Here is a 288,189-nt window from a genome sequence, read left to right as displayed (position 1 = left end):
ATGGATGAAAGACCCAAAGGAAACGTCAAACCATCTCCTAGAGGAGAGCACAGGCAGCAACCTCTTTGACTTATGCCATAGCAACTTCTTACTAGACACATCACTGTAGGAAGGGAAACAAAAGCAAAAATGAACTATTGAGACTTCATCAAGATAAAAATCTTCTGAACAATGAAGGAAACAATCAATAAACTAAAGGCAACCTACAAAATGGGAGAAGATATTTGCAAATGACATATCTGATGAAGAGTTAGTATCCAAAATCTATAAAAAAAAACCCAACAAATTCAACACCCAAAAAACAAATAATCTAATTTAAAAATGGGCAGAAAACATGAATAGACATACAGATGGCCAACAGATGCATGAAAAGGTAATCAACAGTAATGATCATCAGGGAAATAAAAATCAAAACTACAATGAGATATCGCTAAAATTAACAACACAGGAAACAATAGATGTTGGTGAGGATGCAGAGAAATGGGAACCCTTGTTCATTGGTGTGAATGCAAACTGGCGAAGTCACTCTGGAGAACAGTATAGAGGGTCTTCAAAAAGTTAAAAACAGAACTACCCTATGATCCAGCAATTGCACTACTAGGTATTTACCCAAAGGATACAAAAATACTAATTTGAACAGATACATGCACCTGATATTTATAGCAGCATTATCAATAATAGCCAAATTATGGAAAGAGCCCAAATGTCCATCCATTGATGAATGGATAAAGATGTGGTATACATCTTTACAATACAATATATAATGGAATATTACTTGCTTTCCATTAAAAAAATGAAATCTTGCCATTTGAAACACATGGAGGGAGCTAGAGAGCATTATGCTAAGTGAAATAAGTCAGAGGAAGATAAATACCATATGATTTCATTCAAATGTGGAATTTAAGAAATGAAACAAATGAACATAGGAGGGAAAAAGAGAGAGGAGGAAAACCAAGAAACAGATTCATAACTATGGAGAACAAACTCATGGTTACCTGAGGGGAGATGGGTTAAATAGGTGATGGGGATTGAGGAGGGCACTTGGGATGAACACTGGCTGTTGTATGTAAATGTTGAATCACTAAATTCCACACCTGAAACTAATATTACACTGTTTGTTAGCTAACTGGAATTTAAATAAAAGCTTGAAAAAAATTTAAAAATTTTAAATTTTTTTTAATAAGAATTGCAGAAGACTTCTCATGAGAAAATGCAGAAGATGGAACACAGTGAAACAACAGCTTTGGGTTGTTCATAGCTGTAACTGCCTGTTAAGTAAAAAAGAGTTCAAATCCCTCTGTAGAGGGATTTGATGACTCCCTTCCCTTCCCTTCCCTTCCCTTCCCTCCCCTTCCTTTCCCTCCCCTTCCCTTCCCTTCCCTTCCCTTCCCTTCCCTTCTCTCTTCTTTCTCCTTCTTTCTTTCTTTCTTTCTTTCTTTCTTTCTTTCTTTCTTTCTTTCTTTCTTTCTTTCTTTCTTTCTTTCTTTCTTTCTTTCTTTCTTTCTTTCTTTCTTTTCTTTCTTTTCTTTCTTTTCTTTCTTTCTTTCTTTTCTTCTTTCTTTCTTTCTCTCTCTCTTTCTTTCTTTCTTTCTTTCTTTCTTTCTTTCTTTCTTTCTTTCTTTCTTTCTTTCTTTCTTTCTTTCTTTCTTTCTTTCTTTCTTTCTTTCTTTCTTTCTTTCTTTCTTTCTTTCTTTCTTTCTTTCCTCACCTCCCCCTTCCTCTTGCTTCCCTTTCCTTTTCTTTCTTCTTTAGTATTTTATAATCTCTTGCTCCCACCTGTGTCTGTCTGTGGTACTGCAGGTTCTTTGTAGCTGCCTCAAGCTGTCTTGCTCTCTTTTGTTCTCTGTAGGCTGAAGATTTTTAGAGTATGCCATATCCCATCAGTACTCCATGTCAGACAAGACAGAAACCAATCCCTTAGGAACTTCTCACAAGGCTAGAAAGTTTGATGCATGCATCACTGTTCCCTTTCCCCTGAGGAAGAGGCCACCAAACTACATCATCTTTGTCTGCTATCACATGGGTTCTCTGGAATAGCACAAAACGCCCATCTCTCTTTTGTACTCATCGGCTCCTAGGCATCTAGGTCATGTCAGGTTCCAAAAGCATTCCAAGAGAGGTGAGGCAGAAATCAGTCCCTCAGTCAGCTCCCCAAAAATCTGGAATATTGAGCACATGATCTAACTCTTTCCCTTCCCAGGGAAAAGCCATGAGTTGGGGGTTTTCTCCAACTTCTTCCATGCCGAGTTGGGGAGGACTACCGGAAGTGTGTATGTGCTGATACAAGCCTTTGCTTTTGTTTTCAGTGACCCTCAATTTGCCTTTTTCTGTCAGCACTTAGATTTAGGCAAGATAAAAATCAGTCCCTCGAGTAGCCCCTTGAAAACTCTCTAAGTTTGGTATATGTTTCAGTCTTCAGGGAGATGCCAGAAGCTGAGTGGTCTCATGATAACACTGCACTGAACTAAGGACAGGGATTATGGCAACTGATTGCTAAGAATTTTCCTATTGGCTTTGATGCAACTGGTTTTGTGTTCACATGGGGTGTAAAAGCCTCTTCACTTTTATCTGTACTTCTCATAAAGGGAATTGGTCTGTGTATTGTTGTTGAATACTTGTCTCCTTGGGAGGAAGGAGAAACTGGAGCCATCTTGTGTCATGACATTACTACCCCAATATATGCTGTTATTATTCTACCCTTTATTTGCGCTAACTGAATGTGAGGAGTTGGGACACTTTCTGAAGGCCACTTGGCCCAAGTGGTAGAGCAGAGATTAAACATAGGTATCTGATTCCCAAGCTTTGACTCTCAAACCACTATGAACTACCATCACCATATACAGGGATGTATTAGAAGACAAGACATGATTATAAAATTTGTTTTAAAAAATAATGATTCAAATCATATCAAGGATGGAAAGGAAGGCAATGTTTGAGATTTCTCTTGCCCTCCTTCATGACTTAGTATTCTCTTGCCTAGACTTGCCAATTACCAATATTATGATAATCACTGGTCTATTTTTTTAAACCACCTATCTTACAAGCAGAACTTCAAGAAAAGTAATGACTTCAATGTTATTTTCAGACATGAGGCCAAGGTTATTCTAAAATTACATTATTCACATATTCTTAATATAGGCTTCTTGCTTTGGAAATTATGGCTAGAAAATATGAACCAAAATGTATCTGCCATCTGTTACTGCTAGGAAAAGATAGAACTACACCTCATTTCTCTCTGAAGAATGTCTTCATGACTACAGGAAGCTCTATTGTTTATATACCACAACTCAAATTCATTTTTCAAAAGACTAAAGACTACCTGATGAGTCATTAGGAACAGAAAAATCTGAAAAACATACTACTTGCTGGAACAGATCATTAGATTCAGAGTGGTCTCCTGATATAGGCTCTTTGTTTCACCTTTCTTAATTCAGGACAATGATTCTATTTTCTTTATATATGTTGTCTATGGAACAAAATAAGGATAAATTATCTTATTTCAAATATCTCTAAGAATTTAGAGATATTTAATGGAGATATTTAAATGTAGCAATGTCATCACATTGTCAGAATTATACTGAAGAGTCATAAAAAATTTAAGATATGTCAGGGGGCACCTGGGTGGCACAGTCAGTTAAGCATCTGACTCATAGTTCCAGCTCAGGTTTTGATCTCAGGGTCTAGGATCTAGCCCTGTACTGGACTCCACACTCACCGTGGAATCTGCTTAGGACTCTCTCTCCCTCTCCCTCTGCCCCAAACCCCTGCTCTTTCTCTCTCTCTCTCTCTCTAAAATAAATAAATAAATCTTTAAAAAAGGGTCAAGAATATACAGATGAAATGATTTTCTAACATATATAATACTTAGAATTCATTTCAAATAATTCTTAAAAATTAAATTTTGATATTTTCTTTTAAAATATTTAATCAGTGGATTTATTCAGTGTTTTTCCTACAGTAAAAGGAAATTTATAGAAGACCAAGATACTTGGTCTAAAGACAGTAAATAGTCAGCAAGATACATCTCAAATTTCTTTGGCATTTTGAGTGGAATACAAGAGTGGAAAATATTTCCTATAAACTAAAAATTTTAATAAATCTGATAATAACTAAGAATACACTTACTCATTGACCTTAACCATTTAATCAATACACATTCCACTGCTGCATCTATTTCAAAGTTCCTCTTTTTTAAGTTCTGATACCTATTATATCATTTTGATTCTGCTCCACATTATAACAATTTTTAAAATCCAGAGCAGTAACTGTCATACTAGAAGACCTTGTTAACAATGTAGGTCCCTGAGACCACTGTAAGAGGTACTGTGTCTTAGTCTTTTTTTTTTTTTAAAGATTTTATTTCTTTATTTGAGAGGGAGAGAATGAGAGATGGAGGGCACGAGAGGGAAGAGGGTCGGAGGGAGAAGCAGACTCCCCGCCGAGCAGGGAGCTCGATGCGGGCCTCGATCCCGGGGCTCCAGGATCACAACCTGAGCAGAAGGCAGTCGCTTAACCAACTGAGCCACCCAGGCGCCCGGTACTATGTCTTAGTCTTAAAGGACAAACCAGGCACCAATTTTCATTAATTCACATATACTTATTGAGCATTTGTTACATGCCAGGCACTAGTCCAGGCTTTTGGGGATACAGCAGTGAACAAAACAGACTAAGGTCATATTCTTGGAGAAGGAAAGATGGCGGAGGAGTAGGGAACCCTATTTCAACTGGTCCCTGGAATTGAGCTGGATACCTACCAGACCACTCTGAGCACCCACAAAACCAGCCTGAGATGTAAAAAGATCTGGATCTCTACAAACAGAATATCTCAGGCGGTTGGTTTCGAGGTACGAAGCAGGGTGCCATGATTCTGTGGGCAGATATCAGAGGATAACTGGCAGCGGGAGGGTGCCTGGCAGTGGGGCTCCTGCACTGCCGGTGAGCGACAGCCTCATGCGCTGGGGATGGGGCACAGACTCGCAGACCGGTAGCGGCAGGTAAAGGATTTTAGGGCAGCCCCCGGGCGGAAACCTGGAGCAGCGGGGTCACGCCTGCGAACTGGGAGCAGCTGGCAGTTTTAGAAGCACAAAGGGCAGAGAGGAGCCTCGACCTGGAGGCAGGACTGGGGGCACTGCAGAAGGGCGCACAACCCAGGCCGCTGCAGTTTATAGGAGCATGGACAGAAATGGAGACAGTGTGGCCTGGAGAGCTCACTGAAGAACAGACTGTGGTCTCTCTGCTCTGAGGTAGAGGGTTGGAAACGGTCTCTTCTGCTCTCTCTCTTCTGCTCTGACTCACGGAAGAGTTGCAGAAAAGCCGCCAGGGAAAGCCGCCAGAGAACAAAAGCCCAAAAACTGATTCCCGCTACACCATCCCCCACCACAGGCGGGCAGGGCAACTCCGCCCAAACAGGGTTGCCTGAGTAACAGCGTGGCAGGCCCCTCCCCCAGAAGACAGTCTGAGAAAACAAGAGGCCAGCAACCCCAAGGTCCCTAGAAAACAGGTGCATCTTGCTTGGGTTCTGGTCAATAATTTGGACTCTATACATTCCCTCAACCACCCATCAACAGAATGACTAGGAGGAGGAACCCTCAAAATAGGAAAGACTCAGAGATTATGACTTATGCTGCAGATTTACAAATGGATGCAGATCTAGCCAAGATGTTGGAGATGGAATTCAGGCTAGCAATTGTGAAGACAATGTCTAGAATGGAGAAATCAATTAATGGCAACACAAAGTCTTAAGGGCAGAAATGAAAGCTGAATTGGCAGAACTTAAAAATGCTATCAATGAGATCCAATCCAATCTAGATAATCTAGATTGGGTAAGGGAGGCAGAAGAATGAATAAGTGACCTGGAAGACAATATAATAGATAAAAAGGGAAAAGAGGAGGCCGGGGAAAAGCAACTCAGAATCCATGAAAATAGAATCAGAGAAACAAGAAGCGTTCCAATGTCAGAATAATTGGAATCCCGGAGGGAGTGGAGAGAGAGAGAAGACTAGAAGATGTATTTGAGCAAATCGTAGCTGAGAACTTCCCTAATCTGGGGAATGAAACAAACATTCGCATCCTAGAGGCAGAGAGGACCCCTCCAAAGATCAAGGAAAACAGGCCAACACCGTGGCATGTAATAGTAAAACTTGCAAATCTTAGAACCAAAGAAACCATCTTAAGGGCAGTTAGGGGGAAGAGATTCCTTACGTACAGAGGGAGGAACATCAGAATAACGTCGGACCTATCCACAGAGACCTGACGAGGCAGAAAGGCCTGGCAAGACATATTCAGGGTACTAAACAAGAAGAACATGAAGCCAAGAATACTTTATCCAGCAAGGCTGTCATTTAGAATGGATAGAGAGATGCAGAGCTTCCAGGACCGGCAGAAACTGAAAGAATATGTGACCACTAAGCCAGCCCTGCAAGAAATATTAAGGGGGGTTCTGTAAAAGGAGAAAGACCCCAAGAGTGATATACAACAGAAATTTACAGGCACAATCTATAAAAACAACGTCTTCACAAGCAACATGATGACAATTAATTCATATCTTTCAATAATCACTCTCAACATGAATGGCCTAAATGCTCCCATAAAAATGGCACAGGGTTGCAGATTGGATAAAAAGACAGAACCCATCCATATGCTGCCTACAAGAGACTCATTTTGAACATAAAGATACATCCAGACTAAAAGTGAAGGGATGGAGATCCATCTTCCATGCCAGCGGACCTCAAAAGAAAGCTTGGGTAGCAATTCTTATATCAGACAAATTAGATTTTAAATTAAAGTCTGTAATTAGAGACACAGAAGGACACTATATCATTCTTAGAGTGTCTATCCAACAAGAAGATCTAACAGTTGTAAGTATCTATGCCCCCAACATGGGAGCAGCCATCTACATAAGCCAATTGTTAACCAAAATAAAGAGTCATATTGAAAACAATACGTTAATTGTAGGAGACCTCAATACTCCACTCTCAGCAGTGGACAGATCATCTAAGCAGAAAATCAACAAGGAAACAAGAGCTTTGAATGATACACTGGACCAGATGGACCTCATAGATATTTACAGAACATTTCACCCTAAGACAACAGAATACTCATTCTTCTTGAGTGCACATTGAACTTTCTCCAGAACAGACCACATACTGGGTCACAAATCAGGTCTCAACCAATACCAAAAGATTGAGATTATTCCCCGCATCTTCTCAGATCACAATGCTTTAAAACTCGAACTCAATCACAAGAAAAAATTTGGCAGAAATTCAAACACTTGGAAGCTAAAGACCACTGTGCTCAAGAATGTTTGGGTCAACCACGAAATCAAAGAAGAACTTAAACAATTCATGGAAATCAATGAGAATGAAAACACATCGGTCCAAAATCTATGGGATACTGCAAAGGCGGTCCTAAGGGGGAAATACATAGCCATCCAAGCCTCACTCAAAAAAATAGAAAAATCCCGAATTCACCAACTCTACACCTTAAAGAACTAGAGAAAAAGCAACAAATGATGCCTAAGCCACACATTAGAAGAGAAATAATTAAAATTAGAGCAGAAATCAACGAATTAGAAACCAGAAACACAGTAGATCAGATCAACAAAACTAGAAGTTGGTTCTTTGAAAGAATTAATAAGACCGATAAACCACTGGCCAGACATATCCAAAAGAAAAGAGAAAGGACTCAAATTAATAAAATTATGAATGAAAGGGGAGAGATCACGACTAACACCAAGGAAATAGAAACAATTATTAGAAATTTTTATCAACAACTATATGCCAATAAGCTGAACAATCTGGATGAAATGGAGGCCTTCCTGGAAACCTATAAATTGCCAAGACTGAAACAGGAAGAAATTGACAACGTGAATAGACCAATAACCAGTAATGAGATTGAAGCAGTGATCAGAAACCTCCCCAAAAACAAGAGTCCAGGGCTTGATGGATTCCCTGGGGAATTCTACCAAACATTCAAAGAAGAAATAATACCTATTCCACTGAAGCTGTTTCAAAATAGAAACAGAAGGAAAACTTCCAAACTTATTCTATGAGGCCAGCATTACCTTAATCCCCAAACCAGACAAAGACCCTATCAAAAAGGAGAATTTCAGACCGATATCCCTGATGAATATGGATTCCAAAATCCTCAACAAAATCCTAGCTAATAGGATCCAACAATACATTAAAAGGATCATCCACCATGACCAAGTGAGATTTATCCCCGGGATGCAAGGGTGGTTCAGCATTTGCAAATCAATCACTGTGATAGAACACATTAATAAGAGGAGAGAGAAGAACCATATGATCCTCTCAATTGATGCAGAAAAAGCATTTGACAAAATACAGCATCCTTTCCTGATTAAAACTCTTCAGAGTATAGGGATAGAGGGAACATTCCTCAAGTTCATAAAATCCATCTCTGAAAAACCCAGAGTGAATATCATCCTCAATGGGAAAAAGCTGAGAGCCTTTCCCTTAAGATCAGGAACACGTCAACAATGCCCACTCTCACCACTATTGTTCAACATAGTACTAGAAGTTCTAGCAACAGCAATCAGACAACAAAAAGAAATAAAAGGTATTCAAATTGGCAAAGAAGTCAAACTCTCTCTTTTCGCAGATGACATGATACTTTATGCGGAAAACCCAAAAGACTCCACCCCCAAATTGCTAGAACCCATACAGCAATTCAGGAATGTGGCAGGATACAAAATCAATGCACAGAAATTAGTTGCTTTCTTATACACTAACAATGCAACTGTAGAAAGAGAAATTAGAGAAACTATTCCATTTACAATAGCACCAAAAACCATAAGATACCTCGGAATAAACCTAACCAAAGAGGTAAAGGATCTATACTCTAGGAACTACAGAACACTCATGAAAGAAATTGAAGAAGACGCAAAAAGATGGAAAAATATTCCATGCTCATGGGTCAGAAGAATAAACATTGTTAAAATGTCTGTGCTACCCAGAGCAATCTATACCTTCAATGTCATCCCAATCAAAATTCCAATGACATTTTTCAAAGTGCTGGAACAACAATCCTAAAATTTGTATGGAATCAGAAAAGACCCCGAATCACCAAGGAAAAGTTGAAAAAGAAAAACAAAGCTGGGGTCATCATGTTGCCCAATTTCAAGCTATATTACAGAGCTGTGATCACCAAGACAGCATGGTACTGGCACAAAAACAGACATATAGACCAATGGAACAGAATAGAGAACCCAGATATGGACCCTCAACTCTATGGTCAAATAATCTTTGACAAAGCAGGAAAAACATGCAATGGAAAAAACACAGTCTCTTCAATAAATGGTGCTGGGAAAATTGGAGAGCCACATGCTGAATAACGAAACTCGACCATTCTCTAACACCATTCACAAAGATAAACTCAAAATGGATGAAAGACCTCAATGTGAGATAGGAATCCATCAAAATCCTAGAGGGGAACATAGGCAGTAACCTCTTTGACATCGGCCACAGCAACTTCTTTCAAGATACATCTCCAAAAGCTAGTGAAACAAAAGCAAAAATGAACTTTGGGGACTTCATCAAGATAAAAAGCTTCTGCACAGCAAAGGAAACAGTCAACAAAACAAAGAGGCAACCCACAGAATGGGAAAAGATATTTGCAAATGACACTACAGATAAAGTGCTGGTATCCAAGATCTATAAAAAACTTCTCAAACTCAACACCCAAAAAACAAATAATCAAGTCAAAAAGTGGGCAGAAGATAGGAAAAGACACATCTCTGAAGAAGACATACAAATGGCTAACAGACACACGAAAAAATGTTCATCATCATTAGCCATCAGGGAAGTTCAAATCAAAACCACATTGAGATACCACCTCACACCAGTTAGAATGGCAAAAATGGACAAGGCAAGAAACCACCAATGTTGGCAAGGTTGTGGAAAAGGGGACCCCTCTTACACTATTGGTGGGAATGCAAGTTGGTATAGCCACTTTGGAAAACAGTGTGGAGGTGCCTCAAAAAATTAAAAATAGAGCTACCCTATAACCCAGCAATTGCACTCCTGGGTATTTACCCCAAAGACACAGATGTAGTGAAAAGAAGGGCCATATGCAATGTTCATAGCAGCAATGTCCGCAATAGCCAAACTGTGGAAAGAGCCGAGATGCCCTTCAACAGATGAATGGATAAAGAAGATGTGGTCCATATATACAATGGAATATTACTCAGCCATCAGAAAGGATGAACACCCAACTTTTACATCAACATAGATGGGACTGGAGGAGAGTACGCTAAGTGAAATAAGTCAAGCAGAGAAAGTCAATTATCATATGGTTTCACTTATTTGTGGAACATAAGGAATAGCATGGAGGACATTAGGAGAAGGAAGGGAAAAATGAAGGGGGGAGGGAATTGGAGGGAGAGACGAACCATGAGAGACTATGGACTCTGAGAAACAAACAGGGTTTGGTGGGGGGATTGGTTATCCCGGTGATGGGTATTAAGGAGGGCACGTACTGCATGGAGCACTGGGTGTTATACGAAAACAATGGATCGTGGATCACCACATCAAACTAATGACGTATTGTATGGTGACTAACATAACATAATAAAATTTTTTTAAAAAAAGGTCATATTCTCATGAAGTTTACCTGCTAGAAGGGGAAGGTATACAATAAACAACCCAAAAACAAAAAACTTATTAGAGAATATGTCAATAATAAGTCCTATACAGAGAATTAAACCAGGGTAAAGGGATTGAGAGGGTCAGAGGAACTCTTCTTGATAAGGAAACATGAGACTAGAGTTACAAAGGATATAAGGGAATGAGCCACACAGACATCCAGGGGAAGAATATTACAGATAGAAAACAGAGAAAGTCCATAGACCCTGGGATGAGACATGATTGACCTTTTCACAGTGGGAGTGAGTTAAGAAAGGTTTTAGTGGGCCACATCTGTACAGTTTTGAGACCACAGTAAGGACTTCAGATTTTAATCTAAGTGAATAGGAAGCAGATGGAAAATTTTACCTCGCATGAATTTTGAAAAATTCCCTTCCTTTGCAAGCATGGTGACAAGGACACCATTGGAAACTACTGCAATAATCCAGGCAAATGTTAATGGTGGCATGGAAAAAGGTAGATTTCAGATATATATAGAAGGTAGAGCTGAGAGGATTTGCAAGAATGCCAGAAAAAGAGGGGAGTTAAAGATTACACCAAGGTTTCTGGTAAAGGCATCTAGTAAATATAAGTTTTCAGGTGGTGACACTGATAGACTATAGGAAGGGCTAATGTGTATTTTAGAGGAGGAAGGGGATGGAATCAGATGTATTTTCAATTTAAGTTTGAGGAGATATTCTTAAATGTTCACATAGAAATGACAAATAGGCATTTCCTGAGCCTGACTGATATTCAAGGAAGAGATCAAGATTAGAGATAAATACACTAGAGTCATCAGCATATTCCTGGTGTTTAAAGCACTGTTAACATTAATAGGCCAGGAAGATAAGAAAGTAGTCAGGGAGGTAAGAGACAAGGAGAGTGTGTGTCCTGGAATCCAAGTGAAGAAAGTTTCAAGTAGGGAGTTGTCATTAACTGAGTCATATGCTGCTGATAGGTAATCTAGGATAAGTACTAAGAAAGGATTACCATTTTTGGTAACTTGGAGGCCACAGATAAACTCAACAAGAGCAGTTTTAAAGGAATGGTTGAGATGACATTCTGAGTAGAGTAAATTCAAAAGAGAATAGGAGGGGAAAAAGTAGAGGCAACAAGTATGGACAACTCTGCAGAGTGGTTTCAATCTAAATGAATCTGACAAATGAGATAAATAAGCATATGGGTTAAGACATGAGATCAAAGAGGATATGTGGATTTTTAAGTGATTGTTAGTATGGTTTGTAAATATTTCACTGGGAATGATCTGGAAGGGTAGGGGAAATTAAAGAGGAGAGGAGAAAAGAGATAGCAGTAGGAGCAATATAGGTTGGAGCGGATGGGCACAAGTGCACAGAGAAGGGATGAGCCTTAGATGGAACATAGCTCATTCATACTGAAAAGACTGAAGGCAGAGTTTGGGAGCACAAATGTATGTAAATGCATGTTTTACTGGTAGGAGGTGGAATTTCTTCTCTTTCCTGATTTTGTTTTCTCAGTAAAATAACAAAGTTATTAACTGAGAGTGGGGAGGCGGAAGTGGGGTTGGAGATTTGATGAAAGACAAGGCATAAACTAATTGTCTACAAAAGTGGAAAAGTGAGTTGATTAGGGAAAAGTGGTAGGATTGCTCGGCAGCACTAAGAACCTCTTTATATTTAGTCATGAATTTTATGAATTTTTTCCCATCCATGACGAGTTAGTTTATGTGAAGACACAGAGCATGCCAGGTGGAGACAGAGGCAGAGATTGTAGTGATTCACCTACAAGCCAAAGAATGCCAAAGGTTGCCAACCCTCACAAGAAGCTAAGAGAGAGGCATGTAATGGATTCTCCCTCAAAGTCCTCAGAAGAAACCAGCTCTGCTGACACCTTGATTTTGGACTTCTAAGCTTTCAGAATTGGGAGAAAATTAATTTCTGTTTTTTGTAGGCCACCCAGCTTGTGACACTTTGCTTTGGCAGCCTTGTGAAATACAGGTGGTAAGGACAAGCATCAGTGAATTCCTCATAAATTTGGGTTGGATTTTTCTCTGAACATATGAATTTTAACTTGCAGGCATAATGTTTTGTCCATCAAGTGCTTATCCTAAATGCAGCCTGAAATATGCCCCAATCATCTTAAGAGAATTGTTATTTGTAAATTCAATTTTTTATTATGTGCTTTCTCTTTTGGATCTTTTATAATGATGTATTATAAAGCATCATTCCCATCCCTGAAGTATCTCACTGCAAACACTTTTTAATTCTTTTTATCCCCAGTTTGCTTCCTGTCTTTAAATCTGTTCTCTATACTTGACCAAGCATTTCCTTACATGACTTTCACAAAAACTAAAATGGTTCAATTAATAAAAAAACATGAGCATGCATTTGCACAAGAGCATTAAACATATGTATGCACTACCAGTGCAATTTATATGTTATTAAAATAAAGTTACTGAGCCTAATAACCTAATAGAGATGAAAAATTTGTGTTAACAACACATAATTCAAAGTGATACTCTAAAATCCAGAGTGCAAATTCTAATTAGCATCCTGTAATTCTGTTAGAAAATCATTGGCTTATAAAACTCAGGTATCAGCTTCATCTTGCTAACAATTCATGTAATAAATTCTCAGAAGCAAGATGTATAAATTCAGGCTGATATATCCTCCATTTTTCTAGCATATATGTATAACACAAAATTAATATATGTGAAAGTCTCACTTAGCTGATAAAAATTTTCATGTTACAAATATTCATCGAAGAGGTATGAATATGGCCTTGCATCTAAAAACTTGACTTTGATGATTGTCCCATATTTACTAAATCATCAAATTTAAATGAAGGTAAATCATATTCAACACAATGAAAAGAACCTGACTTCTAATGACTATATTACAGTAAGTACTATTTTTTTAAAGATTTTATTTATTTGACAGAGAGAGCACAAGCAGAGGGAGAGAGAGGGAGAAGCAGGCTCCCTGCTGAGCAAGAAGCCCGATGTGGGACTCGATCCCAGGACCCTGGGATCATGACCCGGGCCAAAGGCAGCCGCTTAACTGACTGAGCCACCCAGGCGTCCCATAAGTACTATTTTTAGTTTATAAATACTAAGATCTCTTCCTTTTTCTGCAAGACTTTTATACCTAATTATTTTCTTAGAAGTTAATACTATTTTATAATAGTATTTTTAAAAAGCTATTGAGCTCTAACTTAATCATCTAGTTTTACCAAAGGATGAGAAAATTATCTTTAATTTTAATTTTAATTATAACTAAGCACATTATAACAATAATAAAAATATCTCTACATGAAGTGAAAATTCAACAGCTTAATATGGTAATTAGTATTTACAACTATCCCTATCCAGCTTTTATTAAAAAGGACTTTATGAGCACAGGGTGGTGGGTGAAGAAAAGAAAGAATTAATTTTAAAGATTTATCATTTTACTGAAGAGTAGACCTTGAGCAACCCAAACTAATCACCAGTTAAAATTACTCTAGTTGTATTCAGCAAATGGGTGTAACTGAAATCTAAATTCATAACTTCCTTTGGTCAAGTTCTTCCTGAATGATTTGTCTTAAATACTCTTCTCTGTATATAATTAACAAAAGGGACACTCTTCTGAAGATTTGTTAACACAGTCTATATTATAATCCTGCAAAATATACAGCAGAAGTTTAGATAGGAACACTTTGCATTAATGCCATAAGTTATTGGAAGAGAGAGAATCTCCTCTTCAGGGGACAGTTTAAGATGGTGCATATTCTATTTAACTGGAGAGTGAAATTCTAAAAGATTCTAGATAACTTTTGAAGATTTTTTTCAACCTTGTAATAATTGCCAATAATTTTTACCTATAGTCACATATAAAAGAGAATGTATCATTTAACAATGTAGCTACATGGAAACTAAAATTTGAGCACTTAGGCAGGAAGTATACCAAGTTTTCAAAAAATGCAATATACCAAACCACGTACCTAGGCAATTAACACTTTCTCTCCAAGTATTTGACCCCTCACCCTTTTATTCCCCAGTTTTATTAAAGTATACTTGGCAAACAAAAAATTGCATGTAATTAATGTATACAACTTGGTGGATTTGAGCATATATATGCACTTATCACCATAATAAAAGTAATAAACATATCAATCAATGCCAAGTTTTCTTGTGTCATTTTGTTTTCTTTTGGTAAGAACACTTAATATGATATTTATCCTTTTAAATTTTTAAGTGTACAATACCTTATTGTTAACTATGGGCACTTTATTATACAGCAGATCTTTGGACCTTACCCATCTTGTATAACTGTAACTTTATACCCATTGAACAATTCCCCAATACCTCTCCCCCCCTACCCCTAGTAACTACCACTGTATTGCTTACTTCTGTATGTTTGACCATTGTAGATGCCTCATTTAAGGGGAATCATGCAGTATTTGCCCTTCTGTGACTGACTCAATTCACTTAGCATAATGTCTTCCAGGTTCATCACTGTTATTTTAAATGGTAGGATTTCCTTCTTTTTAAAGGCTGAATAAATTCCAGTGTATGTATATACCACATTTTCTTTATTTGTGCATCTTGTCAATTGACATTTGAGTTGTTTTTAGATCTTGGATATTGTGAATAATGCTATAAGGAACATGGAGTGCAGATACCTCTCCAAGATCCTGGTTTCAATTATTTTGGAGATTTACCCAGAGGTGGAGATTTACCCAGAGGTCGATCATATGGTACTTCTATTTTTAATTTTTTGATGAACTGCCATACTGTTTTCCATAGTGGCTGCTCCATTTTACATTGGAACCTGGCTCAAGGGTTCCAGTTTCTCCACAACATCATCAATTTTTTTTTTTTTTTTTTTTTGCTCTTTGAATATAACCATCCTAACAGATGTGTGGTGGTATCTCATTGTGGTCTTGATTTGCATTTTCCTGACATTTAATCATGAGAATCTTTTCATATACTGGTTGGCCATTTGTTATGTCTTCTTTGGAGAAGTGCCTATTCAAGTCCTCTTCCCATTTTCTAGTTTTTATTTTTTTTAAAGATTTTATTTATTTATTTTAGAGAGAGAGTGAGAGAAAGAGCACAAGCGGGGGGTGGGGCTGGGCAGAGGGAGAGAGAAGCAGCCCCCCCTCCCCCGAGCATGGAGCCCAATGCGGGACTCGATCCCAGGATCCTGGGATCATGACCTGAGCCAAAGGCAGACACTTAAACAACTGAGCCATCCAGGTGCCCCAGTCTTCCCATTTTTTAAATCAAGTTATTTGTTTTGAGTTTTTAGGATTTTTTTTTTTTTTTTTTTTTTTTTTGCTATTGCATTGTAGTAGTTTCTTATATGTTTTGGAGATTAATCCCCTCTCAGATATATGGATTGCAGAGATTTTCTTTCATTTTATAGATTGCCTTTTCATGGTATTATTTGTTTCCTTTGCTGTGCAGAAGCTTTAAGTTTGATGGAGTCCTTTCATCTATTTTTGCTTTTGTTGTTTGTGCTTTTCATGTCATATCCAAGAAATCATTATCAAGATCAATATCAAGAAGGTTTACCTATGTTTTCTTTTCTTTTTTTTTTAGTTTTAATTCTGGTGTAGATAACTGTGTTATATTCGTGTTATTTTAGTTTCAGGTATACAATATAGTGAATCAACAATTCCATATATTACTCAGTGCTCAGCATGGTAAGTATAGTTAGTCCCCTTCACCTACTTCACCCATCCCCCCACCTCTCCTCTGGTAACTATCAGTTTGTTCTCTATAGTTAAGAGTCTGTTTCTTGGTTTGTCTCTTTTTCCCCTTTGTTTATTTGTTTTGCTTCTTAAATTCCACATATGAGTGAAATCATATGGTATTTGTGTTTCTCTGACTTATTTCACTTAATTTTAGATTCTCTAGATCCATCCCTGTTGTTGCAAATGGCAAGATTTCATTCTCTTTTATGGCTGAGTAATATTCCATTATATATATATATATATATATATACGACATGCCTTCTGCCCATTTTAAATTGGATTATTTGGAGGGTTTATATATTTTTGGAGATTAACCTTTTATTGGATATGTCACTTGCAAATATCTTCTCCCATTCCATAGGTTGTCTTTTAGTTTTGTTTTATGTTTTCTTTGTGGTGCATACGTTTTTATTTTGATGTAGTCCTAATAGTTTATTTTTGCTTTTGTTTTCCTGGCCTCAGGAAATATATCTAGAAAAATGTTGCTATGGCCAATGTCAGAGAAATTACTGCCTGGGCTTTCTTCTAGGATTTTTATTGTTTGAGGTCATGTATTTAGGTCTTTAATACATTTTGAGTTTATTTTTGTGTATGGTGTAAGAAAGTGGTCCAGTTTCATTCTTTTGCATGTAGCTGTCCAGTTTTCCTAACATCATTTATTGAAGACACTGTCTTTTTCCCATTGCATATGCTTTCCTCCTTTGTCGAAGATTATCCCTAGGTTTTCTTCTAGGAGTTTTATGGTTTCATGACTCATGTTTAAGTCTTTAATCCATTTAAAGTTCATTTTCCCCCTTGATGCTTGACCAGATTCTTCAGCTGGGACATCAAATAGATTTCCTCCATTTGCCAGGTCAACCAAATTGCCATTTGCCAAAACACTGTAGAGTAGATAAACAGAAATCTAATCTTTTCTTCATTCCTTATTTGCTGTATTAATTAGTAAATATGTTCTTGCTATATTAACTACTAAATATGCAGTATCAGGAGATAAATAATAAGGGATTATTTGTTTAATAAATAGTAAATAAGGCCTTTGTCCTCAGGGTAGCATTGGATCATTTCCATGAAAGAGGCCCATTAAGTTTTCAAGCTATCAAGCCTCCATACCCAGTTTCCACAGAGACAAAAATATATTTTCTATTCTCGTTGGTCTCCAAACCAATTTAAAAACATAGCAAGTATACACAACACCAAAATACTCCACAATTTTCTGTTACAATTTAACCAGCCTTCAGTTAACAAGGATATCAACTATTCTACATTTAGATTTTCTTGTGTTTATTTCCATTAACTGAGAAATTATATTTATTATTCAATTAATCTTTGTACAAACAAATTATGTTAAAAGTTGGTTACAGAAATATCATATGGAAATAAATAATAATTCTAAGCTTCATAAAGTCTACTTGTAATACATCTTGGAAAAAGTTTAGTGAGCTCACCATGCTCTATTTAACCATATCATTAATTGAAATCTGATAGGATGAAGGTTTAGAATTTGAGTTGGAAAGTTTTTATATTGAGCTAATGGGATATGTTTATGTAAAGATTTTTCTCATTCCAGTTGTTGAATTTTTATATTCTAAACATAATTTTGCACTTATGGTTTAGAAAAAAACATGCTTTTAAGTCTCAGAAATTTAGTTGTAGATACCATTATCTCACAACTCAGATAATAGTTTTTATTGTCTGAGAGAGGGGGATTTATTTGGTGGGGTGCAGGGCTTGAGAAAACTGCATTTGAAAGCTCTAGCATTTACATTATTTATGAGAAGAGTTAAAATAGAAATGGCCATCTAAAATCTGTACCCACTGAATATGTCATATCTAATGCTTCAAAAAGTGTTCTCTCTGTACTTGATGATTGTAAAGAGACCAAAATGAAGAAAGCCTGAATGAGTGCATCAGGAAAAGCATGCAAATAATGAGGACAATATGGAGGGTTGAAGGCAGTAATAGGTCACTAGACTTAGATAAATGATCTCCATCAACCCACAATTATAGTATCAAAATGGGAGTGAGCTTTGTAAGGTAAAATCCTTTTACTCCTAACTCCAACAACTCTGTTTTCTTTGCCCAAGGGAAACTAAACAACATTATAATAACAAAGTTGATAAATGAAATTACAATTGAACAAACATATAGCAGAAGGCTTTGGAAAATGTGGCCCACAAAAAATGTTTCACAGGAAGAGAAAATCTGTAGGCTTTAAAAAAAAAATCATTGGAGTTACTAAAGAGATGATGCATTTAAGACAAACACCACACAAACACTTCTTGTCTTTTAAGTAAAAATGACGCTTTGATTGACACATAGTCAGGATTATTTAAAAAGACTCCTCACACACACAGCATTCCTTCTAGCCAAAAACCATGGAAAACTCCATCTGTTTTGCATTTGTTTTCATCTCTGGGACCAAATTCTGGACTGTTGACTCTAACTTGTTAGAGCTTTGGTTTTTTATGTCTTAAACACTCCCCTGTTTACTTTCTTTATCTTAACTTTCTTGTACAATTTTAGCTGTAGTTTCTTCTTTTTTACTTCACTGGTTGCTTTGGCTGAGAACTTTCCAATTCAACTTTCAGGCCTCAGAAATCCCAACTTTAGTGGATCTCTGACAAAGAGAAAGGACAGATCAGAAAATTTAAAACATTACTTTCAAGAGAAGGCAACACGAGACATGTGCATTTGGAAAGAAGAGAACTCAGCAAGGGATTTCATATTTACCTACCCAGCTACCAATAGGGACCATTTATTTTATCATCCAAACTGGGACACTGTTGAGAACAAAAAGAAGCACTAACTAAACAGGATGCCAGACAGAATGTATAAACAGAAATTTCTAGGACAAACTGGGAATGAATGGTTACCTTAGCTTTAAATGAATCTAAGACCACACCAATGATTCCAGAAAGAAAAATGGAGGCAGAAAAGAGACTGCAGAGAGTAACCCACTGTCATTGTCAAGGAAGCCAGACATGGCTTCTCATATAGTTTGATAGGATCTTAGGCATTAAAACATCCTTGGTGGTTTGGTCTTCAAAAACTTGCAAAGAGGAAGGACATGCAAAGGTTAGGACTCAAGTTATGAAAAAAGTAGTAAATTCCAAGAATGTTATCCAAGTCACTTGAAATACAGAGATCTATGACATCCAAATTCAACCATAGATTATACATTATAAAAGTACATTTTTATAACAGGATAACAATATCCCACATAAACCCAGTATGTTTCACATAATAAAACATAAATGGAAATTTGATTTTAGAAGTTATGGGAGGCATTATTGAAAGTGGAAGACTTGTGATATTTCAAAATTTCTTCTTCACTAGTTTTAAATTACTGATGGGTTCTGTCTACTGGCAAGACAGACAAATCATAATGTTTCTCCTGCAAGCCAGATGTTGAAGTAATATAGAAAAATGGATATGTCAGTAATAATTCCTAAAGCTGCAATAATGAGAGGAACTGTGTTCTTGTGATTGAAGCTTCCTGCCATTGTTGCTGATTCTATAATACCAGCATACTGTTTTTCATTTTTCTTTTGACATTCAACTACTCGATTATAACAGTCCTAAAGAATAGGCATTTCAAATTCTATCAAAATGGTTTTGTTTTTAAGTTTTTCTTCTAAAATAAAGATTACATTTAGTGAAACTTAATTTTTATCAAGATAAACCACATGCTATTATTGTATTATTAAAGATACATGGGAGGTAGAGCTTCGTTGTATTCCACATCCCCATAAATGCAATTTAAATCTTAAGTACTTAAGTGCTAGGTGTCTTCAACAACAAGTGAAGCTGTCAAAAGTCAGTTGACTTCTAAAAATAGTGGTCTGTGCTGGAGATCCAAATTTAGGACACATTAGCATATTAATATTTCTTAAAAGAAGTGGGGATGGGTGCCTGGGTGGCTCAGTCGTTAAGCGTCTGCCTTCGGCTCAGGTCATGATCCCGGGGTCCTGGGATCGAGCCCCACATTGGGCTCCTTGCTCGGCGGGAAGCCTGCTTCTCCCTCTCCCACTCTCCCTGCTTGTGTTCCTTCTCTCACTGTGTCTCTCTCTGTCACATAAATAAATAAAATCTTAAAAAAAAAGTGGGGATGGACAAGATTTGACCAAGGAGTATATATACAGAATGAATAGCAGCTCAAAAAACTGAACACCAAGGAACTAAGCAACAAGAACTTTAACACTTAGATATCAGATACAGGAAGATAAACTGGCAAAGGAATGGAAAAGAAATTTTCAAAGAGAAAAAGAGAGCCAAAAGAAAAAAGTGTGTGCTTCAAGGAGAACAGAGTGGTGAACTGTGTCAAGGCTATTAAACAATCAAGAAAGGTAAGGACAGAAATGTGTTCTCTGGATTTGGCAACAGGAGATTAGTTTGTAACCATGGCAAATGCTCTTTCAAAGAATGATGGTAACAGAAGCCCAGAAGGAGGTGAATTGAGAAGTGAATGAAGGTTGGGGAAGTAGAAACAAATGAGTAGACAACACTTATGAGAAGCATGACTATGAAACTTACTGGAAAAATAGAATGGAGAAGTGGAGAAAAGAGCTGGAGGGGCTGAGATCTTTAAGATGATAGCTTTTGGTCATATGTGTATAATAAAAATCCAGTAGAGAAAAGATGATAATACAAAAGTGAGAGGAAATATATGAAAGAAAAAAGTCTTTCTGAAGGCAAGAAAGGATCAGATTGATCCAGGGCACAAATGGAAGGGCAGGTCTTGGTTAGGAGAAAGGACTTCCCTGTAATTTTAGGGGAGGATAAAGGAACTGGCGGCACCATTACATTTGTGAATTTACTGATAGAACACCTTTAGGAGCTTCCATCGAATGGTTTCTACTTTCTTAAAAGCAATAAACTAAAGTCACCTGCTGAGTTTGGTAAAAGTGAGGAGGAGTATGAGGAGCAAAGAAAAAATATAAAATCACCATGAGGATTCCCCTTTCTCTACAACTTCTCCAACATTTGTTGTTTCTTGCCTTGTCAATTTTTGCCATTCTAACGGATGTAAGGTGGTATCTCAATGTGGTTTTGATTTGAATTTCCCTGGTGGCTAATGTGGGAATGCAAGTTGGTACAGCCACTTTGGAAAACAGTGTGGAGGTGACTCAAAAAATTAAAAATAGAGTTACCTTATGACCCAGCAATTGCACTACTGCGTATTTACCCCAAAGACACAGATGTAGTGAAAAGAAGGGCCATATGCACCCCAATGTTCATAGCAGCAATGTCCTCAATAGCCAAACTGTGGAAGGAGCTGAGATGCCCTTCATCAGACAAATGGATAGGGAAGATGTGGTCCATATATACAGTGGACTATTACTCAGCCATCAGAAAGGATAAATACCCAACTTTTGCATTAACATGGATGGGACTGGAGGAGATTATGCTAAGTGAAATAAGTCAAGCAGAGAAAGTCAATTATCATATGGTTTCACTTATTTATGGAACATTAGGAATAGCATGGAGGACATTAGGAGAAGGAAGGGAAAAATGAAGGGGCGGGAATCGGAAGGAGGAGATGAACCATGACAGACTATGGACTCTGAGAAACAAACTGAGGGTTTTAGAGGGGGGGGAGGTGGGGGGATGGGTTAGCCTGGTGATGGGTATTAAGGAGGGCACGTACTGCATGGAGCAATGGGTGTTACAGGCAAACAATGAGTCATGGAACACTACACCAAAAACTAATGATGTACTGTATGGTGACTAATATAACATAATAAAATTAAAAAATTAAAAATAAAATCACCATGAAAGCCAATGAAGATTAGTATAAACAAAAATTCAATAAACTATTTATTTTCTCCCTTCATTACTGTTGTTTGAGGAAAAAACAGCTTTGAATAGTACCCATGGAAAATTCAGAATGAAGTAAATTATGTTTGTTCAAAATAAATTAAGGGGTAAAGGGAGTATTTCTGTAAGTCTATAGTGTAAGAACCAGGATATCTATAATCCTTAGTCCCTTGGTCCAGAGTAAATATTTACCTTAAAGGACCATAGTGAGAATGGAAGTGTACTGCTGCTCTGTCTTCCTCATTTGAAAAGAAAATCTAATGACACTAACTCTGTTTCAACATGTCTTTTTTCTTTTTTTTAAATTGCAGTATAATTTTTATTGAGATATATAACATATTAGTTTCAGGTGTGCAATATAATTCAACATTTGTATACATTACAAAATGACCATATAAAGTGTAGGACACTTTATATACTTCCTACATTAAGAATTCATTTGGGGCATTGATGTCCCTGACTTCATTTCACTTTTTTTTCACTATATTAGTTTACGGCACAGAGCATGATGCTTTGATTTACATATATTGTGACATGCCAACCACAATAGGCTCAGATAACATCCATCTTCTCATATAGATACAATAAAAAGAAAAGAAAGAAAAAACAATAAAAGGAATAAAATTTTTCCTTATATTGAGAATTCTTGGGATTTACTCTCTTAACAACTATCCCATATATCATACATCAGTGTTATCTATCCTTATGTTGTACCTTACATCCTTAGTTTTTATTTATCTTAAAACTGAAAGTTTGTACATTCTGACCACTTTCCTTCAATTCCCCAATTCCCCCACCCTCTGCCTCTGGTAACCACAAAGTCTAATCTTTTTTTCTATGAGTTTGGTGTTTTGTTTTGTTTTTAAAGATCCACATATAAGTGAGATCATAGTATTTGTCTTTCTCTTATTTCTTTTACTTAGCATAATGCCTTCAAGGTCAATCCTTGTTCCAAGTGGTAGGATTTCTTCATTTTTTATGGCTGAATAATATTCCATTATACATAAACCACAACTTCTTTACTCATTCATTTATCACTAGAGACATACACTGTTTGAATGTCATGGCTATTAGAAATAATGCTGCAATAACATGGGGCTGCAGTTACCTTTTTGAATTACTATTTTCATATCCTTTGGATATATTCCCAGAAGTAAAATTGTTGTATCATATAATAGGAGTTTTTTTATTATTATTTTTTGAGGATCCTACATACTGTTTTCCATAGTGGCTGTACCAATTTACAATCTCACCAATATTTCACAAGGGTTCCCTTTTTTCCACATCCACACCAGCATTTATTATCTCTTCTTTTTGATGCTGGCCATTCTAACAGATATGAGGTGATAACTCATTGTGGCTTTAATTTGTATTTCCCTAATGACTAGTGATATTAAGTATCTTTTCATGTACATGTTGGCATTTCACATATCTTCTTTAGAGAAATGTCTATTCAGGTCCTTTGCCCATGTTTTAATTAATTATCTGGGCTTTACTGTTGAGTTATATGGTTTTATATATTTTGGATATTAATCCCTTATCAGATATATGGTTTGTAAATATTTTTTCCCATTCCATATGTTCTCTTTTCACTTTTGTGTGTGTGTGTGTGTGTGTGCAGAAGCTTTTTAGTTTAATGTAATCCCACTGGTTTATTTTTCATTTTGTTCCTTGTGCTTTAGGTGTCATATCCTAAAAGAGGGAGAGAGAGAGAATCCCAAGCAGGCTCCACACCCAGCACAGAGGCTGACTCAGGGCTCAATCTCACAACCCTGAGATCATGACCTGATCTGAAATCAAGAGTCGGATGTTTAACCAGCTGAGGCACCAAGGCACCCCTTCATTTTTTCTTTTTTTAATTTTTGCTCCTATGACTGGGTAATTTCCAATATCCTACCATCCAGTTTGCTGGTTCTTTCTTCTGGTTGAGTCTACTTTTGAAATCTTTAAGATTTCTGTGTTTGTTTGATGGTTGCTATTTCCTTGCCAAAGTTCTTGTTTTTGTTCAGTGCTGTTTTCCTACTTTGATTTAGTTGTCTGTGTTTTGTTATAGTTTGCTAGACTTCCTTAAGAGGATTACTCTGAATTCTTGGATGGTTAATAGATCCTCATTTCTTTAGGGTTATCTACTGGAGCTTTATTGGTTTCCTTTAGTGGTGATAATTTTTTTCTTTTATAAACCTTGATTCCTTATGTTGGTATCTGTGCATTTCAGTGACCAGGCTCCTTGTCTAGACTTTATAGTTTACTTTTGTAGAGAGAATTCTTCACCAGTCAGCTCAGTTTGGGTTTTTTGGATGTGTCTGTTGGTAATGTCCTTGGGAAGGTGGGGCCTGCTACTATGGTCTATTTTAGGGTGAGGCCAACTGTTCAAGCCATGAGGACAGGGATGGTGGGGTGTGCCACTGGCTGAAAACAGTTGGGTAGGACTACTGGCTTGGTTTTCTACCCAAGTGAAGCTGTAGGACAGACTTTTCATTTGCCTAGATTATCTAATCAGTAATGACCACCATTACTAGATGATCAGGATTAGATAGGATATTCAGTAGGAGATGAAGTTACGAATTAGCTTCCCTGCCCTAGCAGGGCAATAGGATGGGGACTAGGACCTATACAGCTCATTGTGTGGGGACCCAAATCAGTCCAGAGTATGCATTCAATTCCCTAGTCATATGAGGCCTCCAGTTTTGTTCTGCAGATGGGGGATGCCATGGGCTCTCTGTTCAAGTGTCACTATACATAGGGCTGTGCTGCTTCTTATATGTTCTGGTTAGGTTCCCTTGGTCATACAGGCTGAAGGTTGTACTCAGTGATGAGCAGGGCTATAAATTAGATTCTCTGCCTAGGGGCAGTAAGAAAAGCAGTTCTAAATCTGGTAAAGCTCTTTGTCTTAAGCCAACCCACACCCCAAGTTCCATGACTAACCAGGACCACTGCCTTTGCTGTGCAAACTGTCAGCTCTGCCTATTTCTTGGCTCAAATATTGCTGGGCTGTACTGCTTCCAGGAGTTGCCACCAGCCTTTCTGTTCAGATGGAGCCAGAAGATACTCTTCATAGCAGATAGGGCTGTGATCCAGTTCCTTGCCTGGGCATGGACAAATAGGGCTCTAGGTTCAGCAAAACTCCTTGTTTGAGGATCTACACCCTACCAAGTTCCCTGGTCAGAGTATTCCCCTGACTTTGTTCTGCAGATGAGTAAAGCTGTTGGTTGGGAGTACTATTTGGACAGTGCAGATATGAACTTGGTCTGCCAAGATCAGTGTGCTTGTTGTTGCAAGCCCCTCCTCGCTTCTCCATCACAGGTATATTCCTAGTGGTTGAATCCCACAGATTCCCAATATGTCTTTAAACTGAATTTTTATAATGTCATTCTTGCTTCATTTTTAAGAAGAATTTCACATATTATTAAAATTATGAAGAAATTCATGATTATTGTACCATTTCAATAAATACAGAGGTTCAGGTAATAAAAAATAAAGACTTCTACTTTACCCCAATGCCATTTTCCTGAGAAGTTTGATATGAAATTATGTTTGGAATGAAACCATTCAAACCATCTTCTATACTTATCAAAGCACATATAAAGTTTGTTGGTTTATTCTTATTTTTGTTCTCTTACCAGTACAATCACACTAATCATTGCTTCTACATTTTTGTCAATTAACATGTGATTTTCCAAGCCAATACTTATAAACCTAAAATTATTTTTAATGATCCTATAGTTTATGCCTTCCATGTTTTATTTAACCATTGTTCCTTTAATGCCAAATTACATTATTAATTTAAAAAATGCTACAGAAAATATTCTCAAATTTATGTCATTGCATACAGGTCGTCCTCTAACATTTGTTGGTCTGAGGAAAGAGTACAAATGGAGGGTCACCTATCATATATTTAAATACTTACTAGGGGTGCCTGGGTGGCTCAGTTGGTTAAGCTTCTGCCTTCAGCTGGGGTCATGATTTCAGGGTCCTGAAATCGAGCCCCCCATCTGGCTCCCTGCTCAACGGGGAGCCTGCTTCTCCCTCCCCCTCTGCCTGCCACTCCCCCTGCTTGTGTTCTCTCTCTTTCTCTGTCAAATAAATAAGTAAAATCTTTTTTAAAAAAAGTACTTAAACTTATCAATCAAGCTAACAAGCTGTTAAATAAAATATATCTTCTTACTTTAACAAATATACACACATAATGACCTGGAAGTCCAGCTTGAAATTTCCAATTCTCAGATGTCTTGGTCTCTGGCCATTTACCCTCTACCTGCCCCACTTCTCAGTCCATACTTGGGACAGTCCTATAACACAGTGGCCTTGTATTCTTACATGTGGACACTCTAGTCCTAACTTCCACTCCATCTGCACTCTTCTTACAGACTCTCCTCCTGCAAATAGCCTCCAGTTGGCCCCTCCTTGAGCAGGGTGCTGAGAGAAAACAGCTGGGGAAAAAGCACATTCAGAACCTGGAAAATAATTTGGGTCATTTGGCAGAGAATTCAGAATCCTGAGTATATGGAATGTGACCCAGTGTGGAGGCAGGAAATCACAGGTTCCAGGATGACATGACTTCTTGACTCCAACAACTTTCCATCCTATAAGGAGGTAGTCATACTGAGAGCTCTGAAGAACAGGGACAGGAGCAGAGCCTGCTGTCACCCAAATCTAAAGACAGTACTGACTGCACAGTCATGCATTCATTTCTGTAATATGGATCCCTAAAAGTGGAGCTGATGGTTAAAAGATATGATTATTTTTTATTTGGAAAAAAATCCTATCTGATTCACCAAGCATTGCTAGCTGTTTATATTCAACTGACAATGTATAAGGGTTTTTTCTTTTCAATCTTATAAAAATATGATGAATTTCTTTCCAATATTTTGCTGAACTAATGCTTGAAAACAATACCTCATTGTTGGCATTCATATTTCCCTAAGTAGTGGTGAGGTTTACATTTACATTTATAATATATTCTCTTTTTTAAAAAGATTTTATTTATTTATTTATTTGTCAGAGAGAGAGAGAACACAAGCAGGGAGAGTGGCAGGCAGAGGGAGAAGCAGGCTCCCCACTGAGCAAGGAGCCCAATGCTAGTCTCTATCCCAGGACCCTGGGATCATGACCTGGGCCGAAGGCAGATGCCTAACTGACTGAGCAACCCAGGTGTCCCTATAATATATTCTCTTATAAAAATTCCCTATTCACAGTCTTTGTCTTTCTTGGGAGAATCATTATTTTTATTGTTTAGCCAATAATTTTTACTGTTTCATTTTATATTCCATTAATTTCAGCATTTATCTTTACTGATTTTGTTCTCCAAATTTGTTTTAGTTGTATTACATTTAATGTGTTTCTAGTTTCTTAAGGTGATCATTGATTTGTTTTCAATTTTGGTTTTTTAATTAAAGCTTTTAAAGCCTAAATTAGCCTAATTTTTTATTAGCCTAATTTGTTTTAGCCTAAATACAAGCATTAGCTATGTCACATTGGTATTCAACAAATTATTCATATTGTCATTAATTTCTATATAATTTGAAATTCAATTTTCAGTCCATTTTTAATCCAGGAATTTAATTTTAAAGGGGTTAATGTTTTCTAGTGTGTTCATTCTTTGTACTAGCTGAATTATTGTGAGCAGAGACTATGCTTGTAAAATAGTTTGTAAAAGTCCTACTTTTGGGAATTTATCATGACGCTTTTTGTGACATAGTACCTGATTAATTTTAGTAAATAATCCATTGTCAAAAGATCCAATGTAGACTATGGGTAGAAAAAGTGTGTGTTTGTGCCCACGATACTAATGTATATACAGCAAAAAAGTAGGTGTTAAAGACTGTTGTTCCAAAGAAAGGCCACTGAGTGTGTAAATATAAAAACTGGGTTTGTGCCAGATCAGCTTAAAAGAATAGACAGAGATCAAAGCAGTATCTAGGATTTTAGCATATATATCCAATCAGGAAAGAAACCTATAATCAATAAACACAAACAAGAGGGTTCCAGCATTAGACAGACCAGGCTTAGGGATTAAGAATTCTCCCAATGGGAAAATTCGATTTCAGAAACAGGAAAGCCCCCCTGACAAAATACAGAGTGTAAGTCAGCACAGCTCAAAGCAGAAAGACAGACTTGATTTTGCATTAGTCATTGGAAGCTTCTTGTACTTTCCCCATTTATAGCACAATTATTCCTAGGAAAGCTAGCAGAAATAACATGATCTTTCTCTCATTTCTTTATTTGAAACTATTTTTAACATTTTTATCTTTAAAAAGTATTGCTATGTTTACTTCTATTCCAACACTTTCAGTATGTTCTTTCCCACATATGTGTAGAATAAGATTTGGTATTGAACCTGTTTAACAGAGCAATGACTAAACTTGAATTGTACTTTTATTTTATGAGAGTCAAGAAGGATCGGTAAAATTATTGTCACCATAAGGAACACTCTTAAATGAAAACACTCAAAGAACAGACTATGGCAACAAAAAGTTCCAAAGTACATAGCCTTAGGTCCAGACAGACCCAGATTTCAGTATCATTCTGCCACTTTCAATGTTTCTAAGTAAAAATGTCCTGTAAATATCTGGCTAGCGAGAGGGACCATCTGCTATGGCACTGACGATGAAAACATACTTCCTGCCCTTCCTCCCTATACTACATTGAGAACTCATTAGAGTACCTTTCCATTGGATGGCTTCTTTGTTCAGTATATTAACCTCTACTTAAAGCAACTGAGCTTATAAACAGCTTTTGGTCTTTAATCTGCTCAACATAATGCTGAAGAACCTGGAACAGAATTTTTCAACCTCAACACTAATTGCATGTAGTCAGGGACTGTCCTGTACTTGACTGTCCTGTACTAGCATCCCTGGTTTCTACTCTGGTCTCTAAGTAGCATCTCACCTCCACTTGTGACACCAAAAATGTCTTCCAAAATTGCAAATTGTGCCCTAAGCAGTACAAAATCACCCATGGTTGAGACCACTGACATAGTTAACAGAAATAGCTATTCAGTGTTCCCCCATTAATGCTATTCTGAAGTGGACATTTTTGAGATATATCAGTACATACACACAATAAATCTCAGAGAAGACATGCTCCGTTATTATTCCATATATTTTTAATATAGGATGTAGAAACACTCTAAATTTAAGGAAGTATAATAAATAGCCACCATAAGTTAATCTCTTCTAAAATAATCATAGAACACCCAGATAAAATACTTTAATAAATTAAACTTAATCAAAATTTTTAATTTCCTATGTTCATCTGTTGAAGTTTATTGAAATTAATTCAAATCTTGGAATTGGGAAGAAATATTTTGATGCTTCTTTAAGTATTTTAATGCTTCTTTAAACAACCTAATACTCTTGGATGCCATTATCACCGTTGTAGGAAACTGCTACTCTCATCTTCTCACAGTTCCTATAGATGGAAATGATAAAGGATCCACTGTGGCTTCAAGAAAAGATACTTATCTACAATAACTATGTACCTTGAGGAAATTTAGGAAGAAAATACAGCCACACCAACCCATTCATGATTCCAGTTTTTTCCCTGTGTTGGACATTGAAATTAATTTGGGTGCAAATGTCAATGAAAACAAACTAGTTGCAGTTCATTTATGTTGAAAATTCAGCTAAAGCTGGTGGAATTTCAATCATAAGTACGCAAATTGTGCTATAACTTGGTAACTTAGTAAGTAGTAAATAAATTAATAAAATTATTTTACTGTCTTTAATAACAGAACTATAAGTACTAGAATTTTCCCAGAAATTCCAAGAAGGGATGCCTTTTATTAGAAAAAAATTAAGTTAATTACGTTGGGCAATAGAACTAAGGGAATAAAAGAAGCATAATAAATAATTGATGGTAGTAGGGTAGTGGTATGCAATATTGCATGCTTGTGATATTATATACAAAACTATTTCTTTTAGGAGATGATTCAATCAAACAATCTTTCAAACAAGAAAAACTATTCTCTGAAGTATTCAAGGGGCTTTTTATAATACATCTTAATCTTTAGATGAAAAGTGTTCTCTTTCTTCACAGGATGTTATTACTTTTAATTCAAAGCTTCAGTAAATGATCACAGCTAGTCCATCATCTCTCATAATGTCAATGTAAAGTCTGATGTGAGAATGGATCAATAACAAGCCAAAGAAAGGATGTGTCAGAAGAAGTCATTGCTAACTTAAGAATTACTTTCTGGATTTATCATAATATGACAATTAATGGGTAGCTTTGACAAGTGTTTTTAATGCTAGCTGCGGATAGCTGAAAGGGTAATAGTAAGTTAACTGCATTTGCATTTATTAGTACTTCATGAAGGAACACACCATATTTTTAATATAAACTAATCAAAATGAAATTTTCTTATATGTTTCTTGATAATGCATTTCTCTTTCTAAAAATCCATCTTTGTAAGATAATGCAAAGATCTCAGATGCATGATGAAATGACATTTGTGGGATTGCTGATATATTTCAGGAAATAAACTAAAGGTCAAAAATATGTCCTAATAAAAAAGTATCAGTATTAAATATAAGTGAAACAGAAGGAATAAAAGGTTGATATAGAAGCAATATAAAGTCCTATTGGGCTTTTTCTACCAATGGATAAGGACATATCTGTGACATTTATTATGCTCCATGGTAGTTCAAAATATATTTACAACTGTCTCAATCGTTGGTAATTAGTAGATTTAATGTATATCTTAAATTCAAGAGAGTAGATTGATACCATGAAGATTAAGAGATTAGGAAGAGACGGAAACAGAATAAAAGAGAGTAAGTTAAAGTCTAGTAAAATAAGATGGTGTAAGACTCTAGTAAAAACATGTTTTATTTTACTAAATAAAAAAATAGAACTTGAGCAGGTTAACAGAGTGATGATGCTCCCTACCACCCCTCAACTAGAATAGAAATGGAATTTCTGAATAAAACTAAGTTATCAATCATTCACAATTCATAAAAAGAAAGTACTTAAATAAAATATCAGAAACTTCATTTCCAGTTAAGGCAGACTAGGTCATTCAAATTAACCCTACCAGTAAAAACAATAACAAAAGATAAGCTTTTATTTTTTAAATTGCATCAATAGGATTGAAGAGCTGAATAGTTAGGTAAACAATTTGAATTAAAAGAGCTTTTGATGTTTCTTTAAGTTTTCATTTGAAGAATTTGGAAGTTCAGTAAACTATTAGAATTAACTGGAGTATATGGCAAGGTACTGGATACAAGTAAATATTTAAAATAAATATTAAAATCAATAATATCTCTGTATCAGTTACAAATCAAAAAATATTTTAAAAGATATTTAAAATTTCATAAAAAAATAAAATAAAATTGCGTCAAAAATTTAAAGTATGTAAAAGTAAACAACAAATATGTGTAACACTTCTACAGGAAAAATTACAAAATTTTACAGAGAAATAGCAATTAAAACTTAAATAAATACAGAGATACATTATTGTCCTCACTTTGCTTCTCTGAGACACCCCTCCTTCTTTCTTGTATTCCTTCAGTCCTTCCAACATTTTTCTAATAAGTGCTCTATTGAAGTACCTGGAGTGATTTCCATATTCCAGAATGGACACTGACACAATATCCTGCAACTTAAATTAAAATTAATTATAAGTGGATTGATTTCAAAAATGTGAAAGGCAAACTAATAAAGCTTTAAGAATAAAATATAGAATAATATTTTTAATACCTTAGGAAGGGAAGAATTTTCCAAACAAGACAGAAAGACCATTAAGCATAAAGGAAAAGACTGATAAATTTTACTTCAATTAAATCAGAACTTTTAATTATCAGAAGACACCAAAAAGGAGCTAAATGACAGAGTAAGAAAAGGCATTTGAAACTCATAAGTAAGAAAAAGCTAGCATGAAGAATATATAAAGAACATCTATCCTTCTATAAATCAATACAAAAAGACCAGGAACCCAACAGAAAAATGGGCAAATTATTTGAATGGCATTTTACGTTTACAAAAAGGAAATCCAAATGATAAATGAACATATGAAAAGATACTCATTGGCAGTTTCTAATCTCTGAGCATTTCTCCTCCTCCTCCACTTCCTCCTCCTCCGCTTCCTCCTCCTCCACTCCTCCCTTTCTCCTTCCTTTTGCCTTTCTCTCCTCCTTCCTTCCCTTTCCCCTTTCTCCTCCTTATTTTCTCTCCTCTGTTCCTTCTCCAGTTCCTTCCTCCTCCTCCCTCTCCCCTCTTCTCTCTCTTTTACCTCCTTCTTCTCTTCCTCCAGGTCACCCTCTTTTTTCTTTTGCTCTCCTAGACCCTTTAACTCTTCTGTAACCAATCCCCTATTTGAAATCCTGAGAGTTTTATTTTCAAAATTATTCTCACAAGCTTGGACATGAGTTCTAATCATGTTTGGGCCAATATTAAATTACATAAATTTTTGTTAAAATTACAAATAAAGGGAAATTCCTTTGTTCCTTTGATCCATGTATTTATTTACTGAGCAATTATGGTAGAGTTGAATCCCTGATAGGTTTTATATAAGTTCATAAGGGAAAAAAAGACTTGAACTAAAGAGTAAGAAACAGAATTGAACAAATGGTAATGACTTATATTTCCCAAGTCTTAGTTCTTTTATCAACAATATGAGGATAAAAAAAAACAATATGAGGATAAATACAAAAACTCACAGGACTGATAAGGATTTAGTTTACTATAATGCATCATTCTAGAAAACTCTCATTTGTCCTTTTCCTCTCTTATGCTTCCCCACAAGCTGTTTCATCTGTCTCAGATGCCAGTCCTTTATTCTACTTTATTTGCTACATACCAAATTTCTGTTCATTTTTTAAGGCTCAACTGAGGAATTATCTATTCAAGTAAGGTTTTTCCAACTTCTCTAAGTAGGTTTAGGAGTTCTTTGGGTTTCTTTAACACTCTTCTTAACTACTGCTCTTAGTTGCATTTTCAAAACCTGTCATGTTCCTATCACAGAAACTGTGCCTTCTTTATCTCTCTATTTCTGACCATATCTTTCATATCGCTGGGTAGGTTACCAATAAATGTTACTTGAATAAATGAATAGAGTTTTAGCACTATCCACCTAGATTTTTTATAAAATATTAGACCTAATAAAAATTCAAAGAGTTTCAGATCCTGGAAGAATTGAGAAATAGTGTAAAAAGGACAACCGTGATAATAGTGAAAAATGTAAAGATTCCAGAGGTTATCATCAGAATTAGTTTGGCTTTTTTCCAAAGATTTCCCAAGTGGTATAAATTCTATCTTCTTTGGAATAAGAAATTGTTTCAAGGGAATTTTTATATGAATGTTTATTTGGAAGAGATTCTTCATTAATATTAGTGTGTAGTAACATATTTTTCATCCACAGATATCAGGGAATGAGACTCAAAGGAATGATAAGTAAAATTAAAATATTGAGTGCTAAAAGCAATTAACCTAAACAGACTCTAATTCTTAGTTTATTGTTATGACCTATTCAAACAACATTTAGATTTTAAGAAAAACTAAATAGACATATTTTGCTTTGGAAAACAATTTTTAACCTCTGCATTCTTTTTAGTTTTTAAGTAGCAGATAGAAATTGGATAGCTTAAAAAAATGTATTTTCTAGGTGACTACTATATCACTGTGTTTGGTTTTGAGGTTTCCTTCATCTATGCTTCTGTCATCATTCTGGACCTTTTCTTTATATCATATTGTCCAAATCAATAATGTTGTACATATATATTTAAGCACCATTTTGTTCTCTAATTCAAATACCCATAGGCAATGACAAAACTAGACATTTTGAGTAATTAAGCATATACTTGCATTACCAGGAAAGGTTGGGAATTGAGAATTACGTGAAGAGAAACTAAAGACTTATGTTATATTTTGTTCTAGATACAGCATGTGAATTTTAAAAAGGGAGTTTCTCAGGTTAGAATAAAATGAGGCCTATGAAAATGCAGTCTAGGGATACAAAGCTTGAACTCTAGAATCTAATAGAATGGATTAATATCCTATACAAACCCCCTTAATCACTATGTACCCTGTGAAATATCCCTAACTTGTGCATCAGCAAACTGGTAACACTAACACTTACCTAATAAGACTAGGGGATCTAGTATATGTAAAACATTAGCACAGGGCTTCAACACAGAGTCAGGGAATAATACTGTTGTTGCTATCTGTCTCATTACAGGTGATATACCAGGTTCTGACAGGTAAAATGACTGGTTCTAAACCTAAATTTGCTGTCCCCAGACTCTGGAATCCAGACTTTATCTGTTAGGAAGTGTTCAGCTACAAAAATGGAACTTCTGACTCAACTCAGATAAATAAAAAATAAATAAATAAAATAAAATAAAATATAAAATATTTTGCTGCATCATAATTAAGTTCAGAGGTAGAACTGCCTTTAGGCTTGATTAATTAAGATGCTCAACTTTGTCATTAAGAACTATCACATTGATTGATTTGCATATGTTGCACCATCCCACTTGGTATAAATCCCACTTGATCATGGTGAATGATCATTTTAATATCCTCCTAAATTTGGTTGGCTGGTATTTGATCGACAATTTTTGCAACTATATCCTTCAGGGATATTGACCTGTAGTTTTTTGTTTTTTGTTTTTTTTCTGGTAATGTACTTTCTGACATCAGGGTGATGCTGATTCATAAAATGTTTCCTCCTCTTCAATTTTTGAAAGGGTTTGAGAAGAATTGGCATTAATTCCTCTTTAAATGTTTATTAAAATTCACCATGTGGTTCTGGGATTTTCTTCATTATGCGATTTTTCATTACTGATTCAATCTCTTTACTAATAATTGGTCTTTTCAGACTTTTTATTTCTTCCTGATCCAGTCTTGGTACATTGTATGTTTCTAAAAAACATATCCAGAAAATGCATTTAACAGAATTCAACATATATTCATGATGAAAACTCTTAACAAATTAGGTATAGGATGGATGTACCTCAACATAATAAAGGCCACTTATGATAAGCCCACAGTTAACATGATACCAAAGGTAAAAGGTTGAAATCTTTTCCTCTAAGATCAAGAACAAGACAAGGGTGTTCATTCTTACCACTCTTATTCCACATAGTACTGGAAGTCCATACCAGAGCAATCAGACAAGAAAAAGAAATAAAAGGTGTCAGAATTGGAAAGAAAGAAGTAAAATTGTCCCTATTTGCAGATGACATTATTTTGCATATAGAAAACCCAAAACACTTCACCAAAAAAAAAAAAAACTGTTAGATCTAATTAACAAATTCAGTAAAGTTGCAGGAAACAAAATTAACTACAAAAATCAGTAGCATTTTTACATACTAACAATGAATTATCTGAAAAAGAAATAAAGAAAACAATCCCATTTACAATAGAATCAAAAACAATAAACACTTAAGAATAAACTTAACCAAGGAGGTGAAAGATCTCTACTTGGAAAACCACAAAACTGTGAAAGAAATTGAAGACATAAAAAAATGGAAAGGTATCCTGTGTTTATGGACTGGAAGAATTAATAGTGTTAAAATGTTAATACTACCAAAAACTATCTAAAAATTCAATGCAATCCTTTTTAACAGAAGTAGGAAAAAAAATCCTAAAATTTATATGGAACCACAAAATACCCTGAATAGCCAAAGCAATCTTGAAAGAAAAAAATTGGGAAGTATCACTCTTCCTGATTTCAAGCTATACTACAAAGCTATAGTATTTAACACAGTATGGTACTGGCACAAAAACAACAAATACATCAATGGAACAGAATTGAGAGCTCAGAAATAAACCCACGCATATAGTGCCAACTAATATTTGTCAAGGGAGCCATGACTACTCAATGGAGAAAAGTCAATCTCTTCAATAAATGATATTTGAAAAAGTGGATATTCACATGTAAAAGAATCAAACTAAACACCTATCTTTCACCACTTACAAAACTTGACTCAAAAACTTGACTAGATTGAAGATTTAAATGCCCAACCTAAGTGTTCATCAATAGATGAACAAATAAAAATGTGGTATATATATCCAATGGTATATTTATCAGCCATGAAAAAGAATGAAATCTTGCCATTTGAGACAACATGGATGGACCTAGAGGATATTATGCCAAGTGAAATAAGACAAATACCATATGATCTCACTAATATGCAGAACCAAAAAACAAAACAAAACAAAACAAATGAACATACGAGATAAAATAGAAACAGGCTCACAGCCACAGGAAATGAACCATTGGTTACCAGAGTGGAGGTATTACGCTAAGTGAAATAAGTGAAACAGAGAAAGGCAAATACTGGTATGATCTCATTTATATGTGGAATCTGTCAAACAGAGAGAGACAAATACCGATATGATCTCACTTATATATGGAATCTAAAGGAAAATAAAACCAGAAACAAAACTAATAAAAAAAAGAGAGAGAGAGAGAGAGAGAGATCAGATTTGTGGTTACCAGGGGTGGTAGACAGTGGAGGAGGGGTAATTGGAAGAAGGTGGTCAATAGGTAAAGACTTTCAGTTATAAATAAGTATTAGGTATGTAGTGTACAACATGACTATAGCTAACACTGCTGTGTGATATACAGGAAAGTTGTAAGAGAATAAATCTTAAGAGTTCTCAATGCATGAAAATTTTTTCCTTTTTTTGTTTTTTGTATTGTATCTATATGTTAACTAAATATATTGCAGTAATTATTTTACAATATATGTAACTTAAATCATTATGCTGTACTCCTTAAACTTATGCAGTTATAGGTGTCAACTGTATCCCAGTAAAACTGGGAGAAAAGAAAGAACTCATGTTCTTTCCATCTCCCTACCATACATGAGATCAATTCCATCCTATGGCTGGTCGTCTTTATGGTTTTAGAATGGCTGCTGGAAACAATAGGGCAAAATGATCCTTGCTCAAGTAGGGAGAGTGACAGATAGAGATGAATTTGTTGATTCTAGTAACCCAAGCAGTCCTCTCCCTTAGTGTCACTCTCTGTTCTTTCTTTCCTCTCCTTTTCTTTCATCTTTCTTCCATCTATTCTGTCCTTCCTTCCTTATTCCCTCCTTCCCCTCCTCCCCTCTTCCTTTCCTTCTTTCCTCCTTTTTTTTTCTTTTTTCTTCTTTCTCTCATTCTTTTTTCAACAACTTACTGGGTATCTACCATAGGCCTGTCACTGTTCTAAATTATAGGGATACATCAATGCACACAACTGTCAAAAATATTGCCCTCCCACAACTAAACAAACCACTGGCCAGAAGAATGAGATGACAACGGTTAGAGACTAGCCAGTTAGAGTGGAATAGATGTTGGGGAATCTACTACATTGGCTCAATATGTTTCAAAATATTGGGATCTTTTGTAGACATCAAATCTCAAGCACCTCACAGTCTATGGAAGGGAAAAACCATGCCCTTTTTCTAAATATCTGCCTTATTTTCTGCTTCTCAGAAAAAATAAATAAATAAATAAATTAGTTCTTCAATGGTGTGTACTACATAGTCATTACCAGACATATTTGTTTGTTTTATGTGACAATAAGTTGTTAATAAAATTTAAGCTCATTTGCTTTCTTTAGTTGTCATTTTAAAATCCCAGACCTTGTATTTATCTTGGTTTATTATGTAAAAATAATTTAATGTTTTAATCATAGACTACATGATATACTGCAATGGTAATCTTTAAATGCCCATTTCATTAAAATTTTATGTTGCACAAAAGACCTATAAGTCCCTGCTGCTACAGCAAATCATTTCATAACTTTTACCTAATAACAATATCTGGTGGTGATTTTCAATTAAGTCAAGTCACTCATAATGCATCAGAGTAAATAGATCTGAGCCAAATGTCACTGATGCCACTTATGATATGGCTTCATAATCATGCCAAAGTAGTTTTGCCTCATTTCCCACCAAATCCAGATTCCCACCAGAGTAAAGTAACATGTGAGTAGAACTAAACTGTAAGTCTTTTTTTTAAGGATAGAATATTTCATTTATTTTAGATCCTTTACTGAGCTAATTAAAATTCTGAGTCTGCTATCTTTTTTAATGTTTTGGATTTTTTTAATTTAGTTTCATTTATATCCACTAGAAATTAACCAAAATAAAATTGTCCATAGCAGCAAACACCTTTCTTAAAGATATTACGTGGAAAGGGAGAAAATAATTATCCTTAAAATAAATGCACAGAGAGAGGTGGGATTTGCACAGGATGGTTTCCATGGGCTTTTTCAATTCTCACTTTCCCATAAGCTGCAGGATTCCAACATACCTGGGTGTGTAGGTGGTGGGACCATCTGACCTAAACATAATCTAACAAAAAATCATGTAATTATGCAAAAGTTCTTAAAATAAGCATAATTACAATTAACAAAGTCAAAATTCAGTCCTAGGAAAGCAGTTAGTCTCTACTCCAGAGGCAGGGTAGTAATACAATAAAGAAAACTCTGAAAATTAAGAGATTACACATGTAGCCAATAATATGAGAGGGGTTTTAGCGTTTAACTTAATAATAATGAAAGAAATTTCTTCAAGAGGCACCTAATCTCAAACTTATCTTGGTTGTAACTCCTATGCTGCACCATATTCTATAAATAAGCCAGGTTTTCACACAAACCATTTACAAAAGAAGTTAAAGAATTATAAAATTAATTTGAAGAAATATCTCAGAAGACCCACTGCCTCAACTGTTGTTGGTACTTTCATTCATTTAAAAATCCATACTGATATATGGGTAGGCAGATCTGCCACTCAATGGGTAACCTTAACAGAGCAGCTATTTTCTATTCTCATTGGTTGGACATCCATTTTAACTAGCTAATGCACATGCCATACAGGTTGATAAATATTTCTGTACATCTGTACTATTGTAAAAATTGTACATTGTTTACAATGACTAAAATAGCTATTTATTGAAATGCATCACTTAAATATAACTCAGACATAAAAATCTGTGATAAAATCAATAATCCAAATTGCTGAGAGATTTCAAAATCGAAAGACCATTTTCATTCTCAATTTTATTTCAATCTGTGTCAACTAGATAATACAAAGCACCAAGTTTACCCTACAAAATCTTTGGACTATTGGGTATAAATCATGTATTAGTCTGCTAAGACCACCATAACAAAATATCATGGGCTGGGTGGCATAAAAAACAGAAATTTATTTCTCACAATTCTGGAGGCAGGAAGTTCCAGATCATGGTCTGGCAGGGTTTTGTTTCTTTCTTTTTACTTTTTTTCTTTTTTTTTACTTTTATTTATTTATTTGACAGAGAGAGGGACAGCGAGAGAGGGAACACAAGCAGGGGGAGTGGGAGAGGGAGAAGCAGGCTTCCCACTGAGCAGGGAGCCTGATGTGGGGCTCGATCCCAGGACTCTGGGATCATGACCTGAGCCGAAGGCAGACACTTAACGACTGACAGGTGCCCCTAGGAGGGGCTGCCTTCTTGGTAGTGTACTCACACAGCCTTTCCTCTAAGCATGTGGATGTGGAGAGAGAGAGATCTCTTTTCCTCTTATAAGGCCATTAATCTTATCAGATTAGGGCCTCACCTTTATGACCTCATTGTACCTTAATTATCTCCCAAAGGCTTTATCTCCAAAGGCAGACAATTAGGGATTAGGGCCTCAATACATGAATTTGGTTGCAGGTGGGTGGTACAAAATTCAGTCCACAAAAGGTCAATTAGACTCTATCCTATCATCCCAACTACTTTGGAATCCAAAAGTTTTGTGGAAACTATTTTATTAACTTGGCTAAATTCAAGTAAAATACTATATGCAATTCGTAGTAAAAACCTACCAAGTACTTGATCTTGTGTGACAAACTTACTGACATAGGGTAAGTTGATTGTCTAGGTGTTGAATGATGGGCCTTGGTGTCTACAGCTTCTAGTAAAATGATATAAACAAATTAAACTTCATACTCCATATGGATTACTATATCAGATATAAGAATCACCCTAAATTTCACACAATAGTGAGCCTTCTAATGTGGATTGACAGAGAAATATTATGTAGAAACCTAATGTGCTTTAAGTTTAAGAGACACAGGGATAGAGTTATAATTTAGCAACAAATCTGTGGGCTTAAAACAGACACTTGGTTATTTTAACAAACAGATAAAGACAATATTAATTTATAGTAGAAACATCTCATAAAACAAATAAAATTAGTACCACTTTCAGAAGAGTTGCCAAAAAATGTGGAAAAAAATATAAAACTATTCACCTTAGCAACTGAATAATTTCTTATAGATTCATTAGGCAAGCCACTACCATATTTTCTAAATAACTCATAAAACATGCTCTTCTGGACATTTTTCCCACTTAGTAAAAACATTTGTCTTTACTAAAGACATTTATTAAACATTGAATTGTATTAATATACTTATATTTATACTATATTTGTTATATTAATCATATCACATTTTTCTCTTCTTGCTTTTAGATCTATAGACTTGGTGACCTTAGAGGAGGAATGGAAATAAATGTGAGAGTATTGATTTATTTTCTTATGTGGCTTTATCTTTTTGGAGATTACATATAATTTGGAAATCAAGTTGCTAATGATTATGGGCTATTAAAATTATGTATCCAAGCAGAGATAACTGATGCAAGGCAGGGGAGGTATAGGCATTTACATCTACACTTTGAAGGAATGTTAATAGCACTGTAAATATATGTGCTTTCTGCTTTTGACAAGTATGACTGGGAAAGCCTTGTAATACATTAGGGGGTACCTGGATTTAATATGAGTGTGGAACTGCATCACAGCAGGGCATACTCCTATACCAAAATTGCTGCTCTTATGAGCACACACAGTAAATTCTTACTATAAAAAAAATAAAATAAAATAAAATAATAAAATAAAATAAAATAAAATAAAATAAAATAAAATAAAATAAAATAAAATAAAAAGTAGTTATGTATTTTCATCCTGAGGGCCTAACTTACAATTGTGGTCCAGAGTCACAGTTTCTGTAGAGGAAAAGCTAGAGCTAACGTTTTTCCATCGACTAGGACATTTGAGTTTCAGCAACAAATTACTATTATGAATGAATCAATAAGGCATATATTATTAAAAGACAGTTTACACCATACTTTTCAATCATAAAATCATAACAAGAAGGCTTACACATAGAGAAAACAACAAATGATGTTGCAAATTAAATTCTTAAGCATAATTTCATAGAGGTAAGCGAAGAGAAAGTTTTCTTAAAGAAGCTTATTAGAAGCTATCTCCACTTCAATAGTGCACTTACCCTTCACACATCATGAAATTACACAGCTTTCTGAACACAGACCTATACCTCTACAAAGCCACCAAAGCCAGGACCCTGTAGGTGTAGGTATGTGGCCATGTGTCCGTGGGAGTCTTACTACTTACTAACCTACACCTGGACTTTATATTCTCTCTCAGGACATTGGCCTTTTTGCTCTCAGTCCATAAATAATTCTCTCTTATCATCTCATCATCACTTTTCTTTGCCCTAATGCTCCTATCCTCATTTTTCTCCTACGAGCACTAATATCTTGCCACTCGTAATTGAGTCTGAGTTTTCTCACTCATTACATTCTTGTCGGGTTTTCCCCACAATTTTTCTCCCTTCCACCCTTACCAGTAGCCTCCATCCTCATAGAGTCAGTATCCCTTCACCTCTTTTGATAAATTCCTCTTTTTTTCCTAGAGTTTTTACTTCCCTTTAAGTGCACAGAACTTAAAACCTAATGATGCATCACCCCACTGCCCTCTTCCCTGATGATTACTTTCTTCCATTGTCCTCCATTCAGTAGGCCAATATTACCAATACAGACCATTTAATCCACTATCTGCTACTCTCCTAAACTTGTGGTCATCATTTTGTATATCTACTGCCGTGCAGGTCCATTTCCACCTTCTCAGCTCATGGGCATCTCTGCAGAGTGCTCTGTCATCATCACAGTGATTTCAACGGCCATATCAATAATTCCCCAGACTCTTTCACTGCCTTGAGACATCAGCTATCTCTTAGATATCAGAGGTATCTACTTAAGTCAGCAGTTACTTATGCCATTCCTATATTCAAATGTATTTGGGGCCAAGTTGGGAAGCTTCAGCTGTGCATTTGTTTTCTGTTGCTGCTGTAACAAATGACCACAAACTTGGTGGCTTAAACAACTGATACTTATTCTCTTGCAGTTGTGGAGGCCATAAGTCTAAAATGGCCTCCTGGGTCTAAAATCAAGGTATCCATTCCTTGATTTCTTCTAGAAGCCAAGGAAAGAATCTGCTCCTTGTTCTTCTGGGTTCTTGTGGCAGCTGGCATTACTTAGCTAGGGCTACATAACACCAACTGATGCTGCTATCATCACATTGCCTTCTCCTCTTCTATCATCAAATCTACTTTTGCCTCGGTTTTATAAAGACCCTTGTGATTACAGGTATGGCCCATCCAGATAATCCAATATAATCTCCCTTTCTCAAGGTGTTTAACATAATCACATCTACAAAGTTATCTTGCCATATAAGGTAACCATTCACAGGTTCTGAGGATTAAGATGTGGATATCTTTGGGGGCAATTATCCAGCCTACCACAAGCTAACTAGCCCAAGGAACACCATGATAATCATCAGGAAATATCTTCAGTGTCAAGGGCAGTAACAGCACAGCCAGGGAGGTAACTTTCAAATGATGTTGGCATAGTAGAGCATCATCAGGCACTAAAGGGGCAAGGAGGAGTCAATGGCAGTCACAGGGGCATTAGCAATGTGTCTGAATATCCATATTATGATTGTTCTGTGTGATCTGGGTGTCCCAGTAAACATAGGATTAAAAACTTTATTTTCACCCATTTTTCTTTGTCCTGGTATCCCACAATGATCGATTTTTCACACTGTCCTTCCTGCATTTCTTCTCCCCACTTGAAATATCTTTCTCTTTGATCTACCTATTCCAGTGCTAGCTATCCAAATTCCTAAAACTTCCTTGAATCTTTCTTTACCCTTCCCCTCACATGCTGATCTGATTTCTTCCTTCTCTAAATTTCTTAGCTTTTGGAATCACAACTACATAGTTTAACATTTCTTACCAGTTTTGATTCATATATATATATGTGTATACACACACACACACACACACACATATATTCATATAATTATATGTATTTCTTAGTTCGGTGTTTCTTTCTTTCTATAAAACCAAGTAGAATGTTGTACACATAAGAGGGACACTCAACAAATATTGCATCATTCATTGATAGATTCAAATTTTTCATGAAGTTAATTGGAGAAATATGGAAACTTATAAAAATTCCAGATCATTACACTGTTGTGGTGATTTGGCCAAGTGTCCACAATAATATAAGGTAAGATCATATGTATGTGGGCTATAAAAAATAACAATAACAATAATGAGAATAATAAATGTTTTTAGAGAGTTTTGATTTTAATTAAGGAGTTCAATAAAGAGGCATTTTAGATATGTTGTTGTTAATATCCATCTTTTCACATAGCAGCTATAATTACCACAAATGTTTTTTACAGGTCTAGGACTCAAAATGCTGGTTTACGAAAAGTAAGTTTATTACACAGGTGAAATAACAACTCAACTTGGCACCCTCATCCATATTGTTCAGGAAGATTTCCTCCACAAAACACCTGATTAAATGCTTGATATTGCTCTTATAAAAGCAGTTTTCTTTCTGGATCATGCAGAGATTAGGTTATATACTGAACCATGAAATTCGATTTTTTTAAATACTAATATGCATAAAACTAAACTTTAGGCTTTTCTGGGCATGGGATTCATTTTTTCAGGATAATTATTTCTCCACGATACAGACCTGTACAGATGTACAGATCATGTACATATATAGCCCTATAGAAATAACAATAAATAATTGCAAAAGATGATTATTGAAAAAAACATTATTCAACTTTTTAAAAATGCAAATGAAAAATTTGTCTCAATACCAACAAAATGGCAGTGAATTCAAAATATGAATTTTGTGATACATTGAAGTGACTCATTATTTCTTCTAAGTACATAAAAGCGATTCTATAGAGAGCTTTGTTCTTGTATTTTGTATTATGTATTACAATAAATAAAAAAAGAATCATTGTCATCTCTGTCCCTTACATACAAAATAACCACTTATCCTTAACTTTACTGTTTATCTTAGAAATGTCAATAATAATCTTCTCTAAACTCAATAAAACTATTCTGTGATCATTTCTAAAAAATAACTACAAAAGTTTGCATGAGTGTTTCCACTTGATATGTTTGTCTCAAATTCAATTTTTGTTTAACTATTTGAAATTTTTTTTCATTATGTAGTAGATTTTGGGGAAGGTAATTTAGAATTTTAGCTATTACAATATGGTCTGTTGTATCTTTGATTCTAAAATGAGGCAATACTTTAAATGAAATATATGAATTATAAATTGATAGAAAATACACAGATAGCAATACAAAGATGTCCATAAATACAAAGAATAGAGAAAACCGTTTAAGTGAACCGAGGAAAAAATATTTTGAAATGAAATAGCCACAAAATAGAGGCATAGAAAATAGAAACATGATTTGGATACTTATCTTAGTTCTCCACTCCATTGTGTCTCACAAATTTAGGGCAGGAAAACTCCTAAACCTGAGAATGTAAAAAGAAAGCCCTAAAAATTGCATTCACAATCTTTTAAAATATAAATGGAAGGAGTTGTATACACATAGTGCATTTCAAAATAGAAATTATGACACAGTTATAAGTGCTAACCAGAGGAAAAGAGAACTTAAAATCAAAAGTTAATTACTCAGTATCTAAGTTTATGTGCAGTAATATAGCTTGCTAGGATTTTTCAAGTTAATTAAAAAGACATGTTTAAGTGTTCTCACTTAAATTAGCTAATAATTTTAGCAAATTAAACAATTCAGCAAATTAGCTAACAATTTATATATTTTTATGTTAACCCCCAAACAACATCTTGTTGGAATATATTAATTGTAACTCAATTCTGGTATAATTGTTGAGTCATTACTCAGTAGAAAGGAGAAAAAAGTGACTTAAAAAAATCCCACTAAGCCATCTTGCCTAAGCAATTACTTGTAAACTACCAATGCCACTCATGACAAATCAACATGTATCAGAATATTTCCAGATTTAAAAGCAGTTGGATCTTAAGAATTTAGATCTCCTTCTGATATGAATTTTACAAAGTAAACAAGTGTAGCCTACTGACTTCCAGATAAAGTTTCCTGAATAAACGCATGCATTATTTTTATTTCCTCCTAAAACTTGATTAAAAATTCAATGAAAGTCTCTTAAGCTCTTTAAGACACAGTTGCAGGTCCAGGGGACCTCTGGGAGCCCAACCCCTGCTCCTGACTCACCGCTGTTCGCTTGCCGCTGAGGGACAAGTTGTTCAAGAAACCATGCTGTAACCATGGCTTTTAAAGACACCAGGAAGCTCCCTCTCCCTCTGCCTGCCTCTCTGCCTACATGTTCTCTCTCTGTATCTCTCTGCCAAATAAATAAATAAAATCTTTAAAAAAAAATAAAGACACCAGGAAGGTACTCAAAGAACCAGAAGTGGGATGCACTGAATTAGAATTACTCTAACCAGCCCCAACATAAAATCTTTGGAGAAGGTATATGCTGACTTAATCAGAGGCTCAAAGTATGGTGACTAACATAACATAATAAATAATAAATAAATAAATAAAAATCAAAGAAGAATTTCAAAGCAAAAGGACCAGTTCAGATGCCTACCAAGACTCTGAGAATCACTACAAGAAAAGAATCTTTGTGGTGAAGGTTCTAAGACTTGGGATCATTTTCAAATGAGGATCCACTAATTGACTTGCACAGTCCTGAGATTGTTAAACAGATTCTATCCATCAGGATTGAGCCAGGAGTCGAGGATGAAGTCGCCATTGCAGATGTTTAAATCAACCTTTTTAATAAATTGACTATCGCTTGTTAAAAAAAAAATTTCAATGAAAGTGTCTTAAGATATAAACCCACTAAAACAGAATGAGAGAAGAAAACAGCAACTATTTTAAAAGCTGGAAGGCAAATGGGAAAATGGTAACTAACAGCACATTGAGAAAGGTGAATCTTAAACCCATAGTATAAAAAGTTCAAGAAGCAATCTCATTTAAACATAGAGATCTAAATGCTTAAGGAATTGGCAGAGTAATATTTTTGGAAATTGATTAAATGAACACTAAAAGCATAAGAATTTGTTGAAAACTTGCCTAAATAGCATTAAGACTTAGATCTCCTTCTCTTTTCCAAAGTCTGTAGATTACTGTTTCTCTCTTACACTGGCAGGGAATTACAAGTATTTTTTGCCAGCTTTATTGAGATATAATTCACATATCATAAAATGTACCCATTTAAAGTATAATTCAATTGTTTAGAATATGTTCAAAGAGTTGTGCAACTGTCATCACAATCAATTTTAGAACATTCTCATTACCCCAAAAAGAAACTCCATAGCCATTAGCTATCACCCTCCAATCCCCCTTCTTTCTAACTCTAAGAAATCACTAATCAAAATAATTAAAATACATTAAATTTTAAATTAATTTAAATCTAATTAATTAAGAGTAATTAAAACTTTATGGATTTATCTAATATGGACATTTAGTATAAATTGATTAATCCAACATGTGCCCTTTTATGAAGCTTCTTTCACTTGGTCTAATGGTTTTAAAGACATGTTGGAGATGTGGCAGTACTTCACTGCTTTGTAATGTCAAATAGTACTCCACTGTACATATATATCACATTTTGTTTACCTGTTTTTCCACTGATGGACATTTGGGTTGTTTTCACTTTTCTATATATCATGAATAAAACTACTATGAACATTTGTGTACAAGTTTTTGTGCAGACATATGTTTTTATTTCCCTTGGGTATATACCTAGGAGTAGAATATCTGTGACATATGGTAATTGTATGTTTACTCTTTTAATGAACTGGCAGACTGTTTTCAAAAGTGGCTGCACAATTTACATCTCTACCAGCAATGCATAAGATTTCCAACTTCACATCCTCACAAAAACTTGTTATCTGTCTTTTTCACTTAGCCATCCTTGTGGGTATGAAGTGATCCCATTGTTTTTATTTGCATTTTAGAGGGTATGTATTTTTTGAGATAGTACCGAAGTCTCCTGCCCCAGGAGAGTCCACACATACAGTCGAATTAAGTAAAAATGTATATATTAATATAGAAAGCTCCATTCTATTTTTTCACTCTGCCCTTAAAACAGCTTCATATATATCAGCAGGCAGGTAAATGGACAAAATCTTTGGGCACTCTGAACAGTTCAGGAGGAAGAATCTAAGATACAGTCATCAAGCATTTTCCAAACAAATATCCCACGATAAAGTTCAAAATTGGTAAGCCCCATTCATTAACTCAGAACTTCCCTTCAACTTTTATCTTGCTCTACTTTTAAATATGACCTTTCAATCAAGGATTGCCAGACATTTTAAGAAAGCCTATAAAATTAAAGACAAACGGAGCAAAACAGGAAAGAAACATTTTGGATTAAAAGAAAAAAATAACTACATAAGGAGAAGAAAACTTTAAAAAAAAAGTAATAAATCTTCACTGTCATTAATATCCTGAGAGAAATAAGTGATTGCATCCATGAGCCAGTATAGCATGACATATATATATATATATATATATATATATATGTATATATATATATATGTATATGTATGTATATATAGAACAGTCACAAGAGAAAAAATAATAGCTCTCAGGTTTACAAAAAGAAGAGTAGACGTGAACAACTCAGTGGGCATTTGGGAAGAAGGAATTGAAAAAATTTCCAAGAAAGTATACCAAAAAGACAAGAAAATGGAAAATAAGAGAATAAAGTAAAAAATAGTAGAAGGCCAGCCAGGGGTTTATAAATCTTGTTAATTCTTTCAAAGAACCAGCTCCTAGTTTCGTTGATCTGTTCTACTGCTCTTTTGGTTTCTATTTCATTGATTTCTGTTCTGATCTTTATTATTTCTCTTCTCCTGCTGGGTTTAGGCTTTATTTGCTGTTCCTTCTCCAGTTCCTTTAGGTGTAGGGTTAGGTTGTGTATTTGAGACCTTTCTTCTTTCTTGAGAAAGGCTTGTATTGCTATACACTTCCCTCTCAGGACTGCCTTTGCTGCATCCCAAAGATTTTGAACAGTTGTGTTTTCATTTTCATTGGTTTCCATGAATTTTTTTAATTCTTCTTTAATTTCCTGGTTGACCCATTCATTCTTTAGTAGGATGCTCTTTAGCCTCCATGTATTTGAGTTCTTTCCAACTTTCCTCTTGTGATTGAGTTCTAGTTTCAAAGCATTGTGGTCTGAAAATATGCAGGGAATGATCACAGTCTTTTGCTACCGGTTGAAACCTGATCTGTGACCTAGGATGTGATCAATTCTGGAGAACGTGCCATAGGCACTAGAGAAGAATATGTATTCTGTTGCCTTGGGATGGAATGTTCTGAATATGTCTGTGAAGTCTATCTGGTCCAGTGTGTCATTTAAAGTCTTTATTTCCACACAGGGAGCAAGATGGCGGAGGAGTAGGAGACCTGGGTTTCGTCTGGTCTCAGGAATTCAGCTGAATAGGGATCAAACCATTCTGAACACCTACGAACTCAACAGGAGATCAAAGAGAAGAATAGCAACAATTCTCTGAACAGAGAAGCAACCACTTACTGGAAGGTAGGACATGCGGAGAAGTGAATTCGAGGCGATATTTGGGAGGAGAGACAGCGGGGGAGGGGGCCTTCGTCGGCTGCTTCTGGCAAGTGATAGAGCCGCAGAGCACAAAATCGGAACTTTTAGAAGTCAGCTCCGCTGAGGGACGTTGCTCGAGTGGCTAAGCGGGGGGTGGAACCCTCTCTGGGACAGTGTGGTCTCAGGACCCTCAGGTCACAGAAAGACCGGGGGTGCCTGAGTGCAGCAGAGCTCCCAGGTATCGGAGAGGGGAAGCCGGCTGCAGAGACGGAGCCAGGGAGCGGGCTCTCAGCTCGGGGTTGCCATAAACTGTGAACCGCGGCCCAGTCGGGCCACTGCTCCTCCAGCAGGGACCCAACAAGTGGCAGAGCCGGGGAGACTCCCCTTCCTCCCCCGGGAGGAGGGGCGCAGGAGCGCACCGCAGGGATCTGCTGGGTTTGGAGACTCCACACGGGGTCGGGTGCCAGAGATAGAAATGCTCGGTCACAGGACTGGGTGAGCACGGAGTGCGGCCAGAGACCAGGGACACGGGAGTGACTGCTTTTCTCTGGGGGCGCACTGAGGAGCAGGGCTCCGAGTTTTCGGCTCCTCCGGGCAGAGATGGGGAGGCCACTATTTTCACTCTGGTCCTCCAAAGCTATACCGAGAGCTTGCAGGGAACAAAAGCTCCTGAGAGCAAACCCAAGCAGATTGCTTAGCCCGGACCTACAAGGGCGGGGCAATTCCGCCTCTGGAAAAGACATTTGGGAACCACGGCAACAGGCCCCTCCCCCAGAAGATCAGCATGAACAGCCAGCCAAGACCAAGTTTACCGATCAAGGAGAACGGGAGAACTCCAGCACTAGGGGAATATTGCACATAGAATTCATGGATTTTTTTACCATGATTCATTAGTTTTTCAAAGTTAATTTTTTTAACTGTTTTTTTCTTTTTTTGAATTTTTCTTTTTCCCTTTCTCAACCAACATCTTATCAATCCATTTTTTAAAATTTTTTTTTAATTTTCATTTTTAGAGTCATATTTTATCCCTTCATAGTAGTTACCCTTATTTTTGGCATATATATATAAGTTGTTCTCTCTTTAAAATTTTGAGATACAGTTTCTTCTAACAGATCAAAATATACCCTAAATCACTAGTGTATGGCTTTGTTCTAGTCTACTGCCTGATCACATTCTCTCCCTTTTTTTTCTTTTCTTCTTTGTTTTTTAATCATCTTCTTTCTTTTTCAAACAACTTCTTATCTTATCAATTCCTTTTATAAAATCTTTTATAATTTTCATCTTTACAGTCATCTTCCATCCCTTCATTGTATCAATGCTTATTTTGTACATATATAAGTCTTTCTTCCTTTAAAATATTAGGAGGCACTTTCTTCTAACAGACCAAAATACGCCCGAAATCTAGTGCGTGGCACTGATCTATACACTAGTCTGATCATATTTGATCATATTCTGTTTTTTTGTTTTGTTCTGTTTTTTTTTTTTGTTTTTATGTTTTTCTTTTTCTTTTTTTTTTCTCTTTCTTTCCCTTTCTTTTCCCCTGGTTTCAGGTCTTTTCTGATTTGTATAGAGTATATTTGCTGGGAACATTGTTAACCTGTTAGCATTTTGTTCTCTCATTCATCTATTCTCCTCTGCACAAAATGACAAGACGAAAAAAATCACCTCAGCCAAAAGAACAAGAGGTAGTACGATCTGCCAGGGACCTACTCAATACGGACATTAGTATGCTGTCAGACCTAGAGATCAAATCATGACTTTAAAGATACTAGCTGGGCTTGAAAAAAGTGTGGAAGTTATTAGAGAACCCTTTCTGGAGAAATAAAAAAACTAAAATCTAACCAAGTCGAAATCAAAAAGGCTATTAATGAGGTGCAATCAAAAATGGGGGCACTAACTGCTAGGATAAATGAGGCAGAAGAGAGAATCAGCAATATAGAAGATCAAATGATGGAAAATAAAGAGGTTGAGAAAAAGAGAGATAAACAACTACAGGATCACGAGGGCAGAATTCAAGAGATAAGTGATACGATAAGACAAAACAACATTAGAATAATTGGGATCCCAGAAGAAGAAGAGAGAGAGAGAGGGGCAGAAGGTATATCGGAGCACATTATAGCAGAGAACTTCCCTAATGTGGGGAAGGAAACAGGCATCAAAATCCAGGAGGCACAGAGAACCCCTCTCGAAATCAATAAAAATAGGTCAACACCCCGACATCTAATAGTAAAACTTACGAGTCTCAGAGACAAAGAGAAAATCCTGAAAGCAGTTCGGGAGAAGAGATATGTAACCTACAATGGTAGAAACATTAGATTGGCAACAGACCTATCCACAGAGACCTGGCAGGCCAGAAAGGACTGGCATGATATCTTCAGAGCACTAAACAAGAAAAATATGCAGCCAAGAATACTATATCCAGCTAGGCTGTCATTGAAAATAGAAGGAGAGATAAAAAGCTTCCAGGACAAACAAAAACTAAAGGAATTTGCAAACACGGAACCAGCCCTACAAGAAATATTGAAGGGGTCCTCTAAGCAAAGAGAGAGCCTAAAAGCAGCATAGATCAGAAAGGAACACAGACAATATACAGTAACAGTCACCTTATAGGCAATACAATGGCACTAAATTCATAACTTTCAATAGTTACCCTGAGTGTAAATGGGCTAAATGCCCCAATCAAAAGACACAGGCTATCAGATTGGATTAAAAAACAAGATCCATCGATATGCTGTCTGCAAGAGACTCATTTTAGACCCATTGAAAGTGAGGGGGTGGAAAATCATCTACCATGCTAATGGACACCAAAAGAAAGCTGGGGTGGCAATCCTCATATCAGACAAATTAGATTTTAAAACAAAGCCTGTAATAAGAAATGAAGAAGGACACTATATCCTACTGAAAGGGTCTATCCAACAAGAAGATCTAACAATTGTAAATATCTATGCCCCTAACATGGGAGCAGCCAATTATAGAAGGCAATTAATAACAAAAGCAAAGAAACACATGGACAAAAATACAATAATAGTGGGGAACTTTAACACCCTCCGACTGAAATGAACAGATCATCTAAGCAAAATATCAACAAGGAAATAAAGACTTTAAATGAAACACTGGACCTAATGGATTTCACAGACATATTCAGAACATTCCATCCCAAAGCAATGGAATACACATTCTTCTCTAGTGCCCATGGAACATTCTCCAGAATTGATCACATCCTAGGTCACAAATCAGGTCTCAACCGCTACCAAAAGACTGGGATTATTCCCTGCATATTTTCAGACCACAATGCTTTGAAACTAGAGCTCAATCATAAGAGCAAAGTCAGAAAGAACTCAAATACATGGAGGCTAAAGAGCATCCTACTAAAGAATGAATGGGTCAACCAGGAAATTAAAAAAGAATTAAAAAAATTCATGGAAACCAAAGAAAATGAATATACAACTGTTCAAAATCTTTGGGATACAGCAAAGGCAGTCCCAAAAGGAAAGTATATAGCAATACAAGCCTTTCTCAAGAAACAAGAAAGGTCTCAAATACACAAACTAACCCTACACCTAAAGGAGCTAGAGAAAAAAACAGCAAATAAGGCCTAAACCCAGCAGGAGAAGAGAAATAATAAAGATTAGAGCAGAAATCAATGAAATAGAAACCAAAAGAGCAGTAGAACAGATCAACGAAACTAGGAGCTGGTTCTTTGAAAGAATTAACAAGATTGATAAACCCCTGGTCAGACTTATCAAAAAGAAAAGAGAAATGACTCAAATCAACAAAATCATGAATAAAGAGAAGAGATCACAACCAACACCAAAGAAATACAAACAATTATACAAACATATTATGAGAAACTCTATGCCAGCAAATTAGATAACCTGGAAGAAATGGATGCATTCCTAGAGATGTATCAACTACCAAAATTGAACCAGGAAGAAATAGAAAACCTGAACAGACCTATAACCACTAAGGAAATTGAAGCCATCATCAAAAATCTCCCAACAAACAAAAGCCCAGGGCCAGATGGCTTCCCAGGGGAATTCTACCAAACATTTAAAGAAGAATTCATACCTATTCTCCTGAAACTGTTCCAAAAAATAGCAATGGAAGGAAAACTTCCAAACTCCTTTTATGAGGCCACCATTACCTTGATCCCAAAACCAGACAAAGATCCCATCAAAAAGGAGAATTACAGACCAATATCCTTGATGAACATGGATGCAAAAATTCTCACCAAAATACTAGCCAATAGGATTCAACAGTACATTAAAAGGATTATTCACCATCACCAAGTGGGATTTATCCCTGGGCTGCAAGGGGGGTTCAACATCCTCAAGTCAATCAACGTGATACAATATATTAACAAAAGAAAGAACAAGAATCATATGATCCTCTCAATAGATGCAGGAAAAGCATTCGACAAAGTACAGCATCCTTTCTTGATCAAAACTCTTCAGAGTATAAGGATAGAGGGTACATACTTCAATATCATAAAAGCCATCTATGAAAAACCTACAGTGAATATCATTCTCAATGGGGAAAAGCTGAGAACTTTCCCCCTAAGGTCAGGAACGCGGCAGGGATGTCCACTATCACCACTCCTATTCAACAGTACTAGAAGTCCTAGCCACAGCAATCAGACAACAAAAAGAAATCAAAGGCATCCATATCAGCAAAGAGGAAGTCAAACTCTCACTCTTTGCAGATGATATGATACTGTATGTGGAAAACCCAAAAGACTCCACCCCAAAACTGCTAGAACTCATACAGGAATTCTGTAAAGTAGCAGGACATAAAATCAATGCACAGAAATCAGTGGCATTCCTATACACCAACAACAAGACAGAAGAGAGACAAATCAAGGAGTCGATCCCATTTACAATTGCATCCAAAACCAGAAGATACCTAGGAATAAATCTAACCAAAGAGGCAAAGGATCTGTACTCAGAAAACTATAAAATACTCAGGAAGGAAATTGAAGAAGACACAAAGAAATGGAAAAACGTTCCATGCTCATGGATTGGAAGAACAAACATTGTGAAGATGTCAATGCTACCAAGAGCAATCTACACATTCAGTGCAATCCCCATCAAATTACCATCCACTTTTTTCAAAGAAATGGAACAAATAATCCTAAAATTTGTATGGAACCAGAAGAGACCCCGAATAGCCAGAGGAATATTGAAAAAGAAAAGCAAAGCTGGCGGCATCACAATTCCAGACTTCCAACTCTATTACAAAGCTGTCATCATCAAGACAGTATGGTACTGGCACAAAAACAGACACATAGATCAGTGGAACAGAATAGAGAGCCCAGAAATAGACCCTCAACTCTATGGTCAACTCATCTTTGACAAAGCAGGCAAGAATGTCCAGTGGAAAAAAGACAGTCTCTTCAACAAATGATGTTGGGAAAATTGGACAGCCACATGCAGAAGAATGAAACTGGACCATTTCCTTACACCACACATAAAAATAGACTCCAAATGGTTGAAAGACCTAAACATGAGACAGGAATCCATCAAAATCCTAAAGGAGAACACAGGCAGCAACCTCTTTGACCTCAGCCGCAGCAACTTCTTCCTAGAAACATCGCCAAAGGCAAGGGAAGCAAGGGCATAAATGAACTATTGGGATTTCATCAAAATAAAAAGCTTTTGCACAGCAAAAGAAACAGTCCACAAAACCAAAAGACAACCGACAGAATGGGAGAAAATATTTGCAAATGACATATCAGATAAAGGGCTAGTATCCAAAATCTATAAAGAACTCATCAAACTCAACACCCAAAGAACAAATAATCCAATCAAGAAATGGGCAGAAGAGATGAACAGACATTTTTCCAAAGAAGACATCCAAATGGCCAACAGACACACGAAAAAATGCTCAACATCACTGGCATCAGGGAAATCCAAATCAAAACCTCAATGAGATACCACCTCACACCAGTCAGAATGGCTAAAATTAGCAAGTCAGGAGAGGACAGATGTTGGCAGGGATGTGGAGAAAGGGGAACCCTCCTATACTGTTTGTGGGAATGAAAGTTGGTGCAACCACTCTGGAAAACAGTATGGAGCTTCCTCAAAAAGTTGAAAATAGAGCTACCATATGATCCAGTAATTGCACTACTGGGTATTTACCCCAAAGATACAAATGTAGGGATCCGAAGGGATATGTGCACCCAGATGTTTATAGCAGGAATGTCCAAAATAGCCAAACTGTGCAAAGAGCCAAGATGTCCATTGACAGATGAATGGATAAAGAAGATGTGGTATATATACACAAGGATATTATGCAGCCATCAAAAGGAATGAGATCTTGCCATTTGCAACAATGTGGATGGAACTGGAGACTGTTATGCTGAGGGAAATAAGTCAATCAGAGAAGACATGTATCATATGACCTCACTAATATGAGGAATTCTTATTCTCAGGAAACAAACTGAGGGTTGCTGGAGTGGGGTTGGGGTGGGAGGGATGGGGTGGCTGGGTGATAGACATTGGGGAGGGTATGTGCTATGGTGAGTGCTGTGAATTGTGCAAGACTGTTGAATCTTAGATCTGTACCTCTGAAACAAATAATACAATATATGTTAAAAAAAAAAAAGAAGAAGAAGAAGATATCAGGAGGGGAAGAATGAAGGGGGGGAAATCGGAGGGGGAGATGAACCATGAGAGATGATGGACTCCGAAAAACAAACTGAGGATTCTAGAGGGGAGGGGGGTGGGAGGATGGGTTAGCCTGGTGATGGGTATTAAAGAGGGCACGCTCTGCATGGAGCACTGGGTGTTATACACAATGAATCATGGAACACTACATCACCAACTAATGATGTAATGTATGGTGATTAACATAACAATAAAAAAATTTTTTAAAAATAGTAGAAGGACTTCATTACATCTACAGTAATAGATGTCCCAGAAAGAAAGAACTGAGAAAATAGAGGGGGAAAAGTCAATTAAATTACTCAAAAGATTTTCAAAGTACAGAAAAACATGAGTGCCCAGTTTGAGAGAATCCAGAAAGTATCCAGTGAAAGTATAAAAATAGACTCATTCGGAGGCTTGCCATCATGAAATTTCATAACACTGGAAACAAAGATATCCTTCAAGATTAAAAAAATAAAGAGCAATGACAGGCTTCTACAGGCAATATGGAGAGAGTGAAAAGAGTGTAGCAAATTTTTTTAAAGTGTTTTTTTTTCTTAATTATTTATTTATTCAAGAGAGGGAGAGTGTGAGAGAGAGAACCCAAGCAGGGGGATAAGCAGAGGGAAAGGGAGAAGCAGGCTCCCTGCTGAGCATGGAGCTTGATATGGGGCTGGAACCCAGGACCCTGAGATCATGACCTGAGCTGAAGGCAGTCACTTAACTGACTAAGCCACTCAGGCACCCCAGGACTGTAGTAAATTTTTTTTAAAGATTTTATTTAGTTATTCGATAGAGAGAGAGATATAGCAAGAGAGGGAATACAACCATGGGGGAGCTGGAGAGGGAGAAGCAGGCTCCCACTGAACAGGGAGCCCGATGAGGGGCTTGATCCCAGGACGCTGGGATCATGACCTGAGCCGAAGGCAGACGCTTGATGACTGAGCCACCCAGGCACCCCTGTAGTAAATTTTATACAGTAGTATAAAATGTAGTAAGTTTTATAATCTCCTCAAAACCCCTCATACAAAAAAAAAAAAATACTAAAGGAACCATTAAGGCAGTTGAAGAAAATTAAAATGGCCAATGATATCTTCAATAAAACTAGGAAATAGGAAGTCTGAGTATTCAGGTGAAGCCAAAATACCAATACCAACACAGGTCTTCTAGCTTCAACAGCTATACAATGTTATTGGGAAAGAGGGAAAAAAAATGGAAGGATGTTATAAGCCACAGGAGAGAGTAACCACCAATAAATACTCAACCCCATAAGGAGAGGATCACAGACTGAATGGAACCCTATGTGAGTAAATTTGAGAACTAATAAACTTTGAAGAAGCCCTTCTAGGCTTCAAATAAGAAGTTAGCGAGCAACTTCCAGGACACCACAAATGGAGAAACAAGAAATTCAAATAATGCAGAAGAGACCAAATCACTAGTGGAATGCAAAAATATCCAGTAAACCTTCCCTTGTAGAAGGAATGATCCACTCTGAAGTAAAACTACAGAAACAGAAATCACATTGAGATCCCAGGGAGAGATATTGTTCAGATACTGTGTAGCAGAAGAGACCAGTGGAGCATAGAGTACTGTAATAGTAAAGAGTTCACCATGAAAAGCAAGGCTGGCAGAGTTCTAAATACAGAAATAGAGACAAGAAACCTACCTGAATCATATCAGGCTAAGCCTCAAAAGATGTATAACTGGCTAAAACATGTAGACAGATGATGATAGATAGATGATGGATGATAGATAGATAGATGATGATGATAGATAGATAGATAGATAGATAGATAGATAGATAGATAGATAGATAGATAGATGATAGATAGATATAGATAGATAATAGGCAGACAGAGAGATCCATAGAGAGATTAAATAGACAATAAAGCTCTTGAGCTACAAGGGACAAGAGCTACCATGGTCGAGCCATACCTCCCATATAAAAACATCCTCCTAATAATCTAGGAAATGCTATCTCACTTAAACATGTGGAACAAACAAAATTACAATCAAATAAAAGATAGAAAAGATATTATAAAACTAAAGATGAAAATAATCCAAATGATGTTCCAGCAGACAATGAAAAAATATTCAGAAAAATATGACCACAAAGAAAATGAAAGGAGCAAATTATTTCAAAAAGGGATAAAAGACATTAAGAAAATTATCAAAGCTCTGAAAGAACAGCATAGTCAAAATAAGAACATCTCAGATAAAATGACTAGACAATAGGAGGGTATACAATTTTTTTAAGATTAATTTATTTGAAAGAGAGAGAGAGCAAACACATGCATGAGTGGGGGGAGAGGCCTAGGGAGAGGGAGAAGCAGACTCCCTGCTGAGCAGGGAGCCCAATTTGGGAACTCGATCCCAGGACCCTGAGATCATGACCTGAGCTGAAGGCAGATGCTTAACTGAGCCACCCACGCACCCCAAGGAGGGTACACATTTATTAAAAGGCTAACAGAACTCATGAATAAATTTAAATAAAATGAAAAAAAATTAGAAGTAAAGACTAAATTTGAAGGAATACAAGAATATATCAATATAAAGCAAAGTAGGAGAAATAGAGGAAAGAAGAGGAAAAAAGTGGCTATAATGAAATAGAAATAAAGACACAAAAGTTTTTTAAGTGAAAGATATAGAAGATGGACAAAGAAAGTAGGTATAATAGAAATATCTGAAGAAGAAAAACATATTAAAAAATTAAAAATTTAAAGTGCAATGTAAAGAATTTTTTCTTCTGGCAAAAATACCATATTGAATAAGACACTGAGCCACTGTGAAGTATAACCCAGAGTAGTCAACACCAACTCATATCTAGTAAAGTTATTATTGTGCTTTAAAGACATGGAGAAAAAAACATTCAGACAAAAACACTAAGTGATCAATAAGGGAAAAATATGTTAGACTGGGGCGCCTGGGTGGCTCAGTTGGTTAGGCAACTGCCTTCAGCTCAGGTCATGGTCCTGGAGTCCCAGGATCAAGTCCCACATTGGGCTCCCTGCTGAGTGGGGAGTCTGCTTCTCCCTCTGACCCTCCCCCCTCTCATGCTCTCTCATTCTCTCTCTCTCAAGTAAATAAATTTTAAGATTTTATTTATTTATTTGAGAGAGAGAGACAAAGCGAGAGAAGGAACACAAGCAGGGGGAGTGGGAGAGGGAGAAGTAGGCTTCCTGCTGAGCAGGGAGCCCGATGCGGAGCTCGATCCCAGGACCCTGGGATCATGACCTGAGCCCAAGGCAGATGCTTAATGACTGAGCTACCCAGGCACCCCAATAAAAAAAATCTTTAAAAAAAATAAAAAAAATATATATTAGATTGGCCTCAGATTTTTCAACATTTTGTAACCTCAGAAAGTGGAGCATATCTACAAATCGGACCCAATCTCATACCTTCCCTCTCCTTCAACACTTCCTTTATGCCCACAGCTCAAGGTAGGTTATCAGCAAAATCTTCTTTATCTTTAATCTAACTTTCTGAAAGTTCCCTCCACCTTTTTGCTCCAGTGGAAATTTGACTATTCCCTTACACTACTGCTTCTCCTCAACCCCTCTTAAGTGGAGCCTGTTTTCTCTCCTTGCCCTTAATGAGATAGAAATGGGTGTCCTCCTTACTCCTCATTGCTGCTTACAGACAATTAAATTTCTTTCCTACTCAACCTCTAGGCTCCTATGAAGCTCATTCCATTAGTCTATACCATCATGTAGTGGGCTGAATACTGGCCCCCCAAAATATCCTGGTCTTAATTCCTAGAACCTGTGAATGTTACCTTATATGGCAAAGATGTGATTAAGTCAAGGATCTTGATATTGGGAGATCATCCTGGATTATCCAGGTAAAGTACACCCTAAATATAATAGGTGTCTTTATAAGAGGAAAGCAGAGAGAGATTTGACAAAAGATGAGGAAAAGGTGGTAGGACAACAAAAGCAGAAAGCTGGGTGATATGCTTTAAGGATGGAAGGGGACACAAGCCAAGTAAAGAAGGAAGCCACCATAAGCTTAAAAAAACAGGAAATAGATCTTTTTGCTCAAAGCCTCCAAAAGGAACCAGCCTTGTTGATACCTTAACATTAATGTAGTGAAAGTGATTTTGGAATTCTGACTTCCAGAACTATAAGTGATAATTCTTTACAGAAGCAATATGAAACTAATATACCACACTTGGATGCAGTCATCTACAGATGTCCAGGCCATCCAATCTCACTTCATTCCTAGAAGATTATAGTACCTGGCTTAGTATCTTACCTTCTACACTATCTCAGCAAATAACACACCATCCCCTGTCATTAACAGTAACTAGACCTCTCACCATCCATAATCTCAATTTCTAGAATCTTATTCACTGACCACTAACTTCTGTCTTTCCATCCCATTCCTTGCTCCCTCAACAATCCTTTGATCTACCATAACTTCTAACCCATTAACTTTATCCTTTTTTCACTGCTTTCACTTGTCTTATGTTCTCCACTCCTCCTTATCTGGCTGAGATTCCAAGATTATTAATCATAATTAGTCTCCCACATACACTCTCAATCCCCTTGCCACATTCTCTCTCTATCATATCCTCTTGGTGAAATTCCTAACCCAGTGAAGTCAATCTCTGACCTGTCTATAGTCTGTACTGGCATATGAGTAACTGAATAAATCAGGAGAATAGATACTTTGCTGACTGCTCTCAATTAAATTTATCCCCAAGTGGGCCTTTAGGGTTGGCTGGAATTCTACTTACATTTTCTTTTACTTTAATCACTCATTTTCTTGCATGTATATTTCAACACACTAAAATGAGAATCCTATGAGGGCAGAAGATTTGTCTGTTTTGCTTACCAATTTATGCACAGAAATAAAATAGTGCCTGGTACATAGTAGGCATACTTATAATTTGTTGAATTAATAAATTAATTTTACATTTTTTTCTTTACTCTCAAACGCCAACAGTTCTTCTATCTTTTTAATTTTCAGGTTGTGATTTTGCTTATTTTACCAAGAAAATAAAAGCAATCAGAAAAGAAGGCCCACACAAATATAATTATATTATTTTTACAAACCATTTTTATAAAGGTGCAAAGACAATGGGAAAAAGAAAATCTTTATTTTTTTAAAGATATATTTATTTTAGAGAGAGAGAGAAAACGTGTGTGCATGGGTGGGAGGAGCAGAGGGAGAGGGAAAGGGAGAGAGCATCTCAAGCAGCTTCCATGCTCATGCAGGGCTCAATCCCACCACCCTGAGATCACAACCCAAGGGGAAACCAGAAATCAGACGCTTAAACAACTGTGCTACCCAGGCACCCTGGAGAGTCTTTTAAACAAATGGTGCTGGTAAAATTGGACAGCTATATGGAAAGAAAAAAAGAGAGAGGTGGGGAAAGGAGAGGAGAGGAGAGGAGAGGAGAGGAAAGGACTTTACACCTAAAGAAATTAACACAAAATAAATCATAGATCTAATGAAAACATGAAACAAAAAAAAAATTCTAGAAGAAGATATAGGGAAAAAGTATTTTGATATTAGGTTAGGCAAAGATTTCTTAGGTGTAGCACCAAAAGCAAAACCATGCAGAAAAATGAATTAATAAATTGGACTTTATCAAAAGTAAGAACTTCTGTTTTGTGAAGATTCTGTTAGAAGAATGAAAGGACAAGCCATAAACTAGAGAAAATATTTTCAAATCATATTTCTAACAAAGGACTTGTATCTAAAATATATGAAGAACTTCAAAAATTCAACAAGAACCCATTTTCATATTGCCTTCTGTTCTGAAACCCAAAAATTCAACAAGAACCCATTCCGCTAAACAGACATTTCACCAGAGAAGACACACAGATGGCAAATAAGCATTTTAAAAGATGTTTACCATCATTAAACATTAGTGAAATATAAATTAAAACAGAATGAGAAATCCCTGCATACCTATTATAACAACTAAAAAACTTTTGGCAATATCAAGTGCTGTGAGGACATGAAGTAGCTGAATTGCTCTTACATTTTGGTTTTACTTTGGAAAACAATCTGGCAGTTTCCTAATAAGTTAAATATACACCTACAAGAAGGCCCCGTAATCCGATGCCTAGGTATTTATCCAAAAGAAATGAAAACTTGTGAACACACAATAATCTGCATACAGCTATTTATAGCAACTTTATTTGTAATTGATAAAAAGTGGAACAACCTAGATGTCCTTTGGCCAGTGAAAGGATAAACAAACTGTGGTACACTCATATAATGAAATACTACTCAGCAATAAAAAGGAACAATATATTAATATAAGCTACAGCATGGAACAATTTCCCATGCATTTTTTTTAAATGTAACGAGTTGGACCCAAAAGGCTACAAACCATATGATTCAATTTTTGACATCTTGGAAAAGACAATACATAGGAATAGTGGTTGCCAAGGATTACAGGGGGGTGAAGAGGTAACTACAAAGGGGCAGTACAACAGAATTTTTTAGTGTCTCAGGATGGTAATGACAGACACAACATTTAGTCATCTGTTAAAGCTACTTAGAACTGCATACCACAGGAGTTAATTTTAGTGTATGTAAATTTAAAAATAAAAGAAAATGAAAAAACTATTACTTCACCTCTCCATCACCAAATCCACTTATCCACACTTGTATCCATACTCTGGCATACTCTTCCTTCTCTGATACTAAAATGGATAAGTCTTTTTTTCCTGCTTCACTTGTTGAACAGGGACAACTCATCTCCACTTCTTTTGCCTTTAGACTGAGGTATATACCATTGGCTCCACTGGTTCTCAGAACTTCAGACTTGAACTGAATTATACCACTGGCTTTCCTGGATCTCCAGCTTATAGACATAGGATTGTAGGATTGCTCCAGCTTATAGACATAGGATTGTAGGATTGCTCCATGATGACACTACAAAATACTGAATTTTAGAAAATAGGGTGCAAAGGAGAGACAGCAAGATGGCCAAAACAGACATCCCAAACTTAAATCCTGTTCAACAACAACAACAATTTGGCATTCATCCATGGACAAAAGTGCCTTTGTGGGAGTTGTGGGATCCAGCACCATACACCAAGGGATCCAGGAAGAAGACTCTTCTAAGGACTTCCTCTATGGCTTGCTTCCTTACGTCCTCAGTGTCTGCTCAAATATCTCCTGATCACATTATCATAGAAGGCATCTCTGATATGGGTATTTGACAATCCACAATGGTGTCCCAGCTTACTCCCTGCTTCTCAAATAATTTTTCTCTCAAGGGCTTATCCCCATCTGATGAACTATACATTTTACTTCTTTATTTATATCTTACCTCTTCTCACTGGAATGCAAGCAGCTGGAGGCCAGGACCTTTATCTCTTACTCATTGCTCCAACCCCAGAACACAGCACAGAGTAGAAGTTCACAGACTATCCAGTGAATTTGTAATCCTGAGGAGCAGGCAATATCACACTCTCTTTTTGGATGAGAAAACCTGAGACTCTGAGAATTTATGCAACCACTCAAAATCACACAGTATGTGCTGGCAAAGCCCAGAAGCCTAATAAAGGAAGTTTACTCCCTTTTTCATTTTGCCTTTGGCCACCTCTGCAAAATAGTCATTGCTAAAGAGAAGAGAAAAGTCATATGAATAACTGCCCTTCATTGCTCTTTTAACATAAAAAATATCAGAAGATATTGAAAGAGCTGGAAATCTCAAATTTTAACAGCTTTTGATCCATTTAGTGTTTATATTGAGTATCTAAAATGAAATTCATACAAAGGAAGAGCTGTGCATGCCAACTTGTCTCATTTTTTCCCTTCCCTTTCTCCACATGCCTTGTAGCTTGATTCACTTCAGCGGAAGAGTACAAATAATTCACCAAGCTACCTGTTACGGATAATGAACAATCAACCCATGTGAGATACTCAAAGGTTGAAAAGTGGAAGGAAATTACTTTGAAACAGAGATGAGTCCAAGGACCACATCAGCCGACTGTGAGAATGCATAGAGATAGGAGTAATGTTGAGAATGCAAGCCAACACTCATGCCTAAAAACTGCCCTGGAAATAAATGCTATTATTGTCTCACTGAGATGCTGTACTAAAAAACGCAGACCACAGTTTCAGCTAAACTTGTAAAAATATCTAGATTGTATCAGTCAGACCACTTCCATAGTTTTGATTCTATACCACTAGGAATTTTTGTTAAAAGTTTAGGTCTCAAATTTATCCAAAAGTACTTTCAATTCCCGAATATTTGCTCAACAAGTTATCCATTTAAGATAGGAAGGCATTTTTACATTCAGTGTTTATTTTAAGTAATCAATGCCTTAACTGCCAACACCAACCAAATGATGAATTTAGGTAAGAATTTGATGACTACTGGGATGGTTGTCACCTAGCTTATTTAAAAATAATAGTCTGCACTGCATGTCTTCATTTCACTTTAATTCTGAGATGACTGCCTCAGCGTGCTCACTGTGCCAGCCCACACTGGCCTGTCTTCGCTGGATAAATTTCCTTGGGTAGTGAAGGGATGGAGAAACAATAGGAAGGTGTTAGATAGTGTTCAGTCTTACGGGAGGCACAGGACTCTGAATCATTCCCACAAAAAATGTCCAGACACCTGAAGAAAATAACTAGTGAAATTTAAGACTAGGCCATCAAATTAGAGAAGGAGTAGAAGAACTCAGTATAGTCTCGTTAGTGTTTGAAGAATAAGCTCTGTGATTGGTCTAAGAGTCTGTTAACACAACTTCCAGAGAGCTCTGGATAACCAACCTGAATCCTATTCTGCAGCTTCAGATTTAGGAGCTTATCTGGGACCAGGATTACTCAGCTTGGGGAGGACAAGGGTGATAAATGAGAGGTGTGTTCATGTGTGAGTGTTCTGCTCTCTGTTTTACTCAGAAGTCACCTTGTATAATCCTGAGATCGAGATAAATACACCTAGCTCAGAAGAGGTGGTCCTCTCAAAACACATCCAGACTACTGTAGGTATCATCTGTAGAAATGCCTCAGCCTCATATGTATATGTATAATGCTATCTTGAGGAGTGGGTTTGGCAGTTGTGTTTCCTGGGGTTCTGATGCGTTCTTGCTGACCCAGACATTGCCATCCACACATGTCTACCCTGCTATCCTCTGGAAGCTAACACCTCTATAAATGTCCTGAGGACTATTTTATTTGGAAAAGGAAATCTTATTTGATAGACCCAACAGGTGTGTTTGTTTTTCTGCCAGTGCAAATTGGCTGGGGCAACTGACAGTTGTCAATACAAAGTTTGTGCCTGAATTTTGCATTGGGGCTTCAGCTCACAAGAATAGCCCTGTTTTAATATCTTCTATACATATAAACACACACATTAAGTAAAAGATAACTTTATACATACATAAATATTTATATACTATAATACATTCAAAGAGGTTTCTTTTTTTTTCCTAAAGATTTTATTTATTTATTTGAGAGAGAGAGAGAATGAGAGATAGAGAGCATGAGAGGGAAGAGGGTCAGAGGGAGAAGCAGACTCCCTGCTGAGCAGGGAGCCCGATGTGGGACTCGATCCAGGGACTCCAGGATCATGACCTGAGCTGAAGGCAGTCACTTAACCAACTGAGCCACCCAGGCGCCCTCAAAGAGGTTTCTAATTGCTTTTTTAATTTTTTTTTATTATGCTGTGTTAGTCACCATACAGTACATCATTAGTTATTGATGTAGTGTTCCATGATTCATTGTTTGTGTATAACACCCAGTACTCCATGCAATATTGCCCTCCTTAATACCTATCACTGGGTCACTGATTCCCCCCACCCTCCCTCTCTCTAAAACCCTGTTTGTTTCCTGAAGTCCATACTCTTTCATGGTTCGTCTTCCCCTCTGATTTCTACCCCCACTTCATTTTTCCCTTCCTTCTCCTAATGTCCTCCAAGCTATTCCTTATGTTCCACAAATAAGGGAAACCATATGATAATTGACTTTCTCTGCTTGACTTATTTCACTTAGCATAATCTCCTCCAGTCCCATCCATTTGATGCAAACATTGGGTATTCAACCTTTCTGATGGCTGAGTAATATTCCATTGTATATATGGACCACATCTTCTTTATGCCTTTGTCTGTTGAAGGGCATCTCAGCTCTTTCCATAGTTTGGCTATTGAGGACATTGCTGCTATGAACATTGGGTGCATATGGCCCTTCTTTTCACTACATTTGTATCTTTGGGGTAAACGCCCAGTAGTGCAATTGCTGGGTCATAGGGTAGCTCTATTTTTAACTTTTTGAGGAACCTCTACACTGTTTTCCAAAGTGGCTGTATCAACTTGCATTCTCACCAACAGTGTAAGAGGGGTCCCCTTTTCCACAACCTCGCCGACATTTGTGGTTTCTTGCCTTGTCAATTTTTGCCATTCTAACTGGTGTAAGGTGGTATCTCAATGTGGTTTTGATTTGAATTTCCCTGATGGCTAATGATGATGAACATTTTTTCATGTGTCTGTTAGCCATTTGTAGTCTTCTTTGGAGAAGTGTCTGTTCATGTCTTCTACCCATTTTTTTGACTTGATTATTTGTTTTTTGGGTGTTGAGTTTGAGAAGTTCTTTATAGATCCTAGATATCAGCCCTTTATCTGTAGTGTCATTTGCAACTATCTTCTCCCATTCCTTGGGTTGCCTTTTTGTTTTGTTGACTGTTTCCTTTGCTGTGCACAAGTTTTTATCTTGATGAAGTCCCAAAAGTTCATTTTCGCTTTTGTTTCCCTTTCCTTTGGAGATGTGTCTTGAAAGAAGCTGCTGTGGCCGATGTCGAAGAGGTTACTGCCTAGGTTCTCCTCTAGGATTTTGATGGATTTCTGTCTCACATTGAGGTTTTTCATCCATTTAGAGTTTATCTTTGTGTATGGTGTAAGAGAATGGTTGAGTTTCATTCTTCTGTATATAGCTGTCCAATTTTCCCAGCATCATTTATTGAAGAGACTGTCTTTTTTCCATTGCATATTTTTCCTGCTTTGTCAAAGATTAGTTGACCATAGAGTTGAGGGTCCATATCTGGGTTCTCTATTCTGTTCCACTGATCTATGTGTCTGTTTTTGTGCCAGTCCATGCTGTCTTGGTGATCACAGCTTTGTAATATAGCTTGAAATCGGGCAACGTGATGCCCCCAGCTTTGTTTTTCTTTTTCAACATTTCCTTGGCGATTCGGGGTCTTGTCTGGTTCCATACAAATTTTAGGATTGTTTGTTCCAGCACTTTGAAAAATGCCATTGGCATTTTGATTGGGATGGTGTTGGAAGTATAGATTGCTCTGGGCAGAATAGACATTTTAACAATGTTTATTCTTCTGATCCATGAGCATGGAATGTTTTTCCATCTTTTTGTGCCTTCTTCAATTTCTTTCATGAGTGTTCTGTAGTTTCTAGAGTATAGATCCTTCACCTCTTTGGTTAGGTTTATTCTTATGGTTTTTGGTGCTGTTGTAAATGGAATCGATTCCCTAATTTCTCTTTCTACAGTTACATTGTTAGTGTATAGGAAAGCAACTAATTTTTGTGCATTGATTTTTGTATCCTGCCACATTACTGAATTGCTGTATGAGTTCTAGTAATTTGGGGGTGGTCTTTTGGGTTTTTCACATAAAGTATCATGTCATCTGTGAAGAGAGAGAGTTTGAATTCTTTGCCAGTTGAATACCTTTTATTTCTTTCTGTTTGACTGTTGTTGCTAGGACTTCTAGTATTATGTTGAATAATAGTGGTGAGAGTGGGCATCCTTTTCATGTTCCTGATCTTAATGGAAAAGCTCTCAGCTTTTCCCCCATTGAGAATGATACTCACTGTGGGCTTTTCATATATGGTTTTTATGAGATTGAGTAATGTTCCCTCTATCCCTATACTCTGAAGAATTTTAATTAGGAAAGGATGCTGTATTTTGTCAAATGCTTTTTCTGCATCAATTGAGAGGACCATATGGTTCTTCTGTCTCCTCTTATTAATGTGTACTGTCACATTGATTGGTTTGTGAATGTTGAACCACCCTTACAACCCAGGGATAAATCACACCTGTTCATGATAGATAATCCTTTTGATGTACTGTTGGATCCTATTAGCTAGGATCTTGTTGAGAATTTTGGCATCCATATTCATCAGGGATATTAGTCTGAAATTCTCCTTTTTGATGAGGTCTTTGCCTGGTTTTGGGATCAAGGTAATGCTGACCTCATAGAATGAGTCTGGAAGCTTTCCTTCTGTTTCTATTTTTTGAAACAGCTTCAGGAGAATAGGTATTATTTCTTCTTTGAATGTTTGGTAGAATTCCCCAGGGAATCCATCAGGCCCTGGACTCTTGATTTTGGTTTTAGAGTGGAATGGTGTTATAGAAGGAAAGAATTATAGGCTTGGGTAGTTTATTAAACAAAGACTCTTTCTATATAAATATGTATGGTTTGAAGGAATTTAACCTAACCTTTATAATAAAAATATCTTGCCAAGCATTTTAGTTATAGGTCTTGATATATTCAAACTATCCTGGGAAGGAGATAAAGTACTCAAGTGTCACTGAATGCAGCAGCTGTGGGTGATGCCCCAACACTGTCTCTTATAAACTTTATGTGAAATTGAGTCAAGAGCTGAAAACTCTGACTCTTCAAACCACTAATTTCAGATGTAAGCTTTCTTAACTCCACATCTCACAAAATATTCAAGCTAACTTTGCCGAAGATCAGAAATCTAAGCATTTGTATGAAATTAAGAAAGATAAAATTTTTAGAAAACATATTACAGTTTTATACTGAGCCCTAAGATGCACTAAACTATTTAAGATAATTGACTTCAAGAATTAATCAACAAATGAGAGTTTGAGCTATAAAATATGAATATTTAAAATGCAAGGAATTCTTTTATCCATGAATGCAGTCAAACAACGCTGATCTTTGTCATTCATTCAGCTCTAGATCAAATGTGTGCCCAGGATAAACCCTCAACAGAGGTGCAGCCTATAAGCCATGGGGAAAGAGAGCTAAATGCAATTATCAATCCTGCACAATATGCCTGAAAGGAAAAGCCAGTTTCTCCCTGTTTTGTTCCCAGGAAGGATGGAGCATCACAGGAACAGGAAGAAAGACATCACAACTTTCAAGTTCATACAAGTACAATTGTGGCACCTTATGGCCCCTGTCTCAACCAGAACAGCCACTTAGGCTATGTTCCTCAGGAATAGGACATTCCTACAGGCTCAACACTCCACACTTTGCTTTGCATTTCTACTTTCATAAGGTCTCTCACCTTTCTGTCCAGTGCCTTCACATCTGGAATCATCTCATCTGCATGGCCACATCACAAGAAGTATCCAATGGATTCTGCATGGCCTCAGTTCCTTCTTTAGGAGAGACTCCCTTCACATCACTTCCATGATTCCCTACACTGCAGTCTGCAAGGGAGTGATACACTTCTTATATATCCAACCAACTTCCCCAGGATGCCCAGTGCCCAAGTCCCATCTGAGAAGTGGGTCTGATGAGTTATTGTGCTTGAAAATCTCCAAGGCATAATTTTCCTTTAAATACAATGTATTTCTCAAAAGAAAATAAGAGCTGTGAGAAGAGTAGGTGGTATGTTAAGAAAGCTTAATTTTCTTACAGTATATTTCAAACATCAATGCTTGTTCTTATTACCCACTATTTGTACCTTTTTTTAAAAGATTTTATTTATTTATTTATTTGACAGAGAGAGACACAGTGAGAGAGGGAACACAAGCAGGGGGAGTGGGAGAGGGAGAAGCAGGCTCTCCGCTGAGCAGGGAGCCCGATGCGGGGCTCGATCCCAGGACCCCAGGATCATGACCTGAGCCAAAGGCAGATGCTTAACGACTGAGCCACCCAGGCACCCCCACTATTTGTACCTTTGTGTTCATCTTCTTCCTGCCTTTCACAGTGTGTGCATGGCTGTATGGCTACAGGCACAACCTTGTTCTTTCCTATATTTTCATTCTCCTCTTCCCTTTCTCTTTTACCCATGACCCACTAAGCATTGTAGTCAGCTAATTCCAGGGTTAAAGGATTAATTTTCCATACCCACAGGCAAAGACTGTGCTTCCTGTCATCTAGTAGCACACAGCATCCTAGGGATGAGGTAGGAAACCCAGTGCTCCTGGATTAAATGACCTTACATAGTCCAGCATCTTGGCTAAAGGAATCATCCTCTCCATCTGGGGCGGTCTTAAGAAAAGTATTTAACCATTTAGAAGCAAATTAGAATCTTAGAAGTAAAATTATTCTCAAACATCTGTTAAATTATCAAAAAAGAAACTAGTCATCTTGCCAAGCATACACCAAGTAATATTTTTAGTCACTAATGGAACTGAAGATTATTTATTAAAAGAGTTATGGTTTATAAATGTCATTATTATATTGTACTATTTTTAAAAGTCAACTAATTACCCCAAAAGGATGGCAAAGTCTAGGCAGTACAGGAGCATGTTTTCTTTCTTTCTTTTTTTTGTTTTTTAGCATCATGTTTTCTTAAATAAAACAAAGACCATTAGTTTTGACACTCTTTCAGCTAGAGTACTAATTAATGCAGCATTTGTGTAACAGTGAAGGAATACTACCCAAAATACACATCTATGTATGTGTGTATGCAAATATAATACATATTATATATATATGTAAAATTATTATGGTTGACTATTTGAATTTTGTTAATAAAAACAGTACTGAGAATAGCCTCTTTTTGGCTTGACTTATATTAGAAAAAGTGATATATAAGAATCCCATCCTTCCTTTCATGTAAATGTATACATACACAAATATACATTTATATGTGTTTTTTCTTTTAAATCTTTATAAGGCCTGCCTTTCCTACTATGCACCAGGTACTTGACTGTACACTAATCCTCATGAAATCCTAGGAAGCAGGCTTTATTATTTCTATTTTATTGATGAGAATGATGAAACTTGGAACATGTAGATAACTTGTAAGTTCGCACATCAAATGAGTGGCAGAATGGGATCCCAAACCCATGTCTCCTCAATCCAAATCCTTATTTTTCCCACCATGTATGTTATCCAATCATACACATGTAGGTATTTTATCTTGTAAAATGAAAAAGGAAGAGAAAATGGTCTCTGGAAAATTCAAACATAGAGGTCTCTCCTCTCTCCTTCTGTGTCCCTAACTTCCCTTTTCTGGCTCTATCATTTTGGCACTGCAGAATATCAACAATGCCCAGGAAAATTCAAAGAAGTAGAAGGTGAGAAATGAAGATTCTCCTATATCATTAAATACTTTCACGGTTACTCCATTTGACTGGCAGATACAAAGAGGTTTCTCCATGACATCCATCACACTGTCTAGGACTGTTCCAAGCTTGGTCTCAATGACAAATACTTGAAGTTAATCATCTGTTTGCCTCTACCTTTCCTTTGAAGACATTGATCAATCTGTGTTGACAGAGCTGTGATGAAATACCAGGCTCTGGGAAATGCTGAGCTAGCTTTGAATCTACCATTATTTGAACACAAGTTTTAAGGGACATCTGTCATTTTTCTTTGGCATTAACTGTCCTCTTTAATATGAGGCCACATATGTTTTAGTCAGAGTTGTAGATTCTATAAATGCTTATCATGAAGTTCATGATTGGCATTGGGCTATTATTGCTGAATGCTAACAATATCATTTAATTAACCAAAGGTCAAAGAGCCATAACATTGTAGGACTTTGGAGATAGAAATTTATTTGTGCTCTGTTACCTAAACAGTGAAACAGAATTCTTTTAAACTTCTTTATATGTTATAACATCTTCCATTTAATAGAAAGCATCACATAGATTATTCTCCATATAATTTAACTACTTGAGTTTCAAATGCATTTTAAAGTCATATAAGTATACTCTTAATAGTTGTTAGTATACTAAAGAGTTAGTAAAATAACTGTTTTCCCTCTTTTATACATATGAGGAAGTACCTGGAGTTTTATAGACTTTATGGAGAACTGAGTCATGCCATTAAACCAGAACATTTGGAATGTAGAATAATTTACATTGGGCTCATGGAGAAAAGAGAGCTTCAACGAATTATATACACTAGAAAAAAAAATGCCAGGAGTCAGCTGGATATTAGTTCTGTGGAGATTCTCCTCAACTCTCAAATGTATAGCTTCCCAATTTGTTTCAAGTAAAATCTTAGAATGTGAAAATCCTATTAGAAATATTGCTTCGGAAAAAAAAGAAATATTGCTTAAGGTCAAAGAGTAGATTGAAAAAGGTAGTTACCAATAAAATAGCAGGTTTATAATACTTATAAATTTGGGAGAGTCCCAGATGCTAGAACTTGAGGGCAGTTAGGAAGAAAAGAAAGAAAATGTCCTTCCTTTGTATTCATGGTACAGAGACATTCCCAGTAAAATAATGAAACAACAGTAATAATAATAATTATTATCTGATTTTAAAAATTTAGCAGGCAAATTGTATTTCTCCCAATGCCTTCCTTCATGTATCTCTCTAAGCACTTTCCAGTTGTTCAGTGTCATCATATTCCTCTCACACAAGCCACCTCCCAAACTATTTAATGATGAAAACTTAAGTAATAATCTCCAAATACACATTTAATTTTATGAAAAAAGAACTTGTGGTTGCTTGTCTAACCACTGCATTGACTGAGGCTATATTTCTCCTATGTGCAATGAGAAGGCTCCACTATATAGTAGCTAAAAGTTCAGATACTGACTGTCATTTCTCTAAATATGTATTTAACATTTCCATGACTTCGGTTTAGAGGAATAGATGAAATAAAATGCTGATGTGTAGTTTACCACTTAAAAATAATCATGGAACACTACATCAAAAACTAATGATGTAATATATGGTGATTAACATAACATAATAAAATAAAATAAAATAAACAGTTCTAAAAATATTATCTATTATTATTACCATGACTTTAAAAGACATTATTGAAGAGTCTTAAGTCAGATAGTGACAATATCCAATGACATTTAAAAAAATACTATATAAAGAATGGAACAATGGTCACATAATAATGTGCTTTTAAATTTCATTTAGAAGAAAACAAAATCCTAGCATATTCTCGAAAAAAATTAGAAATAGAAGAACAATGAGAAGATTATATGGCATTAAAATTGTTCTAAAATTTAAAAATGTGTAACATACTCAAATGTACATTCTCTATTTTTGTTTTTGTTTTGAAACAAATTATACTTGTTTATGTTGTTCAATATTTCTTAGAGATAATTACATTTCAATATATAACTATGTCACTCCTTTGCATAGTATACAATTCAATTAATCACCTTTTAAAATAAATTTCATTTAAAAAATATTAAAAAGTAGCAAGCATACAACAGTTATCATGTTTTATGCCTAGATATACAAACTGAAGAACAGAATTTTGTGTTTGGTATGGTGATGTGACTTCTGTCCAGATCAACCCTCTGGTTCACACTAACAACTGTAAACTCTGGGCAAAATACAAACTACAACTACTTAAGAATTCCAAAGAATAAACAAAAGCAGGTATACAATGGAAGGTAGTCAAATTGGAGAAATAACCAGAATCTCCTTCCTCCCTATCTTTGTGGTTTTGCCCTGAAGGTATTTAGGGACATTGCAGCCAATTAAATAAGGGGAAAATAGTGACATATCTGTCCATTGGGGATACAAAATAAAGACATTTTCAGGAAAAAAAAAAATTGTCTCCTGCAGAACTGCCCTACAAGAAATGCACTACTCTGGACCAGAATGGCAACACAGGGGGCTCCTAAATCTCCTTCCTCACATAGATGCACTGAATATACTGTTACACATGGAGCAATTCCCTCTGAGAGAAATCTAGAAACTAGCTGAGTAACTCCTATACATCAGATTACTCAGAAAATACCCACATCAAAACTGGTAGGAAAGGCTGAGAAACACTCTCATCAAAAACCTCACCCTAGGGGTTCCTGGGTGGCTCAGTTGGTTAAATGACTGCCTTGGGCTCAGGTCATGATCTCAGGACGCTGGAATCAAGCCCCATATCAGGCTCCCTGCTCAGTGGGAAGCCTACTTCTCCCTCTCTCTCTGCTGCTTTCTTACTTCCGTTCTCTCTTTCTCAAATAAATGAATAAAATCTTCAAAAAAAAAAAACCTCACCCTTAGTACAGTGCCATATAATCTGCCATATAATCTGCCATATATCTGCTGATCCTTGGTTGGTGGGGCATACTTAATGAATGAAGGACCATGTTGACTGGCCTGGGTAACTTGTCTTCTGCACTTGTAATATTCTAGCTGTCCAACAGGCCTCCCTCTAAATGAAGGGATGAATGCTGCCTCTGTGTAAGTTGAGCATGCTTATACAAAAGCATGGGGGAAGCAGACAGGTAAGCTATGGAACAACATCTATGACCTAAAACAAAGAGGCCTTTACTCAGGGTGGGCATGCAGAGCAGTTTAAACTATTCCCCTGATGTCAAGATGTCCTTCAATTTCTACTTCTCTCTCAGACCAAAATTCACTCTATGTGCTCTCTCCAGACACATTAATTCATTTAGGTAGAACCCCAAGGGATGGGAGTACAAACACATAAGCAATCTTTTAAGTTGATAATTCAACCACAGACAACACCTGCCTTTGTGTGTGTTGACTTTAAACTTGAAATATCCCTGGAATTGCTTCTCTTGCAATAGTTTTCGCATTTGTTTTGGTCTATGTTTTTCTCTTCTTTTGTTTCCCTGAGATCCCAATGCCATCTGCTTTCTTATTTTCAGCAATTCCTACAAATATCTTGTCTGCTAATAGCTTTCTCTCCTTTACACCAGACTGCTATAGATTATTTTTAAAATAAATTTTCTGCAAGTTTAAGGATTTTAGGTGAGGGGGGATGCACACAAAGCAGCTCAGTCTACCATTATCACTAGATACAATAATTTAATGAGTAATTTTCAAGGTTTATAAGATGTAGTGAAATGTGTACTTTCACAATACTATTAGGCATGAAAACAAATGTACATTTTGTACAAATTGTTAAAAAAATGAGACATACTGAGCATGCAATTCTGTAATACATATAAATACATTTTAAACATTCATACTCTTTAAATATAAGTATTAACATATATTTCAAACATTCCTTTATAGGAATCTATGCAAAAAGAAAAAAATCAGACCCTTGAGCAAGGCTATGTACTTAAGCATTTTTATGAATGCAAAAAAAAAGGTACATTCAAGATATCTAGCACAAGAACTAGTTAAACAATGTGTGGCACATCTACATGTTAATATAGTATACAGAAATAAAAATTTAAAAACTCAAAAATATTTAATTTATGTGAGAATCTTCATAATATAACTGACAAAAATCTGAAATATTATACACAGTACTGTGTCAATTTTTTCATATATTTAATTATGTGTACAAATTTTTAAAGGACTTGAAGGAAATATATTAAAATGTAATTGGTACCTGGTTGTTGAATTACTTTAATCACTGGATATTGTCTTCTATAAAACTTAAAAAAATTATTTTCCAAGTTTCTAACACTAGAACATATTATTATAATCAGAAAAAAAAACAAGCATAAAATGATTCCCTTTTTAAAGGTAAGTTTATTTTTTAAATATTTTTAATAATTTGCCAAACAAATCCATTCCCCTAAGGTTCCAGTTAATCAAGGTCTGGGCTCTATTTATTGTTTTATTTATAATGAAAGCTATTCAGTCTTTCATGGCCAAAATTTTATTTTCAAAGTAATTTCTGGTTCATTCTATTTGCCATGATGATGCTTATTATTACCTCTGCATGGGGACTCCTTCAAAATTTTCCTCATGCTACTAAGAAGGATTAATACAGAGAAACTACACAAATGGAAATTAATAATAACTGAGACCTCTGAATAAAATAATTTTATACCCTACTTTCTACTAATGAGCTTTTTAATACTTAAAACTGAAGGCCTTAGAACTGTGGTCCTTTGTGGCTTCTCTTGTCTGTCATGAATGATTAAGTGGCTTATTAAGACAATTAAGTTTGGACCTCTAACTAATTGTTTTTACTGCAACACAGTATTCTATTAGACATCCCCAAACCTTGTGGGGCTTTTTTTATTCAAAGTTTCAGCTAAACTATAATAGTGAAAATCAAGAAGCCATGGTAATTAATTATCAAGGATCAGCTCATTTGAAGCACCATCTCTTTCTTTCTGCCTCCCACCCTGCATCTCTCTCCTGTCAGAATCTGAATGTGGAAAAAAAGTTGTAGTAAGAACTTAAATTTCTCTGTTTTTATTTAAGATGATTAAGTTAAACTTGATATGGTTTCTGGATAAAGAGACTCCCTCTTCGCCCAACTTCCTCTCCAACAGGCCTCAGAGTAAATGTCACTCTCAGGAGAAGGTCTCACAAGCTCCCATCTGTTATCACAGTTGCACTGACATATCATTTGTTTGATTGTGTGCATAACGACCGTCTTCCTCAAAACTGTTGGTTTTATGAAATCAGGAACCCTACCTACCTTGTATCCCATTGAACTTCTGGTACGTAGCTCAGAGCATGGCAGGTACATGATAAAAATTTTATGAATGGGTTAATCATAATTCATCATTTTCTCCTTATCACAGTTTAGTCAAATACAGGACATTTTATAAAAGCAAGTTTTTTTTCAATCTTCAGTTTTTGGAGTTTTAAAAAATTATTTAATTCTATATGCAAGACAGAGTAATATAATTGGAAAAGCACTAAATTAGTGTTTGGAGGCATATCTTCTTGTGCTGGTTGTCATTTCTTAGTCACATGATTTTGGCCAGTCAGTTCAACTCTCTGAGCCACAATTTCCTAATCTACAGATTGAAAATAATAATACTTCCCTTCACGCTTCACACAGTTATTAAAAGGATCAAGAGAGAATTAATTTGAAATTACAAACTCTAACATACTATCCAAAAGTAGGAGGCTGTCATTCTAAGTTTTATATATGGCGGCTCTTCATTTTTACTGATTACCTCTCAATATATATATATACAAAAAAATACTTCCAGGTGAAAATTAAAACCATTATAGTAGTCTATTATAGCCCACCTCATTATTACAGCTTTGAATAAACCACTAATCTATCATCTAGATAAAAGAATTGATTACAGCAAAATCACAATATGACATAGACTTTAGATAAAATTTTGAGTAATGTTTCCCAAGCCAGAACAAGAAGTTCCACTGTGATTTATGTGGAGAAGTTTCAAAGGAAATAGTGAAATTGAGCCTCACCAGGCAAAAAATGTTCTCTTTCTTCTTCTCTCCCACCTCCTTTCTCTTTCTCTCTCTTATCTCAGAGTTTTCAGAATTGAATTTATGGTGGTAAAATCAACAAACAATGAGTTCTGGCCATCAGACAGATAAGCTTAAAACCTAAACGTCAACCAAAGCCAACATCATACTCAATAATGAAAGATTCCTCTCAGATCAGGAACAAGAAAAGGGTGTCCTCTCTTAGCACTCCTATTCAACACAGTACTGAAAGTCTTAGCCAGAGAAATTAAGCAAGAAAGAGAATAAAAGCTCCTAAATCAGAAAAGAAGGATTAAAACTGTCTCTGTAGGCAGATGATATGATCTTAGATAGAGAAACCCCTAAAGATTTCATCAAAAACCTGTTAGAACTAATAAACAAGTTCAGTAAAGTTGCAGGACACAAAATCGACACATAAAAATCAGTTGCTTATCTATACACTAACATTGATCTATCTGAAAAAGAAATAAGGAAAACATTCCCATTTACAATAGCATTAAACAGAATAAAATACTTAGGAATAAATTTAATGAAGGTAAAAAATCTATATACTGCAAACTATAAGATATTAATGAAAGCAACTGAAAAAGACAAATAAATGGAAAGATATCTTTTGTTCAGGGGTCAGAACCATTAGTAGTATTTAAATGACATACTACTGAAAGCTATCTATAGGTTCAATGAAGTCCCTATCAAAATTCCAATGACATTTTTTACAGAAATAAAAAAAAGATCTAAAATTTGTATGGAACCACAAAAGACTTTGCATAGCCAAAACAATCTTCGAAGAAAAAAAAAAGGTGGAGTCATCATACTTCCTGATTTCAAATTATACTACAAAGCTATATTAATCAAAACAGTATGGTATTGGTATAAAAATAGACACATAGACCAATAGAACAGAATCAAGAGTCTAGAAACAAACCCACACATATATAGTCAACTAAATTTTTATCAGGGAACCAAGAGCACTTAATGGGGAAAAGATAGTCTCTTCAAAAAGCTGTATTGGAAAAATTGGATATTCACATGCAAAAAATAAACTATATCCTTATCTTAACCAATCACAAAAATTAATTCAAAATGGATTAAAGACTGAAGTGTAAAACCAGAAACCATAAAACTCCTAGAAAAAAATATAGGGTAAAATCTCCCTGACAATGTTCTTGGCCATGAATTGTTGAATATGACACCAAAAGCACAAGTAGCAAAAGCAAAACTAAACAAGCGGGATTACATCAAACTAAAAAGATTCTGCACAGCAAAAGAGCCATCAAAAAAAATGAAAAGGCAATATATGGAATGAGGGAAAATATTTTTAAATCATATATTCAATAAAGGGTTAATATCCAACAAACAAAAATATCTCCTACAACTCAATACCAAAATAATAATAATAATATGAACCCAATTAAAAATACGGGGCACCTGGGTGGCTCAGATGGTTAAGCATCTGCCTTCGGCTCAGGTCATGATCCCAGGGTCCTGGGATCGAGCCCCGCATCGGGAGCCTGCTTCTCCCTCTGCCTCTGCCTCTCTCTCTCTCTGACTCTCATGAATAAATAAATAAAACATTTAAAAAAAATAAAAAAATAAGCAAAATATCTGAATAGACATTTTTCTTTTTTTTTTAAATTGAAGTATAGTTCACATACAAAGTTATATTAGTTTCAGGGGAACAACATAGTGATGCAATTCTATACATTACACTATGCTCATCATAAAAGTAGTTATCATCTGTCACCATACAACATTATTAAAATATTATTGATTACATTCCCTATGCTGTACTTTTCATCCCTGTGATGTTTTATAACTGGAAGTTTGTACCTCTTAGTCTCCTTCACCTATTTCACCCATCACCCCCAAAACCTTCTGGCAAGCACCTGTTTGTTCTCTGTATTTGATTCCATTTGTGCTTTGTTTGTTTCTTTGTTTTGTTTTTTAGATTGCACACATGAGTGAAATCATGATGTTTGTCTTTCTCTGTCTGACTTATTTCACCCAGCATAATACCCTTTAGGTCTATCCATGTTGTTACAAATGGCAAAATCTCAGTATTTTCTACAGCTGATTAATATTCCTGTGTGTGTGTGTGTGTGTGTGTGTGTGTGTGTGTGTGTGTGTGTGGTGTGCACACCACATCTTCTTTATTCATTCATGTATCAATAGATACTTAGGTTACTTCCATAACTTGGCTACTGTAATAAAACTACAATAAATATAGGGATGCATATATCTTTTTGAATTAGTGTTTTCATTTTCTTTGGGTAAATACCCACAGAATTACTGGATTGTATGGTATTTCTATTTTTAATTTTTTGAGGAAACTCCATACTGTTTTCCACAGCGGTTGCATCAATTTACCAACAATTTACCAATTAACTGGTGCACCAATTTCCACCAACAGTGCACAAGGATTCTCTTTTCACCACATCCTCACCAACACTTGTTATTTCTTATCTTTTTGATACTATCATTCTGGAGGTGTTAAGGTAGAAACTCACTGTGGTTTTGATTTGCATGTCCCTGATGATTACTAATGTTGAGCATTTTTTCATGTGTCTGTATGTCTTCTTTGGAAAATCGTCTATTCAGGTTCTATGCCCATTTTAAATTGGATTATTTGTGGGGATTTTTGGTGTTGAGTTGTATGCATTCTTTATATAGGTTGGTATTAACACTTTATTGGATATATCATTTACAGATATCTTCTCTCATTCAGTGGGTTCCCATTTTTCATTTTGTTGGTGGTTTCCTTCACTGTGCAAAACCTTTTTATTTTCATGGGTCCCAGTAGTTTATTTCTGCTTTTGTTTCACTTGCCTGAGGAGACATATCTAGAAAAATGGTGCTAAGGTTGATGTCTAAGAGATTACTGTCTGATTTCTTGTAGGAGTTTTATGGTTTCAGATCTCACATTTATTTAATCCATTTTGAGTTTATTTTTGTGTATGCTCTATGACAGTGGTCTAGTTTCATTCTTCTGCATGTAGCTATCCTGTTTTCCAATACTATTTATTGAAGAAACTGTTTTTTCCCATTTTATATTTTTGCCACATTTGTTGCAGATTGACTTTACAAATCGGGGTATATTCTGGGGCTCTCTTTCCTATTCCACTAATCTATGCATCTATTTTTGTGCCAGTACCATGTGTTTTGATTACTATAGCTTTGTAATATATCTTTTTTATTTTAATATGTTGTGTTAGTCACCATACATTACATCATTAGATTTTTTTAAATTTTTTTATTGTTAGGTTAATCACCATACATTACATCATTAGTTTTTGATGTAGTGTTCCATGATTCATTGTTTGCGTATAACACCCAGTGCTCCATTCAATATGTGCCCTCTTTAATACCCATCACCAGGCTAACCCATTCCCCCACCTCCCTCCCCTCTAAAACCCTCAGTTTGTTTCCCGGAGTCCATAGTCTCTCATGGTTCGTCTCTCCCTCCAATTCCCCCCTTCATTTTTCCCTTCCTTCTCCTAATGTCCTCCATGCTATTCCTAATGTTCCACAAATAAGTGAAACCATATGATAATTGATTTTCTCTGCTTGACTTATTTCACTTAGCATAATCTCCTCCAGTCCCATCCATGTTGATGAGAAAGTTGGGTATTCATGCTTTCTGATGGCTGAGTAATATTCCATTGTATATATTTTTTAAGAGAGAGAGAGACAGAGATAGCAACAGAGATAGTGAGAGAGAGCAAGAGCAGGGAGGAGAGGGTGAAGCAGGCTTCCCACTGAGCAGGGAGCCTGATGTGGGGCTCAATCCCAGAACCCTGATATCATGACCCAAGCCAAAGGCAGATGCTTAACCGACTGAGCCACCCAGGCGTCCCTAACAGTGTTTGTTTTAAAAAGTCTATCTTGTCTAATATGAAGATTACTACCTCAGCTTTTTTTTTCTACTTTCATCTGCATGGAATATCTTTTTCCATCCCTTCAGTTTCAGTCTGTATGTCTCTTTAAGTCCGAAGTGAATCTCTTGTTGGCAGCATATAGATGAGTCTTGTTTTTTTATCCATTCAGTCATCCTATGTCTTTTTATTGGAGCATTTAAACCATTTGCATTAAAAGTAATTATTGATTAGTATATACTATTGAAAGGGATGCAAATTAGTACAGCCACCATGGAAAACAGTATAGAAGTTCCTCAAAAAATTAAAAATAGAACTACCATATGATTCGGCAATTCTACTTCTGGGTATATATGGAAAGAAAATAAAATCAGGATCTTGAAGAGATATCTGCACCTCCATGTTCACAATAAATAAGACAAGGAAACAACCAAAATGTCCATCAATGGATGAATAAAATGTGGTGCAAATATACTCTGGAATAGTATTCAGCCATAAAAAAGGAAATCTTACCATTTGCAACAACATGGATTAACCCTGAGGGCATTATGTTAAGCAAAATGAGTCAGAGTAGGACAAATGCTATATGATCTTACTTATATGTGGAATCTAAAATACCAAACTCATAGAAATAGAGAATAAATTGGTTGTTGCCAAGGACAGGTGGGTGGAAGTGGGGGAAACAGGTAAAGGTGGTCAAATAGTACAAAGTTTCAAGTTATAAGATGAATAAGTTCTGAAAATCTAATGTACAGCTTGGTGACTACATTTAACAATGCTGTATTGTATACTTGTAAGTTGCTAAGAGTAAATCTTAAAAGTTCTCACCACACACACACACACACACACACACACACACACACACAAACACACACATACAGTGGGTGTTAGCTAACCTTACTGTGATAATCATTTTGCAACATGTATTTATATCAAATCATTGTGTACACATTAAATTTACATAATGTTATATGTCAATTATATCTCAGTAAAACTGGAAAAAAAACACTAAATGTCAGCACATTGAGAATCCATCTATCTTTCAGGGAGTGAACTTCATCTACCTTATAGGCAGAGAATGATATATAAGATTACAATTCCAATATGCAATGGAAATATGTATGTCCTACTTTCTTAAACACTCACATCAGCATAATCAGCTCTTTCTCCCAAAAGGAAGACCCTCAAGGACAGTCAACCTTTAATGGGCCAGGTCTTTGGTGAGAACAGAACCACAACAAAAGTGAGTTATACAATTCAAATAATGGCCTGAAGCATGGGTCTTCACAATAAAGCCACTGGCCAATATGTTCTTTCTGTGTTTAGAAAGGACATAGCCAATGTTTGCTCCTCTGAGTCAACTTTTCCTGATTTTATTGCTGAATAACATCCTCATTAACTATTATTTTTCTTTTAGATTTATTTATGTATTCAGTCAAGTCTGTTCTGACCCTGCCAGTAAATTTAATTTTTTTCAGATGACTACATATCTTTGCGCTGATACACTATCCATTGATTTTATAATTTAATTCTCAAAGGACAATCTCATTACCCCTATTTATAAGCTCTTCGGGGTACTTTACAGCTGCCCACAGGAACCGCCTTCAATAAAAACAAGAAAACATTAGCCAAATATGAGCTGAGTTATCTATTGTTCAAAAGACAGTGAATTATTAAGCCAGAACTCAAATATGGGAAAAACGTTTTAAGTGATGTCTGGCCAAAATTATATTAAAACAAGACTAGTGAAGATCTCAAAGGATTTTTTTTTAATATGACCCGTTTTGACAAATGATATAACCAGATCTTAGGCAACATGGAATAACTTTTCATTTAAGGCATTAATGTGTTTAATGAAGTAGCAAAAGAAATGAAAAATCAATTTCTTCAGCTTATTAATTTATGTTGAGATTTATTTCCACTTATAATTCACTATTATTAGTCTTTTTCATTGATATCTGACTGTTCATTTATAAAGCATAGCCTTTGATAAGCTAAGTATCATTAATTTTAATAACAATAGAAAAAATATTGAAAACATACTTGGATTACCAATCATCTCATGAATAAGATAGAGTCACAACATTTTATACACAACATTATAAAATGTCACAACATTTTATACACAACATGTATAAAAACAACATAGGCAATAGTATGACTTAAATATTCACAAATTTAATGCCTGGGATAAGATGTCAAAAAGAAGTTCCAGGAGCACAGAATTCAAGAAACAAGGTTTTTTTTTTGTTATGAATTTTATAGTTTATACAGTCTTACTTGAAGTTAGGATGAGAGGCATTCCAATGTCACATTAATGTAATCTGGGTTATTGCCATGGAAAGTAGACTAGATGTCTATATTATAAATCTGTTGTAGAAAACTGTAATCACATTCTTAATAGATGTCTCCAAAAGAAAGTAGGATCTTTTTTCAATAAAATATAAAACAGAAGAGAAAAGCCAAAATGATACGGAAGAAAGATGTTTTTTGCCCCTATCCTAGGTTATATAGAATTCTAGTGACATTTTTATAATTATCATACTCACTGTAATAGGAGCATATGTTCTGGATGATTGCCATCAGCTTACTTGCCTTTGAGATGTTTTAATTCAAGCCCATTTCACTATTTATCTGTGCCCAGACTCATCCCACAGCAGATTTAGATTTGGCTTTTATACCATTTTGGATATGTAAAAAGAAAGCGTACAAACATCCAACATTTTATGCCTTAAGGGAAAGTTACTTTGTAATATATTTGTAGAATAGTTTTTAACCAAGTGAGGCCCAAAATTTTACACATTCAAATCTATGGGGGAGTGCAGGGAGGAGGAGAGTTGGAGGTATTTACCAAATACAAATTCCTAATCCCTAGATGTTTTATCCTTGAAATCAATCATGTTTCTGAACCAGATTACCCCACCACCTCTTAGCTTCTAATAATGGAATATAACCCCATTTTGCCAGTCATCCAAGTCATGAGTATCACGGATTAAAAAGTCACATAGTTTTGGAATTGTAATAATTCACAGGAACAAAAGGCACAGCATAGGGAATACGGTCAATGGTATTATAAACAGCACTGCATGGTGACAGATGGCAGCTACACTTGTGGTAAACACAGCATAACATATAGAGTTGTTGAATCACTATGTTCTGTATCTGAAACTAATGTAACACTGTGTATCAACTATACTCAAAGAAAAAATGTCACATAGATAAACCATATTAGCTTCTCTTTGAGATCCTTGCTTTTGTTATTTCAGTTAAACTTTTTAAAATGTTTGTCTCCTGTGTCTGTGCTATCGCTTAGGACACAAAATAAAATATATATATATTCTTTAGCCTCAAGGAGCTCAAAGTCTATGGCAAACACAGATGCTCATCTACTCAAATGACTCTAATACAAAAGACAACGACAACAACCGATGATGATGATGATGATGATGATGATGATGACAAACACCAGTGACTGAACACTTACTCTGACCTAGACACTCCTCTATGAGTTTTGCATGCATTACCTACTCAATGATGTAGATGTTAATATTTTTATTTTTACAGATAAAGGAACTAAGAGAGAGATTAAGTGATTTGCCAGAGGCCACACAGCAAGTAAGTCTAATCCTTGAGCCTACTTCCTTTTTCACTTCTAAATTGGATACCTCTGTAATAAAAGCCCCGTAAAATGTATAAACAAAGTGTCATGGCAACAGTAGCTGTAATTAATACCCTGAATATTAGGATAGGGTGGTGATATCACTGATGAGAATAAGGGTAGGGAGGCTTCATGGAATAATAATTAAGCTAGGTTTGGAATAATGTGTAGTGATGTTTCACAGGGTAAGTCTAGGAGCAATACAATGAAAGGAAACCTAAGAGCAAATGCTCTACTGAAGAAAATGCAGGGCATATTAAAGACTAATTATAGAATGGTTGTTGAAAGGTTTGAAAGGAGAGTCTAGGACAAAGGGTGCAGTGGGCGAAAAATGAACCTGGAAAGTAGTCATAGAAAATTAGTTTAAGGTCTTGAATAAAATGTTAAGGAATTTTTGCTTTAGTTGGTAAGCAATGGGAAGTATTTAAGATTTATATTTGCTAAGTAAGATGCCTCTTACTTATGGATTGCAGAGGGAAAACTTTGGAAACAAGGAGATGAATTAGGAAACCATGCAATAATACAAAATAAGTAGTCTTTAAAAACAAGAAAAGAAGTGCATATGAGAGATACTTCAAGGAGGACTCAGGTAATCTCAATAACAGATTGGGCAGGGAAAGAGAAATGTCAAGAGTTACTCCGAGCTTTCTGTCCTACACTCTCTTGGGAATCACCAACCCAGGGTACATAGGAGGTGGGAGAATGAAAATCAAGAAAAAAAATGGATTTGGGTTTGGGTGTATAGACTTTGAATTATTAGCAGGATATCCAGAAGGAGATGTTTAGTGGCACTTGGACATTGGAGGGATCATGTCTGGCACAGTATGATCTTGAGAATAGATAACTCCCATAAAATGAGCACAGAATCAGAAAAAAAACACCAACTCTTGCAGAATGCTTACATCTTAAGAGGGGATGAAGAAAGAGAGGCTAGGGTGAAGTGAGTAGTCAAAAATAAGAACGAAGTCAAAAAAGTGTGTCACCACATAAATCAACAAAAGATTTTTTAGAAGTGTAAAATCAACAGGATTTAATGCTATGGAAAGATTCCATGTGAAGATGATGGGGAAAAAGCAAATTATGAGGAAGTGTTCTCATTGTGTCATAACAGAAATAATGGAAAGCATTGTTTCAGTAGGGTATTAAGGAGTGACAAGCTAGAAAGTCAATGAGATGTGAGGAAATGAGTTAAACTCACTTGATTACTCCCGCTGAAATATTCTCAAATAGAACCAGTCTATTAGTCCATTCCTAGGTTTGTCTTCCTACTTGGTCTAGACTCAAGGTCCAGTCACTGTAACTGTTTGCAATGATACTTGAATTTTTGACCTTTTCACCTGGTCCCCAGAGTCCCTAATGAAATCCTGCTTTGCTTATCTGAAATCCTGGGAAGATTGTTTTCTCCACTCCAGCTTCTAGACTATCTGAAATAAGTGGAGAAAACTATTTTACCACACAAGTGGATCCTTTATAGGTTTATTTTTTTACAAAAACTGAGTCTTAAGTACTGTTCAAAATCTGTTACTTATCTCCAGCTGAAGGAAAATCAACACATAGACACACTAATTACCAATTACTAATTATCCTAATTACCAACTTCCTAACTTTAAACATACTTCTAAGCTCCAATTTCCTCATTTTAAACTGAGCATAGTAACAGTTTTTCCAAAAGTGATTGTCAATATTAGACTTAGTATATACAAATTACTTTGACCAGTTCGTAACACATAATAGGTACTCAATAAACAGTAGCTGTAGTTAATACCATGAATATTAGGTAGATCATTCACTACCGTGTACCTCCCAAAGCTTTTTATTCGCCTAACATACTCTTCCTTTGTTTTCATGTGAAGATTTATTGACAATGTCCATTCATTTAAATATTTATTGAGCACCTACTATATTGCAGGCGCATGCTAAGTATGCAGTATGAATAAAACAGACAAGTGTCCTAATCTCAAGGAGTTTACTTCTGTAGGTGCTGATGAATACTAAACAACTAAAGACATACTCAGAACAAAATAACTTCAGGTAATAGTAGATATTATGAAGAAAATAATCAGGTTGGTAGAATAACAATGATGGTTGGAGGGAGGGGAGGGGATGATTATGAATAGATAAGAGCCATAAATATAAACTTGTTCAACTCAGTTCCTCCACACTTTAAATTTTTTCTCTAAGTCCATTTTTTCATATCTTCCTCTTCTGTAAGCATAAGATTTGTTTTTATTCTTTGTTCGAAGTCAATCCTTGTTGAGTTCATTTTGTATCTTTGTCACCAACTTTCCCTTATACTCTCTTATATATTTACTTTCTTTTTCCAATAATTTTTTAAAGATTTTATTTATTTATTTGACAGGATAGAGAGAGGGAGAGCACAAGCAGGTGGAGCAGCAGGTAGAGGGAGAGGGAGAAACAGGCTCCCCGCTGAGGAAGGAGCCTGACGTGGGGCTCAATCCCAGGACCCTGGGATCATGACCTGAGCCAAAGGCAGCCACTTAATCAACTGAGCCACCTAGGCATCCCTTTCCAATAATTTCTTTCACTGAGTCTATAATTATAATGTGGTATAGGAATTATTGTGTATTTCCTTTAGTAAATCTAGAAAGTTGAAATTCAGTACCTCTTTTCTCCCATAATATATCAATTATATTTCAAATATTTTGCAATCTAAACCAACTCTAAAGTTGACCATTTGAAAGACATATTAGCAATGGAAACATGACACTGTACTAGCAAGAAATGCAATGAATACAATCGGGAAAAAATGTCAAAAGAACTTCTGAGAGATGCCAACTTTGAGGAATTTGAAAGGCAGAGGAAAAGAGCAGACCTAAACCATCTGCAGTCAAAAATAAAAATGTTTGAAATAGTACATAGCCAATGGGAAATTCAACATTCAAGCGGGCTGATCTCTTCATTTGTAGGTAGGTACACAACATTCAACCTCATGCTACATCTTACATCATACGTAAGTGATCCATATATAAAACCAACTTGTGAAAGAAAAAAAAAATGCATGAAATTCCCCCTAACAACATAATTACAAAAAATGCACAGAATTTTGTACCACTACAACTATTAGCTCAGTTTTAACTTTGTGTCCCTATTCACAGACGCCCTATAGATATTTTTCATTTAAGTCTGCATACTTAGACTCAGAAAAGTAAATGCAAAAACTGCAAGCTCAGCCAGGTGGAAAAAGAAGAAAAATGGAGTATAATTGAATAAATCTTCTGAAGTAGAATAACATTCACCATTGTTTATTAATCTCTTTAATAGCCCTTTCCCTGAAGAAAGGAAAAGAAGCAAGACTTTTCAGAACACTCCAAATAACTTTAGCTGCTGGCTCAGAGAGATTTACTCACATAAATTTCTCAAGCTTTGTTTCTTTAAGAAATGGCACTCACGGGGTGCCTGGGTGGCTCAGTTGGTTAAGCGTCTGTTTTTGGCTCAGCTCATGGTCTCCGGGTCCTGGGATCGAGCCCTGCATCACTGGGCTCCCTGCTCAGCAAAAAGTCTGCTTCTCCCTTTTTCTCTCCCCCTGCCTCTCCCCCTGCTCATGCTCACTCTCTCTCTCTCTCTCAAATACATAAATAAAATCTTAGGAAAAAAAAAAAAGAAAAGAAATGGCATTCACTGTGTAATTTGGCTCAAAATACACAATCTTGCAAATGTAATTTCCTTGCAATCTTAAGTGACAGCAAACTTAAGCTGAGCTTTAAATGTGATGTACAGATCACATAGAAACCTGAACATACTTTAGTTGTTAAACTAGAGGAAATAAAGTCAGGAGACAAATAGGAAAAGACAGACAATGATACCAGGACAGATGGGGAAGGAAGAGAGTAAGAAGACCTCAGAATTCTTCCAGTCCACTCAGCTGATACCCAGGAATCAAACATAGCTCTCTGTCCCTTGCATGGAGCTGTGACTAGAGCAGACAAAATCTGACATAGGTATCATTGTCTCTCAAATGTCTAAGTTTTTCTTTTTTTTTTTTCCTTTTCTTTTTTTAGTCTAGCCAGAGAACTTTACTCAACTGCCATATGACACCATCTCCCATATGGGCTAGACTTGCAGGGAAGAATCAGTCCTTCTTCTTTCCAGTATCATCTGCGAAAGACCACGTGAGAAGAGTGAAGGCCACATCCAGTTGGAAGGGTTTCCATGACTAAACATCAAATAAGATGTTGCAGTCACATTTTTGTCCCTGTCACACTTAAGACCAAGCTCCCAAGTAACCCCTTCTGCAGCTGCCTCACTGTACACACCCATCCTCATTCAGTCCATCCCTAAAGAAATATTGACAATGACACATGAACTGCACATGGCTGGCTGGCCTACCATGTCCTTTATGCAGTTTAATTCACAAGGTGACACCAAAGTAAGACAAGTAACATTCCAATTTGGGTGCCTCCACCTCCCTCCTCTGAATCCTGATCCACTGGCTGCCAAAGCCAGAAAGGGTTTGGGGTAGAGTGCTTGGTCATGGGGAAAGCTGCTGTGGTTGGCCCAACAGATGGGCAGAGTGGAAGCTTTTCCTTATTCGCAATCTGAATGACATCCTTGTCCTTGACTGTATGGCCTTTACCCACTTTTTGAGGACTGTGTTTCACAGACAGACCCCAGATCAGAGTGTATTTAAATTCTTTGATAATATTTTTGTGAATCTTCATGCAGAAATCCTCCACTGTGGTCCTGGAGTAAGGCAGCACCACTGGGGACCTATAATCTGGCAACTGGCCTTTGGGTTTGGTGTTAATCCTCACTAGTTTCAGATAGTCCCAGATCTTTTCTAATAGGTCATCAATATTCCAGCAGTGATTGGCAGAAATGGGTACACAGTGAGGCACCTTATAGATCATACCCAATTCCTCAATGGAGAGCTGATCAATTTTATTGATTAATAAATACACATACATACAAGGGATATAAACTCTGTTTTCTTCCACCATGTCAACGAGGTCATCCACTGTGGCATCACTCTGCAGAGCCATATCAGCGCTGTGAATTCAAACATCTCACTTTTTAAGTGTATTTAAGAAACATATCAGGGGCACCTGGGTGGCTCAGATGGTTAAGCGTCTGCCTTCGGCTCAGGTCATGATCCCGGGGTCCTAGGATCGAGCCCCGCATCGGGCTCCCTGCTAGGCGGGGAGCCTGCTTCTCCCTCTGCCTCTGCCTCTCTCTCTCTCTGACTCTCATGAATAAATAAATAAAACATTTAAAAAAAAACATATCACTAACATTATCATATACTGAATTATATCAGTGGAGACATAATACATATCCTAATATTATTATAGGGAGAACAGTTAGTCCACAGACCCTTTGCTTTCAGTTTCTTTTATTACCAATCAATTTCTCCCATTTTGTCCTTTCCATCAAAGTACTGGTTAAAAATATACAGTGAAATAGAATAAATGGTTTCATCTAAGTGATGTTTCCCTAATGCAAAGCTTATTGATAAAAGTATAATATCTGATACAGTGTGCTGAAGAACTTATTTACTTTACTATTTCATTCAATATGAACTATAGAACAATGCGTACATATAAAAATGAGCTAACCATAGATTTGAGTAGCAATATATGACAAAATAACTGTCGATTTCTTTCTAAATTATGTATCTGGCATTCAGTAAAGTTGTTTGTTACAAGAAATTTTCTTCAACTGCTCTTCAGTATATCTGTAATTAATTTGTACTTATGGTTCTGAAAAGGTGAAGAAGAAATTCTAATAAAAGCATAAAATATTTTGATAGCTTTGAGGATGTTTTGCAAGGTAAGACTTCCAAAACTTTCCCACCAAGCTTTAATTCCATTTCTGTCTGTCCAAGGGAAAACATATTGTTCTAATTTTCATTCTGCTTCCTGAAGTTCTCAATTAGCTTTCCTTACTCTTCATCAATTCATGTATTCTCTCCTGCATTTCTCCCCCTAGTTACACTATTCTTGGTATTATCTCTTCATCACTGTCAGGAACCACAGGACTCATTAAAGATAGGATGCCAGAAGTTATTTTGGACTAAGGAAATTGCTATCTCATTAAGAGTTGTAAATATCTATAGATGCCAGTTTACAGAATTTAAAATGTGGTACCAATTTCAAGCTAAAAAATAAAAAGAAAAAGAGAAAGGAAAGGAGGCGAAAAGGTAGGCAGGCAGACTGTAAGAAAGGACCTCACTTCAAGAATTGGACCTCCTTTCCTTGGGTTCCATGTTGTTATTTATCTTTTTGTTTCCTCTCAGTTTGCAGAAGCTTATTCTGCAGTAACTAATGTATATGTATGTTAAATCATCACATTGGACATCTTTTAAAAAAATCACACGGTACAACCTGAATATATATTATTTTTTGTCAAACATACCTGAATAAAGCTGGGGGGTGGGGAAGGGCACAGAAATCAAAGAATGATTTTATTTTTTGCATTCTTGAAAAATATTCTGCATAAGTACTTGACTAATAGTTTGCTTAGTTATATAATTTTAAGCTGAGGACTATGTTCCTTTTAAATTTTAGGCTATTATTTCCATACTCTGGTGTTGCTTTCAACAATTCTAATGCCATTCTGATTCCAGAGTCTTGGTAGGTAAATGTGTTTTGTTTCATTTGTTTTATTTCTATTTTAATTCTCTCTTTGGAAAGTCTTGAAATCCTCTGCTTTTTCTGAAAGTTCATAAAAATGTACTTTGATGTGAATCCTTTTTTGCTGGGCTCTTGCTGGTTTCTTTTCACCTGAAGGCCTTTGTAGTTCAGTTCTGGAAATAGTTTTGTGTTCTCTTTCTTGAGTAATTTCTTAATGTCTGCTTCCTCTGTTCTCTCTTTATGCAATATCTATATAAGCTGAATGCTGAAACTCTTAGATTGATCATCTCATTTTCATACCTCTTTTCTTCTATTTTGGACTTCTTTATCTTTTGATTCTATTTTCCCAGGGATTTTCTCAACATCTATTAGATTTCCTAAATAATTTTATTTTAGTTTACAGGAAGTTTTTCTGATTCTGTTTCTTTACATAAGCATCATACTTTAGCTTTTTGTTTGTTTGTTTGTACTGGATGCACAGAACCTCATGGAAACATAAACATATGCATAAGGAAACATAAAATTCTATAAAGTATCTATTCTAATAATTTAAAGTAAATCAATTCTTTGTTGATTGTTATATCAATCTACCATAGGAAATTATATAAGTAAAATAGTAAACCCAGAAAGGGATGCTCCATAAAGGCATATTGATTGATTGGATGTTTTTAAAAAGGATACATCCATAGAATTCCTTTAAATAACTATACCAAGCACTATAAAGGATTGGCTAAAGCAATGCTCACAAACTTGGTCATTAAGAAAAACTAAGAACATAAACTAAATCCAGATTTTTGTGAGTTCCTTTTTCTGAGAGCTGCCACTACCTGCTCCTGGAGTCATGCTTGTACTTCAGTGCCCTGTTCTATGGCTCTAGCACATTGGGTAGTTTACAGAGGAGCTAACAATGAAAAGTCTGGTCTAGGGTATTTCCAGGTATTTGGAATTGGACCAAAGAGCAGAAAGGTCAGTCAATGGTGGTTGGTTCTTTGTCAAATGATGCAGACTCCTAGGTAAAGGATCCCACTCTGAGGAAGCCATGATAGAGATGTGTAAGTAGAGTACAGAAAACCATTCTTTAGGAAGAAAAGGACAATGAGAGATGCCTAGAAATGGTCATGTGTATTACCCGCAAGAGGCACATGCTAAGAAAATCTGCCTAGGTTCTGGTGAATTTCAGTTCTAGTTCCTGTCATGATGCCCTCACTACCTTTCTATCCTTGAATTCATGGGAAAATCCCATATCCTTCTAGTTAAGCTCTTTTTCTATAAAAAAAATCAATTTATACAAAGGCATTATTATTATTTTATTGATTCCAAGACACACCTGACAACTGGCATATAAATGTTCCAATTAGTGTTGAATGGAATACCAGGGTCACATTCCAAATTAGGTCTCCTTTTACACTTAATAAAATATAAACTCTGAAATCAACATTTATTTGGTAAATTACATATTCTATGTTTTCACCTCATGGTCAAAATCTATGGGATCAACTAAGGAACTATGTTTTGATTTGATAAATGGGAATGATAACTTGACTTTTTAAAAATGCTGAATAAATCCAGTGAAGTTTAGTAATGTGGGAGAACCAAATATATTTGTTTTTCATGTATTTTCTTCATGTTCTCCTTCACTTACATAATTTATTTTGATGTAAATGGGAGCTATACCTCTCAAAGGACTAAAAGGAAATCAAAGAGTACATCTCTCTCAGAAAACATCTGGTCTGGTGAAAGTTCCCTTGAGCTTTGCCCTTGGAGTGAGGAAGCTTTCTAAAGATGAATTACTGAGTGTGGGCAATTCTGTCATGGTGTGAGTGTGTCTGTGGGCATGTGTTTAAGCTGACACATATAATATATACTTTGCATTTAAGAGCTTGCATGGAAATTAAATTTCTAACTCAAAATATAGCTTGAAGAAACAATTATCAATCCATTGTGCATTTGTGCTTAGAAATGTTTAGTGTATTGTAGATGAGCTGCCAGAGTGTTAGCTTACAACATGCCCAGCATTAGAGAATGATTCATATGAACACCTGTGCTTCAAGGAATAAACATATTAGCATGAAGTAGCATGAAATAGAGTTAAAGGACTATCCATTAATTGACTATGTGTAACATAATTTCACTGAACCACATAATAACAATAACAATAATTAATAATTAATATATGTATAATGCTCTCTTGTGCTAAAACCTCTTTAATATACTTGAATATTACCTTACTAGAATTTCCCAACAACCCTGTGAAGTACATATTCACCATAACTTACTAAAGAAGCACCTGAAGTTCAGAGATGCTAGGTAACTTTCTTAAGGTAACACAGCTTGGAAATGGAAGAGCCTGAACTCAATCCCCAAATTCTTGTATCAAAATCTGTTGTTCTTTTACTGTCTAATACTGCCATCTAAAGTAAAATATTTTTTTAACTAGCAAGGATCACTTTAACACTGCTTTTTCTCTTTCCAGATTTCTGCAACATGGCTCCATAACTAAGCAACCAACATACCATAAGGTATGAGATTCTGCACACTACTCCCTGTGCTGCCCAGATGAAGACCTGTTCTCAATGTCCAAAGGCTTTACTGCCTTCAGGAATTCTCCTAGAGTCAGTAGCAGTGTAAGGCATGAGGTCAGCCCCAGGACAGCTGGTCACTAACAACCAGGATCAATAAACAGAGAAGCTACAATAAGCTGTTTCACAGCATGGTCAGGGAGGCCCACAGACCATTATAAAGCCATAGCAAGAGTAATATGGATGCTTAAAGAACACTTTGAAAATAAATAATGCACAAACCTGTGAATTACTCTCATCATCCTTGCCATGCCTTTTTGCTGTTTGAAAAAACAACAACAAAAAGACTTATGCTCTGTCTTGTGCTCATTTCATGACCATAGGCAAGTGTCTTCCTTTTATATCCTTTTTCTGTAAAAATGAGGATAATAATTTCTACCTCATAAAATTATTGAGATTCTTAAAAAGAATGCATGTAAAGTGCTAAGAACCATGACTAGCAAGAAAAAGGCTTGACAACTATTGTTAATTTTATCATTTTTATTAAGAACTAACGCCACATAGTCTGCATTAACATGATTTTACTCTTCCAAGAAACTCTTGTCCAAGAAGCTGAAAGTGCAAATAGCTATTTTTTTATTTCAGGAACTTCCTCCAAATCCATATTTCCAAACTTTTGACAATCTCTAGTTGCCTCCCTTCTCAGGACAATAGACCACTCAACTGGGCTTATCAAATGAAATGGGCAAAAGACACGAGCAGACATTTTTCCAAAGAAGACATACAGATGGCTAACAGACACATGAAAAGATGCTCAACATCACTCATCATCAGGGAAATACAAATCAAAACCACAAGGAGATACCACCTCACACCTAGTAGGATGGCTAAAATTAGCAACACAGGAAACAACAGATGTTGGTGAGGATGTGGGGAAAGGGGGAACCTTCTTGAACTGTTGGTGAGACTGCAAACTGGTGTGGCCACTCTAGAAAACAGTATGGAGTTTCCTCAAAAAGTTAAAGATAGAACTACTCTACAACCCAGCAAATGCACTACTAGGTATTTACCCAAAGAATATAAAAATACTGATTCAAAGGGGCAGATGCACCCCAATGTTTACAGCAGCATTATCAACAATATTCAAATTATGGAAAGAGCCCAAGTGTCCATCGACTGAAGAATGGATAAAGAAGATGTGGGGTGTGTGTGTGTGTGTGTGTATGCACACACACAAAGGAATATTGCTCAGCCATCAAAAAAAATGAAATCTTGCCATTTGCAATGATGTGGAACTAGAGTGTATTATGCTAAGCAAAATAAGTCAGTCAGAGAAAGATAAATACCATATGATTTCACTCCTATGTGGAATTTAAGAAACAAAACAGATGAACATGGAGGAAGGGAAGGAAAAATAAAATAAGATAAAAACTGAGAGAGAGGCAAACCATAAGAGACTCTTAACTATAAAGAACAAATTGAGGGTTGATGGAGGGCAGTAGGTGGGGGATGAGGTAATTGGGTGATGGGAATCAAGGAGGGCACTTGTTGTGATGAGTATTGGGTGTTATATGTGATAAGTCACTGAATTCTACTCCTGAAACCAATACTACACTATATGTTAACTAACTTGAATTTAAATAAAAACTTGAAAGAAAAAAAAAGAACTATAGAAGAATAAATTTCTGTTATTTTAAGCCAAAAAAACGACTACTTACACTTCCACACTTCCTTGAAATCTTTGTCTCACTGTGGCCAGTGATTTTAAACTATTATGTAAAGAACTTTGTCAAATCCCAATCAGGTTGCTGCTGCAGTGAAATATCTGTCTTAAACAGACTCAAAAAACAAAATATACATCCTTGCCTTCACCTCCCCCCTCAGAAATGTTACTAAGGCTTCAGCAAAATATTGATCTCCCTTACTGGGTTAAAAATAAATGCAGTTTTGTTTTATGTTGGTGTTCTTTTCTGGTGAGTTAGCAGTTGACATTATTATCACTTTCATGCATATAACCTCATTAGTAAGTAATTGTGGCTATTTCAGAATGAAATAAAAATGCTGGGGTTTTTTTTTCAGTGTATGTGCATTATTTATTCAAATGGATATTACATTGTTAGGACTTCAACATTTATTGTTTAGACATAGGCACTTAATAAATGAAATTCACTTTTCTTTTGGCCTAGGAATATCATAAAAAAAGTCACCAAGATACCAAGAGTACTGGAAGCAAGCAAAGTTTAGGAACCTCTGCTCTAACCTATTCTCTGTGCACACTGTGATTGTACAGAATTTAAAGAAAGATTCCCTAAATCCAGGGTAAAATTGACTTTGTGCCTCTTTCCAACCTTCAAGCCTACCAATATTTCTATGGGTTTCTCTCTCCCTTTGAATGTTTTCATATGAATTTCTAGATGCCCAGAAGTCCCCCTATCCTAAGGAGAGTTCTCATTTCAATTATTAGGATGATTAATCTTATACACACTAAAGATGGAGCTGCCTCACTCTGGCAATTTAATTTATTCATTCATTCAACAAATATTTATTGGATAGCAGATATGTGTCAGGCATTGTTCTAGGACTTGAGATACGCTGGTTAGCAAATTTATTACATTAATAGTTCTAATGCCCTGGCAGCTCACTTGTAATTGGCTAAACATTTTCAAGCATAAATGCATACAGGAATGATCATTATTTCTGAAGTAGGTGTCTAATCCAAGTTAAGAGCAGAATTTTCAGCAGAGAAATAGAGACATACCACCTATTATGCCCACATGAAACTGGGACTGGGGCTGGTTATGAAATTTTCAAATGTGTTTTTTCAGCTTTGAGAGAAGCAAACACATGAACGACCAGTCCTATTTTCTCCAGATTTCCTGCTTTGCTTCTTATCCATTTCAAGAGTTTTCACAAAAATATATTAATTTCTTTATTAGAATCTAAAATCAGTTCTGGATCATTCAACTCTTCCACTAGAACCAAGTGATGGTCTGTCCTCTAAGTCCAGCTAATACTTTATCTTGCTGTAGCTCAAATTTTATTTTTCTAAGAACTTCCTGGATACAAGTTCAAATTATCTTTAATATTATAATGTTTTGAATTATCTTCTGAATATACTCTGAATTTTGCTTCCCCCCAAAAAAAACAATTAGAAAACTATATGTATTTTTGAGTACACAGAGAACTACATTGCAGCAATTAATAACAGTCAAGTGAAGGTGTAAATGAGTTAAATTCTTGTGTGGAGGTTCCTAATCGCTCTATATTCTACTTTCCTTGTAACAAATTCAGGTAAGTGGAGAGGAGTCCAGCAAAATGATGCCTCATTGCCAAAACAAATAAACAAAAAACAACTGAGAGCTTTTGTACAAGGAGTTCCTGTTTTGCTTGACAATAGATCAGTAAGTGTCGTTTTTCAAACCACAATGAGCAAAGCAGTGCCCTGTTACCTCTGTGGAACACATTCAAATGCACTGAAGTACTGTTGTTATTATAATTTAAAACAACAACAACAACAACCCAGAATATGGTGTTTGTCTTTCTCTGACTGACTTATTTCACTTAGCATAATACACTCTAGCTCCATCCACATTGTTGCAAATGGCAAGATCTCATTCTTTTTGATGGCTGAGTAATATTCTATTCTGTATATATACCACATCTTCTTTATTCATTCACCAGTTGATGGACATTTGGGCTCTTTCTATAATTTGGCTACTGTTGCTAATGCTGCTATAAACATCAGGTGCATGTATCCCTTGGAGTCAGTATTTTTGTGTCCTTTGGATAAATACCTAGTAGTGCAATTGCTGGATCATAGGGTCAAGAAACAGACTCTTAGCTATAGAGAACAAATTGATGGTTCCTGGAGGAAGATGGGCAGGGGGATGGGTGATGGGTATTAAGAGGGCACTGTAATGAACACCAGGTGCTGTATGTAAGTGATGAATCACTAAATTCTATATCTGAAACTAATGTTGCTCTGTATATTAACTAGCTGGGATTTAAATAAAAACTTGGGAAAAAAACAGAATAAAGGAACATACCATTCCCTGTGAAAGTCTGAACAAACTATGCTCCCTTTTCACTCCTCTTTGCATATTACTTTCAGGTAAGGATAAGGGGTGCCCAAAAAACTTTTGGCTCTCAAAGCCACACCAAACCAAGTAATTTTTAGGGTCCATCTTTCTTCCTCATACCAAACTGGTGGATATACAATAAGAGAATGATACTGTGACAGGAAAGTAAGTCACCAAACCAGTGACCCTTTGTGATAATAAATGATTCTTATTTTTCCTCAGGGAAACCAAGGAATGGAGCTTCAGCAAAAGGAGCATTTTTAAGTCCCATGGACTTAAAAAAAAAGTCCCCAATGTCTCCTAATTTAAGGCAGGAAAAACTCTACATGAAATTCTGTCTGAATGAATCCCCTGAACCTTTAGGGACGAATTTGCAAAACTAGATATTGAATTTGCTCTTCTGTTTCCTTGCCTAGCAACTCTCTGCAAGCAGCACACACAGACACACTGCAAGAGGAAGCTTGGATGAGAAAAAGCCTGCTTTTCTCAATTGTTTCCAACATGTTTCAATCCTGAAGGCTTACCTTAAAAACTTTTAATGTCAAGGAAAATTAATAATAATATGCACCTAGCATTAGCCCTGAACCATTTTTAAAGTCAGATGTTTTTATTCCCAGTACCCTGGGAGTAGCCTTTCAACGTGTTTCCGACAAGTTCTCCCTACATGGACTCAATGACTCTTGTCTCTTCCTCTGCCCACTGCCTAGGCCCTCCCTCATCCAGACCCACACATTTATACTTTCATATTAATTCAAATCACTGTGCCACTTCTCCTTGGGATTTTGGGGTTAAACTTTAACTCCAAAAATGATGTAAATGTGACTCCCCATTGAGGAGATAGTAGGCATAAATGAAACAGGTAAGAGAGTTACTAAAATAGCCTTTTTGTTAATGACTCATAAAAACACCAAGTTAAAAATATTCTTTCTGTTTTTATCCCCAGGGACTCTGTAATGGAGAAACTACTTTTGATTAATTTCCTTACCTTCAATGTTTTTTCTATATCTTAGCTTCATATAAACTTGTTGATATTTAAGATATTCTTTAAAAAAAAAAAAAAAAAAACCTGGACCTACCAGAGTCTAGGTTCACTTCAGCCTTATTCTGGGCTACCTTTTGGCAGATTCTATATGCCCAAAGGGGATGCTGATTAAATGGTTTCTGAACTGGAGTGTGCAGCCTAGGTCCTGATTGCTAGATGGTTCTAATTCCATCTGTCTATAGAGCTGCCACAAAGCCAGGTGCTAGTTGTTGCCTGTATATTAACACAATAATGCAATTCAATTTGGAAAACAGAGGCTTAGCTTCTACTATGTGCCCAACACTTCACATGTAAAAAACTTAGAAAGGCTCATGGCAAATGGTATGATCTCAAAATATGTTACTATTATATACAAATATATGCCTTGATTCACAATATACTGATGTTTGAGATTCAATTTTACTACCTCTCTGTCTCAGCACTATGTTCTCATGGGAGTCAAATTCAGCATCAACTTTAGGTGCTATTAACAAAGGTGAGATGAGTCTTCAAGAAAAAGTGGATTTCAGTAGCGTGATTTAATTCTCCCCAGGCTCTCACACTGGGGGACTCAGTCCCATCACCCAGAACGTTTTATATATTTCCACGTTGGTGTGCTGCTGGAGAAACGCCATGTCATGTGTTTGCATGAAGGACCTCTGATGACATGTACTTCCTATTGAATGAGGGAAAAAAAGTTGTTTTCCTGAACTCTGAGAAACAAAAGTGTCATTTCCTTGAAATTCAAGGCATTTTCACTTCCGATAATGATTGATTCAATGTTTTGACCCTCTTCTGAGTAGTAGGGACAGTAATGGGAATTCAGAGCTCTCAATGGCATAGTGTATACTTCTGGCATTTCATTCCTACACCTACCACAGTGAAGGAAGGCTTTAAAACTTCTAAGTAGGTATCCAAAATAACTGAAAACAGGGACTTGAACAGATACTTGTGTGCTAGTGTTTATAGCAGCATTATTCACAATAGCTAAAATGTAAAAATAACCCAATAGCTAAAATGTAAAAACAATTCATCAATGAATGAACGAATAAACAAAATGTGACACAGGCATACAATGGAATATTATTCAGTCATAGAAAGGAATGACACGTTACAACAATAATGAACCTTGAAAATATGCTAAGTGAAATAAGCCACACACAACAGGACAAATGTTGTATGATTCTACTTATATGAAATATTTAGAATAGGCAAACTTATAGACAGAAAGTAGAATAGAAGTTACCAGGAAAGGAGATTACCAGGGAGGAGAGACAGCACAGGGAGTTAATGTTTAATGGATACAGAGTGTCAGTTTGGAATGATGAAAAAGTTTTCGAGAAGGATAGTGGTAATAGTCATATATTGTCAACGTATTTAGTGCAACTGCATTGTATACTCCAAAAGGGTTAAAATGGTAAACTTCATGTTATGTATACTTACCACAATATAAAAAACAATTTTAAAAAGTAGTGTTTCAGGGATTTAGCGACATCATTCACCTTTTCTATTGACCCAAAGTAAAGTTGAGACAGTTGAGTGGTGTTGAAAATTGGCTGCTATTTGTCAATGCTAGAAGTGTTTTATGTTTTTTGTCTCATGTTCTTTTTTGCAATATGTACTCAACACTCTTTCTTGACCATTGCTTAGTTTAGGCCTTCATCATTTGTCTTGTGTATTTTGTTCTATACCGCAAAAACCTCTAATAGGCTTCCTAGTTATTCATTATTCATTTTTTTGTTAACAAAACCAATGTCTGATCTTATATCTTATACCTTAACTCTAATTTCTGTCTTAATTATCTTCAATGGCCCCTATAACCTGATTACAAATAATCAAATACCTTAGGTAAATGTCTAATTCTCCTACACACACTTAGATTATGGCCTGACCATTAGCACCAGCTTCCTACTTGTCACCACCGTGTTCCTGCCAGGCTGGACTACCTATTGCCCTGCCTTCTCCATTCATGACATTTACTATATGTGAAATATATCTTCTCCCTGCCATATTCCCCTTATGATAGCATGAGTCTAAGACAGCCTAAAACAGCCATCTCCACAAGAGGGATATCCATGACACATGGCCCTGAGAGGTTTTCTCCCAACCAAAGGCCCTTTCATTATGAAGAGGTTAGAAGAGCACTATCAGAATATGGGACATGATTACAATTTTCACATTTCCATTTCAGTCTAGCTCCTCATTACTTGGTATTGCCTTCCTTCAGCTATAACATCTTCAGTCAGATTTCAGTAATATGTTTCTCTCCCTTAGGAGTAAGTTTGCTCTCTCCTTAGCTGACTTGAATATTTTTGTTCCAATTCATTAGGTGTTGAATGCCAGTTTCACTTTCTGAGGGCAAAACTACCTATGCTTGCATGTCTGTTCACTGTTGCACAATGCAACATCCTAGCCCATGCAATATTTAATACATGTTCCTATACAAATTCTTCTAGGTTATTAGCTTCATGGAACACTGCTGGGTGATTTATGTCCTTATCCCCAGTACCTCTGGGAATAGCTGAAATATAGAAACTCTTGCCTCAATGTGATAGAAAGAAATGTGTTATCAGACAAAAATAGAGTTTACTGATTACTATGTAGATATTAAGAATTAGTGAATTCTTTAAAACCTAAACTTCACTGAAACCAGTAACAATTTGTTTACTCATTCAACAAACTAACATTTTATTAAGTACCTACTAGGCACCATTCTAAATTTGGGGGCAATAAAAAAATTTGATATGGTTCCTGCTATCAAGGAATCCAGGAGTATAAGAAGCAGAGGTTTAAAGACATGTAATTCAGTGTTTTAAGTGAAACAATGGAGTCATTCCCAAAATATTGGGTGGGGTGAGGACTGATGAACAAAACCTAATCTGGACATCCATGACAGTTCTCCTTTCATTAAAAGACCTTAACTCATAAACTGAATCTTCAAGAATGAATGGTAGTATAATAAAGGAATCATATTGAGGCCTAGTGTTAATCATGAAGAATTCTAATAATTTGAGTAGAAGCATTTTACCTATCACCTATACCCTAGTCTCTCTCCAGGGATCTTACAGAAGAATAGTCTTAAATGGAGGACCCCATGTTTCCTTCATTTTCAGCTAATTGATCTTTGGGGGATTGAAGGCATTTATTTACTTTTAGCTCCTGTGAACAACCGTGAGGATAGAAAAGCAAGAGTATACCCTTCCAGTATATAAAATTTAAGTAATTTGGGACTCAAATGTCTGGCATAGGATACCATAAAATTTGGCCATGGTTTATTCAGGATAAAAATAGACAAGACAATGCCCTCAAAAGTATAGGAACAAAATCCTCTCCTTCTGCCCATTTTCACCAAATGAATTTTCCTGATACTGGGAAGGCTAGCCATTGGGATAAAATAGAGGAAGCATTCTGATAAAACTTTTGTAAATGTTTCTCTGTCTACATCAGATTTGAATCCAGATTTTGCTGACATGTAGGGCATGTCATGTGGAATATCATGTGACTACTATAATCTTCTCATAGACTCTACCTAAAAATGCCCTTTGACTTTTTTTATATTCTTTTAAGTTACCCCAGAGCCCCAAAGGGTCACTACCATAAAATATTTGGAGATAATTCCTAGTAGCCATGACAAACAGTAATCTGTTAGGCAAGTGGGTGAAGAGGTAAGGGCATTTCAGACAGAGCAAAGACACAAAGGTGTGGAACCACACAGCTAGCTACACACTACAGGGCAGGTGTCGGTTGGAAAGATTATGCAATTAGAAGCAGATAGGGGCCAATGGGGGCCTTTTACTCCATAGTAAGAAAACTGATGCTGTAGACAATTATATCATATTGAGGGCTTTAACAAGGATAGTGAATATCAGATCTGTGTTTAAAGAGTTTATTTAGTCTATTAGCTGTTTAGAAACTGGAATTGATGGGAAACAAAGGCTAAATGCCCAGAGACCACCTAGAAAGACCACAAGAGTTAAAGCAAACTAGAACAGAGGCAATAGAAACAGAGAAGGGGTGGGGACATACTCAAAAAATACTTAGGGGTTTATTGGATGTGGCTGGTGAGGGAGAAATCTCAAGAATTGCTCCTTTTTGGTTTGGTTAGAAGAACTAGGTGGATGGTGTTATCAACAACTGAAATAAAAACTGGAAAAGGAAGTATTTTATAGGGGGAAATTAAGAGCTCTGTGTGAGTTGTGCTGACTTTTAAGGGCATATAAGACATACAGCTGAAGGTGTTGGGTGAAGAATCTAGACATAAGAAAAAATTGCCAGCAATAAGCATATAGGTAGTACTTAAAACCATGGGGCCTGATGACATCAGCCTAAGGAGGGAACAGATTGGCTGAAAATAGAAAATGTACCCTAGGAGGACAGACACAAAAAAGATTGAGTCCAGAGAAGAAAGGCAGAACCACTACAGTGTGACAGAATTCAAGGTTTGAAACTGATGGTTTAAAGACAACAGGGGGGCACCTGGGTGGTTCACTTGGTTAAGCATCAGACTCTTGATTTCAGCTCAGGTCATGATATCAGGGTCATGAGATGGAGCCCCTCATAGGACCCTGAGCTGAGCTTGAGATTCTCTCTCTCCCTCTCTTTTTGCCCCTCCCTGAACTCACACTCAAATAAATAAATAAATAAATAAATAAATAAATAAATAAATAAATAAAATCTTTAAAAAAATAAAGACAACAGAAATCAGCAGAATCAAATTCAACAGAGAAGTCCAATAGTATGTGTACTGAAAATGCCGATTTGGCCATTACTGACATTTTGAAAAACAATTTCTATAAATTGGTGGAGGCAGAAGCCAATTTTCATTGGGAATAGAGTACATGGAAAGTGAGTTAATGGAGATAACTTTTCTTCTGCTGGTGTGTAAGAATGTAGAGTTTTGTTCTTCCAAGTTCAGCAATACAATATTCTAAGGTCTCTAATGCAGAGGTTGAGTCTTAAAGACACTTTGTTGTTGTGGTGTGGTGGTGGTGATGGTGGTGGTGATGGTGGTGGTGATAATGGTGGTGATGATGGTGAGGTTGGTGGTGATAGTAACAGTGGTGATGGTGGTGGTGATGGTAATGATGGTGGTGATGGTGATGGTTTCTGTTTCTTAGTTTACTCTCCACACCTCCGGTTACCTGAACTGTAAGTTTGTTCATCTGATTTTCTGGGAGGCAGCAGATAATACACGATCTTTTAACTGCCTGCAGATAAAAGATATTTCCACGGCAAGAGCCTCTCAGATTTTCCTGGAGAAAATAGAACTCGATCTCTTTCATAGTTACTCACCATCCTGTTTTCCTTACTTCTTGATTTTCTTGTCATTCACAGAGAGAGTAAAGAGAGTAAGGAGAGAGAGGGTCCTCTGCAGTCCTTAGGTCCTCTGCAGTCCTTCTGACACTCTGACACTCCCCAACACATAGAAGACAATAAGCCCCATGACTGTAGTAGGGGCTGTGAATATGTTCCTCACCAAGTGAAAAGTACTTAGTAATGAATAAGTGGATGAATAATGCATCTCTGTCATTCTTGTTACACATATTTTCATGTTTCTTTCCTTGTCTAGATTGTAAAATCCTAGAAAGCAGGAATTGCCTTATGTTTTATAGCATTTTTGGTGCCTTATATCGCACCCAACTGCAAACTACGTAGTTAAGGAATTTTTTTTCAGTGGTTGAATGAACTCATACAGAATTATGTAAAACAGAAGAGGGAGTGCTCAGCACTGTGAGACATACATCCAAAGAATAAAAATAGTTCCTGCTCTTGAATAATTGGAAGAACTAAACTAACATATATGAAAAAGTTTGGAGAAAATGTTAACACTGTTTCTGACTATAAAAATATTCATGGAGATTAAAAATCTGTGAGCTCTAGAATTGGCAGAAAAGTTTAGAAGAAGAGTTAAAATTTTATTTGGCCCTTTAAGAAGAGATTGGCTTTAAATAAGTGAAGGGAATATAAATTCAGTATCTGGGTTGGCAGTGCCAAACTGCAAGAAAATCCAGGATTAGCCCAGCATAACATGATGGAGAGGGCAGGAGGGAGCCCAAGGTAGATGGGACAGGGAAGAGAATAGCAGTGTGAATGAAAATGGAAGCTCTACTCTTTGTTGGAGAGGTAGGAAAAGACGACATAGGGTCTATGAATATATTTCAATCCCATATTCCTTTCTGTGAACATGTGTAGAGAAAATACTTTGTACATACTGTTCACTGGTTTGAAACCCAAGTTTCTCATCAGAGTGTCATGGTAGAGCTAGTGCAACCACCGACTTGGCAGGAGCCTCATGATTTTCCCAGTCAAGCGTGCAGATGCTTTGATGAATATGGAAGGCAGTCTGGGAGAAACACACAGAAACAGATTTATTTTTTAGTAACATTTATTTCCTCTTGGCTCATCAATATTGATACAACTGATAAAACACAACATGAAAAGACAGAAAAGTATCTCTTCTCACCAAAGAGAAGAGCTGGGATGGAATGAAACTGAGCAAAAGGTTGAAAGTACTTAAGTGGAAACTCTCGGAATGCTGCTGATTTGTTTCCTACAGACAACAGAATGTTTCTGAAATAACTAATAGGAGTAACTGCACATGAATAAAGAAGTCACTAAAAGTCAGCACTCTTCCCCAGGTATTTCTAATTAAGAAAAAGAGCCCATTCAGTAATAATGTAACAAAATCTCAATTGTGCTATTTATGGTGTTTATGAGTATTTGTTCTATTTTGAAGGTTCCTCTATGAATTCCATTTTGGCAGTTGTTGGAATTTTAAGAGATCATCATCCACACGGATATATTTTTCATAGGGTTTTAGTTTGCCATACTCATTGTAGTCAACAAAGAAATTACTGCCTTTCATTTTAACAGTGCTAGCAGTGCTTGGCATATAATAGATATTCAATATATATTTGTTGAGTTCAATTCTGAGGAGATTTATTTGCTTTGCAGCTAACCATGTAATATAAAATGACTAATTTCTAGAGAAACAACTTTTTCTCCCCATACTCTCAAATCAAATTTTCCATACCCTCAGTTTAAAATTTGCTCTGTTTTCTTTGTTTGCAATTCTCCCTCTCCCACTCCCCCTGCTTCTGTTCCCTCTCTCACTGTGTCTCTCTGTCAAATAAATAAAAATAAAATCTTTAAAGAAAAAACAATAAGACATAATGACAATAACTTATTCTGCTCTCTTCTGATTTTAAATTCCATAAGAAGGGAAATCTGGCCTGTTTTGTTGGCTGCCTGGCATATAATAGATTCTCAACAAATATTTTTTAAATAAATGAACAAACAAAATTGACTTCCTTGACACCTGTGTGTGTGAGAGAGAAATATTCTTAGTAACTTTAATACATGTACACATTTACCTCCCCAAATCTAATTGTACTCATAATTTCTTTGAGACATCTCTCAAGACTATCCTGCTTAGAACTATTCAAAATGATGTTTTCAACTACCAAAAAAATAAACAGAATTAGGATTTATCTAATTCTAGATGGACTAGACACAATTCAGAATTTTCAGGAATTAAATGTATCAACTAATTCCTTTCATTTACTATTGAAAACCTAACTTGGTTTCTAAAAATTTCTGAAGGAATTCCAAATTAAAAAACATAGACACAGCAAAATAAGCATCAGTCTTGATTTAATATTCTTAATTGGGTCATATATAAATAAGAGAAACTATTCTGCTCTATTGGAATATGAAAACCTTATTCAGGAGCCAAACAAAATGAAAGAGAGTGGTTTTCCAGAAGTATTTCAGCCCAATCCTCATAAAAACTTGGGTAGGCTATTATTTGTTGCAGTTTGGAAACTTTTTAGACTTTGGAACAATTCCTTCAGAGAAAATGGTTTGCAAAGAAGCAGTATGTAAAACAGATTATTAGAGTTGCTCAAGTGGCAAGTGGGGGTGGGTGGGAAACCATGAGGATCTAGGGAATCCTGTTATGCACAGGGAACTGAGGACTAACAAGAGCTTGGTTCTAAGCACAAGACTCCACTAACAAGACCACCCAGGTGAACTTCCAAGCTTCAGAATTCTCATCTGTAAAAGGGAAAATATGACCTATCTTATGGAATTGAGATGATTGTTTGACGTATTCAGTGTAAAGCCTGAGATGCAATAAGCGGTCACCAAATGGGATAATGGCAGAAAATGTTGGTACACCACTCCTCTCCTTGGATCTCTATTCACCATTTTAGTGCACTTCACCCAACTTCTCCCCTTCAGTGAGCACTTACACTTGCTTTTGGGAGAACTCAGGCAGGGATAGGTGAAGTGCCTGGAAATTCACATCACCAACTCATCTGGTCCACCCCCATGGCCCTTACCCAGTGACTGAAAAATACTGAAAGGAGTATTTAAGGCTTACTTTTCATTATACTACCCCACTTCAGGATCAAGCTAAAGCCATCTCTAGCACTTTGACTTAAAAAAAAAAATTACTCCCTTATTTGTCTTCTTGCTTTTCCCTGTCCTGCTGCCCTACTCCCTTTATAGATCTTCCTGGGTGTGCTTCTTTAGTAAAGAACCTACACATGAATACCCTCTTTAGGGCCAACCCTAGGCTACACAACCTAAATGGGGATCAATGGATGTTTATTAGCATGGCATACAAGGTACTGAATAAAAATCTCAACCTCATTTTCAGACACTCAGCCCCATTACATCCTCTCCATGGCTACTCTAACTCTGCCCCGGAGAAGCCGTGGGGCTCTGAATACACCATGAATGTACATGCCTCTCTTTTTCCTGTTAGAATGCTTTTCTCTGTGAGAAATGCCTAGTCATCCTTCAGGACCCTCTTCAAATGTTCCCTCCTCTGTGATATGCCCTGAAATCCCAGCAGAAATAATTGCTCCCTCTGTGAGTGTCCTTAAATTGTATCTATATATCTGCTATAAAATACACCACATTGTACTGGTGAGTGTCTGGGAAATTTCTGAGAAGACTGACTTCATACTACTCATTTACCTTTGCATTTCATCCAGTTCCTCTCCAGCCATCCTTCCACTTCCCTTCATCCTTGTCACATACATGTCTAAGACCCTTTACCCAAACCCATACAACTACATGAGTTTTGGAATTCAAAACTTTCAGCACTTAGAATGGTATTAGAGGCCATGTACCACATCTTACAGAATATTCCTAGCAGGTTCTGCGGTGGTATTTCAAAGCTAAATACATCACAGTTTCTTCAGGGAGAGAAATGAGTATTTACATTAAATGGGATAAATAAAAAATGCATATAGCTTCGTATCCATTCAGGTCATGTTTTGCAACTAAATGAATTCAGGATTTTTAGAACTTTTTGGATTTCAGATTTAAAATAAGAGGTTGTAGACCTTTAATAGAAGCCCAATATGTGCTTATTGAACTGGACCCAAGAAGACATTCTCTCATTGCTGTTTCCATTAAATTTCCTTCCCACTTAAAGTTATTAAAAGCAGCTTTTTTAAAGCTCCTGGATACAACTGCTTTTTACAAGAAGCCAAGAGGAACTGCCCAAATCATCAGATTTCCTTACTCAATTCCTAGAGAAACAGATTATACTGTTTTGCTGCTTCTCTGAATGTCAGACCTATGAAGGAAAGTCTTCTATGTCAATATATAAAAATTGCAGAAACTTGGAATAGTCAAATACAATAATTTACAAAATCTGAGGCTAGCAAATTGCTTTAATGTGAGTTTCCCTGGGTTTGTACCTGGCTAATAATAATCTCAGACACGAAAACTAAATCCCCCAAAGAGATGGAATCATATTTGATGGCTGGAAGCATTTTAGAGGTCACCTAAAATCCCTTCTTTTAAAAAATGATGAAACCAAGGCTCAGAGATGTTAACTGACTTTCTCAGGTTCACATAGTAAGTTAGTAAGCAATGCTGAAACTAGAATCAAGATCTCTAGAAAGAGTCCCCTTTTCTCCATGCTATCTTGCCTCAATAAAATAGGAGTTCCTCTGACCCTGATCCTTTTAGCCTCCTGTTCCAAAGGCATGGTTATCCTCTTCTATTCTCTGAAAAACTGTGTTGCATGCATGGTGCACTTCCTGGTTCTGCATACCAAGACTGTCATTTGAAAGTAGTAGCTTTCCCTTTACTGAGCCTATATAGTATGTCAGTCTCCACTTGGAGCCTAATAAAAGGAAAATATAAATGGAAGATAATATTACCATGAGCAATTGTGGTTCTAACAGGCATACATTAAAGGCTTAATAAAATTATTTTTGAAATATTCTTAGATTTTTTTTAAAGTTACACTTATAGTGAAATAAAACATATTAGGCTTATTAATCAAATTCTTAATAGAAAATGATTCCAGAGTTCAAGACCCTTATAACCACTTTATTGAAATAATGTCAATGAAATAATGTATTTAAATGCTACACACAAGTGTGCCTGGCTGGCTCAGTCGGTTAAGCATCTGCCTTTGGCTCAGGTCATGATCTCGGTGTCCTGGGGGTCCAGCCACCCCCCCCACACACACACACCGCGAGTAGGGCTCCCTATTCAGCAGGAAGTCTACTTCTCCCTCTCCCTCTTCCACTGATTCCCCTACTTGTGCTCTCTCTCTCCCCCACCCCATCAAATAAATAAATAAAATCTTTAAAAATAAATAAATAAATGCTACACACATTTTAATTTGCTGTCTCTGTAGTATCACTTAAATAGGGATTTTGAACTAAAGTCTAATCATGAAATTTAAACATGAAAAGATCAGTTCAAGGAAATAATTATTTTAATGTATATACCATAAAACTTGAACATGATTTTACATATCATCACCTTATTTAAGGAGTTACAAGTATTTCCCATTTCCCAAAGCATTAGGCACCATTGAACTTCATAAACTTCAGAAAGAAGTAACAATTTTTCAGCTGAGTTTTATCTACAGAAAAACTAAGCTGCGGTGAGAGGGGGGAAAAAGAACTTTGCATCTCTGTTTCCTAACACACCTTAGTATCCAGAGAGGATTACCTCCTCCACTGGCCACCCTCTTCCTTCTTATTTTGGAGAAAGTGAAGAGAAACTAGGACAAAAGTGTAGTTGTGAGTTCACACCTGTCCAGAGAATGTGAACATACAGGGGATGTGAAAATAAAGAAAATGAAAGTTTAAAATATCAATTTCCCTCCACTTTAGGCCATTTGAATTACAAACAAAAGAATCTAAAGATGTTCTCCCATCAGTTTATTCCTTTAAAAAGTAATGATTACCTTTAGTGAAAACATGTGAATGAACCCCTCCAGCAAGTCTAAGTTATTGTTGATTGGAAGTAAAATAAATATACCTGAAAGAAAATACTACAAGAATCAAAGAAGTAAGGTTTGCCCCACGGAGCCTCCTATGGGCAAAAGGTAATCTTAGCATTGATTCTTTCATAACCACACCAAGTTTCATTTGGGTTTCTTAAGAGGATGGCATAGCTCCATGTTTTCATTTGACTAATGATCAAATTCCCCAACCAATGTAATCAGAACAATTAGGTCACTGAGCACTCATAATTAATGAGAAATTCAAAGCCAATTTCATACACCACCTAGGTTTAATTTTCCATTTACTCTGCTGCTATTAATTTGAAGGCAGTAAAATCATTCTGAGATGTGTGGCCAAAAGTAAGATGTTTTTACTCAAATTTATCTTTAAAATGGCCATTGGCACATAACCATTAGTTCCACCCTCCCCCAACATACACAGACTTCAAGTATTTCTGTAACCGTGTTACATGAGATGATTTATTCTATTGATTATAAGAATAGCCAGTAGAAAGTGAGAAGCACCAACTTGAAGTGTCAAACAGGCAAAGATAATGTGGAGAAAAGAACTAAGTAAAAACAAATGCAAAGATTTTTGTTTGTCTTTTCCCCACTATACCTTCAATACCTAGGACAGCAGCTGGCCCATACTAGGCTCTCTGTAAAAATTTACTGAATGAGTAACTGCCCTGTTCTTTATCACTCATACTTGCCATATAGTCCCAGGTATTGCCTTTGAAACTCCATTAGCTTTCTCTACTAGACACAGCCAGGGAGACATCAACCCTGCAGGCTGGTACGACAGAGCACCCACTGACAGACCATCTCTAGTATCACTACAACATGAAACATCGGCTAGCACTCAGTATACTAAGCTGGCTTTCATAAAAGTGTCCCCAACTTCAATTCAGATGTGACCTAGAAGTCACTTTTTTTTATGCCCAGGTGAACAATTGAGATTTGATGTATAGCAACCTGGATTCAATCAGGAGATGGAATCCACAGAATGGGTTAAAAAGAGGAAGAGACTAATATAAAAAATAAACTATGATAAAAGAGTGACTATAAAATATAAGGAAACTCTATTTGGTACACTAGGGCTGAGGGAGAATACCCAAAGAACAAACTTGGAAGAGACGGGGTGGTTCCCTTCCCAAGGCCGGGGTCAGACTTCATGGCAAAAGATAAATTTCAGCCCAAAGGACAGCAGAAAAGTTTGCTGGTTTGTCCAGCCTGGAGCTGGTCTGCAGTCTCGTGGGCAAGCAGAAGGTTACCCTCCAGAATGGAGGCAAAGAACATGTGATTAGCACCAGTGGTGTAGACACACAAAAGTGATGAGAGCCCTCTAGGTTGCAAAGGGAATCTGGGAGCCAGTGGAGTTGGGTGGCCCTGGACACTGGTCCAGGCAAGAAGCCTTTGGGACACCAGTTCCCATCTCAAGAAGGGTATAGAAAGGTTATCATCAGACAAAGGCTGTAAGGTGGCTGAGGATACTGAGCCCATGGCTGGGGCAGAGCCCTACCACACATTTGCACTCTGACACCACGGAGACTGCCCACCCCAGTTCCATTTGCCACAGCAGGAAATAGCAGGAGAGCCCATTTCCTACAATGTCCCTCCAGAGCCTTTTACTGAGAAAAGTTAATAATATGCTTACTGTGAAAGGAGAGAAGGCTAAAGGAATCACCTCTATTATCACAGGGCGTATATTAAAGAGTAAGTCTGGAGCTAAAATGCAATAAATTAATAATGGCACAGACTGTTACTTCGAAAAATAACATTGTGTGCTTGTTTTTGTGCATGGGCCAATTGACATGTACAAACCTAAGTCCCAACTGGGATATAAAGCAACCTCCGGAGAACTGTCTCCCTAAGTAGGCATTTTCCTAGAGGTTACCTCAAAGTAAACTCTCAAATTGGGGGCAGGTCTAAACTGATAACCAAGTCGGGTTTGAAAACATTTCTTCTGAAATATATCCAGACAAGGCCCTATAATAACCAATATTATGGTTATTATATGGTTATTATTATATGGTTATTATTACTGCTGTCCTAAATAGCAGTAAGACTTTACCAAGAGTATAATGATTACAATTATCATAAAGAAACAATCCATTCCCATTCTCCTGATTCTGACATTTATGCTGACCGTGAAGTTGTCTAGGGGGCATTGTTCTTGTTTTTCTTTTCTTCATTACCTAAAATTACACAATATTTCAATAACTCAATTTTGTTCTTCACCAATGAAAGTCTCACATATATCATACCAAACTACTTGCTACATCCATTGCAGTGTAAAAACCAACCCTCATTGTTTTGACCCTTAGGTCAAAGGATCCTTTGATTCTTAGGCATATAGAAAGTATACATAGCTCCAAAAACAAAAAGCATTATAATCCATTAAGTTAAGAATTGGCAAACTCTCCAGTGAGTTTCTATATATCTGAAATTACAATAAGGGAAATAACTCAAACATTTTTATTTCTAGGAATTCCCCTCATCTCCAGGTCTTAGAAACATGTTCCTCAGGAAGTCAGTTTAATCTTTCATGCACACCCTTTGGCTTTCCTGAAAAATAACAATTTCTGATAACTGCAAGACTGCTTCAAAACTTTAAGCATAGAAGAAGAAAATAAAAGGAGTCAATTTTACTCTTTAAGATAAACCAACTCTAGAGTTTGTAATCTATCCATCTTTTCCTAAAATAAGAAAATAAGAAAGAAAGTCTTCATATTACTTTGTGACTCTGGAACTTTGGGAGGACCCAGAAGGCCAGAATCATAAAACCTATTAAATATTCTTCTATGACATGACCTGAGGGGAAAATTCCAATAAAACTTATGGAAATATTAGAGTGTAAAGTGAAATGTTTCTCCTCTAAGAGTGAATATCACCTTGAAAGACAAAAAATTAGTTAATAAAGAGTCGGCCCCCATCTTGAATTTTCTGGAATAATCCTGATTATACCATGCTTCCTTGAGTATCCCCTTAGTGCATTTCTAAATATATTTGTTTTAAAACAATTTTCACTTAGATTAGCCAGGTACCATCGTGGAGGAAGGTTTCAATTCCTCTTGAAAAGAGGCTTGATACATTGCTTTTTTTAAAAAAGATTTATGTATTTTGAAAGAGAGAGCATGGGTGGGGGAGAAGCAGAAAGGGAAGGAGAGAGAGGGGATCCTCAAGCAGACTCCCCGCTGAGCAAGAAGCCTGACACACAGGGCTCCATCCTAGGACCCTGAGATCATGACCTGAGCCAAAACTAAGAGTCGGCCACTTAACCAACTAAGCCACCCAGGTGTTCCTGATAAATTGCTTTTTACTGCCTGGGGAAAGTCTGGAAAAACTTGGTGAAAGTTAATAAATTATGCTCTCAGTTTGTAAATTTTTTATATTTTCAACTGTTAATTTATTAAACGTTGTCAGAACCTCCATTTTCCTATAGCCCCAGGAACCCCTCCTTGTGCAAATGCCTGCAACAGCTAACAATTAATGAAGAATTAGAGGCAAAGAACATATGTTTTGATTAGTTATGCATTTTGTGCAGTTCAAACTCCAACTATGTAGCTGGAAAAGAGTATGCCACTTAGGCCCTAACCTACAGGTGTGTTAATCTCTACTATTCAAACTCCAAGCTCATTTTAATAAACTGACAAAAAGCAGCTGCCCTATGGATTTCTAATTATCTGTTACATGATTTATAACCAGAAATAGCGAGTGTCCATTTCTCAAGAATCAGATAATGGTTATAACTGCACAGTTCTACTGGAGGATTGAGCTATACCCAGGTTTAAGAGCGCAAGAGCATTACTTGAATAAAATGTTCACTAAGTGACCACATGCTATGTGTCTATATGTAAGTGTCATAAGATGTTAAATTTGCCTTTTTCTATGTTCTCAGAGTTTCTGCAGAATAACCAGTGAATATCACTTATGGACCACATGTTAAGATACCAAGAACTAGTTCTGAAACCCTTGGCTATCACTCACTTTTGAGTCTCACGGCTCAATAGCAGAGGGAAAGGGGCTATTTGCCACATTTAAAGCTAAGGAAGGTAGCTTTTGAGAACCACACAGAGAGCTGGAGTTTGAGGTATGCAGTCTTATGACTAACTGTCACCTAGAAAATTCGACAGTCAGGAGGATGGCTGCAGTTTCCCCTGAAGATGAGAGGAGAGATGGCTAGGCGGGAATAGGAGTGAGCCGCACTTCCACGAACAGCAAGGTGCATGTGCTTGTTTCCCATGCACCAGATATGGGTCTGACAAAAAGCACACGTAGAGGAAGGCGTTCCCAAAATGATTCCAAAAGTCTGGTGGGATGGATCTCTAGAGAGAAGTTTTAAGCAATGAGGGCATTATCTAGAACAAAGATTTACAAATACAGCAACCCGTAAAAACACTGCACAAGAGAAAGTCAGTATTTGGACACCTGCCCCAACTGAGGGCATTTTAACAACCAGGAGAAACTTTTTAAGTCACCCCAGTTATATACAACCCTTTTGCTTCCTTTACCTGTCTCATCCTTTCTCCATTCTCCCCTACCCCAAAAGGCTAAAAGCAGGGAATGGGGGAAGGAGGAAAGTATCAGAGGGGGTAAAGAAAAAGATAGACTGCGCTCCTCATCCCACTGCACAGCTTGGGACCTGAGTCAAGCCTGACCTGGAGAAGAGAAGTTGGACTGCATGAGATTGTGAAACTCTGGTATTAGACAAGACTAGATTTTTCAACCCCTGAAAAATGAAATAGTTTTATTTATTATTACCTGAAAGTAACTGGGAAAGAGAGCCAAACAAAGACGCAAGGCCAAATAGGGAACAGAGTACCAGCTTTGTTAACAGCTTGACGAAGCCCGTTAATACCTCAAAGCAATGGTCTAATGAAAGCTGGATGGAAACCATACCTTGTATTGGAATCTCTAAATGAAGTCTCTTCTTTTTTCCCCACCCCTCCAATGAGTCTGTGGGTACATCACCCCCAAATGTGAGGGTGGGTCTTTACTGCTGCAATCTAAGGAAAATCCAACATAAAACATGCACATCAACGCAGCAATAAAGGCAAGAAGAGAGACAGCAGGAAAAACCAAATTTATCCCCAGCGTCCAGGACTGTTTTGCATGTGTTGTCTAGTCTATGTCTGGGAAATGTTCCAGTACAAACTGTCATATGGATGAGAAGGATCTGAAGATCTTCCTGTAGGAGAGGTAGGAGTCCTGGGATAAAGGGTAGGGAGTGAGGGCAAACTCACAGGACTGGTGGAGCCTGGAGGTCCTGAGAAGCTGGGTCCTATCTCAGGCTCCATAGGAAGTAGAAGGACTGCCTGCTCAGGGTCATACTTCACCCTTTAATATGGAGACATTTCACCACGTTCCCTTAGTAGAAAAACATGGCCCTGTGTCTGACCAATCTGAGCATATTTCTCCCTTGAGTAAGGGCAAGACTTTGGAAGGAAGGGGAAGGTGGAGGAAAGTTTTCTCCTCTGAGGGACAGAAACAGCTCCCATAACCTTACTTGATAGCTTTTTGGAAAACTGCTTATAAAAACAGACTTAGTTCCTTTGATGAAATGACACTTATGAACTAGAGTGAATAATTTGTCTGAAGTCACCTGATTAATAGCTCTACTCCCTACTTCCCTTTATGCTCCGAACACTTAATGTTTGCTAATGATGCAATTCCATTACCCAATTTCTGGCAATTTAAACCTCATCATGTTTTCTTCTGACCTACTCTAAGAAGTCTCAAATAATAAGACAGCTCTTCACAAGTACCTATTTTATGGGCAAAGCTCATAGGAGAAAATAAATGTATTCTAATTCGTGGTGATACCAAACTCAATTGTATTATTTAATACCTGTGTGAAATTCACAATCTGAGTCTGGACCAAAATGACACAAATCAGAGTGAAAAGTTTCTAACTTTTCAGATTCTTCACATATATCAATAATAATGACAATGATAGCACACCGTTTTTAAGATTTAATTTATTTATTTGACAGAGAGAGAGAGTACAAGCAGGGGGAGTGGCAGGCAGAGGGAGAGGGAGAAGCAGGCTCCCTGAGCAGGGAGCCTGATGTGGGGCTAGATCCCAGGACCCTGAGATCATGACCTGAGCCAAAGGCAGACACTTAACCGACTGAGCCACCCAGGCGCCCCGATAGCACACCTTTATTGTTTATCATGAACCAGGCACTCAGTTAAGCACTTTATATACTCCATACTATCTATATACCCACAACAACCTAGAATCCATTCTTTTTTCATCTACAGGAGATGAAACAGTTTAGCAATTATAAATGGCTTATCCAAAAACATACAGCTACAAAGTGGTCCAATCCAGGTCCTTAAGATTTATACCAAAATGCCTTTCATTAGAACGCAGGATATCTGGAGTTTTGATTCTTACATTGCTACTGCTAGTGCCTTAAAGAAAACATGTTTTATATTGGTGATATAAAAAGGTATGCATGCCTGTTTCAGTTGTTTCCTTATTGGAAATTACTACCAAATATGAGTGGTCATTTTGAGATAACTTAAAAAGAATAAATGAAAATGTTTCAACAGCCCTTTATCAGTCTTCCAGGAACCTTTGGTGATTAATATTATTTTAAGCTAGTAGCTTGAAATGTTGGTTTTATTTATTATATTGAATATTTACTTCTGTGTGGGCAGTACAGTTCTATTGTGTTTTATATTTCTGATAGAAATTTTACTTTAATTAGAATAGAAGTTATGTTTGTGTGTATGTTGTCTTGCTATATTTTAAATGTTTATGTCAAATGGTAACAAAGTGCCTTCTGCCTTTTGTTGTATATATGTATATATCCTATATTCCCATCAAGATCCAAAGAACAAGAACCCTATACTTGCCTTCATGACAGCTAATATGGAGAAATCTTCGAGATTAAATAAAGACTTGTTGTTTTATCTCATTCACAAGGATTCAGAAGAAGAAGAATATGACTCCAAAAAAAGGTAACAGTAGTTTAGGAATGACTAGAAATGTTTCAGCTGTTACCTCCTATGGCTAAAGTGCACATAGTCCAGCTCTGTGTCCTGATTTCTTTAAAATCTGAGCGTTCTATAAATATATACCCCATAGGAATGGTGTAAACAAGAAGCAACATTCTGGGTAGTATTTGTATTCCAAGAAATGAAGGCCAAAGCCCTTTAGCTGCCAATACCTCACCTCAAACAGCTTTGGTGGCACTGAGTGTGTCATAGGGGCATCATCTGAAAACGTGTTTGGGCCACTGGCACCCTAGAGTGCCAGTTCTGGAGAGGATCAGCAGAACCAGAGGACCCCAAGAGATACCGAGGAGGGCTGGCCTCTGAGTTCACACGCTCCTTCCCTACTCCCTTTCTTTCCTCTCAGCTTCCATTCAGCCTCAGAAAATTCACTGAGTCAGAGCTGCCCTGAGTACCACTGGACAAGAAAGACCCCTGAGTAAATTGTATCAGAACTAATGCACATCCTTCAGTAGCACAACCTAGAACGCAGAATGGCTCTGGGGTCATCCTTAGATGACCTGCACCAATTCCTTTCTCCTTTTCCAAACCCTGAGTAAACATAGGACTCTCAAGGCAAAATTAGAAATTTTTTCCTTGAGGGATATTGTCTGGGTCCCTACAGGGCCTCTGTCCCTAGATGCTGAAGCAAAAAAAAATCAGCAGGATTGGGAACCCTGACTGGTTACTTGTTGCCCAGGGAATTTCTGAGGTACTTTTCCATCTTTACTGGGGAACATACCAGAAATTCTCCTCCTTGGCTTACTTTCTAAGCACCTAAATATGGTTTACTAAGTACAAGACCTGAAGCAGTGCATCTGACTCCAACCAGCACATTTCCCCAAGGCACTCTTCCTGTGCGTGTCTAAGTGAATGGGATGAGCTGAGCTGTCAGGTTTGTGCTGATTCTATTGCAGCTCAAGGCACAAGCCCATCTCACAGAGCCCTGGAATCTTTCAGCTGCTCCCAGACTCTTCCTCTTCCTGGCACATGAGTATGAAGGACATAGTCACAGAGAAGGCTGAGCCTTGGAGAGGTAAGTAATGTTAATTTACATTTCAAAGGTGTTTTTACCTGTTTCAGGAAGACATATCCTTTGCTCATTAAACACCCATCTACAATCAGCTCTGATGCTGAAGGGACCTTGATCCACCTCTCACAGATTTGCTTGAGAGCTTTAAACCCTCCTAATCTCAGGCTGGATCACATTTGACTGGTGAAGTTTTTAGCTGAGTATTCAGCTTCAATCACCACTTCATTTGATCATTTAAATAGAGGAATGAATTTTTTTTTCTTGACTCTTTTAATCTTCTCCTTATTAACAAAAAAAGGCCTTAGGTCAGGAGGCTGGCAGGGATATCTAGTGAATTACTGATCTCTTTGGAGAAAAGCTCTGTATAAACATAAGGTATTATTCCATCTGACCATTCCAAGACCAAGCTTTCTGCCCTTTACAAAACTTCCACCTCCTTCAGGGCTTTATGAATAATTGAAAACACCATATTTGTGTCTTCCTAAGTACTTCCTACATAGTATTACAAGATAGTTTAGTAGAGTAGAGACAGATTGCCTGGGCTCATATCCCAACTCTAGTAATTTCTACGTTTCTTAACCTTTCTGTGCTTCAGTCCACTTATCTGTAAAATGGTCATTTAATAGGGCTTCCCTAATAAAAAATTGTGCAGAATGAGTTAATATATGTAAAGCATTAAAACAGTCACTGGCACAGGTTTGGATTCTATAATGTTAGCTATAATTTCTCAGAAAAACCTATCTAAAATTGAGATAGAGCAGGGACTGGACTCAGGTCCCCTCAAACCCTAATTGCCAAATGCAGCATTCCAGAAGAGTTAAGTCTATGCCCTTTAGTAGCATATCTTGCGGGAATGTGGAGGGAGGATGCTTACTGAAAGGAGGCTTACTACAAAGACTGGCAAAAACCTGACCAGTCTGTGCCAAGATAGACCCCAGTACTGACCTTTCACCAACTTTTTCCCTCATTATAATACTAAGAACCAAGTCAGGGATGGAGATTTAACATACTATTAGACATGCAACACATGAAGAAGCATATCCTTTAAACGCGTAAGTGCTAATAGATCCCCACCTCTACTGGCTTAGATGTCAACCTTTTCCCACCTAAGTTTCTTTAAAACACTCTTCCTGACCTCTCCTTGGGGAGTCGGCCTGAGGATTCTCTCCTTTGTGCTGCCTCCATTCTGCTTAAGCATAAGCCCGATAAAGCCTTGCCTGGAATTCCCAAGTTCGCCTCTTACCAATTTCTATTGTATTGTTTAGAGAGCCCAAGGGCCCAGTTCAGCATCAAAATGATATATCTTAAAAATTCAAAATGAGGTTAAACACTGAATTTTTACTCTTTGGAGTTATCCATCATCAGGATGTGTCAACCTCAGCAATAAGCTCCACGTGTGTCACCTTGAGAAAACCCTTTACTTTTTTTCTTGAGTTTTGGTTTCCTAGTCTGTATAATGGAGACAAGAGTGATGCTTACTTCATAGGATTGTGGCTAGCAAATGAGGCAAAGAATGGGAAACTGTGTGGTGAAATTCTGAGACCCGTCACCTAGCCCAAAGCCAGAAGAATAATGCCTGCCAAGTGAAATCAGGTAATATAGAGCAGACAGAGTTGCTCTTTGCAAGGCCACAGTATTAATGATCAGGTGAACAAGGTCTAGCTTTGGATCTCCAAAAGGCTGACACAGAAATGGTTGAGAAATCAAAGTCAATGTAGGTCAGAGAGGAACAGAATACAGAAGAATAGCTTTTTGAAGCAAATAGGAGAATATTCCCAATATTTTTTTGTCCTCAAACAAGGTCCTTCTAGTGTAAAATATGCCTTCATCTTTCCACTTATGTTGAACAAATATGTGGAGGTTGAAGAGTTGAATGCTGTCTTAAGAAGAGCTAGGTTCTCTAGTGAAGAAAGAAAGGAGATGGAAACATTAGGGCTTCCCACAGGAAAGAGGGCAAAGGCCATAGTGCAAGATGGCTAGATGAACTGGCAGCATCCTCCCTTGCCCATTTGAATCTTCATCCACTCCTCCCTCTAAGGGGAACATATTCAGGAGTTGGCCAAAGGGCCCTACCAAATTTGAGCATTGGACACAGGAGTTAGCCAAACTGGTTGAATATTTATTAACATAGAATGTTTTGACAGAACATGGATGAGGTTGGCTGCTAACAGGCATTATTCAAGATTCAAGCCTCACATTCAAAGCAGGGGGGTGTTGCTCTGTCCTGGTCAGGACCACTTCTGGCAGAAGTTTCTAGGCCAGTGCATCTCAGTCTTACTTTCCACCTATCTCACGTGGGAGTCTTGTTAAAATACAGATTCCTATTCAGTAGGTGTGAATGAGGCCTGAGATGGAGTACTTCAACAAGCTTCCAGGTGATGTTGCTGTTGCTGCACCAAAAATCAGATTTTGTGGAACAGGGGTCTAGTCTCTGGGTAAGTTCCTCAGAGAGAAAGGTTTTTGACAGTGAGTGACCTCAATCTGAGAGCTTTTATAAGAGCTACAAGCTCATTTATTATCTTGTTAGATCTCTTCAGAACTCTCTAAAGGTTGAAAGGGTTTGCTTAGTTTCAGTCTCTAGGGAGGGGGTAAGTCATTCCCATTGTTTCAAGAAGTTGTGTATTAAAAAATAAGATATTAGACTTCCCTGCAGCTCTTTCTGAGAGTCCTGCCCACTAAAGACCAAAGAGCTCTTCAGGGCATGTCTTCCAGGCATGTTTTCAATGAGAAACTGAAAACACCACATTTGTGTCCTCCTAAAGTACTTCCTACATAGTATTACAAGACAGTATAATAGAGTGGGGACAGATTGCCTGGGCTCCCTGTGGAATCTTGTCACTGTTTCTACAGGTCAGAAGTGTAGATCAACCCTAGTAGTCAAATCAACCACTGGGCTGGGACCAGGATACCCAGCTGTGATATAATGGGTTTGACAAGAATCTCTAAGGACTCATTATGCTCTGAAGAGACATGATTCTAAGGTTTCTGTTTCTCCCATCAAAGTATGAGGAATTTTTGTTTTAGTTGTTTTAATCAGAGGTTAATGCGCACTACTCAGAACAAAAGGGGGGTATCCATACAACCTCCTTATCCTTTAGTGAAGGAGATGGCACCCCTTCTTGCGACACCTAATTATGATAAATTTAAATCGGGCATGCAGTTACCAAGGGAAAAAACAACCTCCTGCAAAGTCAGCTTTAAAAAATTCTTCACAAACAGTCAAATGAATTCATCCATTTTCTATGGTGCAGACAAAATTAACTTTTTCTTTTTACCTTGAACACTAGTGTATAATCATTTTGAACAACAACAACAACAAAGATATCTATCTAAATATACCCAATGGCTTATCTTTACCTCCTTGAAGTCGTCAATGCCCCCTTTTTTTCCAGTAACAACCATCATCTTCTAGCAGAATACATAATGTAGTTATTTCTTATGTTTATGGTTTATTGCCTATCACTGTGCTAGAGTGGTCCTCCACCCCACAGAGGCCAGGATCTTTTTTTCTCATTGTTTACTGAAAACTTAGAGTAGTGTTTGGTATATAGAAAGCATAAAAAAAAAAACCTTAAAAACTAAAACACCTAATATCTTCTAAATCCAAACCCCAAAAGTAAAATGGTATGAAGAGGAAAGGAGAGACACATTAGTGCATATAGATCAAATATGTATAATATTCATTGTACCTGCTGGATGAATAAAAGGCTTCAGAGTTTTAGAATAAGTTTTAGTATAAATAGCCATATTAACTAATGTCAACTGTTTCATTGAAAAGATATAATTCAAACAAAAAGAAATGGCAATATTTGTAGTAAAGCAGCTTATTAAAACTAATTTAATGATAGAGGAGCAGGAGCAGATGAGGGCAAACCATTAATTTTTTCCATATTAACTATAGACATCTGCATTATTCTGTTTGTCAGTGTTTCTACATCTCTGAAGTCAACAGAATTTTGATAGCCTTCCCAATACTGACAAAGCAAAGCCTAGTATCATCAAGGGCTCTCACAGACCCACAAAGAGGCAATGGTGGAGGAAAAAGTGGACATTGGCTCTAAGCAGTGGAAGAAGCTCATGTCACCTGCACCACAAGTAAGTGAGCACGACCATCATTGTCTCTGTTGGCTTTTCCAATCCATGAAACTTAAGTACACAGACTTCGTGTGCCAGACTTGTTTCAATTCCCCACTATGAAGCCCTTCATTCAATCATCTGTGTACCGGTGCCTTATGAAAGTCCTTGTAGCCATCCGAAGGGGTACATGCACCCCGATGTTTATAGCAGCAATGTCCACATAACCAAACTATGGAAAGAGCCAAGATGTCCATCGACAGATGAATGGGTAAAGAAGATGTGGTATATATATACAATGGAATACTAGGCAGCCATTAAAAAAAACACACGAAATCTTGCCATTTGCAATGATGGGGATGGAACTAGAGGGTATTAGGCTAAGCAAAATAAGTCAATCAGAGAAAGACATTATCATATGATCTCACTGATATAAGGAATTCTTTATCTCAGGAAAAAAACTGAGGGTGGCTGGAGTGGTGGGGGGTGGGAGGGATGGGGTGGCTGGGTGATAGACATTGGGGAGGGTATGTGCTATGGTGAGTACGGTGAACTGTGTAAGACTGATGAATCACAGACCTGTACTTCTGAAACAAATAATACATTATATGTTTAAAAAAAAAGATAGTAGGAAGGGAAAAATGAAGGAGGGGAAATTGGAGGGGGAGACAAACCATGAGAGACTATGGACTCTGAGAAACAAACTGAGGGTTCGAGAGGAGAGGGTGGTGGGGGGATGGGTTAGCCTGGTGATGGGTATTAAAGAGGGCACGTTCTGCATGGAGCACTGGGTGTTATACGCAAACAATGAATCATGGAACACTACATCAAAAACTAATGATGTACTGTATGATGACTAACATAACATAATAAAATAAAATTATAAAAAAAAGAAAGTCCTCTTTCATGCAGAATGTATAAGTTTAGGTAGCTGAAGAAATGTTCTTTTTATTACTGCATTCATCTCCCAGTAATCCATTTAATAATAACAATTACAATAACATCTTGAATTTAAGCAGTGCCTTTAGCACTACTTTCTCATCTGTCAGTTGCTATTTCTTTGATAGCTTTCCTCTCAATGCTTACATATAAAATGGAAAGATGTGGAGGACAGAATTATAAATATTACTTTATAGGATAATTTAGTCAAATATGGCAATGCCCAGAACAAATTACTGAAGACTATTGTGTGATTTATGGTTTATGTGACAAATTGCTCTATAAAATAGAGGCTCAATAAAAGCCAGAAGGCCTCCGATAAGGGATCATCTGCTACAATCACAGACCATCAAGAGAATACAGGGCACACAATATCCATGTGGCAGCATGGCATAGAAGAAAGAGCATTCACTTTAGAGTCAGAAAGACCATTAGTGAAATTGAAATTCTTGCTCTATCCTTACTAACTGTGACCTTGAGCAAGTTTCTTAACTTCTTTAAAAGTTAGTTTCCTCTGCCAAAAGTTGAAATGCAGATTAAATTGGATAATATAAACATATAGTAGACACTCAGTAAAAATTAGTTGGCATTTTTACTATTCTCTAAATCTCAAAGATAACAACTCTACAGTTTCTATGGTATGTTACTGTTAAGAAAAACGGTCATTACCATTATTAAAAACACACATTTATTGAGCATTTAGTATATGATAGATTATTTTTCACAAAAATAGAATATATGTTGAGATAGGTTATTTTATTACTTTATCTTACAGATAAGGGAGACTGGGAAAATCACAACTTTTCAGTGACATACCTGCAAGCCTCCAGAGGTTTCTCATTGCCATTGGAATAAAATCCTGACCACTTACTGTGGCTCACCAAGCCCTGTAAGGGCTGGTCCTTCCTCCTTCCATGACTCATCTCCTACCACCACATCCTCACCCTAGGTTTCCAAACTCAACAAACTTGTTCTCTCTGTGTAGAGTCCCTAAACTAAGGGCCTCCCACCCCCTACTTCAACCCCCATTTTTGCATGGCTATCTCCTTGTTATTCAGATCTTAGAATAAACTCCATTTCCAGAGAGGCCTTTCTCAACCAGCCAATGGATAGTAGCCACAAGGTTATTCTCTATGACATTACCCGATGTTAATTTTCTGCAGTTCTTACTCTCTGATTATTGTTCTTATTTAACTATGCATTTGTTTGTTGCTGCCCCCCTCCGCTACACGCCCCCCCCCCCACACACACACACTCTCGAATGTCAGCCCCAGGACGCTGTCAAGGAACCTTAATAGCTGTATTCACTTCTGCATCCCCAGTTCTTAGGACACTTCCTGGCACATGTTTGGTGTGCATAAATATTGTTGATTGACTGAATGAATACATGAACGAGTCACCTTAATCTCTTTGATGTTGAAAGACTTTCCTTGTGTTCAAAACTCAAATTTAGTCACTTTCTCCAGTTCACTAGGCACAGAGAACAAACAGTGCAACTCATGTATCAAACATCTTCTATTTGTTAAAACATAGTAACTAACTTACCCCTTAGATTTTGGAATGCAAAACACTAAAAAGATTACTTCACATACATATATCCACCTCATTCTTCTCTACTGTGACTAAGTTACTTATTGTATATTGGTTTCTGTTACATCTATTCCAGTCTTGGTTTAATGCAGAGAGTACTTTTTAATCCCCACCACCCACTATGGACCTTACCACTGCAGCTGCCTCCATGTGCCACTCTGCCCCTTTGAGGTCTGTACCAGAAGGACACCCAGCACTGACAGTGACCAAGATACCACCCTAGGCTCTTTGTGGCATTCCTAAACTTCCCAGTTCTGGGTAAGCAATGTCTGTGACCAGCTGGTAATGTCTCTGTAATGTTTCCTCCTGAGATAAGAATATCTATTCTACTGGGACGCCTGGATGGCTCAGTCGTTAAGCATGTGCCTTCGGCTCAGGTCCCAGGGTCCTGGGATCAAGCCCTGTGTCGGGCTCCCTGCTCTGCGGGAAGTCTGCTTCTCCCTTTCCCATTCCCCCGGCTTCTGTTCCCTCTTTCGCTGTCTCTCTCTGTCAAATAAATAAATAAAATCTTTAAAAAAAAAAAGAATATCTATTCTACTGGGTTGTAATGGGAATTAAATGAGGTAATGCATGCAAGGTGCCTGGGAACGCTAAAAATTGTACCTAATTCTACATACATGTTTGGAAAGAGATAAATGGATGAATGTCAAGAAAGAGAAAAATAGGGGCGCCTGGGTGGCTCAAGTGTCTGCCTCAGGCTGGGGTCATGATCTCAGGGTCCTGGGATTGAGCCCCATGTCGGGTTGGGCTCCCTGCTCAGTGTGTAGTCTGCTTCTCCCTCTCCCTCTTCCCCAGCTCATGCTCTCTCTCTCTCTCTCAAATAATAAATAAATAAATAAATAAATAAATAAATAAATAAATAAATAAAATCTTTAAAAAGAGAGAGAGAGAGAAATATCAGAAACTCCTTAAAGTTCCAAAAAGGCAAATTGTTCTCTGGTAGACACAAATTTTCCCTGCCTAAGGTACTTTAATAAAAAATTAACCTTATAGCTATTTGCTTATAGCTAAGAGAGGAATCCTGTTATACAGCAATAAATTATTGCTCTAATATAAGGAAAAAAACAGAATAAGATTTGTATTTTTAAAAGGTATATATTTTAGATTTTTTTCCAAAACAATTCAAACAACTTGCAAAGAGACTGTCTTAAATAAATCTCCACACACTGTGGGCCCTTCAGAACACGCTGCAGAATGTAGCTAAGTGGTAGAAGCTCCAAAACAGATAGGGTAGCAGAGAGGGCAAGATGGGACAGTGACATGTACGGGCAATGAGATTCTCACTGCCCATAGTTAGAGAGCTTTTAATTTTAAATATTATCAGTTCTAAATCAATTAAAATTATTACAGTGTAATAATTATTTTCAGTGTACAAAATTAAGAGCATCCAAGAGACAGACTGGAAACTAATTCAGAAACAAGTCTCTTTGAATTTGTTTCCAGGTGTTCTTGTGAGAGAAGTTGAAGGTAGGTCAACATGGAAATTAGAGAATTGACAAAAAACAGAGATAAGTGGACATACCAGTAATACCTCTGAATAATTGTCTAAATACTTCCTTTTAATTCAATTTAGTTAATGTTTATTTAGTCCCTTCTATACATAACAGCATGCCTGCTTCTCTGTTATGTACCTTGTGATTCCCAAGACATCACTCAGTTTAAATGTTCACAAATTTTTTTAAGCTTTCAATTTGGGCTAAATAGTTTTCACTCATTGATTTTGGACCTGAACTTCAATATTTAGATTAATAATGAAACTTGAAAGAAAATTCAACCAACTTTGTTAAAGATAATGTTCTTTCTCATACTTTTCCTTTTCTAAAGTTGTAATTTCTTTTCTGTTGGTTCAAAAATTCTATGATATTCCCACAAAAACTCTACTCTCACCACTGTTATGATATATGCACACTCTACATTTAAAATTGATTCCAACTTACACAAAAAATAAAAGGATAACAATGAGGACTTATTATTCACATTGGAGACGACTTCGTAAAAGGATTCATGATAGGTTTCCATCAAACATAGAGCTTCTTTCATGCAGTTATATTATTCAATTTACAAAATTGAATTTTCACGAATGTATCTATTGCCCAAAGTGCAGTAAACCATAATCTATGAAAATCACATTTCATGATAGATCAAATGAAATAAGCCTCACAGATTTCTATTAAATCTTAGGTCGGAGGGGTTTTGTTAAAGAAATTCACGAGTTCATAGCTTCATTTAAGCATCACAAGATGCTCTAAATTTTATGAGAAAGTAGGTCAAGGTAGTGCTATCCCCCTAATGAGACATGGTGGGGGAGAATTACATGAGAAAGGGCAAGAAAAGGAGTAAGTTCCTGGATGATGTCAGGGTTCAATGCTCTATGAATATTCTCATGTTGCTCCATGATTAGAACTTTTTGAGCAAAGATACCTAGCAAACCGCATTAGAGGGTAACTGAAATAGAAATCCTAAAAATAGAGACGACTGGAGAGACCTCTCAACTCTCCTTGAAGCCATTTACTTGGGGTAAATGGCTTACTTGGGTGTGAAATAAGATCTTCCCACCCTCTCTCCAGAGAGGAATTGTTTAAATTCTAGAGCAAAAGTCTCTCTACATCTTCTGAGGGGAGGACAAGCAGATGTGCCAGCCACTCTACATAAGATATAAGATTCATAATTTTGGCATTCCTCTCCTGTGGTGCCTGGGCAAGGACATCAGGTCTTACTTACGTCACTGTGTGGAGACTTGTGGGGCCTGGAGAACTGGCACTAAGGTGCTCTGTAAGAAGCAATTTGTCTATTTTCTGATCCAGAAAACTTGGGTTCCCTGTCAAGATAGATAGATAGATAGATAGATAGATAGATAGATAGATAGATAGATAGATAGATAAATAAATACATTTAAAAAATGACAGATAAACAGAGAATTTGTGGATAAATAAATGTCACTAAATTGAGGGCAGAGGGAAGAACCCTCTTACATAGACCAGAATTTCTCAATTTTGGCTTTTTGAACCACTTAATTCTCTGTTGTGGGAAACCATCCTATGCATTGTAATGATGTTTCGTGGCACCCCTGGCCTCTATCCACCAGATGTCAAAAGCTCCCCATCAGATGTCAAAAGCTCCCCTCCAGTGGAGACAACCAAAGATAGCTCCAGACATTGCCAAATGCCTCCTAGAATGCAAAATCACCCCTGGTTGAGAATCACTGATATAGACATATTAAATGTCACCAACTATGGCCTCAAATTCATAATAGTCTTCAAACATGGCTTATTAAGTGGCCACAGTGCAACTGCTGTTCTCCTTTTGCTTTAGCAAACATTACCCCAGTATTAGTTTGGATCATTAAACTAAGGTTACTATATCCCAAAGCAATACTTCAGGGGATTATCCTATTTAGAAAGTTAGCTCTCCTAGACTAAATTATGTGATTTATTAAAGAGAGTAGTCCAGTTAGCCGGACAGTAGTAATCCAATTAAAAAAAAAACAACCCAAATATAAAGTTGTTTGCAATTTACAGAATTTCAAGGTTGGAAGAGACATAACTACTCATCACTTCTGACCATACTTATATCCCTTTTTAAGTTTTTACTTAATTTTTACTTCCAGTTGGTTAACATACAGTGTAGTATTAGTTTCAGGTGTACAATATAGTGATTCCATACAACACCTGGAGCTCATCACAAGTGCACTCCTTAATCCCCTCACCTATTTAACCCATCCCCCCACCCATCTCCCCTCTGGTAACCATCAGTTTGCTCTCTATACCTAAGAGTCTCTTTCTTGGTTTGCCTCTCTCTTTTTTTTTCCCCCTTTGCTCATTTGTTTTGTTTCTTAAATTCCACATAGGAGTGAAATCATATGGTATTTGTCTTTCTCTGATTTATTTCACTTAGCATAATACTCCCTAGCTCCATCCATGTCACTGCAAATGGCAACATTGCATTATTTTTTATGGCTGAGTAATATATATATATATTATATATATATAGTAATATATACAGTACATATAATATGTAATTGCCTATAATATGTAATACATATTACATATAATATGTAAGTATATATAATATGTATATATAATATGTAATATGTATATGTCTTATATATAATATGTAACTGAGGCCATAGTAATATATATATATATGCTTTAATATTCTCCACAATATCCCTGGTGAGTTATGGTCCACCCAGTGCTTGAACATCTCCACTGATAAAAAAGGTTATTGCTTTCTAGACAATTTGGAATTTTAGAATTTTCTTCCTTAAACTGAGGAAAAACTATCTCCTTTTAGTTTCAACCATGATCCAGTGAGTCATTCAAACAAATCAAAATACATTCCCACATGACAGAATATAACATATTTGTATTCACTAACATATTTCTCTAATATCTACCACTTTTGGATTAAATACCTATAATTCTTTCCACCATATTTTGTAAAGCAGGATTTTAAGTTCTTCCATCTTGACCATTCTGTGAAATATTTACAGTTTGTTCATATAGTTTTTATAATCTGGTTTCCAAAATTGAATGCCATACTCCAAGTGTGATCTGAACATTATACCATAAGAGCAGATAACATCATGTCCCCTTTCTAGATACTATGTTTCTTTTAATGTAGCTTAAGATAGCTGTGTTTAGCAATAAAGCAAACAGAAAAAAATGATAGAGGGACTTCTTGAAGTCAGTGATATAATTTTGATGAATAATAAAGAAGACAGAGATTCTGTTTTGTTTCTGTCTTCTCTAACAAGGAAAATTACCTCTTGAAAGAAAATTTTAAAAGCAAGAATGGCTTTATCTCTTTTGTCAGACAAACCATACTGTTAATTCATATTGAACTTCTCTGTTTCAACTAGAAAATGTCCCCTTCATATATACGCTGCCAAATCCCAAATCCCCCTACCAAGTTGTAGTAATTAGAACAGCATGGTACTGGCACAAAAACAGACACATAAGTCAGTGGAACAGGACAGAAAGCCCAGAAACAAACCCTTGATATCATGATCGATTAATCTTCAACAAAAGAGGCAAGAATATACAATGGGAAAATGACAGTATCTTCAACAAATGCTCCTATCTTTATTTGTGAAGTTAGTATTTGGATCCAAGTTTAGAATCTTATATTTAATTTCATACCAGTGAATCTCTGTAAAAATATTTTCTAGATTTTTTATTTAAAATTAACATTGAACTCTCCAGTCTATAGTTATGAACTCTGCACTTTCACGTTTTTAGAGAAATGTAACAGTTAGCCTGTTCCTCTCTCCTATCACCTCATACTGCTGTTTACATTTATGTACATACTTACCCTCTTTCATAGCCACCTTCTACAATATTATTTCTACAAAAATGAATGAACCCCTTCAAGAGGGGGTGATTTTGCCATCAATGGACTTGTTCAAACATAGGCTAGATATCAGTTACTAAGAACTCTCTTTCAGAAAATAATTCATTTTGATATAAAAGACAAAGGCAAATATGTATTTTCTTTATTATTAGCAAAATTATACCTTTGATGAGAAGCAACACATCTATTTATTGGTTTGTTCTATTGCCAATATAACACATTAAGGTCTCTTTTGATGTTCTCATTTTTTCGGAGGCTCAATTTCTGAACTCCAGTCAAGGTTATGTTTGACCCGAGATGTTCTTGGAGATGTAAATAAGAATTAACACAGAGCTTGGAATACTGCTCAAAATAAGAAAGAAGTTGTCCAAGAAACTAAACAGTATATAAATTTCCAGGATTGCATAAATATACTGAATATTATGGAATAACTGGCTTTGTCTTCACCTACTAAAAATATATAAACTTAAAGTTTCGCACTAGTTTACCAAAAATTCTTTAGAAGTCCTAGGGCAAAGAATTAGAATTAGGAGATTCATCAATAGGAAAAATTAAAATAACCTGGAAGCAATACATAATCAAAATGTCACATTTCTATATGCTAATAATGAAGCAGTAGAAAGTGAAATTAAAAAAACAATCCCATTTACAATTGCACCAAAAATAACACAATACCTAGGAAGAAACTTAACCAAGAAGGTGAAAAGCCCATACTCTGAGAACTACAAAATGTTGATGAAAGGGAATGCCTGGGTAGCTCAGTTGGTTAAGTGTCTGCCTTTAGCTCAGGTCATGATCCCAGGGTTCTGGGATTGAGTCCCACATCAGGCTCCTTGCTCAGTGGGGAGCCTGCTTCTCCCTCTGCCTGCCACTCCCCTTGCTTGTGCTCTCTCTGATAAATAAATAAATAAATAAATAAATAAATAAATAAACCTAAAGTGTTGATGAAAGAAATTGAAGATGACACAAACAAATGGAAAGGTATTCCATGCTCATGGATTGGAGGAAAAATATTGTTAAAATGTTCATACTACTGAAAACAATCTACAATTTAATGCAGTTCCTGTCAAAATACCAAGAGCATTTTTCACAGAGCTAGAACAATCCTAAAATTTGTATGGAACCACAAAAGATCCCAAATAGCCAAGTCATCTTGAAAAGGAAAGCAAAGTTGGAGGTATCACAATCCAGATTTCAATTTATACTACCAAGTTGTAGTAATTAGAACAGCATGGTACTGGCACAAAACAGACACATAAATCAGTGAAACAGGATAGAAAGCCCAGAAACAAACCCTTGATAGCATGATTAATTAATCTTCAACAAAAGAGGCAAGAATATACAATGGGAAATTGACAGTATCTTCAACAAATGCTGTTGTAATATGAAAACTGGACAGCTAGCTACCTGTAAAACAATGAAACTGGACCACTTTCCTACACCATAAACAAAAGGAAATTCAAAATGGATTAAGGACTTAAATGTGAGACCTGAAACCAAAAACATCCTAGAACAGAGCACAGGCAGTAATGTCTGACAATGACCACAGCAACATTTTTTTCTAGATATGTCTCCTGAGGCAAGAGAGATAAAAGCAAAAATGAACTATTAGTACTACACCAAAATAAAAAGCTTCTGCACAGCAAAGGAAACTATCAACAAAATGAGAAGACAACTACTGAATGAGAGAAGATATATGCAAATGACATATCCAATAAAGGGTTATTATTCAAAATATATAAAGAATTTATACAACTCAGCACAAACAAAACCAAATAATCCAATTAAAAATGGGCACAAGGCATGAATAGACATTACTCCAAAGAAGATATAGAATTGGCCAACAGACACATGAAAAGATGATCAACATCACTCATCATCAGGAAAATGCAAGTCAACACCACAATGAGATATTACCTCACACCTTTCAGAATGGAGTTAAAATTAAAAACTCAAGAACAAGTATCAGTGAGGCTGTGGAGAAATAAGAACTCTTGAGCACTATTGGTGGGAATACAAACTGGTGCAGTCACTGTGGAAGACAGTATAGAGGTTCCTCAAAAAAATAGAACTATCCTATGATCCAGTAATTGCACTACTGGGTATTTACCCAAAGAATATGAAAACACTTGAAATGATATATGCACCCTTATGTTTACTGCAGCATTATTTACAATGGTCAAATTGTAAATTTGTCCATTAACTGATGAATGAATAAGGAAGACGTGGTGTATATATACAATGGAATGTTTTTTCAGCCACAAAAGAGAATGAAATCTTGACATTTGCAATGACATGGATGGGACTAGGGAGTATTATGCTAAATGAAATAAGTCAGAGAAAGACATATCATATGATTTCACTCATATGTGGAATTTAAGAAACAAAACAAACGAAAAAAAGGGGAGGGGAGAGACACAAACCAAGAAATAGACTCAACTATAGAGAACAAACAGGTGGTTACCAGAGGGGAGGTGGGGAGGATGGGTGAAATAGGTGATGGGGATTAAGAGTACATTTATCTTGATGAGCACTGAGTAATATATAGAATTGTTGAATACTATATTGTACACCTGAAACTAGTATAACACTATGATGTTAACTATACTGGAATTAAAATTTAAAAAAATACATCCTGGAAGCTTTGAAATGCCTGATAGATATTGTTTGATATTTTCTGTGGGGATGATGGTGGGGCAGAGAAAGCCACCCCCATCCCCACACAAATATCAGACAACATCTATCACAAAAATGCACAATGACTCCAATATACAGTCGCCATCTATGTCTGTTTATCTTTCCTATACTTTTTTTTTTACAAAGCAACTTAAGGACCATCGATGCTATAAAAGTTTTCTTGAACAACCCTGTCATTCCTTTAGTATCTTTAAGTTAATTCCTTAATATTCTGTCATGCCTCCCCGGTACGCTGTAAAATTATTAGAGACAGCAATGACATCTGGACTTCCATATATACCCACAAGCAACTAAGAAGAATAGTTAAATTTGCTCTACTGAGCCCTCCACCAAAAGCTATACCTACAATAAATGTTTGAAAGATAAAAGTTATTTTATGCACGAGTATTTTTGCTTTGTAGTAATAATCTGTCAACTTTTAGGAAACAGTATTTTTCTGATTAGTTTTTGTTCCATTTGCTGTCCCTGATAGCTTTTTAATTAAGTTGCTTGTTTGTCAAATGCCAGTTTGCTATGCTTGTTCTCCTTCATGGATTCAAAAATAATCAGGGCAGGTGTTGTATAAATTGTATAGGATGACATGCTGTCATGATCAATTGCTAATTAATTTCAGAGTCTTTCTGCTCCTATGATGTGGGTGCACTCTCTCAAATGAAAAACAATACACAATTATTACACATTTTGTGTTTGTTAAAGCATTTCATAATTAATAGTAGAGATTAATTCTTAAGCAAGTGTTTTCATCCAAGTGTTAGCAGACTCTGTTGTGTAGAAACTATGGTTGATTTTATTTTTTATTCTAAGAAGCCAGTGATCGTTACTAGGCAACATATGAATATATGGGGAGAAAAAAATTCACCTTAGATAGAACTCCCATATATGATTAAAGGAGAAACATTTTAAACAAGAGTCAATAAAGGGGTCCTTCATGTTTTTGATAACAAAAACATACCACCCAACAACTACTGAGCTCTTTCTATGTACCAAGTACTTAACATGTATCATGCCACTTAACTTTAACACCAACTAAACGGCATTGGTACTATCATGGTGTACACTAGGAATCTGTTGTGCCATTAGACCACTTATCATGTACTAGGACTTCAAATGAGTTGTGCAAAATCACACAGCTTCACTAAGCAGTAAGCTTTATTGGGGAAAGGGAGAAATGTAAAAGACCAGAGTCAGCACAAAGAAAGCATGGGTTCCTGTATGCTCATTGTCTTATAGTAAGGCTTGTCAAGCAGGATACTCTGCTGAACTCTTGGTGTGATTCCATATTCTTTACCTTTAACAGGGTATGTATGATACAGCAGTTGGGTAGGGGGTAAATAATCAGATTGTGTTTTAGGTGCAGTTTGGGGTACCAGCAGTTTGTAGCAGTTGTCTGGAAGTTAGCTCCCAGGCCCTAGAAATCTTGAGGCCTGAAATAGAAAGTCCCCAGAGTAGCTCCTCCCACTGACAGAAAGGAAGACCTGGGTCTCAGCAATCAATTTGTCCAGGGGACCCAATTTGTCCAGGAGACCCCTGGTTATGTTTGGATTTTTTTTTTTTTTTGGTATTACAAGTGATATTTTATTTTATTTTATTTTATTTTATTTTATTTTATTTTATTAACATATAATGTATTACTTGTTTCAGGGGTACAGGTCTGTGATTCATCAGTCTTACATAATTCACAGCGCTTACCATACCACATACATTTGGATTATTTTTTAACTGAATCACAAAAATTAAGTTTTAGGGAGATTAAATTACTTACCCAGGACAGTTGAATGATATCATTGGAACGTCAAAAGGAGCAACTGACCTAGAATTGTGAACCTGTGAAACTATTTTTTGGAATGATATAGTCAAAAACAGACTGTTTACTATCAACAGTCTACAATAACAACCTACCAAGATGTACTCTAGGTAGAAAGAAATGAAAGCAAAAAGAAATAGGAGATGCAAGAGAAAAGGATGAACAAAATGATTGGCAAACATGTAGATAATTTTCAATAAACACTGTCTGAATTAAGAAATAAAAGGAAAATAATATCTAATTTGTGGATAAAAAAACAGAACAAATAATGGATAGTAATACCACATAAGTCAGGATAGATTGGAGTCTATATATTCCATGGTGTATATGTCTTCGGGAGAGGGATTTTGATATAATATTTAGACTCAGATAGGTATGATAATATTTCAAAAATAACTATTTAGAAAGAAAAATATGTATAATTATGAAACAGAATGGGAAAAATGAATAAGAAAACAAAGGTAGCCTATCAAAAGATTAAAGAGGCAAGAAAAAGGAGAAATGTAAAAAAGTGGAATAAGGGGTCCCTGGGTGGCTCAGTCAGTTAAGTGTCTGCCTTCGGCTCAGGTCATGATCCCAGGGTCCTGGGAGTGAGCCCCACGTTGGGCTCCCTGCTGAGTGGGGAGGCTGCTTCTCCCTCTCCCTCTGCATCTCCCCTGCTTGTGCTCCCTCGCTCTCTCTCTCTCTCTCTCTCACTCTGTCAAATAACTAAATAAAATCTTTTTTTAAAAAGTGGAATAAAATGAAAATCACAAAATAAGATGATAGAAACATGTACAAATACTCCAGTAATCAAAATAAATTTTAAAAAATCTTGCCATGTAAACTACAGAGAATGTCAAACATTTTTTCACTCAGTTACATGCACTGTATGAGAAGCACACTGTCTTAGCTAAGGATGCTATAACAGAATAACAAGGCTGGGTGGTATGTACAGTAGACATTTATATCTCACAGTTGTAGAGGCTAAGTCTAAGATCAAGATGCTGTCAGATTTGGTTCCTGGTGAAGTCTGTCTTCTAGGCTTGCAGATAGCTGCTTTCTTGCTGTATCCTCATATGGCAGAGAAAGAGAGAGACAGACAGAACTCTAGTCTCTCTTCCTCTTTTAAAGACGTTAATGCCATTCATAGAGGCCTCATCCTTGTGACCTCATTTAAACTAATTACTCCCAAAGTCTCATCTCCAAATACCATCACATTGAGGTTTAGAGTTTCAACATATGAATTTGGGGCAACACAAACATTTAGTCCAAAATGCATGCATACTACATAAGGATATAGAAGAGCTGAATGTAAAAGGACAGGAAATTATCTTTTCTATGTAAGGCCAATACTGGGCACAATAAAGCTGGGGTCACTCTTTACTAGCTAATCCAGATTTTAAGACAGAAAACATCATTAGAAATAGATAGGAACACTACATTATGATAAGAGGTTCAGTTCAACAAGAAGCTATTACAGTTCTAAACTTCAACTAGCCCAATAAAATAGCATATATACAGCAAAATTTGATAGACTTACAGAAAGAAAAGGACAAACTCACCATCATAATAAGCAATTTTATCACTTCTCTGACAATTTTTGTCACAGGAACATTCACTTTTCACATATTATCTATGGCTGCTCTTGGGCTTCCAGTGGCAGAGTTGAGTGATTGATAAAGAGATGACATGATCCACAAAGCCTGAAATATTTACTATTTAGCCTTTTACAGAAAAGGTGAATCAGCTTTTGCCCTAGAGGAAGATCCTGAGACAAATATTTGAGGAAGAAGCTTATTGTCAATGTGCAGAGAACACTGGTAGAAAGGTGAGGAAAGATGACAGGGAAAAGAAGGCAGTCACGAAAGTATGGGCCAGCCAGCCACAACTATGCGTAACTGATGCTTAGTTCTATGGAGTAACTCTGGGAAGCAGTGTAGAAGAGAGAATGACAATAGTCCCAACTGTAGTCCTAACAGAGCCAAAGCAGTGCAGTGGGAAGGGAAAGAAAGTGTAAGAGCAAAGTAAGGAGAGATGGCAAGAGAGCGGGCCCTCATCCTACCTCTTTCAAGTGCACATTTCTGAGCGAAGTTCAGATCTGAACTGAGGAAATGGGGAGAATTTTTGAACTGGATGAACAATTGAAATCTAAATTAAGATTTCACTGGGATTCCTTTTTTAAAGATTTTATTTATTTATTTATTTGACAAAGGGAGACACAGCGAGAGAGGGAACACAAGCAGGGGGAGTGGGAGAGGGAGAAGCAGGTTTCCCGCTGAACAGGGAGCCCGATGCGGGGCTCGATCCCAGGACCCCGGGATCATGACCTGAGCCGAAGGCAGATGCTTAACGACTGAGCCACACAGGCACCCTTCACTGGGATTTTTGACGACTAAAAATGAGACTATTGTAATGCCTGAGATGGGGAAAGCCATGAGATTTGTGTGAGGAATCTCCCTGAGATGAAGCAGGAAGAGCCAACAGTGTTTCAGGATTTGAGAGGGAGGAAATGAATACTATTTCATAATTGCACCTCACCAGTCCAGCTTATTTAATTAAACATTAATAAGAAATAGCTCCCAAGATGCTAGGACATATAAAGATCACAAAACAGCATAATGTGTGAGAAAGTTTAGGATAGAGAGCAGTACTCGTCAGAATGGAAGGCAAAGGTTTCTCTCAGGAGACCTGGTGTGCACCATGGACTGTGGTAGGCACTAAAAATGCGAGCATGAAAAACAAAGATGCCATAGGAAGAGAGTGATGAGAAAGACAGCATAAAAAGACCTACTATCACAGGAAGTAGTGTCACACAAACACAAACTGATATCAAACTAAATCATACACACACACACACACACACACACACACACAGAGGAAATCAATGGTTGCTGAAGAGTTTTAAGTAGTACAGTGACGTATCAAGACTCTATTTTATAAATATTACTGTGACAGTAAAGTGGAGGGTGGACTGGAGGAGCGAGTGCCAGAAAAAAGGCAGTAATAACAGAACTAGAAAGAAGGGTAATTACTAAATAGACATTGAGTCAACCCAGTCTGGCCATTGTCTAGGAGTAGATATGTGATTCCTCACTTGGATGATAGGTTCTATGATCACCCCAAAAAGGAGAATACAGGAAAAAAGAACACACTGTGGGAGAAGTTTCCCTAAAACATCCACTGAGTTATCTGAAAGGGTCATCACAGGAACCTTTCCCTTATATCTATTCTTCAAGGCTTATGCCAGATGTTATTCCTGGGAAACAAATTTTCCCTCCCTGCATTTATTGTCTGTATTATTGTACGCATATTGTGTGCATTATTCATCTAGTGTTCTGAAGTTTGTGATTTATTAAGTCACTCTAACATGACCTTGGAGAGTTGGATGAATTGAGTCATTTTTACTTTTCAAAGAGCCAAAGTAGACATGAGACCCATAATAGGTACTCAGCAAAGCTGAACAAATGTGTGAATTAATGCATAAATACTTGTCCCTCAACCTACATTTACCACAACTGAAGACTATGACATGGCCAGGTAGTTCCGCTCCTCCTAAAATAGCTGCTAAAATCATCTCTCTCTGAGGCTTATTTCAAAGAAAGAAGGAAATTGAATTGACTGTTTTAAGCAGTAAGTGGAAGCAATCATATCTCCTCTCTTTCTTATTCTCTCTCTCTCTCTCTCCTCCCCACACACACACTACCCATCCCCTAGGTTACAATACTGAAGTCATAGGGTAAAAAAGGAACAATATTTTCAGTAACAAAAGTTAACATTTATTGAGCACTTTCCATTTGCCAACACAATACCAAGTACATCATATACGTTATCTCATTTCATTCACTCATTAGTTGAATGAATGATCTAGGCAATGTTCTAAGCATCAGGGACACAGCAGTGAACAAAACAGACATGTTTTCTATCCCCATGGATGTGAGGATTCTAGAGGATATGGACAATGAACAAGGTAACCAGTAATAAATAAGCAAAATTCAGACTGTGCAATTGTAACAAAGGAAATAAGTTGGGAGATATAAGAATTTGGACATAGCAGGTGCAGGGTAGGTTAAAAGACCTTTTGAAAAGATGAAATTTAGGCTAAAATGAGGATGAATAGGCCCCAGCCATATGAAGGGCTGGAAAAAGTAAGGTCTCAGGCAAATGGAAGAGCAAGTAAAACTAGTCTGAAAGAAAAGTAATATTCTGGTTTGTCTGAGAGAAGAAAGGAGATGAAAGAGACTAGAGCATGATGAGCCAGGAGGAAATGGGTAAGACATGGATTAGGGAAGGCCAGGCTGTGGAGGGTCTGGTAGGCCATGGTAAGAAAGTTGGTATTATTGAACTTATAATGGGAAACTACTGAAATGTTTTTAAGCAAGAGAGTAACGTGATTAAACGTTTAAGCTCTGGTTGCACATGGAAAATAGATTTGGAAGTTGGTTCGATAATGGACATAGAGGGACTGGTTTGAAGACTCTCTCTCCAGTGGTATGTATGGCAAGAGATGACGAAAAGGGGATGGATGATTGAAAATAAAATTTCGAGATATGCAAATCTTGCTTGTCAATTGGGTGTGCGTAATGAAAAGCAGATGGATATCAAGAGTAAAACCTAGATTTTTGATTGAAGCAACTGAAAGTATAATGGTGTCATTTACTAATAGAGAACAAAGGGAAAAATCAGGTAGGGGAGGGGGAGAATCAAAACTGTTTTGAGCAAATAAAGGAAGATACACATCTAATTTTGAACAAGTAAAGTGATATATACATCTAAGTATATATATCAAGTCAGCAGTTGGATTTATTAATCTGAAGTGAAAAAAGGAAATAAACATTTGGAGCATATTGGGAAATAGAAGTTATTTAAAGAATGAAAATGGTTTAAATTACCAATGAGTGACATATTAGAGAGAAGAGAAAGGGGAGTGAAAGGAAAAGAATGGAGAGATCAGGAGGGGAAGGAAAAGAGAGAATAAAACAAAAGAGAGCCCAAGTTAGCTTTGGGACATACTAACATTAGAATTTGGACAAAAATAGAGGGGCAGGGGATGAATAAATGGAAAGAAAATCAGGAGAGTAGTTTATAGTCAAAGTTAAGGGAAGAAAGTATTTCAAGAAGAATGTAGTATAACAAATGCTGTTGAGCAGTTGAGTATAGTAAGAACAAAGAAATATACACAATAAATTTTCACAATAGCCCTGAGCTAATTATTGATACTATCCCTACTTTAAAGTTGAGAAAACAATAGTTTTAGAAATATATCATTTAAAAAGTAAGTTCTGGAGATAGGATTATAATTGAAGCTGATAATGAAAAAGAAGTTTATCATAACAAGGTAGAGATTGAAAAAGAGCACATAGAAGGTATAATTTGGGAGAGAGAGCATTTTAAAGAAGTCATAAGAAATTGGGTTCAGAATACCTAATTAGGGCTCAGGAGAGTGAAACATTGCTCATTTTATTTCAAATTGAATGATTCATCGATTCACCAGATACTTTCTGAGTATCCACTCTGTGCCATACATTGTTCTAGGCTCTGGACACACAGTGGTTACCAAGATCCTGCCTCAAGGTGCTTACATTCTAGGGAGAGAAGCTAACAATAAGCAAGCAACAAATAAATAATCATATAGCTTCTAGCAGTAACTAATGCTAGGAAGAAGAATAAATCAGGGGAAGGAGAAAGTTATGATGGAGAATCAAGGGCTGTTTTCAGTAGAGTTGTCAGGAAAAACATCCTGAAGTATGTAATACTGGAGCAGAAACTCAAATGAACAAAAGGAGTGAGCTATCTGTAAACCCAAAAGCAGGTCCATCAGCAAGCATAAAGGGCCAGGAATGGACTGAAGTTTGATCTGTTTGGCAGAAGAGCCAGAACGTCACTGTGTCTGAAGAAGAGTGAATCAGAAGGAGTGGCTGGAAAAGAAGGTTGGGATATGGGAAGGAACTGAATCATCTGTGGCTCAATAGGCCAGGGCAAAAAATTGTCATTATATTCTAACTGCAACCTCTTGGAAGAATTTTGAGGAGGGAGGGGCTTTGGTCTGATTTATACTTGCAAAGTTCATTCTATCTGCTATGTGGGAAATAGACTTTGGGAATAAAAACGGATGCAGGAAACTGCCCAGGTGAGCAATTTGATATACCTTTTCAGATATAACCCAAAGCTTTAAATTCTCCTAGGTCTTAATTATGCGGAGGGTCAAAATGTTCCTGACATATCACAGGCATGTATTGGTTAAGAAAAGAAGTTAAGATTAGAATGAGGTAAATTTGCCATCAGCAACACAAGCATTTGAACCATAATTAACTGCCATGGTTTTATGGGCATTTATCCAGATCCAATCTGTGACTTTTATTAGCTTCACTTTATGTTTGCATAAAATCTAATGGGGTGTTTTATTTTGTTCTTGGAGAGACTTTAATTGTAAAACATTTTATAAGTTATAACCATCATTTACATGGATGCTAAGATATGGCATCATTTGTATGTATTAAGGAGAAAAGAGAAATACTGTGAACCACTTAAATATTTTCATATAACATTGTATTTCAGTATTAAAGGAGAGAATAAGTATTAAAACATATGGAATAAACAAACTTATGTTACAGAATAACCCAATAAAAATCAAATGTATTTCTAAAACCAGGATCCCATTAGTTTCTTTTTATTAGTTTTCTAGGGAAACACAGCAACCTTCAAAAACAGTAGAAAAAAACAGCTAAACAAGCTTCCTTATAGAAAATTAGAAAATGTTTGTGTATCTGTGTGCCTAAGACTAAGAGCTATTAAAACTCCAAATAAATTAACTAAAACTAATCTTATCTTACCTGAAATTCTATTTTATCCTTAGGGATTCTGCATCAGATTTTAGTAAAGAGGTTATTACTAAATAGGATTATCATGATATATTTTTATTGATAGAGCAATGTTCTTCAAGTTTGTACAACTGTTCTCTGCCTCAAAGTGGTTGAAAACAGTTTCAAAAGACTCTAATGAGTTTAAGAAATACCATAGATTATTTTCAGTGCCCTTTCCATGGGATGGGTTCAGAGTTGGAGAAAAATTAAATCCTTGTAGGCTTCACTCTTAGTGAATCCAGAGAATAAACGTTGTTGAGAAAAGCCCAAGGAAACATCTTCCCATTTACTGGGGAATGTAGACTTCAGGCCATCTAATTAAGTAAAAATTAAATATAACTCAAAGAGCATCTGACATATTCCATTAAGCATTTTCCCAGACTTTAAAACTATTTTGTATTATATTGGGAGATAGAATTTGAATTTAATCCTCCCCCAAAGATATACTTGGCTTCCTTACATTTGAACCACTATTATGACAGGGCTTCCTATTCAGTCATGGGGCAGAGGGAGAGCTCACTGATTTAGACAAGGAGATTACAGCCACTCAGTTGGGGAAAGTGGAATTCAGAGTATTGCCAAGTAAATTAATCTTAATATTTCTGAATATAGCAAACACCTGAAGTTGAAATATTTTAAATTTCTTGGGTAACTTAATCTATAAAATATTTGTTTTAACATCATTCTATGAAAAAAATGTACTTTAAAAATGCTCAAAAAAAGAAAAAATGTATTTCTGAAGCAATTTAAATATACTTTGAACAATTTGCTTCTACACAATTAATTAGAAACTTGCCATTTTGTTCATTTATAGTGCAAAGAGGCAATATAATGAAGATAACTGATACCTTCCTTGAGAGTCCTGTGGTCCTCTGTAAAGTATATGACTCTTGGGAAGTTATTTAACAGTCTGAGCCTCAGTGTTTACATCAGAAAAAAAAGGCAATAGTAATGTCTAATTCATTTTATTTTTGTGAAATCTAAATAAAATAATGTTAAACAGAGCATAACTTTTGGTGTTACAGTAGAAAGTAAATATGAGTTCCTTTTCTGTCCAATCACTGAAATAACATCAATCCACAAGAAGTATAATTTGAATTAAAGCATTGTCTTGTGTGAAATGTTATTAACAAAAAATTGATGTCATGTTTGCTTAAAAGTGATGAAAATATGTCCTCTTCCTATCTATGCTATAAACAGAAATAAATATGCTGAGGTTATAGACTAGGGGAAGGCAAGAAACAAAATTAATAGAAGCAAAATCTAAGGTATAGGAAAAGAGGAAAACTGGAGGGAAGATGAATTCCAGATAATGGAAATGGCTCACACTGTAATCACCTGGAGACTTGAGGAAAAGAACCAGAAGAATATACCAGATACAATAAAGAAATAGCATTTTTTAAATATTATTTTAGAGAGAGAGTGAGAGAGAGGGGCAGGGAGGAAGGAGAGAGACAAGCAGATCCCAGCTGGATCCCACAACCCTGAGATCAGGACCTGAGCCAAAACCAAGAGTCGGCCACTCAACAGACTGAGCCACCCAGGGGCCCTAGGAATAACATATTATTTTATTTTTTTAAAGATTTTACTTATTTATTTGAGAGAGAGAGAGAGCACGAGCAGGGAAGAGAAGCAGAGGGAGAGAGAGAGAAGCAGATTCCCCGCTGAGCAGGAAGCCGTCCCAGGGCTGGATCCCAGGACCTTGAGATCTTGACCTGAGCCAAAGGCAGTCACTTAACCAACTGAACCACCCAGGTGCCCCAGGAATAGCATTTTAAAATATAAAGAAGTCTTACAGATCAATATAAAAGACATTAAAGCTCCTATGGAAAATGCGACAAAGACATGAAATGAGAGCTTAAAAGAAAAAATATATATATGGCATTAAACATATGAATAATTTTGCTCTGTTTTTATAGGAATAAAGTAACCTAAATGTCACCTGTTGCCTATCAAAGTAGCAAACCTCATAAAATAGTAAAAGTAGTAGTAGTAGTAGTAGAAAAAGAAGAACCAGTACAGTAAAACCCATGCCTTTACCAAATGCTAATGTGAATGTAAATATGTAATAGGTATACTCTTTCTTGAAAGCAACTTCAAAATATCTATAGAGAACTGTTAACAAGAGTTTGTATTCTCTAAGTAATTCCACTTCTAAGAAAATAGATGCAAAAAAATATATGTAAGGATGTTATTTTCAACATTGATTTATAACACTGAAAATTATCTAAATATCCCAATAATGGATTGAATAGAAAAAATGGTAAACTATGATCATCTGTATGGTGGACCATTTGAATATTTAGAAACAAGCAAGCATTGTTTTCCCTATCTATGAAAACATAAAGTATAATACTCAGGAAATTATAGACTCTTGAATAGATACTACACAGCCTTGCCAGAACTTTGGTAAAAAAAAAAATAGACCATATCTACTTAAACCTAGATTAAGAAGATAGTGATGGGGAAAGGAGAACAGAGATTTAGAAAAGTGGATCTCTGTGCCAAGGAAGAGCACTCCTGAGTTAGAGCTGTCATTTAAATACCCATACTAGATCAATATATTAGGCTACTAATTTAAAACTTAAATTGGCATTTTTCATTCATAAAATATATTGAGAAGCAATGTATTCAATGTTACCCTTGAATTAAGAATGTGAGCTTTGAGGGGTGCCTGGGTGGCTCAGTTGGTTAAGCAACCAACTCTTGGCATGAGCTCAGGTTAAGATCTCAGGGTCAAGAGACAGAGTTGGAGCCACTCCGCACTCAGCGGGGAGTCTACTTGAAGATACTCTCTCTGTCCCTCCCCCACTCACATGTGCATATGCTCACTCTCTCTCTTTCTCTCTTTCTAAAATACATAAATCTTTAAAAAAAAAAAAAGAATATGAGCTTTGAGTTCATGCAGTGCTGGGATGAAGGCCTATTCTTTCTTTTCTTTTTTTTTTTTTTAAGATTTTATTTATTTATTTGACAGAGAGAGACACAGCAAGAGAGGGAACACAAGCAGGAGGAGTGGGAGAGGGAGAAGTAAGCTTCCCACTGAGCAGGGAGCCCGATGCAGAGCTCGATCCCAGGACCCTGAGATCAGGACCTGAGCCGAAGGCAGACGCTTAACGACTGAGCCCCCCAGGCGCCCCAAGGCCTATTCTTTCTGACAGTTGATGACTTAGGGAATTTACTTAACTCTCCCAAGCCTTAGTTTTCAACTATAAAAAAAGGCCCCATCATACCTGAGGAATAGTGTTAGGATGAGGTTTGGATTAAAGTCAGATTGTATGTAAAGTACGTAGCCTATGGCTAAAAAGATGGCAGTGATTGTTAGTGCAGTTTCATGGCATTCATTATTACCGAAGCCCCCCAAAAAAACTCTTATTTAAAAGCTTTTGCGGGGCGCCTGGGTGGCTCAGTTGGTTAAGCAACTGCCTTCGGCTCGGGTCATGATCCTGGAGTCCCGGGATCGAGTCCCGCGTTGGGCTCCCTGCTCGGCGGGGAGTCGGCTTCTCCCTCTGACCCTCCTCCCTCTCATGCTCTCTGTCTCTCATTCTCTCTCTCTCAAATAAATAAATAAAATCTTAAAAAAAAAAAAAAAAGCTTTTGATTCATCAATTCCATTCACAATTCTTAAAGACCACCAAAGGTCAGGAGCTCTGTGCATGCCTTCGTGGATGTGAAGATAAATAAGTTACAACCTTTTGTTTGCTGCATTAGCTCTATCTGATAGTGTGCTACACCCTAGGACAAGGATGGTACCATGACCTCTGCCTTAAAGCCCTATATCCAGAAGAGTAAAAAATTATAATAAAATAGTAAAAGTGCCATTAAAGAATGATGTGAAAATAGCTTTAGGGGCTCAAAACAAGAATAACTACCTTGACAATGAAGAAAACCTTCAAAAATTGAAGGCAAGTCTTGAACTAGAATATTCACTAGCATAGACTTTTGCATCTCTCCCTGTGACTGAAAATAGCATGTTCTCACTTTTCAAAAAAAAAAAATTAAGATAGATAACTTAAGACAGAGATTTATTTTGGAGGTAAAGAAAAAAAGCAATAGCATTTTTAATTGTACATCATGTCCACAAATAAGGAAATTACTGACATTCAGGAATTGTAAGCATCCCTAAACAAATTTCCATTCAAATTACGAAAATGTATATAAAGTCAGAAAAAAGAAATAAGAAGAACATGCCCAGGTTTGACAAGCATCTAAAGCACTATTGTTGCAATGGGGTCTTATATACAATTTTATCTATATCATTCAGCAAGCTCTACTGCAATTATCTAGACAGAGAGGCTGCTGGGAAGGATAGCCCGGTGATGTTTCAGTGCTCCATTCTGTTCCTACAATTACTTTGCCATAGATAGGGCCCTAGTTTCAAGCAGAGGCGGTGGAAGGAGAAGCGATAAGGAGTTAGTATTAAAGGTGTAAGTAAAGGATAACTTTTAACAAAGAGAAGTTTCAAGTCACAGTGAATTTAAGTATCTTATTAAACCAAATGTCCTTTGCAAGCATAAAAAACTTGGGCTCAATCCTGGTGAGTAGAGGTATCTGTGAGTTCTGATGCGGAGGGTGGAACCCAGCCACAGATGGGGAGGAAGGGGAGCGGGAAGAAAGGAACTTACCTCTGGTTTAAAGCAGGACTTCCAGTGGTAGCCATGGTGGGAGTAACCATGATGGGGACTGGTGGTGGGTGCAAGAGTGGAGCTTAGACCACAGAAGGAAACAGCTGGCCAGGGCTGGCAAATTTCTCAGGCTCAAACACATGGGATGTTGTTTAGAGTAAGGAATCTTAGCCTAGCTCACTCTTGGGAGTTTCCAATTTTATTCACAAACATTATGTAAGGAAGGTACTGCTAATCACTGTTCTGGTCTAAGGTCCTCCCTATGGAGCTTCTCTCAGTTCTGATCTCATTAGTTCTCTACCCTTCTTTGTGCTTATGGGTATCCTGGGGTATTACAGGTAGCTGAGTGACAGAGAATGGGAGAAATAAATGTGTTTCCTGGGATTGTAGAAAAGGTAAATGTAAGCAAGAGCATATGGTGAATGAGGGATAAAAGGGAAGCTGAGACTTGGAAGACAGACTGGGGCATGGTGAGAAAAAGCCTGGTAAGTCACCACCAAGTTTAGATTTTAATTGTTCTGTAGGCAACAGTGAACTACTGGAAGGGTATCTGCAAGGGAGTGATATATTTCAGCCAGGCACTTTTAAAAACATCACTATGGAGGGAGGGTATTTGGGGGGGGGGGAAACAAGCATTTGAGACAGGGAATCCAGTTAGGTAACTATAATTATAGTTAAAGAAACAATAATGTTGAACTAAGAGTAGCGGTAATGGGAGAGAAAAAGAGAGAAGGACGGAAAGAAGTGACAATGACTAATGCTTTTAATCTAAGCAAATATGAAGCTAGTGATGCCACCTATACAGGATGAGGGAAGGATGTTGGGGGAAAAAAGGTAATGAATTCGATTTAAAGCATGCTGAGTATGGAGTAGCCCTAGTAACCATTAATATAAAACAAAACAAAAATCCAAAACTTACATTTTAAGGCCATTTTTTATTCCTGTCAAATGATGACTAAAGGAAATCTTAATGTTTTGAAATCCCAAAACTAGGTGGTGATTTCTTATATTACAAAAGGATTCTTCATCCTGTACAAAGTGGTTCCCCTAGACTCAAATCATAATTTTGCCTGATGCATCAAAACCATGATTGATTGTTTAATATTTAGGTCTGGAGATAAATAAGAAGGTATTACTTTGTGATAGGATAATGTAAATGCAAACGAAAATTCCCTAGAGTAGAGATAAAGTGAGGGGATAAAGAGAGAAACAAAAGGAAAGGAGAAGGCAAGGTGATGAGAAAGGCAGAGAAACTCACAAAAGGAAAAGAACTTGAATCTAAAGGCAAGAGTAGCCAGCACAGGAAGAACAAAAGGGTGAAGCATCTAAACTTTGTAGAAGGGTGGAGAATCAGACTTAAAGAAAAAAAGGAAATACTCTAATGTGAAAGATCATGCAGAGCATCTCTTTTTCAAAGTCCAATATTCAGTTTGTCCTGTGAGCTCTTGAGGATTACAAGAAAGGCCTCCCTTAAAGGAGAAGCTTTGAAATCGCCTTGCAATCTCTAAAGCCCTGAATTCTACCTCTTATTAGCACTGTGACCTTAAGCGGGTGATTTGACCTCAGCCCCAATGTCTGTATGTGTGAAATAGAGATAATGCCTAAATGATTGATGTGAAAATTGAATGAGATAATGTAGTTTGGTACCTGGTACATAGAAAGCATTCAACAAATGGTAGTTGTTATTATTATGAATAAGAAAAAATTCATACCTGGCTCCAAATAATTTCATATCCCACCATTAGGTATTAATTCATTGCCCTTCCCAGCTGTCTTTTATTAATGAAAGTCCACTCTGGGAAGAATAACCTATTCCAGTTGCTAACATAGTGTGACCTATAATCCTTCAACTGATCCCATTTTCTAAGCACCAGGAGGGACTTAGGGTAGCTTGATTCCAAAATCACATATGAAATACTAACCAACAACAACACCCCAAAAACCTACAGGAGAAATGGAGAAAACACCATTTTAGAATTTGGCAGGCCCTCCCCCAACATCAAATATAGCAAATATAATTAATGTGATCCTTTCTCTTCATAAAGAAAATGATAAAAGGAGAAGGCACAGAGTAAAAAGAGTATAAATTTAGTAAGAAGTGCCAGTGAGAGTGTAGAAGATGTGAGTATGAAATGAAAATTTGACATTGTGTTCAGGATTCTCAAAGGTGAACAAAGATATTGGAGATGAGTTAGAGTGAAAATCCCCAGAAATTGAAGAACAAGTCTGAGTCTAGACACCGGTCTAGAAACAGAGGATTCAAGGATAGGGCAAGGGTAGAGTTTAATGAAGAGACAATTCAACCACCAGTAAAAAGGGATACCTATTGTATTCCCATCTAGAATTTCATTGCTTTGTTTACATTTCTTTTACAGCAAAATTGTCTCTCAATATTGAGTCATGAGATTCTATAAATTATTTTTGATAATGCTACTGTATTAATGATTCTTCCGTAGATGTCACTGTAGTGAAAGTGGATATTACATTTCTTTTTAAAAATTCAATCCTTTTTTTTAAAGATGTTATTTCTTTATTTGAGAGAGAGAGAGAGCACAAGCAGCGGGAGCGGCATAGGAAGAGGGAGAAGCAGGCTCCCCGCTGAGCAGGGAGCCCGACTCGGGGGTTATTCCCAGGACCCTGGGATCATAACCTGATCTGAAGGCAGACACAACTGAGTGAGCCACCCAGGTGCCCCCAAAATTCAATATTTTTAAAGAGAAGGTAATTTTAAAGATGAAAAGAATTTTATAAAAATAAGAAATGCTGGGGCTCCTGGGTGGCTCAGTCATTAAGCAACTGCCTTCAGCTCAGGTCATGACCCCAAGGTCCTGGGATCGAGCCCCACATCGGGCTCCCTGCTCAGCGGGAAGCCTGCTTCTCCCTCTCCCACTCCCCCTGCTTGTGTTCCCTCTCTCGCTGTGTCTCTCTCTCTCTGTCAAATAAATAAAATCTTTAAAAAAAATAAAATAAAATAAATGCTATCATAAGTTGATCATACAACATGTGCCCACTTCCCATTTTAAGGGTGATTAATTCATGAGTTTGTGGAATAAAGAAATCCAAACTTGATACCATGTACTATATCTCTCCTATTATTACAGTGTCATACTTTTCTTTGAAAATACATAACAAATATAACATTATTTTTTTCATCATGATAAGTGTACTCTTTAATCCCCATCACCTATTTCACCCCACCCACCTTCTTCTGGTATGAGTGGTCCAGTTTCATTCCTTTCCGTGAACCTGTCCAGTTTTCCCAGAACCATTTGTAGAAGAGACTTTTTCCCTTTGTATATTCATTCCTCCTTTGTCAAAGATTAATTGACCATATAATTGTGGGTTTCCATCTGGGTTTTCTTTTCTATTATACATATTCTATATGTCTATTTTTATGCCAGTAACATGCTGTTTTCATTACTACCACTTTGTACTATAACTTGCAATCTGGAATTGTGATACCTCCAGCTTTGTTTTTCTCTTTCAAGATTGCTTTGGCTATTCAAGGTCTTCTGCAGATCTATACAAATTTTAGGATTATTTTTTTCTAGTTCTGTAAATAATGACATAGGTATTTTTATAGGGATTGCACTAAATCTGTAGATTGCTTTGGGTAACATGGACATTTTAACAATATTTGTTCTTCCAATCCATGAACAGGGCATGTCTTTCCATTTCTCTTTGTAGGTTTGAATTTCTCTCATCAGTGTTTTATAGTTTTCAGAGTACAGGTCTTTCACCTCTTTGGTTAATTTTATTCCTAGGTATTTTATTGCTTTGGGTGCAACTGTAAAGGGAATTATTTTCTTAATTTCACTTTCTGCTGCTTCATTATTAGTGAATAGGAATGCAACAGATTTTTATACACTGATTTTGTATCCTGTGACTTTACTGAATTCATTTATCAGTTCTAGTAGTTTTTAGGGTGCAGTCTTTAGGGTTTTCTATATACATAGTATCATGTCATCTGCAAATAGTGAAAGTTTTGCTTCTTCCTTACCAATTTGGATGCCTTTTATTCCTTTTTCTTCTGATTTCTGTGGCCAGGACATCCACTACTATGCTGCATAGAAGTTGTGAGAGAGGACATCCTTGTCTTGTTCCTGACCTTAGGGGAAAAGCTCTCAGTTTTTTCAACATTGAGTATGATGTTGGCTATGGGTTTTTCATATGAGGCCTTTATTATGTTGAGGTATGTCCCCCTAGACCCACATTGAAAAGGGTTTTTATGAATGAATATTTCACTCTGTCAAATGCTTTTTCTGCATCTATTGAAATAACTATGTGGTTTTTATCTTTTCTCTTATTGATGTGATGTACCTTGTTGATTGTTTTGCAAATATTGAACAACTCTTGCATCCTGGGAATAAAACCCACTTGATCGTGGTGTATGCTTTTTTTAATATATTGTCAGAATTGGTTTGCTAGTATTTAATTGAGGATTTTTACATCTATATTCATGAGAGGTATTGGCCTATAGTTTTCTTTTCTTGTGTGTGTGTGTGTGTGTGTGTGTGTGTGTGTGTGGTGTCTTTATCTAGTTTTGTTATCAGGGTGATACTGGCCTCAGAAAAAATTGGAAATTTTCCTTCCTCTTCTATTTTTTGGAATACTTTGAGAAGTATAGGTATTAAATATTTTTTTAAGTTTTTATTTAAATTCCAGTTAGTTAACATACAGTATAATATTAGTTTCAGGTATACAATTTATTGATTCAACACTTCCAAACAACATCCAGAGCTCATCACAAGTGTACTCCTTAATCCCCATCTTCTGTAAAAGTTTGGTAAAATTCTCCTGTGACACCATCCGGTCCTGGACTTTTGTTTTTGGGGGAGTTTTTTGATTACTGATTCAATTTCATTGCTGGTAATTGATCTATTCAAATTTTTAATTTCTTCCTGCTTTAGTATTGGTAGGTCATATGTTTCTAGGAATTTATCCATCTCCTTTAAGTTGTCCAATTTGTTGGCATATAGGTTTTCATAATATTCTATTACAATTGTTTATATTTCTGTGGTGTTGTTATTTTTCCTCTTTTCTTAATGATATTGTTTATTTTGTTTCCCTTTCTCTCTCTGTCTCTCTCTCGATGAATCTGGCTAGAGTTTATTAATTTTGTTGATCTTCTCAAAGAACCATCTCCTGGTTTTATTGACCTATTGTTTGTTTGTTTGTTTTTTAGTTTCTATGTCATTTATTTCTGCTCCAATCTTTATTATTTCCTTCCTTTTGCTGAGTTTGCATTGTGTTTGTTCTTTTCTAGCCCCTTTAAGTGTAAGGTTAGATTGCTTATTTGAGATTTTGTTGCTCCTTGGAGGTAGGTCTGTGTCCATATAAGCTCTTCTCTTAAAACAATTTTTGTGGCATCTCAAAGATTTTGGACCATTGTGTTTTTCATTTTCATTTGTTTCCATGTAATTTTTTACCTCTTCTTGGATTTCTTGGGAGACCCATCCATTGTTTAGTAGCATGTTGTTTAACCTCCATGTATTTGTGCTCTTTCCAGATTTTTTTCTTGTGGTTGATTTCTAGTTTTATAGTATTGTGGTCAGAAGAGATACGTGGTATGACTTCACTCTTCTTGAATTTGTTGAGATTTGTTTTGTGGGCTAATAAGTGATCTAGTCTGTAAAATGTTCCATGTGTACTTGAAGAGAATGTGTATTCTGCTGTTTTAGGATGGAATGTTCTGAATATGTCTGTTAAATCCCTCTGGTCCCGTGTGTCATTCAAAGCCACTGTTTCCTTGTTGATTTTCTGTTTAGATAATCTATCCATCAATGTAAGTGGGGTGTTAAAGTCCCTTACTATTACTGTATTACTATTCATCATTTTTTTTGTTTGTTATTAACTGTTTTATGTATTTAGGTCCCCCCATGTTGGGTGCATAAATGTTTACAATTGTTCTATCTTCTTGTTCCCTTTATGATTATATAGTGTCCTTCTTTGTATCTTCTAACAATCTTTGTTTTATTTTTTTAAGATTTTATTTATTCATTTGAGAGAGAGAGAGCATGAGCAGAGGGGAGAGGCAGAGGGAGAGGGAGAAGCAGACTCCCCACTGAGCAGGGAGCCCAAAGTGGGGTCCCATCCCAGGACCTGGAGATCATGGCCTGAGCTGAAGGCAGATGCTTAACTATCTGAGCCACCCAGGTGCCTCACAGTCTTTGTTTTAAAGTCTATTTTGTTTGATATAAGTGTTGCTACCTCAGCTTTCTTTTGGCATCCATTTGCAGGATAAATGTTTCTCCATCCCCTCACTTTCAATCTACAGGTGTCTTTCAGTCTGAAATGGGTCTTTTATAGGCAGCATATAGATGGGTCTTGGTTTTTTATCCACTGTCATTCATCCAATGTCTTTTGATTGGAGCATTTAGTCCACTTACATTCAAAGTAATTATTGATAGATATGTATTTATTGCCATTTTGTTACTTGTCTTATGGTTATTTCTATAGATTTTCTCTGATCCTTTCTTTTCTTGGTCTCTTTCATGGTTTGTTGGCTTTCTTTAGTGATATACATGGATTCTTTTCTCTTTATTCTTTGCATATCTATTACTGGTTTTTGATTTATGGTTACCATTAGGTTTGTTTACATCTTCTGCATAAAGCAATCTATGTTAAGTTGATTGTCACTTAAGTTTGAACCCATTCTTTACCCTCTCCCTCCCACATTTTAGGTATATGGTGTAATATTTTGCATTCTTTTATTAATCTCTTGACTGATTTGTATCGAAATACTTTTATTGCTTTTGTGTTTTTTACTTTGCACTATCACTTATGGTCTTTCCTTTCCACTCAAAGAGTCCCCTTTAATATTTCTTGTAGGGCTGGTTTAGTGGTCACGAACTCCCTTACTTTTTGTTTGTCTGGGAAACTATCTCTCCTTCTATTCTGAATGACAGCCTTGCTGGATAGAGTATTCTTGGCTGCAGACTTTTCCCTTTTAGTACTTTGAATATGTCATGCCACCCGCTTTCTGGAATGCAAATTTCTGCTGAAAAATCTGCCGATAGCCTTACGGGGTTTTCCCTTGTATGTAACAGTCTTCTTTTCTCTTGCTGCTTTTAAAATTTGTTCTTTATTGCTACTTTTTGCCATTTTAATTACTATGTGTTTTTGGTGTGGCCCTCCTTGGTTGAATTTTGGGGGAGATCTCTGTGCCTACTGGATCTATATATCTGTTACTTCCCCATATCAGGAAGTTTTCAGCTATTATTTCTTCAAATCAATTTTCTGTGCCCTTTTCTCTCTCTTCTTCTGAGAGCCCTATAATGCAAATGTTATTATGCTTGATGGAGTCACTGAGTTCGCTAAGGCTATTCTCAATTTGTAAAATTTTCTTTCCTTTCCTTTGCTCAGCTTTGTTACTTTCCATTACTCTGTCTCTAGGTCATTTAGTAGTTCCTCTGCTTCATCTAGCCTGCTATTTATTCCATCAAGTGTATTTTTTAACCCATTTATTGTGTTCTTGATCTCTTATTGGTTCTTTTTTATCTCTGTGTTGAGTTTTACTGATGTCCTGCACTTTTTTCTCAAGTCTTTATGATCATTACTTTAAATTCTCTATCAGGCATATTACTTATATCCATTTCACTTAGGTCTCTTCCTGTGGTTTGGCCCTGTTCTTTCATTTGGGACATATTTCTCTATCTCCTCATTTTTTCTCTGTCTGCTTTGTGTGTTAGGAAAGTCAGCTACTTCTCTTGCTCTTAATGATAATAACCTTATAAGAAGAGGTCCTGTAGTGCCCTGCAGTGCAATGTCCTCTCCTTCCCAGGGCCTGGCACTTCAGGGAGGGTAAATACAACTTTAAATTATATTTTCTCATATACATATACTGTAGTACACTGTTTGTACTTATGGTCCCAATTCTATCTCTGTCATTGTGTGGGATGTTGTGCTTCAGCCCTTAACCCTGAGCTTGTTCATATGACCCACTTTGGCCAGAAACTAGATTAGCAGATATAATACCAAGCAGAGACTTAGAAAACCCTTGAGTATATCTCCTAGTTTTGCCCTAGCATTTCCATTCTTGCACCTCTATTATAAACATGAGACCACACTTGAGCTACTCTTTTACAGAATAAGACAAGTGTGGAACGGTTGCATCTCCCTTCATCCTATCTCAAGCATTTCCAGTCCCAGCAGAGCAATTAATACACTGCTGACTGCAGTACATGAGTGAGTCCAGCCAAGATCAGCAGAATATGCCAGTCAATCTATGGACTTGTTTGTAATAGAAAGTGCATGTTGCTCTATGCCACTAGTTTTGGTGTGGTTTGTTAGTATTATGCCAATAGCTCATTGATTCATACACACACACACACACACACACACACACACACACACACACACACATTTGGTTACCTCAATAAAACTATAAATTCATACTTCTTAGTTTCCACCTTAGCATTATATACTCTTAGCATAGTTAAAAGTTTCTTTTTAATATTAATTGATGGATGGATTATAGAGTATGTTAACCAAAATTTTTAGTGTATTCAAGTGTTCTAGCACTGATTTTTTTTTTAATCTCAGGACTCTTTTTCACTTTCAAATATTATTGAGAACCTCAAAAAGCTATTGTTTGTATATATTATATTTATCTATATCTATTATATAAAAATTTAAAACTGAGAAATATATAAAGTGCAAGAATAACAAGTACACATTCCTTTAGCCATCAGAGAAATGGCTCACAAGTCATGTGGCTTCTGGGAAACCCCACTATATACTCTTGAGAGTATGAGAGTGGAAAAGTCAAATGAGTTAAAATGTGCAAAGACTTAAAAACACTACCTGACAAATAGTAAAGGATATATGATATCAAATAAATAAAAATATGACATAGTTAGCCTGTATTTGTTTCCTGAATATCACTACTGTGTAGTCTTTACAATTATCAAGCATGAGATGATTTACAATAATATGTCGTCTGAGGAATATATTTAAGTATCAAATAGGAACTATTACAGTATCTACATTTCTGCATAATGAAGGATTCTTTCCAACACCAATTTAATTAGGATGTTAGTTTTCTCACCAAAAAGCAAATCAGTTAAAAATCCCTACACTTCAGAGACAAAACACAAAGGCAGTTGAGTGAAAAATACAGACATTGCTCAAAGCCACAGCATGACACAAATAAAGTTTTCAGTTATAATAATTGATTAGTGGCCTGCATTTTGCAGATTATGTGGAGGGATACAAATCCTGTTGGTTCCCACTCAATATCTATTATTCCATTCTCCCTTAATTATAAAACCCTAGTTTAATTCAGAGTGGCAATGTTCTGTTTTTTAATTGTCTGCTGCTTGAGATATGGGTGTGAGGACTAGAGCCCCCAAGGCCATCTCTGACCACAAGTAAATCTGAAGAATGGAAGCCAGACATTGAGAATGAAGAACATGACATAGAAACTTATATTTCTGATGAAAATCAAGAATCACCAGATATTAGTGAATTGCTTTCCTACAGACTTCTTTTACATGAGAGAGAAAAAATCTTCTATCTTGCTTCAGCCACTCTTTGAGGTATTCTCTTAGGCATTTAGGTACAGCCAACTTAATCTTAAACAGATACAACAGATAAGTGATAATAAATTGTTTTGAAATTGAACTCTAAAAAATCATGGAAGTAAAAACTAGTAATTTTAAAACAAAAGGTAAAATAAACATTTGATTGAAAGTTTTCAATAATTTCAACTCATATTAATTAGGAATTAATAGCAGAACTTCACTGTATATCATTTGGAATAAAGTGTATATAATAACTATGCTTTATATTACCATAGACTATATGTATTTGTAATTTCATAGTTCATTTTCAGTTAGTCTAAATTAAAAGGTCTGGTTTGAACAAAAAGGCAAAGGAAGGGCAAATATGCTCTTTGCTTTGGCTATGACACCCATCTTCACTGGCCCTCAGACATCAGCTCCTCTGGTCCTCAGGCCTTTGGACTTGGACTAAATTATATCACCAGCTTTCTTAGTTCTCCACCTGGCAGAGGGCAGATTATGGGACTTCTCAACCTCCAAAATCATGTGAGCTAATTCCTATAATAAATCTGCTTACAAAAAGAGAGAGAGGTATAGGTATAGGTATCATTTTGAATCTGTTTCTCTAGAGAATCTTGATTAATACAACAGCAATAAACATATTTATTTACATTGCTCTTCCATTTTGTTATTTCTATTTTTTTAAAGATTATTTATTTTAGAGAGAGAGTAAGTGCAGGTGGGGAGAGGGGCGGAGGGGGAGGGAGAGAGAATCTTCAAGTAATCTCCCCACTGCATGTGGAGCTGACTCGGCTCAATCTCAGGACCCTGAAGTCATGACCTGAACTGAAACCAAGAGTTGGATGCTTAACCAAATGAACCACCCAGGCACCCCCCATTTTGTTAGTTCTAAAGGCAGTTTGTCAAAGTTGTCAAATAAAGTTTTTAAAGTGGGGGAACAATGGTTGGAATAGAAAAATATAACCCAAAATATTATTTTTATTTATAGTTTCCCAATGAATTATTTTCATAATATGTGGAGATGGAGAAGAATATTTGAGGGAAAAAATGCAGTCTAAAGCTGAGGGAAAAAATTCAACGTATTGAGTAGACTTAGCAGGGACAGAGACAAGAAGTTGCTATATATTTCTTTCTTCAATCCATCTTAAATTTTCTCATCCTTTAATTGTCTTATCTGAAAGATGCAAGCAATATTACAAGCTAATTCTCTCTTGCTCCAGCTGAAGGATACTTGATTAAAGAACACAGAGAGTGTTTGAGCTCTATTCATAGACATTTGCACTGAGCAGAAATCTTAACTGATTTTCTGAGAATAGCCTTTACAGAAAGTGGCATAAAGAAAAATATTATATTGAGTAGGCTTTAAGTAAATTAATTCCCAAAAGAAGTCCTCCAAATTATTAAATCATGAAATTTCAAAACCTCTAGGATTTAAAATAATCCACAATTATTCATCTGAAAAGTTGGTTCATGAAGAGTTTTGCTTTGAGGAGACATGTGGGGGAAAGATTCTCAGTTTATAACTGATGGTTTTACTAAGCAAAGAGAAAGGTTATATCATATAAACAAAAGAAAGGCATGAAATGTTCTCAGAGAACATGAGTCCAAGTGTTGGGGGGAAAGTATATTATGTTAATATTTCTCATTATTGAGGAAATCCTCATTGTTTCCTTTTTACCCAGTCTCTCTAAACTTCCATATTTGTTTACATATTAATACATGAGAACAATAAAGAAATGGCTATAAAATCTTAAGATCAAGGGGGCTAGAGATAATATCACAATGTGGATAATAGTGACATAACCTTATAAAGTTGCATTTATTTACCTGTTCTAAAAATGAGTAAACTAAGACTTACAGGCATTAGGTAATCTGGCTTTCATCACACTTCAATTAATTTGAACCTAGGTTTCTAGGAATCCAGATATTGCTCTCTGTTTATTATGCCATATACTAAGCCTTTTGGTCTTTTCCCTTGTGGGACTGTCCCCTGAGAGAAAGAAAACACTACTTATAAACACAGTGTGATGGATGGCATAATATAAGTACAAATCTAATAAGACATAGGCATAAACAGGAAGGGGGTAGAATAGCAAACTACTGGATTATAAGTAGTGAGTCTAGAAAGACTTAATACTGAAGACAGCATCTGAGTAATGTCTTAAAGTGCAAATTGTGAGAGGTTAGAAATAGGAGCTACTCCAGGCCAATATGACTATGAATGAACAGAGGTAAAAAATAATAAATGATATTTACATAGCACTCTCCCTAAGCAAATCCTAAATTCTTTACATACACTAATTCATTTAGTTCTCACCATAACCACATAAGATGGATACTACAAGTATCCTCATTATAAAGAAAAAACTGAGGTACAGAGAAGCTAAGTAATTTGCCTTAAGTCACACAGCTGGAAATAAACAGAGCTAGGAGTTGAAACTTGGGTATCTGGCTCTAAAGTCTGGACTCCTCACCCCTCCCCATAGCAAACACAAAATTTCCTTAGGATTAAAAAAGAGCCAGGAGTTGGTAGAGTGTAGAATGAATAAAAGAATGAAAAGACTAAAAAAATAGATGGGGGATAGAGGATGACCGCCTTGAATGTTATTCTAAGGAGCTTAGTTTTCATTCTGTAAGCAGCATATTAAGTTCTCTGAAAGAAAGGTATCACATTCAGAACAGTGTTTAAAAAACTTTCTCAAATGGTTCTGTGAGAAAACACACTGCAAGCTACATAATAACAGCAGAAGTCTCAGAAAAATCATTGGAAAGTTTCTCTGACAGTTCAATGAAAAATTGAGGGCTTGAGCCTATCTCAGTTGGAAGGAAAAGATGTTATAAAACAAGAAGCATCATACTCAAGATTTCTCACTGAAGTTGCATCTCCCTTGGGATCTGGAAAAGTACTCAACAGAAGAAAATAATCTTGTGAGCATTTTCTACAGCATCCTACTTTTATTGCTGTCGAATCAATTCTGGATCTATTATCATTTCAGTGGAGGTTTTCAGAAAGAAGTCAAACAAAATAATCTCCACCAATAAAATCAGAAAAGGGCCTAACTCAGGGCGCTTGGGTGGCTCAGTTGTTAAGCATCAGACTTTTGACTCAGGTCATGATCACGTGGTCGGGGGTCGAACCCTACCTGGGGTTCCATGCTCAGTGCCGAGTCTGCTTCGGATTCTTGTTCCCTCCCCCTTTGCTCCTCCCCCTGCTCGCTCACACTCAATTCCTCTCTCTCTTTCTTTCTCAAATAAATAAAATCTTAAAAAAGAAAGAAAGAAAGAAAAGGACTCTAATAGTATAGTTGGCTTTTCTCATGAGAAAGAGCATGAGTATAGTAAGATGACCTAAAAACTGTTTTAAGGTTTGAATGAAGTAATATATGGAAAGTGATTATTATAGGGCCTGGCACACAATAGGCACTTAAAAATAGTACCTGCCATATCATCACTATTATTATCAGACCTTCACCTACTTCCTATTTCTTCAGCCCTAACCCTTCCCTGCGGAGTGCTGTATACTCACCAGTCACTGCAGAGAAAGGTGTCAGCCAAGAGACTTTAAAGCCATCATGACACTATAGCACTTTATTTATTTATTTGTTTGTTTGTTTGTTTATTTATTTAGAGAGTGTGGGGGGGGCGAAGGGGCAGAAGGAGAGGGGGAGAGAGAGAGAGAATCCTGAAGCAGACTCCCACTGAGCACAGAGCCAGATGAGGGGCTTGATCCCATGACCCTGAGATCCTGACCTGTGCTGAAACCAAGAGTCAGAGGCTCAACTGACTGAGCCACTCAGGCACCCCAGCACTTCCTATTTTTTAAGTGCTTCAGGTGTTTGTGTTATTTCTTTTACCAGAGAATAAAGCAGTTGTTCAACCGTATGATCCAGAATATGGTAGGTGCTCAACAAATATACTCTCAAAAGAATAAGCAAAGATGTGTCCCTTCTTCCACTCACCTGCAAGTTAAACAGGTTAAAAAGAAGGGGAAAAGAAACAAAGGAGAGTCCTGAAAAAAAAATTTATTTCAAAAAATAATTATTATAATATATATGCAGCTATATTGATCTAAATAAGCAAATAATGCAAACTGAGGCAGTGTTCTTTGTGGAAGAAAGTCTGTGAAATAATAGAAAATCTATGTATTGGTCTCTCCATCCCATTCCTGGCACAGGGCTCCTAAAACTCTTGTAATTTCCTAAAGGATAAGAGCACTGGGGGCATCTTTTATTCTAATATTTGGTCTTTGGTCCTGGTTCCTAACACAGAGCTCCTACATCCCTTGGAATGTCCCGAGTGATAAGAGTCTTTTGTTGTAATGAGGCTATTCTGGGTAGCTTCAGGATGGGGCTGGTCACCAGAAAGACCAAGCCATGATTAGATACTTGGACCTTTCAGCTCCACCCCCATCCTCAGAAACAGGGAGACTGAATGAGATCAAGTTAATAATAAATCGTGTCGGGGCGCCTGGGTGACTCAGTCGTTAAGCGTCTGCCGTCAGCTCAGGTCATGATCCCAAGGTCCTGGGATCGAGCCCAGCATCAGGCTCCCTGCTCAGCGGAAAGTCTGCTTCTCCTTCTGCCTGCCGCTCCCACTGCTTGTGTGCTCTCTCTATATATCAAATAAATAAATAAAATCTTTAAAAAAATTAAATAAATCATGTCAGTGTGATGAAAGTCCTCTGAAATCCCAAAAGTGCAGGTTTTGGGGTTGGTGAACACATCCAAATGTTGGGAGGGTGGTACACCCTAACTCCATCAAGACAGAAGCTCCAACACTCGGGACCCTCCCAGACCTTGCCCTATGTAACTCTTCATCTGGCTATTCACCTTTATCTTTAATTGTATTCTTCATGTTAAACTAGTAAATTGTTTCCCTGAGTTGTGAGACATCCTAACAAATTATTGAAACTGAGGAGAAGTTCATGGGGGAATCCTGACTTACAGCCAGTCAGTCAGAAGCACAGGTGACAATCTGGACTTGTAATTGACATCTGCAGTGAGGGGCAGTCTTGTGGGACTGAACCCTTAACTCATGGGGTCTGTACTAACTCTGGTTAGTATGAGAACTGAATTGAATTGTAGAACACCCATCTGGTATCAGAGAATAGTTTGGTGTGGAAAACTGATACATCTGGTCACAGAAGTGTTCTGTGTGTATCACACAGAAGAAACACAGGAGGGTTTTTCCTTTACAAAGTCCAAATGAATTGTATCGTACAGAAGAAACACAGGAGGGTTTTTCCTTTACGAAGTCCAAATGAATTGGTTTTGTTGTTGTTGTTGTTGTTGTTGTTGTTGTTTTAATGAGGGCATCAACTGAAAAGAAAAATGTGGCTATATATGTGTTGGTCTAGGACTCATCACAGACACACACACACAAAACATAGACATTCTAACTAAGTCCTTGTGAAAATCAGATGCAATGATTGACCTTCAAGAATTCTATGCCTGGGCCCTTATTGTGGTTTGCAGAAAAGTATAGTACGATGCAATCCATACAGTTGCTTTAGAAGGGATTGAAAGAGCATCATTTCAATGAATATGGTTTGTTTTACCCAATATTCTGTAGATAACAACTAATAGGAATAACTTATATCATACAAACTGGTTTTTCCAGAATGCTTTCATACTATGAAAAGCCCATAAAGAATTATATTCTGAGAATCTAGTCATATTTGATTATCGAGGAAAGTACCCTACCCAAATTCAATAGTACTGAAAAATGTCCAGCCTCAACTCTCAAGTTGATTAACTATTAAGGAAAAATTCCAAATTTGAAGGGGAAAAAACCAGAGTGGTATAATTTTTCAAAAGGGCAGCATAATTGCTTCTTGTATTATGTATTGAATCCCTTACAGCCAGCCAGCTTCTATTTGGATTACATTTCCCCAATTATAATTTTCTCCATAACTGAATGAGGTGTTTATCTGAGTCTCTCTTTCTTAAATTTTGTTATGATTCATTAGTGACTGCAAACCCCACTTTAATGTCTAATTAAGATAATTGTTTAAATTTTTAATATAATCTAACTCCTAAGTTTAACATTACAGGCAATAAATAATGTTATAAGCAATAAGACAACAAAAAAATCAAATTAACATTGTATTAAGATGGAGCTATTCAATTATACATCCAAAGATTTTAGGTAATTCTCCTCAGCTTTGCATGGCCACAGGTTTTGTTAAACCCTGGAAGCAAACTCTTGCCAATTAAACCATAAAATTAAGACATCCCCTACATAAATTCTAAAGATATAAATAAATATTATCTTGAAGGTTGAATTGTTTGTCACAGAGCTTCTCTTCTCACAGTTCAACCCTCTTCTCTAAAATTTCAAAGTATTTAAAGGATTTTAAAGTATCTGACAAAATTGCATACTGACATGAACTAATGCAAAAGCTCTAATGACAAGCAAAATTTATAACCACCGAATTTTAAGACTAAAATAGCCAGTAAATCAATAAGCACTTACTAAGGTTTTACTCTGCCTATAATGCTAGGTGGAAAGTTTTAACACACAATACCTAACGCCTTAAATAAGTTGCAATCCAGTAATCCAGTGATGGTGGCTGGTAATATACATTCTGATTTTAATATTAACATTTACCCCAAGATGTAAAATATCTCAAGCCATATGGTTAAGGAAGTAAGCAGAGAGAGTAAGCAGTAAGGATTCGGAAGGAATATTGGAAACCCCTGAGATTTAGATAGCATTTTAAGAACAGATTTTGTTCTTTTCATTTCTGTAACAGAGTGCTTGACACAAAGACGGCACGTTCTGCATGGAGCACTGGGTGTTATACGCAAACAATGAATCATGGAAAACTACATTAAAAACTAATGATGTAATGTACGGTGATCAACATAACATAATAAAATAAAAAAATTCAAACAATAAAATTAAAATTAACAGTAAAAAATAGTACATCAACAATCTCAATCCTTTCATCTGATGAGACTTAAAAGTAAGTCATCCTCAAAACCAGACACCAAATCCACCAGACTCCTATACTATTGCTGCTTTGTCTCTACCAGTCAGATTCTGGACCCCACCTTCAGATAAAACCTAGTACCTGTTTCTTTACCCCTTTTGGGAGCATCTCTTGCCTCTTCTTATTTCTGATCATCTACTTTCTCCACCATTTCTTCTGTGGATTAGAACCGGATACTGTTCTCAAACTACTGCCATAAACCACTTCTCATCCCTCACCCTGTGGTCTCTGGTACCGACTACTGGATTCCCTACACAGAGATCTTACCTGGTTGAACGTTCCACCCTGGCTTCAGCATTACAACTGAGATGGCTAGGCATCTTCGGAGGCTGTCTGGCTGCCCCATCTCTGAGCAATCCCTAGTGCAGGCTCTATTTCCCATCTCTCTCCTGTCCTGCTGTGTGAATCTTGAACTAAGTTTCAACTCTCTCCAATCCCTGCCTTCTGTGATGTGCTACCACAAACAAGTATTTATGTTTTGTCCCTAGGTGGTGAGGCTTGGCAGGAAAGCTAAGTTGGAACTAAGTTTCAGAAAGTATTAAATGCCACACAAAGGACTTCGGATATGTCCAATAATCAAAGGAGAGTCTTTGCATAATTTTGAGGAGAGACATAGCACAGAGAATTAGGATTTTAGCATGATTAATCAGGAAACTGATCATAGTAAAAAGAAAAACAATCTGCAATTGGCATACACAGCCCAGTTGGTCAGATGGGTCCACTTTGCTTCCTGTGACATACGCCATTGCAGTGATGGCCATCTTCTTCTGTTATTTTATTAAAAGTCTTTAAATGATTAATATTAGCTGTGACAGTCGCTAAATTGTTGAGAAATTTCAAGTAAAATACTATTATTTTGGTTGAAATTAAAAAGAGCTATATGTGGGGAGGTTAATCACTAGTGAAGAAGTGATTGCTTTAGAAGAATTTGAGAATAAATCTTTCCTGGAATATTGTCTAAAATGAAATAGAATATTTTTAGAAGGATAGATCAGTTGGGTATCTTCGCCAGGAAGTTTGCCATGTTAATATAATTCTGCAGCAAAGCCTGAGAATAGATGCACTGTATTATACCTCAAGTTGTTAGAGTATACAGTATACTTGAAAATTTGTTAAGAGGCAGATTTCATGTAATGTGGTTTTTATCACAATAATACAAAAAATCAGTTTGTCATAAGCTTTGGGATGAACCATATTAGTGTTTTCCCCTGTGAATAGGAAAAATATAACCTTTGTCAGAGAATTTTTTTTTCCAATCATATTATATAACATTGTTTTCTTCTGAAATGGCTTTACTTTGATTTTCAAACTAACAAATATTTTCAATATATACATAGTATTTCTTAACGTTATGATGAAAAATCTAAATATCAGTTTTCTGGGGCGCCTGGGCGCCTCAGTCGTTAAGCGTCTGCCTTTGGCTCAGGTCATGATCCCAGGGTCCTGGGATCAAGCCCTGCATCGGGCTCTCTGCTCAGCAGGAAGCCTGCTTCTCCCTCTCCCACTCCCCCTGCTTGTGTTCCCTCTCTCACTGTGTCTCTCTCTGCCAAATAAATAAAATCTTAAAAAAAAAAGTATTAACAACAATAAATAAATAAATAAATAAATACCAGTTTTCTGTTTAAATAATCCAATCACAAATAACCCGTATTTTAACTGGATATCACTGTTTATTTGCTTGTTAAGAAACACATTTTAAAATATAATCATGGAATCTTCCAATTTTTAAAAAGCAATGCAGCAAGAGGCAGAAAAAACTAATATGTCTGATTCTTAAACAGCTGACTTTGCTAACTGGTTTATTATTTCAATTCTCCAATTAAAATTGATTCATGTTAGCTATGTTGCAAATTATTAAAAGAAGTGAAAAATATTTGCCTAGATTTATTTAGTCTAGGATTTGAGTACATAATTCCCTTCTTTAATCTCATTTGAGCAAGTTACAAATAGATTCCACATGATTATAAACCTGAGAATACACAGTATAATTTATGTTGAGGTAGAGTTTAGGGAATTCATGGTAAACATAATAAGGGATTTTTATCAAAAGCCCATGTCCTCATTATCTGGGAGTGTTAAATAAGTTTAAAGGCAGGACTATTTGTCTGATCTTCTTTTCAATGAAAGACCAGGGGCCCATCTTCCCAGTATGGTCCTGCAGAACTGCTGGGTAAAGAAATATACCTCTCTCAGGGGGCTGGGGATTCCTAAAACCTTAAGGGCATGAAAGCCGTGAATGAGGACAGGAAGGTCTAGAAAGGTAAGAAATAAGACAACTTGCTTTAGAAATGAGAAGGGCAATTACAATTACAATCATCATTTGCATTCACCTGGTTCATTCACCGCTCACTGGTACTTAAAGTGCCAAGATCAATGTTTTATCCATCTTTGTAAATCGAGCTCTTAATATAGAGCCTCAAATATAGTGGATGCTTAGCACATGTTTAATTACTCAAATAAAATGTAACTTGTGTATTTATGAAGACCAAATAAATGGATTGTGTAAATTTACAATTAAACATTTACAGTTAAGTACAGACTAGGTATAGATATAAATACGTGCATATATATAATTTAAAATACACAGAGTCATAACATGAGTGAAGCTTGTGTTAATCATCAGTCCCTCCTCAATAGGGAGCAAAGATCTTAACCAGAAGTTTTTGAGATACAGACAAACCTAATGCTGATCTGGATCTTCTTTTTTTGTCTTCTGACCTCTTTTTCTACATTCATCCCATTTCAGTCTATACTGTCCCAGTAGATTCCCAGCATCAGTGCTGATGCTTCTGTGGCCATACTGCGATATATTTCTCTCCTTTTTTGCTACTGCAAAAACCTATGCAAAAAAACAACTCCAGCAGAGCAAATCTCCAATAAAATCACAATAGCCTCTCTGCCTCTCCACCTCTCCAAGTGACTTCCCAATAACACTGCCTTATTCTTCATGTTCTAGTAATAACAAATTGTAATTATCTGCATATCCAGGGCTAATTTTACATCTTCATGCCTTCGTACAGCACTCACTTGTTAAACCACTCTTTCAATCATCATTCAGCTAACCCACTCCTAATTATCCTTCCCCTCTAGCCCTCAAAGTCTTTCTTAATGAGCATTATTATTTTAAACTCTGAAATGGTTATCAGGTATTAACTATTTTTCCTGCATAATAATTCTGATATCACCTTGGTGTGTGTGTGTGTATGTGTGTGTGTATATATATATACATATATCTACATATATATATATATCTCAAGACAGATTGATAAAATGGCAGATATAGATACAAATATATAATGGCAGATAGATAGATATACAAAAGTTGTTATATATCGATATATAGAGACTGTATTCTTTCTAAAATTTATCTTCAGAATTCTAATCTTTTAATTAATATATTTATAGTTATATGCCCATAGAATACCATAATGTTGTATAACTTAGATTTTTAGAGTTGAAAATTATTCCTTAAGTTGTCTTCTTGATGGTTATAGCCATCAATGAAATTTTTAAGTATTAGCAGATTATTTCCATGGGACATGAGGTCTGATCTTTATCATTACCTATCTTGACAAATAGCAGATTATATCATTTTTTATCTTACTGAAATCTCTATTGATAAATTCTTTACTTTGTCTTTGAATGGAATGCCTAGGATAAAGTTGGTACCAGGGCGCCTGGGTGACTCAGTTGGTTAAGCGACTGCCTTCGGCTCAGGTCATGATCCTGGAGTCCCGGGATCAAGTCCCACATAGGGCTCCCTGCTCAGCAGGGAGTCTGCTTCTCCCTCTGACCCTCTTCCCTCTCATGCTCTCTGTCTCTCATTCTCTCTCTCTCAAATAAATAAATAAAATCTTTAAAAATAAATAAATAAATAAAGTTGGTACCAAAAAATTTTTGATTAATTAACTAAACAGAAATGACATTATTTGAGTGCCTTCATGTGTTGATCCATCTGTCAAATGAGAACATAGTTTATATCAGCTCGGATTTTGGAGTGAGATAGATCAGGATTCCATTCTGGGCTCTACAACTTATAGCCATGTGTTCTTGGGATAATTACTTTGATTTACTCTCCTGCCAAATGATGATATAATATATTGAAGTTATTGAAGATTGTGTTAGATAAATATGAAAAACATTTAACATAATGCCCAGTAAATTTGTGCAAGAATTAATCCCCAACAAAAGCCCTATGTGCTCTATGAGGGTGGTGTATAAAGACAAGGAAACTGAGGATCTGACCAAGTTGCAGAGAAAATAAGCAGCAGAGCTGGGATCCAAATCCAGTTGAGTAGTGCTTGCAATCTGAAGGAAGTTTCCACTCTTGCTGCAAAAAACATTAGTGGAATTTCCACTTCGGTATTTTCTTAAAGGATATATGCTGCTGAACTCCAGTTCATTTGTCAGATTCTGTCTCCCCCAAAATCTCTTTAGATTAGAGTTAACATAGTTCTTTAGCATTTCACACTCTGCCCAACATGTTTATAATTGGATGGTCTGATAAATGATCCTGCATGAGCCAGCATATGAACATCTTTGACCTTCCTCTGTCATTTCCTATGCAGAATTTCTCTGAAGTGCCTCATAAACTGTTTGATGTGCCCTGTTTCATAGCAGATATACACTAATCCAGGCATCCTCAATGTCTAAGCTACCACCTGACTATAAATAAGCACTTTTAAAACCTATTCTTTCATCATTTTATCCAGGTCACTGTTAGAACAGGTGCCACGTTTTAATCTAGTTGTTTCTTTTTAGTACCTGCCTTTTTAGCTTCATAGTGAGCTTCTCATTGATGGGAACAATTTCCTCACCTTTCTATATGGAGCATCTATCATGGTGCTTGCCATATAGTTGATGCTCACTAAACCTAAATGCCACTATAACAGTCTCTATAAGTTATGGTTTTATTATTCTTTATAAGAACCCTGAAGAGTAATACTTACCTATATTGTTATGATCCTGTCGATTTTATAATCTCTTCCCCAGAAATTTTGTTTTTCCATCTCATTAGGGAAACATAAAGAATTCCCAAACAGTTGTTGCAGAAATTACTGGGGAGCTCATGTCACATTTCCTTTACTAGGTAAAGGAATAAGCATAGATTCTCTGTATTTAAGTGAAGACTCAATCATTATAAAACACACTGTTTTGTTAAGAATGTCTCTTTTGGAAATTTTAGTCTTCAGGGGCAAGATAAAGGTAGGTTGGGGCAAGAAGAGTACTCAAGAAGAGAGAGACAGAAACTTCCAGTTATCAATAAATAAATTCTGAGGATGTAATGTATGGCATGGTGACTATAGTTAACAATACTGTATTATACATGTGAAAATTGCTAAGGGACTAGATTTTTTAAAAGTTCTCATCACAAAGAATTTGTAACCATGTGAGGTGATGGATGTTAACTAAACTTATTGTGGTAATCATTTTGCAGTGTATACAGATAGCAAATCATTATGTTGTACACCTTAAACTAGTACAGTGTTATATGTCAATTATATCTCAATAAAACTAGAAAGAAAAAAAAAGAAGAGACGAAGGCCTCACAGCAGTGTTTGGGAACTATGGTGAAGAGCTATGGATATAATAGTTTTTTTGAATCTTTTCTGATGTTCCTGGGGTAATTTATACCCCTTTATCACACTACAGTCTTTATCTTCTGTCACTTCCTCTGACTGTCCAAGAAATAATTTCCTTAATTGTATAATGGTGTGTTACTGAACATTTTTTAAAAGGAAAAAAGAAAAAAAATTTAAGAGTGAATGGAAGCATTTTATTTTTAAAAATGGTACAGACCACACATAATTAATTTATACAAGGGGCCTTCATCTTATTATGCTAGGATTTATGATACTCAACAAATATTGCTCAGAAAATTGGCTCTCTGAGTTCTGCAAAGAAGAATATACTAAATTAGTTATAAAATTTAAAGGTTAAGCACATATAAAACTGAATATCCTAATTAAATAAAATTTAGAACAAAATTAACGGCACCTATTTTTTGGTAATTGAGAGTTAATAATAAAAGATAGAAATTTCCTATACGAACATAATAATGATTCACTGTTGTATGACTCAATACATTTAAATGTCTCCCCCAGTAGCTCCAAACTGTACAGATTAAAGATTTCTTTGAGTCTGTCCCTTCCATTCCCCACTATATGTTTTAATACTTTAATAGAAATTTGGTTTAATTAGATATTTTGTTAATATATGATATAAATGGAAAAAATGGGTATGAGATGAGTTTTTTTGTTTGTCTGTTTTAAACTCTCTTGAGTGTGGGTGCTTTATACATGTGGCAGAACCAGGTTCTGTGCCTTTTCACACATTGGTCTGGCCCCATTCTCCCCCATCTTAATGGAAGATTAAGCTATTATCTGTCTACTGTTTTGTTTCCTTCATTCCTTCAGTCTCTACCCATCCTTACTCCTGGAGGAGAGAAAGTCCTCATGTATAAGAATATATCAAAATTATCCTTTGAGAGATTGATATTAGTCAGAGAATAGCCAGGTGTGTGCAGCTGAGAGCTGCTCAGCACCATACACGTTACCACTGGTATCCTGACCCTCAGCGGCTGCTGCGAGCAGCGCGTGACACCCCCGAGCACATGCTCGGTGCCAAGGCAGGTGGGACCTCCTACCTCCATCTTTCAAGCCCATCAGCGTGGCTCTGTCCCTTCTGCCCATCCTGTCCTGACCACCACCATCTCTTGCCCGGAGTGAGACCAGAATAGGACTCTTCTCCCCCAGGGCAGCCCTCCCAGACCTCAGACTAGTTGACAGTGAGACAATGAGAGCCTCTTCAAGGAGGGGAAGCTGCTGCCTGCCATCACCATCCAAGGAGGCTGCGTTCTGATGCCTGCTGAGTGTTCATCCTGACCTCGATTGTTTTGCCACACAAGGAGCTGAGCCGCAACTTCACCAAACAGATCATCCTCTGAGGGGGACTGCCAGAAGGCACCCCCCAACTCCTACCCACTCCCCTCGAGGCTACTGCCTGCACGGCCAGCCTCTGTCCAAAAGGACCGGAGGAAGCCAGTCAGGATCCTCACATGCCAGGAGCAATGTGGGTGGCCTGGAGATTCCTGGCCTCCCTCTCCACTCCCTAATAAACCCCAGTGAACCATGGGGGGAAATGTGGTCATTTTGACCTCTTATAGTAGGATTTAAAATAAAGCAATGAGTTAGAAATATCTATATAAGAATTTTCTACAATGCAGCTCAGTACTTTGGATTAAAGTGAAAGTACAGCCATTCCTTATTCTTTTTTTTCTCTTTAAATACAAAACTTGTGGTTCTGACATACACTTTCCCCCTTTCCCAGAATGGATGTTTTCTGCTTTTCATCCACTACTAACCAATCCTCAAACAGACGAAATCCAATGATTAAAACACTACAGGAGGTAGAGGACTAATCCAGGAAACAAAGGTTTAATAATGTGTTATTCTCATGAAGAAGTTCTAAGTCTTCCTCATGTATAAGGCAAGGGTCTCTTCTATTCATCCTATTCGGAACAAACAGAAAATGACTCTAAACATTTTTTTCTCTCTCTCTCTCTCTTTCCTTCTCTTTCCTTCTCTTTTTCTCTGGAGAGAACCTTCCACTCGTTTCCAAGTACACATTAGTTTACACACTGACAAAGCAAAAAGAACAGTCTCAAAACCCCAATAAAACCAAGTTCTGCTCTTGTTACTTTCTTGTACCATATAATTTTTCTTTAACCTATACAATATGCATCCATAAGTAAGATTTGCTATCTTCATTTGTACACACCCACTTGAAGTCTGTCCTGTGTAAGACAACATATAAGAATATGAAAGTGACTAGGAAAGAAGGCATCAGTTCTATGCAGGGACAGATAGAAGATAAATGAATGGACTGAAAGTCCTCTACAAGCTCCCTCCAGCTTTGTGCGGCTGGTTTCAGAGCACACAGCAATGTGGTACCAGGCAAGCACTGGGTCCAGAGCCTCCGACTCTAAGTAATACAAGGAAAGCCTTCCAAGGCAAGAGGTTCCTTAGCCCAGCAACATTGACTCACAAACTGCTTATGATCCTTTTGGACTTATCTTCCAGGATCCAATAAGAGATGGTTCAGAAGGTAAGAAGTTTCTCTAGGAATGGGGCACTGATAATAGCTCAACAAACTGATCTGCATGAATAGCAGTTTGAAAATTTCAGCAATTATGGCAAATGTCAAATGATGGAACTTCCCCTCAGAAATTATTTAAAGCACTATGTCTTAAAACTTCAGGAACCCCAGATTACTCTCCATAATGTCACCATGCTCTGCCTTCTATCAGCATAAGCATCACAGTGTTTATAACCCACATTAAGGAGGAATAACCAGGTATTATTTCCACTTTATTCAAATATGCTGATACTTCCTATGCAAAGTGATTAAGGAGATGTTATTAAAGCCCCCCACACATACTATGATAAATATCTCTAAGATATTTTATGATCCCCAAATCCAAGTATGAATAGCTTCTACAACATATAATTTCCTCTTTTGAAGGGAGTAAATTATAACTGAACAATTTAGTGATTTAAATCCTTCATAATTCTATAAAAAGAAGACTGGAGTATTATATAAAACATAATCTCTACCCCAAATAATCTCTACCCCACATTACATTATATCATTGCTTGGTAACATTAACCATGAACTTAGGTATAGCTTCAGTATCTACAAAAATCAACAAAGCTGTGACGATGAACATGTTGCTTGCCCTTATTATCATATCATTCATTTCAGGACAGTGAGTTGGCTGTCTTGTTTAGAGAGAGCATACTCATAAGCAAAAATTCTCTGCATGATGCACTGAATAAGGCAATGGGCATTTTAATCCTATTTCTGATGAATTTTCATGTCGATGGGTTAAGATATTAACAGTTGCTATTGTGGGGGCATCTACCATGTGCCATGTGCCTCAGGAAGTTTCAAATGTTCATTCATGAGTATAGAAATATTTGTGAGAGCTTGCTAGAAATGAAAATTCCTACACCCCAGTCCTATGAATCTAACTTGGTAGGTGGAAATAGGCCAGGAAGGATCCTAAAAGTTCCTAGACAATTCTAATGCAGCACGCATTCAGGAATCCTGACCAATTGTGATTTAAAAAAAAAAAAAAATTGTGATATAAAAGGGTTTTAAAAGCAGCAGGGTATAAAAATAAAATTAAAATAAAATAAAATAATACAATAAAAGCAACAGATGTTTCCAGTCTTAGGCAGACAGAGGTGAAACAAAAGATTGATAGTAACAGTTTATTAGACTCAGTTGTTTAAATCTTGCTTCCTTAATCTTGCTTCCTTTGATCTGCAGGCAGGGACTCAAGTCCAAGGATTCAGACTTCGGATGAAATTCAGTTTTCTGAAGAAACTCTTGGGAAATCACTGACTTTTCTGTTCTTAACAATGGGTGAAACTGACATGAATCTCTTCCGTCTATAGAGAGGAGCTAAGCAGGAAGACAGGCAGCTGCTGATAGCATTTGATACTTTTCACTCTGTGGGTCAATGACCATAACTGCTGCAACTGCATTTTCAGAGATGGAAAAGTTGAGTGAGAAAGTAATTCCAGAAACACTTGGCTCACCTTGTATTATTGACCCGGAGAGTGGGGGCTCCGGAACAAAGAGCAGTAGGCCTGGCAGGCTCCACAGAAGCAGAGTGGCAGTGGTCTGAACCACAGATCAAGGAGAGTCTGATGCTCCACAGCTGATCTGGAGCAAGCAAAAACTGCCTTGAATCAGAGCCAAAGTTCTGGCCTTCTAATTAATCAAAACTAAATATCGATCACAAACAGGGACCAACCTTGTGTTCTGTACATGAAGACAAACATATTTGCTCCCAGCATCTTTCCTACTCAGTCCTTGGGGGTACAGGGAGGAGGTAGATGGTGTCTCTATTTAAATCGTATTATTTAAGGTATTCTGTACCTCATTAATAAAACTGTGTAGCAAGGTCTTCCACTGTCATCAATAATACTATTAAGGCTCATCAATGTGTTTGGTAAGGGCATTTGAGAAATAAAACCAGCAACCAATGTTTTGAAGCCACTAGAGTGAAAAATAAATCAATAACACAAAATATAAAACACTTACCAAAAAACTCGCAAACCTACTTACCTACTAGTAATCTTGTTTGCAAGGTTACATGCTTCACAAAGTTGGCCTCTGTTTTGTTAAAATCACTCTTTCTTGAACTTCTGCAGTAAAATGTGCGTCAGTGACCCACACTGTCCTCATTGACCTGCTGTGGCTCAGCACTTTCTTCAACCATACCCACAGCAAAACCCAACACCACCATCTATCTTACTGAAGCAGGAGCCCTGCCACACTTCCTAATCCTTCATTCTGTTCAGTACAATACTGACTTCTAATGCAAGCTGAAAAGCATCTCAATGGGCTAACAGATGGAGGAGAGCTCTTTTCACTCCTATGGAGCTCCTAGTCTTCCCAGCATGCCACCAAGTATGGCAGTGCTGTGGACCTTGCCCTTTAGGTCTATAATTTAACTAACAGTGCTAGTTAAAAAAAAAAAAAAAAAACCAAAAAAACAGAAAGCACTCAACTGGGATTCATAGGCTTTTAAGCACTGAAACTGTTATACTCCCTGGCAAGTTTAATGTTCCAAATGCATCTTTCAGTGTCAGTCCAGCCCTCCAACAGGAGAAAGCACAAACAGGAAAAAGGGAAAATACAAAGATATTTCTCTTTGAAATGAACTTCAGTGGAGATCCACATGTTTAACAGCTGTGGGATTATGCCATGTTTCAGATGCCTTGGTGGCACTGGGTTTACAATGATGGGGGTGGGGATGCACAGTCCCCGTCTTTGTGTGACAAACACCAAGCAAATAAATACATTGTTGTGAATGGTGATAAGCCCTCTGATGATAAAAAGAAAATCATGTAATAAGCAATAACAGCAACCTGCTCAGATTGGGTGAAGAAGGGCCTCTCGGTGGAGGGGACATTTAGGTTAAGATGTGCTAAGTAATAAACCATAGGGAGTGAGGGAAAGAGTATTCCAGGCCAAGTGAATGGCATGTGGAAAAGCCCTGGATGGGAAAGAGCTTGATACGCTTAGGGAACTGAAATAAAAGGCAAGCATGGCTGGAATATAATGTGCAAATAGGAGAAAGACAAGAGCTGTGATGGGTGAGTTGGAAAAGAGCCAGATCAGTAAGGGCTCATTGGACTTTGGATTTCATTTGAGCCACAATGGGAGCCATTGAAGGATTTTAGTAAGAAGGATGACATATCCTGAACTCTATTTTTTAAAAGATTTATTTATTTATTTATTTAGGAGAGAGAGAGCATGTGTGCACAGAGGGGAGGGGCAGAGGGAGAGAGAGAGAGTCTTATCAGATTCTGCGCTCAGCGTGGAACGCAATGTGGGGCTCAATCTCACCACTCTGAGATCACGACCTCAGCCGAAACCAAGAGTCAAATGCTCAACCCAGATACCCTCTGAGCTCCATTTTTTAAAGTCCATATGGCTGACTGTGTGGAGGAAGCAAGAATATAAGCAAGTAGAGAAATACTATAGACAAATAAATACGGCAAATAAGGTGATATGAAAGAAATGGAAAGAGAAAGAGATAGGTAAATAGAGAAACGTATTTAAAAATAAAATCTCTTCCCAACCCAGAAAAATCTCTCCATGAGGTAGGAAAGAGAAAAACCACTTTGGTTACTGAATAAGCATTAAGCCAGACTGTAATGCTCACCACAGACAACCTGCTAAGAGAGTGCAATGGAACGCAACCTCACCCTTTTATAGAGCTGAGCAGACACAACCTATTCCATATAAGTTCTCAATACTAGCAGTGATCAGTCCTCAGGTGAGAAGCCTTGACAGCACCATTTGTCACACACAGTTCATCCTACATTCACCTGGTAAGCGGAGTGGCCATACATGTTTGCTAATTGGCTTTATCCACAGGAAAAAGAAACTTCTCATATCATCAGGAAGGAGATAGCATTGCACCTTGCAGTGAGGCACTGCCAAGTTGGACTCCTACTCTCCCCCAGACACTGGGAGACAGGGGCACTAGCTCCCTGGATGTTTACATTTCAAAGACATGGCTCCCAAGTCTTTGAGAAAGACATTCCTGGATCATAAATCTGTGAAGAGACTATCTGTTAAAAAGATGTATATACATTTCAACGAGTCAGAAAGAATTTACAAGTTTTCTAAAGTAAATGCTCTAAGGGAGGTGGGGAGATGGTCAGTCTCTTCCTTTATTTTCAACAAAGGCAATTATCTTATTTTTAATTTGTTTTGGCCCTTACAAGTGATAGATAAATAGTTGATAGACAGATTTGAGATTAATGTATATTGGATTAGATGTGAGGATTGCAGATAGAGGAGAAACTAAGATGATGACCAGAAGTTTGAGCGATTATGTCAGATATATTGAAAAGAAAAAAGACTCTGTATTCTAAAACACATAAAATGTACATCTGCAGTTTGAAGTGGCTGTCCCATGTGAATGTGATGAAAAATACAAGTAGATGCAGCGTCTCCAGGAGACGAATTTCACAAAGTTGTCCTCCAAAAGTATTCAACACCAAAGAACCAAAGTGCTCAGCTCAGCAATTATGCAGGCAGTCAGCCCCCCAGAAGAGCAGCCACATATCTATGGAGGGACTTGGGCACATCCTCGGGACTATCACTAAAGCCAGCAAAGGACTTGTTCCAGTTATTAAGTGATCTTCTCACAGCAACAAACTCACTCCTCTGTCTTCTGCTTCGAGAGAGAGAGTGCGACTTGGCGGGCTCCACAGCTCCTTTGACCTGTCCCTGAGTGCTGTGAGCTCTGACTTGATTGAAGCCTTTGTGCGGGTGGGAGCAGTTTAGGATAATATGCTGCTTAATAAGAGACACTTTTGCCTTTTCTGAGCTCAGCCTCAGCTCTAATGATGGCAATTATAATAGTAGTCATATTGGTTAACATTTAGTGACTGCTTACTATGCTGTGCATGCTAAATAGCTTAGCTCATTTAATCCCTTTTGCAGGGCAATGAGGCAAAAACCCATTTTGTAGATGAGGAAAGTGAAGCATGGAAAGGTTAAATAGAATGCAGTTACAATTTAAAGTCAAGTCTACGCGGACAGACTTTGTCTGAGGCAGTATGTGTTCCTGGTCTCAGCAGAGCGGTTTGTTTCCACCTGCCTAGGGATTTCTGTAGATCCTGCTCTCCATGTGCTCTATGGACTTAACGCCTCAGTGTTTTCCTATCTCCCCTATGAGAATGAAGACTCTGTGGGTAAAAGTATGTCTTGTTCACAATGGTCTCCCCAAAACCTAGTACTACATGATACATAGCAGACACTCAGTAAATATTTTATAAATGAATTAATTACACAATTTTTAAATGTTGCCTCCATAGTTACTTGTCTCAGCATCTTAGGTATTCTATTATTGCCATATAACTATGGCTAATTCAAACTTTAAAAGACTAATTTAGGACCATATGATAGGACAACAGGAGAAATGAACTACAGAAAGCTAAACAAGATCTTTAAACTATGTTTAAGATTATCATCTGGCATGTTTCATCTAGAGAAATCTCATGCCTTTGGCATTCGCCCAGATGTTTTCCCAGTGAAGATAGTGTCCGAGTACACTATGACCACTGTTTAAAATGTAGAATGTGTGAGATATGGAGAGGCCACCTTCCAAACTCCTCAGAGTCGGGTAGTGCCAGAACAGAGCTGGAAAGGCAGCACATGTGATGGCTACAGCCTACAGTTTGGGGGCTGACGGATTTGGTTGAAATCCTGGCTCTCTTCCTCGTACTGCCAGTGTGACCTCACTTACTAAGCCCTTCTGTGCTTCAGTTTCACAGCTCTACATAACAGTATCTATCCCATATGATTGTTGATAAAATGAGTTAATATATGTAGCACCATTAGAACACAGTGTCTGGCACATAAACAATGCTTATTATTATTTTTACCTAGAAGAGGTAACAAAATAGCTCATTAATTTGAGTAATGTAGCAGTTGTGCGACCTCAGGATGGTTGCTTTAAGCTCTCTGAGCCTGCTTCTTCATCTATAAAATGTATATGATAATTCTTACCTTGAAGCAAAACTGGGAGTCCTAGAAATAAAGTTATAAACAAGAATACTAACTTTTAGGAGGTCCTCAATAAGCAGCAGCTGTTATTAGCAAAGATTAACTTGTCAGCTAGCTGAGAAGAACTTGTGGAATCTCAAAAGTCAGATGTGGTCCACTGGACACAGGTATAGCCAAGGCTGAAGCTCAGGTCTGAGATGTAAACAGCCAGGGCAGTCAGCACACAGTGGAATGAAAGCTATGACAAGGGAATGTGTGAATGAGAAGGTAGAAACCCTCAAACCTACCCCTCCCTAGCCCACCCCTTCCCCAAAAGCACTAACAGTAAACAAGAACTAAGGAAAAGAAGCCTGCAAAGCGGATTGACAAGAAAAGATAAGAGGAAAACCAAGGACGTGTGGTGGCAACTGAAGGAGAAAGAAGAGAGGGGTTGAAGAGAAAGGAGTAACCCTGGTCAAGGTGGCCAACACCAGAGAAGTTAGGGAGGATAAGCACTGGTGAACATCCACTGAGTTCTGCAGTGACATTAGAGAGAACAGCTACCAATCAGGGCTGGCTACATAATTTGCAGGGCTCAGTGCAAAATGAATATGCAAGCAGGCCAGGGCAATGAAGTCTATCTCCTTTCCATGCCCCAACACACGTTGGACCAGGGACCCCCAAGGAAATGCATTCTCCATGCAGGCATGAGCTACGTACCTAGATGGGGGTTAGCAAGAGGCCCCTACCATGTCACCCCACCCCCCACCCCAACTCACCCACAGCGGTGCTGCCTGCAGGGGGAGAAGAGCTGCCACCTTACCCCACCCCTCCGTGTGTTCATGGCCAGGTGACCACTAGGGATGGAGGGCAACAGCAAATGCAGCCCCTCTCCTCCCCCACAACCAAACTGACTGCCCCCTGGGGCAGAGTGACAGTGGTCCCAATGCAGAGTGGCAGAGCCAGCTGATGAGAACACCTCCCAGGGAGACAGAAAGACTGGAAGGCAAGCTCACACAAGACTCAAACATCCAAGCCCCGAAAGGATAATCCATTGTTCCAAAGCATGATCCACTATCACATCAGATTTACAAAGCACCCCATTCAAAGATAAAATTATTAAGAATTTCAACATAGCCACCACAGATCATCAAACCCCAAGTGCCGGGCGCCATTGCGACCTGCCCCGGTCTCACACCCAGAGGCCTGGTAGCTGTCAAAATACAAGGTGGTCATTGAAGAGGGAGTAGGAAATACAAATATAGTATAGTCGACCGGTTTAAAGAAAGTTTGCTAGGAAGAAGACATCATCAGATAGATCAGGAGGAAGAAGTAGGGTAAAAAGAAATTTTTAAAACAAGGAAGCAGGAGGGGAAGGGATCCAGAGCCCAGGTCAGGGATTGGCTTCAGTTACAAGGTCAGGGGTCATCAGCGTCTAAGTGGAAATAGAGAAATAGAGAAGGCCTTGAGAGTCGAGGGAGAGGGAGACAGGAACAGAGCCAACAACATTTATATCTGACGAGGACACTCAAATATGACCAACACTGAAGTACTGGTAGTCGGAAAGTAGTATTAAAGAAAAACATCAACGGAGAAGGTGGTCCTCGACATGACTATCCAACATACTGACTTGGACCAAAGTCCCACAGGGATTTAACCTGATTTAATTTGTCAATTACGAACATTAGGACCATGGCAGATTTCTGTTGATATTGCTTTCCTCAATGTTCTATTCATAAAAGCAGTTTCAATCTTTTCCCAACAAATTTCCCAGCAACCAACAGTACCACCTGCCAACTTTTGAGATGTAGTTTTTATTTTAATAGAGCAGACACTTTTTCTGTGCCCTAACCTTAAGTTGAACACTGTTTACTGCTTTGTTTAGAGGCAGAAAGTTATAGCAAAGACTGGGTACACAGGGAAATCAAATGTCAGCTTCTAAATGATCTCAAGTTTCCTTAAAAGGTTACCACTTGTCTTAATGGAATAACTGGAGATTCTAATATAGTAGGCCAATCCCTAAATTCCTTTGTTCTGCTCCAATAAACATAAAATTCTGACAGTGACAGCTCTCTTCTGACACTCTGCATGCAAACACAGGAAATTCTTATTGATGCTACCACTTAGGAGTCCTGAAAAGAAAGAATACATCAGTGCTTCTCATACTTCTCTTCGTGAGAGCACCTTTCCCTCTGTCTCTATGTCTCTCTCTCTCTCTCTCACTCTTTCTGCCTCTCCCTCTTCCCTCTTTCTCTCTCCTGCACTCTCCCTTTGTCTTTGCTTTCTTTTTTCTTGTTTTCTGTTTTTCTTACTCTTTCTCTGACACTCTGAAGATTCAGTGCAGTTTAGCAAACCCAAAATTTATCACTATTTTGAGTTGTTCCTTAGTTTGTCATCTGAGATTGCTTAAATTTAAAAAATAAAATTTTTAAAAATAAATAGAAACAAAGGTAATTATTTGTATAAGCAAGTAATTATATCACCCAGTGATAATAACAAAGTATTTGTAAAAGCTAGTTTCTTTACCTCAAACAGTGAAAACATAACAGGTTTGTTTTTTTTTTTCAAGATTTTATTTATTTATTTGACAGAGAGAGAGACAGCAAGAGAGAGAACACAAGCAGGGGGAGTGGGAGAGGGAGAAGCAGGCTTCCCACTGAGTAGGGAGCCTGATGCGAGGCTCAATCCCATGAGCCAAAGGCAGATGCTTAACGACGCTTAACAACTGAGCCACCCAGGTGCCCCAACATAACAGGTTTTTGTTTGACAATTTTTTTCCTTTCATAGTTTAGATCCCCTTTCCTTCAAAATGCATGCTATATTAGTATGTCAAAGTTTTAGATAATTTTTTGAATCCTCAGTTTTTTGAAAACCTCACAATGGATAACCCCAAAATCTATGAGAAAGTGGAGTTTCTCTTCATTTCCAGTCCTGAGGTAGGCATTTACAACCTAAACATACAAACAAAATCCATTCAGAGTCCCTCTCTTCTTCCTATAATTTAGTTGACTTTTTAGAGGCAAAAAACGTAAACAGTCTGATGACACTGGGACGTCGTTCCTGAAAAATTCTCGTATAGACACACACACACACATATATATATATATATATGCGTGTGTGTGTGTATATATATATATATATACACATCCTGCATATATATTCAGGTAAATATGTGTACATATATATGCATTATTTATGTGTATTAGGTATATATATACAAATGTAGATAAAGAATAGAATAGGGATATAGTTAGGTCTCCATAATGATAAATAAATCTATAAAACCAAGTGCATTTAAAGGGAAAATTGAATTATGTACTACTACTAATATATAGGAATCTCCCTTATGCCTAAGATGTATTATCAGTGTGGAAAATAAACTTAACTATCTTATAATTTATGTTGATATTGCTTTTCTCGTTGTTTTTGAAAGGCCCATATAAAGCCTGATTTCTCCATATATATTTCCCATATGAGAACAGAAGAGAAGAATTTCCCAAATTGCAAATTTTCCACACATGCACTTAATTTCTTCCTAAAGGCCCAATTTACTGGTAATTCAGTATTAACATCGGAATGGACATGGACAAGCACCGCTGGGGCAAAACAAGGGCTCCACCTTGACCAGTTAAATCTTCCTCGGCGGCAATATAGATAACACAGAATCCAAAAACAGAACAGAAGAATCTTCAATCAGCACTGGGAAGAAAAAGTAAAAGAGGCAAAGTGGTCTAAAATAACCTCATAACCGAAAAGCCAGAAATCTAAAGACTTCTTTCATATTCTTTTCCTTATTTTCCCAATTCTGCTCTACCAAAAGCAAGATAAACTTAACATTATACCTTGGTTTCCTCTTAGACTATTGTTTTTGAATCTAGATGAACTTAAATGAATGTCAGTTATGTATCCAACACGGGCTCTTATTCAAAGGAGGGAAAAGCTATTGCTGCAATTGCACTTTCGCGCTTAACTTGTAGATCCAAGTAATTGCTGTTCGGAATAACTACAGAAAAGCCTATTATCTTGATTACAGCTGTTAGTAAATGAAAATATATTTACACTTAACAAACATGTTAGGAGTTTCACAACTCTTAAATTTCAGAAAGTAATATCAAATTATCCATTTACTAATTAGCATTTGAAAAGCTATTGCATTTGCTTGCTACTGACAAGTATTTAGTTATACAAATATATAGTTATTACATATAGAAAAAGAAAAAATTTAAATATATCTAAATTTCTATATGCATAGTTGTCTCTATATTTAATTTAGAATCTATGACTCCAACATAGACTCACAAAAATATTCATGCATCTATTGATTGTCACTGGAGGTTATAGTCTAATATAGAGAGACAAATGCACCAAAGAAATTAAAAATACATCAGAAAACAAAAAGTGCTATGAAGAAAATTAAAATGAAGTCATATGAGAACAGCTGGATGGTTAATTTAGCTGTGTGGAAAACAGAACCTAACCTAACCTCACTGAGGAATGTAGAAGGATGTGACTAATCAAATGCCAAGATACACGTCAAAGGCAACCGTAGAAGGTACTGCTAAAGAATTACATAAAACAGAACATCAGGATAGCTTATAATGTACACTAACAGTGTAAATACTAACACGAATTGAATGTCTACCAACTGTTTACTAAAAGTAGGATAATGTATAACAACTGTAGTTAATGGAAATAATGTACAACAAATCTTTTCCATATAAAAAGAGCTAAAAATCCATTACTGCTTTGTAGCCACTTGCTAGCTCTCTGTGCACACTCGGTGTTATTTTTGCACAACAAAATCAGTTAATTCTCTATTTATGAATTGGCATGTTCCTTGGGTCTTGATTTCTTCCTTTCTTTTTTTATTCCCCCTCTCAAAAGGAGGTTAAAGAAGGTCTCTCTGAAGAGGTGACATTTAATATGATATCAGAAAATCATGCAGATGATAGACAAAAATCAGGAGAAGATCATTTCAGAGAGAGAAAGAAAAGCCAGTTGAAAGGAATTACTTTGAAAAATAATAACCATCACCAATTAAATCGTATCTCCTTTATCTTTGACTTTCGACTGCAGTATTTTGTGTATTTAGTGTTGAAGGAGAATAATTCATGCTGATGAAAGTAAGGCATTCTTTTTTTTTTCGCACAGCAGTCCATACAACTTACTCATAAGGAAAGCTCTCCTTACTTAACTCTGGGTTTTAGAGTCAAACAGATTGTCACACCACATAATGATCTCCCTCTTTGGTTCTGATTAAGTTAATCTTTCTTAAGTAACCATGCACAGTGAAATAAAATACATATAATAAAAGCTTAAATAATTAGAAATTGAATTTAAACAGAGTTGGGTTATTTGGTGACATTTGCACATGACAATTTCAGGCCAACCTTTTCATCTTCAAGGTCTCATTCCTTCCATTTATAATTTATCTCTATTGTTTGGAAAAAAGCTACTTCTAAAATGTCTTATCAAAATCTCTGATGGTTTTTTTCCCCTCAGATTGGTAAACAATGTAAACTCCATTGAAAATTAACATGAATTAGGTGATTTCCAATAAAACAATGAATATTCTAATCTGTTCTGAGTGCTCACAGTGCTTATTAATACCAAAAGATTGCTCTGGCTAGGAGATAATCTCATGATCCACATACCTTAGGTAAAGATGGAATCTGAAAAAGCTGAATTCCCATTCTCTAGATGACTCAGACATACACCTTTGAGTCATTTATATAATGTGGAAATTTTTGTCTGTGAAATCTTGTATTTAAGGGGAGTTATGAAAAAAATTAAAAAATAAAATAAAAGGGGAGTTATGTAACTATTTGAAAAGCATGGCCAGCTCATACAAAATCTGCCAAACTATGTTACATTTAATCAAAATTATTCACATGTTAATTTTTAATATTTGGAAGCCAATCTTTATCTAAGATTCCAGCTATTATTTATGGAGTAATTCAATTTGAAACATATCCACTCTGGCCATATTTTGGGGGAAAACATGAAACGTCATTACGTTACAGTTCCAGCAACACTACTCTTAAATATATTTCATGGGTTTATACAGAACTACTCACAACAACATGAAAAGCATAAAAAGAAATTGAAGTATTACTTTATAAACTATGCTGAATGTGAAAGAAAAACCTCCCTCTCTTTTCAGTAAAATGAATTTAAACTTTTTTAGAAGTATTCCAAATTTTAAAAATAAGTTTAAAAAATAAAATAAATTTCATGTTTCAATTGATGTCTTTTATACATAGCTGTATTATAGAACTTATAACTATATATGTTACTTCCCATTAAACTGTGAGCTCTTCAAAATCAGGGATCAATTTTACTTCTCTTCATATCCTCATAATACAGCACAAGGCCTTGCCCAGTATGTTCAATAAATGTATATTGAATGAATAAGTCAATTAATGAGTGGTCTCTGTGAGCAAAGGCTCCCAGTGCTTGTCACATCCTGGAGTAATCCCACAAGAGGAAAGACAAGGATGTTTGAGAATCAAGACTCTAAAATGTGTCCATTATGATGGGTAAAATGCACAGTCATGAGTATCAAAAGTTCTCAAAGAAAGGTAATCATAGGGATGGGGTAACTGCGTGATGGGCATTAAGGAAGGTAAGTGATGTAATGAGTACTGGGTGATATATGCAACTGATGAATCACTGAACTTTACCTCTGAAACTAATAATATACTATATGTTAATTAATTGAATTTAAATAAAATTTAAAAAATAAAATAAAAAGCTAATCATTAAAATCACCTTATGAGCTTAATTTTTTTAATACCAGGAAATTCTGATTCAGTAGATCTGATATGGGGTCACAGATTGGTATTATCAAGTTTAATAACCAGAGTTCCATGTGGTATGAGTACACAGCCTCTTAGCATGAACAGCTCCTCAAGATGCCTCATTTCCAGATAATCTACAATTAGAGGTAGTGATCTCTTTGAAATGCAAAGTTTAAGTCTAAGGAAAGGGTGCATATTAAATCATTAAAAACAATATGTGTTAAAGATATAGAGATAGATGGATATAGATAGATGATAGATGATAGATAGATAGATAATAGATAGATAGATAGATAGATAGATAGATAGATAGATAGATAGATAGATGACAGATTCTAGAGCTTTGTTCTGTAAGGCAATTAAGTTACTTGGAAAGAGTTTGATCTTCTTGAGACTTGCCTTTAAAGTTTTTTAAGGTGAGTGCAGAGCAGTATTTAGTCTAGGATTAATTTTTCCTCACTCCTTAGGCAACGTTCTCCTGAAGATTCCACCCTATGGACCATGAGGTACAAAGTTTTCTAGTCTGGCTGGTGGGAACAAAATCTCTTCCCAGCTTTTTGTGATCTCTGTATATTGCTCCTTTTGGGTAGTTCTTTCCCCAGCCTCAGATAGTTTTCTCACATGCTGAAGACTTGTTGGATGCTATCTGTGAATCACTGGAGCTCTCTCTCTGCAATGCTCTCCACTCTCCAGTATTGGCACCTAAGAATTCTAGTTACCCTGGGCTTCTCTTAACTTCCATCTTTGTCTCCTCAACTCAAAAAGACAGTTGGACTCCTCCTGGTTCTCCACCTCTGCACAGCAGCCTGGAAACCATATCCAGGCAGAAAGCTGGGGTGATTGTAGCATTTGTCACATCTGTTTCCCTTCTTTTGGGAACCACTGCCCTTCCTTGCCTGATAGCCAACTGTTATTTCATATATTTCATTTAGCTCTTTAGTTCTTTTAGTTCTTTTGGTTCTTTAAATATTGGTCCTTGTTGCTGCATCTTGGCTAGATACAGCAGTTTGTGATTTTTTTTTCAATATTCTACTTTGACAAAGTGATGGGGGACAGTATGAGAGGTTTCCACTTGGCCTTACTTAATATGATGGCTTGACCACCACCAAACCCAGGTGGACTCAGTGTAAGGTTTTCTTCAACTGCCAAATATGTCAATCCCAGTTAAACATTCCGGTATGGGGTAATGACCAGAGTGAGGCCACAGACCCAAAGGACCCACTGTAAACTGGATATTGTTAAGGACCCTATTCATTGCCCAGCCCCCCTTACCTTGTCACCTCCCTTAAAAGGGAGTCATGGTGACATTTCAGGTCTCCTGTGTTCAAGAGCCCTAGAAATGTCTGGGTATTCTCCTTTCCTCACCATATAATCACCTGAGTAAATAACTGTATGAATCTTTTGGGAAGAACTGGGGGAATCATTATAGTATATACTTCATAATGTTGTAGGGCTGTACCTCCCAGAGACTGAACCACCTCTACAGTCAAGGGGTACTGGGTCTAAATATTGTTTTTCACCTAGAAACATTGGAAGACCAGGTAATTTTATTGAGCTGACCACTCTCAGCGTCCTATTCAACCATTCTTGCTTTCTTTCATTTGTTTAATTTTTATTTTTGACCAATAAAAACTGTACATATTGAAGGTGTTAAAAAACTTAATACAAATTACTTTAGTAGATCATTTTACGTTAGAGAGCTCAGGAAAACTGGTGGGATGACAAAAGGGCTGCAAAGAAAACCCAAAGAGAAAATAAAAGGAAAGCACAAACAAATGTAGATAAGAAAACAATTTACCAAAATCCAGGATGTCCCTCAATTTTTTTCTCTGTGATTTTTAAACTGAATAATGATAATCTAAAGAGAACAGAATGACCAAACCAGTGGAGATTCCTGATTTGCTCTATCACACCATACTAAAATATTAATTCATGCATCATGTACTATCTACATATTGACCAAAGCATAATAGAGGGAAAGGAAAGCTGTAAATGTTGATAATGTTTCATCATAAGGACCCGAATTTCATTCACAATGCTCAGTTAGAGAAGAATGCCATCTCAAGGCTACATCAGTCACACTAAGAAAGAAGCTAATGTTCATTCAGACTGAGAAGATAAATGAAGAAGAAAGAATGATAAATGCTGCTTTATTAGGATTCTCTTTAAGATTCATTTCTTCTTCATCAGTGATTCACTGTTTTCTCTCCTGATTCTTAGGTCATCTCAATAAGCATTTGAAGAACTTTCACTCAGTAATAAAGGGAAATAATGCTTAAAACCACTTCTCTTAAATCATTGTTGACACTTGAAACTGTACCAAAGCAATTTTCGTTAACCTCCCTACTTTGTAAAGAAGCTATTCCATACTGGACACATGATGATATCACAAGGGGCACTTTACATTTTGTGTACCTGTTTCCCATTCCTTTTCTGCAAACTGGTAATAAAAATATATTCTACTTAATAATTGTTTTTATACTCACAGGGGGAAGTCAGCTTAGAGAATACCCAATTCAGTCCCTCTATTTTGCAGATAAGTAATGTAAATTCATGAAAAATGAAATTTTGCAGATAAATAATGAAGTTGAAATCATGAAATGAATTGTCCGAAGCCACATACCAAGTTGGGGGCAGTGTGAAGGTGATATTAATAGTAAAGCCACACTCAATTCAAGATCCTTTCTTATCTCTAGAATTAAATTTATACAGTTTAAACCATTTACTGCATACTAATAACTGCAAAGCAATCCTGAGAACAGAGTCATATTTTAATATAGCAGTGAGGCAAGTGATTGCATTCAGTCAAGGTAATGGCTTTTGTTTTTTACTAAATGATGATAAGACTTGCATGTTAGAAAATAGAAGAGTTGTTCAAAAATATGTTTATCAAATTAATTACCAGTATATATCTGGCATAAGAGTTTTGGTTGTGGTATATCTTTAGTTTGAACGGCAATTGTCTAAGCTGTGTTTTGGTGTACTTTTATTTACAAAGGCCCCATTTTTAAAAAATTATGATAGAACTTATTTTTTTCTATTGAAAAATTATTTAGTGAGAAGTACTGATTTCAAGGTTTTGAGTGAATGCTGATGTCTTGATTATCAACTCATCAAATGTCAACCTATTAGTTTTAGACATAAAATTCTTCAGATTTCAAAAAGATCTGACAGCTTACTGAAATTTTTATCACAGTTTATAATAGATGTTATGACAATCCACTTGATCTATTATAGAATATCCATGGGCTGGGTAATAGGCACAAATTTAGGTAAAGGCTATAGACATTTGAGAGATTTGGCATCATTCATTTAAAGATGTGCTAATGCTCTTACCATGAAGGAAGCTGCACTTTACAAAATTATGAAATGATTTCCCATGAGCTGTGCTAGCTCATCTGCTCTAAGTAGAAGCAGCTCCTATGATATGTCTTACAGTTTTCTTTTAGTCTTATGTCAGTGTTCCCAATTGTATAAGCCATGAAGCCCATTACATTCCTTCTAAGATCTCAAGATCAAGGCAGGTATAGAAAGAATCTGGAAGGATTTTTTTTTTCCAAAATGGTAAATTCCTGGGTTTTTAAAAATAATTCTAAAAGTAATGCGTGAATGTTTGTTATATGAGGTGAATTTAACCTCATGTAGGATTTAACCCAGCTATAGCCTGTTTGCAAGGAGAACTCAAAGTTACACCTCAGAGTTGTCCCAAAAGAGGCAAGGGATCTGGAGTAAAATGCAAGCTTTAATAAACACATAAAATTAAAGATAACAAATTATGTGCTCACTTCAGCAATACATATACTAAAATTGGAACAATACATAGAAAATTAGCACGGCCCCTGTACAAGGATGACATACAAATAAAGATAATGAAGTATGGCCTTCACAAGTCTTTTCACCCACACCTATATCCTTTGGAGTTTCAGATGGACTGCTTGTCCATACTTTTCAGATAGATGAGCCTAGCCAGTAGAAGCCCTGGAAACTGGTATAATTTCAAGTCAGCCATCAAGCAGTCAGATGAATTCCTGGGCAAATGATCCATTATTGCCTGGGACCTGTTAGCTTTGGAACAACCCTAAAACTGGTGGCACTCTCCTATCTAAAGAGGGAGTTCAAGGCCCCATTTCCTTCATCACTTAGTGTCAAGGCCAAGATAGAGGTGGTCCTCAGTGCTAGTAGAAAGGTTTTAGAGATGTTAAAAGTTCTTCTTTGTAAACAGCCTACATTTGAGAGATTCCTCTCATGGTCTTTTCTTTAGGATTGCTTAGTGTTCTTATTTTCTAGTTTCTCTGCTCCCATGCATCTGGGGCAATAGGATGAATTAGAGCTTTCTACAACCAAGGACCAAGACTCCCACTTTTAGAAGACTAAACAGGGATCAAGATGAGAAAAGAGGATATGAAGTGAATGCCTTAGGCTGATTATCCTAGGCTTCATGGCATAGTATCCACAGGAATTATATTAAGAAAAGGCAATGAAGTTAAACTACTCTTTCAAGAAATTGTTAGAGAAATAAGGACTGGAGATGAGACAGGTAAATTAAAATGTAGAGGATCAAAGTATAGAAGTGTTCTACTCTGCTTTGTTTCTAGAGTAAAGATTACTCCAAAGAGTTAATTTGCTGAGAGGAAAAATTAGTAAAAACAGACAGTTGGAAGATGGAAAATCAGGAGAGCATACTGATGAACAACTTCCTAGAAGAGCCTATGTGGGAACAGACCAAAAGTACAGGTAAAGCAGTCAACCTTAAAACGGAAGAATCTTTCTTCTTCCAAGACTGGGGATAAAAAGGGATATTAAGGGGCACCTGTGTGGCCCAGTTGGTTGAGCGTCCGACTCTTGATTTTGGCTCAGGTCATAATCTCAGGGTTGTGAGAATAAGCCCCACATTGGGCTCCACACTGGATGTGGAGCCTGCTTGGAATTCTCTCTTTCCCTCTCTTTTTCTGTCTCCCTGTCTTAAAAAAAAGGTGGGAAATTAAATAGATAGAAAAGTTGTGAGGCTGAAAAAGATAAGTATATACAAATTTCTCAGTAAAATAAAGAATTGTTTATCTGCTATATGTGAGATAGGTATTGAAGACATTGAGGACATAACAAATATGGAAAAGTTTACATGTATTTGCTCTAAGGGAGGTAATAGAGAACAGTCAAGGGACCGAATTAACAGTTTACTAAGCAACAGCAAGAACTTAGATAGGGCTAGAGAGCTTGAATTTTTAATGCATTTACTCAACATAATTTTGTGACCAAGTGTTGGATTCTAAGAAGGAGAACTGATGAAGTGATTGACTGGTTGCCTAGATTTGGGGCAGTGGGTAGGGGATAAAATGTCTGGGGCAGAAATTTCTGGGTAATAGCAAGTGCACAGTTGCACTGGATGACCACTGAATCCATGCTGGGTGAAATAGAATGGGAAAGGGTTAGAAAGAAAGAGAAACCAAGTTGCTGGATGTCATACTGAAGGCTTCAAGCAAGAAAAGCAAAGAGCTGGGAGAAGTCGTAGTCAGGGAAATTTAAATCAAATGAGCATATTTCATTGACAGGCAATATACACATGTCCCGAAGCCAGACTTTCAGGGGCTAAATCCTAGCTCTGCCTCACTAACTGTGGGACTGGGGTAAATAGAATTGTTTTTGAGAATCCATAAGCGAATACGTGTAAAGTATTTAGGTCAGGGTCTCCAATATAGTATCCACTTGATGAATTATAGCTATCATTATGTTCCAGAGTTTACCATTGTAGAAGTAGCATAACCCCAAATGGTGAAGCATAACTCAGAATGATGAGGTATAATTTCAGATGATGTATGGTTTTGCTGATGGAGAGGCATCACTGAGAATAGATGGCTTTATGTCATCAGAGAGCTGAAGTTCAGTGAAGGTAAAAGTCAATGGATTTACGGAAATAATTTATATTCTATCTTCTGGAACTCTACTATCAGTAAATAGAGATGACAGAGGATACATTAATGTTGATAAATGGAGGAGCATTTAGGTGGAAAAAATCTAAATTAAATTACTTTTTCCTTTTCAGATTATTCTTACATTTGGGTTCCTCAAAACCTCAGCATTATATATAAGACACATGAAATTAGTTCAAAATGAAAACTTTCACATTTCTGAGTTGTCCTACACCAATACTGGAATGCCCTCTTCCATGCTTCTACCAAGATTTCGGAGAGCTCTGAGCAAGTCCACTTGCAAGATCATGAAGCTCTCTCATTTAAAATGAGATGTGAGTTTGACATGCTTCTTAATAAAATGTTATGAGAATTTAATTCCAATTATGGGTTAAGATATATCTTGGATGCACCTCACAAAATTAAAACGGAACTGATATACTAATTAGATTCAGCAAGTCAGCATAGCACCATCTATATCTACGGGCATACTAAATATCACTTCATGAGCAGAATGACAAGAGAATCACTTCCAATCAGAACCTCATATGACTTCAATGTGATTTTATCCAGTTGATGGTGTAATGTCCCTTTATGTTTATTCCTCCAACAAATAGTTACCTAGTGTTTATCATGTATACAACATATGCTAGTTGCTACCAGGAATAAGTGGTAAAAATTGGGGCAAAACTTCCTACCTTGGAACATACATCTACATTAGGGACAGACAAGTATATATACTAATACTAGAATACAGGCCAGAATGCGTAAGTGGAAATACTAAAGAAGGAGCAATTGATTCCACAGGGAAGGCTCACAGAAGTGACATAAACTCAAACATTCATGGCGTAGAGACACTCCAGGCTAATTACCAACATGAGAATAAAAGATGTAAGGGTGTAACTTGGGGAACATTGCATGAGTCAGCATGTGTCTTTGCAAACTATCAGCCTATTCAACACTGTGTCAAATTCACAAATTTTAAAACACTTCTTAAAAGGTACTGCCATCTCTGGCCCCACCTTTTTAATTTATTTTACTTTGTTGTCACTTTATTTATTTCATCATAATAAGTGTACTCTTTAATCCCCATCCTATATTTCCGCCATCCACCCACTCACCTCCCCTTTGGTAACCATCAGTTTGTTCTCTACAGTTAACAGTCCGTTTCTTGGTTTGCCTTTGTCTCTTTTTTTTCTTTTGCTTATTTATTGTGTTTCTTTTTTGTTTGTTTCAAGTTTTTAGTTAAATTCTAGTTAGTTAACATATTGTGTAATACTGGTTTCAGGAGTAGAATTTAGTAGTGATTCATCACTGACATACAACACCCAGTGCTCGGGCGCCCGGGTGGTTCAGTCGTTAAGCGGCTGCCTTCGGCTCAGGTAACGAACCCAGGGTTCTGGGATCGAGCCCCACATCGGGCTCCCTGCTCAGCGAGGAGCCTGCTTCTCCCTCTAACCCTCCCCCCTCTCATGTACTCTCTCTCTCTCTCTCATTCTCACTCTCTCAAAATAAATTAATAAATCTTTAAAAAAAAAAAAACAACACCCAGTGCTCATCACAGTAGGGGCCCTCCTTAATACCTATCACCCATTTAACCCATCCCCCACCCAAACTCCCTCCAACAACCCTTGGTTTGTTCTCTATAGTTAAGAGTCTTGGGGCACCTGAGTGGCTCAGTCACTTAAGCAACTGACTCTTGATTTCAGCTCAGGTCATGACCTCAGGGTCATGAGACTGAACCTTGCATTGGGCTCTGAGCTGGTCATGGAGCCTGCTTAAGATTCTCTCTCTCCTTCCTTCTTCCTCTGCTCCTCCCCCGGCTCTCTCCAAAAAAAAGGTGGGCGTTCTGTTTTATGCTTTGCCTCTCTCTCTTTTTTCCCCTATGTTCACCTGTTTTGTTTTTAAATTCCACATGAGTGAAATCATATGGTAATTGTCTTTCTCTGACTGACTTTTCTTTTTTTTACCGTTAAATTTTTTTATTGTTATGTTAAGCACCATACATTACATCATTAGTTTTTCATGTAGTGTTCCATGTTTCATTGTTTGTGCATAACACCCAGTGCTCCACACAGAACGTGCCCTCTTTAATACCCATCACCTGGCTAATGCATCCCCCCACCCCCTCCCCTCTAGAACCCTCAGTTTGTTTTTCAGAGTCCATCGTCTCTCATGGTTCGTCTCCCCCTCCGATTTACTCCCCTTCATTCTTCCCCTCCTGCTATCTTCTTCTTTAATTTTTTCTTAACATATATTGCATTATTTGTTTCAGAGGTACAGATCTCTGATTCAACAGTCTTGCACAATTCACAGCACTCACCATAGCACATACCCTCCCCAGTGTTTATCACCCAGCCACCCCATCCCTCCCACGACCCCACCACTCCAGCAACCCTCAGTTTGTTTCCTGAGATTAAGAATTCCTCATATCAGTGAGGTCATATGATACATGTCTTTCTCTGATTGACTTATTTCACTCAGCATAACACCCTCCAGTTCCATCCACGTCGTTGCAAATGGCAAGATCTCATTCCTTTTGATGGCTGCATAATAACCCATTGTGTATATATTCCACATCTTCTTTATCCATTCATCTGTCGATGGACATCTTGGCTCTTTCCACAGTTTGGCTATTGTGGACATGGCTACTATAAACATCGGGGTGCACGTACCCCTACGGATTCCTATATTTGTATCTTTGGGGTAAATACCCAGTAGTGCAAATGCTGGATCATATGGTAGCTCTATTTTCAACTTTTTGAGGAACCTCCATACTGTTTTCCAGAGTGGTTGCACCAGCTTGCATCCCCACCAACAATGTAGGAGGGTTCCCCTTTCTCTACATCCCCGCCAACATCTGTCGTTTCCTGACTTGTTAATTTTAGCCATTCTGATTAGTGAGAGGTGGTATCTCATTGAGGTTTTGATTTGGATTTCCCTGATGCCGAACGATGTTGAGCACTTTTTCATGTGTCTGTTGGCCATTTGGATGTCTTCTTTGGAAAAATGTCTGTTCATCTCTTCTGCCCATTTCTTGATTGGATTATTTGTTCTTTGGGTGTTGAGTTTGATAAGTTCTGTATAGATTTTGGATACTAGCCCTTTATCTGATATGTCATTTGCAAATAGCTTCTCCCATTCTGTCAGTGGTCTTTTGGTTTTGTTGACTGTTTCTTTTGCTGTGCAAAAGCTTTTTATCTTGATGAAATCCCAATAGTTCATTTTTGCCCTGGCTTCCCTTGCCTTTGGCGATGTTTCTAGGAAGAAGTTGCTGCGGCTGAGGTCGAAGGGGTTGCTACCTGTGTTCTCCTTTAGGATTTTGATGGACCCCTCTCTCACGTTTAGGTCTTTCCACCATTTGGAGTCTGTTTTTGTGTGTGGTGTAAGGAAATGGTCCAGTTTCATTCTTCTGCATGTGGCTGTCCAATTTTCCCAACACCATTTGTTGAAGAGACTGTCTTTTTTCCATTGGACATTCTTTCCTGCTTTGTCAAAGATGAGTTGACCATAGAGTTGAGGGTCCATTTCTGGGCTCTCGATTCTGTTCCATTGATCTATGTGTCTGTTTTTGTGCCAGTACCATACTGTCTTGATGATGACAGCTTTGTAATAGAGCTGGAAGTCCGGAATTGTGATGCCGCCAGCTTTGCTTTTCTTTTTCAACATTCCTCTGGCTATTCGGGGTCTCTTCTGGTTCCATACAAATTTTAGGATTATTTGTTCCATTTCTTTGAAAAAAGTGGATGGTATTTTGATGGGGACTGCACTGAATGTGTAGATTGCTCTAGGTAGCATTGACATCTTCACAATGTTTGTTCTTCCAATCCATGAGCATGGAACGTTTTTCCATTTCTTTGTGTCTTCCTCAATTTCTTTCATGAGTATTTTATAGTTTTCTGCATACAGATCCTTTGCCTCTTTGGTTAGATTTATTCCTAGGTATCTTATGGTTTTGGGTGCAATTGTAAATGGGATCGACTCCTTCATTTGTCTCTCTTCTGTCTTGTTGTTGGTGTATAGGAATGCCACTGATTTCTGTGCATTGATTTTATATCCTGCCACTTTACTGAATTCCTCTATGAGTTCCAGCAGTTTTGGGGTGGAGTCTTTTGGGTTTTCCACATAAAGTATCATATCATCTGCAAAGAGTGAGAGTTTAACTTCCTCTTTGCCGATTTGGATGGCTTTGATTTCTTTTTGTTGTCTGATTGCTGTGGCTAGGACTTCTAATACTATGTTGAATAGCAATGGTGATAGTACATCCCTGCCGCGTTCCTGACCTTACAGGGAAAGCTCTCAGCTTTTCCCCATTGAGAATGATATTCACTGTAGGTTTTTCATAGATGGCTTTTATGATATTGAGGTAGGTACCCTCTATCCCTATACTCTGAAGAGTTTTGATCAAGAAAGGATGCTGTACTTTGTCAAATGCTTTTTCTGCATCTGTTGAGAGGATCATATGATTCTTGTTCTTTCTTTTGTTAATATATTGTATCACGTTGATTGATTTGCGGATGTTGAACCAACCATGCAGCCCAGGGATAAATCCCACTTGGTCATGGTGAATAATCCTTTTAATGTACTGTTGGATCCTATTGGCTAGTATTTTGGTGAGAATTTTTGCATCAATGTTCATCAAGGGTATTGGTCTGTAATTCTCTTTTTTTATGGGGTCTTTGTCTGGTTTTGAGATCAAGGTAATGCTGGCCTCATAAAATGAGTTTGGAAGCTTTCCTTCCATTTCTATTTTTTGGAACAGTTTCAAGAGAATAGGTATGAATTCTTCTTTAAATGTTTGGTAGAATTCCCCTAGGAAGCCATCTGGCCCTGGGCTTTTGTTTGTTGGGAGATTTTTGATGATGGCTTCAATTTCCTTAGTGGTTATAGGTCTGTTCAGGTTTTCTATTTCTTCCTGGTTCAATTTTGGTAGTTGATACATCTCTAGGAATGCATCCATTTCTTCCAGGTTATCTCATTTGCTGGCATATGGTTGCTCATAATATGTTCTTATAACTGATTGTATTTCTTTGGTGTTGGTTGTGATCTCTCCTCTTTCATTCATGATTTTGTTGATTTGGGTCATTTCTCTTTCCTTTTTGATAAGCCTGGCCAGGGGTTTATCAATCTTGTTAATTCTTTCAAAGAACCAGCTCCTAGTTTCGTTGATCTGTTCTACTGTTCTTTTGGTTTCTATTTCATTGATTTCTGCTCTGATCTTTATTATTTCTCTTCTCCTGCTGGGTTTGGGCTTTATTTGCTGTTTTTTCTCCAGCTCCTTTACGTGTAGGTTTAGGTTGTGTATTTGAGACCTTTCTTATTTCTTGAGAAAGGCTTGTATTGCTATATACTTTCCTCTTAGGACTGCCTTTGCTGCATCCCAAAGATTTTGAACAGTTGTGTTTTTATTTTCGTTGGTTTTCATGAATTTTTTAAATTCTTCTTTAATTTCCTGGTTGACCCATTCATTCTTTAGTAGGATGCTCTTTAGCCTCCATGTATTTGAGTTCTTTCCGACTTTCCTCTTGTGATTGAGTTCTAGTTTCAAAGCATTGGGGTCTGAAAAAATGCAGGGAATAATTCCAATCTTTTCGTACTGGTTGAGACCTGATTTGTGACCTAGGATGTGATCTATTCTGGAGAATGTTCCATGGGCACTAGAGAAGAATGTGTATTCCGTTGCTTTGGGATGGAAAGTTCTGAATATGTCTGTGAAGTCCATTTGGTCCAGTGTGTCATTTAAAGTCTTTATTTCCTTGTTGATCTTTTGCTTAGATGATCTGTCCATTTCAGTCAGGGGGCGTGTTAAAGTCCCCCACTATTATTGTATTGTTGTCCAAGTGTTTCTTTGCTTTTGTTATTAATTGCCTTCTATAATTGGCTGCTCCCATGTTAGGGGCATAGATATTTACAATTGTTAGATCTTCTTGTTGGATAGACCCTTTAAGTAGGATATAGTGTCCTTCCTCATCTCTTATTACAGTCTTTGTTTTAAAATCTAATTTGTCTGATATGAGGATTGCCACCCCAGCTTTCTTTTGGTGTCCATTAGCATGGTAGATGGTTTTCCACCCCCTCACTTTCAATGTGGGGGTGTCTTTGGGTCTAAAATGAGTCTCATGCAGACAGCATATCGATGGGTCTTGTTTTTTAATCCAATCTGATAGCCTGTGTCTTTTGATTGGGGCATTTAGCCCATTTACATTCAGGGTAACTATTGAAAGATATGAATTTGGTGCCATTGTATCGCCTGTAAGGTGACTGTTACTGTATATTGTCTATGTTCCTTTCTGGTCTTTGTTGCTTTTAGGCTCTCTCTTTGCTTAGAGGACCCCTTTCAATATTTCTTGTAAGGCTGATTTCATGTATGCAAATTCCTTTAGTGTCTGTTTGTCCTGGAAGCTTTTTATCTCTCCTTCTATTTTCAATGACAGCCTAGCTGGATATAGTATTCTTGGCTGCATATTTTTCTTGTTTAGTGCTCTGAAGATATCATGCCAGTCCTTTCTGGCCTGACAGGTCTCTGTGGATAAGTCTGTTGCCAATCTAATGTTTCTACCATTATAGGTTACATATCTCTTCTCCCGAGCTGCTTTCAAGATTTTCTCTTTGTCTCTGAGACTCGTAAGTTTTACTATTAGATGTCGGGGTGTTGACCTATTTTTATTGATTTCGAGAGAGGTTCTCTGTGCCTCCTGGATTTTGATGCCTGTTTCCTTCCCCACATTAGGGAAGTTCTCTGCTATAATTTGCTCCAATATACCTTCTGCCTCTCTCTCTCTTTCTTCTTCTTCTGGGATACCAATTATTCTAATGTTGTTTCGTCTTATGGTATCGCTTATCTCTCGAATTCTGCCCTGATGATCCGGAAGCTGTTTATCTCTCTTTTTCTCAGCTTCTTTATTTTCCATCATTTGGTCTTATATATCGCTAATTCTCTCTTCTGCCTCATTTATCCTAGCAGTTTGCCCCCATTTTTGATTGCACCTCATTAATAGCCTTTCTGATTTCGACTTGCTTAGATTTTTAGTTCTTTTATTTCTCCAGGAAGGGTTTCTCTAATAACTTCCATGTTTTTTCAAGTCCAGCTAGTATCTTTAAAATCATGATTCTGAACTCTAGGTCTGACATCATACTAATGTCCATATTGAGTAGGTTCCTGGCAGACAGTACTGCCTCTTGTTCTTTTTGCTGAGGTGATTTTTTTTGTCTTGTCTTTTTGTCCAGAGGAGAATAGATGAATGAAAGAACAAAATGCTAACAGGTTAACAACGTCCCCAGAAAATATACTCTAAACAAATCAGAAAAGACCTGAAACCAGGGGAAAAGAAAGTGAAAGAAAGAAAAAAGAAGGAGAAAGAAAAAGATAAAGATAAAAACAAACAAAAACAGAACAAAACAAAAACAACAGACTATGATCAAATATGATCAGGCTAGTGCATAGATCAGTGCCATATACTAGAATTTGGGTGTATTTTGGTCTGTTAGAAGAAAGTGCCTCCTAAAATTTTACGGAAAGAAAGATTTATATATGTACAAATAAGGGTTGATACAGTGAAGAGATGGAATATGAGTGTAAAAATGAAAATTATAAAAGATTTTATAAAAGGAATTGATAAGAAGTTGTTTGAAAAAAGAAAGAAGAAGATTTAAAAAAAAAGGGGGGAGAGAATGTGATCAGGCAGAAGACTAGAACAAAGCCATACACTAGTGATTTAGGGTATATTTTGATCTGTTAGAAGAAACTGTATCTCAAAATTAAAGAGAGAACAACTTATATATATATGCCAAAAATAAAGGTAACTACTATGAACAGATAGAATATGACTCTAAAAATGAAAAATAAAAATGTTTTTTTAAAAAAGGGATTGATAAGATGTTGGTTGAAAAAGGGAAAAAGAAAAATTCAAAAAAAAAACAGTAAAAAAAATTAACTTTGAAAGACTAGTGAATCATGGTAAAAAAGCCATGAATTCTATGTGCAGTATTCCCTTAGCGCTGGAGTTCTCCCGTTCTCATTGATCGGTAAACTTGGTCTTGGCGGGCTGTTCGCGCTGATCTTCTGAGGGGGGGTCCTGTTGCCGTGGTTCCCAAATGTCTCTCCCGGAGGCGGAATTGCCCCGCCCTTGTTAGTCCAGCTAAGCAATCTGCTCGGGTTTACTCTCAGGAGCTTTTGTTCCCTGCAAGCTCTTGACACAGCCTTGGAGGACGAGAGTGAAAATGGTGGCCTCCCAATCTCCACCCGGAGGAGCCGAGAACTCGGGCCCCACTCCTCAGTGCGCCCCAGAGAAAAGCAGTCAGTCACTCCCCGGTCTCCGGCCGCACTCTGTGCTCACCCGGCCTGTGACCGAGCGTTTCTATCTCTGGCACCCAAGTCAGTGTGGAGTCTCCAAACCCAGCAGATCCCTGCGGTGCGCTCCCACGCCGCTCCTCCTGGGGGAGGAAGGAGATTCTCCCCAGATCTGCCGCTGGTTGCGTCCCTGCTGGAGGAGCAGTGGCCCGACTGCCACGGATCACAGTTTATGGCCACCCCAAGCTGAGAGCCTGCACCTCGGCTCCGTCTCTGCAGCCAACTTCCCTGCTCCGATACCTGGGAGCTCTGCCACACTCAGGCATCCTCAGTCTTTCTGTGACCCCAAGGGTCCTGAGACCACACTGTCCCATGAGGGTTCCACCTCCCGCTTAGCCACTGGAGCGATGTCCCTCAGCGGAGTTGATTTCTAAAAGTTCCGATTTTGTGCTCTGCGGCTCTATCACTTGCCAGAAGCGGCCAACGGAGGCCCCCTCCCCTGCTGTCTATCCTCCCGAATATCACCTCGGATTCACTTCTCCGAGGTCCTATCTTCCAGAAAGTGGTCGCTTTTCTGTTCAGAGAGTTGTTGCTATTCTTTTCTTCGATCTCCTGTTGAGTTCGTAGATGTTTAGAATGGTTTGATCCCTATTCAGCTGAATTCCTGAGACCAGACAAAATCCAGGTCTCCTACTCCTCCGGCATCTTGCTCCGCCCCCCTCTCTGACTGACTTATTTCACTAAATATTATACTCTCTAGCTCTATCCATGGTGTTGCAAATGGCAAGATTTCATTCTTTTTTATGGATGAATAATAGCACATATATATATATCACATCTTCTTTATCCACTCATCTATTGATGGACACTTAGGCTGCTTCATAGTTTGGCTATTCTGAATATTGCTGCAAAAAACGTAAGAGTGCATGTATCCATTTGAATTAGTATTTTTGTATTTTGGGGATAAACACTCAGTGGTGCAATTACTGGATCATAGGGTAGTTCTATTTTTAATTTTTTGAGGACCCTCCATACTGTCTTCCAAAGTGGCTGCAACAGTTTACATTCCCACCAATAGTGCACAGTTTTTTTTTTCTTCACATCCTCACTAACACTTGTGGTTTCTTATATTTTTTTTTTATTTTAGCCATTCAGATAGGCATGAGGTGATATCTCATTGTAGTTTTGATTTGCATTTCCCTGATGATGACTGATGCTGAGTTTGTTGGCCATCTGTATTTTTCTTTAGAGAAATATCTGTTCATGTCTTCTGCCCATTCTTTCTTGGATTACCTGGGTTTTTTTTATGTTGAGTTGTATAAGTTCTCTATATATTTTGGATACTAACCCTTAATCAGATACATCATTTGCAAATATGTTCTCTCATTCAGTAGGTTGTTTTTTAGTTTTCTTGATAGTTTCCTTTGCTATGCTGAAACTTTTTATGTTGATGTAGTCCCAAAAGTTTATTTTTGCTTTTATTTTTCTTGCCTCAAGAGATATATCTAGAAAAATGTTGCTATGGCCAATGTCAGAGATTACTGCCAGTGCTCTCTTCAAGGATTTTGAAGGTTTCCTGTCTCACATTTAGGTCTTTAATCTATTTTTAGTTTATTTTTGTGTATGGTGAAAGAGAGTGGTCCAGTTTCATTCTTTTCCATGTATCTATCCAGTTTTCCCACACCATTTGTTGAAGAGACTGTCTTTTCTCATTGTATATTCATTCCTCCTTTGAGAAGATAAATTAACCATATAATTATGGATTTATTTCTGGGTTTTTGTTCTCTTCCACTGATCTATGTGTCTCTTTTTATCCCACTACCATACTGTTTAATTACTACTGCTTTGCAATATAACTTGAAATCTGGAATTGTAATACCTCCATCTTTGTTTTTCTTTTCAAGATTGCTTTGGCTATTCAAGGTCTTCTGTAAATCCACAGAATTTTAGGATTATTTGTTCTAGTTCTGTGAAAAATGCCATTGGTATTTTGATAGGGATTGCACTAAATCTGTAGACTGCTTTGGATAATATAGACATTTTAACAATATTGTTCTTCCAATCCATGAGCAGGGCATGTCTTTCCATTTCTCTTTGTAGGTCTGAGTTTCTTTCATCAGTGTTTTATAGTTTTCAGAGTACAGGTCTTTCACCTCCTTGGTTAAGTTTATTCCTAGATGTTTTACTGGTTTTGGTGCAATTGTAAATGGGATTGCTTTCTAAATTTCACTTTTTGCTGCTTCATTGTCAGTGTATAGGAATGCAACAGATTTTTGTACATTGATTTTTGTATCCTGCAACCTTACTGAATTCATTTATCAGTTCTAGTAGTTTTTAGGGTGCAGTCTTTAGAGTTTTCTATAAATAGTATCATGTCATCTGCAAATAGTGAAAGTTTTGCTTCATTCTTACCAATCTGGATGCCTTTTATTCCTTTTTCTTGTCTGGTATCTGTGGCTAGGACTTCCCGTACTATGCAGAATAAAAATCTTGAGAGGGGACATCCTTGTCTTGTTCCTGACCGTAGGGGAAAAATTCTGTTTTTCACCATTGGGTATGACGTTTGCTGTGGGTTTTTCATATAGGGACTTTGTTATATTGAGGTATGGTCCCTCTACACCTACTTTGTTGAGGGTTTTTATCATGAGTGGATGCTGTACTTTGTCAAATGCTTTTTCTACATCTATTGAAATGATCATATGACTTTTATCCTTCCTTTTATTAATATGATGTATCATGTTGATTGATTTGTGAATATTGAACCACCCTATCAACCCCCACTTGATTGTGGTGTATGATTTTTTATGTATTATTGGATTTGGTTTCCTAATATTTTGTTGTGGATTTTTGCATCTATATTCATAAGAGATGTTGGCCTGTAATTCTCTTTTTTTGTGGTGTCTTTACCTGGTTTTGGTCAGGGTAGTATTGGTTTCATAGAATGAATTTGGAAGTTTTCTTTCCTCTTGTATTTTTTGGACTAGTTTGAGAAGACTGGGTTTTAACTCTTCTTTAAATGTTTGGTAGAAATCACCTGTGAAGCTGTCTAATACTGGACTTTTGTTTTGGGGGAGTTTTTTGATTGCTGATTCAATTTCATTGCTAGAAATTGGTCTGTTTAAATTTTCTGTTTCTTCCTGATTCTGTTTTGGTAGGCTACATGTTTCTAGGAATTTATCCATTTCTTCTAAATTGTCCAATTTGCTGGCATATAGGTTTTCATAATATTCTGTAAAAAATGTTTGTATTTGTGTGGTGCTGGTTGCTATTTCTCCTATTTCATTAGTAATTTTGGTTATTTGGTGCATCTCTTCTTTTGTAATGAGTCTTGCTAGAAGTTTATCGATTTTATTAATCTTTTAAAAGAACCAGGTCCTGGTTTTATTGATGTGTTCTATTCATTTGGTTTTGGTTTGTTGTTGTTTGGTTTTGTTTGGTTTGGTTTGGTTTCTGTATCATTTATTTCTGCTCTAATCTTTAGTATTTCCTTCCTTTTTTTGGTTTGGGTTTTATTTGTTCATCTTTTTCTAGGTCCTTTAGGTGTAAAGCTAGGTTGTTTATTTGAGATTTTTCTTGCTTCTTGAGGTAGGTCTGTGTTGCTATAAACTTCCCTCTTAGAACCACTTTGTTGCATCCCAAAGACTTTGGATTGTTGTATTTTCATTTTCATTTGTTTCCATGTAATTTTTTATTTCTTCTTGGATTTCTTGGTTGACCCATTCATTGTTTAGTAGCATGTTGTTGAACTTCCATGTATTTGTGGTCTTTCCAGACTTTCTTGTGGGTGACTTCTAGTTTCATAGCATTGTGGTCAGAAAAGATGCATGGTATAACTTCACTCTTTTTTAATTTGTTAGACTTGTTTTGTGGCCTAATATGGGACCTATTCAGGAAAATGTTCCATGTGCACTTGAAAAGAATGTGTATTGTGCTGTTTTAGGATGGAATGTCCTGAATATGTCTGCTAAATCCATCTGGTCCAGTGTGTCATTCAAAGCCACCATTTCCTTGTTGATTTTCTGTTTGGATGATCTATCCACCAATGTAAGTGGGGTAAAAGACCCTACTATTATTGAATTACTATTTTGATTATTTCTTTTATGTTTGTTGTTAACTACTTTATGTATTTAGGTGCTCCGATTTGGGGCATATAAATATTTATGATTATTATAACCTCTTGTTGGATTGTGTCCTTTTTTGTCTCTTCTTATAGTCTTTGTTTTAAAGTCTATTTGGGGGACATGTGGGTAGCTCTGTCAGTTTAGCCTCCAACTCTTGGTTTCAGCTCAGGTCATGATCTCAAGATCTGGGGATCAAGCTCCACATCAGGGTTCACACTAAGTGGGAAGTCTGCTTCTCTTCCTCTCTCTCCCATTCCCTCTGGCCCTCCCCCTGCTCTCTCTCTAAAATAAATAAATAAGTGTTTAAAATAAGTAAATAAATGTCTATTTTGTCCAATATAAGTATTGCTACCTTGGCTTTCTTTTGGCATTCATATTTCTGTGATAAACATTTCTTCATCCCCTCACTTTCAATGTGAAAGTGTCTTTAGGTCTGAAATGAGTCCCTTGTAGGCAGCATAGAAATGTGTCTTGTTTTTTTTATTCACTCTGTCACCCTGTTTTTGATTGAAGCATTTAGTCCATTTACATTCAAAGTATTGATAAATATATATTTATTGCCATTTTCTTACTTATTTTGTGGTTGTTTCTATAGATCTTCTCTGATCCTTTCTCCTCTTACTCTCTTTCATGGTTTGTTGGCTTTCTTTAGTGACATACTTGTATTCCTTTCTCTTTATTCTTTGCATATTTATTAGTGGTTTTTGGTTTGTGGTGACCATTAGGTTTGTTTATAACATCTTCTGCATATAGCAATCTATATGCAGTTGTTGGCCACTTAAGTTTAAACCCATTCTTTACTCCTCTCCCTCCATTTTAGGCATATGGTGTCATATCTTACATCCTTTTATTTTATGAATACCACTACTGATTTTTATGGAAATACTTACTTTTACTGCTTTTGTGTTTTTTACTTTTCATACTATCACTTATGGTCTTCTTTCCGCTCAAAGAGTCCCCCTTAATATTTATTGTAGGGCTGGTTTAGTGGTCATGAACTCCTTTACTTTTGTTTGTCTGAAAAATTCTTTTATCTCTTTTTCTATTCTAGATCATAGCCTTGCTGGCTATTGGGTATTCTTGGCTGCAGGTTTTTCCCTTTCCCTTTCCCTTTCCCTTTATCAAAGTATTGAAAGTATTTCAGTACTTTGAATATATCATGCCACTCCCTTATTGGCCCCACCATTTTTAGATATGAGTTTATAGACAGGAACTGGCACCTTTCTTTATAAATTTGATTTGAATTTTTGATATTATAATTATTTTATTCAAATATCAGAATGACCTCTCATTTTTTTATTTTTTTTAATTTTATTATGTTATGTTAATCACCATACATTACCTCATTAGTTTTTGATGTAGTGTTCAATGATTCATTGTTTGCCTATAACACCCAGTGCTCCATGGATGACCACTCATTTTAATCATCAGCCTTAGCATTTAAATTTTTTAATGATTTATGTCCAAATATGGCATGTATTATATACATCATTAATATCTGATTGATTGTCAAAGATGTGTACATATGTTTTAAGTTGCCAGCTTTAGATTTAGTTGCCAAATTTTAGTTGCCAACTTAAAAAAGCTAATGTGCGTTCTACCTCTTAATCATAGGAAAAGAAATATTTAAAAATTCCAGAAAGGACTGAATTTTTGTTCTTTGTAAATAATTAGTCTGGGGGCAGTTCTGTTTTTTTCTTCCTTCTATCACAGCCTCATTTTTATTCAGTCATAAGTCTGTTTAGTCAATCCCGGCATAGGAATTGCCAAGTGCTTACAAAAGTTATACATTTTTCTTACTGTACCAAACCAATGCTAAAAAATACTCATTCTATTCTGTATAACATTCCTCCTCCATTTTCAGAAACTCTACTTGTCATTTCCATGACCTCTTCCAGATAGGGGACATGCTGACAACCTCAAATCCATGATTCACTGATCATAAGATACTGGAGTCTTCATATGTCAAATGTTATACCATGCCCAGAAGAAATCCACATCTACATTTCTTTACATTCCAAAAACTAAACTTCTGCTTTCATTATCTAGCAATGTTATTGCAAATTTCAACCTGATGTCATCCTTTGATGTTACCTGTAAAATTTTTTCTCTTTCAACAGGATAATTGCTTCTTACTTACAAATTCAGGCAGGAAGTGGCACCCTAATTCTTATGCCAACTCCCACTTCTGGATCTGTTTAGCTCATGTCAAAAACTATTGAAGGTTTTGATTTGTTTTTTTCACTTACAATCAAAAATTAAAAATCAAATATACACTTCTATTTAATCCAAAAACAAAACAATGCTACTGAAAGAATTAGAAAGATTTCCCAAATTCAATAGAATTGGAATTCCAAAGTGTCCTGAACATTAATGAAGTTCTTGGAGTATATAATTAGAAACTTTGATTTTGTTATAATGGTTTGTGCTAATAAAACATATATAGGGCAAACAGAAATCCCACTTACCATGTTTATTTACATAATTATAAGCAGTTATATCAGGAAAATGGTTAATGACTGGCTCTTCCACCTGAAATCTGTCATGAAAATTATACCTGGGTGGCTTCCCAAGTACATATCTCCAGAAAGAGAATGCAATGAGTCTTGCTATGTCTTGGAGTTGAGGAGTTCAGAGCTATTAAAGGTTAGTCCTCATTGTCCTACACACAAAGCACCAGTGAGAACTGCCCTCCTCTACCTGAATATGTAATAAAGGAAAGGTTTATCTATTAGATTTGCAAACGTATTTGAGCTACTTAAACACCCCATACTCTTCTCACTACAAAAAAAAAAAAAAAAAAAAAATCCCTTCACCACATAGGACAGGGAGACTGGTACTGATTTGACTGCTTTCTCAGTCTGGATTTTATTAAAACTGTAAATATATTAACTTATTGTCAAAGCAAAGGGAGTGATGATTCTGAAACATGTGTGGTAATAGGGAAAGGTACAGAATACTCTAGACATTTGATGTGTATTTGTTGTCCCTAGATAAAGAACTTAGAGAGTATTTGTCCTAATGGGGTCAGAAAATAATTTTAATCTATTTACATTAAAATTAAAACTAATGGTAAGTACTGATAGAGGAGTAAAATGTTTAGTTACTTGTTAAGTGCTCAGGTAGGAGTGAGTCCCCATGCTCTTACCTAGGGGCCACAAGTGCTAATAGAAACCAAAGACACAAGAAGAAAAAGAAAAACTCACTTAGCCTAAAGCTGCAGTTGTTCCTACTGAGTAATCTATAGAAAAATAACAAAATGGGCTGCTTTGGGTTTTTTTTTTTTTTTCCTTTCAAGTTTATTTGAAGGCTGAGGTAAGACAGTGGAATATTTGAATGAAGAGACACTTGAAATATGGAGAAAATGAAAAGATCTAAAAATCCAGATTTGAATAGTCCCTTCAATTAATAATTACTAGAATATAACTACTTAGTTGATTTTAATGAAGATATTTTAATTTGATTTGGGCTTGACTTCTAGATTTTGATACATGCACCTATTTCACTAATGTGGTAATATTCAAAAGATACCAAACAAATTTATTTTTATTTATATATCTGTATATATAATTAAACATTTACTTATATATTTATACCTCATATGTATAATTTATTTATTTTTATAATTTATTATTACTTATATAGTTGTATATATAATTTACTTATTTAAATTTTATATATATATAATTTATCATTTCATTTCTCACAACTACAATCTGACCATCTGCCTTCTAAGTATGCTAGCACAGAGAAAAATCAAATCCCAGAGATGTATACATTCCTATCTCCTAACATTCCTATGATATTATTCACTATAACGTTCATCTACCCAGATTTTCATCTAAACTCAACAGTTCAAACACCAATGGCAAAACAAAAATAAAACCACCACAGTCTTTTGAATCACAATCAAACCTATTTTTTTAAAGATTTTATTTATTTATTAATGAGAGAGAGAGAGAGAGGCAGAGGGAGAAGCAGCCTCCCAAGGATCAGGGAGCCCGATGCGGGACTCGATCCCAGGACCCTGGGATCATGACCTGAGCTGAAGGCAGACGCTTAACCATCTGAGCCACCCAGGCGCCCAAACCTATTTCTTTTAATGCTGCCAATTATGGCAGTAGAAAGAGTTTCTCTCCCAAAAGGATTAACATACACCTGACATTGTACCCAAAGATTTGCAAAAGTTATCCATTTTTTATTTCTACTCTCACTGTACCTTCTTCATCACATGCATCCACACACCACCCTCTCTGTACCTTCCTATATTGGCTAATGCCATCAGCATCCTCTTGAAGACTGAGGCTCCAACCTCACCTCAATGAGTTCTTGTGTTTTTTTCTCTCATAAACTCTGTCTGCATTCCATTTTTATCTTTCCCGCTGAAGTCCAAGCTCCCATTATCACTCTCATCTGAACTATAGTAACAACTATGCAGTTAGTCTTTATGTTTCTAATTTCTCCCCTTCTGATTCTTCCTGTGTTTTGCTGTCACCAGTTCTGTCCTTAAAACAATGGCTTATAGATTCCCTTTTCAAAATTCTTACATGGTTTTCCATTAAATACAAAATAAAATACAATCTTCTCAACCTGGAATTCAAAGCCTTCTACAACATGGACTCAGTTTTCTTAACAACTCTTTGCCACTAGACACACAATGGACACAAACACACACACACACACACACACACACACACACACACACACACACACACACACACCATACTCTTGGCATTCGTTCAGTCTACACTTTACTGTGTGGCTTTTATTAAGCTATTATCTCAATTAGAAAGTTCCTCTCCCTCCTAACCCCTCTCCCTTCCTCAATATCCGGTTCAAATGCTTTTTCTCATATCCATTAGTTCAAATAAATCTTTTTCTTGCATTTCCATTATACTTTATTTGCACCTCTATTTTGATACTGAGCATAATTTTTCCTATAGTGTATATGGGTGCATCCATATATATTATATATGGGTTTTTGAGTTTCTTTAAATTTGGGGACTATGCCATAGTAATCTTGATCATCTAGAGTTTAAAAAATAGTGTTTATTAATTTCTATTTCAGGATAATTATCAGATGATGATATTTTCCAAATAAGGAAGATAAGAGAAGAACTTTATTTTAATTTGTTGGTATTTTGGCTAACGGACTTATAAAATATGAACTGGAGTACAGGGGAAGGCAGAGGTTAGATTAATGCAACTGTGGAAATACTTAGAAAATAGAAAAAAAAAAGAGGTACTTAATTATTTGAGTTTCTATGAAATTTTTTTCAATAAAATATAACTGAGTCCAGCTATTATTCTTTTCCATGTAAGGCAGAAAAAAATATGTCTATTTACTTTAATTTGCACCAGAGTCTCCTGACTACAGCTTCTCCAACAATGTTGCCAGTGAAGAGCATGTCACAATTAAGGATAGAATGGATCTAAAACCTCAAGCTGAGGATGAATATTCAACAAACACATGAATTCTTCTTGTTCTACTTATAGAAGTCAGTTATGAAAAAATACTATTTCTTTTTTTTTAAGATTTTATTTATTTATTTGACAGAGAGAGAGAGACACAGCGAGAGAGGGAACACAAGCAGGGGGAGTGGGAGAGGGAGAAGCAGGCTTCCCGCTGGGCAGGGAGCCTGATGCAGGGCTCGATCCCAGGACCCTGGGATCATGACCTGAGCTGAAGGCAGATGCTTAACGACTGAGCCACCCAGGCGCCCCGAAAAAATATTATTTCTGAGGCACCTGGGTGGCTCAGTTGGTTAAGCATTTGACCCTTGATTTCAGCTCAGGTCCTGATCTCAGGGTTGTGAGATTCTCTCTCCCTCTCCCTCTGCTGCTCCCTCTCTCAAAAAAAAATTTTTTTTTAAAGAAATTATTATTTCTTCAATTTCTTAAATTTATGCGACTTCAGTTATTAAGAGTTCTTAATAGATTAAACCAGGGTTGACTTCTAGAATATTTGAATGCTAGTTATTCTTCCATTCACAGCCAAAAATCCAATTTCCATAAATCTTTTCATGTTTAACCCCTCTGGATCAAGGCATGATGTTTATTGAACTTAACTAAAAATATAGTTTTCTAGAATCAGAAAGTTAAATAATTACTAATTCACTAATTTTAGAGAATTTGGTGTTTATTCAAAACATATGTTTCTTGACTGTGATTAATAGGGACAATGTTATTCCTTTCAAAAATGAAAATCATACAGTAACAAGAAGAACAGGGAAAACTCTAAGCATTATTACTACACAATGAATCATCATAGCACACCCAGCCCTAAAACAGTTTTGGAATTTTAAGAATCTAGGTTACTTGCTTGGTATCAAAGAGCAAATTCAGTTTTATCTGTTACTGTAACTCAGAATCTAAGTGTTCTTGCAATTATGTATAATGTAGGTCCCATATTTTGAAGAATATATTTTCTGATTATTTTTTGGTAGGGGGCTGGGGGAGCCTGCAGTTTGGCTCAAAATTGCATGAATCAGCCTCTTATGGAGTTGCAGTTGAATGTATAGGCCCTTCACCCATGTAGAGAAAACTAGCCATTGCGCTGTTGGGAGGTATTTTGTCACTTAACAACCTACTGTAGAAGTAAACAAGAAAGTAAATTTTTCATGTCTTTTTTTTCTTTTAAGTGTTTCACTGAGACCTACAAACCATTATATTATAAATATATCCTTTGACACATAACCAATATATTTCTTTTCTATCTCTAACTCCAGTAACTTCTGTCTTTGTTGAGAGGACAGCATGTTACCACTGCCTTCTGGGGTCTAATTTATCTGTATGACATTTTGTGGTACAGAGAATTGTCTACGGGCCTTTCCTGCCTCTGATTTAGAGCAAAATAAGGGCTGTATACAATGCAAATTTTAACACCTGCTATTATGAAGGAAATAGAAATGAACACAAAAGCCTGTAATTTTTTTAAATAAGAAATTGAATTGATATCAGAGTAGAATAAGGGAGTTAGAGTTAACAACCCAGCATTTAAAAAGTCATGAAAAGGCAATGATAATCTAAGACAACATTTGTACTGTTGCCTTATCAACTTTTAGCTTTGGAAGGGAACTGTTGGAGAGATCACTGGATTCTGTAAAATGAAACAATACCTCCCTAAAAGGGCTATTGAAAGAATTCATTGAGATTGCATTTCTAAAGCACATATCCTGACACAAGGAAAACATAATAAATAGCAGCTGAGAGAAGTAGTAGCAACAGTATCAGAAGATCAGGACCCCAGTGTCATTTTCATCACCTACTATTGGCCTTGAGCATGTCACTTAACATGTCTGATCCTCAGAATCTTCATAGACAAAAATAAATTATAACCCCTACTGTACAGACCTCCTCCACATTGTTGTGAAATCAAACAAGAAAATTATGCAGAAGTATCTTGAAAAGTATTAACTAGTTGTAGAAATATGTCATTATATACATTTAATAGTTCAATATCACAACCAGTAAAGAAATCATTTCTGAAGCATCTCTGGGATATAATCATTCAGATCATGCTTGCATATCAGAGCAATTAGTAACTCACTACCTGTAGTTCCAGCCAGCTCATGGCAAGCAAGGATGCACCCATAGACACTGAAGCATTTGTAATTTCCTTATCCCTCTTCCTACTGATATTCCTTGTTGTCAGTGGCCCATAACCTACCTTAGTGGGTAATCAGTGGTAATAATACACACACACACACACACACACACACACACACACACACACAATGGAATATTATGCAGGCATCAGAAAATGAAATCTTGCCATTTGCAAAGACGTGCATGGAACTACAGGGTATTATGGTAAGTGAAATAAGAGAAAGACAAATACCATAAGATTTCACTCCTAAGTGGAATTTAAGAAACAAAACAGATGAACATAGGGGAAAGGACAGAAAAATAAAATAAGACAAAATCAGAGAGGGAGACAAACCATAAGAGACTCTTAACTGTAGGAAACAAACTGAGGGTTGCTAGAGGGGAGATGGGTGGGAGGATAGGGAACTGGGTGATGGGCAGTAAGGAGGGCACATGATGTAATGAGCACTGGGTGTTATATGCAACTGATGAATCACTAAACTCTACCTCTGAAACTAATAATACACTATATGTTAATTAATTGATTTTAAATAAAATTTAAAAAAGAAAACAAGGGCATGTGGATGTATCCCATCTTTCATTCTTCTCACTAGAGCCCAGTCATAGACAGCCAAGACTTGACTACATACATAAATTCAAGATAAAGTACATGAGAGTTGAAGGGAAGAGAAACCTGTGAGCAATTACTGTCTTCCAAGTCTTATCTTGACATTACAGACAATATTAGGGAGAGTTTGTTTTATTAAGGAAATGATTGTTGCTCCATTAAAATTTATTTATTTGGTTATCACATTCTATCTGGCCCTAATAAAAATAATTTGCTTTCTCTTTCAGGCATGTGCTACTTTTGTTAAAGTTAAATATGCAATGCATAGTATAAAATCAGCTAATCAGATAGATTATAAAGCCACAGAGAGAGACAGAGAGAAAGGAAGAAGAGATAACAGTTGCAAATGCTTTTGGCTCTGCTAATATCAGTGGATCTCTAAAAATTAGTTAAGACATTAGAAACAGAGAAATTAGACCAACTCTTCATTTTCTTTGAAGCCTAATTGGCATGGTGATCTGTGAATTGGGCTGCAGGTTTAGAAAGGAGCCATGCACTGATTAGAACTGTTACAGTGGAATAACTCCTATGATTCATTATGGAGCTGCTTATGCATAAAAGTAAGTGCTGCTCTTCACCTTAAACATAAATAATGACATTTTAGCTATAAGATAGGAGGAATACATAATAGTATGTTGCTATTGTGTTATTAAACAGTCACTTAAATGTTATACTATTTACATAATTACATGCTAGATGAGAACATTCATTTTACAAAGTTCCTGCATAAAAAAATTTTTGAGTATTTTAAAAAGCATCAAACATTTTAAAATAATGCCCTACCAGGCAGAACTGAAAATAGCAATGAAACCACGTCAAGCTTGATCAGATACTCAAGGCTAAAGATGATGAATGTGACTATCAATTAAAATTTCTGCAAGACTAAACTTAAACTGATATCTACTTTGATCCAAAAATGTTCCTAGCATGAGGCTGGATGCATGATAGACAATCATGAAAGAATCTAAGGCTTTTTTAGACATGAACATAAAAGGAGTTCAATGCTAACTTCTCAGTATTAAATATATCTGCCTTATTATTCAGACTCAAGCAAGGTATTAATAGAATCCACAATTGAACTAAAAGTGAGACAAATTGAGAAGTTTAATTGATGCTGAAGTTCGGAAGAGCTGACCAGAGTTTTGAGAGAAACTTTTAAAATTGTTATCATCAAGTAAGTGTGATATATTCTGATCTGAGAAAACCCCTATCTGACCTCCAGTAAAGTCTGTCCCCATGTAAAACCTCACTTTAAAAATTACATTTACGAGAATTGAAATGTGGTTGATGAATAAAACATTTTAGAATGCAGAAAATAAGAACCAACCTATCTCTTTTCAGCTGACCCGGTTGGTAAGTAATAGCTTCAGATTAAAACACAAAAATACAATTGTCAATATAAAATAGTATGTATTTTAACAACAAGGTTATTGTAAAAGGAAATAAATGAAGGCAGGAAGTTCAATAGTCAAATTCACTAAAATTATACTACTTTTCTATTTGAACAAGTTAGGTATGCTCAAATAACTGATTTACTTCAAAACTACCAGAAAGAAAACCAAGTTGGGTCTGGCAATCCTAATGCTACTCTCTATTTTTCAAATCTGAAATGTATACTTTTTTCCATCTGCAGCAGGGGGTCTGGGTGGTGTAGTGCCACATATACTAGATGTAAACACATGATGGAATCTTATACATGAAGGAGGCCTGAGAGTTCCTTATTGTGGCCTGAGGAATAGTTCAGCAAACTACAGGAGATCACATTATCCAAGAAAGGTGACTGCAGGATCTTGGTTATTACTCCAGCCCCTAGTGAGAGCTCCCTGCACCTGACCCTGGGCCTATTGTTCCTCATTGGAAAAGTCCAATGACAGGCAAAAGTCAATAGTAGAACTAAGAGATTTAAAAATAAATGACCAAGCATTCTATTCACTCTGCATTCCACCTAAATTAGTAAGGTAATATTTCACTTTCAGCATCAAAAATTAATAGAGAAGTTTTTATCTCTATCAGAAGCTTGAAAAAGTTGTCTTTAGATTTTTAGATTCATATTCTTAATGCTCATTTGTCCTTGGCCAACTGTATATCAGGGTTGGCTACATATTAGTTGGGAGGAATGGAACATTGAAATCACTAGAATGAGGGCTTAAAGTGATGTAACTTTTACAGAAAGACAGCCAAATCAATCATTTATGTGCAAGATGAAATTTCCATGTTAATAAGTTACTACATTATATTGCATTTATAAACACCTCATCTTTTTCTCCCAAAGTTCATACACACACATACATACACACTTATTGTTGGAAGAAAAGGAGGAAAGATAAATCAATTACTTTTTGGAACAAAACAAATAATCGATTAAAAAAATTAAGTATCTCTACTATTTTATGGAATTCATATCTTGTGGGATGGGGAATAGCATATATTTAATCAAAAAGGGATCAGAGACACTGGAAAACTAAACTCAAAGGCAGGCAAGATAGTGAAAGAACTGGGATTAGAATTTGAATCTTGTGAGCGTAACCAAGTTTCCTTTATACTAGATTAGGTCCTCTTCAGAAAGTATTTTATCAAGTTGATAGGACAGTATTTTTAAGTTATAACTACCCTTTACTTAAATAAAGTAATGCCCTCTAGTGGCTCTCTTTAAAATAGCATTAAATTGAATTCACAAGGTCATCTTTACGGTAAAGATGGATACTACACGGTGAACACTAAAAATTCATCTCACTATCAGGATACAGTGGGAAAAGGAATACTGAATGACAAGAATCTAATGCACCACTGCATTTAAACAAGGGAAGAACTTTAGTATCAAAGTCTAAGTCTTTGCCCTGATCTACAGTTGTCAGTTACAGATACTATGTCCGTTACTGCCATGAAATTCAAGAAATAGCTATTTGGGGGGAGCCTGAGTGGCTCAGTAGTTAAGCGTCTGCCTTCGGCTCAGGTCATGATCCCAGGTTCCTGGGATCCAGCCCTGCGTCGGGCTCCCTGCTCAGCGGGAAGCCTGCTTCTCCCTCTCCCACTCCCCCTGTTTGTGTTCCCTCTCTCGCTGTCCCTCTCTCTCTGTCAAATAAATAAATGAAGTCTTTAAAAAAAAAAAAAAAAACTATTTGGATTGATTTGATTATAGGTAAAAGACACTAGACTTTTATTCAAAAATCCATTGCCATGCTTTTTTATCATCCAATCTTTAGTCTTCAGTGCTCAACAGTTCTCCTTTCTCTTCTTGATAACAAATCTAATACTCTCTTTTTAGTCCTTCTTCTTTATGGAACATTTGATCATATTAACAATTCTTTCCTTTTATAACCTCTCGGCCTGTAAACTCCTTGGCATTTTCTCCCACCTCTCCTCCTTCACACTAGAGCTAAACTCCCTGATTTTTCCTCTCCATACCTGAAGTACTTCCATCTCCAAATATCCAAATTATACATTCACTCAGGACCTATCCTAATGCCATCTTCTTCATGAGGTTTTCATTGCCCCTCCTAGTTAGTATTTTCTCTATTCATTGAATCTTTCATAGCATTCTATACATGACTCTTTTAGTATACTTACTACAATTTTCTATGAACAGGCACTTGCCCCCAAAAGAGTTTCACATATGACCACCACCACCTCCACCCTGCCACTAATTGTTTCTGAGTAACCTGGGGTAACAAATCTAGTCACCAACCATGTAACATCTCCTTGTTGGCCCTCACATATGATGTTCCTTCTTTGTACCACCACTGCTATTCTGTTTTCCATTAAATACCATCTGAATCCTCTTGAAATTCCATGTCCAGGTGCTGCCTAATATTCCATGTCCAACAGAGAGAATTCTTCAAGCCCAATGTTGTATTATATTCAGCTATGGAGCCACCAAATTAGTTCTGAGGCTCCAAAACCTGACCTAAGGAACACCAAATATGGTGTCTATATATGGACATGGTGGTCTGAGCCAGAGACTAATCTATGTCACATTGAAACTATCTTCTCCCACCTCATTACTAGGTTAGTTTTCCTTCCTCATAAAATTAGCTCATTTCCAAAAACCTGAGTGGTCCCTATTAAAATAGACTTTGAGCACACCCACCCATTTGTCAGATAGGGCTGTATGTACTTACAGTGTAGACCCAAACTGGATTTTGTTCATCTATCCCCATTCCATCTGTTCTAATTCCTAATTAAACTGTGGTCAATTTGAAGGTCTGTCTCTATATTTATGTCATTATTCTCCAAACTTAGCACAGAGCTTCATACACACAGTAGTAACTAAATAAAAACCTGGAAAATTAATGATAGAATGCAACCTCAAATTCCATTTTTATCTATTTCTCATAAATTAATATATCCCTTCCATGTTTAAATGGCTGTTCATAATTATAAGTTTTTTGTGATATGTAGAGACTACAAATAAACCTTAGGTCAATAATACTTCCCCAAGTTTATCACAGAATATGTTACTACTCTTACATGGGAAATATCATACTCTATTACTGATTTTGATTAAAATCAGAGTACATTTAAAGGGAAATGGAGAACCAAGGGGTTTTGCTTCCAACATTTTGTTCTATTTTAAGTGGGAAGTTTAAATCTATGTAAATAAATGCATATAAGGTATTTGCATGGAGGTAAATCTTTGTTTCCTATGCTTTGCATCCTATATTTTTAGGTTCTGTCATATAGAAATAGAGCTGCAAATGGTATATTCTCAAAGAGTTTTGTTTTGGGGTGAGATTTTTCTTGGTTCCACAGAGGGGTAACATTCTTTTGATGGATGTTTCCATATTAAATATCATTCACTAATGTCATAATAAACTACTCACAAAGTCAAGGCTTGGGGAACAAATAAGAGAAACAATGAAGAAATCAAGAAATAAGTGTTTATGAGCTAAGGTTATTGGATTCCTTTCTCTATTAAACAAAATTTATACTGGGGAAATCTGGTGTCTTCTGTGCAAGAGACCAACTTAAGAGATTTTTTTTGTCTTATAGCTAGCTGTTCTCTTCATCACAAACTGAAAACACAGTAAAGACAATCAAAATAGTCTTCATTATAATTAGTGGAAATACACTGTGCATTTCATTACTCCCATGTAGTATATTTAGACACTCAATAATTGATCATTACAGCCTATAGTATCTCTAGTTGGGAATCACCATTATATTAACATTTTCATCCTATATCTTAAAATTAGCAGTAAATCAAGTTATTTTTGTAGGTATGGCAGAGTCTGCTGGATATTTCCCAATATCAACTCTCACTTTTCTTTCCTAGTTGTACCCTAATTTTATTTCAAGGTATTGCTACTGGCGTAAAAAATATTTTTCACCTCTTGGGAGCTAGGTGACCATATTTTGTTCTATTTCTGTATGCTAAATTTATTACAGTTCAAAATTATATATCCATGCTCACAGTTCAAAATTATATTTTCCAAACATTCAGACTTTTTATTCTTGACTATTTGGATAAAATATATTCAAAATTATATTTTTATCACAGTTCAAAATTATATTTTTCCAAACATTCAGACTTTTTATTCTTGACTATTTGGATAAAATGGTATACAGCATCCTGGCCTCTTATAGTTTCTGATCCAAGTTTCCAAAACATCCCTGGTATGGGGGCATTAAAGCCAGAAAAAAATTTTTTTTAATTTTATTTTATTATGTTATGTTAATCACCATACATTACATCATTAGTTTTTGATGTAGTGTTCCATGATTTATTGTTTGCGTATAACATCCAGTGTTCCATTCAATACGTGCCCTCCTTAATACCCATCACTAGGCTAACCCATCCCCCCACCCACCTCTGCAAATTCTTGACCTTAACTTCAGTCTTACACACGTCATAGCGCTCACCATAGCACATACCCTTCCCAATGTCTATCACTCAGCCACCCCATCCCTCCCACACCCACCACTCCAGCAACCCTCAGTTTGTTTCTGAGATTAAGATTCCTCATATCAGTGAGATCATATGATACTTGTCTTTCTCTGATTGACTTATTTCACTTAGCATAATACCCTCTAGTTCCATCTACGTCACTGCAAATGGCAAAATTTCTATTTTTCTGTTTCACTTTTTCTTTGTGATAATTTTGAAGTTTAATATTTCCTCATAGAAAGCTTCAGTATAGAATAGTAACCCAAAGAATATGTCCCAAGAGATCAATTCTTATGTGGGGGTGAGGCAGGAAGAGGGTTTCTTTTTTCCCCCAGCTTTATGGAGATATGATTGACATATAAAATAGTGTAAGTTAAAGGTGTACCAGGTGATGAGTTGATGTATGTATATATATTGCAAAATAATTACCACAATAAGGTTAGTTAGCATATTCATTACTCAGTTACCCTTTCTCTTTATAGTGAAAACCTTTACTATCTACTACCTTAAGAACTCTTAAGTATATAACAGATTATAATCACCATGTTGTAATTAGATCCCTAGAACTTACTCATCTTATAACTGGAATTTTTTACCCTTTGACCACATTCACCCATTCCCCCATGTCCCCACCCCTGGCCACCAATCTACTCTGTTTCTATAACCTAGGGGGTGTTTTTAGATCCCACATATGAGTGAGATCACACAGTATTTGTCCTTGTCTAACTTATATCACTTAGCATAATGTTCTCAAATTTCATCCATGTTGTCACAAATAGTAGGATTTGCTTTTGTATGGTTGAATGTAATTTTTTATATACATATATATCTCACATTTTCTTTATCCTGTCATCTATTGGCAGACAATTTTCCATATCTTGACTATTGTAAATAATGCTGCAATGAACATGGGAGTGAGACATCTCTTTGAGATATTTATTTCCTTTCCTTCAGATATTTGCCCAGAAGTTGGATTGATGGATCATATGATAATTCCAATTTTAATTTTTTGCGTAAACTCCATACTGTTTTCCATGGTGGCTATGCCACTTTACATCATCGTAAGCAGTGGACCTTTGTAAAGGTTCCCTTTTCTCTGCATCCTGAACAGCACATTATTTCTTACCTTTTTCATATTAGCCATTCCAACAGGTGTGAAATGATATCTCATGTTGATTTTGATTCATGTTTCCCTGGTGATTAATTATGTTGCACACCCTTTAAGGTACCTATTGGCCATTTGCACATCTCATTTGAGAAAATACTTATTGGGGTACTTTGCCCATTCATAGTAGGATTATTTGTGTTCTTGCTATTAAGTTGCATGAGTTCCTTACATATTTTTATATTAACCCCTTATCAGATATGAGTTGCAAACATTTTCTCCCATTCCTTAGGTTGTCTTTTCATTTTGTTGATTGTTGCTTTTGCTGTGCAGAAGCTTTGTAGTTTCATATAGTATTACTTAATAATTTTTGCTTTGTAGCTTGTGCTTTTGGTGTCATATCCAAAAAATCATTGCCAAGACTGGTATCAAGAAGATTTTCCCCCATATTTTCTTCTAGGAATTTCATAGTTTCGTCTCTTATGTTTAAGTCTTTACCCATTTTAAGCTAACTTTGTGGGTGGTATAAGATAAGGGTCTGAGTTCATTTTTCTGCATGTGGTTATCCAATTTTCCTAACAGCATTTATTGAAGAGATGATCCTTCCTCTATTGAGTATTCTGGTTCCTCTGTCAAATATTAGTTGACCATATATGCAGGGGTTTATTTCTGAGCTCTTGATTCTGTTCCATTGGTCTATGTGTCTGTTTTTATTCTAGTTACCATAGGTTTTGATTACTATAGCTTTATAGTATAGTTTGGTATGAGGATGTATAATGCCTCCAGCTTTGTTCTTTCTCAAAATTTCTTTGGCTATTCAGAGTCATTTGTGGTTCCACATGAAATTTAGAATTGTTTTTTTCTATTTCTGTAAAATTGCCATTAGAATTCTGATGGGGATTGCATTGAATTTATAAATGGCATTGGGTAGTATGGACATGTTAATAATGGTAATTTCTCGGATCCATGAACACAAGATACCTTTCCATTTATTTGTGTCTTCTTTAATTTTCTTTATCAGTCTTATGCTTTTCAGTGCACAGATCTTTCACCTTCTTGGTTAAATTTATTCCTAAGTATTTTGTTATTTTTGATATTATTGTGAATGGGATTGTTTTCTTTCTTTTTCAGATAGTTTTGCTGTTAGTGTATAGAAAGGCAATTGAATTTTGTATATAGATTTTGTATATAGATTTCAATTGTAAAATTGATTTTGTATATAGATCATAAAATGAGTTTGGGAGTGTTCTCTCCTCTTCCATGTTTTGGAATAATTTAAGAAGGATTGGGATTAATTCTTCTATAAATGTTTGATAGAATTCACCAGTAAATTCATCAGGTCCTGGGTTGTTCTTTGTTGGGGGATTTTTGATTACTGATTCAATCTCCTTATTTGTTATTGGTCTATTCAGATTTTTATTTCTTCATGATTCAGTATTGGTAGTTTTGTTTCTAGGAATTAATCCATTTCTTCCAGTTTGTCCAATTTGCTGGCATATAATTGTTCATAGTAGTTTATTATAATGCTTTGTATTGCTATGGTTGCAATGTTCCCTCTTTATTTATAATTTCATTTATACTTTTATTTCCTCCCATACACATTTTGAGTTATTAATGTTATAATTTATATTTTATATTGTGTATCTAATAAATTATTGTAGTTATTATTTTTAATACATGTTTTTTAACTTTTAAACTAGAGTTATAAGTGATTTACATACATCATAACAGTATTAGAGAATATGAATTTGACTATATATTTACCTTTACCATTGAGTTTTATACAGTCAAATGTGTATGCAGGCAGGGCTATAGGCTGTACTCCATAATTGCTCCTGGTCTCGGGCTTGTGCTCCCTGACCAGATGGTGCCACTGGCTAGACTCCATACTCAAGTGGGGCTGCAGGCTATGCCCTGAAGGTGGGCAAAGCTATACACTGGGCTTTGCAATTGTATAGTCTGTTGGTTGCGCTCTGTTTTTGGGTGAGGTCAGTGGTCAGGGAGCTCACTGGCCAGGGGGCTTCCAAATGTACCCTGCAGTGGGTGGAGCTGGAGACTAGCATCTGCAGTTGGGCTGGGTTGCCATCCAGGCTCCTTGGTTAGGTGGGGCTATAGGCTATGCCCCTCAGTTAGGCAGGGTCACTCACTGGGCTCCGTGCCTGGGCCTGGCCAGACTGTGTTTAGCAATTGAGCAGGACCATAGGCTGGGCTCTGATGCTAGATGTATTTGCAGCCTGGACTCCATGGCTGACAAACTATAGACTGAACTCTAAGGCTGCTCAGTTTCACTGTTCTAACTCCCTGGTTAGGTAAGGCCAGAGGCTATGCTCATCAGCTGGGCAGAGCTGCTGGCTTGGCTCTCTGCCCAGGTGAACTATAGCATGTTCTCCACAACTCCCAGGCATCTATGGCCAGTTTTCTCAGAGGAACAAGACTGGAGGCTATGCTCAGCAATTGGGCAGGACTACAAATTTGCTCCCCTGTCAGGCAGGGCCATAAAATGGGTTCCATAACTAGTATGGCCTATTGGCTGGGGATCCAAATCAGGCAGAATTGCCAACTGAGCTCCCTAGCTAGACAGGGCCTCCAGCTTGGCTCTGCAGATGGTCAGAGCTGATGACTGGGATCTCTGCTTGGGTGATACCGCAAGCAGAAATGCAGTTCACCAAGATCTGACTGCTGTTTGCTGTAATCAGCACCCCATTTCTCTATCTCTAAATGATCCCCAATGGTCAAGCTTGGCAGATTCCCCCAGTGATCCTCATGAGATGACATCCGAGTGAGCCTCCTAGGAAGCATAATGCAGTGCTGAGAAAGTTTTTATGTCTACCTTGGACCCTCTTTTTTCCCATTAGAGAAGCCATAAGCCTGGGGGGGGCACTCTTGGTTCAATCCTATGTTGAGTTGGAGGAAGAGCGATGTGGTCAAGATGAAGCCACTCCTCTTAACCTTCTTAACACAGTCCTTCTCAGTCCCTGTAGTCTAAGGGGGTGTTTCAGCCTCATCCCTGGGTCCTGGGATTTTCACAGTGGTGTCATATCTATGGATAGTTACTAACTGATCATCTTGTGAGGGGAGCTGAAGTCAAGAACAATCTATGTCACCATCTTAATGATGTCCCATGTCAGGAAGATGTTTTAAAAAACAGCAATGAAAACCATAAACTAAGTTATGACAATAAAAAGCATTTGGTTGAGTCTAAAGTGGGGGAGGAGGGGAATGTGGCAAATATCACATTTACCAAGAAGGCAGAATGTGAAGTAAGGGGAACAACTGTTCTAGAGTCACAGACAGAAAGTTAGAGATGGTGTTACAAATGAAAAACTGAAACTCAGAAAATTAAATACCTGGCCCCACATTGTTGACCTATTTAGGGTGCTCTCACCACTTTGTAGTGCTGTCTTGAATAAATATGAATTAGAGAAGCTGCTGGAACTGATTTCAATGTAAATACTACAGAGGTGCCAAGGCAAAATACCCAGAAAGAAACACAGTTTGCTATTGGAGGGCAATCACTGCTCTTTCCTCATTTTCTATAAAAGTTAAGCCTTCTACTCCCATCCCCATGAGTAGTTGGCAGACACTCATAAGAGGAAGAAGAAAAATATGATTAGTCAGCATCTGAGACATAGATATAATCACTTTTTCACAAGGGGTGATATAGCCGCACTGCAAGGACAGTTGAGACTGCCTCTCATTCTGTGTTCTTGCCTTCATCCTGATGGCCATGAATGGGCTTAGAGTTTATCTATATAACCCACCTCTGCCCTCAGGTAGGTCCCAAGAAGAGAAGTTGATGGTGTAATCGGAACAAGGATATGCCAATGGGAAGAAATAGGCAGGCCCTGAGAAAAAGTAGAAATGTGGGCAGAAAATAACCATTTAAAAATATAAATATTAGATAGGGATCACAAAATGTGGAAACACAGTATTTCTGAGTTCCCTTTCAGCAACATATATACTAATTTTTAAAGCAGGTAGAGACCTGCTTTAAATCAGTCATAAGAGATTCAGAGATGGTTTGGGACATCAAATTAGATAAATTTGCAGTGAGCGAGGGTAATGAAGCAAAGGTCATAGCTATTTGGAACCCAAATAAACAAATAACATATCATAAGCCCATAAAATAATGGCCTCTCTTTGTATAACCTTAGAATAATACATTTAATTTTGGGAATCTCAGTGTAACAAAATGTAGATTAAATGAAAAGATTCACAGGAGAGCTGAAAAAGTATTTAGAGAAAGAGGTATTGATTTATACCACTGATTTACAGATTAAATACACTCTAAGTATGTAGACTTCAACTAAATAATAATTTACCCTGCTCCTGAATAACAGACCATAAATATTTTAAGGGTATATACCAAAGAAGAAAAGAAAAGTGATTTAGCTGGCAATTAGGAGAACAAACCAGTAAATACAATTGAATTACTCATTTTAGTTTGGGCAAATTAATTTGATATGTGCTCTAACTGGAGACCTTCCTTCTTGGCTGGGTCAATGCTTAATCCCTGTAGACGTAGTACTATGTGCTTTGCTTTGACAAAATTGTTCCATCTACCCAAAATCTTTTTCTGCACTAGGATTTCTTTTCATCTTGCTTTACCAGAAACTGAAATCATTGCAGTGTGTGAAGCCCTCGCCTAAGGCCTTATCTCTAAAAATTCCTCTGATATCATATATGTGTTACTTAGAAGGAAGAGAAGCATCCTGAGATCTGTTTAGAACATTAGCCCTAGTTTATTCATAAAGAATTTTAATTTCCATCTTAGAAAGGACAGTAACATAGTTCTCAGGGGAAAAGTCCTGAGGAAATTAATTTCACTGGAAATATGACCAGTGCTTAGCCTTGATAAGCCCTTACCTGGTTGGATAACATAATTTTGTAGGAATATGCAGGGCAAGCTTAGAAAATAGGTGCTGGTTGAAGGACAGTACTGTTAAGTGGAAGAACTTTTCAGAACTCTTAAATGTTATGTTTTAAGTTAAGAAATTTGAAAAATGATTAAGAATGACTTTGCTATTTATGTGCCTCAGAGCTAACTTGGTACTCTCCATGTGTGTTCTTAAAACGCTAATTCAAATGTGGGCAATCTACAGGAGCTAAATCCTGTTTTTGTAAATACATTTTTATTGGAATAAATCCATGCTCACTTGTTAATGGATTGTCTGTAGCTGCTTTTCCCAAACAACTCTGCTACAAGAACAGTTAACATGGTTGCAACAGAGACTGCACGTTCTAAAAAACTAAAATACTCACTATCTGGCCTTTTATCGAAAATGTTCACTATCCCTGCTCTGGTTCTCTGGGATGCTATTAGGTATTACCTGATCAAAAAGTTTAGGAAACAGTTAAGTAAAGTTAAGGATTTTTCTGTAAGATTTCTCAGAGTCTTTAACATACTCCCTAAGGGAAGTATTCAATATCTCGCAAACTTATTTGAGACCACAATTTTTTTTTCATGGAATATCTTGAAGGACCTGTTTTCCGTAGAACATGCTTAAGGGAATGCTACAGTATTCCCTCAAATAGAAGACACACTAATAGAGTATTCACTAAATATTAAACATTAGAGATACAAATATGTGTAAAATACCACCTTTGCTCTCAAAGACCTTGCTGCCTATCAAGGATTCAAATATTAAATGAATAATTACAGCTAAGTTCAGGAAGTGCTAAACTAGGGCATACAAAATAACCAGTACTAGTTTAAAGAAAAGAAAAATCAACTTTGATTAGGGTGGGTAGAGTCTACCCACCAATTTCTGATTGGAAATCAGAAGGAAGGTACAGAGAAGATTCTTGAACCATATTTTGAACGATGCATACAAATTTTCCTTGCAGGAAGCGTAGAAAATGTCATCACAGACAGAGACCAACATCTCTATAAAATAGAATTTTGGTTTTGGAAACTATAAGGAATTTGTATTTGAGAGGTCAAGATCTGTGTTTAAAGTAGTAGGCAAAATTCATGTCCCCAAGCTTGAATGACATATAAGGATCTATAAGAAACAGGATTAGCAGTCAAATTAGAGAGATTACATATCATCTGTGATGGCACCACACAAAATGATGAAGCAATCAGCAATACTTCTGTTTCCCATAAGAACAAGAGTTTGAAAAATAAAATGTAACATGAAATTCAGAAAAAAACAGGGCAAGTTTTAAGTGATAATTTACATTATAGTGTCCTTTGTGTGGCAATTTTCAACTCCTCTGTTGGATAATGAATGGAAAAATGCATTGAAAGTATGGGTCCATGAGGAAGAGAGGTAATTTTGACTTTAGAAAAAGAACATCAATTTCATGAGGAGAGGCTTTCCCAATCTCCCTGACAAACTACAGATTTCCACAACGTTAGCCTGAATGCATTTGGAAGCCCAACCAACAAAAACGCCTGGCACAAAGACTGGCATGATATTCAAAACTAGAGATAAACAAAACATAAAATAAAAAAGATGCTTTGGAAACCACGTATAAGCTAAAGACCCACAGACTCCTGATAAACAGTTGGTTATTAGTGTACTTGGCATTTTATGTTTCAGTATAATGACAAGGACTCTGTTAAAGGCTGCTATGGGTAAGATCTAGAAACATTAACAGATATACTTTCTGTTCACAATTTTCAAACTCTGCCTCAATTTTTGAAGTATTTCCTCTCCTTTTTCACTAATTTTTCCCCTGGTAACCTTCCTAACTATCTCTAACTGATCCCTAAAGCATCTGTTCCTTAGTTTTTCCAATATTGTTCCCTCTACTCAGCCTGTAATAGTAACTGCACTTAGATGAAAAAGGCTCTGCTATAAGACCTCTTAATCTTCTTCTCTTTTTACCTCAAAAAGTCTTTAGATTTTATCAATTATCTATTCTTCCCATTTTGTCTTAAAAGAATAAATAAGGTTACTCCTCTCTAAGGCTGGCCTTCTGTCTGTTAATTTTGATCTCATTTGACTTCCAGAACTTGCCTCATAAATTCTCTTTTTCCATCAGCTTCACTCCAGTTCTTCCCTATTGGCTTCTTTCTTCATCTATATATATGCTAAAAGTTCTCCAATTCTAAATAAATTGTTCCTCAACTCTGTCCTTCTACATTTTTCCTTTTCATTCCTGTGAATACTCATAGAAGTAATTCTTCAATTCCACCATCCTTCATTGTTCACTTTAACCTTCACCCCCAGTATACTTTCTATCTGTACCACTTCACTAAAACTTTCTTAAAAACCACAAGTAGTACCATTGCCAAATTTCACACTGATTCTTTTCCTATCCTGCTTTACCACAAGCATTGGACAATATTAAACTTAGGTTCCTTAGTGAGATTCTTGCCTCCTCTGGTTCTAGCAGCCCCGAACATCTTTCTCTTGTTTCTTTTCTTTCTTCTCCTCCCACCAAATACATCATGTATATCTTAAAACTCTGTGCTTTTCTCTTTTCTCTTCGGTATACTCTGCTTCTTTAGGTCTTTATTCTCTCACACTAGACTATCATAACAACACCCAAATTGGACAAAGAGTCCACCACAAAATCAACCCAAGCAGGTGAAACCAAGACACATAATATTTAAAATAGCAAACAATATAGATAAAGAACTTTAAAAGCAGCAAGATAAAAGAAAACAGTTGCATACAAGTGAAACTCCAAAAGGCTATCAGCAGATTTTTCAGTAGAAACTTCACAGGCCAAAAAGGGAGTGGCATGATATATTTAAAGTGCTGAAAAAAAATCTCCAACCAAGAATCCTCTATAGGCAAGATTATCATTCAGAATAAGAGAGAGAAAGAGTTTCCCAGTTAACAAACATTAAAGGAACTCATGACCACTAAACCAGCCTTGCAAAAATGTTAAAGGGGACTCTGAGTGGGAAGGAAAGACCATAAGCATGAGTAAGAAAAGTAGAAAGTACAAAAGCAATAAGATTATACATAAATATTAGTCAAAGGGCGCCTGGGTGGCTCAGTTGTTAAATGTCTGCCTTCAGCTCAGGTCATGATCCCAGGGTCCTGGGATCAAGCCCCACATCAGGCTCCCTGCTCCGCAGGAAGCCTGCTTCTCCCTCTCCCACTCCCCCTGCTTGTGTTCCCTCTCTCACTGTGTCTCTCTCTGTCAAATTAATAAAAAATCTTTAAAAAAATTTACAGAATAAAAGCATATAAAGTATGACACCATAGAACAAAAATGTGGGGAGGTAGGAGTAAAAATTTAATCCTTTTAGAATGGGTTCACACTTAAGTGACCATTAACTTAATATAGATTGCTATATGCATAAGATAATATATGCAAACCTAATGGTAATCACAAATCAAAAAATGTTAATTGTTATGAAAATAATAAAGAGAAAAGAATCCAAGTATATCACTAAAGAAAGCCAGCAAACTGTGAGAGAAGAGAGCAAGAGAAGAAATAAGCAGAGAAGAACTACAAAAACAACTATAAAACAAGTATCAAAATGGCAATAAATACATACCTATCAATAATTATTTTGAATGTAAATGGACTAAATGATTCAATCAAAACATATGAGGTAACAGAATCGATAAAAAAGCAAGACCCATCTATATGCTGCCTACAAGAGACTCATTTCAGATTACAGACATATGCAGATTGAAAGCAAAGGGATGGAAAAGCATTTATCATGCAAATCGAATTGAAAAGAAAGCCAGGGTAGCATAACTGATATTGGATAAAGTAGATTTCTAAAACAAAGACTGTAACAAGAAATAAAGAAGGACACTATATAATCATAAAGGGAACAATCCAACAAGAAGATAGAACAATTGTAAATATTTATGCAACCAACATGGGAGCACCCAATACATAAAACAGCTAATAACAAACATAAAAGAAATAATCAATAGTAATTCAAAAGTAGTAAGGTACTTTAACATCCCACTTACATCAATGGACATATCATCCAAACAAAAAGTCAACAAGGAAACAGTGGCTTTGAATGACACTCTGGACCAGGTGGATTTAACAGAAATATTGAGAATATTCTATCCTGAAACAGCAGAATACACATTGATTTCAAATGCACACGGAACATGCTCCAGAATAGATCATATACTAGGCCACAAAACAAGTCTCAGTAAATTTAGAAGTCTAAAATCATACAATGCAACTTTTCTGCCTACAGCACTATGAAACCAGATATCAGCCACAAGGAAAAATCTAGAAAGTACACAAATAGGTGAAGGTTAAATAACATGCTACTAAGCAATGAATGGGGCAACTAAGAAATCAAAGAGGAAATTAAAAAATTCATGGAGATGAATGAAAATGAAAACACAATAGTCCAAAACCTTTGGGATGCAGCAAAAGCACTTCTAAGAGGAAAATTTATAGCAATACAGGGCTACATTAAGAAACAAGAAAAATTCCAAATAAACAATATAACTTTACACCTAAAGAAACTAGAAAAAGAATAAAGAAAGCCCAAAGTTAGCAGAATGAAGGAAATAAGAAAGAAATAGAAATAGAGACTTTAAAAACAATAGAAAAGAGCAATGAAACCAAGAGGTGCTTCTTTGAAAAGATCAACAAAATTGATAAATCTTTAGCCAGGCTCATCAAGAAAAAAAGAGAGAAGACTCAAACAAATACTCTCAGAAATGAAAGAGAAGCAAAAACTGACACCATCAAAATACAAAGGATTGTAAAAATGTATATATCAACAAACTAGACAACCTAGAAGAAATGGATAAATTTCTAGAAACATATAATCTCCCAAAACTGAACCAGGAAGAAATAGAAATTTGAACAGACCAATTACCAGCAATGAAATTGAATCACTAATCAAAAAACTCCCAACAGTGCAGCAAAGGCAGTCAAAAGAGGGAAGTATATTGAATACAGGCCTACCTCAAGAAGCAAGAAAAGTTGCAAATACACAACCTAATCTTACACCTAAAGGAGCTCAAAAAAGAACAGCAAGTAAAGCCTAAAACCAGCAGAAGGGAAATAATTGAGATCAGAGCAGAAATAAATATTACAGAAATTAAAAAAACAGTAGAACAGATCAATGAAAGTAGGAGCTGGTTCTTTGAAACAATTAACAAAATTGATAAACCCCGTAGCCAAACACATCAAAAAGAAAAGAGAAAGCACCCAAACAAATAAAGTCACGAATCAAAGAGGAGAGATCATAATCAACACTGCAGAAATACAAACAATCATAAAAGAGTATTATGAGCAATTATATGCCAACAAATTAGGAAATCTGGAAGAAATAGATAAATTCCTAGAAACATATAAACTACCAAAACTGAAACAGGAAGAAATAGAAAACCTGAACAGACCCATAATCAGCAAAGAAATGGAATCAGTGATCAAAAATCTCCCAACAAACAAAGAGTCCAGGGCCAGGCGGCTTTGCAGGGGAATTCTACCAAATATTTAAAGAAGAATTAATACCTATTCTTCTGAAGCTATTTCCAAAAAATAGAAAGGGAAGGAAAACTTTCAAATTCACTCTATGAGGCAAGCATTACCCTGATTCCAAAACAAGGCAAAGACCCCACCTCAAAGGAGAATTACAGACCAATATCCCTGATGAACATGAATGCAAAAATTCTCAATAAGATACTAGATAAACTGATTCAATAGTACATTAAAAGGATTATTCACCATGATCAAGTGGGATGTATTCCAGGGCTACAGGGGTGTTCAGCTGCAGAGGTTCAATATCCACAAATAAACAACATGATATACCACATTAATAAAAGAAAGGACAAGAACCATATGATCCTCTCAATAGATGCAGAAAAAGCATTTGACAAAATACAGCATCTTTTCTTGATAAAAACCCTCCACAATGTAGGGATAGAGGGAATGTACCTCAATATCGTAAAGGCCATATAGGAAAGACCCACAGTGAATATCATTCTCAATGGGGAAAAACTGAGAGCTTTCCCCCCAAGGTCAGGAACACAACAGGAAGGGGCGCCTGGGTGGCTCAGTCGTTAAGTGTCTGCCTTCGGCTCATGTCATGATCCCAGGGTCCTGGGATCGAGCCCCACATCGGGCTCCCTGCTCGGCAGGAAGCCTGTTTCTCCCTCTCCCACTCCCCCAGCTTGTGTTCCCTCTCTCGCTGTGTCTCTCTCTGTCAAATAAATAAATAAAATCTTTAAAAAAAAAAAAAAGGAACACAACAAGAATATCCACTCTCACCACTGTTGTTAAACATAGTACTGGAAGTCCTAGCCTCTGCAATCAGACAACAAAAAGAAATAAAAGCCATTCAAACTGGCAAAGAAGACGTCAAACTCTCACTCTTGGCAAATGACATGTTACTTTATGTGGAAAACCCAAAAGATTCCACCCCAAAATTGCTAGAACTGATATATAAATTCAGCAAAATCAAAGAATATAAAGTCAATGTACAGAAATCTGTTGCATTTTTATATACCAAAAATGAAGCAGCAGAATGAGAAATCAAGGAAGTGATCCCATTTACAATTGTACCAAAAACCATAAGATATGTAGGAATATACCTAACCAGAGGTAAAAGATTTGTATGCTGAAAACTACAGAACACTTATGAAAGAAATTGAAGAAGACACAAAGAAATGGAAAAACATTCCAGGCTCACAGATTGGAAGAACAAATATTGTTAAAATGTCTATACTACCCAAAGCAGTCTACATAGTCAATGCAATCCCGATCAAAATAACGCCAGCATTTTTCACAGAGCTATAACAAACAATCCTAAAATTTGTATGGAACCAGAAAAGACCCCAAATAGCCAAAGTAATGTTGAAAAAAAAGCAAAGCGGGAGCCATCACAATCCCAGACTTCAATCTCCATTACAAAGCTGTAATCATCAAGACAGTACTGGTACTGGCACAAAAACAGACATATTTAGATCAATGGAACAGAATAGAGCACCCAGAAATGACCCACAACTATATGGCCAAGTAATCTTCAACAGAGGAGGAATGAATATCCAATGGGGGGAAAAAAGTTTCTTAAACAAATGGGTTAGGAAAACTGGACAGCCACATGCAGAAGAATGAAACTGGACTACTTCCTTACACCATAAAAAAAAATAAATTCAAAATGGATGAAAGACCTAAATGTAAGACAGGAAACCACCAAAAATCCTAGAGAAGAACACAGGTGGCAATCTCTTTGACCTTGGCCACAGCAACTTCTTACTAGACACATCTCCAGAGACAAGGGAAACAAAAGCAAAAATGAAGTATTGAGACCTTATCAAGATAAAAAGCTCCTGCACAGCAAAGGAAACAATCAACAAAACTAAAAGGCAACTTATGAAATGGGAGAAGATATTTACAAATGACATCGGATAAAGGGCTAGTATCCAGAATCTAATAAAGAACTCATCAAAATCAACACCCAAATTTAATCCAGTTAAATGGGCAAAAGACATGAACAGACATTTCTCCAAAGACATACAAATGGCTAACAGACACATGAAAAATGCTCAACATCACTCATCATCAAGGAAATACAAATCAAAACTACAGTGAGATACCACCACACACCTTTCAGAATGGCTAAAATTAAGAACTCAGGAAACAAAAGATGTTGGTGAGGATGTTGAAAAAGGGGAACCCTCTTATACGGTTGATAGGAATGCAAACTGGTCAGCCACTCTGGAAAACAGTATGGAGGTTCCTCAAGAAGTTGAAAATAAAGCTACCCTATGACCTAGCAATTGCACTCCTAGGTATTTATCCAAAGGATACAAAAATGCTGATTCAAAGGGGCACATGCACCCGTGTTTATAGCAGCACTATCAATAATAACCAGATTATGGAAAGAGCCCAAATGTCCATTGACTAATGAATGGATAAAGAAGATGTGGTATATATATATATATATATAGTGGAATATTACTCAGCCATCAAAAAGAATGAAATCTTGCCATTTGCAACACCATGGAGCTAGAGAGTATGATGCTAAGTGAAATAAGTCAGTCAGAGGAAGGAAAATACTATATAATTTAACTAAAATGTAGTGTTTAAGAAACAAAACAAATGAACTAAAAAAGAAAGAAAAGACAAAAAAAATTAGATGTCCTAGCCACAGCAATCAGACAACAAAAAGAAATCAAAGGCATCCAAATCGGCAAGAAAGAAGTCAAACTCTCACACTTTGCAGATGATATGATACTTTATGTGGAAAACCCAAAAGACTCCACCCCAAAACTGCTAGAACTCATACAGGAATTCAGTAAAGTGGCAGGATATAAAATCAATGCACAGAAATCAGTGGCATTCCTATACACCAACAACAAGACAGAAGAGAGGGAAATTAAGGAGTTGATCCCATTTACAATTGCACCCAAAACCATAAGATACCTAGGAATAAATCTAACCAAAGAGGCAAAGGATCTGTACTCAGAAAACTATAAAAGAAATTGAAGAAGACAAAAAGAAATGGAAAAACGTTCCATGCTCATGGATTGGAAGAAAAAATATTGTAAAGATATCAATGCTACCTAGAGCAATCTACACATTCAATGCAATCCCCAACAAAATACCATCCACTTTTTTCAAAGAAATGGAACAAAATCCTAAAATTTGTATGGAACCAGAAGAGACCCCGAATAGCCAGAGGAATCTTGAAAAAGAAAAGCAAAGCTGGCGGCATCACAATTCCGGACTTCCAGCTCTATTACAAAGCTGTCATCATCAAGACAGTATGGTACTGGCACAAAAACAGACACATAGATCAATGGAACAGAATCCAGAGCCCAGAAATGGACCCTCAACTCTATGGTCAACTCATCTTTGACAAAGCAGGAAAGAATGTCCAATGGAAAAAAGACAGTCTCTTCAACAAATGGTGTTGGGAAAATTGGACAGCCACATGCAGAAGAATGAAACTGGACCATTTCCTTACACCACACACAAAAACAGACTCCAAATGGTTGAAAGACCTAAACGTGAGACAGGAGTCCATCAAAATCCTAAAGGAGAACACAGGTAGCAACCTCTTCGACCTCAGCCGCAGCAACTTCTTCCTAGAAATATCGCCAAAGGCAAGGGAAGCAAGGGCAAAAATGAACTATTGGGATTTCATCAAGATAAAAAGCTTTTGCACAGCAAAAGAAACAGTCCACAAAACCAAAAGACAACTGACAGAATGGGAGAAGATATTTGCAAATGACCTATCAGATAAAGGGCTAGTATCCAAAATCTATACAGAACTTATCAAACTCAACACCCAAAGAACAAATAATCCAATCAAGAAATGGGCAGAGGACATGAACAGACATTTTTCCAAAGAAGACATCCAAATGGCCAACAGATACATGAAAAAGTGCTCAACATCGCTCAGCATCAGGGAAATCCAAATCAAAACCTCAGTGAGATACCACCTCACACCAGTCAGAATGGCTAAAATTAACAAGTCAGGAAAGGACAGATGTTGGTGGGGATGCGGAGAAAGGGGAACCCTCCTTCACTGTTGGTGGGAATGCAAGCTGGTGCAACCACTCTGGAAAACAGTATGGAGGTTCCTCAAAAAGTTGAAAATAGAGCTACCATATAATCCAGCAATTGCACTATTGGGTATTTACCACAAAGATACAAATGTAGGGATTCAAAGGGGTACGTGCACCCCAATGTTTATAGCAGCCATGTCCACAATAGCCAAACTGTGAAAAGAGCCAAGATGTCCATCGACAGATGAATGGATAAAGAAGATGTGGTATATATATATATATATATATACACACACACACACACACACACACACACACACACACACACACACACACACACAATGGAATATTATGCAGCCATCAAAAGGAATGAGATCTTGCCATTTGCAACGACGTGGTTGGAATTGGAGGGTGTTATGCTGAGTGAAATAAGTCAATCAGAGAAAGACATGTATCATATGATCTCACTGATATGAGGAATTCTTAATCTCAGGAAACAAACTGAGGGTTGCTGGAATGGGGGTGGGGTGGGAGGGATGGGGTGGCTGGGTGATAGACATTGGGGAGGGTATGTGCTATGGTGAGCACTGTGAATTGTGCAAGACTGTTGAATCACAGATCTGTACCTCTGAAACAAATAATGCAGCATATGTTAAGAAAAAAAAAAGAAGATAGCAGGAGGGGAAGAATGAAGGGGGGAAGTCGGAGGGGGAGACGAACCATGAGAGACGATGGACTCTGAAAAACAAACTGAGGGTTCTAGAGGGGAGGGGAGTGGGGAGATGGGTTAGCCTGGTGATGGGTATTAGAGAGGGCACATTCTGCATGGAGCACTAGGTGTTATGCACAAACAATGAATCATGGAACACTACATCACAAACTAATGAGGTAATGTATGGTGATTAACATAACAATAAAAAAAATTTAAGAGAAAAAAAAGAAAAGATAAAATACTCTTATATACAGAGAACAAACTTGTGGTTGTCAGAGGAGGTGGGTTGGGGGATGAGTGAAATAGAGGGGATCAACAGTACACTTATTATGATGAGCACTGAGAAATATATAGAAATATTAAGTCATATCATACACCTGAAATTAATGTAACACTGTATGTTAACTATATTCAAATAAAAAAATAGAAAATAAATTTTAAAAAAATTTAAGGCCCCCCATATATAAAATGTACTGTTTCTGTAACATTTCTGCTAGGATATGTGCTTCATTCTGCTACTGACCCTGTCCTCCCACCTAAACTCTTATTTTCTAGAGGCAGGCTGTACTTTTTTTATCCTATCCTCCCCCTTCCTAACCCAAAACTCTGTGATTTGCACATTTTATTTGTATAAAAATATGGCCTGTTGATGTAAATGTTATAACCTTATTTTATAGATTCATACCTATAAGAATACTTACTATGAAACTATAACTTAGAAAGCTTATGCAGCTTAGCTAGAGTTCAACTATTTTATCAGAGGGTGAGTGAGTTAAAGTCTGTATAGTGCCTTAGACAGAAATAATCTGATTTTTGGAAGGTAAGATGGAGAGGATTGTTATATAAATAGATAAATGATCTTTTATGTCAATACCAGACATCTCTTTATTTTTGAGATATAAGTGATAATGCAGCAATATTAATAAATATATTAATGTTATTAATATATGCCGTTTCTTGTATCCTATTTTCAATTTTAATAAAAAAATCATTATTGTTCATACTTATTTTAGAGCTCCTATTTTCATATTTTTTGTTCATGTTCTGTCCTAATTTATACACCTAAAATAAACTCATTATTGTGAAGTTTTAAAGAACATTAATAAAGTTATGATTCTAAAAATATCACACTTTCATTGTAGATATTTTGGATATGCAAAAAGTAAAAGAAAATAAAGATCCTCCATATTTACATTGCCTGTGACATAATCACTCCTAGTAACCTAATGTGTTATCAGCATCCTGTTTTTCATCTATATGCAACAAAACTGAGATCACTGCATAAGCAATTTTATATACTGTTTTATTCACTTAACATTATATCATAGCATGTCCTCATGCCTTTAAGTATTTTATAAACACCATCTTAATGCCCTCAGAGCATTCTATCATGGATGTATCATATTTCATTCAACCATTTTTCCATTTTGATGTTTTAAATTATTTTCCATTATACTACTACAAATAATGCTATGATGAATATCTTTGTATATAAATCTTAATTTATGCTTTAGTAAAATCATAATTTCACATTTTGATTCTGCCTTGTTTACAACTTCATTTCAGAGCATAGGTTATATAGGTCATTAAAGTATGCATTTGAGAATATAAAATATTGGGTTAGGCAATCCACTTTGACATCAGTGGAAAGAAGGTTGAAGAATTTTATAAATTAGATACCATGAATGTGCCAAGAAAAGAACATTAGCAGCTTGGGTTGAAGGTCCTGTTTCTATTAGATCTATACATGTTCTGTACCTTGTCATCACAAAATTGAATTTGTCTGGATGGTTTGTTGAGAAGGACAAAAAGATTTTCTTTAGTGGTCTGCTTTTAAGTACAATGATTCTTTGTCATCACCTATGGAATATAGCAATTGTCCTTGAGGCTATGTATACTGTAAATCTGGTTTTACATGTTTGTTGTAAGAAATTGAATTTACTATGTTTGTTAAAGTAAATTGTATTTATTAGGATATACTGCTACTGTAGGCAATTGAATTTACTTCCCTAAATTGTAATACACACACAGCACAATAACGATTAACTCACTGTCTACAACATCACTAGTTTTATTCTTTAACTTTACCAAATGGTGGGAATTCACTGTGAATTGCAATCTTTGTCTTTTGCTTGATCCCTATACTCTAAAACTAATTATTCCAACAACAAAAATTCTTTCTTCATCAATACACTCCTAAAACTGGAAATAAGAGAAAGTCCTATGAAATTTCAAGTTCCTTTATACGTTTTGCCAAAGAGATACTCTAAAAGTTTATTTACTCAACAAATTCATATTAAGCATGGATAATGCCAGGCACTGCACTGGTTAGCAGGGATACAGTCCCTATGAACAATATATTTGTCCCTAATCATGCTCCCAATAACAATGGATGAGGGTGTCCATGGCACTGTGCCTTTGCCAACACTGAGTATCATTGTTTTAAATCTTGATGATTTAATTTGCCAAATAAAGCATATTATTTTATTAATTTATCTATTATTACTACTGATGTTAAAATTCTCCTTATATCTATTTTCTTTTTCATTTACTTATTTCTCTACTGGGATTTTTAATATAACTTAGTCATAGGAGTAGATTATATATTAGGAATGTCTATTCTTTATATTATTTATGATAAATACAGTTTATATCAAATAGATACATTCTATATGTTATATGGAAGAGTTATTTCCATCTATTGCTTTTTCTTTATGTTTTCCATTGTTTTATGCTTAGAAATGCTTTACCCACCCCAAGATTAGACATATATTCATTCATATTTCCTTCTCTTTCCCTTGTATTTATCTCATATTAAATCTTTCATCCCTCAGAAGGGAACTTTGGTGTATAATATAAAGATCTAGATTTATTTATTATCAAATTTCTTATGACTTTACTACAAATCAACTTATTAAAGTTTTTATATTCCACAATTATGCTACTTTTTCTTTGTTATGTCTAAGAATTTTAATGTAGATATTATAGATATACTATTATTTGTGCTTCCCAGTGCAAGAAGACCAAGACCTTTACCTCCATGATAGACTGCATATTAATTTTAAATTCTGTTCTTGGCCCTTCTCTCTTCACAAAGTAGTTCCCACCAGAAAGAAGATGATTGCTGACTTCTTGTCAGTTTATGAGTAAGAATCTTTTCTTTCCTGTTTTGTCTTGCTGCTGTACTTCAGTCCTAAATATGTCTTAGTTAAAAAAAGTTCAAATAATCATATTAGACTGAAAAGACAGTTGCCATGCAGGAATTTTTCTCCTACTGCATCACTTTTCATGGCATAGCACTTACTTGCACCCAAGCAGGACAGGCAAAATAACGCTATAAATTTCAGTCATCAAAATGCAAAAATTGTAACTTTCTTTAATTTTTCAATAATAAGATTTAATTTCTATGTGGGGCCTCTAATGCATCAGATAGCAGTAATCTCAATCGGGTCTCTGCTTACCCACCTTTTCCTTCCCAAAGTTGCTTTTAAGTTACATTTGTGAATAGTCCTGAAGCATATAGGATGGGCCAAGGTTGGGATGAAAGTAGGGGGTAAAATTTTGTCTTCCTCAGCACACACTGTCATCCTAGTAACCAAGCATTTTCCAGTCTAGTAATAATGTAGTTCAGTACGTTATCTTTTGTTCCATTAAAGGCCCTCAAGTATGGAGACCCTCCTTATATGCCTTTGCCATCTTGGCTCATGGATTATTCTGTTGGCCCCATGACTAGCTAGGCCACTCTAGTCAGTTATTCTTCCTGGCCTTGCAGTTAATTCTGCTGCCCCGGCATTATTCTGGATTGATGGAATTCTGTGAGCTACCCACATGAAAGGCAACGTGAATGGCACCCTCAGCAGTTGCATAAAGTGGTAGCTCTGAGTATACCATCATGCCATATCTACTCTAGAGTGCTTTATTTGCAAGTCTCCACTGCTCTCACATTCCCAAACCTTTATTTTAGTTTCAGTTAGTTGTGCCTCAGAATACACACACACAAACACACACACATACACATACACACAGCAAAAAGAATATGGGAAGGATGGCGTGCCAGAAATTTCATTCTTCGCAAGTTAAAACTCTACCAGCCTTCATTCACACAATGCTTCCTTCCATCTTTTCTAGGTCTGTCAAATTTGCAGGACATTTGTCTACACTTGGGAGTGAGAAACCTAAGTCTGACTCAGCAGGGATTCTCCTAAATCCTGAATTCTCTTAGGTAGGATTTTCAACCTATGAAAACCCCCTTTTTTTTTTCACTCTTACCAGTGTAAAAGTTCTAATTAATTTTCTTATTGATGTTTGAGCCTAGGGAAGATCAGAAATTGGTCATTTTCTCTATCCTTTCATTTGTTTTTATCTCAAGCCCTGTTCAGTCATATCAAGCAGAACTGTAAAAAAATTAAAAGATGACCAACAAACCAGCCTGAAGGCCAAGGAGGAGAAGAGGTGAAATCCAAAAGATGATACAGAGGGGAGAAGTTTAAGAAACCAAAGGGACAGAGGAATGGATACTGGAGAGAAAGAGAGAGTCCCTGCAGAGGGGAGAGACTCAGACAGATCCAGAGATGCTGATGCCTAGAAATAAGACCCTTTTAGGAATAGATCCTTGAGTAGATAAGACAAGATCAATAGAGTAGAGGAGCATATTGCTCCACAAAGGGAAAGTCTGTGTGGATTAAAACAAGCAACTTAAGGCTCACATTGAGAGCAATTATGTCCAGTGCTCTGGACTTCGAAATATGCACTTATATAATTGAACATGCAAGGCTTACAGAGACTAAAGAGTCCAAATGCATTTGGAACTGATGATAAAATGGTGCCATGGAAAGGCCTGCACTTTGGGTGATATCATTAAGAGAATATACAGATAGTAATAAATTATTCCTAAATGAACATTTAGTAAAATGGAAGAAGGAAGCTTTAATTTTCAGTTTTTGCTAATTCTTGTGTCAAATTAAAAATATGTTCATCTTTCATTAATAAGATTTCCTGTGTATGCTCCTACATCTGTTTTATTGTTTTTTGTTCAGAATTCATATTTTCTAAAAATCTTACCTGAACTCCATTCACATCTAACAATATGGCTCTGATAACTAAATTTGTTTTTCTCATCACAAAATTCTCCCTATGGATGAAATCCAAAATCTGTCTCAGAGACATCTATGTCTCTAATTATTTTTAATGCCCACATCTTTTTTAATCCAAGTAAATCTAATAATATTTTATAAAATTGTACAATTTCCCTCTACTTTATGAAAAATCAGTCTTGTGACTTAAACAAGCTTTGGGCTTTTTGTTTATATCTCAATATTTTCATTGTTTAAGCCATAGAGCTTATATCAAATATTAATGTCAACTTAAATCAGGCATATTTAATATACTAAACTATTCCCTCTTTCTAGTTCCTAGAAGCAAATGGATTCATTTTTGGTTAGATATACTTACCAGAGTAAAGAGGGAGGTTTCACTGAATATTTGTGTTCTTTTGGCAAGTAGCATTCCTCTCTTCCTTTCCCCCTCCTTGTCACTTCCTTCCCATTCTCTTCTATGCTCTCCTCTGTATCTCAGAGGATGGAAGCCTAGAAACTGCAATTCTCCAACTCCCCTGTCCCTAGTATTCTAAGTGCAGTTAATGGTCTGCCAATAGGATTCATTTGTTCAAGATTTGGAAAGAAAAAGGACGGAATCGCTCTGGATTCATTTCTCTTTTCCAGCAGGAGGCATATACATGGATATCTCAGATATAAGTGTTTGCACTAACTTGCCTTGGGGTTGAATTGGACTGGTCCAGGGCTAAGGCATATTTCTAATGCTCCATAGCCCCAATATAAACATCTAGAAATTACCGATGAAAAATTTAGAAGGAGGAAGTTAGAAGAGGAAAAATATTTCTAATTAACTGACTGAAAACAGAGATCAAGAGTTCTACAAAAAGAGTGCTTGAATTGTCCTGAAAGCAGACCAAAATATAAAATAAAATTTATAGAATGTGTTTCTACCTCTTATGGGTTTCATAAAGGCAGAACAGCCTAAAGACAGGAAATTTTCTCACTTGTCCCCCACAGTGATCTGTTCCTTGGAGCAATGAGGTAAGAAGGGATAAAGTGGGAAAAGTCAGAGAATTGCTACTCCCTCAAATCCTACCTTGGGTTAGATTCCCTGGAAACAGAGCTTCAGACAGCAATACTTGTGTAAGGGATTTTTTTTTTTTAAAGAGGAAATGAAGATGGAACAGGGGAAGAAGATAAACAAAGACATGGTTTCAGCTGAAGTCTAGCCTTCATCTGATCCCAGAAGGAGCATGAATGGATCCACAGTTTTCTACCTGGAAGAAAGGGCACTAGGCTTAGCCGAAAAACACTCAAATAGCAGTTGGGAAATAAATCCACCTCTCTGGTAAGGAGATCTGGATTGGCACTGAAATCTACTGCAAATCCTATGGCAGAGCTATCTTTTGCTTACATGCAAAAGACATGTACACCTGTACTCACTAACACTCAGCCAGACCTCAATCTATGTCCTATCATTGAAGACATTTCATTGCCTAGAATACTAATGTCAGAAGAAAAATGAGAACAATCCAATTGCTAATTCTATTCAACTCTCCCTAAATAAGTTATTTTTAAGTTGATAAGATTCAGATGTTTTTTGACAGTCCAAAGGAATATGTGTCACCAAAGTTATATCTATACAATTGCACAGATTCAATCCAATACCAAGTTAGAGAATAAAATTAATCTTTAAAAAGAAAGTCAAGGAAATATTAAGTAGTATCTTTATTATAAAAAATAAGATATTTCTACAAGGTATACTAGCTCTTGTGAGGTGGAAGGGGGATGCTGAGGTAATAACCAAACTATCTTCTCTATTCTTTTTACCTAAAAGATGTCAAAACCAGGTGGAACAAGAAGGTAGGAAGGTTGATTTTAATTGGTATAGATGATCTCTATTGCAAAAGATTTAATTGGTGCTGTATACTTTCAAATCAAGTTTGCAAGTATGTTGCTGTCTTATACTGAGAGATATCAACCTGAAAAGTAGGTGCCTGATATGATCATGCCAATTTAATAAATGAGTAGGAAATGTGTCTTCCATCTCTTCCTTTGATGCAGTTGATAGTCTTCATTAAGCTCCTGTAAAACTCAGTTTTCTCTAATAGTTGTTATTGTTAATAAAAGCAAAGCCCCTCTCATTCAATCTTTTTTATAGTATTTTTTTCAAAGAGGAACTTTGACTAACATAATAAAAAAAGATCTAGAAGGATATATACTAAGTAATAACTAATTGCTACATAATGAGGTAAACTCTGGGTAGTGAAAATGTTTTTCTTATTTTTGCTTTTCCATATTTTCTATATGCATATATGTGCTTTTGTAGTAATAAATAGTTTTAAAAATAAAAAATAAATTAAAAAAAGAGGAAATTTGTATTTCCAAAATAGCACATTTTTGCCCCTGATTTATTGATACCCTAAGCATGTCTTTAACATTTATAGCATGGCCCCACAGGAAGGAAGAGAGGTGGTGGGGCACAGAGTGTCCAGATGCTCTTGAGACCACTGCCACTTAGCACAGCAGAAGGGTCAGAACAGAGGAATTCCAGGCCACCGTATGTATGGAGATGATGCACCATGAAATGGAGGAAAAAGAAAAGCCCATGTAGGTGGGCACCGCAGGAAAGCTTTGAGGAAACAATTGAGAGTAGGGGTTAACGAAGGAGAGGCTCAGCACAGCTGGTAAGGTGTGGGAGAGATAAAAGGATTTAAATATATGCAGCTGCAGGTAACAAATTAAACCCTCTTCTGAGTTCTTAGAGGAACAGAAAGTTTAGAATTATTTTTAATTACTTCATCTGCTGGACTGCCTTTCTTTTGGGATACAGGATTATTTTTTTCATGTATTCATTCAATCAGCCAAGTATTCACTTACCCAACAAATATATAGCACCTGCTATGTGCCAAGTTCTGTTCTAGGCACTGGAGATACAATGATGAAAAAAGAAACAAAAACCCCCTAGCCTTATGGAGTTCACACCTTAGGGAAGAGAGACAGACAATACACAAATCACTAATCACTAAAGGCATTTAGTATGTCAAATGGTAATTATATTTATAATACTATAGAGAAGTATTAGGTCATATAGTATAATACACATTACTATAGAAAAAAGCAAAGCTGGAAGGGATATAGGGAGCACTGGGGAGGTTACAAAGTTAAATAGCATGTTAAGGAAAGCCTCAACTAACCTCTGAAGGAGGTTGCTTTGAGCAAAGTTCTGAAGAAAGTGAGTTAGCTAACTGGTTAAGTTGGAGAAAAACATTCCGGGTGGAGAGAACACATGCAAAGGCCCTAAGGTCAGGGAATTCCTGGAATATCATGTTAAAGTTAAGATTTTCTTCCTGCTTTTGGTTATACACACTTGTCTTCTAGTTACTAGTACTGACAGATAGAAGGTAGCTCACGTTTCTTGAAATGGACTACTACCCATTTATGGGCAAAGAAATTTATTTCATTGATTAACCATTTACAAAAATAGAATAAATTAGAAGAGAAAATAACAGAGTACCAAAGTATTTTTAAGTTTTATTTCAATTTTGTACACATTTGTTTTCATGTTGTAGAGAGAATGGGTATGAGTATAATGGGTGCAATGTAAAAAATATTTCTTACTATGTATCTCAGTCAAAAATGTTGGAGAAATACAGAACTTCTAAGACTTAAAATTCTTAGTTTTGTATCTATCTTCAGAGCAGTGATTTCAGTAGAAGTGGAAGTTGCCCAAAAGTAGGAAAGGTGGGGCATTTTGGAATCATTTATGAAGCATTACCCCCCATCCAGAAATTCTTATACCTCTTCATCCTGATAAATAATCACTTTAGTGATCCATCACAAATACTGAAAGCAATTTGTCACATCTGCCCTTTAAGCAGAGGCTTTACCACTCTAGATAGTCATAGTGCTACCTGGGCTAAACCCCTTCCTTATCACAAAAAATCACGGCTGAGGGCCTGAGCTCTCAGACTCAAGGTCATGACCTAGGCACTGTCACAGGGAATGATGAGTATTACTTCTGATAAACTGGGCTGGAAGGGCTACCTTTGTCTAATCTCTCTGAATGCATACCTGCAAAATGTACAGTCTTTCACCTGTGATTGTCCACATTTGAAGAATTGAAAAGCTCTCAATCCATGTCTAGGTCGCTATTTTGAGAAAAGGAAGAGTATTAAAAAGACCTATGTGCACAAAAATATTGCCTTTGTTTTACTTTATGTTGTTTGTCCTGAAATTTCACTTACAAGCCCATTTGTTGTCCTCAGCACAATTAACAATATTTACTCACTAAATTGTCTCTTACTTCTTTGCTATAAAATAAAAATACCCATCCTAATTGGCCTAATACCTGTAGTCCTTATGAACCCTTACCTACTACCAGCTTCACAAAGTTAACCATTCAATTTTATCTTCGGCTTCTCTGTTGGTATATTTCAATGATAATTTTTAGCTCTAAAGAGATAGTGTATGGTATTTTTATTAGTGAAACAGGTAGTAGTATCTTGTACACAGTCAAACATCACAAGCTCTGGATCAGCATTTTCTTTATATTCTGTAGACTTCTTACAATGTTGTATATTATCACCATCTATAGGATGCTGTATATTATCACCATCTTAGCTCTTCATGCCTTCCAAAAACATTTTTAAAATATTAAGTAATAACTGCTCATATCATATTTTTGTACTATGAAAAGGGCAAAGTCATGGGTCATGACCAGTGGAACTGTTCCATTCTACAAATACAATTACATCTGCATCAGCAGTCCTACGTTGTGGCTGTATTAGTCCTGGAAGAAAAACAACTCCAAACATACACTCTACTAACACGTCATAGAACACAACTGGCATTGTAAATAATTGTCAACTAATGTGTGTTTGCATAGCTGACTGAGAAGTCCTACTAATTTTGAAGATTTAATTACTTTCTATTCTGCATAACATTAAAAAAGATACATAATTTTATAATCTAGAAAAGAAATATGAGAAACAGGATGGATTAAGATTCAAATACTGAAAAACAAATATCAGACATATAGATAAATCTTTCCTCTACCAGCCAGTCTCATTAAATAAATTTTGGCTATCAGAAAAGATTAGGAATAAAAGCCTCCATAGAAAAATCAATAATACTAAATGTATTAAAGTATTCACTAAATTTTATGATTATGTGTGTGAAGCATTTATTTTTTTATCCATTCAGTGAAGCAAACAATAAATGGTTTGGTTAGACTAGTATGTCACTAAATTAAATAGAGATTTGTGTTTGAGGAGCCATATTTGCACTTGGATTCAAAAAAAATCTTTGTAAATACATTTCTCCAGCATTGTACATTCAGTTGTTCACTGTTAGAGATCTTACTTCTAAATAAGCAAATAGAATAAAAGAAAGGCTGTAGGGTGTCTTGAAGTTAAAAACTTTTAAATATGAAATTGTGGCATAAATTTCCCAATAAATGTAACCTATTTTACAGGAAAAGTATGTGCTTTATCCCACTGGAATTTTTTGCTTATCATTTTTTTTAAGATTTTATTTATTTTTTGACAGAGAGAGAGAGACAGTGAGAGAAGGCACACAAGCAGGGGGAGTGGGAGAGGGAGAAGCAGGCTTCCCGCGGAGCAGGGAGCCCCATGCGGGGCTCGATCCCAGCACCATGGGATCATGATCTGAGCCGAAGGCAGACGCTTAATAACTGAGCCACCCAGGTGCCCCTTTTGCTTATCATTTTAAATTAATCAGGAAAAAATTCCAGTTTTACTTTAAAAATAAAATGGAAGAAAACATGGAACAATAGGCAATACCCAGTGTCTAGAAAGAAAATAGAATTATAACATTTTCCCATATAATACCCTTGAAATTGTGATGTTTTCTTGATACTGTCACTGCTAGAAAATAAAAGTATACAAATTTTCTATTCTTAAATTTTCTCTCTACTTTTAAAAATAAAATCCATCTGGCCTCCTTAGAGAAGAACCAGCCTCCCTGCCCATCCCCTAATGCTTTTATCCAATCAAACACATACACTTTAATCAGATCATTTAGAGCTATAAACATCTGGCCTCAGATTGTAATATAGATTTAAAATTACAAAGAAATACAGGAAGTTATGTAATGTATAATCGAAACTCACTGACTTATAAGCAGTTTTTTTTTTTCTTTTCCACTAGGCACTATCCTCAGTGGAAGTCATTGTTTTTTTGTCAACCAAGTCCTGATGAAACCATCTTCTTACAAAGGCAAGCAGGTAGTCTAGGGAGTGAGGTGATTGGAGAGATCTCTCCTCCTCATCCCCCCACATACCAAAATGCAAGTTTCTCTGTTCTGGGAAGAGAGTCTATCCTACTTGCTTTCATTTAAAAAAAACTTTTGCTTTCTTGAAAATACAAAATTGAAGTAATTCCCACTTATTCTTGGCCTCTAAGGAGGTGAGGATACCCAAGGAACTGTGATAGTAAGATTAAACTGCATTCACAAAGGCTACCAAATGATTACCAATTTTCAAAGTCTTAGAACACAGTAAAATAAAAGTTACAAATAAAATACTCCTAAACCAAACACAGCATCTCAATGGTGAGTCAGCAAGAACTTCGGTATCTTACTATACTTGAGGGTCAGAGTTATTAGAATCATTTTTTCACTGCATACTACAGTAGAAGTACTACGTACATATTTGGCTAAATCTGTATAGACTCCATAAAATATCCTAGAAGTTAGATTTTTAAATGTATCGCTTAAGCCATCTGAATTATTTAACAGTTGTTTCTAACTTAATGAAAGAAAAGTGGTACACTTTGGAGCTATTCTAGGTCTCAGATTCAACATAAATGGGGATATTTTGAAGTAGAAAGCATAAAATCAAGTATCCCACTTGGAAAGATATTAAGACATGTTTTTCACTATTGTTACGGTATTTGACATGTGCTGTACAATTGTCTGCTGGGGTTTAATCCTCATGCCTCACTAAGTGTATGATCTTGGGCAGAGCTTTTCTCTTCTCAGTGACTCTATTTTCTTATCTGCAAGGTGTGGATAATAACACCTACCTCATAAGGTGGTTGTGAATATTAAAATAATTGATGTGATCCTTGATTTCTCATTTTTCTCATCCCTTATCCACTTGATCACAAGGTCCTATTTGTCTTCCTCTGAACATACCCCAAGGCTTTCCACTTCTCTCATTCCTCTCCATTCCCCCATTCATTAAGGCCACCATTATTTTGCAGATGCAAAACCTGATTTCCCTACATCTACACTTTTCTACCTCCAATCCATTTTCCAGTGTAATCATTTTAAACAATTTAATCAAATCACATCCTTCCCCTTTAAAAATTCTTTAATGAGCTCTTCTTATGCTCCTTAAGAAAAAACTAGACTTTTTAACGGCCAGAATAGTCCAGCATAATTCATTTCCTCCTCATCCACCAAAGTCACCTCTTAGAAGTCTGCCCCTCATTCACTCACCATCCTCTTGTCTTTCCTCCCACCTAGCAAGTCCTTCCCCATTGCAGTCATGAGAAATGTTCTTCTCCAGGACTATAATCCCTTCTACCAGCCCTCCACATGAACATCTCCTTTTTTTATTCCTAAAGTGTCTCTCTCTTTTTTTTAAAGATTTTATTTATTTATTTGATACAGAGAAAGAGAGCACAATCAGGGGGAGCGGCAGGCAGAGGGATAGGGAGAAGCAGGCTCCCCATTGAGCAAAGAGCCCGATGTGGGGCTCAATCCCAGGACCCTAAGATCATGACCTAAGCCGAAGGCAGATGCTTAACCCACTGAGCCACCAAGGTGCCCCCTGAAGTGTCTTAAATACAGCATCTCCTTATATATGCCTTCCCTTACCATTCTATTTAAAGTGGCCATCCTGTGTTATTCACTATCCCATTACCTTTAATACCAATTATCATAATATTTCATTATCTTATTTATTGGTTGTTGTCATCTAGCTAGTTTCCCCAATCAGAATATAAACTGCTCAGGGGTAGGACATCTTCATTCTTTTATTTTCTGTGCTTGGCACATAGTACATGTTTAACAAATAAGATTTCAGTAAAGAAAATTCTCACCAGTATTTGTGATACTTGTAAATGCTCAATAAGTGGTAGCTGTCATCTTGAGAACAATGCTTTTATTTATGAAAATTGTATAAATTACCATGCAAAAGGGTATATATAACTTGAGAGTATTGCTTTTGATATTAAAAAAATTCACCAACTCAATGAATAAACACGGTGATAGTGGATAGCATTAAAATGGATCTTATCATACAGTAATATACTTTGGGATCCTAGGAAAAAAAGCTTTAATTCAATGGAGATAGTGAGTTTCATCTTTGAAAACTGAAGAAATTAGAGAATAGTAGATAGCAGATATAATCTTTGTTGCTTCCTCATGGCTATGTACCTAACTCCACTGGTCAGCTACTCATGCATAGGCACAATACTACACACATACACACACAATTAATATGTAGCTGAGCAGGTGGCAGATGCTCAAATATTTGTTGAGTTGAGTTGAATTTGAAAAAAAACATAACAGAGACAATGCCACAGAGAAAGAAGATTGAAGATTTACGACTGGGAACCACACAAATGCTAGCCTACTTGTACAATAGCTTGGACTATGGTTTTTCTGATTACTCAGTGATTCTAACCAACTGGCCAGAATGAATAGTTTATTGACAGAATCACAAACAATTAGTTGTTTAACTAAACATCAAACTTGTAGAAATAAATTATCCAGAAAAATTCCACAGGTTACCCAAGGTGTGTAACGGTCCCTATGCATGAGATCTCTCAAAATTCAGGAAACATGTACTCTAATATAATGTGAGGTCATAGAAATGCTCTTGGATGGGAGGGAATGATGAAAATGACATGGGGGGCTAAAAATGTACCTGGACTTGATTGGAGGAAAGAAAGAGAGATACTGTCACAGCACAAAAAGAAGAAAAATAATGAAGAGAGATTGTATCTGATAGAAGCAGAATCAAGTGACTAGATGGGGAGTTTTAAGGTAAAACACAATTTCAATTACAGAAAACAAGAAGAGTTCAGAGAAAAGGACACATAGAATGCACAAAAAGGAAAAAAGGTTTTGGGAAGCTTTCATCATACTTAAGTATTCAAAATATCCTATTTATCACATGTTTAATATAATATGAAAGAATATGCTTCAGTTTTATAATTAAGCCTTTGATTTTTTAAGTTGGTAAACTTTTTTTTAATTTTTTTTTTAAGATTTTATTTATTTGACAGAGAGAGACACAGCGAGAGAGGGAACACAAGCAGGGGGAGTGGGAGAGGGAGAAGCAGGCTTCCTGCAGAGCAGAGAGTTCGATGCGGGGCTCGATCCCAGGACCCTGAGATCATGACCTGAGTGAAGGCAGACGCTTAATGACTGAGCAACCCTGGTAAGTTGGTAAACTTTGCTCAAAAAAATTTACATTTCAAGAGAAGAGATCTAGATAAATGACATTTCAGGGATCTTAGAGGTTAAGTAAAATGTGCATTTTTAGATGTAAAAACTTTTATTAATACCTGAAGATTTCTGTGTTTTGTCAAAAATTTTGTAGAATAAAATATCCTATATATACAGCATGTATAGAACTGAACAGTTTCTAATATTCCCACAGTTTTCAAAGACCAAACCCAAGTAATATCCCCATTGATTAAACCTCTCTTCACAGGATCTCAAAGTATATTATTACATGATAAAATTCCTTTGTTACACCTTCTCAGGTGACAATAGATGCTACATCTATTTTGTAGAATAGGAAATGGAACAGATGTTGTGAAACTTCTCTAACTTAAAGCAATAAATCAAACTAAAGAAAACAGTTATGATCTCAGACCTGAAGACCCAGTTCACCAGGTCTTTACTCTCTCTCTTATTGCCAATAACTAAAACTAATATAATATTGAGCCACCCATTAGAATTTTACCTACACCTTGCATACGGTGCTATAAAATAAGTCCAATGAAGTTAAAATTTTAAAAATAAAAGTCAAATTCTATATTTTATCATTAACTTCAAATAACTTTGTTCATTGGAAAATGCAGCCCTTGGGCCTTTCTAGAATAAAATGCATGAAAATGGACACACATACTTGGGGAAAATTTTGACTGACTCTCCTCTTTCTTCTTAAAATTCATACACTTGGACTCCTGGCAGAAGTATCTGAAACTCACAGATTACTAATTTTAATCCCCCATGAATCTACAAGTACATACTCAGCATCTCTGGTACATTACACATTACAAAAAGACTTCTGAGGATTTTGTTAAACATCCAAGCACCTGAAGTGTTCTGATCCAGGTAATCTAGGGACCCAATTTTTAACATACTAGGAGTTGACACAGTCATAAAAACAAACAAACAAAAAATACATAACACAAGAAGGAGTTGATCTAGGAGTTGACACAGTCATAAAAACAAACAAACAAAAAATACATAACACAAGAACAACATGTAGCTATCAATGCACAGCAGATGTTGCTACACAGTGAATTGTGTGGTCGATAGAGTACAGGCATAGTCAGTGCTTGCTCCACAGGGTTGAAGTCCTCCAAGGTACTTAATTAAATGATTCCTTCTATTTGTTTTCTTCTCATTGACGTTTAAGGAACCAGGCATAACTAAATGAATGAAATGTCTGCCTTCCCCCCCGCTACACACACACACACAAAGCCTGGAGAAAGTATTCTTCGACTAAAACTGAACTAAATCCTGAACTAAATCCTACAAGAGATCAATCCAAGGCTTCTTCTAGATTATATTGGAAAGGACCACTTCTGGTCTTGAAATTTATGAGCAGTTAGGAAAACATCTCTCTTGTATTCTTCCCTCAAGGTCTAGACCAAAGGCTGCACTCCTTTACTTACAATTCCCCAATAAGTAGCTCTCCCATGCTTTCAAATTCTAATTCAAACTCCTCAGAATGGTATACAAAGTCTTCAAGATAACAATCTCTACCTCCATTTCCAGATTCGTATTTGACCATTACATCACCCTGACACTCACTCCAGCCAAAGGTTAAGATGTTTTCAGATTATAAAACAAAGAAATGATTTGGCTCACTTAACAAAAGCCCCACAATGAAAAGGGCTTTAGAGTTGGTTGATAAAGTGCTTCACTGATAAGATAAAGAACTTGTGGTCTCTCCATCTCTAAGCTCTATCAAGTATTAGATTCATCCTAAGACTGGTTCCCCTGAAGTTGCATGATGACGTCCAATAGCAATGGAGGCTAAAGGCATCTTTCTACTCATCCAGCAGGAGACAAAAGGAGACTTCTGACAGTTTCTTTTAGGATTATGAAACTTCCCTCTTAGAATTTCCCAGGAAGTCTCTCTTTGGGTCTCATTGGTCCAGATTGCTGAACCAGAAACGAGCTAGTAAACTCCATGTTCTCTCACATTGCCATGCTTATCACCTTCTTTTGCCTTTACCTTGAATTTCTTTTCCCCTCAAAACGCCTGGCCAGATCCTACTCATCTTGTAATACTTATTTCAAATGTCACCTCCTTTTGAAAAAGTCTCCTCATCATCTTACCCCTCTTTAAATTGAGTTAGTTGCCTCCTTTGTATTCCCAAACACCCCATAAAACCTCTATTTTAACACTGTAGTTGATTTTCTTGTCTAAATTTTCTAGGTGTGTGGACTGTGCATTGCTCATTGCTATAATCACAACACTTAGCACAGTGACTATCACTGACTAGGTACTTATAGTAGGTAACAAAAATTAATTAATTAGTGGAAGAATAAATGAAAACATGATCACCATAAAAAAAATCTCCCTAAATAAAAACTGAGAGCTGCCCTGCTAGTTATCCTAACACTCCTGTATTCAAGGAAAGTCAGGTCACTAGCCAAGAGGGGTCTTGAGAGCAAGGGTCAACACTGGTTATATGCTCAATAAATTTGAATGATGCATGAATGAATGAATGAAAAACTGAACGAGTGATACATAAATGTTACAAATTTCCTAAAAAAAAAAAAAGAAATACAATTCTCTGACAAGTCATCCTCTGGGTAGGAATCAAATCATAGTTCTAATTTGAATAATCATATTTTATAAATAGAAAACTGAGAGCTCTGGTTCCTGTTGTCTGGGAGGAAATACCCTACCTCACTCATCAAACCTCATTTCACAAACTGAGTTGCCCTCCTCATTGGTTTTACCGGTCTCTCAATTTAATGGTTTTCTTGCTGTGTTTTTTCAGAAACTTACGATTTCTTAGAAGTAATAGGAGCTACATTAGGGTAGCAATGGGGCCAAGAGTCAGATAAATAGCCAAGGTTCCTAATTCCTCCTCCTGTTTCCATTAGGTGAGCTCTGATTTTTATCCATTTTTTTATATTAAAGCTCTTTAAGACTTTACCCTGATTTTTAAAACATTAATCAAAATGGCTAGCATTTATTAATCATTCATGTTGTATCAGGTTAAGTGTTTAATATGGATTATTAGGGCCTGTAAAAACCCTATAAAATGTATACTATTAGCATCCCATTTTTATAGATTCAGAATCTGAACTTAAAAGAACACTCTGATGTTGAAATAATAATTTAATAAAAATTTTATGGAGATCAATTTGATAACATACATTCAAAACCTTTAAAATGTTTATATCTTTTGAAAATATTAATTCAATATCTTTAAGTTATATGGGCACCAATATGGACTGGTAAGACCCAAGGTATTTTCTTGATAATTTTGGCCTAAACTGGTCATTTTCATTCTATTTAACTTGTTGACAATCATTCTTCCTCAAAATAAAATATGCAAAATTAGTTCATAAGTTCATCAAAGTACAGATGTGGGTATTTTAAGTCTCTAGTCCTCCTGGGACTTCAGCCTCCCAGTACCAGCCCCTTGGCTCAAGTTTGCATGAAAGTCCAATTATTGTACAAAGCTACAAAGTGTTATAAAGAAATAAGAGGTATAATCCTGAAAAGAGAAAAAGTATTGGGGTTGGACTAATACAAAATAGATCTTGCATGCACCAAAATATATTAACGTCCAAAGTTGAAATGGTAAGCCCTTATTGGAACTTTTAGAAATTAATTATAAAGAGGTGAGCTATCTCCATAAAAATTTGTCTATAAGCCTAAAAATGTGCTCAATCCCCACAGTATTAAAGAACTATGAATTAAAAAACAAAATGTCATATTTTGCTTATTAAGTTATCATATATTGAAAAGAATGATAGAAGTCATTGTTCAAAAGCAAGAAATCCAAGAAATGGGCATTTAATATAAAGCACAACAGTGTAAACTTTGTAGGGGGGGATTTTAACAAGGTTTATCAAGAACCTTTTATTAAATATTTTTGCATTCCCCTTCATCCTAAGAAATAATCAGTGAGGCACACAAAGTTATAAGAATACATATTTCAGTATTATTTATAATGCTGGAAAAACTTTAAGCAGCTTCAACATCCAAATTTAGGGGACTGATTAAATAAATTATGCTACATTCAATAGCGGAAAGTTATGATCCAGTCAATAAAATTTAATGACTTGGAAAATGCTAAAAAATACTTAGCAAGTGTTTTAAAAAAAACAGTCTTTAAAATAGTATTTACCATATGAATTCATTTGCATTTTGAGAAAAAGAGACTGAAAAATGTTGCATGGATAACTCTGATTAGTAGAATTTAAAAGATTTCCTATATTTTCGAAGTTCTTTTCAATAAGCATATACTGCAATTATGCTCTAATAATTTTGAAAATAAGTGAACATAACTATGTCAGAGCCTACTGAGAGAGGAGAACAAAAAGGGACGACCCTGGCTGAACACAAGAAGTAAGCTAGGAAAGGAAATACTTACATATCTGGGGAGCAATACATTGAAGAGAAAAGGGATAGAAATGAATAAATAGCTTTCATTTCTTATATTTTGGACCAAAACAATTCAAACATGTTTTGGTCTTCAACTGACAGATTTAGAACAAACCAAAATACATGTACTAAACTCTATGAGGCAGGTTTGCAACTTGGGAATCCTTCCAGGTGCTGAGATAATCTATTCCTGAGAGGAGTAGTCATTAAAAGAAGCCCTACTAACAGTGGGGTATGAAGTTTTCAGGAAACACCATTCTCTCCACTGTTGAATCACTTCAAATTAGTTAATATCCTGCTAATATCCTTAATAAGCTTGCTTCTTTAGCCTAAAATCCTACAGATGACCTTGTCTGTGGTGAGAAAGAGGCAGAGGTTGAAAGTCTTTCCTATGGCCCCCAATGAGAATGATGGAGGATATTAATAGATGATTGAATCAGTTCAAAGTAAATAAATTCCTCAGCATGCAGACCAATCTGCTTCTTTTTTTAATTTGTATTTTTATTTAAATTCAATTAATTAACATGTAATCTATTATTAGTTTCAGAGGTAAAGGTCAGTGATTCATCAGTCTTACATAATATCCATTGCTCATTACATCACATGCACTCTTTAATGTCCATCACCCAGTTCACCATCCCCCCACCTCCCTCCCCTCCAGCAACCCTCAGTTTGCTTCCTATGATAAGAGTTTCTTATGGTTTGTCTCCCTCTCTGATTTTGTCTGATTTTATTCTTTCCTCTCTTCCCCTATGATCCTCGGTATTGTTCACTAAATTGCACATATGAGTGAGATCATATGATAATTGTCTTTCACTGATCGACTTATTTTGCTTAGCATAATACCCTCTAGTTCCAACCACATCCTTGCAAATGGCAAGATTTCATTTTTGATGGTTGAGTAGCATTCCACTTTATATACATACCACATCTTCTTTATCCATTCATCTGTCGATAGACATCTGGGCTCTTTCCATAGTTTGGCTATCGTGGACATTGCTGCTATAAACATTGGGGTGCAGGTGCCCCTCTGGATCACTACATTTTTATCTTTGGGGTAAATCCCTAGTAGTGCAATTGCTGGGTCATAGAGTAGCTCTATTTTCAACTTCTTAAGGAACCTCCATAATGTTTTCCAGAGTGGCTGCACCAGTTTGCATTCTTACCAGCAGTATAAGAGGGTTCCACTTTCTCCACAGCCTCACCAACATCTGTCTATTTCCTGACTTGCTTATTTTAGCCATTCTGACAGGTGTGAGGTGGTATCTCATTGTGGTTTTGATTTGTATTTGCTGTTCTTTCTCCAGCTCCTTTAGGTGTAAGGTTAGGTTGTGTATTTGAGACCTTTCTTGTTCTTGAGAAAGGCATGTATTGCTATATACTTCCCTCTTAGGACCTCCTTTGCTGCATCCCAAAGGTTTTGAACAGTTGTGTTTTCATTTTCATTTGTTTCCATGAATTTTTTAAATTCATCTTTAATTTACTGGTTGACACATTGATTCTTTAGTAGGATACTCTTTAGCCTCCATGTATTTGAGTTCTTTCCAAATTTCCTCTCGTGATTGAGTTCAAGTATCAAAGCACTGTGGTCTAAAAGTAGGCAGTGAATTATCCCAATGTTTTGGCACCAGTTGAGGCCTGATTTGTGACCCAGTATGTGATCTACTCTAGAAAATGTTCCATGTGCACTCAAGAAGAATGTGTATTCTGTTGCTTTAGGATGGAATGCTCTGAATATATCTGTGAAGTCCATTTGGTCTAGTGTGTCATTCAAAACCCTTGCTTCCTTGTTGGTCTTCTGCTTAGATGATCTGTTCATTGCAGTGAGTGGGGTGTTAAACTCCCCTACTAGCATTGTATTATCAATGTGTTCCTTTAATTTTGTTATTAATTTGTTTATATAATTGGCTGCTCCCAAGTTAGGGGAATAAATATTTACAATTGTTAGATCTTCTTGGTGCATAGACCCTTTAATTATGATATAGTATCCTTCCTCATCTTTTATTACAGTTTTTCCTTTATAATCTAATTTGTCTGATAAAAGGATTATCACTGCAGCTTTCCTTTGATATCCATTACCATGATAAATGGTTTTCCACACCTTCATTTTCAGTCTGGAGGTGTCTTCGGGTCTAAAATGAATCTCTTGCAGACAGCATATCGATGGGTCTTGCTCTTTTATCCAATCTAATACCCTGTGTCTTTTGATTGGAGCATTTAGCCCATTTACATTCAGAATAACTACTGAAAGATATGAATTTAGTGTCATTATTACCTGTAAAGTCACTGTTTCTGTATATTGTCTCTGTTCCTTTCTGGTCTATGTTACTTTTGGGCTCTCTCTTTGCTTACAGGATCCCTTTTAATATTTCTTGCAGGGCTGGTTTAGTGATCACAAATTCTTTTAGTTTCTGTTTGTCCTGGAAGCTTTTTATCTCTCCTATTTTGAATGACATCCTTGCTGGATAAAGTATTCTTGGCTGCATATTTTTCTCATTTAGCACCTTGATTATATCATGCCGTCCTTTCTGGCCTGCCAGGCCTCTGTGGATAGGTCTGCTGCCTGTCTAATGTTTCTATCCTTGTAGGTTATGGACCTCTTGTCCTGGGCTGCTTTCAGGATTTTCTCTTTGTCTCTGAGATTTGCAAGTTTCACTATTATATATCAAGATGTTGACCTATTTCTATTGATTTTGAGGGGGGTTCTCTGTGCCTCCTGGACTTGAATGCCTGCTTCCTTCCCCAGATTAGGGAAGTTGTCTGCTATAAATTGCTCCAACATATCTTCTGCCCCATCTCTCTTTCCCCTTCTTCTGGGATCCCAATTATTCTAATATTGTTTCACTTTATCATATCACTTATCTCTCAAATTCTCCCCTTGTGATCCAGTAGTTGCTTCTCTATCTTCTTCTCAGCTTCGTTATTCTCCATCATTTTGTCTTCTATATCACTAATTGTCTCTTCTGCCTCATTTATCCTAGCAGTTAGAACCTCCATTTTTGATGTCATCTCTTTAATAGCCTTTTTGATTTTGACTTGATTGGCTTTTAGTTCTTTTATTTCTCCAGAAAGGGATTCTCTAGTGTCTTCTACGCTTTTTTTTCAAGCCCAGCTAGTATCTTTATAATCGTTATTCTGAACTTTAGTTCCAACATCTTACTTATGTCCATACTGATTAGGTCCCTGGCAGTCAGTACTGCCTCTTGTTCTCCTTTTTGAGGTGAGTTTTTCCATCTCATCATTCTATCCAGAGAAGAACAGATTAATGGGAGAACAAAATATACACTAAAGAAATCAGAAAAGATCCAAAACTGAAGAAAAACGTAATAAAAATTAAAACAACAACAACAAAAAGAGAATATAATCAGACAGGTGAACAGAACAGAGTAATCCACTGGATCCTGTGTGTATTTTGGTCTGTTAGAAAACTAGATCCTAAACTTGTAAAGAAAGAAAAACTTATATATGTACAAAAATAAAATTAAATACATTGAAAGGATAGAATGTAACTGTAAAAAATGAAAATTAAAAGGCAAAAAAAAAGGAATATAGACATTTGAACAAAACAGAGAAATATACTATATCCTGAGTGCATTTTGGTCAGTTTGTTAGAAGAACCTACATCCCAAAATTGTAAGGAAAGAAATACTTATATATATATATAATTAAATACAAGTATGTATATATATATATATATATATATATATATAATACAATGAAAGGATAGAATGTAATGGTAAAGATGAAAATTAAAAAATACTTTAACAAAAAAAAAGAGGGAGAATATGATCAGACAGGTGAAGGGAACAGAGCAACACACTAGATTCTGGGTGTATTTTGGTTTGTTTGTTAGAAGAAACTGCATACCAAAATCGTAAAGAAAGAAAAACATATATATATAAAATTAAATACAATGAAAGGATAGAATGTAAGTGTAAAAGTGAAAATTAAAAAAGATTTTTAAAAAAGAGTTGATTAAATAAGAAATTGGTTGAAAAAGGAAAGAGAAAAAATTAAAATTGAAAAACTGAAAAATTTTAGGAAAAAAACATGAATTCTACATACTATTTTCCCCTAGTGCTGGAGTTTTACAGTTCTCTATGACGTGTAAAGTTGGTCTTAGCTGGATGTTCTTGCTGATCTTCTGGGGAGGGGCCTGTTGTGCTGATTCTCTGGTGTCTTTGCCCCAGGCAGAAATGCACCCCCCTTGCCAGGGGGCCAGGTTAAATCAGCTACTCCAGATTGCTCTATGTCTTTTGCTCCCTGAAGGCTTTCCTAGATGCTTTAGAGGATGAGAATGAAAATGGCAGCCTCCCAGTCTCCAGCCCTGGAGCTGAGAGCTCAGGGCCCCACTCTTCAGTGCACCCTCAGGAAAAAGCCGCCAATCATTCCTGTCTTCTTGGTTTGTCTGCACTCAGTGCTCACACAGCCTTTGACGGAGTGTTTTTATTTCAGGTACGCAATCTTGTTTCAAGTCTCCAAACCCTGCAAATTCCTGCAGTGCACACTTGCGCCACTCCTCCCCGGGGAGGAAGGGGGGGGTTTCGCCAGGGTTCTGCCACTTGCTGGGCCCCTGCTTGGAGAGCAGTCACCCAACCACAGGGCAGTTTGTGGTATATGGCAACCCTGAGCTACGAGCCCAAACCTGGGCTTGCTCATTGCAGCAGGCTTCCCCGCTCTGATGCCTGGGAACTCTGCCACACTCAGGTATCCCTGGTCTTCCTGTTACCCTGGGGATCCCAAGACCACACTGCCCCACCTGGGGATTCTGCCCCATTTTGCCACCTGAGTGCCTTTCAGGCAGGGACATCCCTCACTGGAGCAGAATTCTAAAAGTCCTGATTTTGCGCTCCACTGCTGTATCACTTTCCTATGGTGGCTGACAGAGGATCCCTCCCCCACCCCAACCCCCTACCCCCTACGCCCAGTTTATCTTCCCACATATCACCTCGGATTCACTTCTCCAAACCTCCTTGCAGAAAGTGATCGCTTTTCTATTTGTAGAAAGTGATCACTTTTCTATTTGTAGAAGCTATTCTTTTAGATCTCTGGTTGAGTTCACAGGTGCTCAGAATGATTTGAGAGCTATCTAGCTGAATTCCTGGGGCCAGACAAAACTAAGGTCTCCTACTCCTCCACCACCTTGGACTATCTCCCAGCAATCTGCTTCTGATATCAAACTGCAAAGCTTCAAGCAAGGTACTTGAAGTGGTGTCCCCATCATAATAAGAAACGTTATCATCAATTTAAGAAAAACTTATCTTTTAAGGTTTTTTACCAATATTCCTATTAAGAACTTTTAACACAGTCATTTCACTATAAGCATTTCTCTCACTATGTTAGGAGGTTTAGAAAAAAATAAGTATATGGGACTTTGTCTTACACCTTACACTGGCAACATTTATCTTCTTACAAAGTACAAGGATGGTATGTCTTTCAGCTTCAGTAGAAGACTTACTCAATTTGCAAATTTGTCCCCATCTTTACTTTGAGAAATAGTATTAACGGATACATTTACAAAGGTAAACATACATGTTTAGTTTTTAATTTTTTTTTACTAGAGCATGAAGGTCATATTCACTGCATGGTGAAAAATTAAATATGGTATATTCTGAGGGATTCTGCCAAAATGTCAGTCCCTTCTTAATGTTTCAATGGTCTCCTCGATGTTTAGTAATTTCATCAGTATGGTCTTCTTTAATCTTGCCTTACTTATTACCTGTTGTTAAAGGGTACTAAAGTAATCTATAAGTTTGACAGAAGTTTTTTTATTTCTTATTTTGAATGTGTCCAATTTCTATCAGTCTCATTGAGTTTGATTTCCATTCAGAAGTTAGTGAGTCTAAATTAAATAACACTAAGTCAAGTCATGTCTATTTTTATTGGCTCATAGAAAAATAGAATTGGAAGGAGGCTTAAAGGACAGCAATGACTGTCCCCAAAACAGGAATTTCCTCTTCAGCTTTTCTAGTGAATGGTCATCAAGACTCTATTTGAACATGACCAGACATGAGGAACTTTGTATGGTGCACACAGTGATGTGCTACCAGATACTCTTCAACGGATGACTTGTTGTCCAGCTGCCAGAGGGCTAACAGTAAACAGCCCTCTCCAAGGATTGCCTCAGCTGCATAGAGCTGCCTTGACCAGTACCCATTTCAGGATACCCACAGTCAATGACATATAAGATTAAGAAGGCCTAACTCTCCTGCCCAACTGAAAACAATTCTGAAGGGCCCCAGGCTTCCATATCAGTTCAACGTCTGAGGCAAAGTCCTTTTTAATTTCCCTGCTTTCCAAGAGCACTTTTCTATTTTCTATTTTTTTTAATTTGAATATAATTGACATACAATTTTGCATTATTTTGGATATACAATATAGTGATTTAACAAGTTTCAACATTATGCTATGCTCACCATAAGTGTAGCTCCTATCTGCCACCATACAACACTATTACAATATCATTGACTACATTCCCTATGCTGTGCCTTTTATTCCTGTCTTATTCGTTCTTTAACTGGAAGCTTGTATCTCCCACACTCCTTCACCCATTTTTCCCATTCCCCTACCCCCCCCTTCCCTCTGGCAAACATCAGTTTGTTCTCTGTATTTATAGGTCTGTTTCTGCTTTTGTTTGCTTATTCATTTGTTTTGTTTTGTTTTAGATTCCACATATGAGTGAAATATATGGTATTTGTCTTTCTCAATCTGACTTATTTCACTTAGTGTAATACCCTCTAGGTCCATCCATGTTGTCACAAATGGCAAGATCTTATCCTTTTGTATGGCTGCATAATATTCCTGTGTGTGTGTGTGTGTGTGTGTGTGTGTGACATCTTCTTTATCCATTCATCTATTGATGGACACTTAGGTTGCTTCCACATCTTGGCTATTGTAAATAACACTGCAATAAATATAAGAATACATGTATCTTTTTGAAGTAGTGTTTTCCTTTTCTTTGGGTAAATACCCAATAGTAGAATTATTGAATCTTATGGTATTTCTATTTTTAATTTTTTGAGGGAACTCCAAACTGTTTTCCATAGTGACTATACCAAATTACATTCCCACCAACAGTGCATGACTAAGGGGTTAATAAGCAAAATATATAAAGAACTTACATAATTCAATACCAAAAAACAATCCCCCAAAAAAGGGCAGAAGACCCAAATAGACATTTTTCCAAAGGCACTTTTCAATAAATTCTCTGCACACTAAACCCTGCCTCAGAGACTGCTTCAAGGGACCCCTATCTGCAAAGCTACCTTTGCATATAGCCTCATCCATCATTGGCTTTGTTTTAATCCTATTGAACCCAAAAATATGCCTCTTGCATTTCTACTTAGAGAATCTTCTCCCGAGGCACCTGGGTGACTCAGTTGGTTGAGCATCCGACTCTTGATTTCGGCTCAGGTCATGATCTCAGGGTCATGAGATCAAGCCCCACATCGGGCTCATGCACTGGGCATGGAGCCTGCTTAAGATCCTCTCTCTGTCCCTCCCCTCTCTCTCTCTCTCTCTAAGAAAAGAAAGAAAGAAAGAAAGAAAGAAAGAAAGAAAGAAAGAAAGAAAGAAAGAAAGAAAGAGGAAAGCTCCTGTCTTCAGAAACAACATAAATAGGAAGAATATTCAGTTGTTTTAAAATTCCTTTTAATATTTGACTCTGGGGATGCCTGGGTGGCTTAATTGGTTAAGTGTCTGCCTTCAGCTCATGTCATGATCCCAGGGTCCTGGGATCAAGTCCCGCTTCGGGCTCCCTGCTCCACGGGGAGCCTGTTTCTCCCTTTGCTTCTGCCTCTCTCTCTCTCTCTCTCTGTCTCTCATGAATAAATAAATAAAATCTTTTAAAAAAATAAATTAAAAAAAATATTTGACTTTGTTGGAATTTCTCAAAATATAAAGAAATAATCAATATTATGACAATATAACTACATCAATATTAATGTCAACATATAACTTGCAATTCTTTCTCTAAGTATTAAAAAAGAAATTTATTACAATGGAATATTATTCAGCCATAAAAAGAATGAAACTTTGCCATTTGCTTAAACATGGGTAGACCTTGAGGCATTATGCTAAGTAACATAAATCAGAAAGAGAAAGACAAATACTGTATGATCTCACTTAAATGTGGAATCTAAAAAAGAAAAAGAAAAAGAAAAAACAAAAACCAATAAATAAGAAATCTGAAAACACTTCCTACATCATTCTCTACTTGCCATTATCTTGAAATATGAAGATACATACTAAAAAAAAAAAAAAAAACAACTCTTCTGTGTGATAATTTTACATAGATTTCTCCTCTCTAAAATATGCCTTAATCTCCCCTTCTAAATACATGTATTTCCCCTCCATATTAAACAATTTTCTCTAAATTTACAGATCTAGGTTTAAAATCTAATGACACACTTACTAGTCATGTGGTCTTTGGCAAGTTTTTCAAACTCTGAGTCCCTATTTTCTAATCCTAAAAATGTAAAAATACAGCCTAGAAGTGTGTTTTGAGAAATAAATAATCTATCCATGTAAACTGACACAGTGGTTAAGAGCACTGGAGTCAGATGTCTACATTTTAAATCCAATAAAGTTAGTTAACTTTGTAAGAAATCATTTTTCCCATACATAGATTGGAGATAATAATAGCACTTCCTTTATGGCTATGGCTATAAATTTTATATTTATATAAATGAAATAATCCACATAAATAATTTAGTATAATGACTGCTTAACTATTATTAGCTGCTATTATTTTTTAAGAACCTGGAATACAATAGACACGCAATAATTGTTGGTGCTATCACTCTCCTCTCTATCACCAACCACTACATCTTTTACCTTTAACTATTCTCTATGGAAAGTACATATGTCCTTTAACTATCTTGTTCTTATCAACAGTGATGGGTAAGGGACACATGTCTATGTTTTTTTGGCAAATAACCCTAAAGCCCTAATTTAAACCCTCTTTAATGCTTTAGTCCGATTTTTTAGGATCTTTCTGAGGATTTTTTTTGAAAACTTCATCCAGTTTAACACTCCACTAGTGCTAAATGAAACCCAAGGTAGATGGATAAACAAATGTATTTCATATTTATTGCCTTAGGCAATTTTTCACATAGGCAGCCCATGTAATATTTCACCTAGCATAACCTTGAACTATCTCTTTCTACCCAAAGGGTAAGTTTTCTTGAATAGATATAATTTTTATTTTTTTTTTTTAAGATTTTATTTACTGATTTGACAGAGACACAGCGAGAAAGGGAACACAGGCAGGGGGAGTTGGGGAGGGAGAAGCAGGCTCCCCTCTGAGCAGGGAGCCCCATGTGGGGCTCAATCCCAGGACCCTGGGATCATGACCCCTGAGCTGAAGGCAGACGCTTAACAACTGAGCCACCCAGGTGCCCCTTGAATAGATATAATTTTTAAAGAATATAAGCATATTACTATATACTTTAATGATCCTCAAACAGCATGAATGAGATTTAGGAGGGAGAAGGGAGCCTTTGTGATCCAACATGATCTTACATGGCTCATTAGAGCTTTTACTGTGTCATTTTCTTTAATTCATACTCATTAAAGTTGCTTTTTTCTTCCTTAATGAACTACTCTTACACAAAATTCCATAACCAGTTATGTACTTTTAAAAATATGTCTTGTTATCAAGGCACAGGTTTACAAAAAGACAGTTATTCAGTGTTAGTACTTTAATCCCAATCTGACACAAACCCTAAATCTTCTATTAGTCAATATATTTTCATTATTCTTGGCAGACCAATAAGCACTATAAAAATAAGTCAAATACCACTTTTTTTAAAAGATTTTTTTTTAGAGAGAGAGAGAGAGCGTGTGTGACCCTCATAGGGTGAGGGAAGGGGAGGGGCAGAGGGAGAGAGAGAATCTTAAGCAGGCTCCATGCCCAGCATTCAGCCAGAGGCGGTGCTCCATCTCATGACCCTGAGATCATAACCTGAGCAGAAATCAAGAGTCGGCCGCTTAACTGACTGAGCCACTCAGGTGCCCCACAAATACCACTTATTAATTCTACTTCAATTCAATAATGTTTGACTTCACAAATTTTCTTTAAAACTAAGAAAGGTGATTCTGAATTAAAATAAAAATTTTCATTTTCCTATCATGCCAAAATGTTTCAAATATTCTTGTGCTAAATGACAGAACATTAATTTAAGAGTGACAAGTACTGCCACAAACTTCATTATGCTAATACTAATTAAAATTTCTAACTTAGGGTAAAGTCAGATCAATTCATTCAAAAATAGAGGCAGCTATTGTTATTAAGCATGGCATAATGGAGATAGATTAATCAAACCTACATCTATACATACATAGACTCTTTAAATAACTCTAAATTCTAGATGCCTCAGTTTCCCAATTTATCAATAAGAAACGATATTCTTCCTCCTGACAAATTTGCAAGTTTGCTTTGAAAATGAACCATTTCCATCAATTGTGAAATTAAAATTCCTCAACTAATAGAACTACAAAAAAGAAATCTTGAGTTTGGGAAAAATACTTTAAATAGGAAGGAAATATAAATGTGGAACTGCAAGGAGAAATAAGTCTGCTATTATATTTGGAGACTTCAACGTCCTTCTTTCAGTAGGAATACTTCAGATAGAATGCAGAATGCAACAAAAAACCTAACTGTACTTATTACAAATGTATAAAGCAACCTCACAGAAAGGAGTAGGAAAAAGGTACTGACCTCAGTACATATGGAAATGAATAGAATCTGTAAAACTAAAGTCAAAAGGAACTGCACATAAGCATTGCACTCTAATTGGTAAAGCTGGATGTACAGATTAGCAATTCTGACACTGCATACATGTATACTGCAATTGAATAATTAGGTAAGTGGATGGCAGTGGGTGGGAGCCAGATTTCTCACTACCGGAGTGGAAATTCACAGACGAGTAAGGGGAAGAGGCTATAATGATCCATGTAATAATGTATTAGAGTTGGAGACTTTAATAAGAACTCGTATTTTACTGGTTACATATAGAAATATGTGGGTTAGTGGGTTAGTACAACGTGGGTTAGTACAAACACATACATTTATATACTCTGTCAGCTGAGGGGGCCTAGAAGCAATGGCATCCTAGTAGCAACAAGAATACCTAAGGCCCAGGGGAGCCTGGATGACTCAGTCAGTTGAGTGTCTGACTCTTGTTTTTGGCTCAGGTCATGATCTCACAGTCTTGAGATGGAGGCCTGCATCAGCCTTTCACATTCAGCATGGAGAATGCTTGTCCATCTCCCTCTGCTCCTCCCTCTGCTCCTCCCACTGCTTGTGTGCTGGTGCACTCACTCTCTCTGAAGTAAATAAATAAATAAAAGCTTAAAAAAAAAAAAAGAATACCTAAGGCCCAGATCTTGGTTTAATACCATTTTTCAGTAAAAGGAACCACAGAAATGGTTAATTCTAGAACAGGAGCAGGAAATATACAAGGTGAGCTCTTGTAGTGACAGAAAGTAAGTTCCTATGGAGTATTCCCAAAAAAGGCAAATCATAACGATAGGAGTATGTCAAACAGGCACAAGAACCAGCTGAAAGAGATTCCAGTGGCCAAAGTGGAACAACTTGAATAACAAAATTAAGTAGTATTGGATTATAGCCCAAGTATAAAACCAATATCATGAGTCCATACTGCTATAAATAAATGGTTAAATTAATCAATGCAGAAAAGACAGATCTCCCTTGCAGAAGATTTTCTAAATAAATTTATATATATAACTCCACCCTACAGGAGGGGAAGCAAAACTCCTGGCTCCTTAAGTATAGGGTGCCCATAGTAACTTCCTTGAGAAGAGTACATTATGGAAAGGGAAAGAAAAGAGTAAGTTTAAAGTAGAGAAACCTAAAAACCACTATTTCAGCCAGGTGATCAAGGTCAACATCAACAGTCATAAATCATGTTGACAGTATACAACCTTGATATAATGTAATGAAAATGACACTTTACCTCTGTGATTTTCCTCCTGAAAACCCACAACCCAGCTAATTAGGAGGAAAAGTTCAGAACAATTTGAACAAAGGGACATCCTACAATATACCTAACCAGTACTCATGAAAATGGCCAATGTCATTGAAAATAAAGCAAGTCTGAGAAACTGTCAGAGCCAAGAGGAGCCTAAGAAGACATAACAAATAAATGTAATGTGGTAACCTGGATGGGCCCCTAAAGCAGGGGGAAAAAAAGTCATTTAATAAGGGATAAACGACATCTAAATGACCTGCTACTTTAATTACAATCAAAAGACCCATGAGGCAAATTGTAATAACCAAACTGAGCTCAAAGTATGTACTAAGCCTTATGCCTTCACTGTTTAACAATGAAAATAAACGAACTAAGTATTCAATTCATGGGAAAAGAAAAACCTAAAAATTAGAAATATAAGGAAAACAAGAGGGGAGAAGTAGTCTTAAATATATATTTTTTTTAAAATCCATGAGTAACAAAAGAAAAAAAACATCTGGCAAATAATCTAAATTTTATTTAGAACATGAACCAGACATACCTCCAGCAACTTGGTTTACTTTAGCTTTGCTTTGTAAAGGAAAAACACTGGTATCCATAAGCAAAAGAAGAAATGGAATATAACAGATAAAATTGTATTATTTTGCATTATAACAGGCAGACTGAGGGAACATGAAGCAGTTTTAGATACAGACCCTGCAACGCATGACATTATAAGTCAGCCCAGCAAGTATACAAATAACTTGTAGGTGAGACAACATTAAGAACCACATGAATACGTATACTACAGCTGTAAGTAGAGTCAGCTATATACAGGAGGAGAAACAGGATATTTCAGTAACAGGAAAGCTGCACAAGGAGAAAGTTTCCAGAAGCAATGGATAATCAGGAAACCAAGCCACAGTGACATCAGGCAGACTGGATTCAGCATAGATGGAAAACCAGAGGGTCCCTTTCTGTGCTACAGTCTATGAAACAGATACCAATTAAAAAGTGGCTGGATGCCCAAGGTTTGTCAATAAAATAGCAGGTCAATTTTCAAAAGATAGAGGAAGAGAAAGGGGAAGGACAGAAGAAGAAAGACTAAGAAGGAAGTAGAACAAATACAATCTGGTTCCTTCTGAGGAGGCATCATCACAATAATTCCATTCCGTTAGCTTTCAGAGACTCATCATTTTAGGACGGATGAGTACCTCTGAATCCCCTCATTTTACACATAGGAAACATGTTTCTAGATGAGGAACAAGGAAAGTCACACATTTAAGGAGAAACTCCAGACTCCAGATTTACAGTAGTTATTATTCCCTGATACAGTATAACCTCCTATTTACTCCAACAAAAGATACGATACAAAGTAATGTTCCATTATTTTTCACTATTTTTTTCACTTCTTTATGATATTTTTATTTTTGTGTATCTTGAGCAGCACCTACATTGCTGAGGGGTAAGAAAAGAAAGGAAAAGAAAAAAAGGAAGCTATCTCCAAACTCCATTTGGTTCAATTTCTATAGGGCTTTTTCTGCTGAACCCAAGACACTGAGAGTGTCAGATAGAAACAGTCCAACAAAGTGCTATCCTATAGGGACTTCAGCACATCCATCCGGATTCTTATTCAAATGTGTAAATCTCCTCAAAGCCCCCAGTAACAGAATGTAAATACCATTTTTGTCTTTCAATACAAGATCAAGACACAATTTAAAGTTCTTTGTAATACTCCTAGCATCCTAGTTCCCAGGCCTCTGAGAGCACTTAAGGACACAAACCTGCCACTGGCAATGTTGCGCAGTTCAATTAAGCTGGAAATAGGAAGTAATTCTAAGAGTCTGAATAGGTTCTTGATGAAAATATTGGTTAGGAAAATGATTGTGCCCTCATGCCTATCCAGCACATCTGGTAGGAAAGGACTGCTACTTTATTTGCATTCCATGAACAATTAAAAAAGTAATTTGCGGTTTGGGACAAACAAAGAAATGTGAAACAGCAGTTGACTGAAAGCTTCCCCTTTAAAGAGTAAAATTGACTAAATGACTTTAAAGTACATTTTTCCTGTAAAAGCTTCATTAATTGAGTTCTATTACTCTATGATTTATCCTGGTTTGATATTTATCTTTGCAGTAAACAATTTTGCAGAAATTGGGGGTGGAGGGAACTGTACCCTAGAGAAAAGGGTTAAAAGACATGAAAGAGAAGAGTTGTACAAAGATTGACTGGGCAAAGGAATCACCATAGACCCAAGGGGGACGTAGAGAGGGAGGAAGAGAGAGGACAGAAGAAAGTTGACAAGTCATGCCACAAACAACAGAGGGAAAACAGGGGTGAAAGGAACCAAAGCTCTTTTTGCAGGAAGGTCAGGAGGTGTGAGCAGAGGATTTGCTAATAGTCCAGGCAGATAAGCATGCTGCAAAGCCTATTTACATCATCAATGGTGTTTCCTAGAGGACTGAACAGACTGGAGGTCAGGTCCTTAAAGATGTACTATCGTTCAGGCACAGGACCCATAGGCAGGATATAGACAGATTCAGATTTTGTTGACCTGAAGAACTACATTTTCCTTAGGAAATTTCTGACCTAATATTTAGTACATTTCATTTCTAATTGCTAAGTAAAGTTACATTGAGATCATTCTGCTTAAAAGTGTCAGGAACTCAATTTCAGACATGCTGATGTGTTCTAGAAGCAGTGGCTACATTCTATAACACTGAGTATCTGTAGATCAGGAAATGAGTTGAGAAGGAGGCAAGTTTGTTAGGAAAAGGGTTTAACCCTATAGTAGCAAACACAGGAAAGTATAACCTGCTGAGTTATAATATAGGGTGCACTCTTATTTTCAATATTTCCCCTGAATCTGAGATTCCTTTTCCATTAACTAATCTAGGGAGAACAATCACAAGATCTGTATACCACAATCTATACCCCCTTCCAACCCTTTTGCAGACATTACTAATTAGTCACAGAGCCTCAGGCAGGACTCAGCTTTATCCTAGCATTCAACTGATAAGAGCTGACATGAGAGTCAAAGAAATCAGCTTCCCACCTGTGATCTATTTGGTTATGTTCTGAGATACCTTACTCAAAAGTTAGTAATTCATAAAAAAAAAAAGAAAGAAAAGAAAAAGAAAAAGTTAGTAATAGTAACTGCACTCAGTCCAAATACTTAGCACTGAAAAATAAAAGTGAAACTGGAAAAGTTTAGAGAACTACAAAACCCTCTTTAAAATTGCTATGAGACTTCTCAGAGTGAGTTCTTTTTTTTTTTTTTTGAGAAGTCCATTTTAAATTCAGTTTTTCTGTAATAAACATGAAGTTGTATGGTGTTTTCTAACCTTCAACAACCTTCCACATACAGATTTTTAAATTTGATTCTTATTGCAACTCTGTCTGATAAGAGGGGGACAGAATTAAACAAAAGCAAGAACCGGACAGAAGATAAGAAATGGAGGCTCTAGTAATTTCGCTTTGAGGATTTTAAAAGGCAGAAGTATTTCTGTTCCCAGGGAGGGGCTTGTAATTTCTCTTCTCCTCAGTTCAGCACTAAACACACTCTTCGATCTGCTTTATTTAAGTGGACCTGCCATACCCATGATTTTTCTTTGCATTTCTAACTATATTTCTGAGGCTAAGAATAAAATTGAAATCACAACTGTTCCAAAACTTGATCTTAGAAACATAAACAATCACCAAATTAATATGTTTGAAGAATACTTCTACTTTCACACACTTTTTCTCTAGAGAAAATCAGATACATTTTTCCTAGATCTAATACATTTCAGAGCAAGTGATCTTAAGTATAGGTGATTAAACCAGACCTTTGTTACCACAGATTGACATCAAAGACATCTTTGTCCTCTAGTAGCAAAAAAAAAAAAAAAAATCAGTCTGAATTAATACTGAGATCCTTTCAAAATTTCAACTACCCCCCTGCTCTAGTCACCTAGTATAGAGAATATATACCAATTGATCCCTATGGGCTCCTTATAACTTGGTTTTTGACTGCTAAACTTGCTATTTTTATATACAACTATGATATCCTTTACTATGATGATTCAAATTATGTATGATCCAAAATAGAAATCAAGTCCTGACTCAGCATAAACAAAAACCTAGTACAGAATACCCCACAGATTCAATCAAATCAATTTTCTCTAATTTAAGATGTACATTACTCTGGATACATATTTTCTTATACTCTATATAAGTCTTCTAGGATTTTTTTATTATGAATTATTGCCAGCAAAAATGCACCTCATGAAATCCAGCTCATAGAAATGCTAGTTACATTAAACAAATTGATCTCACACCACTCAAAGTGCCTACCTTATTTTTCTGTGTCTTCACTTTAGTACTTCTTAGATTTGAGAGATTAATAACGAAGTTGGAAATGCAGTTCCTGGGAAATGTTTCCATGTCATTGTGTTTTTATTCACAAACCGTTGGGGGTAGGAAGCCTAGAGCCAGAAGGAGGACGTGACCACGCTGTCATTTAATGATGAGTAAAAACAATTCTGAAATGTTTCTTTTTTAATTTTATTTTTACTATGTTATGTTAGTCACCATACAGTACATCATTAGTTTTTGATGTAGTGATCCATGATTCATTGTTTTCGTGTAACACTCGGTGCTCCGTGCAATACGTGCACTCCTTAATACCCATCATCGGGCTAACCCATCCCCCCAGCCCCCTCCCCTCTAGAACCCTCAGTTTGTTTCTGAGTCCATAGGCTCTCATGGTTCATCTCTCCCTCCGATTCCCTCCCCTTCATTTTTCCCTTACTTCTCCTAATGTCCTCCATATGTTCCACAAATAAGTGAAACCATATGGTGATTGACTTTCTCTGCTTGACTTACTTCACTTAGCATAATCTCCTCCAGTCCCATCCATGTTGATGTAAAAGTTGGGTGTTCATCCTTTCTGATGGCTGAGTAATATTCCATTGTATACATGGACCACATCTTCTTTATTCATTTGTCTGTTGACAGAAATGTTTCCTAATTTAAACACTATTTGACTGATGGGGGTGGGGGAGATGTAGCCAGAGAAGTAAGCACCCATGCTGACTATTGACAAATTTACCTTCCTGGCACATCAAAATGCCCACCTACTACTAAACGCTGCTCACAAACTTCACTACTTTCCAACATTCAGTTAATATGAGATGGAACTAAAGGAGAATAAAATGTTTTTATTTGTGAAAGTGGATACTTGCTCAGTAAACACCAGGAAAATTTAGTTGTACTGTTTTCATCATTAATCTAATATTTATTCACTGATATGGGGAATTCCTTAGTAGGATAAATAAGACATTATTTTCCAAGATTTATTCATTTGGTAAGTTTTTCAAAACATTTTATAGCAACAAACTCTCTGTGTTGGCAAAACTGAAGAGAAACAGAGCTGCTAAAAGCCCACTCATTATTTGGGAGTTTTGTGTACCACAGTGCTTGGACTTCTGGCTTCAACTCTTTTTTTTTTTCTTTTTTGGCTTTTCATGGAAGTATTTATTCCATTCACATTTAATTTAATTATTGATGTATCAATATCAAACATCTTACTATTTGCTCTCTTTTTACTAACTGAACTATATTACTTTTTCTTTTTTTATTTTATTTTAATTCCAGTATGGTTAACATACAGTGTTATACTAGTTTCGGTGTACAATATTGTGATTCAACAGTTTTGTATATTCCTTAGTGCTCATCAAGATAAGTGTACTCTTAATCCCCTTCACCGATTTCACCCATCACCCCCTCTCACCTCCCCTCTGGTCACAATCTGTTTGTTCTCTATAGTTAAGAGTCTGTTTTTGATTCCTCTCTTTCTCTTTGCTTTGTTCATTTGTTTTGTTTCTTAAATTCTACATATGAGTGAAATTATATGGTATTTGTCTTTCTCTGACTGACTTATTTCTCATAGCATTATACTTTCTAGGTCTATCCATGTTGTTGCAAATGGCAATCATTCTTTTTTATGGTTGGATAATATTACATTATATATGTATATATATGTACCAGCTCCCTGTGTTCACAGATCACCAATGCCTTCAGCACACCCTCCAAGGACCCCTTCTCATCTGCCCCAATGACCAAACCAGTGACGGTGATAGCACCACAGTCTCCTGCCTTTCAAGTATTGCCCATTGGCCTGACTGACCCAGCTCCAGGGGGTCGCCTGTCTACCCCACATGCATTAACTCCATCGGTGTTGTCTGCTCCCATTGTAGCTAATGGCACTGACTCAGCCTTCCATGTGCTTGCTGCTAAGCCAGCCCATACTGCTCTAGCACCCGTAGCAATGCCTGTGCGTGAAACCAACCCCTCCCACGCCCCTGATGCTGCTAACAAGGGAATTGCAGCCACACGTTCAGGGACTGAGTGGGGTCAATCTTCTGGTGCTGCATCTCCAGGTCTCTTGCAGGCTGGTCACAGACGCACTCCCTCCAAGGCTGACCGCTGGTTAGAAGAGGTGTCCAAGAGCGTCCAGGCGCAGCAGCCCCAGGCCTCAGCTGCTCCTCTGTAGCCAGTTCTCTAGCCTGCTCCACCCACTTCCATGACCCAGCCAGCACCGCCTTTCCAAGGGAACGCGTTCCTCACCTCTCAGCCTGTGCCAGTGGGCGTGGTCCCACCCCTGCAGCCAGCCTTTGTCCCTGCCCAGTCCTATCCTGTGGCCAATGGGATGCCCTATCCAGCCCCTAATGCGCCTGTGGTGGGCATCACTCCCTCCCAGACGGTAGCCAATGTGTTTGGCATTGCAGGCCACCCTCAGGCCGCCCACCCCCATCAGTCTCCCAGCCTGGTCAAGCAGCAGACATTTCCACAGTATGAGATGAGCAGTGCTACTGCCAGTCCCTTCTTTAAGCCACCTGCTCAACACCTCAACGGTTCTGCAGCTTTTAATGGTGTAGAGGATGGCAGGTTGGCCTCAGGAGATAAGCACACAGAGGTTCCTGCAGGCACCTGCCCAGTGGATCCTTTCAAAGCCCAGTGGGCTGCATTAGAAAGCAAGTCCAAGCAGCGTACTAACCCCTCTCCCACCAATCCTTTCTCCAGTGACTTACAGAAGACGTTTGAAATTGAACTTTAAGCGGTCTCTATGGCTTATGTATTTTGTCTGTACTTAGCAAGGGCAGGGGCAGAGGTCAAAGGAGCAAAGGGAACTTTGTGTTCCCAGTCAGTATACTTTTCACCAATCCCAAAGGTCTCAAGGCATGTCCAGGCAGAGAGTGCTAGGAGAGGTGATTTTGAAAAAAATGGAAAAAACATTCCTAGAGAAGAGCTGTCTTGCAGTTAGGTTAAAGAAGTCAAGGAAATGTTGCCCTCTGTCCCCCTCCTACTCCCTCAGCCCCTTACAAATCTCTGGCAACAGAGAGGCAGAAATATCTGAACAGGAATCTGTATTCAAAGCACATTTACTGGAATATAAAACACAATGGGAAGCAAAAAAAAAAAAATATATATATATATAATGGAATATATATATATACAACTTCTTCCTTATCATTCCTCAGTTGATTGACACTGGGCTGCTTCCATAATTTGACTATTGTAAATAATACTGCAATAAACACAGAGATGCATATATGCCTTCAAATTAATGTTTTTGTATTCTTTGGGTAAATACCCAGTAGTGCAATTATTGGATCATAGGAGGGTTCTATTTTTAATTTTTTGAGGAACCTCCAAACTGTCTTCCACAGTGGCCCCACCAGTTTGCATTGCCACCAACAGTGGAGGTCATTTCCCTACACATCCTCACCAATAACTATTCCTTCTTCTGTTTTTTATTTTAGTCATTCTGACAGGTGTGAGGTGATATCTCATTGTGGTTTTGATTTGCATTCCCTGATGATGAATGATGTTCAGCATTTTTTCATGTGTCTGTTGGCCATCTGTATATCTTCTTCAGAGAAATGTCTGTTCAGGTCTTCTGTCCATTTATTAATTGGATTATTTGTTCTTTTGGTGTTGAGTTGTATAAGTTCTTTACATATTTTAAATATTAACCCTTTATCAGACATCATTTGCAAATATCTTTCCCCATTCAGTTTTATGTTTCCTTTGCTATGCAGAAGCTTTTTATTTTGATAAAGTCCCAGGCATTTATTTTTGCCTTTTCCCTTGCCTCAGGAGACAGGTCTAGAAAAATGTTGCTATGACTGATGTCAGAGAAATTACTGCCTGTGTTTTTTGCTAGGATTTTTGTTTCAGGTCTCACTTTTAGGTCCCTAATCCAGTCTGAGTTTATTTTTGTATATGGTGTAAGAAAGTGGTCCAGTTTCATTCTTTTGCATGTAACTATCCAGTTTTCTCAAAACCATTTGTTGAAGAGACTGTCTTTTTCCCACTGCATATTCTTGCCTCTTTTGTCGAAGATTCATTAACCATATAACTACGGACTTGCTTCTGGGCTTTCTATCCTGTTCCATTGATCTATGTGTCTATTTTTGTGCCAGTACCATACTATTTTGATTACTACATCTTTGTAGTGTAACTTGGAATCTGAAATTGTGATACCTCCAGCTTTTTCTTTTTCAAGATTGCTTTGACTATTCAAGGTCTTCTGTGGTTCCATACAAATTTTAGGATTGTTCTAGTTCTGTGAAAAGTGTTGCTGGAATTTTGATAGGGATTGCATTAAAACTGCAGTTTGCTTTGGGTAATGGACATTTCAACAATATTTGTTCTTCTAATCCATGAGCATGGAATTTGTTTGTGTCATCTTCAATTTCTTTCATCAGGGTTTTATAGTTTTCAGAGTACAGATCTTTCACCCCTTTGGTTAAGTTTATTCCTAGGTATTTTACTCTTTTTGATGCAATTGTAAATGGGATTGTTTTCTTAATTTCTCTTTCTGCTACTTCATTATTAGTGTATAGAAATGCAACAGATTTCTGGACATTGATTTTTTTATCCTGCAACTTTACTGAATTCATTTATCAGTTCTAGTAGTTTTTTGGTGGAGTCTTTAGTGTTTTCTATATATAGTATCATGTCATCTGCAAATAGTGAGTTTTACTTCTTCCTTACCAATTTGGATGCCTTTTATTCCTTTTTCTTGTCTGATTGCTGTGGCTAGGACTTCCAGGACTATGCTGAATAAAAGTCGTGAGAGAGGACATCCTTGTCTTGTTCCTGACCTCAGTTTTTTACCATGGAGTATAATGTTAGCTCTGGGTTTTCATATAAGGCCTTTATTATTGAGGTATGTTTCCTCTAAACCTACTTTGTTGAGGATTTTTATCATGAATGGATGTTGCAATTTGTCAAATTCCTGGCTTCAACTCTTACTACCTATGTGACTTTGGGCAGTCCTTTAATATTTCCAAAGTTCTAGTTTTTCACCTACAATATACTCTTCTCTCTTAGAATTGTGCTAAGTGCTAGCACATAGTTGCCCTTGGGGAACAGAGGGAGGAGAACTAATACAGTGTGGGCAAAATGATGTTAAAAGAAAATCCCGGTTTCAATTTCATCCAATTCAAAATTTTTCTAACAGTAGGTACAAAACCTACAGGCTCTAGGGATCCCAGTCCTATTCATAAGCAAGCCTTACTGCTGAGAGGAGAGATTAGGGAGTGGGGTTTGGGATGGTAAAAGTGAAATGGAGAAAAAAAAATCAGTAGTTTGTTAGTTTGTCTATTTTGCATAAATTTCCATGCAGTCAATTCAAAGGTCCTTAACTTCAAATGTATATAATGTACTCATTCATGCTGTACAGACTCAAAATTCAAGCCACAGCCTGGAAACATGATTAACATCTAATCACACATCAATGAAGGGGAAAAATTTCTGAGACTGGAGTTGAAGCAGAAGGCAGTGTGCCTGAATGCCCTTTATTCTGTGTGCCACTGAGGCCTGAGTCTATAATGCAAGGATCTTCAAGACACAGCTGCCTGAGGACAATCATCTACATTGACTATGTTACATGCATTGGAAGGTAAAAGGTACCACAACCCCACAGGGTGCCCAGTAGATTTCCTGATACCTCACTGGTGTAAAGGGTCATGGACAATAGTTTCTACTCTCTGGAAGTTAATTCCTTTTTTAATTGAGAAAAAAAAAGCATTTGAATAAAACATTTCAGTATGTAAAACCTAATTTGTCCAGAACAGTCCCTGGGCCTAAAGCCTTAGCCAAATGACTAGGCAAACAGAGAAAGGCCCTCTACTTTGCATCCCAGAATCCCCCTTAGGTACAGATAACCCAACACAGGTATTGCCATACCCAGACTCAGTGATTTAATTTGACAAGAAAGCAATGATTCTAGTGCTCAGTATTTTCCAGAGCCTTAATATACCCAAGATCTGTGGCCAAACACCAGACCAGTTACTTTACCATGAAGGGGCCTTTTGAGGTTAAAGTGAACATCATGATCCCACCTCTAGTTGAGATTTCCCATGACCCTCTCACCTCCACTGGACACTAAAACCATTGGCCCCCAGTAGTGATGTCCTTTCCTTTCTGGTCTTGCTCTTTGACTCTGGCCTCAACCTATAAAGATGATGGAAAATGGATTCTTTTTTTCTCTATATAATTCTCTTTATCTGATGAATATAGATTAACATGGTGGAAAAAGAGACAGAAAGTGAATATTGTATTAGGAGGCAGCTGTTAGGAACACAGCTTTGAAGCTGAATTCTGCGGATCTGAATCCTGACCTGAAGTTTGCTGGTTTTACCTCAGACGAATTACTTAGCTACTGTATATCTCATTTTCTTCATCTGTAGAATGGACCCAAATAACTAAGAAAGAAATGAAATTGTTGAGGTCAATCACTTACTGGGTACATATTTGACATGATATGTACATTAGCTTTTATAGTATCATTAGCTCTTATAGTATTATCACTAGAGAAACATGGGGTTTTGAGCATAAAGGCAATAGATTCTTAAGTGCAAATTGTAAAAGTAGCTTGAAATATTTATCTGGAGAATTTTGAGTAGAAAAGTCTTAGCTATAAGAAAAGTAAAATAAATGTATACTTATTAAGCTAACATATTCTTACCTAGAAATTCTGTTAGTCCCTTATATGTTATATTCTTTCATTTTTAAAACAACCCTGCATATTAAATGTTGCAAGTATCATGACTCCACAGTAAAGGAAAGAAGCCTAAGAGACTTCATGTCACTTGCACAAGACTACCCTGCTTATCTGAGGCAAAGATGAAATACTAACATAGGTAGATCCAACTTCCAAATTTATGTGTTTTCATCAAACCAAGATGCCTCCACAATATATTCTGTGAACACCTTCCATCAAGTATTGTGTCAGCTCAGATAAATCCATATGCCTGGCATGAAGACAGAGCAGCTTAAGTTATTATGAAGCACTCATAACAACTGCAGTAGTTTCAACAAAAAGAATACACAACAATTAACATCCCTAACCATAAGGGAGGTAAACAGCTTGCTCATTTTAATTGTTATTAAACCCCATCACCTATCTTATTTAGTTATTCTTTTACTACTTAGAAAAATACCCTTTGCAGGATACGTAAAAGGAGCATTAAAGAAGCCAACCTTTATAAAACCCCTTTTTTCACAAAAAGGAAATGTTATAGGTGTCAATTAATTCAGCAATGTACCCCATAAGAACCAGGCTTGCCAACTCCTGGTTAGAAGTTAATATTTCACTATTAAATAGCAACTTCCTGTCAGAGGATTTCTATGAGCTTTATAACTTTACAAACAATCTAACGTCACTGCAGTCAATATTCTTCCTTTCCTAAATGAATTTCAATTCTGCTTGAAATCACCAGGGAAAAGGCACAGTGACTGCTCCACTGTTTTCATCAGTACTAACTAGTCCAGCCCACCACTGGACTCCAGCTGTACTTTTTTATATAACTGTTAAGCTCTCATCACATTGTGGCATAATTATTAATGTATACCCCTGTCTCTGCAATTAGCCAACAGGTGACTTCATGGCAAGTCTTATCACCTTAGAACAGTTTCAGCTCAACAACTATTTAATGAGCTTGTGCTTTGTGCCAGGGTCCAAGGTAGAAGATTAGGCTATAAAGATAAATGAGACATAGCACTGGCCCTGGGGGATGCTCTGGACAAATGGAGGAAGAAGGCACATTAATTGATCATTTCATTTCAGCACAATGTGGGAGAAAACTACTATGGATACGCGGATATGGCATGAGCATGAGGTGGTGAGAGCATGGGCAAGCAGGCCCTGAACTCAGCCTGGCTAGTTCAAAGACTCCTAAAGGAGGTGAGGACTTAGCTATGACCTGAGGATGTGTACCTCCAGTAACTAGTGCAGAAAGTGGCAGATAGCAAACATTCAATCAAAAATCCATGAAGGAAGGGAAGGAGGGAGAAAGGAAAGATACACAGACAGGACTGGACTAATGAGTCCTTTTTATTTCCACCAAGGATCTGGGTGTGTATATTTTGACAGCTTCCCCACATTTCTTAAATTCCTCCACCCTGTAAGACTTAAAGGCAATGCTCCTACTCTTTATTCAACAACTTCTCAGTTTCTTTTACATCATGGTATATGTATCAAATGATGTACGTGTGGCTCCCTGGGTAAACAGGAGAGGCTGTCTGTGGCTGGAGGTGACCTATCACCCAAGCCCACTATACCAAAGACTGAAGGGACCAAGTGTCTAAGCAAAATGCTAAGCCACTCGCAGCCCATCATTGTGCTGAGGCAAACCCATTCAGAAGTATAGCCTAAACTAACTCCTCACCTTTTTTCTTCACCCCAATCCATCATGTTCCTCCAGGAAACTTGCAGATGAATCACTCATAGTATGTGATCTTCCATCATGTAGCTTCCCTTCAGTCTTTAAACAACATCAAGTCTCCTTTAAAGAAGTTCTTCTTCAACCCTATTCCTCCTTGAAGTGCATCCCAACTATGTTATTCTTTTTAAGTACTAACCCTGCAAAAAGTTTACTTCATTTACCGACTACACTTCAATCCTGTACAATGTACAGAGTATTCTAATACTGGGGTAAAATTGTGAACAAGAAGCCAAGGACCCTATCCTCAAGAAGCTTAATTCTCTTGAAGGTGACAGACCAGTCAACAAATACATGCATAAGATAATATCATAAATATAAAACAAGGGGATAGACAAGGATGATGGCTACTATTTTAGACAAGTAGTCTAAGAAGGCCTCTTTGAGAAGATAATGTTTTTTTAAAAAAAGATTTTATTTATTTATTTGAGAGAGAGAGACAGAGAGTGCACACATGAGTGGGGCGGGGGGAGGGCAGAGGAAGAGGGAGAAGCAGACTCCCCACTGAGGAGGGAGCCCAATGTGGGGCTTGATCCCAGGACCCTGAGATCATGACCAGAGCTGAAGGCAGACACTTAACTGACTGAGCCATCCAGGCGCCCCGAGAAGGTAATGTTTAAGCAGAACATTAAAGGAAGCACAAGAGAAAGCCAAATGCATATATGGAACAGAATTCCAGAAAGGAAAGTTCAAGTATCTTGATGTAAGAACATGCTGGTTATGTTCAGAGAACAGCAAGGAAGCCTATAGAGTTCAGTATGCAAGGGAGAGTATTAGGAGATGGGCATAGAGATCAGAGGTAGAAGACAGTCTACGTGGGGTTTTAAAGGCCTTGGTAAAGACACTGTATCCTATTCTACATGGGCTTGGAAGCCTTGAGAGGATGGTGAGCAGGGAGAGAAATCTTTTGACTTAGTATTTTGTAAGAATCCCTTTGACTGTGAAATTGAGAAAAGACTGGAAGAGGCCAGTTGCAGCAGGAACCCCAGTGATCCAGGCAAGAGATTAGGAAGGTAGAGGCAGGTGAATGAAAATGCTGGAATCAGGATATACTAATATAAAGCTTATAAGAACTTGCTGAAGATTGGATGTAGTATATGAAATAAGTGAAGGATCAGTCCAAGGCTTTTACTCTGAACAACTAGATGAACTGTCCCATGAGGAAGACAAGGACCTGAGAAGTATATACTGTGTTGGAAGGAGCATCTGCATGAATATTGCAATAGACAAAAATGTTGACAGAAGTCATCAGGAGAGGACCATGGATGACTTCAACTAGGAAGAGCAGCTGAAGGGATTATATAGTGTCCCTCTCCTGCTCAGAAATTTTCTGTGTCTTCCCACTGTTATTGCTTTAGAGGGCAGGGAGTAGGTCTTTCTTGTCTTCTTTGCATCTAAGTTTGGAATTCCCCAAACAACCTGGGAGCTCAGTAAGTATTTGTAAAACAATGAATGAGTTGGATGAATGAACTATACGCTAGAATATATGGCTCTTCAAATTTCTCAATTATCTCCCACAACCCCAACACCTACTGACTGTCCAACCCCACCAAACTACATTTCTGAATCTACACTACATTTTTCCACATTCATGCTAGCCTTGCTCATGAATATCTCTTAGCTCAGATGATTTCTCCTATTCTATCACCTATATGCTTCTTAAAAACCTCATGTTTCAAAACTCTGACCTCATGTCCGTCCTCCAAGAGCACATTCACCCCCACTCACGTGGCAGGTTAGTCCTGCCTTCTGCTCTGTGATCTATTAGCATCTTAAAATGGCACTTTTCCCAGCCTTTCTTAGATCAGAGTTTACTTTTGCCTATTCCTCCAGATTATCAAGTCCAGGGCAGTAGAAACTTTTTCTTATTTTTATTTCTGCCTTCCTAGTTAAACATTTTTCAAGATTCTTTGAGTTTGTACCACAAATTATAATTGGATTTAATTAAAATGAATTTAAAACAGAAAAACATCTCTTGCAGCTAAACACAATTAGTGTAATATCTGTACTTTCAAATTATTTTGCTTAGGGAAAAAATCTGAAATCACAAGTTGTTTGTTAATGAACATTCTGTATTTGAAGAATGCAAAAGTTTTGTTCACTTTTGAATAAGGATCCTGAAACTATGTGCCTGTCTTAGAGCCTTATCCTCCAGCCTCACCCTGCATCTACCCAATCCCCCGAGTACCCCTAAATTCCACCAGGCTCAACTACTTGCTATTTCCTACACATAATCTCTCATAACTCTCTGTGCATGCTCTTTCCTCCGGCTAGACTATTCTTCCCCACTTTTACCCCTGGACAACCACAACACCGCTTTTTGATTTAGTTCAAATTAGTTCAATCTAGTTCAAGATCTTCTCTGCCAATGGAGAAAAGTTGAGCACAGAATCTGCTGTTTCTTCAATACCTTCTACATAATTCACTTAGAATTCTTGTCCTAATCCAATGCTTATCTATCTTGACCTCTTTCCTAATGTACCATTGAGAATCCTTCTAGGAGAGAATTTGTGTCCAATTATTTTTGTACCACCAGGACTTAGTATTGGCTAGGATAAAGTAGGTGCTCAACAAACAATTGTTGAGGCGAAAGAACCCTGAGAATCTCAGTTTGCAGCCTCCGAGCTCTACAAGGCAATTCTGCCTTTGTTTGTTACATTTCTTACTTCAAACATAAACTTTGATTAATTGTTGATCTGTAGCCACAGGCATGGAGATACCTCCTACCAGCTTTAGGAAACCCACATTGCTGTGACCTACCTTTTCCCCCTCAAGTAATTATAGATGCTTCCACCTCCCTAACCACTTAATACCTCCGGCCCTTTCAATTACTTAATTGTGTTATCCAGTTGTGTAATCAGCCTGGATGATAAGCTGTCAGCAGTTATTTTTTTTTTAAATGTAAATGACTTCTTTATCCACAGGTCTGGGCTGTATGTTTTTCAGGGGGGAGGTGCAGGATGGGGAATGAAGAGTGTTTTCTAGTGAGGCATATTATGGAGTTTTATAGATAATCATTTGTGATCTACATACAAATATGCACGCATCCTGGAAGTAATTACCAAAATAGTTCTGACCTAATTATGCTTAAAACACAGGGAGTAGTTCCCAACTTTCAGTCTAATAGATACTGCTAATCTGATTCTACCCTGACCCTATAGTTTCACACTTAAAGCCAACTAACTTCTCTGAGTCTTGGTTTATTCCATTAAGAAAATGGCTCTCAGGGGCGCCTGGGTGGTTCAGTCGGTTAAGCGTCTGCCTTCAGCTCAGGTCATGATTCCAGGGTTCTGCAGTTGAGCCCCATATAAGGCTCCTTGCTCAGCAGGGAGCCTGCTTCTCCCTCTTCCCCTGCCCCGGCTCATGCTCTCTCTCTCTCTCTCATTCTCTCAAATAAATAAATAAAATCTTAAAAAAAAATGGATCTCTGCGATTAGAAAATCAACCCAAGATTGTGGAAGAACAGAGCAAGGGATCATGACTTGGGATCTTCATTGCCAAACTCTCCTGCCTCTCCCCAAAATACATCCATGAAACTAAATTAGATGAGTAATTATCACGTGCTTACAAGACAGGAAAATTCTGCTCTAAAGTTTCTGGTGAGGAAGAGAACACATGCAAACATTTCTTTCTTAGTTCAGGAAAGTCCTCCTTTATTTATTATCTCATCAATAAGCCTGAAGACAGGATTTGCTTTCCACAGGAAAGAAAAGCCATCTTACAGAGAACATTCAAGCTCAATGCCAGATCAGCTAGTTATTTACTATACAAGAAGCACAGAGAAAATACCAGTGAATAAGAAGCAATACTGAAATAGAATTAGCCATGGATTCCATTAAGGCCCTTAATTAAGTCTCTACCTGGCACTCAGTACTCAAACATTTTTTTTAAATGAAAAAATGAATGAATGCATAAGTTGTTTCTGTATATGCAAAAGCCAGTTCTGAGCAGCCCCACAGCACTGGGTATAAACAGACTGAAGGGGAATTAACATTTATTGTGCTATTTAAATTCTCACACTTGTGCCTGACAGTGGCATATTATCTCCATAAGAGAGAAAACCAAGTTTAAGAAATGCATCCAGGATCATACATTGCCTAATAAGTGGCAAAATAGGGATTAGACCTAGTTCTGCCTGTCTTCAAAGTCCATGCTCTTATAACTCTATCAAAATGCTTGTATGATTTCCCAGTAGCTAAGCATGGATTTAATGATGACCTTGGGGCATTATTTCCTCTCTGACTCGAGATTCCAAACAAATAGCTATTTTGTATACGTTGTAAGACATGAAGCCTAAGCATCCTGGGAGAGGTTATGGAGCTACCATCAGAGAGGTCTTCCAGGCAGGTAAATTAAACCAGTTCTTTAAAACAGGCATGACTGGTTTTATGCTGTGATGCAATCAGGCATAATTTATGACTTTAATGACTGTAAATTATTAATACTTGCATGCACTCTCAGAAAGTATTTCAGAGGTTAGTTGTTGGAGGGAAAGAGGAAAATTAGACAGGCCTAAAGCTGCTCTGAGCCCTTCTAAAGACCTAAAGGAGTATCTAATCTCATCAGTTCTCCATCTGAGTGTCACCTGCTGCTCAACGATTTGCCCAGGTCTACTAAGATTTATTTCCCCTACCTGTCCCTAGAGCCCATGATATGCAGAATGCTGAGTGCTCAGTCCCACATTGTCACCCCCATATTGGCTGAATTTACAATACGCAGAAATTAACTTTGTTTAATAAGTATCCCTAATAGGTATGAGATATCAAAGAGTTACAACTTAAAATCAATTGATTCAAGCAGCTCCCTTCTAACTCTTTGGTGGAATGAATATACTATAAATGTGATAGTTCTAATGGATGAAGAAGAATGGATAAAAATTTTGGAGAGAAAGAGCAGGAAGAAGTGCCACAGGGGAAGTAGCTAGAGGGCAATGAGAAATTCAGAAATCCTGGTTTTTCTCTAACCTTAACAATGACATCAATCTTGCATATGCATGAGAAGGAAAGCAGGAAAATAAACTGGTTACAAGAAGCAACTACAATGTCACTGCTTAGGGGAGCAATATACATATTAGGTTAGAGCCAAGCTTCCCAACCAACATATTGCCAGTACTAAACCCCTCAGGTCTCTCCCCTCAAGGACAGCAGTTGGGGGTGGGGGTTGTTGCTTGGACAGCTGGAGCCATGATGTAAAGGTTGTGGGAATAAATTGAGTTAGAGCATAAACTTTACAGTCAGAAAAATATGGCTCTGCTAGTTTACCTTCTATGTGATCTCAGGTAGGCAAGTTAATATCCCTGAATGTTCCCATTCCATCCATGCATGGAAAAATACTTGTGTAGTGTCATAAGTATTAAATGAAGTTAAAAATGTGAAAGGCTTAGCAATTTTAGACCCATACAAGTACTTAAGGAGAGATAATTAGCTAATTAAACTATTATAAGCATTTACAACTATAATGCACCAGTGAGGTTAAGGTTGTTCTAGGTTTTCATATATTTTTTGACTTTTTACCATGTAAAGCTAAGTCAGATCTGGGAATTGCACTGAGAGAGCCTAGAGCGCTATAAATGGAAAACAAAGGTTTCCTGGCTGATAACCTCTCCGTAGAAATATTTTCATGTAGTGTAGATGTGAAGGACAGTGTATGTGTCAGAGAAGCTCCTAGAGGGGATGTACCAGGGAGGGGTAGGATGTTGCTATCCCATTCCTTGATATTACTTAACAACATCCAAAATGTCTTCCAAAGCAAAGAGTCGATGAATGTTCTTGCTGATGGCTATCTTGAAAATTCTGGCCAGCAGCCCTGTGAGGCCCTAAGTTTCAACCAAGTCACCAGGAGCTAAATTGCAGGTGTGCAAAAGGATAAAAAAAGCAGTTTATACTATATTTTTGTCAGTATAACACCCTCATTAAAGGTTGAAAAATGTGTTTGTCATCTAAGTAAAATGTGTGTATGTTCTAATAATTGCTTCTATTACACAAATTCAACTCTGCAACATTTTCTTTCCCTTTTTCTGATTTTAATATCAAAAAAAGGATTTTGATTGGTTTCTTTTAATAGATCCTAAAAATAGTTCTTTGAGGTCTGGTCAGCATTAGCAGCCTAAGAAAGTTTGGAGGTAGCTTTCATCATTCCTCCAATGTATTTTATCCTCAAGCCTTACTATACTGTGGTTGTCAGAGTAGAAGTACAACTTTACCAAATTATAAAGGTGGAACAGAAAAGTTGAGCTAGCTCTCTCTGAAGGGAGCGACAGTAAAATCTTAACTTGAAAATTGCCTAAGAAAAGACTTCTCAGCCAATGTAAGGAGAAGGAAAATCACCTAACTATGCAAAATACTATCAAGAACTCACAAGCATTGTCCCTATTTTATATATTTCATTTTAGCCCTCAGGAAAATCCCACCATGGTCCACTGTTATTTAGATGATTTTCTTTACAGAAGCTGCTAGTAACTATTCCAAATCTAAGGAAAACAGGTTTGTGTACAAACTCTTAGAAAACCTCAGAATAAAGCAAAGCATTTCCTAGCAACATTTTCTGGATTGCTTGCTCCTCCATGAGGTTTAGAGAATACCTTCTAGAAATCATAGACATAGTCTTTATGAAAATTCTTACTGGGTAGCTCTGTATCAAGTACAAGGAGCTGCTTTTGCTTTCACAGAAAATACATGTGATAAAAATTGACACCTTATTTATAAATTCCTAATGGGTTAGTCAAAAATATTTTAATGACTGCAAGGATATAATTTTAGTTTGTCACACATTTTGTGGATAAAAACAGAAGTGATATTCTCAGTTTTAATTCTGGATAGAGTAGATGAGGAGGTAACTTTTAGATAGCTGTACAGTGTTTAGGAACAAAAGATATGGAAAGGAGTGAAATCTCTTTCCATTTGTCCAAGTGAGACAATAAAGAAGCATATTTTAGACCAGACCAATACTCCTCTTCACCAGGTAAACTGACAAGAATTCTGGGAAACTTCAAAGCATGAAGCCACATAAATCAGAAAGTGTTTAGTGGTGTACATATTTTCAATTTCTTTAGTGTAACTCCTTAAACCCCAACTAGGAATATGACTTAAGTACACTAATGTAAAACTAAAGCATTGCAAAAACTTACCCAGACTTTATTCTACGGCTGAACACTGGGAGATAGATCCAAAGCCCTTAGCCTCAGGGAAAGCACTCATCCAAAAAGACTAATTCAAAAAAGTATTAGCATTATGGATGTGTCTAGTGGCCATTTAATAAAGAGAGACTTTGGGGGATAAAAAATAATTCATCCAGTTATAAAAGTTCACCAAAATACAACCTATTATAAATTCATTCCCCCTAAAGCAGTGACAGTTAGCTAATTCAGTTCTTTCCTTAAGAAAGCTACAGAACAACTGAGACAGAGCACAATCTATGAAAAATGTGAAGAAATGAATGAATGTTGAACACTAGAATTTCTCTGGTTTCCCCCTCCCAAACATCAAAGTCGGACCACCTCAGAAATGAACCAGACTGCCTTTAAGTGCATTTGACATCTCATCTGTTTAAAGGTGTTGAGGGGGAGGGGTCCCAGAAGACAGAACAATTAATCGGAAAAACATCGGGAAAGGCTACCTTCCCCTAGTTTGTCTCTAACACCATCCTGGCATAGAAGCTAGAACACTAATTCATAAGGTCACTTCTTTGATTTAAGGTTTGGCCTCCATAAGTCATCTTATAAAATGTAAATGTATTCCTTGAAAGAAAATACACAATAACATTAAATCACTGATAAAATAACTTAAAAATCCATGTCTCAAATTAACAGAGGCGAGTTTACCACTGAAAGAACGGAGCAAGGGCAAAAGTATTTTGGGGGTTAGGAACAGTAGCCTTAAAACATGAACTGAGGATAGCTGAGGGGGGGATATGGATAGATCCTGTGACATGTTCTGGAAAGCCAGCGGGCTGTACGGGGACCTGACACTTGGGTTCAAGAGGGACAGACAAATGAAAAGAGGAAAGACTTTATTTTTACCCTTTTCACCTTCTTTTCCTAAGGATGATGCTAGGTATAAACTAGGGCAGAGTGGAACAGAATTCTCTCCCTAACTTTCTCTCTAGCTTCATAATGCAGTTTGGTCTTCTCTTTCCTTTTCTCCTTTCATCTTCCCACTACTACACCCCTCCCGGCCGGACCAGAAGATGCTTTACATAATAACTATTTCATACACTGAGTTCTTGCTTTATGCCAGGAATCGCTCTAAGCGTTTTTCATGTCTCATTTAATGCTTGTAGGAACACTCAGAAATTATCAATCATTTTTAACAATTAGGGGTGCCTGGGTGGCTCAGTCAGTTAAGGGTCTGCCTTCAGCTCAGGTCATGATCTCAGGGTCCTGGGATCAGCCCCACGTTAGACTCTGTGCTCAGTGGGGAGTCTGCTTCTCCCTCTGCCCCTCCCCCTGCTCATGCTCCATGTCTCTCTCTCTCTCTCAAATAAATAAATAAATTCTTAAAAAAAAATTGGATAATAGTACACATAGGTTTCTTAGGCAGATTAAATAAGAAGCACTTAAAAAGGTGCTCAATCAATACCACTTGCCTATATTTAACTCACCTTTGCTTTTGTAGCTGTCCCTTGGTGATTAGGAAATCCACTGTCCAACTGCTTATCAGATAGTCAGGCTAATACCTAGATAACATAGATTTTTTTATGTCTTAAACTGGTTCCATTATCTTTCATTACCCTCTCCAGTTAAAAATCGTTTCAGACCTTAAGTTTCACCTCTTACTGACAATGTGTGCCCCTGCTAAAGAACTGCTTACTCTTAGGAAACAAAGTCTGAAAGCAACTTTAACCATCCTCCCTCCTTCCATTTTAACACTCCACTGACTCATTTCGTGTCCCGGGGCACTCTTTAGAATATTAAATTGTATTACAGAGGATCTATCATAAGAAAGATCAACCATCACTTTGAGGGTTTAGCATAGGCCTAGAATAGTACAAATGCCATAAATATTTTTGAATGAATAAAGGAAAGGACTCCATCACATTTTTAAATCAAAGAAAATATTTTAACATTCTTTGAGCCTATAATTCTATTAAAAATCAAACATTATGTAAAGCTCAGAGGCAGCTAGGGCTAGTTTCATGTCTGCCATCTGTCATATTCATTTTCTGATGAAGAATGTTTAGAGCACTGAAAAATCTCAGGGAAGACATTTTCATTAAGTGCATTCTACTGGCTTATTTGAGTTAACTACTAGTTGGATGGAATTTTAGCCAAATCAGAGACTTGAAGGATTGGACCCTCTTCCAGTCCATTCAGGTCATTCCTACCCTCGGCAGAGTAAAGATCTCAGTCACCCTAGCACTAAAGTATGTTGATTGTGCAAAGGCTTCTCTCATTTTACATTTATAGGACACTGAGACTGGAAATAAATCTAGGATATGCTGACTAATTCTTCTGGCAGATATCAGCTTTTAACATGCATGAGATATTCCCACTGTCATTGCCTGAAGGGCATCAGAGGGAGAGAGGAAAATGTACTTCCTCAGAGTGAGCTTAGTCTAAGTTCTCGCACAATCAATATTATTACATTTTCTTGGGTTCAAGGCACAAGGAATTGTGATGGATAAGTAATAAAAAAGAAAAAAATCTGTCACTATTTCACCATCACATTTCAGTAAATATCACAGTGGAATGGTTCAGAGGCAATCAGCAATTTCTTCTAAGAGGATTCAACAGCTTAAATAACCAGACATCATCTGATTAGACTCAGTTTGCACAGTTTCAGTGCATCCTAGTGCTCTAAGTGTAGCATCTTCTTGCTGATATAAGCACCTATGATCACCACAGGACTTGAATTGCTCACCATTACTCACCTTCTAGAAAGGGAAACCAGAGTCATTGCTATGTTCATTCATTGTCTCATTAATTATCAACAACAAACCAAAGTCATTTGTTTTCTCTCTAAACTAACTTAACCTAATGGGCATCCAACTGCAGTTGTTAGAGAAAAAAGCAAAAGGCAATGTAAGAAGATAATTTTTTAAAATCTGAATGAGTTAGAATTACCTAACAGAATATAAAAACACTAAATAAAAAAAAAAAAGAGGAACAGTGGGGACAGTGATGACAAGGTATACCTCAGAGTCTCCAAAAATGCAATACTGATAAGTTACCTAAACAATCTCAATGATAGCACACTCAAGTAGTAGAACGCCTCAGCTTTACAAAGAAAAGTAATTTCATTTCATTATTCTGTGTGACTAGTATGAAAATGAACAGTAAATGTACAGAGACTTGAAGAAGCAGAGAGAAAACAGAAAAGAACATAGATGAGAACAAGACAGAGAAAATAAGAAACTAAGAGAGGAAGAGAGACAGAGAAAAAGAAGAAAAGTGCACCACTGAGCAGGAGATGATATGGGTAACACAAATCTTGGTTTGTACCTTCCTCCCTGAATTCTATGGCCTGTGAATGTTTAAAACTCATCTTGGGATTTTTGCAAATGGTAGGAGTTGCGGGGAGAGAGAAACTTCATTGATTCCAACTTTGAATGCCGCTAGTAGAATTCTGAAGCCATTCTAATATCTTACCCCTTTTAGATAACTTGATCTTTTTGTTCAAACATCCTAAATTTTTTTCTATCTTTGAAGTTCTATAAGAAGTAAGGGTTAATGCATGGGATCCCTTGCCGGTTGGCCTTCAAAAAAACCGTTATCCCTTATATAATCTTTCTATAGAGCAATCAAAATGCTATCATCACTGTTTGGGGATTAAGAGATATACTGAGTAACAAAATGGGTTTTCACACACTGAGGAGGAGTATGAATTCTACTTCAGAAGAAAATACCAATTTCCACAATTATAATCCATTATTCTTGATATTAGAGGGGAGCCTCTCTGACTGTGATAATTCATCATCAAATCAGTAGCCTCTCGGTATTCTGAACAATTTAGGAAAAATAATAAAAAGATTGGATTAAATAGCATCAAGGACCTTCTTAGTCTCAAAAAATATAACCTCATATAAAAGTGGATACCTGTCTAATTTGAAAATGGAATTGAAAATTCAGTTCTGTGGTACCTTTAAAACTTCGATAGTTCTTTGAAATTGCATTTTAAACTACTTCTTGTTTTGTTCTAAAAAGGAGATTTTTTTCCCTATTTACTCTGAAAGTTTTCCCTGAAACAAAATTTTTATCTAAGTTCTAAAAAATATGCTGCTCTGTCCTTTTTTTTTATTTTGAATTACTTCTCCCTCTTAGCTTGTTTTTTTTTTTTTTCTCTTCTGATTTGAAAGCAGAGTTAGAAATTCTATGAGAAGTAGAAGCTTTGAAAAATAAAAACCTGTATAGCCTTTGCTCCAACAGTTAATAAAAATGCAGCTTTTTTTTCTAGGTGCTTTTGCTTGTGGAGGCTCACTGACACTGAACTAGTGTAAGTGAACTAGTCCCTGCCCCCAACTGAACAAACATTAAAAATCTGTCAGTAGACATTTCTCAGCGTGAGATGCCTCAAAAAGGCAACAGCAAGTCTACTTTCTTCACTAGAGATACTTCTGCTATGATGTTGATTCTCAGCCTATTTCAAGAACTTGTTACCCCTGGGGACTGATTATAAGCTACTGTATCTTTCATAACTAAATAGCTTGAATTTGACCATTGTGGCATCGAACCTAAATCTATGCCAGCTTAAGACCTCTTATGATCTCTGGGTGAATTCTTCCGCAAGACATACTACTAAGAGGTTGTGTGCATTATAGGTTAGTGCACAGGCTCTGTGATCCTGGCTGCACCCCTTATCGGCTATGCATCCTTGGGCAAATTTCTTAAGGTCCCTTTGCCTTAGTTTCCCCATCTGTACATGCAAATGATTCTGATGAAAGAAACTAATTCACATTAGGAAAGTCCATGGCACAGAGGAAGCACTCAAAAGTGTCAGAGATTGCTCTGAAATCACATGTTCAAAGGGCAATGAATTATGTTATCTTACTACAACTCCTACAACTTCTCTTTTACAAATTTCTTGACAATATTAATCACTCTATAGAATCACTTGTCTGTAATTGTTTGAAGGAAAATCTGCTATAGAGTAAGAGCAGGTTACAGAGACAATCTGGAAGGTTATTTCCCTTCATCTGACAGCAGCTCTGTTCACAGATACAAGAAACTGGCTCTATGAGTCTATGGATCCAAAAGGGTCAGTTTCAGAATCCAGACTCAGAAGTGTTGAGCCTGAGCCTATTAAAATGAGCAGTTCCTCATATTTTAAGAAAAAAGAAAAAGAAGAAGATAGCAGGAGAGGAAGAATGAAGGGGAGTAAGTCAGAGGGGGAGACGAACCAGGAGAGATGATGGACTCTGAAAAACAAACTGAGGGTTCTAGAGGGGAGGAGGGTAGGGGGATGGGTTAGCCTGGTGATGGGTATTAAAGAGAGCACATTCTGCATGGAGCACTGGGTGTTATGAACAAACAATGAATCATGGAACACTACACCAAAACAAATGATGTAATATATGGTGATTAACATAACAATAAAAAATTAAAAAAAAAATGAGCAGTTCCTTCAGGGTAATTCAGCAACTGGGGGCATTTTCAGCAGTTAGACTCCCTAGACTAAGCCTCATGCTCCCACCTAGGATAGCAAAATTATCTTGTTTACAACCTCAATCCCTGAGTCAACTGAAAAATACACACCTATAATGATAACAATTTCCCAGTAAGCCAGATAATTGGAAGTAAGCAGTATGTTTGCTTAGAGTCTCATGAATCTGTTTTAGAATC

At 36.7% G+C, this 288,189-nt stretch overlaps 1 protein-coding gene, 1 long non-coding RNA gene and 1 other non-coding gene across 3 annotated transcripts; 2 read left to right on the top strand and 1 right to left on the bottom strand.

Annotated features, from left to right (window-relative positions):
• Window positions 1–44,734: 44,734 nt before the first annotated feature.
• LOC118357210 lies at window positions 44,735–267,081 on the bottom strand. Its single transcript, XR_004820219.1, has 3 exons — window positions 266,974–267,081; window positions 104,708–104,838; window positions 44,735–44,789 (listed from the first exon to the last, which is right to left on the bottom strand). It is a non-coding gene; the product is annotated as an uncharacterized LOC118357210 (long non-coding RNA).
• On the top strand, window positions 186,897–187,003 carry LOC113928140. Its single transcript, XR_003521821.2, has one exon. It is a non-coding gene; the product is annotated as a U6 spliceosomal RNA (small nuclear RNA).
• Window positions 267,082–267,246: 165 nt separating the features above from the next.
• On the top strand, window positions 267,247–270,002 carry LOC113927913 (protein numb homolog). The gene is given in 3 exon segments (XM_035728336.1): window positions 267,247–267,290; window positions 268,669–268,796; window positions 268,878–270,002. Coding segments are annotated over 3 exon segments (1,032 nt in total). The 3' UTR covers window positions 269,738–270,002.
• Window positions 270,003–288,189: the final 18,187 nt, after the last annotated feature.

The sequence above is a fragment of the Zalophus californianus genome, chromosome 7, assembly GCF_009762305.2.
Source record: "Zalophus californianus isolate mZalCal1 chromosome 7, mZalCal1.pri.v2, whole genome shotgun sequence".
Classification (NCBI taxonomy): domain Eukaryota; kingdom Metazoa; phylum Chordata; class Mammalia; order Carnivora; family Otariidae; genus Zalophus; species Zalophus californianus.
This window is presented reverse-complemented; position numbering and strand designations above follow the sequence as displayed.